The sequence below is a fragment of the Parasteatoda tepidariorum genome, chromosome 10 (genome assembly GCF_982258835.1).
Source record: "Parasteatoda tepidariorum strain Cologne lab strain chromosome 10, Ptep-v5.0, whole genome shotgun sequence".
Lineage (NCBI taxonomy): Eukaryota > Metazoa > Arthropoda > Arachnida > Araneae > Theridiidae > Parasteatoda > Parasteatoda tepidariorum.
This window is the reverse complement of record NC_141764.1, coordinates 9,065,134-9,337,012: the sequence shown is the minus strand read 5'-3', so window position 1 is coordinate 9,337,012 and position 271,879 is coordinate 9,065,134. Positions and strand designations below refer to the sequence as shown.

Genomic DNA, 271,879 nt, shown 5'->3' with positions numbered 1-271,879 from the left:
TGATTTAGTTAGCTCTGACTAGATCTAGAATTATAAGGAGCAAGTACGTTTTGAAATTAACTTTTTGATCTATCAAAGACTTTTTGAATGCCGTAACAGTAGAAATAACAATTAATTTCGATAATATATTATACCACCTTTTCCATAAAACTACTTTTTGTATCATTTTAATATTTAAAGTCGGAACAAAACGGGTTAAACAAACGATTCCTATAACTTACACGGTTTCTTATAGGTAGTCCGATCAGACCACAATGAAGTGAAACCTGTTTACGAAAGACACATTTAATAGAAAATCTAGTAAAAATAAGGTTCTAAACTTTAATCAATTTATTCCCACACACTTATATGGTAAAATTGGTTAGATGGATTTGTGTATACTAAGAAGTCATACCTTTCTGTTGCCTAAGACTTTATCTTAAAAAACATTGGGACTTAAAAGACATTGTACGTATACAGTTGATCCAAATATAAGTAGTTATATTGTTAATATAATTATGTAAGCAAAACTACCTTGCTCCTGCATGTTGACTATAAAGCAAATACAAATTAAGAAGCACATTTATTATCTCTCGTTTCTTTTTTTAAAAGATTCATTCCAGATATGTTAGTTTTAAATTAGTGGAAATAATTGTTCTAAAGTTTTAAAGTGTCTCATAACTTTTAATGTTACGCTTGCCACGAACATATAAGTCACAGATCAGTTACCAGTCACCCTCCGTTAAACTTTATTTCCCATTTTATTAAAATTCTTTCTACCTGAAAAAGTGGTAGACTCAAAATATTTATTTCAAACATTTGTCTTATTTAGAATCAGATAGGTTTAACCCGTTTTGTTCCGACTTTATGTATTGAAATGATACAAAAAGTGGTTTTATGGAAAAGGTGGTATAATATATTATTGAAATTAATTGGTTTTTATACTGTTAGGTTGTTGATAGATCAAAAAGTACTTGCTCCTTACAATTCTGATCTAGTCAGAGATAATTAAATCATCCATAAATTATAGTATCTGAGAATCTTTTATTTCCCCCAGATAAATGATATTGCTGAAAAAATGTCCTATCACTATGAAAGTTTTCGAAAAAAGGAACAGTCCTAAATATATGACGATGGGCGTTAACCGGTTAAAATTTTAAGGATTCGTTGTTGAAAAACAATGGAACTCTAAATTGTATGCCAAGTTTATTTAGATTATAACGCATACTCCCGACATTTCGAACCATAAGGTTCGTGATAGCAATTCTCAAAAAATTCAAGATAGTAATTGCTATCTCGATTTTTTCAGAAAAATCACAATTTAATAAAGCAATTCTTTTCTATTTAATGCATACTTGTTCTTGTATTACTCTTAAAAATTAAATTATCATTGTTGTATTTAGACAATAATAGTCATTATTTAATTTTATTTAATTATTTATCTGATCGTTAAGACACGGTTCCCTGCAGATCACCGATGTCAAGCATCACTGGCTGCGGTCAGTGTGCGGGTGAGTGACCACTTGGATCAGTCTGCGTAGGGACCGAAGGTGTGCGGCATTGGACCTCGTTAAACTGTTCTACCGTAAAGTGCTCGACTTCGCGAGCAGGTCGTCGAGCTACCGAAGCGGGGTGCCATCCCATCTGCAGAGGATCAAAATTGTGATGGCATGTCTTCGGATCATCCTCAGGGATGTTTCCCAGACCGTCGCCAATAGCCCATTGTGCAGCTCTAGTGTGACGTAAATGAACTATAATAGAACTATAATAACTGAAATGATAATAATAAAAAATAGTGTTTTAAAAGCGTTTTTTTTTTCTAAAATTTATTTAGCACTTTGTTTTAAACATACAAATAAATTTTAACGTTTCATTTAGAAATTGAACATTACGATCGAACTTAATAATTATGTAATTATTTATGCATAATAGTACAAGAAAATATCAATTTGCATAAAACGCTTTAAAAAAAGTTTCTAACACTCTGTTTTACGCGTATTATGAATTTCTAAACAAACATTTCAATAAATATTTTAAGTAAGATTTGTACTTTGTAGTCAATTTATTTAATATCTTTCTTAAGCAAAACATCTTCAAATTTATAAATTGATTTAAATCAATCTGAGTATGAAGTTTTGATAGAAATCTGACTTTCTGTGCCTTACAAGTAAATGAAATTCAAAAATACTATATCGCGATACATCGCTATATCGCGATGCAAAACTGACGATGCATCACGATATATAATTTCTAATATCGCCCAGTCCTAGTCATGATAGATTTGATTTGATTTAATACTCTATAGAGTACTTTTTAATGTATATTATTTTACTTTTTAGAACACATTTAGTTCTGAACTTGTTATCTCATATTTATGATTGTATCTATATTATTTTAGGTTTTAGAAAGCTTACATTCAGTACTATATAAAATTGGATGCTTCTTCGGCTGTGCTTCGGATGTTTCAAGGCGTGCTTAGCTGCATTGGCCCTGAAAAAACTGCGACTTTCTGCTACCATCACTGGTTGCGGTCAGTGTGTGGGTGGGTGACCACTTGGATCATTCTGTGCAGGGATCGAGGGTGTGCGTATCATCCTCAGGGATGTTTCTTAGACCGTCGCTAATAGCCCATTTTGCAGCTCTAGTGCGACGTAAATGAATTACAACTTTCTGCTATCTATCTAGCCTCAACTATAAGCTTCATTAATAAGCTATAAGCTCAAGCAAAAGACTCATTAATTATTGCAAATACTGTGTTTCAGCTCACTGCACTGAAATTTTGTCACCCATATATACCGAAGTTTGGGATGTTTAAAAACAAATTGTGATGGCTTTGCATTTAAAATACGAAACTCTTCCTAAAAATCCAGAATTGGCAGAGTCATTTGATGTTTATATGTGTAATGGCTATTCTCTCCCCTCGTTTGCTGTCAAGTTTTTAAAAGAGGAGGCCAGTTTATTTGAAGCAAGAGATGATGATGTTTATATTGTTTCTTATCCTAAAACCGGTAAAAATTTCAAGGGATTTTCTTGTCGAGTTCTATAAATTTAATTTGTACTTTTCGGTTGACCGAGCACCAGCGAAATGTTACCTACATAAATAAATGCGCCAACATAAAATAAATTAAACAACTATATATCATTTATCATATATATAAAGCTATGACGTAAAAAATAGTTCGCCGGATTTTTTCATTCCTGATGAAAAGTACTATTTAATTTATAAATTCCTTTTTTATGAAGTTTTGGAGATATATTTCCATATCAGTACCTGTTTGTACCAACTATGGGGATATTTCCGTATCGAGATCCATCACGTCAATTACAATTGCCAAGGTGCCAAATAGATTTTAAACTTGCTTATTTAAAAAAAAAAAAAAAAAAGCAGCGTAAAATGTTGCCTGGGGGGGGGGGGTGGCTATGAGTTATTTTGGCTACAACTATGTCACATAACAAAACTGAAATTAAATTGTAACATAAGGGGACCAACTTGAATTGTATAACTTGTAACAATAAATATATATATATATATTTATTAGTTCCAATCATATTTGATCCATAGTTTTGACTACGAGATATCTATTTTCTGTATGCCGATTGTATAAGTTAATCAGTGAAAAAACCAAAAAGGAAGACTTCTGAAATTAAAAAAAAAAACAAAAAAAAACAGAAAAGTATGTCTATTAAACAGCTTTATTGTTTTTATTTGACTGAAACCGGTATGCACTTGTTTATGTTCGTGTATCAATGGGTTAACATTGTAATGCAATACGTTAAAAATAAATACAAATAGGAAGGATATGAAAAATCTCCTGAATGTAAACACCCATTACATGTATGCTTAAATATAAAAGTATGGTATATTAACTCTTGCAAAACATGTAATTATTAAAAAACTACAGTGTGTCTAATAATTTGGTAAAATTATTATATGACCTGATATAATAAATGTTCTATATTTATATAATATAACAACTAATTTATCCAATAATCGAATTTATATTGTATATAGTCTAATTTAACCAACTGATACACAAACGTAAACAAGTGTAAACCGGTTTCAGTCGAGTAAGCTGTATAGTATCACCTGATAATTAAGATTTTACATGTAATATTACAGCAAGTAGAATGATTTGGCCAGTGACGGTATTTGTGGGATTAAGCAGATGAAAATGAAGTAGAATCCATTGCAAAGTAGAATCTTTATGACGACACTGCTAGCATTAATGAATCCGAATAGATGTTTTTGAATTTTAAAATTTGTACATTTATGGTCTGTTTTAAAAGTTATCATTGTTTTATATTTTTTGAAATATAATTGAATATGTTATCTTAAATTTTTGTATTCGCAATTTAAATCATTGTTTCTAATAAAAACCTTTACAGGATTCCCACGATCCTTTAAAACTGCTTAATTTTTATTTTGGAAAATAAGGGCTCTTAAGAGTACTTAATTTTGATACAAGGTTTTTAAAGTTACATAATTTTTCTGCATCACTATTACTTGATAGGGAAAATTTTTTCAGTCTTACAAAAATACTTTTAAAAAAAGTCATTATTTTATTACCTAGAATGAGACCATGCATTGAGGGTAGAGCATTTTAGAGAGATAAACTTTTTGGCTTAACTTAATATTTAGCATGATTGGCCCACAACTGAATATGAGATGCATGTCTAACAGTGAAATATAAAAACTTGTTTTAATGATTTTTTCAATGTTTATCTCAAATTTCTTTATTTACTCTTTTTTTTTAAATGTATGAAAAGAATTGCATATCTTAATTTCTGAACTTAATTTTACGATACGATTTCAATGAAATAATTAAAAATGGAATATGGTTTAGTTTCATAGACGTTTTTAACATTTAACAATCTGAAAATATTTTTTTGAAAAAACCCAAACCGGGTTTGCCAAATTTAACTGGTCCTACTTTGGCAAAGCTTATTAATTAATACAATTATAATCAGTTCTTACATTATAATAAAATTATTTTTTATTGATTGATTTTTTTAAGAAAGGTAAATAACCTGTCAGTGGTGGTATATTTGATGATAAACAATCATACTATTTTTAAGATCCTTAATTTTTCGAAAAAGTCCTTAATTTTTTCAAAAAAAGTCCTTAATTTTTGCTTTGTTTAAAGAGTGGGAACCCTGCTTTATATATAAAGAAAATGTGATGAGAGACAATGCAAAACTGGGTAAATTGATACAGTGTTATTTATATTAATCTCATTGCTTATAATGAAACGATGTTTTATAATCATCAAATGTCCGACTTTATTACCGGTCCATCTATAAGTCGATTCTCTGATTGCCAAGATCTACGATATTATTCAAAATAGATATACTTAATATATTCCATCAAGGCCTAATATCTACAATAATAATTGCTTTGCTATGAATGATGATATATTTTTTATTACTGTGCTTTATATTCAGCAAGGAAGTTAAATTTCTGTGTAAATGTTTACAGGTACAACCTGGTTGAAAACAATGGTGTACCTTATTCGCAACAAACATTTTCAAGCATTACCAAAAAATTTAGATGAGAAATTTCCATACATAGAGCATGCAAGAACAAATTACAGTTCAGTTAGAACTATGGAATCTCCACGATCACTTACGACTCATTTGCCTTATTCTTTATTACCAATGGACATCCATAAGAAGAAATGTAAAGTGGGTAATATTTTCAAACATTATTGCATTGTAAATTGGATCACATTAAACTAATATGTCAACTGTAAACCATTAATTTAGTAATTGTAGGAATTGAATAATTGTGTCAGTGCATAAAAAAAAAGTTATCAAAGTTTAAAGAAATTCTAAATTTGATATTCAATTCCTCAGTATTTTGCCAAATACAATTTTTTTAAATTATGTAAAAATTTGCAATTCTAATTTTTTTACTATTATTAAGTAAAATAATAAAAAAATATATTTTGCATGGAATCATTGTTGTATGAATGAATTTTATAAAGTTCTCGTAGTATGGAAAATTAACATTATTTACCCCTAATTTTTGAAGATCTGAAATCCAAATCTGTTGGAAAAAAGGCATGCTTATTCAGAGAAAGTAAATTTTTGTGATTGTCTCTGTAACGTTAAACATCATCTGCACTAATTAACTAGCATATTTAAGGTCACTCTTTAAAGCCTCTAAGATTGAGCCTTAGTGTGTGATTAAGCCTTAGTGTATATCAAAAATTTTTCAGGGTGTTCCTTTTTTTATGCACATTGTACTGCACAGAATCTATAGTGAAAAACGAACTATTTTTGTGCTTGTTCAAGATTAGGAAATGGTATATTTATAGTTAAACTGTATTGTAAACTCTAAAGATGCAAAAATTACATATTTTATCTGATGTTTTGAGATTATGGAACACTAACAGTTTTTTTTCTTCTTTACATTTTACTATGAAGCTATTCAAAGCTTAATAAGAAAGTTTAAAAAATAAAATCACCGACAAAATTATTACATTACACATTATATTAAAAGTATTTCACAAAGATCTTTCACCAACAATGCAAATAATATAATTTTAAGCTATTTTTTTTATTGTAAAATATTATCTAATGGTCACTTTTTTCTTAAAATACGGCAACACGAAAAAGTTAAATTGAGATTTTTAAGAAGTAAGATTTTTATTTTGGTTTCTGTCTAGCTTTTCTTTTTAAAAACAACTTATGTTTTTATTATGATGTGGCAATTAATACGGTTTCTATTACACTTTAATCTCCACTTTTTCTTTAAAATACGGTATTTCTAAAAGTGAAATGTTTAGCTTAAAAATTTTCTTTAAAAAATTGAGATCGATTTTTTTTCTTTCTGTTTTACTTTTATATGTTATCCTTGTTTTTTTATGAGCTTTTTATGACAGCGCAGCAGTTATAAAAGCGTTTCTGATAGACATTATCTCTTTAAATGTTTTATAAAAAATCTTTATCTGGAAAATATTATTTTTGTATTAAAGTTTTGTTAAAAGGATATATTTTTTTTTATTTCTCTTTCTTCAACTTAAGTTTTTTTTAATAGGTGTATGTTTTTTATTTATCTGAAATATTTCTAATTATCTTAAACATTTTTATTTAAGTGTTTTTCTCTTTAGCCCATACCAATTATACAGCTGAGTTTTAGTTATTTTTCAATAATAACTACTTATTACCGAAATTTGCCAGTTTTCTGTTACTTTTACTGTACATGCCATTTAAAACTGTTATTATATTCAATTTTGAACTTAATGCTATTGATTTTCGACGATAAAAAAATAAATAAAACTTCCTTTCTATAAAAGGTTTGTACAAAAATAATTCTGAAGAATATTTGTTGAATGAAATTAAGTCCAGTTTTAATTTGAATTAAATAAAGTGATGAGATTGATCATTTTGCTCAATAAAATAAATAAAAGATAAAATTAAAGTCAAGGATATCTCAAAATGAGAACAAAAATTGTAATTCATCTTTCTCCAAGCAACATCTAAATTTTTAAAAAATGGACATTAAAAAAATTTTAGATTACCACTACAACTTTCCAAAAAATTAAATTGCAAAGCACAATAAAGTAAAAAACAACAACATATAACCTTATTTGTCTATCTTTTTTTTCAGCAGTTGCTACTTATTTCTTTTTAAATCTTGCTAATATTAATAAAATAATATTACGAAACAAAAAAATTTGAATGAAGGATTTTTAAAATCTTTTGTAGCTTAAAAAACCGTTTTAAGATTTAACATTCATGAATCTCTTATAATTCATTAAATATGAATATATTCTAAAGCTGAAAATATATTGATACCGAAATGAATCTCATTTGAATGTTAATCTTTGTTTGAGCTTTATGTCTTTGTTTGTTTTAAAATATTTAATTTGTATTTTTGTTGCTCAATAAAATATTCATCTATATTTACTTTTCATTCAGTTTATTTTAAAATACTTTTGTGTTACATGATGTGATAAAAAACCATCTCTTTTTCTCCATCCTCATTTTTTTTTTTCAATTCATCTATTTTTTGATAAAAAAGGAAATATTTTTATTTTAAAAGGTATCAGTTTGGTACTCTTAAGTATTGAATTAATTCAATACTTAAGAGTTATTCAATAATTAATCCGATTAATTCAATACTTAATTAATATTCAAAAGAATTAAATTTTAAGCAAATATATTACTGAATCTTAATCTTCTTATTATCTTAATTTTTTTTAACTATTTAAAAGAATTTAGTGTAAATATATTGCTAAATTAACTGATTTAGTGTATTGTGTCTAAAACACACTAATGTTTACATTAAAATTATCATAATTGCTGTCAACATGTCTATATACTTGGACATGCACCCTTACAATAAAAACCCTTAATTAGACTTTGAAGAATATATACAGTAGAGAACCGATTATCCGGAACGATCGGGACTATCGCTATTCCGGATAACTGATTTTTCCGGTTTTCTGAATCTCTACAAAAAGCCGTTTTTTTAGTGTTAAACCCAACTAAAAAAAATAAATATTTTGAAATAATCTTAAAAATAAGAAAAAACGATGAGGTAATACACTAATGATTATTTCTGAAATGATGGTAAGGTAAACATCTTTCAAAAAAGAAAGAAAAATCCTATTAGGAAAAAAAAATTTTTTTTTTAAATTGCGGTAAAATTTATCGAATTTCGTTCCGGTTTTTTGGTTTTCCGATTTCCGGATAACGGGTTCTGTACTGTATATTGTAAGATAGTGAGTTATTTTCTCGTGTTAAGATAAATGTTTCGATGTGGTAAGTATATACAATGTTCCAATTTATTATTTTTTCTAAATTTTGCCTTTCCATCACAATTATTTCTCATTAATTGAAATTAAAATAATTTAAATTTCAATAAAATGAATTATCATAAATACCCGAACATTTAGTCATAGTACACTTTCTACACATTACAGTTTAAAGAAATTGTGTTAAGTATAAGATAAGATGCATTTATAAACCTTACACAGGGGTCTGTCCAGGGAAAATTTACTACCGTTTAGCAGCATCTTCACAAATTCAACTTTAGGAAAAATGGTAATTTCACAAATAAAAAAGCAAGTTCTCATGCAAACCCCGTTCTCATTGCAATCTATGGAAAAGAGCTTTTCGGGCAGCTGTCTTTCACGAAAGATAGCGCTTGTTTGATTAGATAGTGCAATGTGAAAAGTCTAGCCGGTCGCTTACGCCATATCAAAGCAAGCTTCTTTTTTTTCGCTGAGTTTTTTAAAATGAAAGATGAGGCTCTCTCTGTCTATAAACTTTACAGGAAGTCTAAATTAGAACATTATCTTAAACACTATTGTAAATTTATTCTAATAGACCTTTATTTTTTTATTAACCTTTTTTTTTTCTTGGAAACTTTTTTCTGTATGACCCAGTTAAAATTGTTCCCATTATTAAAATAACTTTTAGTGCAATAACATTTAGTGTACCGTTAAATGCATGTTTTCATTAAATTCAATTTAAAAACTTAACTATGGACAGTGATTTTTAAATTTGGATACAATTTTTAGCCCAAAATTTTACAATAGCAAAATTGTTTTTGAATGTATGGAAATTTACCAGCCGTAAATGATTTTTATTTGTAGTGTCAATTTTTGTGTAGCAAAATATTTTCTTACTTTACCATACTTTTGTGTTGATTTTATAATATAATTTTTAATTTTCACAAATTATGTCTAAATTTTCACAAAATATCCTCTTGAAAAAATCTAGACAGACCCCTGTTTCAGGATACCGAAGTTTATGTATGTCACAGGCCATAGTAAAAAACAATGATATATCAGAATGACTGCTTATAGTAAGATAATCAAGATAAGATAACCTAAAATACTAAAAATTATATATTTAAATGAACTTTTTTTCTAGATCTCTAAAAGTACTTGATTTTTCTGGTTAGTCTGCTTTTAATTGAATATATTTAGAATTAAATGTGTTCTTAGTCTAGATTTTACAATACTTTGTAATTTACGATAATGAATGTTTTAGATTTTGTATATAACAAGAAATCCAAGAGACGTTGCTGTGTCATATTATCACTTTGCTGTTATGCTCGCAGAAACACAATATAAAGGAACCTTCAATCAATTCTTTGAAAGATTTCTTCAAGATAGAGGTACAAAATTCTACAATATTAGAGTACATTGCATGTGTGTACTTATTTTTATATTGAATTATTTTTTCAGCTACTTACGGTCCATTCTTGCATCACAATCTAGAATTTTGGAACCATAGAAATGATTCAAATGTTCTCTTTTTGTTTTATGAAGATTTAAAACAGGTATGTTTTACAGGGGTAGAAATTGAAAAAAATTTATTCGCTGGTCCGACTAGAAAATAATATTAGTCTTTCTGTGCACTGTTTCATTGGTTAGTTTGCATGCCACAGTTAGACTTTTTTTTAAAAAGTTAATAAATTGAATTTAAATGAAGAAGTGTAATGCCCATGATTATGTGTGAATTTGCAAAATGTATAGTTAAAAGATAAAAACCAAAATCTTAAAACTTGTGGGGAGAGTTGTTATCGACAATGTCAACATTCCTCTATGAAAATGTACTACATCATGGATTTGAGTTAACATGTCTTATATACTAGTGAATTGGAATTGTATTTTTGTAGTGGTAGACACACTACAGTACTCCCCCACCAGAATTATATCTGTGATAGAATCTGATGAACGGATACTACTAGTTGATTCATTGCTGTTTTGTGGGAGTGCTGCAGTGTGTCTACCACTACGAAATTAAAATTCCAATTCACTAGTATATGACAAGTTAACTCAATTCTATGTAGAGGTACCTTTTCATACAAGAACGTTGACATTGTCAATAACTCACTCCCCAAATTGGTGACCCGGAAATGATGTGAACATGCCTACCTTGTCAGAAACTCCTACTTCGATCTGAACACGCCTATCTTGACAGTAACGCCCATTTCGATCTGAACATGCCTACTTCAATGGATGGTCCACATCGAACAGTTGACTTTTATTTTGACATTATCCACCTCCTCTTGCTGTTCCTACTCAGTCTCGATCACACACAACAGCCGGGCCTGTATACACTCGACTGTTAATGGCAACACAGAAGCGATCATGACCGTGATCTTAATACAGTTCTCGCGATCAGCAAAAGTGCGGTGATCTTAATACAGCTCTCGAGATCAGCAAAAGTACGGCAATCTTAATACAGCTCTCCTGGCTTCTGACAAAAAACAGCAATCAATCAACTAGCAGTATCCATTCATCGAATTCTGTCACAGATATAATTCTGGTGGAGTACTGTAGTGTATCTACCATTACAAAACCAATTCACTAGTATATAAGACATGTTAACTCTATGTTAAGGTACCTTTTCATAGATGAAGGTTGGCATTGTCGATTTCTATTCTCCCCCCAAACCAAAACAGCATACCGTCTCTTTACGATTTATTGTCCAGGGGATCACGGATAATTATTATGATGAAATTTTAGAGGTCCCGTAAAACCATTAATTATGTTACATGATAAATGTTACCATGTATATGTCTGTCAACTTTTTATCTTATATTCAGTGTGAAAGTCAAAAGCGTTTTAAATTAAATTTATAAATCACATAATTGACTAGAAAGCATAAGTTTTACTACCAAATTATATATAAAAATAAAATATCTGCATTAAATTATTATTAATTAAAAGTTATGTAATAAAACTATTCTTATAGTAAAACTAAGCATGTAATGATCCTAAATTACTTTCAGATTAATAATTTGTAGATTATTAGTAATTGATTCCTGTAAATAATATCTATGGTGTTCCTCAGTTAATCACAGTCATGAAAAATTATTTTTTGAATTCTTGTTTACAAGGGTTACAAATTAAAAACTGGGAAAACAAAAATGTTTAGTGATAAACTATGGTGGCAAAGTAAGCCAATATATAGTGTGAAATTAAATTTATTTCAAACTTGATGTTCAATGGAATGGGGTGCTCCTTAACATTAGGCATACGAAGAATTCACATGTTTATACAATTCATAACAATATTCGGTACAATATTTAATAATATACCTAGAAAAAACTAAAATTTTAAAAAATATTTTCAATCACCTGGCTTGTTTTGAAAAAAGTTTGAATATTTCTGTGATTTTTAAGAAATTTTGGTGTTTATTTGCATTTGTGGAGACACCCGTGGAAGAATTTTTTCGGACTTTCTGCATAGTATCTCTCTAATACTAATATCTTTCTGCAAGATACTTAAAAAGAGCAAATATACATGTTGCTAATTTAAAGTGACAGAAGCGTAAATTTAAAAAAAAAATTTTTTTTTTGTAAATTGAATATGTATTTTTTTTTTTTAAATTCTAATATTATGGGCGATATTCTCACATTTTGTTGGAAAATCACACACTAATTATTTCCTTTTTTCCAATGAGCATGAGAAAGGCATTTTTTGAATATAACTGGAAAAAAAGATAAAATCTTTTGAAAATTTCTGCAGAAAAGAAAAGTAAAAATCTTTCTGCCAGAACGCTGTAACATTCTGCGACAATGTAGACTTAGATTCTGCTACAGGGTGTAGACATTGTTGTACTAATTTTTCAAGAGGCATATTTATTTATTTTTTGAAAAGAAAAATTGTCCAATTGTCTTTCTGAATGCTTTAAAAAAAATGATTAGAGATTTAACATGAAAAATTTGTATGCATAAACTCTGTACTTTATTTGTGGTATTGTTATTCTTTTGATGTTATTGTTTGATTTTTTGTAGGATTTAGCTGGTTCTATTGACAAAATTGGTAAGTTCTTAGAAGTTTCTCTAACAGCTGAAGAAATAAAGTCTGTCATAGAACACTGTAATTTTAAAAGTATGTCCAAGAGTGAAAATTTAGAAATGTCTTCAGATTTAAAGACACATAAAGATGCCAAGTTTTTCCGTAAAGGTGTGTACAATTATATTTTACTGTTTATCTAGAACTTTTTAAGTGTTTAACTAAATTAACACTTCCAAATATATTATTTAGATGTATATTAGGTATTCTTTACACAGAGCTATTGTAAATGAAAGATTGTGTTCTTTAAGCCAGAAATTTATTCTCCCAAACCATTTAAAGAAAGCCTTTTTATTGTTAAAATTCCGTTACTTAAATGAAAATGTGCTTTATTTTACAGAACAGAATTGTTAATAAATTACAGAAATTTAAAAGTTCAGAAAAACAAAATTCTCTTTTTTGATCCACTTCAAAATGACTAAAAAAAAACTAGTTTTCAAAACCCTTTGCAAATGCAAATTTGTTTATAAGTATTTGCACTTGCAAAACATTGAGACTTGAAGTAATTATAATTTCATAACAAGTTAAATCATTTAATAATATGATTTCACTTAAAATTATTGTCCAATTTCTATTTATAAAATCTCAATTTATATTAAAACAGTTTTTTAAATCATATTTAACTTATGGATTTTTGCAACAAAAAAAAAGTGTTTTTTTTTTCCTGTGCCGTTATTAAATTAAAAAAAAATATATATATATATATATATATATAAAAAACCACATTTATTAGATAAAAAGAAGTTTTATATTTTCTTTAAATCTGTAATAAAATTTTTCAGAAAACGTTTTTTAAAATAGTGTTAAAATATGACAAACTAAGATAATTTTATAAAGATATTAATTTAAGAGTTAATACTATATGACTGTTATTGGTATAAAATTAAAAGACACTTATTTATGTTTGGTTATTTAAAACTGACGTGAAGAATGCATTACTTTGACATAGTAAATTTACTAATACATAGCTGCCAACCTCTAGTTATAAAAATTCAGAAGATGGACAAAAAAAATGCAGAAGAAATGCCTAAAAATGCAGAAGATTCGCAAGCGCATACTAATTACCAATAAATTTATAAAAGAAGCGGATTTTAATTATTTATTTGTAAATCCACTTAATATGAGCATAAAAAAGCAGTACTCATCTTTTTTTAAACAAAAAAGGAAATATCTTTTAAAAAAAACTTTTGACCAGCTACTTGATGGTACAATATTCATTTATTAATTCTTGATTAAAAATGTAGTTACGGCCCTGCCAAAGGCTGTTACAAGAGGAACAGCGACGTCTGACTTAAAGAAAATACTAGCTATCAGGAGGATGGGTAAAATGCAGAAGATCTTCTCTTCTGCGCATAAAAGAGGAAAAAATAGGTAAAATAAGTAAAAATGCAGAAAGCTTCTGCAAAATGCAGAAGGGTTGGCAGCTATGCTAATAAATCAACCGAAGTAACTTAATCTTTCAGAAATTAAGCTTAGTTAAAATAAATGTAACCATTAAAAACTTTTCTATAATTATTATTTTTTTCAGTGAAGCCACTTTAACCTATTTTTTTTTTAAAGAACTCGCAAGAAAATACCAACAAGATGTTATGAAGCAATTTATATTTAGTTAAAAATTTTTCTTGATAAATGTAGTTACAGAGTTAATAAAATAACAAATAATGTTAAAAGAACGAAACTAACTGAACTTTTTTATCAATTTTCTGTGATTACATTCCAAGAAAAAGGTTGGCAAAAATGGTGATTTTTAAAAAAAATTGGTTTATTTGACTCAAATCAGATTTTTTATTTTTTAATGTGCTTAGCATTACTAATAATACTTACTATTATTTAGAAACAATATTATAGCTGAAATACATTGACAAAAAAAAAAAAAAAAATCCCAACATCAAGAAGGAATTGTGCTTGATAAAGTAAATTTGGTATGCTTGTTTACACAGCTAAATGATTCAAATTCCACGATCGGTATGTAAGTTTGGCACAAGTAGCGCCACTGTGAACATGCTAATCAGGGATGCATTAAATACGTGTTCTTCAGTTCGTAAACGTTATTTCTTCTTTTTTCAATTTTATTTATTATGTTAAGTTTATGTTGTAATGTTTTGTAGTCTACTGCAAGTAAGATTGTCTTTATGCAGTAGAGTAAATTTCAAAAAACATTTTAAAAATTCATAATCAAAAGATAGTTTTCACAGGTGTTTAGCACACTCAAAATATGCCTCTTTAAATATATCACTTCTATTAATTATATTATTAAAAAAATATTTTAGAATTAATTTTTTTAAAAAAGTCAGATTTAAATCATGCCAACCCGGCCAACAAAGTATAAAAAATTTTCATCTCACTTTGCAAGGTTAGCATAGAAGCATATACAAAATTCTTTTTCCTCCACGGGGAAAGGAATTGAATATTCAGAGGTGCCTACTGGTACGATTTTCTAATCAAGATTACAGTTTTTGTATGGAATTTTATAGTTTACAGCAAAAATCCAAAAAAAGTAACACATCACTTTTTTTTTTAACTTTAAATTCATGCATAGTATTATTTATATTAAGTATATACCTTATATAGAATTCAGTAGTAAAAATACATTGAAATTACCCTGAAGTGAATTTAGCATTTCTGATAGCTAGTTTGGAATGTTGGCACCTTTGAAAAGTAAATGCAATTCTATTTTAGATCAATATTGTTTTTAATTTGGAATGAACATATATGAGTATCTGCTTAATAGAAAATGGATATATTATTTCTCAGAGTGGAATATTGACAGGAAACCTTTTTTTCCCTCTAGGAGAGATTGGTGACTGGAAGAATTATTTTGATGAGGATATGATTGAACGTTTAAACCGAAAAACCGATAAAGTGTTAAAAGAGTCTGGACTGACATACACTTATGAAGTTTGATAATAATTTTTTTTTTTACTAAAGACACATGTATTTATTAAGGTTTGGGAGTTTATTTTTAATAATAAAGTGTTTTATTTTTTTACTGACATATCATAGATTTAATTGTCTTTGTATTCAAAACACTTGATTTAGTTACTGCACAATCCCAATTATACAACACCCTTTCTGACACATGTTTCAGCATTTTTTCAATTGATGTTACCCAATTACAGCTGTGATGAGGAATCTAAAAGCAGACTAATAGAAAACAAAATGCATCAATAGGACTTTTTTTTTATGCAAGATGGTAGCATTATTTAGTATATATTTTTTTAAACTTGATTATAGCTTCTATTTACTTTTACGGGGAATTAAAATAACGGAAAATGTGAATTTGTTTCTTAGTCTAGTGAGCACTCTAAGTGCTGTTTGAGGAATATATAACTCTTTAATTTACATTGTCATTATTTAAGTATGTTCAGCTGTTTCTTTTTTTTTCTCTTAAGTTTTTCCAGGAATTAAAAATTGTTGAGCTATACTGGTGAATAATTTGCACAGTAAATTTTTTTCCAGATTTGAGTGGCAACCACCTATCTTAGTTTAATGTTCATACATTTAGCTTGAAAATGCCCCTTGATTATACAACATACACTTGGTTCCAAAGGTCTCAGATAATCAGGAATTTACTGTTTTGGTATTCAATATTTCTCTCCAGACTCAGATGAATCTTGAGTTATGCTTGTTTTAATCAATATCCAATTCACCTTTGTCTGCTTACATAAATACAAAGTGTTTTTTGTTTTGTTGATTATATGAGGTAATTTTGTCTTTTATACCACACTTAATCAGCATATTATTTAGAGATTAATGAGGAATGCTGTATAAAGATATAGCTCTAATAATATTGTGTGATCCATTTGAGGGACAGCTAAGTAAGTGAATAAATATAATTTTAGGCCACTATTTTTAAATTCTTTTCTTTAACCTTCCAGAAGACAGAATTCAATATAAATTATTTTGTTTCACTATTTAGAAACCTTAGACCGTGAATTTAAAGGTTTAAGTAGGTTTAAAATGCACTATATTCTCGAAATAAAACTCCAAAGTTTGGTTTGCTAAATTGAATACAGAAAAAAAATCTCTGTTCAATATTTTTATAAACCTTGATACTAAACACAATTTACAATAAACCTTTTTTTTTTTTTTTTTACAACAAAAAAGAATGTTTTAAAAGGTAAAAAGTCAAGTTACGGGTTAGAAGACTAAGCATCTTCTGCAGCTTCAAGAATGGATGTTCCATAAACTAAATCCCAGTAATGTTCCACACCTCTCTTTTTGAAAAACTCTCTTGCAAAAGTCTCTGTCGGACACAACTTGAACATTATGTCTCCAAAACTACGCTGTGTTACTGTGCCCTATAAAATAAAAAAATATCATTTGTAAATCGGAATAGAGAATCAAAATGAACCACCAATAAATAAATCAAATATATATAAACCAACATATCAAATATTATATCACCAAATTGGGATAGATAATGCTCTGCAAACTGTGTAACGCAGCATTTCATTTATGTGCTTGTGAGGGTACTATGGTAACTAATTAATAAAACTGAAGTGGTACGCCTTCTAATTACCATCTTTATTATTTTTTTTTTACATGCACCTGTTATCGGTTGCAGTCGGTTATTAACTAGTTTGATGAGCATTCTTCTGACTTTGTTGTCATGCCACTTTAAAAGTTCTGAAAAAATTTTGATCAGGTTTTGAAGAAAGGTTTGAAAGTATTAGGGATGTAACGCGTATTCGGTTAGCCGAATGTTCAACCAAATATTCTGATTATTTTTTTTTAAATTTGAATAGATTTAATAAAGAATAATCTAAAATTGTATTTTTACTAAACCTTATTTAAAATAGTTTTTACATACATTTGTTAACTTCTAAAATTTACATGCAGCTTGCAAATTTATATCCTGAAAGATGGATGGAAAAGCAAAATTTTAAGAATTAGATTTCTTTAAAATTATATTCAGGCTATTCAATTTTGTAGCTTTTCAACACTTTTTGTTTTAAGAATTCCATGTGGTTTCACTAATCGCATTTTTGAACAGTTGTTATGACAGACCTTGCATGGTTTTTAAAATTTCAATTTCTTAGTTGATATACAACTATATGATCCTCAAATTCTGAATTGCCCAATGGAACAATCCTTTTATGGACCACTCTAGTTGTCACTATTCCATCACAAATCCGTGAAAAAAAGAGTGCATTTTGCAAAATGCTTAAGTTTTGATCTTCTTAAAACAGACTGCATGATTTTTTGGTTGTAGTTATTCTTTTCAGGTGAGACAGGATTGAAAAAAAAAACACCTTATTAAAAACATATTTGTTTCTAATAAAATTTATGATGAAACACAATTTACATTTTAAAATTGTTATGCTACAATAGATCTTTCGAATGCACACCTTAAAACATAAGGATTTGCATTATATAGATCATTTCACACTAAACTTATCAACTAAACATGAAGAAAAAAACCATAAAGAATCAATATAAAAAAGCATTAATGTTTTTATCCTGTTCTTACAAAATTATGGTGATCTTTCAAAAAATGAAAGAAGGAACGTAATTTCTTCTGAGATTTCTAAATTTTTTTTTTTTTTTTTTTATCAATTTAAAATTCTAGCTTAGGCTTCTTATATTACACTTACTTATAAGAAGAAATAAAACAGGTTTAAATAACTACATATGTATTTAGTTATTTGCTTTTGTATTTTTTATTTTACCTATTTTATTGCTTTAACTTTTTCTTTACTCTGTTTTATAAGTTTAAAGTCAATACATATGAAGATGCAGATAATAACAGTTTTGGTTATGCCTATCATTTCAATTAATGTTATTTTATATTTTAATAAAATATGGCTGTGAATGGAGATTTTGTTACAAATTCTGATATTCGGAACACCGTGAAATTGAGAAATGGGTAAATTGAATTTTAAAAATGAGATTTTTCAGCAACCTAAGTTCATGACTTTCCATGACTTTTTTTAAAAAAAAATTAGTTAAAATCATGACAAATTTTGTTCAATACCGAAATTCATGACTTTTATGATTTCTCATGGCTTTCCAGGTGTGCAGATACTCTGTAATTGATTTAAGTTTAGGAATAAAAAAAACTTCAGATGCTGTGGCAATTTTTTAAAAAAAATTGTTAGTTGCACAATAATCTGCTGATGGTCTGATAATCAGCCTTCTTATAGTTAAGAAGATATTAAAAAATATGTATATATACTTACTTCCCATACAAGCATACATTTGTTTTCTACTTTATTTCCATGATCATCTATAAACATTAAAAAACAAAGATCAACTACGATTGTTAGCTCAATTTCTATATGCATCAACCATAACATAGTTATGAATTTCATTAATGTATGAATTGTTTCCATGTAGCACACATTTTATGATAGAAATAACTTTCGTGACAAAATCACAGCGACAGGGCGACATTGTCACAGAGCATTATAGAATTCTTGCAGAATGATTTTTCTTTTGAAAAGTAAAAATAATTGCTTTTCTTCAGAAATTTACACGTAATATTTGAATCATGCATTTAGATAATCACTTTTTGACATCATGCTCAGTTTACGACAATCGTATCATAAATCGATCAAATGTTTCAATTGTATTTCCAGCAGTTATCGATATTGAGCTGTATTTTAAATATCCCAATATATTTTAAACAATATGGAAAATTTGAATAGTGAATTTGAGTATATACTTTATAGGGCAATGATTCTATCAAGTTTTTGGCAGTTATTGCCATCGATTTCTCCATAGTTTTTAAATCAGATATTTTTTATACATTATTTATTACAACAATCTAATCACAGGATGAAACACGCATTCGAGGAGTCTAATTCCAATGATTTTGTCGCCGATCTTTATTTCGGTAATTACTCCAATGGATTTCATGATTTTTTTTATTCAGATGATTATTTACAAAATGCAAAGAAGGAAATACTTCATGCGCCCCCCCCCCCAACAAAATGTGAGAATATCATCCATAATATTAGAAAAAAAAAATTATGAAGTTTTTTTCTTGTAAACACAGTACTTTTGATACTTTAAGTTAGTAACATATATGCTTGTTATTATTAAAAGTATTTTGCAAAACGATAATAGTGCTAGAGAGTTTTGTCGTACGATAGCTGGAAAAAATTCTGCCACAGGGGTAACCACCTCAATTTGAAATTTTTAAACAAAGTAGTAATTTTTATTTGTTCAGTTCAAAATTCTTATCTGCCCTGTTATTAATAGGCTTTAGTGCGTAACTCATTAATTTCTATTTATATTAACTTGTTTAATAAAAGCTTGTCCATTTGTTAAATTTCCTCTTCTACAGTAAGGAAAAAAAATCATTACATTATCGATTTAAGTTTAACTTTTAATGGGTGAGATTTTTCCACACTAAAGTTTTTAAAAAAAATTTTATTAATAACACAATACTTACTTTGATTGACTAAACAATATTTTAAATATAATGGAGAAGATGATCTTATAAGTGTTCGAAATTAAAGATTAAAATATGAGACAGGGTTAGCCAACAGGTATTTCAACAAAAAATAAGCAACTTTTAAGCACTCAAAAAATATTTGTCACTTATAAAAAACAAAACAAAAAAAAAACAATCATAATCAGGATATGTGCAGTAATAAAAATTATTTCTTCTTATTGCTTAAAGTTCTTCATTTATAAACATAAAATCAACAAAATGCAAAAATATTTTTAAAGACTTTACATAATTATGATAAAATAACTAGTTTCCGATACATATTGCAGAAAAAATTGTAAAAATCTTATTTTGAAGGAGGGGAAAGAAATTAAGCCTTTTTACGAACACCCAATGAAAAAAAAAAGCATCTTTAAGGGCTTCTAAAAAATGTAAATCAAAAATAAGCATTTTTTAAAAGCGCTATGCATCCTGTGAGATTTTACACTAATATTGTTGTTTGTGTTGGGCATGAGTTGCATATACAGAAGAGGGGAACTTACTTCCATCTCGAGAATCTTCTTCATTCCATTTAATCCTTTGAAGCATGAGGCGTTTAAACTTTTTTTGCTGATTAGGACCTTCATTTCAAAAATGATAATATTATAAGTATTTATTTTACACATGGTTATAAAGGAAGAAATATATGATAATGACACACTCACCTCCCTCAACAACAACTACATTGATATTTCTGTATAAAATCACACATCCAGTCATGTATAGCTGCTTTGCATTCATTTCAACTTTAAATTTTTTAGCAGGATTGCTGAGATTAAAAACCCTAAAAGATACATCAATACATTACTTAATGCAAACATCACTTACGTAATTTATGTGGTCCACCCAATGAAGTGGTATATGAGGTAGTGTAGTGTGGGTTATGTTGCCTCTGTGACTTAGGTTCACAGACCAGTAATGTTAAATAAGCAAAACTTCCGGCATCATAAGCGGCACAGAACATAATAGTTCAGTGCAGCAATTAAAAGAAATGGAGACGCTATACACATATCACATTTTAATAAAAACTTTTTTTTCACCTGCCAACCCATCTACAAGAAAAGATTACGAATTTTTCAGGATATATTTTTCTATTTTATTATAAATAATAATAAAAAGACCAAAATATAAATTTTTTAATGAATTAAACCTGCCAACATTATTCATGTATTCTAAATGAAATTCAATATAAAAGTGTGTATGTGATTAAAGTAACAAATGATTGATGCTGTATAAAGTAACTTAATTAAACTGTATTATTAACTATGCCTGATGCAATAAAAATAGGAAACAAAGAAAGATTTCCAGGGCACCCTGAGTTTATTCGAAGGTCATGAGCTAATCTTGTTAATGGGGTTTAATAATATTAAATTTTTGGTTATGTATAGTAATAAAAGTTACATTTTATAAAAGAATATTATTTATAATTGTTAAAATAGATAACTTCTATATTATATACAATTATTCTTCAATAATATATAATATAGATGGTTAAATAATAAAGAAATTTAATTAAAATAACTAATTAAGTTTGAATAGAGAAAGGCATTTAAAAATTGTTTTTAAAATAATCCATTGATAGTTGACAACAGTTAAGGCAGAATACCACAGTAAGGTTGTTTTTTTCGCAATTCAACTGTAAGAAACCAGAAATCATAAGCTGAAACTTGTACAAATGATAAGCATTTTATATTAATTTATCGAATATGTTTTCAGAAACTTTAAAGGGTATATAAAAACAATGTTATTAGACTTTATACCTTTCATTTTTATCCAGTAAATTTGACATGAATATAACTAACAGTATACTTGTGCATATAACCAATACATGCATATATTACCTATTGACACATATTATTAAACATACATATCCTTTACTCCTAAACCTTAGATCCTTTATATAATTTATACTTTACTTACAAATTTAACAAAAATATAACTAACCATATTTTCTGTGCATCTAATACACTTATACATGTGTATCTCTTAACCATTGATATGAAAAAATATATCATTTACAAGAAAAATTACATTATTAGACTTTGATTTATCGATTGTTTAACAAACCCTAAATATTTTTTTGTCCAAAATGTCACCATTTTATTAATATTTTTAAAAGTTTAATCCCTACACATAATGAATGATATGCTATCTGAAAAAAATTTAAGTGAATCAAATAAAAATTAACACATATACTGTGTTTGCTCTTTAGACTTCTCTAAAGAGAAAATTTTAAGTTTAAATTCCAAAAATGTTGAGGAACTTCAGGTTCATTTTCTTATATTTTTATCTTCTAAAGTATAAACTGTATTTACCAAGTTGTTTGGGAACCCATTATTTCAGAAACAGTGGAAAAGTCCTAATTAAAAGGTAAAAAAAAGAAAGAATAAAACCTGTAGAGAGCTACATGGACACCCGTAGAAGTATCTTCTTTGAGTTTTCTTATTTTCTTTTCTCGTTTTTGTTCAGCAGTGAGCTTTCGAGCAGCGTTAGCTTCTTCGTGAGCTCTACAAACAGCAATAAATCGATTACAATTTATAAAATACTTTTTTAAAGTTTAGAATCAAAAAGAAATTCTTCAAATTTCATTTAGAATTTGAAGAAATACCTTGTGCATTGCACAGATTCATGTCCACAGCAGTACATATCACACAGAAAGAAACACAAAGTACTACACTTCTCACAGAAAGTTCAGGCATTAATAATTATAGAAATTAGCAAATATAACATTTTACAATAAATAGAATTAAAATATATTCAAAACTTCGAGTTTGATATTTTATTAAAACATATTCAAATGCAAAATCTTGTAAAAGTCATGATAGTTTAATAAGCATAACACATTGATACATTTTTGTACTTTTATAGAATATTATTTAATAGCTTAGTTATTAAATTAATCATTAATTATTTGAATTATTAATATTCATATTGTTAATTACTTAATACATAAAAATATGTAAAGTAGGGGCTAAAATTCATGATTTATATCTAAATACCAATTTTTGTTGAAAGTTTCAGCGACATTTTATTTTTGTAAAAAAGTTTAGAGTATAATAATTTTCTGTGAGAAAATATCTCCAAGAAATCAAGAATTTTTTTTTTTTTTGAAGGAACTATTTTCTTTAATTATAGTAAACTATCAAGATACTTGTTTATAACTCTTTATGACAAATACTTATTCAACATATTTATTTACAATTGATACACACATTTTAACAATGAATTCAAATTTACATCACTTTATAAAAATGACCTTGATTACACTTTTTACAATTAAAAAACTAAATAATATACAAATTATTCACCAGCATATGATCATAAATTATATAAAATAGAATTTGGTAAATAGAAAAGTGTTTAAAAAACTTATAAATGGCGTTTTGCAGAATTTTTAAATATTACTGTATTTTGATCTACTAAACCATCTGATAGCTTTTCAAGGCCATTATCCGACTAGTATCGATAACTTTGTTTTTAAAATATCAAGATAAAATTTTAAAACACTTGATTATTTGTTTTATCATGTGTAAAAACTTATGAAATTAGCAAAAAAGATTTTTTTTCTTTAATTGGACAATTTTTTGGTGATGATAAGGCTTTTTTTTTAGATACATGCTAAACATTTTTAAAAAAATTTATAGCCTAAAACAAAAAATCCTTTGAATATTTTAATTAGAAGGCTATCAACCATGTTTTGAACAATTATCTTAACAGCATGGACATATATTATTATGTTAGGGATCAATGTAGTCCAGAGCCGGATTATACCTTTCGTAGGCCCAAGGCACAGAGCCGGATTATACTGTTTGTCTACGATAGGTACTCTGTCCGCCATTCGTCTGGAGGGGTGGCGGGGACTATGGTAACGAGGTATGATTATTTCAAGTAGGGGTGCGGGGTCCCTCTTTAAGACTGGTTTCGGTGGGAGAAAAGGAGACTTCTTTCTTCGATCTATTGTATTAGCCCTAGAGTTAAGAGAAATGAGCATTCGCGCCTGAAACATCGTTTAGAGTGTGTGATTCCTTTTTTTTAATCTTTTCTCTTTTTCAAAAGCTTCTGTTTTAGAAAAAAAATTTAAAAAATTTAGATGTATGTATGGAAATTGTATAAAATTGTTTAAAGCAGCTCAATGTTTTATTAATAAATAACTCATCTATAAATTTATCATACATAGTAAATTGGTTATTAAGAAAAAAATAAATTTGCTAATAAAAACTGTTTTTAATAAATAGTGAAAAAAACTGTACAGGTTACAATAAAATATGAATAAGAAAACGTAATTTAAGCAAAAAAAACTTCAGATAATTTCAGATGGTTTGATGGGTGCTGATAAAAATCATCGTTGATAGTTTTAGATTTCATCCTAGTTGCGGTCACTTGCTTTCAGTTTCAAAAATAAATAAATAAATAAATAAAATATTTAAAAATTAATAATCAAAACAAAGATATTTAATATTTCTCCGGCACAGATAACGTGAACTATTTTTATTTTCAGCAAAAGTTTTATCTCCTTTTAAAATCAGAGTTATTAAGTTTAAGCTCTTCACTTTTTCCAGAAAATTCAAGTAATAAAAGAAATTAACTGCTTTAAAAAATGTGCAAGTTTAGAAATTAAACCATCTAACAATCAATGAACATTCATAATAAATATCGTAAAATTAAAAAGTAATATTAAAAAAACCTGTACTACCCTTAATGTCAGAATTTGTTCACTTTTTTTCCTTTGTACTTAAAAAATAACAACTGATTGGAGTGAGAGAATTATTTTAAGTAAGAAAGAAATATTCATGCGAATCTTAAAAAAGTTCTTGAAACAGATTAAATAAGTCTCCTACTGGTGGCTGAGTCAGCCAATCTGGTATACTCCCCATACAAGCTATCATCGAAGGCGAAAGAAAAGGAGACCTCTTCATCGAAGCCACCCTCCCTAAAATGCTCTCTTCTTGTTTCCATAGCACCAGACTGCCGCAGACTTTGTGGCGGACAGAGTACCTATCGTAGACAAACAGTACCTTTCGTAGGCCCTAGCATAGCCGTTTTTGGGCCTTCCCCTCCTTCCCCCACTCTTCCCCTCTTTTCAAAATATATGCTAAAATTTTCTTGCATATTTTTTTTTAAACATTTTTATTAATATGGATTTTAATTTACGAATTTGTTTATTGAACTTTATCTGCAATACCGACATACTGCCGATATTGCAGTTGATATCGATACCATTATGATTAGTTCGATCGATAACTATGTAAACACTTCACGTCAACAATACAACAACAAACCAGCAAAGAAAACAGTGAAATTGATAGTGAGATTAATTACAAGAAATATTTATACAGTAGAGAACCAATTATCTGGGATGCTCGGGACCATCGCTATCCCGGATGTCTGAATTTCCCAGTTTTCTGGATCGACCAAAAAGTGTCATTAATCGATGTTTTATCGAACCCGAATTACAAGGAAATTACACAAAAATTTGTCAGAATCTGAGATTAAACTAAAAGCGCAAAATTTGGTGAAAATTTACTCATCCGATTTAGAGAAAAACTTTGTAGATGAATTTTTACTATTTTCAAATTTATATGAACATAAATCTGCACAAGAAATGTTGAAGGCTCAAATTAAAGATAAACTTGTGAATACTTTTCCTAACGTTCACATTGCATTAAGAATATATTTGTCGATTCTTGGATCAAATGCAGAAGGAGAAAGATCTTTCTCCAGATTAAAATTGATAAAAAATTATTTGCGTTCAACAATGAATCAAGATCGTTTGGCATCGCTCGCACTTATGTCTATTGAATACGACATTTTGCGTAGTTTGGAATTCGACAGCATAATACAAGATTTCGTTGAATCCAAAAAAGTAATATATTAGATCATAAGATTCTGCAAAATAATTTATTACCGAAAAATATTATATTTTTATTTGTATCGTTATAATTTTGTGCAAAATACACTTGTTGTTTTTAAAGCTAAATTATTTTTGTCAACAAATTTTTTTCTCCCAAGTTTTTCGTAGGCCCCTGAATTTTGTAGGCCCTAGGCACGTGCCTAGTGTGCCTATAGGTTAATCCGGCCCTGATGTAGTCAAAAAAGCAAATTTTCTGCACTTGTCTTTAAGAAAAAATATGCATAAAAAATGAAATTCTACTTTTTTCTTAACCTGTAGTTCAAAATACACCTGCTATTATTATAAACACTCAGGAAAAATTGTAGACACTTATTTTTAAAAAAAATATGAGGTATCGTGTTTAAGGTGTGAGTAAAATGTGAAAAAAATTTGTGCCGAATCCGCATCCTAATTGCGCAGACCTAGTGTAAAATATCCTAAGAGGTAGACGGATCATGGGTTAGAGTTTCCTTGCCATTCGGCTAACCGTAAGATGTTTTCCTCAACATTTAACGCAAATGCATCAAAAAAGTTATCCACAAAGGCAAATTTGTAATAATAAGTATGTATTAAAAGCAAATAAGTATGTATTGATATATTTTTCTGCAAAAGAGCCGAGTGTTTAATAAAAATTTACAGATCCCATTTCTTTATTCTTTCTTTGAAGGAGTTGATTTTGTGGAATAATTTCAAATTTTGTTAAAGTACCGACTTTATTGCAAAGATATCTGCAAAAGTACAGTTTTTGCCAAGTCAATTTTTTTGAAAGTACGGATAAACAACGGTAAAATCCACCTGTATTAGGCCCTGTAATGCACACATAAAAATGTAAAACTGAAACACAGCAAAAAAGAAATTAAATTTTTTTTTCTCCCTTCTTATTTAAGACTTTGTACTTAAAAACTCTGAATCGATGTAATTAGTAAAATTAAAATTACGCAAAGTTCAATTTTTAGCTTGGAACATTTCAGAGAGAGTGAACAAAATGAATTCTGCTTACTTTTGACGTTTAATCATTTGTTCTCTTACATGAGCTTCTACTTTGGTAGGATCTTGTACAGCTTGATTTCCCAATACTCGCATCAAGTTTGACATTCGCACTAATGGAAGAAAAATACTGCACATCAATTTACAATACCAAATAAATTAGAAAATATTCAAAAACTAAATAAATAAATGTACGCAACTTAATAAATATATGAATTATAGTCGTACATTTGAACGCATGTAAAGTTGTATATCTGGACGCATATAAAATCATATAGCTAGACATCTAATAGTCCTTTGCTGTGTTAAGTTCATCACAAGTGAGATCATTAAAAATACGTAGCTTGGATCAACAGTTATGCAAGTAACAAAATATCTATACTGTAACACCAAAGAGTTTTATGTATAAACTAAACAGGGTGCGTAGTCAAATTTTACAACTAAAAATAAGCTTCTTCAGGATGCATAGCCTAATCTTTCAACAAAGAATAAGCACCTTTTAAGGTTTTAAAAAATATGTATAAGCACTAAATACATTAACAAAATGCAAAATAATTTTCATAGACTTTACATGATCATGATATAATAACCAGTTTCTAACAAAAAGCTCTTTTCTTGATTATATTAGCCATTATAAAATGATCAAGAGATTTTTCGGTTCGACATCAGAGGGTGGAAAACGAAGCCTGAAATTGAAAACATCTTACAAAATGCAGATAGTGAAATAATCTCACCGAACCCAGCTCAGTAGATGCATACGTGGGGACTCACAAGTACTTCATCAAACATGTAAAATGATTGACGCTTTCACACGCTATGGATTGACGTACGCCGAAATGGATTGTGGTTTAATGAATTGTGAAAATATTGAACAGAACAATGTGAAAAGCACACTTTTGCATAAGTGGTGAAAATCAAAATGGTAAAGAAAAAAAATTTAATTTTCGGAAAAGGAAAATTAAGCACTTTTTAAAAACACAAAATGAAAAAAGCACCATAAGGGCTATTAAAAAACGAAAATTAAAAATAAGCACCTTAAGCACTTTTCAAGTGCTAAAAAAATATTTTAAGCACTTTTTTTTTTACAATTGACGGTTTTAATCATCATGTAAAAAAAAACTTTTGACATAGTATATGACAATTGTCAAAACCCCAAAATTTTGGCATAGGGATAATTATTAGCTAATATAAGTATGAAGTATAATCAAACCTTTAGGTTCTGGTGGTGGCTCTAAACCTAATCTGATTTTTTCTTGTTTTTCTTTCCAGGCCTCTCTTCGGTTTTGTCTCCTCAGTTTTTTTCTTTCTTTTTTAGTTAGATATAATGGTATAAATACAGGTTGAGATGTATCACCTATAAAATAAAATTCACAAATTAGAAATTTTGTTCACATTATTAACCACACAAAAGTTTGAATTGTACAGTTAAAAATTGAAAGAATTGTCTACTGTCCTATATTGTTTATAGCTTCTGCATGGCTTATTTATAACCACTTGAAGAAAATGATGACCCTCCCAATATACCATAATTTCATCAAAATATTTTATTAATTATTTCAAATTCATTAAATACATAATTATAAAATCACTTTTTTTAATAAAAGTTATTCTGAAACGGATATGTTGGTAAATATAATTTGTTTAAAAATAAATAATGAAACATGAAATTACTAAGAATTTGCAGTCAGCAAATGATTAGTCACACCATAATACAGATATTTTAAATTTATAGGAATATGTGTTTTGTTATTTTAATAATCGACTAATAATACATATCTGCCAACATAGGTGCAAAATTCAGTAAATTTTACGAAATAATGTAAAATTCAGGATAATTGTTGCAAAATGTATTAAATAGGACAAAGTGAATTTAAAGGATTTTTAAAGTCATTGAAATAGAAAAATTACGATATTTTCCAGTAATGATTAACATTAAATGAACTTCAAATGTTACGTACAATGTTTACTTTTAATTTTGAATAGTAAATGATATTTAATTCCTCAAAGATAGTTAAAATATTTTTCAATTTATTTAAAAAGGGAGTTTTGAATAGAAATAAACTGAATATTTTAAAACCAAAAAAGCATTAAATTGATTTCTGAGGCCTGCTTCATTATGTATTCAAATACTTATAAATATTCAAGCAAGCAATATTCTGTGCAAAAATTCTACTTCAATAAGAATTTATTTGAGAAAACTTACTAAATTTTAGCAAAATATAGTTTTATTCAAATATTTAACGAATGTTGAAATGTATTGTGTTTATAATGAAGATTTGGTAAGAACACGCATTAAATTATAACTATATAATTAAAAAAAATAGTTAAATTTCTTCTAAGTAAATGATCTTACATGGGGACTTCATCTGTATGGGATGTTCAACTAAGGCAGTAACACCTTCCAATTTTGATTCGTCAGCATCATAGCTAAAATTAAAAAAAAAAAAAGCAGCTAGAAATTATGCAAAAAGCATTAGCATAATAATATTGAATTAAAATGCATATATTGTTTAACCACTACCATTAGAGCTTGCTGTTAGTTGCTACTTGTGTCTCATTATCATATTTATAATAATTATAATAAACTTATTTATTGATTTAAACTATTTGAAAATTTTGGTTTGAACCCACTTTTTTCAAATCGGCAAAAAAAAAAAAATTGGAAAATAATTTTTTTATTTTCCGCAAGTTTGAATAAATACAATGTTTTTTGCTTTTCTTTAGCATATTTGCAACATTTGTTGAGCCACACAATTTTAAACTTTTTCCTCTACTGCTCCATAAACGAATGAGCATTCTCCCCAGAGTGTAACAAAGCTTCGGTATCTTTTTTCCCTCAAAGTAAAATTTATTTTAAATGTCGAGGAATTCCAGATCGACTTGTTTTCAGAAAGGGCATTATTAACATGATAAGAATAGCATTTGTGACAGAACCTTTAAAACAAGTACTGATACTGTATACCCTAGGTCCCTTTGCATGCTGATCACAGTGGCCAATGATGATTGGCTTCGGTGTTTTACTGGGAACCATGTCTTTGCGTCATCGGAATAAAAATAACAAATCCAAAGTTATCCAAATTAAACTACAGCAAGAGAGATTGTATTAGTTTTGAAAAAATAAAGTTTGTTAATTCTTTTTTTCCATAAAAAAATATTTTTCAAAACCAGGAAAACATTTGCAAAAATGTATGATAGAAGAAATGCTTCTATCTGTCTAAATATCATAAAGTGTCATAAAGGAATGTGAAGAACATACATCAAGACAATAAATAAAACGTAAGGTGCCGCGTCTTCCAAGGTATGTAATAGCAGGTAGTCTTCAAATGGCAGTAAAGAAAATATGAGAAAAGAAACTTACTTATCACTCTGTAATATATATGAATCCCACCATTCGATGTCAGGTACATCTCCTTCTTTCTAGAAATAAAAACAACTCAACTGAAACAACTCACATCCAATCATTGAAAAACCAGAACTCAGTTAACAGTGTTTGTTGAAGATTTTCATCAAAGAAAGTGAAAAAGTAAAAGCCATAGTTTAAGCCCTTTACTTTAGATGCAAAGCTATAATTTTAAACTCAGTTAGCTATAAAGTAATAACTGGCTAATAATATAACAAATAACTCGAACCATTTGTCTCCAACATTGGTACATCGTCTCACAAACTCGCAAAATTTTAGTTTCTGTCTTCTCCTTGGTAATAATTCTTTCACTACCAAAAATTCCCTTGAGTTTGTTAAAGAAGTTAAAAATCTAAAACCTAATAGTTATTTGATGACCTCATTTGATGTTAAATCACTGTTTACTAATGTTCCGTTGAGGGAACTTTGGAATGCCTAAAAGTTAGACTTTCGGAATATCATTTTTCTAAATATGAGGTTGATGAATATGTTAACCTCACCCGTCTTTGTTTACAACAAAATACTTTCACGTTCCACAACAAATTTTACCGTATGACCAATGGTCTTGCCATGGGTAATCCTTTGAGCCGTATATTTAGTAACATCTATATGCATTATTTTGAAAGTAAACTATTCAAAATCTTAACTTTCCCCTTTTATAAAAGACATGTTGATGACAGTTGTGCTTCGTTAGATGAAAATAATTGTAATTTAGACCAAATTCTTAATGTTATGAACAGCACTGATTCTTGCATTCAGTTCACCTTTACATTAGAGACTGATCAAAAACTTCCTTTCTTAGACGTTCTTGTGACTCGGAATGATAATTGTTTGTTCACTGTTTGAACACTGTTTTTCGTAAACCTTTTGCTGTTTCTCTTCCCCCTCATTACAAATCCTCCCACCCTCTTAACCAAAAACTTGCCTCTTTTCGGTCTTTTGTCTACCGTGCTGTTAATATTTGTTCTAACATTGATTTTCTTGATGCAGAATTACATTACATCAAAGCAATTGCTCATGACAGAGGTTATTCTCCTAACATTATTGATAATGTTTATAAAAACTTAACTAAACAATCGCCTATCGATAAACCTTCCAAAGAATTTTCTAACAATTTAGTAATTTTACCCTATTTTCCTAAAATAAGTCGGCAAGTTGCTAATATCCTAAAGAAGTTTGATTTTAATATTATTTTCAGTCCTATTAATAAAATAAAATTTTCAAATTTCAAACAGCCCATTGACAGTCAAAATAGCTGGGGTATATACCAAATCAATTGCCAATGCGGCCTTTCATATATTGGCCAAACTAAGCGTGCCGTGTTAAGGAACATGAAGCTTATGTCAAAAAACAAGAATTTACACGCACATCTATTGCTCAACATTGTTGGGACTATAATCATAATTTCAATTTTTCTGAAGTCATTCAAAATTGTTGCTCAATTTTTGATTTAGATTTTTACGAGTCTTATCATACTTTCAAAAATTCCTAACTAACCACCTTTTCATTCCTTGCTTCCTATTTGTCGTCATCCATTCACCCTCCCCTGCTATTTGCCGTTGCTCTAAACCCTCTTGTGACGTCACCTTTCTCTATATTTACCCTGTTTTTCTCTCATTTCTTTCTGTTACACTGATGAAGGTTGCCCTTTGAGAATCCGAAACAGCTGTCTGTATTTTATAAATATTTTTGTGCTCTTTAACGTTGTTTGCCTTAAGTTGAAATAACTTGAATGTTTTAAAAGTAAATAACAGCGTGCATAGCCAAATTAGTCAACAAAAAATAAGCACCTTTTAAATCCCTCAAAAACTATTTTTCAGCACTTTGGGGTTGAATTAATTGTGAAAATGTTGAGAACAATGTGAACTGTGACTTTTTGCATTATTCATAGCAAAAATCAACATGGTAAAGGAAAAATCTCATTTGGAAAATGGAAAAATTAAGCACTTTTTAAAAACACCCAATAAAAAAAGCACCTTTAAGGGCTTTTAAAAAACGAAAATAAGCATCTTTAAAGTATTTTTTAAAAACGCTACGCCCCCTGATTAAACTTTATGAAAATAAATGATTAACTGATTTTTATGAGACCAGTTAATGCAGCATTGAAGCCTCAAAGGTTTTCACAAAACTGTGGCTTTTCTTTTTGACATTTTGTGCTATTTTCAGAAATAGTATACTGGCTAAAGTTGACTTAATTCATGAATATCTGTTGAAAAGTGCAAATTAGAATTATTTCATGAGAGCCTTTGAAAAACATCATTAATTTAAGATCCTTCAATAATTTGAAAAGACTAGTTCATGTCTTTCATTCAAGCGATATATCTTTAGCTGCTTATTTTCCACCGTCATCACAACTTGAAATATAGAGCTCATTATGAATGTAGTAATATCTCTAGAGTCTTTTTGAACCTGGGTCTACTCATTGAGGAACTACCACGGCTCTTAAAGGGTACATACTATTAAAGGGTACACAGAAATTTTTGAAATATTTGAAGGTTGTATATATATATTAGCTGTATCCCGTTCTTTGTACAGGGTAGAAAAAAGTAAGTAAGCAATGTCTCAGTACTGAACGACACCACAAAACTGAAAGACATATACAAACACAATTAAACTAAAATAATTCCATTTTTAAATTAATTATTATATTTTGTACTTTTCAGTGGCTTTACATTATTAGATTAAGCAAACACGTTTTTAGTAGTTCAACCCATTGAAATAAATGTATTCAGAATAATTTGGCATGATGCCGTTGCTTAAGGCCAACTTGTGGTAGGCAAAATTTACAACAATCCTACAATTTTTTTTTTTTTTTTTTTTGGTACTAACCCTTTAGAGGGATAATAAAATCCCCATTTTCTCAATATCTATATTAAAGCTTCCCAGTATTGCTGTAGTTTTAATAGGTATCAAGTATATTAATATAATACATTGTACATATATTTATATACAGTAGGGAACCGATTATCCGGAACGATCGGGACCATCGCTATTCCGGATAACTGATTTTTCCGGTTTTCTGAATCGCTACAAAAAGCCGTTTTTTTATTGTTAAACCCAACTAAAAAAATTTTTTTTGTGTGGAAATAATCTTAAAAAGAAGAAAAAACGATGGAGTAATACACTAATGATTATTTCCAAAATGATGGTAAGGTAAACATCTTTCAAAAAAGAAAGAAAAATCCTATGAGGAAAAAAAATTATTTTTTTTTTGAAATGGCGGTAAAATTTATCTAATTTCGTTCCGGTTTTTTGGTTTTCCGGTTTTCTGATTTCCGGATAACGGGTTCTGTACTGTATATGGTACTTATTAGAACTGCATCAATTAGCATAATATTGGTAGCGCTCATAAACAAAATTAAGTAAGCATCATTGGCCTCAATAATAATACAGCAATTTTTTACATTTCTTCTAAATAAATTAGTGCTATTCCTCTATTAATTTTGTTAAATAGTTCTTATAGTATACAGCTTATTTTTTTAAATTTCAGTTAGTACTTATTACCAAAATTTATTAAGCCTCATTAGCACCAATAATTGTTCAGCAATTTTTTACTCTTCTTAAACCGATTAGTACCAATTCTCCATTATTTTTTTTTTAATGCACAACTTATTTGCTATTTCAGTTGGTACATTTTACCAAAATTAGGAAGCCATTAATTTTGATGATGAAGCCATCGATTTTTAGAACATATCATAGATTTTTTATTTTAATTAAAACCTATTACCAAATGCAATTAAGCATCGTTAGCGACATATGACAATTTGTATGCTTCCTCTATACGAATAAGTACTATTTATAAATTAATTTTGCTTTTCAATAAATAACTTATAACTTTTTTACTTCAATTGCAGTTGATTTCAAACTATTTAGTTTTATAAATTAACATTTTAAAAGCATAACTACAAACAAAAGAAATACATGGTTTCATATAACTTTAGAAACACTGATTTGGCGACATAATCTACATATGCTATCATGTTCATGGCATTATTAAGCATATCTGACATAACGAATAAAAAATAATTAAGAACATGCAAAAAGTCTTATTTTTTTAAGAGAGCTATTAGCTAGCATATATCACTAATATTTAATTATTAATGATTTATTTTTGAGCGAATTTTGAGCTCCTTGCATCCGCTGTCTTAATTTCAGTATGATAGAACAAACGGTTCTTAAGTTACAACAGAACAAAACATGTAGGCAAACTCTTAACTTTCTTTTTATTATTATATTACATACATATACAAACCTTCAAATCTTCTTAAAATAATATTTATTTATAATAAGCAGACAAGGGGGATAATATTTTCTATTTGTGTTGATGCTGCTTAAGAAAAAAAGGATTTTCAAATAAATATTGAGATAAAATTAAGTAAAAGATAATCTCAATAGAGGAAGTTTTGTTTTTTTGAAAAACATGTTGTTTGTACCTCACATGTGCTCAGTTGGTCATATAGCATATTTCATAATGCAACATACAAATTTGAGAAATTTATAATTCAAATTAAGGTGTGGATATATTAATTAGGAAAGAAATATTTTAAAAAAGCAAATACATATTTTCCACGCACAATGTCGCAAATATATAGAGGAATAAATCCTTTAAATTTTAAAGCAATCAGCAGCAATGAAGATTTTATTAATATATATCATATTAGCAGATATTATATTAACATCTGTTTAAAGTGTCAAAATTGAAAACCATTTTCTTAAATTTTTTATAAATCAGTTAAATAAAAATTTTAGAATTTGTTTGATTCAATAACTAATATAGTCTATATTAGTAATATACTATATGAAATCTATTAGATTTCAAAAAGTCTACGATACTGATTATGGTTTATAGAAAAAAATATATGTATTAAGTGCTTATAGCCTAAATGTAATATGGTAGCCTTAAAATAAATTTTTTCAAATATTTTAAATAAAAAAAATTATCTTCAATTACTTAACAATATATCTAAAACTAAATTGATAAGCAAATGAAATTTATTTGTTACAAAGTCTATTTAATTTAGAACAAATAAAATGTTTTTTAATTTACAATAGTAGTTTAGTGTTTTATAACAGTATAAAAATTAACAAAAAAAAAGTTTCTTACAACAAAGGTAACAAAATATTTTGTGTGCTATTAAAAATTATATTATTTAAAGCACTCTTATTATTATTAAGAATTCAGTTTAAGCTTGTTTCTGCAATTTGGTATTGGTTTTGCGAAATATAGTTTTTTTTAATACAAAATATTTTTAATTTTATTTTTGCTAAAAAAAAGAAAAGAAGAAACATCCACAGAATTCCAAAGAAGGTTTTTGAATAGCTCTTATTTATGTATCTATTTAAAGGGGAAACAAAAAAAAAAATTTTTTTTTTCTTATATAAATAAAATGTTTTAAGTGAATCTTTTTAAAACTCTCATACCTAATAGAGTATAAAAAGCTTGTCTGTTATATGTTCAGCATAGGAGAAGAATGACCAACTCTGTAAAAAGTCAAAAGTATTAAACAGCACATGAAACGAAGGTTTTATAAAATAAATTTAATTTTTAAAGTCTGCTGCCCAAATATGCTTTCTTACTAATAAAATTTTTAAAAAAATTTTATTTATTAAAAGACATTTATTCTGGAACAAATTTTTAACAACTGGAAATCTTACAATCTCATCTAACGTAATCTGGCAGATAGTAAATTTTTCATTACCGATATGATCAACTTACTTTAAAACAGAAAAAGAAAAAAATTAAAATTGAAGATACAAGTGATCCAATAGTTGATTGTTACTTAAATGAATGGAATTGTACAAAGCCAAAATGGAACTCAAAATTACTGAACACTCACCTGTCTTATAAAAGATGTCATTCAAGTACGGAATAAAAAAAAGTAAGAAGTAACACTAAGAGTACTAAAAAATAATTTAACAAAAAAAAATATATCCTCTTTTCTTTAAAAATTAGAAATACATCAATGAAACAAACAAATTTCAATACTTACATATTCTTTTCGGGGTACAATCAAAGCCAATTTGGTAGCAGAGGAAATTCCTGTCTTACGGGCTGCTTGAGCAATTTCTTCCTGCAATTTCTCTAACTGAGCCTACAAATAAACATATTGAACTTATGAACGAAAGCCATCTTAAAATAAAACAAATAAAAAGTATTAACAATTTCAATAAAATAAAAAAAAATGTAATTCCTGGAAAAAAAAAAAAAGGTTTAACTTGGCGATTTAATGTAGGGTATGATAGGATTTTTTATTTTTAAAGTTTGCCCACTTTTGTTGTTGATTATTTTTAGCAGAAAATGTTAGAGCACAACGTTTTCAAATGCGCAGTGCGAAAAAAAAACCCTAATAACTTTTTATTGCAATTTAAAATATCGTCTACACTAATTAATTAGCATGTTTGAGGTCAAACCCTGGACCCATTAAGATTGAGTCCTAAAAGGTGAAGATCGGATCATTAGATCAAAAGTTATTCAGGGTGGTCTGTCTGGATAAATTTTTTTTCCTTCTTTTTCTCTGTGTACTGTACAACAAAAACATCTTCATATTAACACTTCATTGAATCATGTAGAAATTCACTATTCATGTGCATCAACATCACAGCTGATGATGGCAGGTATATCAAACATGTCATAAACTAAAAACGAAAACCAGTTTAATTTTAAAATACTTAAACTTAGTAATTTGTTAAAATTTGATTTTTTATTACATATAGGTCAATAATTGTCACCCTGTATTATCATATAATATAAATTTAATAAAGTCGTACTTATGTTTTCTTATAATGTTGATAATACCTGTTTGATCGTTTTTGAAACTTGCAGAAGCCCATACCTATCATTTAGAAACTCTACCAATATTTAAAGGAAAAAAATTGAAGCTTTTTTGCTTTGAAAATAAAAACAATAATTCTTGATGGTCACTTAAAGAAATAGTTGCAAAAGCTAAAATTGGGATATCAGTGAAGCCAGCAAAATGAAACCAGTGCAAACATTTGAAAAAGGCCCCCTAAGCCTTTCAAACAATGAGGAAATTTCTGTAAAATAGATGTAAGCATAAAGCATGATGATTTATATGTATACATATGAATAAATAAAACAATATGTGATGTCATATTTAATACATTGCTTTAGTAGAAAATACTATGATTATGTTTTTAAAAAAAGAATCACTAGACTACAAAAATAATACATAAATAATGTGCTTTGATTGGAAAACTCTGAAAAATATCATATTTTACTCACTTTGGTTCTTAATCTCTGTGCCAACTGTTCAAATTTTCCTTTATCATGAAATTTAAAACCTTTTCTGGGTCTTTGAAAATTTTTAGCACTGTTAAAAAAAAGAGAGAGAAAAATATTTATAAGAAAAAAACAGACATGGCAAAAATAAAACAGCATTCAACACTTTTACAAATGTGTTAAAGAATTACGGCATCATTATTTGAAAACAAAGAAAATAAAAATTATAGAAAATCTGTAAAATGTTCATTCATATTAAAACTTATAAAATTGCTTATGAAAAACTAGATTTTAAAAATAACTAGAAATCACACAATAGAATAAGTTTTACAATGATACCACAAAACAATGATAAAAACAAATTATACTATAAAAACGATCAAGTGAAGAAAAGTTATGTTTAAAAATAAATAAAAAAAAAGCTTCTAAGTGAGATAAATAAAGTATTTTAACATAATATATACTTGTAAAAATATAAGATACCTACCTTACTCTGGGATCATAGAACTTCTGCTCAAATAGTTCTTCCATTACTTTCTCATGACTCATTTTGAATTGGGCTCTCTTTTGAGCTCTTATGTTAGCCTAAAAATAAAAAGGTTAATTTCATTATTCATTGGAGTTAATATTAAATATTACTGATAAATTCCAATTCTGAAAATATTACTGATAAATTCCAGGTTAACTGTGAAAAAAAAATTAGTGTTTATGTTTACATAAAAATTTTGTTATTTGCCGTTAACATGCCTAAATATGTGTGCAGCCTATTGTTATTCAACCTGCTATGCAAGTGGCCCTTCACCCCTATAATAACCGAAATAATTGTTACAAGTTACGAATTTTTTGTCCATAATTTATTGTCGGTGCCTCAAACTTATAATCTATCTCACATAAGTTAATGAATTAATAATCTAATTGATTTCTGTTAAGTAGAGGAAAAAAATCACATGCCTATTCTAACATCACAAGAATTTGCTGACTTCTATTCAAGGTTTCACTTTTAAAGTCACCTCTTTCCCCTCAGTTACATGAGAAAAACAAACGTTTGAAAACAATGTCAAAAACGGAAGAGAAAATTTCATAATAGCCAAACTTGGGCTGAAAAATAAACCAAACTTTTTTGTAGTTCAAATGCAAAATCTTTCTGCAAAAATGCTGTCGTGATTGTGCCACAGGGATTTTACGAGGGAAAAGGAACAATTCAAATATAATTTGACTTTATAATAATCTACAATTTGTAATAATTGCAGGAAATAAAAAAGCTAAAACTACTCAAAATCTCTAAAATTAACCCGTAATTTATACACATATGAAAAATATTATTAATAGAATACTGACAGAGGTATAGATCACTAAATAAAAGAGAGAATTTAATAACAAATGTTTTAAATAACACCATCAATTGTAGAGTTTGTTTAGTAGTTTAGACCATTGAATCAGCCTAAAAAATTAAAAGTCATTATAAATGGATCATGAATTGGACACATTGCCCCTCTCTTGTACGTCCAAAGATCCAAGAACACATTCTGACACGCAATATAAACAACCGGGATCACGAATTTCTTACTCTACAGTTTCACATTAGAATGCTGTATTTTATCTTAAAGACATAGGTTTCTATTCAGGTTCTATTTCTATAGTTTTACTTTTTGAAATTACTTTTACCAAGTGTGAAGTAAAATACAGCCACATATGGCTAGAAATTAAACTAACAATAATGAAATACTAAAGACTTAAACATAAACTTTCAAACTTCCACAAACATATACAAAAACAAATTTACTTTTAATGTTGGCATGTGATGAGTCAGGTGAACTTCTTTGCCAGTCATGTCTAAGGTTCGTCCTTCAGAGTCCAAAATCAATGGTGCAGGTCTAAAAAAAAGTTTGAATAAATGTAAAACATCTACTTTATTTTATTTTTACAACAAAACTATTTTATTTTTAGAACAAGACTTTCATTTTTACAATAAGGTATATTCACAAAAAGGTTATTTTACTTTTACAGTAAGGTTTAACTTACTTATGGGTTTTAGAATCATCAGGTTTCCTAAAAAAAAAAAAAAAAAAATATGTGTTACACATTAACTCTAATTAAAAGTAACATTATTCAAATATATGAGATGAGTTACCAGTTGGTGAGCAACGTTGGTTTTGAGCTCAGTTTCGCTTGTATCATCGCAGTTAATTGAGCAATTCTAGCTTTATTCTCAGAAAGAGATGGGGCTTCTGCTGCCGCTGAAGATGAAGCAACAGTAGGTGATTGATTTATAACACCAGTCAGAAGCATTTGCTGCAAAGGAGGGAGAAATATTGAACTTATAAAATAAAAAATGCATCTGTCATCTTCAAATTATAAGAGATGTTACACTAAAATAAACAGCTCTTTTGAAACCAGGTTGAAATCTGAGCTGTTTCATGGCTTTTTCTCAACACTCAAAATTGTAAAAATGATATTTCACACAAAATTGAAATTTGTAAAAATGGCCTATAATACAAGATTTTAAATATGAACAGCAGCAATAATAATGAACATTTTAAATATGAACAGAATTTAAATCAATAGAATTTAAAAGAATAAAAAGTTATAATCCATAGTTTTACATTGTAAAAAAATGCTTAAAATATCAAAAAGAGATTTACGGAACAGAATTAGTGCCTCGTAGACAAAATCAAACCAACTTGAAATTTTTTTTTCTTCCTTTCTCTCTTGCATTAACAACAACTGTGGAAGCTTCAAATTTGTGAGTTGGAATTACATCATTCTTGCTTGATAAGTTTTTTAAAAATTAAAAAATTCTTTTTAGTATTTTATCAAGTTACTGTAGATATTTATTATAAAATATTTTTAATATGAACCTAATTAGTACACATTAAATAATATAAGAAACCAGAAAAAAAACACAACTTAATATTTTGTACAAGTTTCTAATATCAGAAAAATACAAAAGGCTGCTTTTTTCTCTTCTTTATATAATGTTAAATCTATACAAACTATAAGTTTGTATAGACTTAAACACAACCGTTATATTATTTTGCACTGATTTTGATGCTATAATATTAGATTTAATATTTTCTGTTATTTACTCGGACCATTTCTTATTTTAGAATGAGAAAGGGGAACACTTGAATGTTAGTAATTTATAAGCCATTAAATTTACAGAAAATAACATACCAATTTTTCAAACCTTTTGCCATTAAAAATTAAAAATATTTAAATCTCAGAGAAACTCAAGAGTAAAAAAAGCTATAATATTACCTTTTTTCTTTCTTCTATCATTCTTTGTGCATTTGCCATCATTTCTTTAATCTGAAAAATAAATCATTTTATTGATAATGAAAAAGCAAAAATTAAATTGTACATTTCATTGCATAGTTTTACACCTCTGTAGTGTGTAAATAAGTGAAGAAAAAAAAAACTTTTTACTATAATATAAACGACATTTAAAATCTGGCATTTTTTGCGAATGTCAACACAAACACATTTTGGATTTATGACTGTTAATTATGTTGGATTATTTGTTAAATTATGTTTAAAATGTAACATCATTGGTGGTTTTACTCATACAGAAATATGTTGACATTCATTGTGAAGAGTCATAACTGAGGAATATTTAATGTAACAAATTGTTATTACATTAATGTATTGGACTGATAAATTAATGTATTGGACTGATATCAAAGTGACACTCACCAAAGAATGTTCCCTAATTTTTTTACACCAGACCACTCATGCTTCAAAGTAGGCATTTTTTAAAATTTTTTTTTTTTTTAAATATTTAAATCAGATTTGTTCTTTTTACACATTTACCAATCGAAGAGCTAAAAAAACTTATTAGTAATGCTTATTATTTGGAAACAATCTAAGCAAAGTACTTACCTTAAAATACCGAACAAGGCCCCGATTTAATTAAACCCCCACCCATACATTTTGTGCGAATTTTTATCAGCAATCTAGACCGAAAAAGACCACATTTATACAGAGTTAGATTATATAGAGGCACATGTACACACCGTTCTCAGATACACCTGTGGAAATTCTTAAATTTTGTGGATACTTCATTAAAATTAACAGTCCACATGATTTAAAAAATCAAATTGAGATGAATAGCTTAATTTTGTTGTCAATAACTTCAACCTTAGTGTTTCTCAGATAAGAAAGTTTATCAAAAAATGCATCCAATGGGGAAAAATAAGCCAAAAGAAGGTTTTATTGTCAATATCTCAAGAGTTTTAAAAAGATGCATATTTTTCTTTCTTTATCAGATCAGAGAGTAGGAGGCCATAGCTTTGGTGGTTATGAGGGAGATTTGCTAACCTATAATATGTGTCGTATGATCCACAAGTAGTAAATATGTTGTAAATTTCCAAAAAATGTTAAATTATAAGTATTTATCCAAAAAATACTTTATCGACTATTTGGCAAAAATTCCTTACATAGTCAATTTTCTTGCACTTTTTTTAAATTTTAACAATTTCGAATGCTTTAATAATAAATAAAACTCTGCTGAATCTTTATTTATTTTCCTTCTTTTCCAAAATTTACATTTATCATACATGCAACAATATCTTCATGTTGTCACTAAAATATTGTAATTGTTGCAATGAAGTTTTATATTACTATACTCTAGAGCATTGATTCTCAACCTTTTTTTTGTCGCTGCACACTTTTAAGGATTTCGAAATTTGACGGCACAAAATGAAAAAAATTATTTTATAAGTTGTTTACTTACCCATAATACACTGTGTTAAATAATTTGTGATAATAATTTTGAATGTGAAATAAATAATATGTAATACAAAAGCACGTCTATTAAGAGATTAATTATCTCTTTCGACTAATTTTTTATTAGTTTGTAAGTTATTTTTTTGCTAGTTATTGATTGTTAGCTTATTTTCTACAGTTATTAACTGTTAGTTTTTAAACATTGTTATTTATGTTGTGATTTCTTGTTAACTAGTTTTTTGCTAATTATTAATTGTTAGCTTATTTTTTTGTTAGCTATCCTTTGTTAATTTGCTTTTATAACTATTAATTGCATAGCTTACTTTAATGATTAGCTTTTATTTCCGTTTGAAAGTTAATATTTAGCTTTTTTTCTTTTGTAAATTAATAATTTTAATAGTCATTAAATTTTATACTTATTTCAACATTTTTTAAAATTGCCAAAGACAATTTAAACGCTTCCTTCTGTTATCATTGTTGTATTCAGCTTTAATAATTCAGTCGTAAGCCATAATAAGTTCTCCAAAGGTTTATTTAAAGGTAGGCTGGTAGTTATTACAGTTCACATCCCCACTCCACAAGGGAGGGGGTGTGGATAAAACAGAGCTCATTCTAGGCAGAAAAAAGGACAGGGTGCTAAAGTTTAAAAAAAGGGCATTGTTATTCTAAAAAGGCAATAATTTCACGTTCTATTAAAAACACGAAGTCTTTACACGTTCTATTAAAAAACATTGTCAATTAGTAAAAGAATTATTTTTTTTTTACTTAACTAAAAGTAGCAAAGCAATCATTAATTACTTATTTTCATTAATAAATTAACATATATATAGAGTTAATGAGCTAATTAGCTTAGTAATTTATTTAAAATGCATGCATATATTAATAAAATAATAAATGCATGTTTTTAAGTGTCTGTAGTTATGATTAAATAATTAAAATGATTAATAATAATTATGATTTAATGATAGTGGAAGTAACTGCAAAATTTCAAAGACAAGTGCAACAATGGGTTGTGATGGCTATTTTTCCTTTCCCATATAAAACTATGTATTGACAGCAATGACAAACTAAACAAAAAGAGTTAAAAATAACAGTTCATGAAATCCATTGTAGAGTTTGGGGAAAAAGTAAAGAAGGGTTGAGGAAGGAGAGGGCAAAAAGGGTATGGAGTCTATTACATAAGGGCACTAATTTACTTCGGGGGCACTAATTTACACTTCGGGGGCACTAATTACATAAGGGCACTAATTTACTTACTTAATTTACTAATTTACACTAATTTACTTTTGACTAAAAGGGCAGCAGGGTGCTGCGCCCTGTTTACCCTGCCAAGAATGAGCTCTGGATAAAACTCCGGATGGTTGCGGCAGATCTTTTATGGAACATGTTATTCAGCAAGAGACATGCGAAAACCACCAGTCCTGCATTAAACACTAACAGAGCATGATGTAAACAGGTTCCAGTCGTACATACCTTGTAACTCTACATATTATGGAAAATCATTTAATGCTTCCTAATATGGAAGTCAAAGAAGGAGAAGATTCTAAAAATAACTCCTCCTTTGAAATATAAATCTAATTATAATTTAATGGTATGTTTTCAGCCTTGAAGTCCCAAAATAGAATTTCTACACCTATTCTTTACCAAAGACATTTAAAATGAAAACGAAAGAGTTTAAATGTTGTTATTAATACAAAAGTATTTATAATTTTTGTATTACATATACATACTTTTCTTTAATTTAAAATTTACTCATGATAAAAAAAAGCGTCATAAGTTTTTTTGGATCATTTCTAATATTTGGCGGCACACAAAAGTGCCGCAGCACATTGGTTGAGAATCTCTGCTCTAGAGTCTGAGAAAAAAAGGTTAAAAATTATTTTATAAGATGGCCCAAAACTTCAGCTTACTAACAAGTTATATAAGACAGTATCAAGTAATCTAATAAACTGTACCTGTAAGGTGGTTAATTCTCCTGGACTAGGCTGACCTGCGACAGGAAGGTTAGGATGGTCCTCCACTTTAAACTTCTTACTGTTAGAAACATCTTCATCCTAGAAATCATCAAATTCATTCTAATTAAACATTTTACTGTTCAAAAACCTAATAAAATATTGTTATAATGAGCATTACTTAGATTTAAAAATTAATTTTTCAACAACTTCTGGAAAATTTCTATTCTTTTTAGAAGCCAATTTTGCAAGGTTCATCATTTTTCTTTCACAGATTAATTTGATTAAAATCAGATTTTTTAAAGATACTTTGAGATTTTAGTTTATAATTAATGAAATTTCATAAATATAATTGAATTATAATTTAAAATTACTAAAAATAAATAACAGTACATTTCAAACCATATAACTGCATTAAAACAGTGATACATAAGGTAACCAAATGAATGATTCAAATTTATCAAAAAGGTAATGGCAATGTCTCATTATTAACTACAGTGGAAAGTCCTGCATCTGTATTCAGCGAAACTTCCGCAAGTTGGGATAGATTTTTCCATATAATATAGACGTAACATAACCAAAGTCTTATAAAAAGGAAGAAAAATAAAAAAAAACGATAAACATACTATTTCAGTCAGCAACATTTTATTATTATGATATCATATAAAAATGTTTGAAAAAAAAAAAAAAAAGGATCATTCAAAAGATTGAAAAATTCCAGTCATTGAAGTTGAATAGATAGGGGAGAAAAGTGCTCTCCCCATGTGAAGGGAGAAAAAATGAGATCTTTATGTCAAAAAAAGGTAGTGAAATAACAAATTCTAATTTTCTTTTAGCTAGAAAGAATCTATGGTTCTATGATCAACCGTTGTCAAACTATAAGAAACAGCATGTCGCTTTTGCTTTTCACCTCTATAAATTTTCAGATTTTCAGAATATAATCTCATGAGAGTTGTAATTTATTACTTCAAACTAAGCACTAAAGTAATTTTGTGGATTGAAACTTATTGACACAACAATAAATTTCTAAATTTTGAAAAATCAATACAAATTTGATTGCCTTACATTAAAATGCATAGTAAATCTGAATGGGATCTTTTAAATTTTTTTATTTAATTAAATCTATAAATCCTGCTATTTGTAAGTCAATATAGCAAAAAATGATTGAGAGGGTCAGTAAACGAAGCAACACAACATTTCATAAATAAACATTTTAATTCACTTACTCTATAACGTTTTTTGCTTTTTCTTTTTGATTCATTTCCATAGTTTTTAAGCAAAAGTTCAGCAAGCTTAGAAGCTCTTGAATCATCCAAATGTGAAGAAAGCTTATCTGAAAATAGAAATAATAATTAAAAAGTATGAAGGAGTAGGTTAAATGAACAATTAATGTACCAACTGTGATTTAAAGCTACATTGGTATTAACCTTCCTGGCAGAATCACAGAGAAACAGCGACATTGTCGCAGAACATTACAGAGTTACTGCAGAAAGATTTTTTTAAACTTTTCTAGAGAAATCTGAATCATGCATTTGGATAATCACTTTTTGACCCGCTCACTTTACACTGATAGTATCGTAAACCGATGTAATGTTTTGATTGTACTTTCGGCAGTTACCAATATTGATTTTCACATGATTTTTGAATATGTCCTGATATATTTCAAACAAAAAGTAAAATTCAAATTGGGCATTTGAGTATTTACTTTTTAATCAATAATTCTATCGAATTTTTGCAGTTATTGCTATTGATTTTTCCAGTTTTTAAATCTGATATTTTTTACACAATATTATTTATTACAACAACCTAATTTTGAAACGAAACACACATTTCAGGAGTTTGATTAGTGCAATTTCGTCGTCCATCTTTTTCTAGGCAATTACTACTATGGAGTTTGTTACAACCAACTAAGGAAATTTCGACTTTTAAATAATTGAAGATAATTTAACTTGATACACAAATTTATTTAACTTGTTTTAAGAGCATACTAATGGGCCTTTAATTATAATAGATAAGGGAAGTAACTGTTATTTATAGAACAAAAGAGATCCTTAAACCTTATGAATATTTTTCAATTTATATAAAATTATAATTATTCTTACTAACAAAATTTCCATTACAAGTCATGATACTAATATTTCTTTTTTTAAATATCTAGGCTGATTACACTGATTTAAATTAGAAATCAATTTAAACTACTTCATTTATAAAAAATTATCAGCATTTATGAAATGAAATTATTTATGTACCAATTGGAATGAAATTATTTTTCAATTTTTTACATATATTAAAAACAGAAAATAAAGAAATTTGGGAAAAACATTGAAAAAATTACAAGAATAAGTTTTATATTTCATTCTGCCAGACATGCATAACATATTCAGTTATCTCAATATTCAATTACACCAAATTTTTTTTACTTCTTTCTATTAATAAAATGTTTCATTTATAAGGCCATTATTATACACATTTAAATCTTCCAGTTTTTAGAAATTGTGGATGAATTTTTTTTTGTTACTTCTTCTCTTAAGGCTTTACTTTGTTACTATAAGCATGTGCGATACCTGTAGAACTGAATTACCTTAGAAAAGCAGGATTTTTTCCATGTGCAGTATCCTTTTTTTCCACGCTCTATTATTTTCTTTCAGAATGATTCCCTTCCCTCATGCGGTATCATTGTAAGCAAAAGGAAGAATTTATAATAATAGAACCAATATATTAATGAAAGAAGGACATGATTTCTTCCTCTTGCCTTGCACACATCCCTCCTTGTATCTCTAAAATGCTCTATCCATAGTGCATGGTCTCATTCACAACGATATAAGAGTTTTAAATACTTTTGTAAGACTGAAAAATTGTTCCTATCAATTATAAAGATACTAAAAATTAAGGACTTAAAGGCCTTTAAAGCAGATTTGAAATCCGAGAGAATAAACACTTTTTTGTAAGAAGTACAATGGGTCAAAAGCTGTAGTAGAATTATAAAAATAAAGTATAATAGAATTATAAAAATAAAGTATAATACCTGAAGTTTTCCTCAGATCATAGCCTTTGACGAGACATCGAACGGCTACTGAAACTAGGGAGGGTTCATTGAAACCCAGAAATTTCTGCACAGTTTTATCAACATGTGGCTTCAACTCTTCTTTTGTCATGGACATATTTAATCTTCAATGTGCTACATACAACATTAAATACATAATTATAACATGAAAATAAATAGATTTTAAATATTTTTATAATTTGTACTTATAACTGAAATATATCCATCATTTGTAATATTTTACTTACTGTTAATAAATTGTGTTCTTCTTTACAATAAAAGTAATAATTTAAATTACATTTCCAAAATAAATATCCAAAACAATAATTCGATCAATAAAAGGAAAGAATTTTTGTTTTAGAAAATTCTAATAGCATTCAAATTATTCCAAAAGTTCAAGGCAAATACATCTAAGTAGAGTCATAAATTTATAAACTTTAACAATCCTAATGACCAATCAATCATTTGATAATACACAATGGAGACACATGTTTCCCAACTAACTACTTTTTAACTCGCTGATATTTCAGACACAATTTTAAATAAAACCAATGTATCTAAAAACAAGGTTGGAATTTTTTTTCTTTCTTTAACTTTTATTTAAATCATTTTTTAGGCAATATGTCAAATTATATTTTAATCCCTTAATTGAAATTAATTAAAACATTCCTAAGTATTTCATAGCATTTAACAATTCCATTTAACTATCAATTAATGTTTTTAATGAACAGTTCATAAATATTCACTTTTATTTCTTAAATATGCTAACATAAATAAAATAAAAAAACTGAATACTTTAAATTAATGATTACTTTAAAACTTCATTGAACATATAAATTAAAAACTTAACATTTAAATTTTATTTATATATGCTTAATGTCCCTTTGCTTGTCTATATTTTAAAAATGCAATACTTCAGTATTATTAATTAAATTATTTAGCTGTGATAAAATTAAGTTTTATGAAATACAGTTTTTTTTTAAAATTAATTGAATTAATACAAATTTAATATTTAGGGGAATATAGCATATTTTTTTATGAATGATACTAATTAAAAATTGCTTGATAATAATGGAATGATGAAAAGGTACAAAAATGACATGGGGGCAATGTAAAAAAGTAAATTTGAGTACTAGCGGTTTTATAATAAATACAGCATAAACTAATTTTTTTTTCCATTTATTTCAACATAATTGAGCTTTAAGTTTAATAATATCAGAGTTAGTAGTCTATTCTAATAATGTATAGTAAAATATACAATTATATATATATATAGATTATTCTTTATTAAATCTATTAATATTTCTCCCAAAAAAGACATAGTCAAAATAATTTGGGAAATAATACTTTGCCAAATATTAGATCAAATATTCAGCAAAAAAGTCAAATACTGAAGAGTTGTGGAATATTTGATACATCCCTAATCAAGATACCCATTGATTGAAGATTGAACTTTATTTTAATTTTGATTAAAATAATCCTGAATTTCTAGTGGAGTTATCACTAGCTTCATTCGTGCATGCTTTTGAATTAGTAGGTGTAAATTGAATACTTTTAAAGTTGATAATACACAACTTCTGCAAAATTCATCGTTATTTTACATAAGTTATTAAAAATTAAGCTATAGGAGTTAAAATATAATTCACAATATACTTCATAATCATGTTCATTACCTATCATATTTATTAACATAAGCAAGTAACCTTGTGAAGCTTTATTAAACCCATTTGTAAAGCATTACACATTATTTTCCATTTGTAATGCATTCCAACTATATAACTATCCAAAGCTATCAATTAAAGAACTACCGGAACATTTTTTTTTCAACTTTAGAAGCATTTTGCAGGTCACCAAAATCAAGTAAAAGAAATGATTAGGTATCTAACCAGTTGTTACATTCTTTAAATGATTGGATTATTCTGAGATTAAAAAGCCTTTTTCGGAAAAAATTCCACATTTTACAATTTAGAGTCCCAAACTTCCTGTAACTATCTTTCCTATCACTCTGATTTGAACTAAAGGGGGGAAATTCCTGCTTGCAGACATAGAATTAAAGAAAAGCTAGACACAGCTAATAAACAAATCCTTTATTTTAAAAAAAGAAAAAGTTTGTGCGAGTTATGTTAAAAAAAATTATAAAGCGGAATTTTTTTTAAAAAAAGGGCAGCACGATAATTTAGCATTACCAGTATAAGCATATTTCAGGGTCAACCAGAAATTGAAGTAGAAAGCGGGAAAACGTACGTAAAATAGGAGTTCTACTGCAGTTTATAGGCATTTAAATCTAATGAAATTTACATTTAAAAGAACCCAAACTTAGTTAATGTGTTCTTAAAAATACAATGAGTTGTGGGATTCATAGATTGGAGAAATACTAGTGGTAATTAAAATATTTAATGTTTGGGAAGTCCTTTGAAATATACAGACCAGTCTCCTGTCAGACAGAAGCAAACCTAATTTAGTATGACCCAACCCTAAAATATATACTTCATATTAGAAAACCCATTATAGCTTAAATTTAAAATTTACAAGAAGGCTTACTTTTCGTCATTCAATTAGCAGCTCTTATTTCAGATGAATCAAATGCTAATTTTTCTAGTTTACAAAAAAAGCTTTAAAACGCCACGAGTCAGAAAACCTTTTTCTGTTTGTATCTACAATCTGTTTTTTAATTTAACAGTAAAGTTTTTATTATCAAGCTATAATATATATATGTACATATTTTTTGCAACAGTAAACAACAGTTGGTCTAGTTGCGGTCCTCACTAACCCGTTTAAACCTGTTGCCAAATTCATCGTTCGTAATATCACAAAAAAGTTTAATCAGTTTAATAAATTTTCGATAATAAATTTTGATGTTTCAAGGAAATGAGGATCAACTAATTTACAATAATTAATTAAACTGTATACACTGTTAAAGAGATCCATTGTTCTAGTTAAAAAAGTCAAACGGAGCAATTGAAAAAATTTTCTGTAAATTTCATCCTATCTCTCACTCAACGCAATTGATTAGCGAGCTAAAAGCAAAATACTGTAATGAGCTCCAAATATACCTGTCAGTTCAAAGATCATCATCCACTTTTGTTTCTGATGGGTATTTCCGAAATTTTTTATATTAAACATTAAGTGATTAGTTTTTCTTTCCTGTAGATTTTAATTCACTCCTTCTAATAATTGGTATAATTTGTGTTTTCTTTTCTATTTATTAATGTCATGAGAGTATGAACTGTTTCTCCATAAGGAAATAAAATATTCCCTTAAAAAATATGTAAAGATTTGCCCAGGGGTGGCTACGAGTTATAACCCTTCGTGTTGGTCTCCTAAAGTGATGTTTTTTTCTTCTTTTTTTTCAAGCTTCTAGCGGGCCGTTGCCAAGGCTTGGCGAATATTGCAGCAGATAATGATATGAAATCTATCTCCTGTAATGTAATTTTTCTAGTGTCGTTGCCGCCTGGAAAACGAGATTTTCGTATCGTGATCTGGGGCAGAATAATCGCCTAATTTTGGCAACTTCCGGGGAGCGGTCGGATAAATTGTAATGTATTTTTTACTTTCTCGCTGTCCTCTGCCCGGAAGTTGCCAAGACTTGTCAATTATTTTGTCACAGGAAGCGATACGGAAATCTCCGATGTGGGGTTAAAGTTTAAAATCAATTTGGTGCCTTGGCGATTGTAGTTGACCCGTCAAATAAGGATATGGCAATCTCTTAGCCAAATGAATTTTAAACTTGCAATTTTTCTTAAAATAAAATGCAAAAGTTAGTCCAGGAGTGGCTATGAGTTATCCCCTTGAGTTGGTTCCTTTCTGTGATTTATTTTAGTTTTTGCTGGCATCCGCCCTGAAGTTACCTAGATTTGGAGATTATTTTGCTTCAGATTAAGTTATGGAAAAGTTCCACAATAAATAATCGGGGAGATTCCCGTTTTGTGATCTGTGACAGAATAATCGCCAAGTCTGGCCAACTTCCGGGCAGTGGCCCGCAAGAAACTAAAAGTAACATCACAGAAAGGGACCAACTCGAAAGGTATAACTCGTAGCCAGACCCCATGCAAATATCTACAGGTTGTTAATAAAAAATTTGCAAGTTTAAAATCTATTTGGCACCTTGGTGATTGAAGTTGAAGCAACAGATCAGGATACGAAAAATATCCCCTAATATTCTTATCTTGCTGTGTATGTATCTTCTATTTTCTTCCTGACTTATTTCTTTTTCATTGCAGATCAAAATTTATTTAATTTTGATTTGATCGTTAATTTCGTTACTATATCTAGACTATCCCTATTTTCAAAATGTAATGTGAATATTGGGAATATTTTCCTATCAATACGTGTTTGTGCAAACAACTGTCTCCCAGATCATTTGAGTGGGAGTTTCTCACTGACCATGGCCCAGAAGTTGCCTTAACATGGCTATTAGTTTGACATAGGTACTGATATGGAAATCTTATCCTAGTTCAATGTAGTTAAGTTTGAATCTGTTTCAAATTAAATTAAAAAGTTATACTTTGACTTAAATTTTTAGCTGAGAATTTTAGTTCTTTAAGAGTCTGTCGCAGAACAAAATATATTTTAATTTATTTAGTTATTAAAATTGTTTCTTTAATATTCTTGCATTATTTTACGATATTTTCGTATTGTGATCTGACACGTCACTACATTCATAGAGAGGCCAAAGAAATTTCAAATTTACACATTAAAAGGAAAAAATTGAGCTTTGCGCTTGGGTGGCTACAAGTTGGTTCCGTTCTGATGTTTTTTTTTAGTTTCAGACATGCTGCTGCCCAGAAGTTGCCAAGACTTAGTAATCATTCTTCACTTATGTTTTGGTTTTCTGAAATCCTGATTTAAAGTTAAAATCTAAAAACTTGTTTTCTATATTGATAACTTTGGGATATCTAATTTCTAGAGGAGAAAGTTGACAGGTCAAAAAACAATTTTAAGGTTATAAAATAATTTATGAGGATTTGTGAAAGCTTCCAACTCCTTTTTCTAACCTCAATTAAAGCAACTAAATCAGATTTTTTTTTTAAAGCATATGTTTGTTTAGATTGTAAGTAGCTTAATGAAAAGATATAAGTCCAACTTCCAAAAATGGATTTAAAATGTCACAGTACTGTTCTATTTGTGCTAAGCTATTTTCGATTTTTATTTTGTTAAAATGTTCAAAGACCTTTTAATCTTTATTTGTATTTTATTTAGATGTTTTGATGTCTGAAAAATGTGTTAAGTGATGGATAGAAATGACAAAAAGTTTTTGGATGCCAATGATTGGGATCAAACACAGATTGGTTTTAATTTTGATGAAAATGAGGTAACTCTTGACTATGAATTCATTTTGGTCCCATTATTTTTCTTGAAGTCTAATTACGGTTTTTATTTGTCTGCAACTCTTTTATAATTAGATTGTATTTTTGTAAATTTAGCTTTATTTAATATACACGTCATACATTTTCTTATTTTCTTTCTTTTTTTTTTTGATTTCCCTTTAGCTTAAAGATTATAGGATTATAAATTATTTTAGAACACATATTTTCCAACCACTCTCTTTATTTGTATTTCACTTCTTTCTCCCTAACGATGAAATTTTATAAGCATCAATAGAGAAACAAACTTTCCAGTGTATTTTTGCATGGTATAGTAAGTTTTATAATTATTATTATTATATTTTTTAAAGATTTGATCTTTTTATTGATTTTTATAGGTAGTTGGTGGTTTCTCAACAACTGCCAGGAAAAATGAAGATTATCAGCTACTTAGGTGTGATGGGCTGATTGAAGCTTCAGAAAACAGTAAATATTTTATAATTTACATATTACAAAAAATAACTTATACTGTGTAAATAAAAGAAATATTTATTATTATATTCTTTCTATTAATAATGTGTTGTTCCTCAACCAGTAATTCATGAACTCCAAGGAGTTAACAACAGGGTTGGCCATAAAGCATGATTTAAATCGCTTGATTTTTTTTTTCTTCACAAATCATTACTGATTTCAATAAACTTTTTTTTTCAACCACTGATTGATTCAAGCCACTTTTTTTTTATTTTTTTTTAAGGATATAATATTAATATTTTCTTAGGGTTTCGATTTTCTTTAAAAATCTGATCTCATTGGTATTAAATATTTCACCCAGGGAAATAATGAAAGAGTAATGTACAGGGTTGCAAAAAACCTGGGTTTTTCCAGGAAAATCCAACTCAATCTCAACCTTTTCTGGGTTTTTCATGTTTTATTGGGATTAAAGTGACTAGAAACTTATAAGTTATATCTTTCCATTAGCTGTATGTAAAATAATTTGTATAATAAACGTTATTCATTAATACTAATTTAGTTTTGTGTTTATTTAAATAAATTATAAGCATCAATAGAGAAACTTATTGAGCATGTAGTTTGTATGTATATAAATAACAAAAAAAAAATGTTTTGTAAAATAAGTTTAAGTAATTAATATTTTGTTTCCTAATCTAAATTAATTAATGCTTCTTTTGGTAGAAGAGTGACAAGTCTGGTCCGTGTCTTCATAAATTCATGAGAGTATTGTTTTTTTTTTTTTTTAAAAAAAAAAACAGGATTTTTGTCAATCCTGGTTTGTGAGGTGTTTAAGGAGGTATGCGAAAATATGGTAATAGAAAATTTTTTAATGAATAATGTAAGGTTCAGTTTGTTTGTTTAGTCGTAATAAGTTTGAATTTACAGTGCGTAAAAAAAAAAAAAAATGGACCACCCTGAATGGCTTTCCATCTAAGGATCAAATCTTCACAGTCTGGGATTCAGTTTTAATAGTTTGAGGATTTGACCTTAAATATACTAATTAATTTTTGCTGACAGTAATTTAAGTTGCAAAATCAGACACAAAAACATAATTTTGAATGAACAGACCTTTTTTTCTATGGATTACGATTTCATGCCCCCAAAATATAGAGCGCAGCCTCAATCTAGTCCTAATAGTTTGGTCAGGAAAGCAATCCAAAATTTCGACCTTTCAATGTTAATTTTGCTTTTTTTTGCCCTATCTCGAATTTTTTAAGCAGATTGAAATTTTTTCTACACGCAATTTTAAAATTCATTTATCCACAGATATTTATTAAATATTTGTTATTTTTTTTATTTAATAGGTGAAAAATTTTGAATTGTAAGGAATGATGTTTCACATCATTTTAGAGGACGTAATTTTACATGGCAAATAACAAAATTTTAGCATTGATTGACGGGACAAAACTTTAGCATTCGTCCGATTTCCCTCAAATTTTCCGTGTTGGTTAATTAATGTCCTCTTAATGTTAATTTTACTTTTTGTGTATTTCGCTATATGTCGAGAACTTTTTAAACGAATTGAAACAATTTTGCCCTTGATTATAAAATTCATTTATCCAAAGATATATCTACTCAAAAAAATAAGTAAATAATTATTAATAGTAAATAATTATTATTTTTTATTATTGTATCAAAAAGGTTATGAATTGTGAGATATAAATTTTTTGCATCATTTTAAAGAATGTAGTTTTACATACAAGAGTACAATATTTGTGCAACATCAGACAGATAAGAGAAATTTTGAGTCAGATAGTTAAAATTTGATTTCTCAGGAACTCTTCTACGGATTTTCGTCAAATCATGTATTTTTCCATGCAAAATTACATATTTTAAAATGATGTAAAAAAGTGTACACCTTACAATTGAAAAAAAATTTTTTTTTTAATTTTATTCAATAAATTAATAAATATTTACTAACATTTATTTTTTGCATTAAAATATCTTTCTATAAACAAATTTTATATCTGTGTGCAAGAAATTTTTCAATTGGTCTAAAAAGTTCTCGAGATATGGAGAAATGCGCAAAAAATAAAATTAGCATATTCCTTTAAAAAGAAAATTCTATACAATTTTTTTAATTTCTTCGAATAAATAGTTTTGTTTAATGCAGCATATTTGTTTCTTTAAATTAATAACATGTATATTTGTTATTATTAAAAGTATCTTGTAGAGAGATATTAATGCTGGAGAGATTTGGCGCAGAAAGCCCTAAAAAATTCTGCCACAAGGTGCTTTACAGTATATGTGTTGCAAATTTTTAGAACTTCATTGAGTCATTCTTTTTTTCCCTGCATGCTATTCTAGGAAATATTACTTCTCAGCTTACTTGGTTAGAGGAAGATAAAAGTATTATTGAAAAGAAATATAACCCCCTTGAATTTAGTTTAAAGGTTAGTTATCTAATTATTATTTTTTTTATTTACATATATTGTTTTTTATTTTTTTATTATTCTTATATTTTATCTGTTGTATCTACTGTTGATTTTTATTCATATTGTATTAAAAAAAGCTCAATTTAATGCAGCAGACACTCTATATGTCGACCCCTGTTGTTCAAAAGAGAATGGACGTTATAATGTGAGGTTGCTATATCGCGAGTATATAAAAGTATTTATTTATATTTCATAAATACTGGGCTTATTATGGCTAAACTGTGCTTTGCTTTAAATAGAATTAGGAGACTGGCAAATACCCCAATAAAGTACAATTATTTTTAAATACAGTGTTCTTTCTAATCGTGTTTAGAAAGACGGCTCACCCTGTCTGCCCTTTGATTCGCCCTGTTTACCCTTTTAGTAAAAATAAGTTCCTGAGAAACATTGTTTTTTTATTCATATTACATTTAAAGAAAATAATTAATTGTTTAAATTAAATTAACACAATAATGAAATTATTTATTTTTATAGGTTTAATTCTGATCACTATCACAAATATTTATTTTGTTAGGATTATTCTCAACTGGTTATAATTTTATAAGATTCTCTTTTTTCAGAAGGGAGTATTCATATTTTTTTAAGTAATTTTAAATTTAAAATTATTTTTTAAATAAATACCTTTTTTTTTTAAAAAAAATACCTCTTTAAAAGTTTATTTTTTTTATAAATTTCAGTTTATATTATAGAAAAAAGCTTTTAGATGTATCAATTAACCATTTTTTTAGTTTACTTACAATATATATATATATATATATATATATATATATATATATATATATATATATATATATATATATATATATATATATATATTTATATATATATATATTTGGGTACAGTGATTGTCTTTCAGCATGCATTTACTTATTTTTTATAAACTACAAATTCACTTATTTGGATAAGGAGTAAGAATTACTTTTTGAAATAAACACATAAAATAGTATAAGAGGGTAACATAAATTGTTGATTATCAAAATCAGTTATACATAATAATATACATTTTGATAAATTTTCAAAACTAAAAGTGCCCTTTTCTGTGAGGAAACACCCTGCCCTCTTTTATTCCAAGAGAGAACTGTATTTAATATTATACGTTAATGATTAAAAATACATGTAATTTTTTCGAATGACATATTTTAATATTCTGTATTTCAGTGCTTTTTCTAGATTTTGAAATTTTGCCACAGGCGAAGGATGTCATGAGATTGAAATGCTTAGTGCTTTAGCCTTTTACACTACATAATTATTTTCAATTATTGTAAACAAAATGGTTTTCGTGATATTGAATATATTAGCAATTTGTGATTTTTGATTCTTCAATTCCTGTCCTTTAAAATTTTTAATTCCCCTTCTAAGCATATAGCGTTACACTGGTTACATTTTCCTCAAATAATATGCACCCAGAAAACTGAGCAGAACTAAAATCAAGAAGAATGTGCATAATGTCATGTGTTTTAACTCCAAAATATACCAATTTTGGATACCTGGGCAATGGCAGTCTTATCGAAACACTCTAGCTACCTATAATAAAGATATCAGAACTGCTAAATGTCGCTCTTGGCAGACTTTCTGCCATTGTATTAGCACAATTTCTGCCACCCCGAACGTTGCAAAAGTCCTTACAAAAGATTTTAGTTGCAACCTAAGTTTCGATCTGTCTTACAAACGGAAAATATAGTGAGTCAGAGGAATTAGCCTTTAGCTCACTTCTTTGGATCACATTCTGTAGAGAATGAATATCTTTACAATAATTCTACAACTACTTGTAGTAAAATTAATGGGAGGCTGCCGAGATGGTGATCTCTTATGAAAAAGTCCGTATGGACTCTTGTAAAATGAAAAATAAATGGCGTTTAGAAAAAGTCAGTGATTTTACGCAGTGATTAGTGTAAAAAAAGATATTAAGGATTAGCTAAGGATTTTAAGGATTTTTCTTTGTTTGCTGTAAATTAAAATATTGTTTATTATTATTATTTATTTTTTTAGGACTTTGTATTGTTAAGAAGTACTGGAGATCTAGAAGCCTAATGACCCAATAGTCAATGGCTGGCATTTGTTTAATTAAATAAAAAAAAAAATTTTTTTTAGAAAAAATAAACAAATTATTGATTTAATATAGGGTCCATTATCATGGAAAGGTGCAGTTTGGTGTCAGATAGCTATAAATTTCTAAAAATTCTGGTAAACAACACTTAATTAATCAAAAACTAAGTTCAGTCTTAAAATTTTTTTTAGAGTGGCACCCATGGTACTTATAGTATTAATTAGATAGTACTAACAAAATTGGGTACTATCTAATGTATTCTTTGAAACTCTTGTCATTATATGATAGTTTCAAATAATAACATTAGATAGTATGTGTATGTTTTTTTATTATCAATTTTATTAATGAATTTTCAATCCATTTCAAAGTTTAAAGTAAAGCATTCTTATAAGTTATAACACATTACATTATGGGTTAGGTGGTCTAAAGTTCTGAAATTTTGAGGCCAACAGCATGCAACTGGTATTGAACACTGACCTCCATTACTTCTTCAATACACTGTTACCCCCTATCAATCTAAAGATGGTACAGCTTTGATAGTACTCAACTATGAATCATCCTCTTTAAAAGTTTGCCCAATTCAAATCGATTTATTCTTTAACTCAGATTAAATTCATATTTAAATAGGTAAATTGTCAATATTTTTTGTTATGTTTCAATATAAACTTTTTCTCTCTCTATTTTGATATTTTAGCAGGAAAAGAAAGACATTAAAGAGTTGACAGCTTTTCGAACCATTAAACAAATGATTTTAGGACAAGTAAGTATGTTTTATTTAAAATTATGTTTTATTGTTATGCCATCAAAATTTACGTTATATTTTTACACATTATGTCATTCATTCTGATGAGAAACATAGCTCGTAACTCATTAAAAAAAGATACTTTTCCCTTAGGTTTGATAAGTAACTGATAACTGGAACATAAAAAAATTTCTTTCGCTTCATATTTATTTATATTCGTTGATGAACAGCCGACCCAATTTTGAGTTTACAACTACTAATGTTCAACTCCATAGCCTTGTAATTTTAAACCAATCCAGAAAAGTGTGTTTCTTTTTAAAGTCTGATTTCATTAATAACAAGGGTTTTATCTGATGAAATATTGCAAGGGTAAATTATTGTATTTCAAAATAGACTAATAAATAAATGAAATTCGAGACTAAAAGTGGATAAGAGTAACATTAAACTCGTAAATTCTAATTTTCCATTAGCTGTATGTAAAACAATTTGCTGAGAATTGACATATTTTAATTATACTTAGTTAGTTTTATGTCTATTTGAATACTTTAAGAGCTTTAAAGGCATATTAAATACGTAGTTAGTGTTAACCAATATTGATCAAATAGGAATTAGATGACCATATTAAAACATAAAAATTTAAAATTTCAGTTGAGAAATATTTAATATGTTACACTAGTTTGCTTTTAATTCTGACAACAAATTTTTAAATTCTAATATAATTCTATAAATTTTAAATTCTAATAAATTCTGTTATTAAAATAATATTTGTTGTAATTAAATTATATTTTCCAATTTGTTATAGTTAAAAGTAATATTTGTTGTCTATTTTCATTTCTTTCATGTAAATACATTTACAAAATAGACTAATAAATAAATTTTGTAATTTCGAGGTATAACAAATTCAATAGCAATTGAATTTGTTATACCTCGAATTTAAAGAAAAAAAAGTGAAACATATTTGTTCTACATAATTAATAAATAATATGTGAAATTTGAAACAAATGAATAAATAAATTAATTTCAAACATATCTCACGTAACTAATTCTATGCAGCCATATTTCCCGTTGCTGTTTATTGCCATTTTCAACCGGCCAGCAATGTAATTTAAAGCTTAAAGTTGACTTATAAGAACACCCTAATGCGTAACAACTTGTCATTATTTATTTAAAAGTGTGAAGCAAATAAAGTGAAAAATGCATAAATTAAAATAACAGATGGGGTGGAATGATACTTCGTCGCTCAAACTAGTCACCAATATTTTTTCTGTTTACCAATGTGATCAGCGACAGCCAATTTAAATTGAAAGTTGCATAAAGGTCACGGGGAAAAGAATGATGCTGCTTAAGCTAAGTAATCCAGGGCTGCGTCAAAGTTGTGTGTCTTTATTTAATTTCTTTATTTTTTTAGTTAAAATTTATGCAATGATCAATGGTTCTATTACAAATTTATTACCTATGCTATTTCATTTTCAAATCAATGTTGTTGTTTTTTACCGTTTGCTGATATTTATTTATGATGTGAGTCCTTTTCAGAGTTATACCTTGGAACCCTTTAAGTCTAGAGAAAGCAAGTCTGAACTATTGAAAATAGCGGTATCTAGCCATGATGGAAATGCTATTCTTGCTGTGAGTGTCTTGTTTTCTATCTTTTTAAAAAAAAGTAGTCGAAAAGCATTTACAGAAGTGTTCTAGGAGGACTTTCGTTAGCATACATAAATCTTATTAAAAGATTTATTTACTTTTTTGTTTCAATGAAATATGTTTGTAAATTTTCATTTAAATTTCTATTACTCAATTCTTTGAGTACTGGGTTAACTTTATAAACTTGGCTAAATCATTAATTTTTCCAAACATGAAAGAGTAGCTCAAAAATAAATAACTTCATTTTTACAATAAATAAATATACTATACAATAAATAAATATACTCTGGGAATAGAAAAAGACCGATAATTTTTTAGAGAAATTTATTTGAATTCCTTTAACTTTTCTGTTATTATAATCCTATTTAGTAGAAAGTTTTAAACCTTTCAAAAGATGAACTTGAAGTTGCTTATTGCTGTATTCATCTACAATCATCTGTACAAATGAAGTGTTATAAGTATTTCTTTTAAATCATTTCATCCTGAAAAAAAGTGTTGTAAAAAATGAAATGAACTTCTATTAAAAATTTTAACCATAAGATTAACTTGCATGATATAATTAATTGAAGAAAAATTTGAATATGAAATTTTTTTTTACAATTTTTAGAAAATATTCAGTTTATGTGAAAGCAATTGGATTTTTTATATTTAAATGAAGTGAAAAGAAAACTTTCACTATTTTTATTCTTAGCATTCAATATTCTAAAGATTTAGTAATTAACTTTTTTTTAGTTAAATAGTATTATGGCATATTTCATTGCTATTTCTAAATTTGATACTGAAATTATTTTTTGACTTAAATTCAATTATTTAAAATGATGATATTTTTCAGGTAGTATTATTTTTAAAAAGCACACTAAAGAAATCCATATTTCATAGAGAGATCCGAATGCATCCTGATGCTGTGAGAGTTTATTTAAGTTTCCTCGAAGAAGACCATGAAATGGATGAATTGGCAAATATGTTCTTGTATGTATTTCTCTCTTTCAAACAAACTTATCTTTTGTACAATTAATATTTCATTTAAAGATGATTTTATGTGTATTTATGTGTATAAATTCATCATATTTGGCATGACAGCTCAAGGTAGACCAAGGCCTTCTGAAGATTCTTCCAGAAAAAACTAATTTTTGATAGATCTTTACCTTAGTCACTCTAAAATCTGTTTCTACGGAACTGAGCCATTGTTGTTTTTGGTTTTCTCTTTTCAACTTGTGATGAGCTTTGATATAAAAAATCTTCTTTATTGTATTTTTTTCATCCATTCTGGCAATCTGATCAGCCTAGTTTATTGTTTTATTTTTAATGTGTTTGTTGATATCAGGCTTTTTAAAGGTCATTTTCTTCTAAGCACTTTTTTTTTCAAAAACTGCTTCTTCCATTTTTAGTTAGAAACCAGGTTTCTTAATAGATTATGACTGGCCCAATGAGAATACTAAAGACGAAAAATTCTGTTTTTCTGGATGGAAAATGAAATCACAGTGAAGTACCAAAAAAAAAAAAAAAAAAAAAAAAAAAAAAACACAGACCAGAAAAAGCGATCACCCCCTGTGGCCTAGCCCAAGTATTCCTTAAAGAATCCCATGTTCTTTTAAACAAAAACCAAAAAATAATTATTTAAAAAAAATTAAAATGGTTTTAAAATATTCTTTGTTGTAGTTTGTTTTATTATTGGCATAAAATGAATAAAACATTTATTTAAAATTTTATTTAATGAATTAGTCTGAAGCTACGTAAGGTCGCAATTTAAGTAACTATAGGAAATTAATGCATGTACATAAAATTCTGAGTTTGCAATCTTTTGTGTGTACAAACCAGGTCCCCGCCTGCAAAAAATTGAGACCAAGGGTCCCCCCACAGATCAGCTCGCCTCTAAAACTAAATAAAAGGAAGGAAAAATACTTCTATGCAAAATGATTCATCTTCGCAATGATGAATTTTGAACAAAAATAAAAAACATGAATACTATTGCAGCATAATATAAATAAAATTATGAGTTAACAGACTTTTGATTGTACAAACCCAGGCCCCACCAGCAAAATATTTTGAGCCAAGGGATCTTTAAAACCTCCCTCTCTCTAAAAATGGAAGAAGGAAAAAAACGGAAACACACTTCTACGTGAAATGATATTACAATGATTTTCAATATATTAACTCATACATGAATTTGCAATGATTACAACTCCTGTGCAACTTAAAATTGCACTTGAGTTGAAAACAGTTTTCCATTTTGATCTAAAACTTTAGAAATGTGTTTCATAAATTGATGCAGCATCTCAAAAAATGAAACAAGTTGAACTAAATCAACTGATTTTTGCTGATTTCAAATTGGTTATGTAATGAAAAGTAGTTACATAAATGCTAATATCTCATAACAATGCATGCATTTCAATATTTTTTGCTCATTGATTTTATTGTCTTTTTTTTTTAACAAAAAAATTGTTTTCATATATCAGTTCTTAAAAGTTAAAATGCACTTTTCAATGGAAAACTTATGATAAATATTTTTGTTTAATAATATTGATTGAGTGAAAACAAAACTTGTGTAGAAATTTTTTGGGAAACGACGTTTTAAACTGTTTCAGCAGTCTAGGATTGATAAAAATAAATGAACATATTTCTGGAAATTAGTTTCCTGTCCTTTATTTTATTGATGATAATTAAACTAATGTTGAACAAAATTAATTTTTTTACAATTAATTCCAAAATAAACTAGGTAAACTAAAATGTAAGAGCTTTAAAATTAAATATAAATTAAAGTTTAAAAAGTTTAAAATTAAATATAAAGAGTTTAAAAAATTTTCAAATCAAGTTACTAAGCGAAATTAATGATGCTTTATTAATATTTCCAAAAAATTGGAGACTTTTCAGGAGTTCTTAATTCTAGTGCAACCCTGGGCCCCTATTCCCAGTTCGACCCTGATTGAGTGTATCACTAGAAATTTTGTATAAATGAAGTTCTTAAAATTATAAATTAGCCTTCATGTTTTTTCCCCTACTTTTTTTTAAAATTATCTTTTCACACAAAGGTATAAGATGGAGCCACCTTACACCTTAGTATTTACATGTTTATTATGTGCCATTTTGAAATATTTGAAGACTTGCTATTGCTTCATCACACAAAAAATATTTTGGGGATTCCTCATTCTCTGAGAATTTTGGAAAATTAACAGATTTAATCGTAAGCCAGCCTCCCACTTTAACTTTCAAAAATCTTCTGAAAATTCTTTTCCTATGTTCAAAAATTTTAGTTATCTATTTTGCATGCCTCCTGTTCTACTAATAATTGAATAAAATTAATATTAACTCTTAAAAATATATATATATGCTTTGTTCTTTCTTATAATGTGTAATGCAACATTTTTCCCCCTGGTGCATCATGTAATTGAAAGAGTTATAAACAAAACCTCTAGAGTAAAACTATTTTGACAAGTAATGTCAAACTAAAAAGTTTGTTCATTTTACGAAATGTTATTTACATAACTCAGGAAGAAATGGTACATAAAACTTGATATTTTCCGCGTCAATTACCCTACATTTAAATAAATTTGAATTTCTATAATATATTTGCTTAAAAAATATTTTTATTGTTTTTAAATGCCCATTTTTATCTTGATGTTTTAACATTTTAGATTGTTGGACAATTCAGAGGAAGCTGCTGTAAGTAATTCTTTTTTTTTTCTTCTGAAATAATGAATAGAGTATTCTATTTTATGGCTATTTTTTTTGCAATAGATTAATGTTGGAACATGTATGATAGTTATTATTTTTATTTCACACTGTTCTTAAAATTATAATAACATAAAAAGAAAGAAAAGAATTCCACCTCAATTTCTTGATTTTATATTGAATTATTCAGTTTTAAAACTTGAATTTTAATTACCTATTATTTATTAAATTATTGCTTTTTTCATTTTAAGAGAAAATGCGTGCACCATAGTATTTTGTAGGAATAACGATTTTAAATTTTTTTATGTTCATAATCTCTAATAACTAACATTTTCCCTATTCACTCTAATTTGCTTTGGAAACTTGTTTTTATATAACTGATTTTAATCAAAGCTGAACTGTATGTTATGAAAGTAGAAAGATGTTATATTTTATCATAATTTCATGTCATATTTTTATAGTAGCAATCAGTTGTCTGTTTTTTAATTTAATCAACATCTTGAACAGATACATCTCTGCTTTCTTCAAAAAATCTGCATTGAGCCAAAAAAAATTTTTTTTTTCCCAACTTGTTTAATGAAAAATCAAGTTTAATGATACAGCTATGAGGAAATGTTGATTTCATTGCCTGTGCAATAGTATGAACCCAAACAGAATTAGTTTAGTTGAATTTAATTTTAAGAAATGTTAACACGGGTGAGCATTTGAAATTTAAAAAAAAAAGCATTTAATTTTCAAAAGATATATTTCTTAAATTATTAAATGCTGTATTGAAATTATAAAGTAATTTTACTATGTTGTGAAAAATTATATTTCTTTTTGTTAACTTTGCTAATTTTAACTGTTTAAAAATTTAAATGTTATTATAAAAAATAGATAAATGTTACTGATTATTTTTTTTAGTCCTTATTCGTGTAACAAATAAATTGGATGCAGCTTAGTGTGAAAACTGATTAGATTTTTTTCGATCATAATAGAAATGGAAACCATTTTATTTTAAATGCGTTCACAAACTTTTTGTCCAAAATTATTGAATCGTACGTACCGACAAGGAAACAAAAGAAATAAAATTCAATAATATTCTCTTTCGCACTTTTTCAGTCTCAACGACAGAATATGCTCTACTTAAAAAAAAATTTTCTCTCTGGATTGTTAAAATCAAGCAAATTTTTAAACTTTTCATTAGGCATGAGGGCATATAATTTTATATAAACCAAATTTTTTGTGTAAATTGCAGCTAAAATTCAGAAATTTTTATGCTGTGCTATTGTCACTTTCTGGAGAAGGATGTGTTACAACTTAGAAGAAGTGGGTGTTTCTTTTCTTTCTTTTTTTTTTTTAAATTAATTATATTCTGTACTTAGTTGAGGGATGTATAGTTAAGTGCAGATTTTGTCAGTGTCCTTACTTTTTTTTCAATAAACTTAGTGTTTAAAATTAATTTAGCCTTTCTGTGAGTATAATGCTTTATTTCTTATAGTTTTTTAAAAGATGTCTGCAATAAGTTTATTTTTTCTTTTTACAAGAAAACTTGTGTGTAAGATTTTGAAGAAGGGTTATTCGTGCTTTTAAAAAAAAAGGCAAAAATACACATTGTAAATGTTATCACAGGGTAGAGATGTATTTTAGCAAATTTATTTTCATACTTTATGTTAATATTGAGGTAAAGTGTTTCCTTTCTTTTCAGATGACAAAGTACAAATCAGCTCTATCTCTTCATCACCCAGATAGGAAACTGAAGAATATTAATAACTGCCTTAGGTATTCTATTTAATATGTATAAGTTGTTTTCTAATGTTGATTGAGATGGCATGCATTATAAATGAAGTTTTCAGCACTCATTTTCAGGGTGGTGTTGTGGATGATTTTCTGTGTGCCTCTGTCCTTGAACACAAGCAACTTCTGAGGGACCAGATTGCTCTAGATGTGAGTTCCTTTTTTTATCTAATAACTCACTCTGATATTCTTCTAATTTTTTTTGTTGAGCTTGGGGCGAGGAGTAATCGACCATGTCAACCTTCATCTATGAAAAGGTACCCTTCATAGAATCAAGTTAACATGTCTTATGTACTAGTGAGTTGGAATTGTATATTTGTAGTGGTAGATGCCCTACAAGCCTTTTTAATTATCGGAATAGTATACATTTATGAAAACCAATTCTGATTAATTCCCCATAAAACTTTTAATAACGTTAAAATCTTAATGTAAGAAAAACTTCAGATATGAAATATTGAACAATTTTAATTGCATTTAAATGTTCCCTTGTTTGAAAGTGATACATTAAATTGCTTTTAGAAAACTATTTTGTACTACATACCTCATTTTAAATGTATATAAACTCATAATAAATTAATAATAAATAATTATTTTGAAATAATTGTTTTTTAAAGTATACGACCGAGTTATTTTTTGTTATTTTTGAAAAAAATAACAAAAGTTATTTTTTGAAAATGTAATAAATATGTATTATAATTTTCAATACCCCAAATTTTCCATATTTGAAAATCATCAGTGCGTCCATTTAGTTCACATTATTTAGATTCCATGTATTTTTAAGGCATAAGTTAATATTTTTGCTTGTATTCAGTTTCAAATTATTAAAAAATGTCCTATGCATTTCGCAATATCCTATGGGTTGTTGACCGTGTAAAGTTAAGCCCAGATAGCGCTATGGGTTAAAATTCGTCACAAGACTTCCGGGTTTCTACTTGTGATTGATTTTTATACTTAAGCTTGAAAAAGGGTGCTATCAAATATTATTATACTTGTAGTGTTTGCAATATAACACTTTCTTTCAATTTAAATTTCAACAAAACAAACATAAGAATTTGGAAGACTCCGCAAGCCTGCTATGGCCTGCAAGATGCAACCCAAAAAATAAGTAACGGTGATAATTAATGATTTATACAAATATAGCCAAATAGGGGATAACACTTAAAACTTGGCAAATCTTACACTTTATTTGTGCTGTGATATTAATTGTCTTCAATTTGTTTCTGACTCACAACCAAATAGAATTTATAAATTACAGAAAACTCTTATGAATGGTAAAATTACACATAAATTTAAACGTAAATCACAATAATAAAACTTTCAAGAATAATAAGCCTGTTCACACTTCTCCTCGTAATCATAACATAAGCGGAGGGATACACCTGAAGTTTTTCTAAATTTCTTCCGGTTTTAGAAAGCCGGTTATTGTTTACAATCAGTCAACCATCTATACTTTGCCTTATAACTTATAAACCAGGAGTAGTAAATACTGTTTGCAGATGATTGTGTGTTTTCATTTCATTACTACTTTTTATAATATTGAAATCATCCCTGTGGCAGAATCAGGGCGATACTGTCGCCGAATGTTACGGAGTGTTTGCAGAAAGATTTTGTCTTTTCTTCAGAATTATATTCAAAAGATGCCTTTCTCGGGCATCGGATTTTTAAAAAAAATGCTTATGATTTTTCTATTCTCATTTGAGAATAATGGGGGGGGGGGACAATAATGAAGTAAAAAAGTTTATTTTCTTTTCTGTAGAAATTTTTGTTCCATTTTTTTCATGCAGTTATTGCTACTGATTTCCACATAGTTTTTTTAAAATCTGATATTTTTAACGCCATATTATTTATTACAATAACTGAATCTCAAATTGAAAACACGCAATTAGTAACCTCTTTTTGAAGAGTTCGTTTGCATGATTTCGACGTCCATCTTTTTTTTTGGTTCTTACTGCTACAGATTTCACAATTACTTTTGTAAACTTATATTTAAATGTGATGAGAAATTACAAAATGCGAAAAAGGAAATAATTAGTGTGTTATCTTGATACATAAAGCGAGAATATCAACCATAATATTTAAATAAAAAAATTTTAAATATTCACTTAAAAAATAATTTTACTTGACCCTAATTTTTAAATTTGTTTAATTTATTTATTTTTAAGTATCTTGCAGAAAGATATTAGTATTAGATAGGTAAGTCGCAGAAAGCCCAAAAAATTCTGCCACAGGGGAAATAATTTTTGTTGTATATTTTATGTATTAACTTCTACTCATTTTTTTTATTTCAGGAGTATCATGCAGCAGCAAGTTCTTCTGAAGTTGAGGCTTTTAATTACTATCGACAACTTACGAATGAAATTAAACTTGTTGATACCTCTGTGATGTGTAGCCTTATTTTTCAAGCTTTGTTTTATTTCAATGCATCTGAGGTAAATGTTATGACTCTCGAATTTTAATAATATCTGAAATTCAGAACAATATTAAACCAAATGCAAAGGCTATAATATATTTTTTATTATGTACTTAAAATTTGAAGAGTTAAATTGTTTTTGCATCGTTCATCCAAAAAAGATATTGTCTGTTAGAGGTTATTCTATCTTGTAGGGTATATTTAACGTAGTTTTGCAGAGATATACCACCCTGGGATGTACGCCGTTCGTATAAAATTTGACTTAAAAGAAAAGCTGTCCAACAGAAAGGCTGTGCTGTCTGATACGCTGCACAAAATTTTACTGTGTGATCGATCATGGATTTAATGCATTTGTTTCAATTTATGTACAAAATAAATTATAAAACGTTTAAAAACCATTAAAATAATTATTAAATATATGATAAATTAATATATAACGTTTATGATAATTTTTTTTTAAAAATGATTTTTTAATATAATGAATGTATTTTCTTTGAAATTTTAGGACATTTAGTTTGAACAAAAATAACTGTATCTTTATTTATTCAATGATTAATTTGTAATTATTAAACTATATATTTTTTTAGAATTAGTTAGAAACATCAACTATTTCAGCTATATTATTGTTTTCAAAGAATACTGTTAATACATTTTGTAATAATATCATTAATAAATTTTATAATAATTCTGTTAATTTATAATATATTGTTAACTCATTTTATAAGATAATTTAGCTAGTAAATCAAAAAATCTAATTTAGACCAAATCTTTGATTTTTTTTTTGTAAAAAAAATCATGAATTTTGCCAACCTTGCTTTTTTATCATGACCTGTGGTTACCCCTGTATTAATAACGTCGAAGCAAATATATTAATTCCAATAATGAATAGAACACCTATAATATTTAATATTTATTTTGTATAAATAATAATGCGTTATTTGTTAACATAACTTAATCAAGAGTCAAAACTTCATATAATTCCAAAATGAAAATGTAAAAAAATTTTTTGAGAGAGAGAGAGAGAGAATCGTGTATTTATTATCAACCCAGAAAAATAATTTAAAATTATGTTGCATGCTTAAAAAATATGAAATAAAAGCATAATAGTGGAAAAAATCATTTAAAGTATATTAATCTGCGGGTATATGTATATACATAGGGGTGACTTACAAATGTTGCAACAGTTTTATAGACAAATTAGAGCACATCATACAGATCAAGAAATTCATGTCAACCCATGACTGAAAATGTCACGGTACACCACAAGGGGTGCGTTCCTAATATAAATGTATTGTTCATGTTCATTTGATATTTTGTACTTTTATTTATCTAAAATATCTTAATTGTATATTTTCCTATAATTATTGTTTAATTTTAATTATTATTGATTTGGCGACAAACTTGCTAAATGATTAAATTACAATAAAGCAGCTCTTTTTGAGCCTATTTGAATGTAAACTTTGACAATAATTATCAGAAAAGATGAAATTAAGACATTTTAGATAATAAAAAGTACCAAGACAGATGAACAATAAGTTCATAGTATTGAAGCGTCACTATTGCTGTATGGTCATGGGTTACCATGTAATTCTTGATGATGTGCCCTACGTCCCTTAAAAGTTTGTCACAGCATTTGCTCATTACCCTATGTATATATATTTAAATTAGTGCACAGTGATAATAGTAAGCACTAGTGCTTGTAAAGAATCGTTCATAAAAATGTTTAATATTCATTGTGATTTTTATTAAGTGACATTTTTTTATGGCGACAAAATTTACTAAAATTTAAATATTATGCATTTTTACAACTGATGAATATAAATTATATATTGTATACTAATTTTTCATTTTATTTTTTATAGGCAGCTTTTATTAGTCCTGGATATACTAAAGCCACGTATAATGTAAGCCACATTTATATAATGTAAGCCAAATTTTAAAAGTTCTACAGTTCTCAGTATTTTTACAATTGAACACTCTCCCATGACCTTGAAGTGTTCCAGTGTTTTTTTTCCTATCTCCTTTTTATTTATTTATCTATCTATTTATTTTTATCAGAGCTGATTTATGTCTATTGATAAGCAGATCTATGTGTTCAGCTTATCAATATTGCATAATATTTATAAATCACACCTGACAGCCAATTCTTCCTTTTTTGTCATTAAGTCAACTTGAATTTTGTGACAGCAATATCAATATAAAATTAAATTTATTTTAATTGTAGAAATTAATAAATTAAAAAAACAACTTTGAGTGTTTCACAGCTCTACATTTTTTGTCATCCAAGCCGTGACACTGACAAGAAAAGTTGTTTTTTCATATCTGTGGCTTTAATGATGAAATAATTTTTCTTCTTTCCCCACTTTCCAGAAAAAACAACTTTTGTACTCCTAAGCAGCCTCATTATAAAGGCCAAATATTCGGCTGGAAAAATGTTTAACCAAATATTCAGCAAAATGTTTTTTTACAAAAGTGTTTTTTCTTTGAATTTGAATAGATTTAATAAAGAATAATCAAAAATTGTGTTTTTTACTTTACTTTATTAGAAATAGTTTTATATATTTTTAAGTTCTTTAACTTTTACATGACTGCCAAATTTATGCTCTGGAAGACAAATGGAAAAGGGAAATTTGTTCAATTGAAACTAAATTATTTTTTACTGAACCATTAGTTTTGTACTGCTGATTTTTTTTTTTAAAATCATATTCTGGCGAATCAATTTTGTTGTTTTTTCAGCACCTTTTGTTTTAAGAATCATTTTTCTCTTTTTGTTCTCTTTTTGTTTTTTTCTCTTTTTGTTTCGTTTTTCTGTTTTCATCATAATACAGCATTTTAATGCAGTGTTTCTGATAGATTTTTTAATTTATTTATTTTCACTTTTTTCCTTTACGTAATACACATTTTCAGTCACATAGAAATCTTAGATTTTCAGGTTCATAATTCCTTTTAAGAATTAAGGTAGATTTTTATCTTTTTTGTATAAAATCTTCTGTTTTTATGTGCATTTTTATGATAGCACAGCATTTTTGACAGACTATATTTCTTTTAATGTTTTATGAATACTATTTTGTTGGAAAATATTATTTTTAGCATTTTAAGTTTTGTTTTAAGAATTAAGAGGATTTTATTCCTCTTTTTCAAATTTACAACTTAAGCTTTTTTCATAGCAGTTAATCAGTTTTTTTAAAAATTTTTCTTAAATATTTCTTATAAATAACTATTATACTTTTTCTCCCTTTAACCCATACCAATAATATAGTAAGTTTTAATTATTTTTTAATGATTAAACTTATATATATGTGAAATTATTATATATGTTTTTTAATGATTTTTTAGAAAGATGTTGCTATTTGGCCTGCCAAATATTCTATACTCTGCCGAATATTTGGTGTTGGGCTGTAGAGATTTTTTTTATTTTTTAGAATTTTTGATCGTTGTTTGTCTTTAAAAAACTTGATCTGCTTTTAATTTTAGAAAAAAAATCCCATTATTTATTTAGGGGGAATTTATTTAACATAAACAGAGCAAAGGCTTAAAATTATTTTTTGAACATTAATGCGTAGATTTTGTTCTAAAGCTCTACTCGATGAAGGGGATTTTTCTTTTTCCTTTTGAATTGTGGTGTGTGTTCTAATATGTGTTTGTGTTCTGTAGTTATCAAGAAAACAATATACTTGGGGTGCTGTTAGAGCGTTCATAGTATCAAAGAAATGGGCAGAGATGGATGCGCTGTTTATAAGCAAGGTAAATGAACACCTTTTAGAGTTAAATGATTTTAACTTGCTTGAAATGTTGTACACTATGATTGGAAGTAGCAAAAACCATCTTATCTCTATAAACATAGCTGCCATCTCTACTGGATTTTTCCAGTTTCTCTTGATCTACTGGTTTAATTAAAATTCTCCTAGTTTTTGTACATTTTAGGAAATTCCCTAAAATTGAGAAAGTTTCCTTAAAAATCGCTATTAAAATAGAATTTTTGTACAGATTATTGCTTAATTTCTAGAATATTTAAATAAATATTATCATATATACATAATCATAGCTGCCAACATGGATAGGAAAAAATCCAATAGATTTTAAAAAATAATATAAATTTCATGATAATTGTTGCATATTGTGCTAAAAATTTTACAATTAGGGAATTTTAGGGATTTTTATAGTCATTAAAGTAGAGAAACTGCAATATTTTCTTGTCATTATTAACATCAAATGAACTTGAAATGTTATGTTTTATGTTTACTCATAACTTTGAATAGTAATAGGCATTTAATTCATCAAAGATAGTTAAAAGATTTTTTAATTAATTTAAAAAAGAATCTCTGAATAAAAATAAAGTGAACATTTTAGAACAAAAAAAAGGTTTTAAATTGATTTCTATAAATGAGGCTCGCTTCATTATGCATTAGTAATACTTATTTAAATTTTCAAGACAGCAATAATCTCAGCAAAAATTCTATTGCATTATGGACTATTATTATTATTATTATTTTAGGAAATTTTCTGAAATGTACAAAAATCCAAAAGAATTTTTATTAAACCAGTAGACCTTGAGAAACTGACAAAATCCAGTAGAGTAGGCAGATATGCGTAATAAAGCGAACCTCTTTTATACAAATCAATTCAAAACTTTTTTTGTTCTAAAATGTTCAGTTTATTTATATTCAGAACTCTCTTTTTAAATTAAAAAAAAAATCTTTCAACTACCTTTGATGAATTAAATGCCTAATAAAATTCGAAATATGAGTTAACATGATACATTACATTTCAAGTATGTTTAATGTAAATCAAAACTGGAAAAGATAGCAGTTTTTCTGTTTTGACGACTATCAAAATCCCTAAAATTCCATATGTGTAAAATATTTTCTACATTATACACCAATTAACATGAAATTTATATTATTTTGTAAAATTTATAGGATTTTCTCCTATCCATGTTTGCAGCTATGTATGGATAACAAAATCTTTCGTAAATTACATCAAATCAGTTGATTTCTTATTCGGAAACTTAGTTAAATTCAATGGGGAAGTGTGCTTCGTAAAAAAGAAAAATAATCATTGTATAAATTTGCCTCTTGTAGTGAATCAATTTGATATTTGCTACTGAAGAAGTAAATTTACATTATCAGTTCTGAATATATTTCATAAAATTATACAATGCATAGACATTTTGTAACTACACATAAAAGGTACATTTTTAATTTATTATGCAGTGCTGCTCATTTCAAAGTAGTAAATGAGGAGTAATTTTACTTCTTAGCAATGATCATGGGTGCAAGTCTTCCGTCCCCAGGACGGATTTCCGTCTTTCGAAAATGTCCGCGGACGGAAGTAAGACGGAAACAAGACTGACTCAAAAACGGAAATCGAAAATTTTCTTTTCTGAATATTTTTTAGGTCTACTCTCTACTACTTAAAAATATTTTTTAGGTCTACGTTATTGGTCTACTTTCTTATGTCCTGTTGTTATTTTCTCAAAAGAGAGATGAATAAATAATTACTGTATAGGTGTATAGTATTTAAACTTGATGTATTATGGTAAAGCTTGCTTAGATATTTTGGTATTTCAGTCAAAAAATTTTCAGTCTTGGCCTTTTTTCCAACTTGCACCCATGGCAATGATAACGAATGTCATGTAATGGATGTCATCTACGATTATCATGTAACAGTTCAAATAGGAAACAGTTTTTATCTCTCTTTAGTTTTATGTTTTTAAAAATTTTAATATCAGAGGTCTGTCCAGGTTTTTTTAAGAGGTACCTATTTTCTGAAAATTTAGACATAATTTGTGAAAATTAGAAATCATGCTAAAAAATCAACACAAAAATATGGTAAAGTAAGAAAATATTTTCAAAAATTGTCACTGCGAATGAAAATTAATTATGACTGGTAAATTCTTATATATTTTTTCCCATATATTCAAAAAAAATTTTGTTGTTGTAAAATTTTGGGCTAAAAATTGTAGTTGCATTTCTGTGGCTTGTATAGTTTGTCTAAAGTAGTAACTCCCCATATTATTTGTCTGGACCCGTGGCAGTGACTATGCTAACGAGGTATAACGATATCAAGTAGGGGTGTGGGGTCATTGTTTAGGACAGGTTTTGAGTGAACATGTCCTAACAAGGAAAAAAAGAGAATTTTTTTCATATAGAGCTACCCTGGAATAAATTGTAGCTACCCTTTCTGAAATGCGCTATTCTTGTTTCCATAGCAGCAAATGGCCTCAGATTTTGCGGCAGGTGGAGTTCTTACCGTAGACAAACTATAGAGCGGCCTGCATGAAATTGTTTACTACAAGTTAAACTGGTTAATAATTCTCGAAGTAATGATTTAATGATACACTTTTTTTATTCCATTTTACTTCCTGTACATTTATGTGCTGTTTTATTTTTATTACATAGAATTGGCTTGGGAATGAAAAAGTTAAGTCCTGCATAAGTTTTCCCCAAATAATAAGAGTTCTATCAAAAATGCAAGCAACACATGAGGTAAGTTGTATAAAAACTCTGTGTTTAAAATGTTTCTTTAAATTTATGTTTCATGTTCAAAGTTTTAAGGGTGTGGCAGTAATAAAATAGATGATAAAATAGATATGATAAAATCATGATAAAATAGAGCAATATATATAAAAGTGCAAGGAATATATTCAGTTTTTGGTTCTGCCAGGGATGAGATTTTTCCGTTTTTTAGCGGATTTCCGCTTTTTTCACTTTTATCTCTTAAATTTCAGCTTTTTTATCAAAAATTCAGATTTTCTAAAAATTTCATTTTTTTAAATTAGTATTCTGCTTTTTCAGAAAATTCACCGATTTTCAAAAAGGAACAGAAAATTCAAACTACATACAATCCTTTCTCATTTTTACTTATTTTACCTATTTTCTCCCCTTTACACGCAGCAGATAAGATTTTCCGAATTTTTTACCCGCCCTCCAGATGGATCCGATTTTCGTAGTTCAAACGACGCTGCTTCTGACAAGCCTTTCAGAGGTCCCAAGCCTGGAATCTGCTAATATCTCGATTCTTATTCACACGATTTTAATATGAAACATATCTTTTCATATTTGTGTGTTGCGATTTATTTACAAGATTTAAAAATCCGATATTGTGATTCGTATTTACGTCTTTTTAAAAACCTATGTAGCGATTCGTTCGACGATTATTCGTATATGTAAGTGTTACAACATCAGAGAAACTGGAAGGGAATATATTCAAAACTTACATTCTGTGCTTGCAAAGAAGAAAAAAAAAGGATATGTCACAAGATGTTTGAAGATGGACTAACGACTAAATATAAGAAACATAAAAGATACAGCAAACAAAAGCAATCACTTAAAAAGGGATTTAATTAAAAAAAAATTTGGGGGGAAAAAGAGTTAATTAACTCATCATCAAAATTTTATTTATAATTGCTGTTATTTATGCTATAAAATGCAAAATTCTTATCAAATACGAAACAATTATCTAAACAGTTGCTGATTGTCATGTAATTTTTCAAACTAAAATAGCAATTTTTGTATAGAAAGAAAGTATTGAGGAATGTTATGGAAGGCGTAGATTGCAGAGATCAAGTGCAATAATAACTGTTAAAGATGTAGTCAAGTTTTTAGTCATGGACAACTTTATGTTGGCCTGTCAAGAGTTAAGTCATTTGACAGCCTTTCAGTAATTGCTCCAAGATGCCAAATCTATAATTGTGTTTTCAAAGAAATTCTAAATGCTTAGTGTTAATTTCTTAGAGCTTTGCAGAAAAAAATGTTTTTTGGAAAAAAATTTAATTGAAAGTTCTATTGGCAGTAGGCAAGGGGAACTGACAAAATCAAAACACCCCGATTAGAAATGCAGCATGGCGACCTCCATGTGGTATTTCTCGGGTGATGCTAACAGCCATGCATTTTAATTTATTGTATGTAAAACATCCTTATTTTGTTCTAAAATGCTATGTACTTTATCACAAATGTTAATTAATATAGAAATTGATTTCAATAATGCTGATCACCAAAAAATCTTTCATTTGGCGATAAAGCAAATTTTTGTGTTCTTGAAAATGAAAGACTTTTTGAGGGTTATTATCTCAGATAATTTATTTTGCTAATATGTTTCTTATTTAGCTAATGTTTTGATTTTTTCACCATGTACAATCTAAATAGCTAATATACTTTTTTAAAAGCAAATAAGAACATTGATAGAATTCTTCTACATAAGTACAATACTATGTCTTTGATGATAAAATACAGTAGGAAACCGATTATCCGGATCGATCGGGACCATCGCTATTCCGGATAACTGAGTTTTCCGGTTTTCTGAATCGGTACAAAAAGCCGTTTTTTTTTATTGTTAAACCCAACTAAAGAAATTTTTTTGGGAATAATCTTAAAAAGAAGGAAATACGATGAAGTAATACACTATTGATTATTTCCAAAATGATGGTAAGGTAAAAATCTTTCAAAAAAGAAAGAAAAATCCTAAAATCTTATAATGAAAAAAAATTTTTTTTTTTTTTAAATGGCGGGAAAATTCATCGAATTTCGTTCCGGTTTTTTGGTTTTCCGGTTTTCTGATTTCCGGATAACAGGTTCTGCACTGTACTATGTCTTTGATGATAATATACTATGTCTTTGTGCTAGAACATTGTGTTCATTGGCAAGCGAGCGCAGAGAGCCATGGTTCACAGCGTGAACCACATAGGATTGCGTAGCAATTCTCGGGGGTTGGCGAGCGTTAGCGAGCAGGGGGCGGAGCCTCCTAGTAAAATAAATAAAATTTGATGCAAATAGTATAGAGAGTTTTAACACAATTTTCATACTTCTTTAGCTTAACTTCTCTATTTTTATAATTTATCCTTTTTCTTTCATAGGTATTTAAATTAAACAGAATAAATAATTATTATTAAAATTTGCTAATATTTTAAATTTAAAAAAAAAGTAAAATCGTTATTTTTAATTTAAAAAAATTTATTCGAAAATTGAGTAAAAAATAGCATAAAAACATTCTTAGCAATATTTTTAAATAAAAAGGAAATATTTTTTTTTCCAATGCCCACCTGGATAATGACATAGGTCATACAGGCACCTGAAGGGCAGATTTGTTGGCCACTCTTTCAGGGACACCATATTAGATTGGCCATTGTTGCTCCCACAGTAAGGGCAGCTAGTTAATGTATATTCTCAGTAGTTTTAATTTGCTAAACCAGGTAGTTTTTCAAGTAATAATTGTCTCTTATCATTATAGTTATTGTTTAACTGAGGAAAAATATAATTTCCAGCTTTATTTTTTCAATTGGTAATTTTTTTTTTCACTAAATGTTAAGTATCAATGTAATCGTTTTTATAATAATAGATTAGTACACAATATAATTATTGTACACAATAATAATTGTAAAACAGTTATTAAGTCTTTAAATAACTACTTTATCTTTTTGCATAATAAAATTTGAAAAAACAATTCACAAGACATTCCTGATGACAACCCAAAAATAATTTTATGCTGATGACAACCCAAACTTATTAATTTTATGCTAATGACAACCCAAACTTATTAATATTATGCTGATGACAACCCAAACTTTTAATATTATGCTGATGACAACCCCAAAAAAAATTTATGCTGATGACAACCCAGACTTATTAATATTATGCTGATGACAACCCAAACTTATTAATTTTATGCTGATGACAACCCAAAAAAACTTTTTTATGCTGATGACAGCCCAAACTTAATTTTATGCTGATGACAACCCAAACTTTTAGTATTATGCTGATGACAACCCAAAAATAATTTTATGCTGATGACAACCCAAACTTATTAATTTTATGCTGATGACAGCCCAAACTTATTAATATTATGCTGATGACAACCCAAACTTAATTTTATGCTGATGACAACCCAAACTTATTAATTTTATGCTGATGACAACCCAAACTTATTAATATTATGCTGATGACAACCCAAACTTTTAATATTATGCTGATGACAACCCAAAAAAAATTTTATGCTGATGACAACCCAGACTTATTAATATTATGCTGATGACAACCCAAACTTATTAATTTTATGCTGATGACAACCCAAACTTATTAATATTATGCTGATGACAACCCAAAAATAATTTTTATGCTGATGACAGCCCAAACTTAATTTTATGCTGATGACAACCCAAACTTTTAGTATTATGCTGATGACAACCCAAAAATAATTTTATGCTGATGACAACCCAAACTTATTAATTTTATGCTGATGACAGCCCAAACTTATTAATATTATGCTGATGACAACCCAAACTTAATTTTATGCTGATGACAACCCAAACTTTTAGTATTATGCTGATGACAACCCGAAAATAATTTTATGCTGATGACAACCCAAACTTATTAATATTATGCTGATGACAACCCAAACTTATTAATATTATGCTGAGGACAACCCAAACTTACTAATATTATGCTGATGACAACCCAAACTTTTATCATTATGCTGATGACTATTTTTTTGTTCATATACAGCTATAAGTTAGAAATTATCACTGATGTTATCTTTAAAATATGTTATTTTTGATTAAATAATTACAATTTACAATCAACTAACTAAAATTATTAAACCAAACTAAAATTATTAAATTTATTTAATGAATTAATATTTGAAAATTGAATTAATATTTGAATACGATATTGTGATTCGTATTTACACCTTTTTAAAAACCTATGTAGCGATTCTCGCAAGTTTAAAATTCAATGTGTTGATTTGCTCATGCGGTTTATAATATCAAACATTGATTTTCGTATTTATACGTGATTTTAAAATAAGGCATTGAGATTCGCATTCACGCATTTTAAAAGCTATGCATCATAATTCTTATTTATGCAATCTAAAAATTACGCATCATGATTCGTGTTTACGCAATCTAAAAATTATGAATCGTGATTTGTATTTACGCGTTTTAAAAATTCTATATCCCAGTTTGTATTTTCTCATTTTCAAAATCGTATATCTAGTTTCATATTCATGTGATTTCAAAATCCATAATTGTTATTTATATTCACGCAATTTTAAGATCAACTATCACGATTCTTGTAAGAAGTACATTTTTTTAAAATTAGTTATTATAAAGGTGACTGTTTTTCTAAGGACGATTATTAGTATATGTAAGTGTTACAACATCAGAGAAACTGGAAGGGAATATATTCAAAACTTACATTCTGTGCTTGCAAAGAAGAAAAAATAGGATTTGTCACAAGATGTTTGAAGATGGACTAACGACTAAATGTAGAAAACATAAAAGATATAGCGAACAAAAGCAATCACTTAAAAAGAGATTTAATTTAATTTGTTTTTGGGGAAAAAGATTACTGATTATTACTGATATATTTGCTATAAATCACATTACAGTATTTATTAAAAGAAATGAAATATTAATGTATATTCTCAGTAGTTTTAATTTGCTAAACCAGGTAGTTTTTCAAGTAATAATTGTCTCTTATGTGAACTGGGGAAAAATATAATTTCCAGATTTATTTTTTCAGGTGGTAATTTTTATTTTCACTAAAAAATGTTAAGTATCAATGTAATCATTTATATAATGATAGATTAGTACACAATTGTATGTCAACACATTATTTATTACCTTAAACTGTTATTATTAAAAGGTTGCGCTTGCGTAAAATTTACTATCGTGGAAATTCAGCTTTTTTGCTTTTTGGCTAATCTCATCCCTGTGTAACAAATTATATAATTTAAGTATGATATTAATTTGTTTTTATAGAGCAAATTATACTCTTTTGTTTCCTGTTTTTAAAAGTAATCTAGTTTTATGTGCACTTTGTTAAAAAACTTAATTTCTTTAAAAAAAAGTGTTATTCTGTTTTTTATTATTCATTATCTGACTCATATCATAATTGGCTATTTATAAAAGTGTAAAGAATCTATTTAGTTTTTGGTACTTATATTATATAATGCCTGAATTGATGAAATGTTAACACAGGTGGGGATTGGAAATAAAAAAAAAAACTTCATTTTTAATTAACAGTCATACCTATCGCATATACTAAAAATTTTGTGCAAATTTATTTTAATATTGTGTAGACTATTTAGATTGTATCAACTAATGGCAAATTGTCAATTTTTAACTGTTCATGCTAAGCATTCCAAGCAACATTAGTTAAATAACAGTTGGAATGAGACAGATAACAGCTGGATCGCATAGACTAAAAATTTAGTGCAAATTAATTTTAATATTGCGTAGACTATTTAGATTGTATCAACTACAGGCAAATTGTCAATTTTTAACTGTTCATGCTAAGCATTCCAAGCAACATTAGTTAAATAACAGCTGGAACGAGACCACTAAAAATTTTCACAACCACCAGGTATTCACTATATTCATTATAGTTCTGTACTGCAGAGTTTTTTGTTGATACTTAATTTATTAGCCCCTCCATGGTTTTAAAATCTTTGTCATTGATAACATGCTCCATATATGCTTTTAAGAATATAAAATTAAATTTATTAATAAATTTCATGCTGGATCATTGTATGTTTTTTTGTTTTTATTAGATTGATTTTGCAATTTTTTGAGAAAAAAAAAGATATGCTTGACACATGTATTTAGTTTTATGCTTGACACATGTATTTAGTTTTATGCTTGACACATGTATTTAGTTTTATGCTTGACACATGTATTTAGTTTTAGATTTTGTTATAGTAATTTTTTCTATCTTTTCTTCCAAGCTTATCTCTAAATATGTGGGCTTCATAGAAAATCAGGAATTGAAATTGCTTTTGGCAAAAAAGTACAAGTGCCATTCTGTGGTTATTGAGGTGAGCCTTTTTTTCTACTTAATTAAAAAAATTATTATTGCACAAGTTTAATTGTTAATGTTTATAGATATGTACAGTGAGCAAAAAAAAGATATCACGCTGAATAACTTTCCTTCTAATCATAGGATTTTCACATTCTAAGTGTCAGTCTTAATGCAAGGTTGCAACAGGCGACTATTTGCAACTATTTTTGGCCTAAGGCAACTGTGGCAACTTTTTATTTTACCTAGAAAGGACAAAAAAGCAACAATTTTCAGGAAAAGGAGACTTTTCTGTACTTCTAGTAATGATGGTGCATGAATTCGATTGCACAACTTGCGGCCCATGGGCCCATTCTGAATAAAAGAAAAAACATTCTTATACTATCATTTATGTCTGAAATACCAAAATTTTAATTTCTTCTTAATATTCAATTAAGTATATTTTATTTTTTCTCTCTGATTTATAATTGTGTTATTTTTATATTTTTTTCCCTTCTATATTCTATTTCCCATATTTTACTGTTTTCAACTTTTATCAAAGTATGCATTTTCTGTTGTGTAAATTTTTTTTAATTGTATAAAACTTATCTTTGAATAGATTATGGTATATGGCAATTAAGTCATTCAATAAAATTTTAGTCATATTTTTAATAAAATTTTGTTCTTATTTAGGCAACTTATTTTCATGCCTTAGGGTACTAAAAGCAACTTTTGTTCATTTTTTTTTCTGTGGCAACCCTGTAAGGGTTCCTGGGGATGACCTCAAATATGCTAATTATTTGTTAAGTTACGAAATCGGACACAAAAGCCTACTTTCTCTGAATAAAGATATATTTTTTTTTACACATTTGGATTCTTAACCTTCAAAATATAGAGGTTAGCTGCAATTACGAGAACACTTTTAATAAATGTATATCTCAGGGTTGGCAGGTTTTTGACATGTGACAGTTTTTGACAGTTTAAACCATGATTTAAACCGTCACGTCAAAAACCTCACTGTCAAAAATGTCGAAAATGTCAAAAACCTATATTCATATGTGAAATTTAATTAATACATAAAATTTATATATTTTTTATAAAGGATAGTGTTTCTAAATATGTTCTAGAAAAAATAAATTTAAAATTTTGAAGAAACACTTATTTTGAATAGTAACCAAAATCTTGTACTTAAAACTCACATCTTTTGTAATATTATGTATTCATTTTCATGTGTTATTGAAAATCTGCAGTGATATTATTAAGAAATTTATTTATAACCAAATTTAGCGTATAGTATAGATTATACTAAAAATTAGACATTTTTAAAGATAAACATTAGCAGTTTTGTACATTAGACATCTTCTTTTAAAGAAAAATCTTTTTAATATTCTTTTAAATCTTCTTAATAATCTTTTTAACATAAGACAATACAAATTTAAGTGCTTTCTGTTAAATACACAGAGTAGTTAGTGTCGATTTACAGTATATTCAGCCTATTCATTTACTATGCTGAAAGTTTAGTTTATCCAAATACTTGTGAATTTCATTTTGCTGAATAAAATAGTTTTGTTGAATATCTAAATATTCAGCTGTTGAATAATTACTTCTTGCTTTCAAGATATGCATTATTTGTATTCTTAATACAAGTGGAGAAAAAAAAATTAAGAGATAAAAATTGTTTTAAAATGATAAGTGTAATAATTATAAATAAATATAGGAATTAACAATATGAATTATATTTATCATTATTCATAAATATAACTACTTTTAAATTCAAATTAACATACTGGATAATAAAGATATTCGGTATAACATTAAAAATTTTTTTTTATACACTTGTATCAAGTTTGTATTTATACAACATAACTTGTAAGTTCCTTATAAATATTAGTTATATGTTCCTTATATGTCAAAAATGCATAGTAATAAACTTTTAATTTTCTTAAGTATCAAAAAAAAAATTTTTTTTTTTAAATATAAATATTTAAACAATTTTTGTGCGAAATTTTTCTGCACATGCATTTGAATATAAATTTCTGAGATTTTAAATCTGTTATTTTACCTTAATTTTAATTAAAAAATATTTTAAAACCTGCTGATTACCTATAGTATAATTAAATTTCAATCTAATGCATGGCAACTGTTGGTAGTTTTGAAGTTTATATATTTTCTTGGCAAACTTCAGTTTTTAACATTTTTGACGGGTTTTTGACGGTTTAAACCAGTATTATACCCTTGTCATGTCAAAAACCACTTTTTGACGTCAAAAACCCAACCCTGGTATATCTTCTTCATACAATAAAAAAAAATATTTGTGGCCAACATTATTTTAACGTTCTTCATTAATGTGCCGAATTAGATTAATATTCCTGCCCACTTACTGTGAAGTAGACATGTGCAATTTCATTGTTTACTTTCTTTTTCTTTTTTTAATTTTATTCTCACTTTTTATGTCATTCCTTTGTTTTTTAAGATAAATTTCTGTAAATGCAAATTATTACTAGCTGTTAATTATAAAACTATTGTTAATTATTTGTAACTAGCTGCCAAATATACTTGTTATTAAAGATGTTATTAATTTGAATAAATTTTATAAAATATATCATGTGAAATATTTGTTATTAATACATTTCTTTTTTGTACAGTTAAATATTTTTTGATCTTTAACATAATAGCAAAATTTTTCACCTATTTTTCTGTGTTGCAAAAAAAAAATGTAGTTTAATTTTTTAGCTTAATATTTATTCGAAGAACTACTAAGCATTATTCTAAAATAGTGGTTTCCCGTTTTTTTTCTCCTATGAAACCCTAAATTATTGCCTTTCTTTTAGAAACTTCAGTTGTTCATCATTGCTTTTACTTTCTTTTTTTACTTTTAATTACTATTAAAATGTTTAATGTGAATGAAATTTTTTCTTGATGTTAACAGTGAAACTTTCAAAGTTATATTTTGTAATAGACAGTTGAATTTGTAGGACTGAAGTGGCATATTGTCTAGTTCATATTTTCTGCCATATTCAAATGCTAAAAATGAAGTTGAATTATGCTTTGTTTTTTAATTAAAAAGTTCCATATGAAATACTAATGCAATTTTCTATAAATTCATATCCTTTTCTTAATTTATTTAATTGTTAGAATAAGAATACATTTTTTAATTTTGCTTATTTTTTCTACTGGTATTTTACTTAAATAACTTCTTAAGAATAATTGAAATCTTAAATAGATAATGAATAATCGATGAGACATAAATATAATCACAGTTTTAAAAAGAATGTCTTAACTCGTGGTATGGTAGGTTAACTAGGGTAACCAATGTAACCCTAAGGTTCCTCAGAATACCTTTTGGGAACCAATGTTCTAGAAGTAAGAATTAATAAAAAAATTTGAAAAAAATGCCTGCTCAGAAAAACTTAGTTTCCAAAATTAGTTAGCTATTCAATAAATATTGACTTCATATCAGTATAAAAACTATATTTTCTGTCATGAAAAATAAGTCCTAGTTTTTTTTTCCATAAATAAAAAATAAGTCCTAGTTGTTGTTTTTTTAAAAATGGTGTTGTGCACCAATCTTTTAAACAGTAATGCACATTTAGATCAAAATTATACAAATTACACTTTAATGTGTAGTAACTCGTCCATTTTAAAATATGAACCATCCTGTGTTAACGCAAAAATGAAAATGCTCTAAGTAAATAACATTTTTTGTTTCTTTAGCAGTAATTACGCTTTTTTCGTTACTTTATGTTCAGGGAAATCTTCATTGGAGGGCAATTAAGATACAATATCTAACTTAAGGACAGCTGTTACTAATGGAAGATTTCAAATTTGAATTTAAAAATATTCTTTGAGAAAGCAAAAAAGAACTTATACATAGAAATCGGGCATGCACAACCTACTCAATCACTCTTAGGTGAAAATAAGTATGTATATATATATATGAAGTACTCGTGTAAGAGCTAATAATCTATAATTTGTTTGAAGAAAAAAAGAAAAAATCAAATGGTAAAATTAATTTTATTCTTATCCAATTTACCTGTAAACGAAAACATAAAAGTGATTTCTTATTTCTAAACAAAAAATGAATAAGTCTCACAAAGTGAACAAATTACATTAAATTTTAAGAATTAAATTCATACTTTTTTTATTTGCTATCGTTATTATCCGATTGATTCTAAGAACTAAATATTGTATTTTCCAATTGAATGCAAATTTTCTTTTTCATATAGAACAGTATGTGTGGAAAAGATCCAAAGCATTATTATTGTTATTATTTATATTTTTAAATTAATAATTTTTGATTTTTTTTTTAAATGAATTTATGCTCTTTTCCTCTAGTGCTGCATAGATTCACCTAATGAGTTTTTCAAAATAATTTTTCTCCTATAAATTTTGATCTAATCATTTAATGATGTTTGAATGAGTTGAAAAAAATTAATAATTCATTTATGTTCACAGATTCTAAAAACAAACAGAGATAGGTTAGGACTTTTACAATATAAAAGCATTCTACCTCCTCATTCTGTTGATTTCTGTTCAGCTGCTGATATTCTAAATAATAAGGTAACTATTATTTTAAAATTTTTACTTGACTCGCCAACTATTTTAAAAAGAAAAAAAAAAATGTCAGTGTTTATCATAGCCTGCTGAAATGTTTCTAAACATTATGAATTGATCTAAACATTGTTAGATCAATTCAGCTAGTTTTTTTTACTTAACACTGTTGGAACAGCTGCTTAAATTGCTTTAAAATGAAGCTCCAAATGACATTTTGCTCCAGCCTGCTCTAAAAAAATTGCTACTAAACTTATGCATTATTCATTGCGCATTGTGCGACTTTGGCCCAATTTTGCACCAAATTTCTGTATAAAAATCAGTTTTCGTGATCCAATTTTCATTTTCACCAAAATGTCGATTAAGTGTTTATTTAGGTGCATTTTCACACCATCCAATGGAGTGCATAAAGAAGTTATTTATAAAAAGAGCGAAATTCACTAGTTCAGTGATTATCGCATAAGCTTTATAAACACGGCAAATACACCAAGAATAGTTGAGGGAACACAAAAAATAAATTATGTTGTGTCCTTTGGCACATGTAATTCTCCAACATAGAAATGAAAAATAAAAAGCACGCCAGCATATCGATTTCAACAAAATTTTAATCTAACTTTAAATACATCTGAACTAAAATCTTTTTTTTAATTTTCTTTCTAATGTATCAAATTACATCTTTGCTTTTACTTGATGTATGCGTTACATCTTTACTAATTAAAAGCCTTAATTGATCATAACTCTTCTTGTTTTTAAATATTTTTTTTTAACAATTGAGAAAAAAATTTTGAATGTGCATATTGATCGATGGATAAAAGAGGTTAAGAATTCATAGAAATATGGAAATCCTGAGTCCTAAAACTTGTGTATTCCAACTGTTGTTATAATGTAACTTATTAAAGGTATTAGTTTTAGAAATGCAAAGGTTGGCAAAAAATCCACGAATAACACGGATTTACTTTAGAATCTGTGCAAAAAAAGACTAAGTCCAAAAGTAATATCATGATATTGGTCATATGCAGATTGTTAATAATATCGTGCTTAATATAATAAAATTAGATAAAACAAATAGAAGTTTCCAAAAAAAAAAAATTATCGTTAATGTAAAATTACTATGGAATCAAGTGTGACAAAAAGTGATTTTCGAATAAATCTTAAACAAGTAGTCATTACTATACTGTGTAGTTCAAGCATTTCAAATACAAAACTAAGTTGTATGTAATTTTATTTTTATTTTATATCCGTCATTGAAAAGGCGACCCAATTTTTTTGGGTTTACGACTACTGATGTACAACTCCATTGCCTTTTAATTTTGGAAGAATATAAAAGACGAGGAAACTCCTGGATCAGTGCCCCCAGAGGTATTGATTTGTTATGGGAACATGGAGAACTTTGCAGCTCCACAGATTTAACATAAATCAGTCACCATTTACTACACAGGGAATCTTAGGCTGACGAGGATTGATCCCATGTTGTATGTAATTAAAAAAATATCAAAAAAGTAGAAACCACTTAAAAATCTGTAAATTGCGATTGGAAAATATTGTGGGTATACAATAGGGATTAACGACACGAATGGACCCCGTCAGAAAGTGGTAGTATAAATGAGCAATTCGTAATAACACTGGCTAAAAATGACGAAATTTTAAAAATCACATGGAAATCAGTAGCAATAACTATCGAAAAGAGGGTTAAAAGTTATCTGGGAGCCGTGATGGTTCAGGGGGTAGAGCGTTCGCCTTCCAATGAGGTGAACCAGGTTCGAATCCCAGCAATAGCTGATTGATACAAATTTCGCACCAATCACAGTACTCGTGTAAAATATCCACAGTGGTAGACAGATCATGGGCTAGAGTCCCCTTTCTGTCAAGCTAACCTTGGGAGTTTTTCATGGTTTTCCTCTCCTTGTAAGGCAAATGTGGATTAGTTCATCAAAAAAGTTCTCCGTGATGGCAAAATGTCTCCCAATACTTGATCTAGGAGTTCCCTTGTCTTCTGGTTTGGGTTCAAAATTACAAGGCTATGGAGTTGAACATTTGTAGTCGTAATCCCAAAAATTTGGTTAGCTGTTCAATAAGGGTTATGAAAAATATAATTTCAGGAAACTAATAAAGAAAATTGAGGATATATATATATATTTTTTCATTATGTAGTTTGCTTTCAAAACAGGCCAATGTATAAAAAACTTAATTTTGAATTTTTTTGTTGCTTACTTTGATTTTTCTATTGCACAGCATAACTATGTCATAATTTATTTTCTAATGCTGTTTGAAAATATTTACAATCTGCAAAAAATAGTATTAATATCATTTGTTTGTTTCTTTGCAGACTGTGAAATGGCGAAATTGAGCATTTTAGTGTACATTTTGCTTGTTTTTGTTGATTCTTCTATGTTTTAAATGTTATTATCTCAAATAAAGTTTTATTCATTTTCGAATTTCTCTGTTTCTCTGCTGGTTTTTACTTGATAGAAATGACATAATCACTAAATTTAAGTAAAAATCATTTTAACTTGCATAGGAAAATTTCAAGTAATATTTTTATCCATTTCTCTAAAATATATTTTGTGTTAAAATATTTACTACTGAAAAAAGGATGCTAAATATTGTGAAATTTCAGTTATTCCGTGCTATATTGTGTCAAAATATCCAAACATTGTATAGGAATGTAAAAACTAAACTATGTGTCCCCTCAGAGTGCAAAAAAAGAAAAAGTGCACCACCAGATTTATGTAATGCTCTACTGTATATATAAAATATTATAAGGTGCTTAGTAGAACTAACTAAGTGACACTTTAGTTAATTTGAGTAAATGAGCTCTAAAGTTTATACGTTCCTCCTTTTTGTATTTTCTTTTAATCTCTATGTTTTTAGTATGTTTATAAAGGCATAACTTCGAAAATTTTTGGGAGTATATTTATTTGATTATAAAGGAAGATTTTAATGAGTTTTGTGCGTAACATTTATTTGTTTTCACGGACGATTTTTAATGTTTCTTTTATCAAATATAATTTTGTTTGAAAAGATAAAATAAATATTCATGTATCTAGGCTCATATTCATAGAATAAAATTTTCTAAACCTTAATTTGAAACGAACTGGTACCAAATTTTATCTAGCCTTGTTAATCCAAAAACTGATAAAAAAAAAAACGATTCAGAGGCAGGATGAACTCAGCTTCGGCGGAGTAGTTGTTTCACCAGCATGTATCACTTTAATTGGTGGGAATTCGGTAATTTTTATTACAGAAAAGTATTCTTTTAAATAGTGCTGATTCTGGTCAAAATGTTTTGTTATTTCGTTACATCTGAAAAATCTTTCTGAAATTAAATACAAGTATTTTCTATTAAATTTAACACAAAAAATAGCTAGGCATAGTTTAAAAGTAGAGCTGTTTCATGCAAAAATAACACATTCTAATTAATAAAATTGTTTATAAGGCAGCTTTGGATTTTTTTTTCTGTCTTGATAAACTGTTCATGATTTGCATGATGATTCATGATTAGCAAGGGTGATTGTATTCCGAATTCCTCCAGGTCTAGAAACAAGGAGCAAGGCATGTGATTTTTTTGAGGAATTCCCCTTATTTCGAGGCCATTGACTCGCTCACTTCCACGAATCAAAACTTCTAATCCAACAGAATTTTCACCACAGTCTAAGATTTAAAGTAAGAATTAGGTTCTAATATCTAAACTTTGAAACCTTCCCTAAATTGCGTTAACGACATGTGACTCTTCTGCAATTTAGATTTTTTTTCGGTCGTTTTTAATATTTGAAACTACGCCAGAATCCTCAAATATCGCGATCCATATTCACGCGATTTTAATGTAAAACATAAATTTTTGTATTTACTGGATTTCAAAGTTACTCATTGTGAATTGTACATCTCGATTCGTGATTTAAAAATCTTGTGTATGTGTATTCTTATTCACGGGATCTGGAAATCATGCGATATGTATTTTCGTGTACATAAATCCAATAATGTGATTAATATTCACGCAATTTTAGAATCCAATATCGCGATTATGGTTAGAACAAAGTTTTTTCTTAAATTAGTTACCATAAATGTGTGATATTCCTTATTAGTCGGTGATTTAATTATAAATCTTAGCTCAAAAAAATAAATGTTGTAATGTATCTACCACTACAAATATGTAATTTCAATTCACTAGTATATAAGACATGTTAACGCGATTCTATGGTTGGGTACCTTTTCATAGATGAAGGTTGCCTTTGTCAATTACTGCTATATTCCCACATTGGTGACCCGGTCGTGACGTGAACACCCCTACCTTGGAAGAAACGCCCACTATGATTTGAACACGCCTGCTTCGATGAATGGTCCACATTGAAGAGTTAACTGGCTACTTGTGACTGCGTCATTATCTACCTCCTCAGGCTGTTGCTACTCAGTCTCGATCACACGCAACATCTGTCTGCAAACACTCGAATGCTGATGGCAACACAGGAATAACCACAACAGAGAACTTAATACAGCTCTCTCGGCTTCTCGCAACACAGCTATGAATCAACTTGTGGCATTCGTTCATCAAGTTCTATCACAGATATAATTCTTCTTTGGGAGTATTGTAGCGTATCTAACACTAAAAAATGTAATCCCAATTTACTAGCATCTAAGACATGTTAACTCGATTCTATGGTGGGGTACCTTTTCATAGATGAAGGTTGACTTCGTTGATTATTCACTTTCCGCAATATGAATAGTATATAAATTAATATCTTGTAATCGAGTTTTTACTCATAAAATTTTCAGGATTTTACACTTTTTGTCGCAATTACCCCTGGATTAATTTCGCGATTCTCATTTTTCATAATTTAGGTTAACACTTCACAAATTTCCTTCATTGAATACCAATTTACTCAGTGAATATACAGAGCACTTTTTTATATTTTCAACTTTTTCATCTTGAAGACAGAAGAGCATCTGTTCAAAGAACAAAGTCCAGGGCTGATTGTGCTCCGGAAAAAATCCGGATTTCCGGATTTTTCGCTAACAGTGATCCGGAAGTTTCCGGAGATCGAAGGTCCAGACGTTTCAATAAATCATTAATCACGGAAGTTTCCGGAAATCAAATTTTCAAAGGTGGAACTTAAAAACACGGTTTATTTTATTTGTTTGTAAGGGAGAGCCAGAGAGATACTTTATAAGCTCATATTAATGATTAATTTTAATTTTTTATCAGTAAATAGTTGTTATAATCATAAACTCAAGAAAGAAAGACATATTTGTAAATTTTAATTACTTCTCCAGGTGTAAATGGTATAGGTATGTGTAAAATTTTGAATTTTTTTAAGAGAACTAAGAAATATTGAGAAAAAGGAAAAAAAAACCTTGTTCAAATTTTTTTCTAATTTTTTAGTTAAACTGTTCCTTTTTTTAAAAAAAAACTTTTTAACTCAATGACTTTTCCGGAATTTTGACTTGGACTCACAATCACCCCTGCAGAAGAGCATCTGTTCAAAGAACTAAGTCCAGGGCTGATTGTGCTCCGGAAAAAATCCGGATTTTTCACTAACAGTGATCCGGAAGTTTCCGGAGATCGAAGGTCCAGACGTTTCAAAAAATCATTAATCACGGAAGTTTCCGGAAATCAAATTTTCAAAGGTGGAACTTAAAAACACAGTTTTTTTTATTTGTTTGTAAAGGAGAGCCAGAGAGATACTTTATAAGCTTATATTCATGATTAATATTAATTTTTTATCAGTAAATAGTTGTTATAATCATAAACACAAGAAAGAAAGACACATTTGTAAGTTTTAATTACTTCTCCAGGTCATCATAGGTATGTGTAAAATTTTAAATATATTTTAAGTAAACTAAGAAATATTGAGAAAAAGGAAGAAAAAAAAACTTGCTTAAATTTTTTTCCTAGTTATTCAATTTAAACTGTTTTTTTTAAAAAAAAAAAAAAAAAAAAAACTCAAGAAATTTTTCCGGAATTTTGACTTGGGCTCACAATCACCCCTGAAAGTCGCATTCACCTCCATAAAGAATTCTTTCAAGTGAAACTAATCAGCATTTGCACAAAACGGAGGTAAGAACCACGAAAACCTCTCTCGGTTAACCCGATACCAATGGAGTTGTGATATAAGTATAATTTGCATCAGTTGGGCAATCGCTGCTGGCAGGTAGCAAAATAAAGTTTAAACTAATCTATATCTGTTTTTCATTCATATGTAGACTCTGTCTCCTATGAGCCATGCCAATTTTTATGAAAAAGTTGGCATTACTTTTTCCCAATTATAAAAGTATCATTTCGTATTTAACACTTAATATTGTATGCGGGAGCAAACATCTTAAACAGGGTGAGTAGAAAAATCTTTCAATAAAAAATAAGTACTTCTTAAGAACTCAAAAAATATTTTTAAGCACTATATAGGAACAAAATGCAAAATAATCTTCAAAGACTTTACGTGATCATTATAAAATAACCAGTTTCTGACAAAGAAATATTTTCTTGATTATATTAGTCATTATAAAAAGTTGAAGAGGTTTTTCGGTTTGATATCAGACGGTGGAAAATGAATTTGAGAATATCTTTCTTGATTGAAATTGAGATTCTTGCACATTAGAGTGCAAGAATCACTGTGCAGACCTTGAAATTATACTTCATGTTTGCATATTATTTTGAATTAAATATAGATCAAATATCCCGTTAAAAACAGTACAAATTAAAACGCAAATGAACTAGAATTTAAAATTATTCTAGGAAATGTTCGATTTTCATATTCTGATGTGTAATAACAGGGAAATAATCACTTTAATCTAGATTGAAGTGAATACGAAATCACAATACTAGATCAAAAGTAAAAGTGTACATTTTCAATAAATTAAACAGGAATATTAAATAATTCACCTGCAACATAATATTTTTTCCTACACCTGAATACATATATATATATATATATATATATATATATATATATATTATAAGTTCAAAATGAAGAATAAAACAAAGAAAAATTATAGACAAATGAGAGAGAAAAAAAGGGGGGGGGAATAATGAGTAAAAAAATAACAAAGAGTTTATATATATATGAAAAAAAAAGAAATTTTATTTAAGAAACCGGAAAAAAAGATATAATCTTTTCTTCAGCCCACACGATTATATCCGCAAAACAGAGTGCTTTCTGATATCGTATCAATAAAGCCAAAGCAAAATATATTAATACAATAGTGTGAGGAGCACTCAAAATTTTTTTTAATAAAAATAACAATAAATAAAATAGATCACAAAAAGTAAAAATAACATGTAAAAACAGAAAATAAAATGAAATAAAAAGAAAAAACATTAAAAAGGGGCTATAAAGGAGTAGCAAAATCAGATCAACTTACATAGGCGAAAAATTTTTCAAGAATGATTTAAAAAATTTTTCGCAGAAAGATTGCCAGATTACAATACATGAAAACAAAAGCGCAAATTGAGTGTAACAAGAGGGTTTTAAAGTGTCGTTCTTACTGCACTGCTGAAGTGATTTGTTATTCTGAGATTTGATTTGTTAGTTACCATGGATGGGCCCGAAATGGATGTGCGCAAGGTAATATTATACTGGATAATTTTAAAAATTGATCATAAATAGTTTTAGAAGATAGATGTTTATTTAAGAAAAAATATAAAATGGAAAAGAGAAACATAAATTGCCTGTTTTGCAAATAATTTTAGCCGCGGATTTGCACGATATGGATTAGCACATAGAAAAATTATTTAAATTATCAAAGAAAAAAAATTTTTATAAATAATTTTAACACGGATTTGCCCGAAATGGATTTGCACATGGAAAAATTAACAAAGAAAAAATTTTTAGTAGATAATATTAGCCACAGATTTGCCTGAAATGGATTTGCACATGGAAAAATTATACAAATTAACAAAGAAATTATTTAGTAAATAATTTTGGCAATGGATTTACCTGAAATGGATTTGCACATGGGAAAATTATAAAAATTAACCAAAAAATTTTTAGTAAATATATCCACAATAATATACGATTAATTCAATGATTTTATATAAAATTTTATTACTTCAGTTGGGTATCCATTGTTTTTTATCAAATTTTGAAAGAGTTTATCGATTTGTTTTTTGGATAAATAAATATTACTACATATTCTTTTAATTCTGTTCATTTCATTAAAAGTGGTATTTAAATAGATGCTCCTAGAAACATTAGAATTCCAAGTAACTAGTTTATTAATATTAAAATTAAAATCATTTCTTTTATCGTATAAATCAACATAGCAGATATTTTCAACTTTCATAATACCCAAATCCAAAAAATTGAAATTAATGTTATCAACATGATTATGAAGTAAGATTAATTCCTCAGGGTATATATCACTCAATAAAATTGTAAAATCTTGGAGATTAAAGATAATTAAGTCATCAATATATCTAAAAACAAATTTAATACTAAGAGTATAATTTTATTCATAATAATGCAAAAATAAGTTAGCTAAGAGAGATGAATAATTAGATCCTTGTGGTATTCCATTAATTTGAAGAAAAATATCCTTTCCATTGTAAAGATAATTACTAAAAAGACAAAAATTAATCAGAATTTCCCAATAATCAAAATCGCAACAAAGGATATTTTTAAAATCATAGTAATAATTCAAAAGGACATCTTTTAGTTTAGAAAGGGGAATGCTATTGAAAAGATCCTGGAAATCAAAAGTTGCAATAGAATTAATTTTATTATGTTTAATGAAATCTAAAATCGGTTGATTATTAGTGATAATCCAAGAGAAACCTTCTTTAGGAATATAGTTAATAATCTTATTTAAGTAGTTAGAGAAAATGGTGCCAGGTTTAGTTAAATAAGTATTAGACCCACATGTGATAGTTCTAAATTTTACAGGAATTTTATGAAATTTAGGACTGATAATTAAGTAAGGAAATTGTATATAGCTAATTTTAATTTTTAATCTCTTGTAAAAAGCTAAAATTTTTTTAATGACAATATTATTATTGAAATTACTCAGTTCAAAATTTTTACTATTTTTTAATTCCGTATTTAAAAGTTCAGCATAGAATTTTTTACAGAATATAGCATAATTATTGTTGGCTTTGTCTATGGAAGTAATTACAAAATTTTTTTGAAGTTGCTTAATCGATTGAACAATATTAGAAAAATTTGTTGAATTGTTATTCTTATTTAAATTATCCTTATTATTGAAAATAAAGTTTTTAAAATAATAATAAACTCCCCATTTCCATTCTGTTAGCATACCTAATGGTAAAGAGAATCTATTTGATATCTTTAAACAAAAACTATTGAGATCATTAAGAAAGTATTTTAGAATCTTATTGATTGATATATGGTAAATGGGTCTAAATTTTGTGCCTTTTATCATTAAATTCCTAAGTTCCAAGTTTTCTATAATATTTAAATTACCAGTAATAATATGTTTATGATGTTTATCAACAAAATCAAAATATTTATCCTCCTCACAGTGACATTCATAATCGGATATATTAATACTCCCTAAATTTTTGCTTATACCATTATAGTTAAATATGGTTCTACCAAGAGATTTGTTATATTTAAAACTTTTAATTATGTTAAAATCTTTTAATGGAAATAAAGCTTTAAAATTTTCAAAAATGTTGTGAAATTTGATCTTATCGAAAATAGGATTTTGAAAGTTAATAGCGAAATATAAATTATCTAAACTTTTCTTTTTATTAGGCAAAATTTTGCTCATTTTGGCTTTTATAAGATCGAAACAAAGAATTTTGAAATGTAAATTAATGAAAGAAGAGTTAATAATTAGATCGTAGAACTTATATACCTCATAATTCTTAAGGGAGAAGACAAAATCTTTAATTGGTTTAATGCTATATTGTTTATTAAAGTCTTTTTCCATATTAGAAAGAAATTTTATATTTAATTTGTCACAATTAAGAGAGTTTCTATTACTTCTTGAACCCCGTTTACCTCGATTTGTACGCTTATCTTTAATATGAAAAAGTGAATAAGTTAATGAGTTATTGCAGTTAATCTGTGTATGTTGGAAGGTATCGTTTAGCCCATACGGCAAAATTGTTTTGTATAAAAGCATGTAGTAATTTTCTTTCTGTAGTCTTAAATCTAAATCCTCTATAATATCTAAAATATTAATTTTGACACTGTTAAATTTATGTACTCTAAAATGATTCAATTCCAGGTTATTGATAGTCTTATTACTGTTAATATCACAACGGTGTTGATTAATTCGAATGTTAAGTGAGTGACTAGTTTGTCCAACATATTTCATATTACAGAAACCACAGGTTAACATATAAATAAAATTTTTAATTTTACAAAAAGATTTGGAGCTAACGTTATAAAGAACAGTATGTTTTTTGTCTATATTAGGGCAAGCTTTGCATCTTTTATCATCACACGTTTTATAGGAAGGTAAAGTTTCGGGAATAGAATGCAATTCAAAAAATCGTTTGCTTTCGCTTTTGCTTTCAGAGTAGCAGGATGTCGATCCGAAGTTCCCCTCTGATTTAGGCTCTCCGTACCGGATACAATATGAAGAATAATTTAAATATTGAACACATTTTTTACCAGGCGCTAAATTGTTATAATTGTTTAATTCCATAAAAATAGGCTAAAAGAGCAACATCCTAAACACACGTAACGTCCTAAAGACAGGAAATAAGAAAAAGGAAATTAAAACGAAAACAGAAGGAGAATGAAAAAAAGTTAATAGTAGATAATATTAAGCGCTAAAGCTGCATTAAATATGATCACTAAAATAATACATAAATAAATACAAGAAAACACGAAGAAAGTTAAGAAAAACAATAAGTTTCATTTATTGCGCTTAAGCTGCAAGTAAACAGAACTCATTAGATAAGTTAAAAATGAAGAATAAAACAAAGAAAAATTATAGACATATGGAAAAAAAGGGGGGGGGGAACTACAAAAAACAAGTTTCACTTACTTCAATAACGTGAAACAACCGTAAAGGACAACAAATAATATTAAATAAAAAAATTAAATTATTTCAGCTATATTAATTGAAAAATTTAGTGGAAGAAGCAGGCAAGTGACATTTTCAGATGATTAAAAAAGATGTTTCCGAATTATTATTTAGTTTATTATTTAGTTAATTATTTAGTTTCCGAATTTCCGAATTACGGGACTAATAATTCATTGGTTTAATTTCCCTAATTTTAAATTATACCTAAAAATTAAAACTTCATTGCCGAAATTTTAAATAAAAAATCATGCTAGTATACTAACAATTTATGAGATTAGTTAGGCTAAGATTTAAAAGAAGCAAAAGCAGTGATTCATTAATTCCTCTAAAATATCACTTACCTGGTTCTTCCATCAAGTTCTTTAATTGTGTTGGTATATGCCAGGGGTGGCCAAACTGCTGCTCGCGAGCCCCATGCGGCTCTTTGAAGGATTATTTGCGGCTCTCGATAAATGTACCCGAGTCCGATTTTCATTTTTGTGCTATTATATTTAAAAAAAATATCGTTCCGTATGTGTTTCAAAATGTCTTTTAAATTACTGACAACAAATATGAAAGCCTAAGTGTAACGTTGTAACAAATTTCATTTCCGTCCAAGTTAAGAATGATATGACTCTTCGAAAACTGCGCGAACGAACATAAACAGTGGCGTAATCGACCGACTCCAGACCAATTAACCAATAATTTATTCCTTTTTTTCTAAGAAAAAGTAAGCTTGAAGGAATATTGACGGAATTCCAAAATAGATTTTAAGACTTGAAATATTTTAAATCGTCTCTTGATTTATTTCGGAATCCATTTTTTATTTTATTTTATGATCGCCGTTGAACAGCCGACCCAATGTTCAACGACTACTAATGTTCAACGCCGTAGCCTTGTAATTTTGAACCAATCCAGAAGACAAGGAAACTCCTGGATCAGTACCCCCAGAGGTGTTGATTTGTTATGGGAACTTAGAGGACTAACATAATTCAATGTGAGTTATCTCCATTTCCAATTTAGTTATGACCCAAATAGCATCTGGAGAATTAGAATTAATATAGCTCCACAATTAAAATATAAGTCGACGTTGTTTACTGAATTTTGGAAATTTGTACCAGAATCGAAGTATCCTGAATTAAAAAAGGTTGCTTGTCGAATTATTTCAATATTCGGAACAAGGTACTTAAGTGAATCATTTCATTACACTTTAAAATTCGTGAAATCCAAACACCGATCAGTATTAACTAACCAACATCTCAAAGAATTGCTGAGAAGTGTTGTCATCAATTATTCACCAAATTTTGAAGAATAATCAAGAAAAGTAAAATAAATGTGTTTAATTTTTAATATTTAAATTCAATACACATATTTTGTAATTTTTTTTAATATGTTTTCTATAAATATAATTTCTGCAAAAAAAATTAAATACCTTTTTTGCACACCTTTAAAATACGTACGTAATTGCGGCTCGAGAAAAATTTCAAATTTTGAAAAATGGCTCGACTCTCATGGATCTTGGCCACCTATACAGTTATGAGCATGATGTCGTAGTGTTTCTCTACTCTGATATATTGATTCTTTACTAATTTTTTATTCACCCCGTGCAAAGAACGGGCATTCAAAAAAATAAATAATTGGAGTAGTAATAATTTTTGTGTGATTATTTTTCCGCCAAACGTTTTATAAATGGAGGGTGCGAATAAAAGAGCAATCATGCATGTGTAACAGTAAATAAATACATTTGGTTTTGATACATATGCAGGGTCGCATACGTAATGAAAATAATTGCACGAAATGAAATGAAAACAGCAGAAAATATAGCATGAAAACAGTACAAGAATATTGAACACACTATTTCTATGCTTCTGAGAGTTTGGTTGAAGAACAACAACAACCCACGGCAATGGAGACTTCAAAAATGTATCGTTGTTTTACTTGAACCTAATTGTTAAGTATTGCCATTCCGTTAATCTCTCCAAAGCATACATGTAGTGGGTTCGAATCTCGCGATGAACATTCTTGCTGTGTTCGTAAAATTGTGCTATCTGTTTTTCAAACTGAAAAGAGTTTTTATGTTAGGCAAGAGCTCAGAATTGTTTTAAATATAATTTTTATTTCTAATTATTAAAAAAAAATATCAATCACGAAATTAGTGATCTTTCTGAAAATTGCAAAGTCCCGCAGTGCACTGATCGTTAAGACACGGTTCCCAGCAGATCACCGAAGTCAAGCATCACTGGCTGACAACTTGGATCAGCCTGCGTAGGGACCGAGGGTGTGCTGTATGGGTCCTCGTTAGGTCGTCGGGCTACCGAAGTGGGAGTGCCATCCCCTCTGCAGAGGATCAAAATTGTGATGGCATGTCTCCGGATCATCCTCAGGGATGTTTCCCAGACCGTCGCCAATAGCCCATTGTGCAGCTCTAATGCGACGTAAATTAACTACAACAACAACATAAACTGAAAATTGTAAATCACTAAAAGTATTTTTACTCCAGTGAATGCTTCAAGGCTCAAAAGTTTTCCACTCTTAAACAAACAAGTTAAAATCATCAAAAATATAAGCGTGGAGGTAGCGGGTTCGAATCCCGCTGTTACCCTGGATGTATCTCCGTGCTGTTCTTCTTATTATGCTATCTGTCCTTCGATTTGACAAAGGTTTGTAAGCCTAAATCGAGCACACAAGCCTGCAAATGTATGTGATCCCAATAAACCTATAACCAATCATCAAAAATATTAGGGGCCTCCCTGGCCGAGCGGTATCGCCGGTCCAAACGCTCTGTTAAGCGTGGAGGTAGCGGGTTCGAATCCCGCCGTAACCCTGGATGTATTCTTTGTGATGTCTTTCTCTGAATTGTTCTATCTGTATTTTCTACTTGACAATGACTTATAAGCCTATATTGAGCACACAAGTCAGCAAATGTATGTAATTTCAATAAATCAAATCAAAAATACGCTCTGTTAAGCGTGGAGGTAGCGGGTTCGAATCCCGCCGTAACCCTGGATGTATTCTTTGTGATGTCTTTCTCTGAATTGTTCTATCAGTATTTTCTACTTGACAATGACTTATAAGCCTATATTGAGCACACAAGTCAGCAAATGTATGTAATTTCAATAAAATAAAAATAAAATAAAAAAATCAAATCAAAAATATTACTTATAATTTAATTTCAATCTCTACTTCCGGAAGGATTAAAATTTTTTCGTTGGACAGAAACTCTGAGTTATGCGTCTGAAATAATAATACTTAGTTTTGTAGTAAACTTCGCTGTTTTTTGAGAGACATTTCTTTTAAATATAAATATAGTATAAATAAAAGTTTGAAAAACAAAGTTTAAAAATAAGGATTAGTGTTAGATCATACAAGAAAAGAAATTTGAAGGAATTATTTCAGTAAACTTTACCGATTAAGCAACTTGGTAGTATTGGTAAGCATTTTTGAGCCCACTTATTGGAATTTGTATTTTTTCCTACTTTAATTTCGACAACTTTGAGTTATGCGTCTGAAATAATAATACTTAGTTTTGTAATAAACTTCGCTGTTTTTTGAGAGACAATTTATGTGAATGTTTGTTGATAATTTATTTGAATTTATGTTAATTTTGGGAGGAGGGCGTATACACTTTTGGGATTTCTCCAGTTTTTTCATATTTTTACGAAATTTTTAAAAGTATCTGTTAGCCCTTTCTCTCTCTCTGTATATATATTTACGGAAAACATAATTTGAAATTTCAGTTGTAGTCTCAATTTTCCAATCCTCATTTCCTGTGTGATAATAAGGGCTTTAACCAAAAACAAAATGTTCTTGGGCATTGTGCTATTGTCACATTATATTTCTTTTCATTTACGTCAACGATGTAATTTAATATTTATTTTAGTTTTATTTTTCATTGTATTTATTTAGCATTATAGTAAGATAAGGGTGCACAACCTTTTTAAGTAAAGGGCCACATGCACAGCAAATTGACCAATGAAGGGCCGCATGACAAAGTATTTAGACAGACATATTGACAGCAATTGTTATATAAACATTGTTCTTAGGCACTAAATTCTATTTTTTTTTAAAATATAACCTTGTAATATTTTTGCATAAAATTAAATACTTTTAAACGTTTAAAATTAGAAACTGCAATACTGATTACTCAGGGGAAAAAAACAGAATCAGAATCAATTTATTAGAAAAAAATTAGATAAATTTAAGTAATTAAACTATGGGAAAATTCATGTTTTTTTTTAATCATATTACATAATACAAAAGTCCATTTTAACATAAATTTTAACATTAAGAAATTTGTACATAAATTAAATTTAAATAAATATTCTAGTTATTAAAATTAATGAAAGTTAAAAACTTTGATTTAAAGAAAGTTTATGAGGGTAAAAAATTATTAAAATATTATTATTATAAACTATTAAAATTAAAAATGATGAAAAAAAGCAATCGAAAAACCACATTGAGATTGAATGCCTCAGAAACTATTTAATTTCAAATTTCGGAATTTTTTTTAATTTCTCAAATTTTTTTTCCTTCCATTTTGTTTTGATTTCTGCCGCACATTGAGGGTTGGCGGGCAGCATGTGGCTCGCGGGCCACAGGTTGTGCACCCGTATAATATGTTCTTCATTTTGTAAAATTGAAGTTAGTTTTTAAAAGGCTTCTTTCAATCACACAAAATAGTTTTAAAAATACGTCGTTAAAATTGTTAAATAGGAAGAAAACTCATTCCAAATGCTTATTAAGTCGAAGCTCGTTAAAAAGAATTTCTATTTCTCTTAAAATATTTTTAAGAGAACTGCGATGGGTCAGGGGATGGAGCGTTCGCATTCCAATGCGGCGAACCAGGTTCGAATCCTAGTCGATACGAATTCCGCATCCGGCTTGAGCCGACCACCGTGCTGACGTGAAATATCCTCAGTGGTTGTCGGATCATGGGTTAGTCTCCTTGTCTGGCTAACCATAGGAGGTTCTCGTGGTCTTCCTCTCCATGTAGCACAAATGCGGTTAGCTCCATCGAAAAATCCCCCACGAAGACAAATTTCTCTCAGTACTTGATCCGAGAATTCCCTTGTCTTCTGGATTGGGTTTAAAATTACAAGGCTAATGATTTGAGCATTAGTAGTCGTAAACTCATGAAATTGGGTCGGCTGTTCAACGACGGTTATAAAATATAAAATATTTTTAAGAATATGGTACTTTTCAGAATTTGAAACACGAAGCAATTCTCATTGTGTCAATCTGCATTGTGTTTGAATGAATTGTGAAAACATTGATTAAAACAATATGAAAACCACGCTTTTGCACAATACGAGGCGAAAATCGACATGGCTAGGAAAAAAAATCTCATTTTCGAAAAGGGAAAATTGAGCACATTTTAAGAACGCCCATTAAAAAAGCATCTTTAATGGCTTTTAAAACACGAAAATTGAATAAGCACCTTTAAGCACTTTTTAAAAACGCTACGCACCATGCAATATGTATTAATTGAAATTAAAAAAAAAGAAACTTCTGAACTAAAAAGCAAAAAAAAAAAAAAAAAAAAGGAAAAGAAAAGGTTCGCGTTTTGGGTAACCGTAAAAAGTCTGCCTATTATTACTTGCACTAATGTTCAATTAATATTGATAATGTGTATTAATTGAAATAAAATAAAATAAGCTATGTGCTAAAAATCCAATCTCATGGAGGAAAGATTAATGGGTAATTCGCTTAAGAAAACTTTAAAATATTGCCATTCACAGATGACGCTTAATTCATATGTATCCCTGACGGTAACTTGTATTACTGGTTTCATGGTTATTGGCGAATTGGTTCTAATGAGAATTCTATAACGGATTTTTCTTAGTTTCAGAAAATATTTTCTCCAGTGGTAGCTAAGATAGTGAATTAATATTTTAATGAATTAGAATCAAAAGAACTTTTTTTCACTACTACTTATACATATTTTAACAGTAAATTAAAGGCCAGCTGACCATGCTCCGAAATCCTTTTGAAGTTCTAATATACATATATTTTTTTTAAAAAAAATTCGGCTTTAGTAGGCTGCCACTGACAAATATGTATTAATTCAAATATTGATGGGTTATGTAATAAGTACCAAATATTGTTATATAGGTATAAAATACTCTATAGATATATTTGTACCTATGTATATATATTACATAGATTATTAAAATTGCAACAATCAGTTTTAATACCTATTGAATTATTTTATACTAGGAGGCTTCGCCCCCTGCTCGCTGGCACTCACCAACCCCCGGAACTGCTTTCACAGTTCATTTCGGATTGCTTCGCAATCCAATGCTCGCTTTGCTGGCTCATTGGATACGTTCTTAACGTCTAGTTTTTGTATACTTTTGAATACTTTTTGTATACTTTTGAATATACTTCAGTATTCTTTTGAATACTGAAGTTCCGAAAACTTTTCACTGTAGAAAATTCTAAACCTGTACATTTCAATATTAATTTGAAATTGCAAACAGTTCACATATTTTTCTTAATCACACTATTCTAAATTTCAGTTGTTGAGAGAAGTAACTGTTGTAAGTTTTGTTTTAAAGTCTTTCCCACCAGAGGGCTAAAGCCATGTGTTGTAAAACAATATGAAAAAGTAGTCTGCCACTGAACACCGGATGTAAAGCATCGGCTTTGATGAAGATAATTTTGTATTTTTAACTCTCTGAAGGGAGCCACCTTAATAATATGGAATTTGTAAAATAAATGTATATATTTTTGATTGTTGATGAAGCCCATTATTTTGTGTTTTCATCAGTGTTCAGAAGCAGAACAACTATAAGTTTTTTATTTTATCACAAAAAAATAAAATGTATAAAAAACAAAGAAAAGAGTAAGAAAATGAGTATAGTCATAGAAAAAGTTAAAATTATAATATAGTATTTGTCAGTTAAAATAAAACTTTTTGTTTAAGTCATTGCTAACAATTCAAATTTCTCCGAGGCAATTCTAAAGTGTAAATTAAGGTAGTATTGTTAAGTTGAAGCACAATATTTTTAGTTTTGATGTTAACAATAAAATTCAATTTTTCACAAAAACGATTGTTTCCATTGTTAAGTTCAATGTCAACAATTCAAATTTTTCTGAGGCAACTCTTAACCTCTAAATATTATTTTTTTTGTGTACACATTTCTAAATGTCAGTATTCAACCACAAAACAACTTAAGTCCTCAAATTTAGCATGAAGTTGTAAAATGTAATGAAAGAGGGTCATAGCAATAATGAAAGTAGAAGTAAAGTTAGTACTGTAAAATTAAAACAATATTTTTAATCAATGAGCCAAGTTCTTCAAGAAGCAGTTGTAGAAGTAGGTTGTTTATTTAAAACTTTTTATAGAATTTCTTTAAGAACACAATTGTTAATTTGGGCGTTTGGCGATACAACACTTTTAGAATTGAAGGATTTGTTACGTCAAGCGCTCAGGTATCATAATTTTGATCTAGTTGCGCTTCTATGTCATTTTGATTTATGTTACTAAGTTAACTTTCAAAAAATTCTATGGCTGGCAACAGCATTTTTATTTTTAAAGTTGCTTATCTTTATTTCTTTTAGAATTCGTTATTTTTTTAGCGAAATGTTTTTTAACCTAAACAGAATTCTTAGCCGACTGTTTTCTCTATGAATGAAGAAATTAAAGTAAATATTTAACTGTTGTGAAAAGAATCTTATTTAGTTGTACAAAGTACTTCAGCCAAAATTTGGGAGCCAAGTAAGAGAATTATATATATTAGATCAGAAACACATCATTAAAATGCAGAATGCTTTGGTGTTTTCAAAATAAAGCAAACGTTGCCACCGGCGGAAAAGAAATGCAGCCAAAATTTGGGAGCCACGTAAGAGAATTATATATAATAGATTTTATATATCAAAAAAATTCAATGAACAACATGATGTGGTAATACGCGAGGGCTACGTCACCAAATTTATACGTCACCAGAGCCCCTGAATTAGACAGGCCGACTCATCGTCTATTTTTCTCCAAAGAGCTAACATAAGCACAATGCTAACATAACGTTAACTTGTGAACTTTTTTGCTCCAATATTTTAAAGTTGTCTGATACCACGCACATTTTTCTGATTTATATTTCGTTTAAAACATTTTTTTAAAAACTATTTATTTAAAATCAACGGTAATTGAATAGAAAAAATATTTATGTATTTAAAGGCAAAATAAATGGGAATGTTGTACTTCTTTGTTTAGATGAAACGGAAAAAATCGCCACATAATTATTGACGCCAATGATGCTTAATTAATTTAAGTAATCTATGCATATTGAAATAAAAGAAATAAGCTTTGTACTAGAAAGCGAGAGTAATGGAGTTATTATATTTATTTGTCTAGAAGAACCGTTAGAAATCGTCATACTATCATTGACGACAATGATGTTTAATTAATGTTGGTAATATGATAATTGACATAAGAAACTGATAAAAATTATAGCAAAAATATTGTAGAAAAAAAACTTCATTCATTTTTAATCGACATATTATTACTGACACTAATGCTTTATTAATATTGATAATATGTATTAATTGAAATAGAATAAAATAAGATATGTGCTAAAAAGCAAAGTTTAAGGAGAAAAGGTTCATAAAAAATTTGTCTTAGGAAAACCCTAGAAAATCATTATTTACAGATGACGCTTAATTCATATGTATCCCTGACGGTAATATGAACTACCAGTATTATACCAATTGGTGCCGTTTTGATAAGAATTCTACAACGGATTTTCCGTAGTTTCAGAAAATATTTTTCCAGTGGTAGCAAAGATAGTTTACTAATATTTTGATGAATGAGAACTAAAAGAAATATTTTCTTTCTGTACTAAAATTTTTAACAGTAAATTAAAGGTTGCATAGAGAAATGGCCAAAATTTAATTTAAAAAAAAATCTGTTTTAGTTGGCTGTCTCTGATGAGAACTTCAATGTTGAAGAGTTATGTAATAAGTACCAAATATGCTAATATAGGTATAAAATATTATAATGATGTGTTTGGTGATCATTAAGACAGAACAAATACTAAGCAGTTTAAATACCAATACTTTAGAACGGCCCCTCGAAAAGGATATGTACCTGAGAAAATTATTTGATAATGGTAAATTGTGACTATTGGGCCGCAAGTAATGGCATCATGCCGAGTGATGCTAAATACATTTTATCTTTACTCTAATGGGATGAACTACAAAAAACAAGTTTGACTTACTTCAATAACTTAAGGCCAACATTAAAGGCCACAAATAATATTAAATAAAAAAAATGAAATTATTTTTGGGTATATTGATCGAAAAACTTAGTGGAAGAAGCAGGTAAGTGACATTTTCAGAATGAAAAAAAAAAGTTGTATCTTAACTATTTTATTGCCAATTTAGAACAAGACGGGACTAATAATTCCTCGTTTTATTGTTTCTAATTTCAAATAAAACCTAACTACCTAAAAAATAAAACCTTATTGTTTAATTTGAAATAAAATTTCATGCTAGCATACTAAAAATTTATGTGATTAGCTGTGTTAAGATTAAAGGAAAGGCAAAACCAGCGATTCATTAATTTCCCTAAAATGTCACTTACCTGGTTCTTCCATCACGGTCTTGAATTGGGTCGGTATATGCTTTTCAGTTATGAGCTTGATTTCATAGTGTTTCCCTACTCTGATTTATTGATTCTTTACTTATTTTTTATTCACCCCGAGCGAAGAGCGGGCATTCTGCCAGTTATGTTATAAAAATTGCATGAATTACGTAATAAGAATTGCAAGAATTTAGTATTATATATATTTTTAAAAAAAAGCATTACTTTCAGCGGCATTATTGCCACTGGCATGAAGATTTGTTGCAAGTGACGTTTTCTTAAAAACACCCATCTTTGAATCTAGGCTTATACTACGTTAATCGGAGTTTACTTTGGTTCTGATGTAAATAAAGCATAAGCTGAAGTTGGTGTTGAAGCTGTTCTACGTCAAACTCAACGCCAAACGTGATCGGGTACACAATTCATAAATGAAATACATAATGCTGAGTGCCAAACAAGTTTTATTTTATAACCGTCGTTGAACAGCCGGCCCAATTTTGTGTTTACGACTACTTATGTTCATCTCCGTAGCCTTGTAATTTCGAACCCAATGCAGAAGACAAGAAAAATTTCTAGATCAGAGGAGAACTTTGCCTTCGTGGAAGACTTTTTGAAGGAACGAATCCGCATTTGGGTTACGTGGAGAGGAAAACCACGAAAACTTTCCCGCGGTTAGCTAAATGGTGAGGGGGCTCTAACCTATGATCCACCCGCAATGAAAATATCTTTCGTCAGAACTGTAGTCGGTGCGAGCCGGTTGCGGAGTTCGTATCGATCAGCCTTTGCTCATTTGGAGGTGAGTGTCCTATCTCTTGAGCCACAGCGGTTCTGAGTGCCAAATTGTTAAGCTTATCAAGAGAATCCATTCAGCAAGCAATGCTCTTAAAAATTCAGTTACACATGTAGAAGTTGACTGACAGACTGCTTCGACTAACCATGTCCCATACACGATCTATAGAATTCAAATCAACTGAGAATGTTGGCAATTCTCTACATATGATATCCTCAGATTAAAGACATTCTCTTACGATGTTTGCTCGGTGAATGCGGGCCTTGTCATCCTAAACAAAAGCATATACAGCGAAGTTCCTATAAATTTGGTCTTTTACAGTTCTGATTTGAGCATGCAGACCAATATAATTCCACTTCAAACGAGCGATATCCTACACAATGATGGTGGCTTTCTCGTGAATCAGACTAAACCTGACTGTGATGATGTTAAAACAAAATTAGAATCTAGCAGCGGAAAAACGCAACCCAAAACGCTCTCCAATCAAAATATCTTCCACACCTCATAGTGGATTTCAAAGCTTTAAAGTTTTCGCCTTGAACGAGAATTTTCTAGTTTTTTAGTGCTTAATTAAACAGAAGAGTTCCCTAGCAACAATTTTACCTCAAAATTGGTTCTATATGCACATGCACCGAAGGACCAATATTGGGATGTCTGGATTTTTTTAATATTAGTCCTATGCAGTGTCAATATCACCCTATTTACGGGCAATATAAGGCCTATGTTGGCTGAAAAATGATTATAAAATATCGAATGAATACAAAATATCGGGTGAATCTGATAACTCTATATAGGGTCGATATTGGTTATAAAGTGGCTGTAAAATATCGGATGAATCAGACAATTCTATATAAGGCCAGTATCGGATTACTGGCCTTATATTATTTATGTCTGTATTTAATTAACTTATCGTTCATTAACATTCTAACTTATGTAGAGAAACTTAGCTCAACTTTAATACGTCATTTTGCTGATAAAGATTAGCTGGCGCTGACGTCATAGATCACATGTGAGAGTATAGGAAGTCTTCCTCTTCTTGAAGTGCAAGCACCCAATTAGAAGCGAATTTTAAATGCTCGTAACGCAGTTGAGGTGCTAGCGATATCATTTAAAAAATTTAATAATATTAAAAAATGAAAAAAATCAAAACTTATCTTCTATTACTTAATACATATCCAGCATTGGAACTACAAATAAAATATTTAGTTATAAACACATAATTTTACCGTAATGTTCTACCGTAATTCGTATTGTTCTTTGATGTAATTTCGAAATTTTAACGATAAGCTCAATAGAATGTTTGATGATATTTCCGCAATATTTGTCAAACACTTAATGTTTTTGACAAAATAATAATTGTTGTACTCTTTAAGTTGCATTAAAAGACCAATTTTAGCATAACTATTTAATAACTTTTGATGTTTTTTTTCAACAGCATAAAGATAGTATGGAGAAATCAAAATATTATTATCCGGATAGAGTTGTAACGATGCCTACTACATATGTATAATTACTGTATGATACTTGGCTCGTTAATACAGTTTTTTTAAAAATATTAATTCATTAATTAGGGAGCAGCGAAAAACGAAATGGAATTTTCTGATAGGTTAAGCGTTAGTTATTGCTTTAGTTTACAGTTAGTTACGATACAGTTTTTCACATATTTTAAAAATAACATCAGTGATAATTTCTAAGTTATAGTTCTATTTAAACAAAAAAAAAATAGCTTATTGTGCACATTTAAATATTTAATTATTTTATATTCGTTATTACATATTCGTAATACAGTTTTTTTTAATTCGTAATACAGTTTTATATTATTTAATTCGTAATTATTTTATATTCGCAATACAGTTTTTTTTAAATATCATAAATTCATTGAATCATAATCATAAATTTTAATTAATTTTACTTTTATATGGGAGAAAAATTGTAATTATTTAATAAAAAGTAACTAAAATAAAATGTTTCTTTGTCGACCTTGAGAGGGATTTATTTATCGGCAAGGTCAACCTTCATTTATCAAAAGGTATCTCATGATAAAATCAAGTTAACAAGTCTTATATACTGACGAATTGGTATTTAGTATTTATAGTGGTAGTTACACCACAACCTAAGTAGGGATTGATTTAAATTTTTTTTTATATACAATTTGTTTCACAAGCAAATCGCATGACATGATCTTTAATAGTAAAAAAAAATTAATAAAATAAGAAAGAAAACCTTTGTCATAAGCAAGAACTTAATAATAGTTTATTACTTTAGAATTTGTTTTTTGTCTGTATTGATAAATAACATATTACTCTTACAATAAAAAATATAAGAATATAAAACGTATGTATATAGTACATATGATATTTTTATACATTATATTCTTATGTCCTAAGAATATAAAAATATCATGTCCTAAGAATATAATAATTTAATCGAATCTTTTAATTAAATATAATATTAAATAAATATTAAACAGTATTCATTGCAGCTGTGAATAAGTATCAAAAACAAGCGGGGAAGAAAATTACCAGTGTTTTCAAAATGCAGTGCTTTTTATGAGAATCTTAATGATGATTTTATTAATCATGGGTGATGATTTTATTTTATTTTATAGCAGTCGTTGAACCCAATTTTCAGTTTAGGACTACTAATCTTCAACTCCGTAGCCTTGTAATGTTGAACTCAATCCAGAAGTTAAGGAAACTCCAGGATCAACCATAGGGAGAAATGTTGCAGTCGTGAAAGGCTTTTTCGTGGAACTAACTCGCATTTGAGTTACATGAAAAGGAAAATCACGAAAACCTACCACGGTTAGCCTGATCCATGATACGTCTACCACTGAAGATATTTTGCTTCAGCATTGTGGTCGGTGTGAACCGGGTGCGGAATTCGTATCGACCTGCCATCGTTGGGATTCGAACCCGTCTCACCTCATTGGAAAGCGAAAGCCCTATCCTACTTTATGTAGTAAATAAATAGATCTTACGGGGATCATGTGTCTTAGAGGGGACAGAGCGCTCACTTCCTAATGTGATGACCCAGGTTCGAATCCCAGCTATAGCTGTTCGATCCCAATTCTCCTTCCCGCTCACCCTGACCTCAGTGCTGGTATAAAATGTCCTCAGTGGTAGCCTGATTTATGGTTAGAATCCATTTACCGTTAGTCTAACCGTGGAAGGTATCGTGATTTTCCTCACCATGTAACGCAAAGGTGGATTAGTTCCATCGAAATGACCTCCACGAAGGGTAATTTGTCCAAAATGCTTGACCCAGGAGTTCCCTTGTCTTTTGTGTAAGGTTCTAAATTACCAATGATACGGAGTTGAGCATCAATAGTCGAAAATCCAAAAAATCGGTCTGCCTTGCAACGTCGGGTATAAAATAATATAAAGTGTTTTGAAAGATAGTTGGGCTTGTCGGAATTTTCATTTGTTGTTCAATCGATTCTTATAGTTTTATTGTGTAAAATTATGTTTATTCCATCAAAGTAATAAATATGAAATTGTAGAACACTATTACTAAGTAATACCTTTAGTGTAAATTTTGTCCCAATAGAAATAGGAATTTAACTCTCTGTTAGCATTTTGAGTAGTATTTTTTATTTTTATCTTGATATAATAATCTGTTTATCGCCAAGATTTTTTACAAAAAAAAAAAAAAAAAAAAAAAAAAAAAAAAAAAAAAAAAAAACTAGAATTTTTTTTTTTAAAATTAAAGATTGCTTCAATCTTGTTTATATCGACAGTCTTAGTGAACGAATAAAAAGTATTTCCAAAATCTATAAATAAATATTCTTTAGAAACATGCACGTAACTTTTATAAATTTTTTTATAAGTTATTAACTTAAGTCACTCTTCGGCGAATTTATATTTTAAACGAAATATTTAATCGGAACGTTAAATATGGTTAAATATACTCCATTTAACGAGTAACCCATAACAAATTTGTGAGACGATTTTTCTTTTGTTGGAATTTTTTTTTTTAGATGTTCGTCAGGTCTCCAACCGTTTTTTGGATTGAAATGAAATGACTTCATTTTTAATTAAAAGATTATCACATCGAACTTTTTTTTTAACTATAATTTATTTGAGTACCTGTAAAAAAGAATGCCGCGAATAGAGAACTCCTTAACCGCTCGCTATACGCGTTTAAAATAACATAACATAAATAATAGTTAGGATAACCTCGTTATAGTTTATAAACTATTTTTAATTCTACTTCATCTGAGGAAGATGGAGAAATAGTGTCGTTCGGGAGATTGTTTTAAATCCTGCTTTTTCCAGAAAGAAAAATCTCTGTTTGAGATACCGCCCTCTACCTGTACTGAGAAGAGGAATGGGGCGCCCCCTTTCCGGGAAATAGGCACCGACCTAGAAAAGGTGGGGTGGGGGAGGAGGAGGAAGCGAGAGCCGCATTTCGAACCGAGTTTTACCGCAGTCGGATACACGCAAGGGATACACACTTCTTTCGCTGGGATGTTGCTGTGAAACCCCCTCCTTTTTTTCAGGAGGATAAGATGCCTCCTCCTCAGCTTCTAGTCGCCACCTTTTTACTTCTAGTCGCCAACGTCAAAGGTCAGTGTCATTGATATTTTATATTATTTCAACTATCCCAAAATCTATGCGTTTAATGGCAACCCTCGTCTCCCTTTAATGCTACCTCGACTGGAATGGATGCTGTTGGAACTGTTTGCATCCACTAAACCGAGATTTCTCATTTAAAAATAAATAATTAAAATGTGCAATAAATATGATAAAAATGAACGCTCTCTTTTGATTCTGCTAAACAGAATCGATTCGTAAATCTCACATTTAACGACAAAATCGTTTGGGAAAAAGTAAATGTTTGTGTGTTCGATATTAAACGGGATTTTTATTTCTAGGAAAGAATTCTTATTTTTACTTTACGGCAACTTCGTTCTCTTTTAATTCTGATATTATTTTCTTACAGTATTCTTTTTTAATTCTGTTGAACAGAATCGATTCATAAATCGCATATTTAACAACAGAATCGTTTGGAGAAATTTTTTTTTTGTGTATTCACCATTAAACGGCATTTTTATTTCGAAGAAAGAATTCTTATTTTTACGTTATTGCAACTTCGTTGAGAACATGCTTGATGAGTGAGATTGATTTAAATAAAAATGAATGAGATAAATTTGAATAAAACCAATATTCAACAATTACAAAGAAATTTATGAAGAAAATTATATAGAAGTATTGAACTAGATTTATCTGGATCTTAAAAATATTTATATAGAAGTTTACTATTACTATATAAATTTCACTTTTCTGAAAATAATTTTAATGCATAGTTTTGTCTAACATTAAGTAACTTTTTTAAGTTAAGTCACGCTTTTTTTAAGTAAGTTTTTCTTAATTGTTTTACTTTAGTAGGGTCATTCCGTTTCCATAGACCTCGATGCATGTCAGAATTAAAAATTAATTTGCGACGCTATTAAAAATTATTTACCTCCAATTGTACATTTCTGTTAGAAGACTTAAAAAGCAGGATATGTTTCTTTTTCTTAATTATTAAGAAGTCGGAGAATTCCAACGGGCGTACCATCTTTATCGAAATATGTTTTTACTCCACTTCTGGACAAAAATACACTAAACAATAAATTTCATTAACCTTTGAGATTCATAATAAATATTAGTCATTACAGTACTATTCTTTAAAGTATATATTCATTTATTTTTAAAAGATATTTTTTCTATTGATTTGTATAATCTTTCCATTCTGTGCAAATCTATAAAGTTTCTCTTTCTAATAAAAAATCAGGAGGGGGCGCCGCTGGACTCTGTTTTGGCTGTTCAACTTACTGCCCCTGGCCATATTATTAGAACCACTATAAGATTCCATGTAAAATCTTAATTATCAGGTGATACTATACAGCTTTATTGTTTTTACGCAGCTAAAACCAGTTTGTACTTGTTTACATTCGTGTATCAATTAGGGAAATTAGACGATAGTTATTATAAATTCGACAATTGGACAAATTCGACGATATATTATATAAATATAGAATATTTATCATATCATTATTATATTAGTATATTATGATAATTAGACCAAATTATTAGACGCACTATAGTTTTTTTAATAATGACATGTGTTGCACGAGTTTATAGGCAGTACTTTTTTACTAAAACACACATGTAATGGTCTTTTATTCAAGAGATATTTCATATACTTCCTATTTGTATTTATTTCTAATGCATTGCGTTACAATGTTAACCAATTGATACAGTAACGTAAACAAGTGCAAATCGCAACATAAAAACAATAAAGTTGTATGGTATCACCTTATAATTAAGATTTTACATAGAATCTTATAGTGCGTCTGATTATATGTCCAGGGTCTGTATATGTTACATTTTATTTTGCTGCTCGAAAACTCTAAAATTTAAAAAATTGAAATTACGCAGATGCCATAAAAGTGCATAGGAATTACGGTAGAATGAAAATAATTAACATTCAATAGTTTGTTAGATAATTAACTGTTTAACTTGTTTGTAAAAAGATATACAGGCCGAAGGAATACTACTGTGGAGCTAAAATGGGACACGTTGAAAAGGACATTTTTGTTTAAGAACTTAACATTGAGACAGATTTGTTTTTTTAACTTAGCACTCAGTTTTTTTCGAAATTCTAAATTGTTCAAAAGTTGTAATTTTAAGTGCTTTTTTGCGAATTCTTTTTTTTTTTTTTTTTTTGCTTTACGTTACATTTTTTGCTTAGCAGGTAAAAATATATAAGACTTAGAAACCTGAAATTATGAAGGTGTGTAGAAAAGTGTGCAATGTGTTAGATGAGGTTAAAAAAAAATTACGTTTCGATTATTAATTCACGAATTATTGACTGTTAAATGTGCAGTATAAGAAAATCATATTTGTCGATCTACTGTCCGTTGAAATGCATCTACAGAGTTAAAATTTAACGTGCTGATAGAACCATTTTGTATTACAATTTTAACGAGAAATTAAAAAAAAAAAAAAAAAAGAAAACATTCTCCTTTGTTCCAATGTTATTAGACATTTAAGTGCTTATTTTAAAAAAAAAATTCAGTTTTTATGCTTTAAATATTGACTATTTATCCATAGTTGTAGAAAGTTTTCCACACGAGAATTTCCTTTTGTTATTTTTTATACTCGCAGTCATGGCGATGTCAGTCAAAAGTAGGAATAAGAAAGACGAAAAGACAGATATATCGATATAGATATAAATATATATATTTATAGATATATATAGATAGATATATAGATATAAATAGAGAGAAAGAAGAGAGAGAAATTACGTGTTGTCTGTTATAAATCTTAACATTTATAGTAAAATTTTTAAAAAAAAAAAAAAAACTTATAAAAGAGTGATACGAAATTTTCCTTTATTTGAATTATTAAAAGTTTCGCCAACGTATAAAATTATATCTAATTTATTTCTCTTTATGGAGTACACATTCTGTGTTCTTTAGGCTTAACTTTTTTTGTTAACAAATTGAAGTTCCGATGGTTATTTTTCTAATCCAGGTAGTTGTCTCTTATGTTAAGATTAACAATTTTACAAAATGTTCTGACATAAAGCTAAAAAAGTTGTATACTTTGAAACCAAAATGTTCTGTCTTTTAGTGGAAAATATTGACGTTTAAGAAAAAATAAACAATGATGAAAATAGAATTAATGACGGAAGTTCGGAGCCTTCCAGTTTGTTTAAAAATTTCAATGTTTATAGTGTCTTCTTTTCGAGTTTAACACAGATTCCTTTTAATAGGGAAATCTTTTTGTTTTCATTAGTATTTTTCTAATTATCTCATACAGTCTACATACTTTTTTCTATAAATTATTAATGTAGTGGCCCTCCATTTTTCTGTTGAGAGTATCTTTATAAGCTCAGACTTATCAAATATTATTTACAAAATATTTTTTAAAAGATAATTTTTAAAAAAAATGTATATCGAAAACTTACACGTTTGAACTGCAAGATAAGTAGAGTATTTTTTATTTATTTAAATAATGCACTATTGAATAATTTATTTTAGCTGTATAGTTTGCCTTTTTATAAGGAAATGAAATTGAGAAAGGTTTTGCAAATCAAATCAACTACTTTTTTCTGAAGCGTCTTCTTGTTTAGAAAGCAAAACAAGGATTCTAGCCTTTTTAACAGCTGTTATGTTTTAAAACATGCGACCACTTTTTCAAAAATTGAATGTTTTAAACGGTTAAAAAAACTATTATTAATTGAAAAATTTTGCAAGATATAGTAAACATTGCAAGTTTTCTTTTCTAAAATGAAGAGCGTTTTTAAGAACTAAGTGGTGAATAATGAAATTTTCACAATATTATAAAATATTAAAAACAAAACCATATTTATTAATAAGAATAATAAATGCACATAGGGTCTTTTTTCGACGACTGGCAGACTTTTTGTTATAAATAGTTTTGTCCTCTCATTAAATAATGCTAAATTAATTTACGTCTTCTATCAAGGATTATTATTATTTTTTTTTTGAGTGCGAATGACTGGAATCATGACATTCACTCTATTTTATTTTTCAAAAATGCCATTTAATGGAAGTAAAACGTTCTTAAAACTGAAAATTCGATTTTTTTCTTAAAAAAATAAGAATTTTTTTCTTTTTTTAATTAATGAATTTATTTTAATATTGCCTTCATAAAAAGTAAACATAAATGTTAATCTGTAAAAACCAGATTTATTTTCAAATGTTTAGACAATTTTTTTTTATGTTTAATTTAAATGTAATTTTTATCAGTTATCAGCATTTATTTCCATTTTTTTCAATACCCTCATAAAAATAGTAATTGTTCAAAAATTTTAAATTTTCCATGTATTATAAAATTTAAAATGTAGAAAAAAGTGTATCCGGGTATGCTTCAAGGCCGTAGTCAGGATATTTTTTCAGGGGGGGGGGATTTGGTAAGAAGCAAGGACAGTTTCAGACATGCAAAGTAGGGGAAAAACATTGTAACAAATATTGCTTATTCTGTTGTTTGCAAAAGTTAAACTAGTAATTAAAAAATTTACATAATTATTTTTCAATTAATATTACATAATAATTATAATCAATTTGTAAAAAAAGTTTACTAAGACATGCGACGGGGATTTGAAGAAAATTTTTCGATTAATTTTTTAGGACAAACCGGAATATCCCGAAATATGTTTAATAAAGTTAGCCCTGTTAGCCTTTCTTTAGTAGCATTTCTTGTTGCTGTTTTTACGCGTTCAAGAGTTGAAAAAGTTCTTTCTGCAGTTGCTGTGGTGATTGGCAACGTAGCCAATATTGATAACAAGCAATAAATGTTTGTAAAAAAGATACTGTCACATTCTACCATTGCTGAAAGTGCCGTATCTGGTCTACTAAGGGGTTCACGCAGGTTCCACTTTGATGCCCATACTTTCATTTCTCCCATGAGGTTTTCGATATCAATAAAATCTGCGTAGATTCGGAAATTGCATAAATTAATATGCTGAAAAACAATTGATTACGGGGGAGGAGTCTGACCGAAGGAAAGATGAGCCACAAGGTCAAGTGAAGATGGATGCACTAACGAAGGTGGTGTACTGGGAAAAGGTTTGATTCGACAGATTTTGTTTTTCTTTTTACTGAGAGGTTCAAAGAAAGACTAAAAAGTTTGAATCCCAGAATTTCGGGGGGGGGGGGGATTTGTCCCGACGGTCCCCCACCTGGCTACGGGCCTGGTATGCTTAGAGTAAACCATGAAAATACGAATACTGAAGCAATGTTTTCAATGTATTGAAATGCAAACAAACTACGGGAGCAAAATTACCTGATATAATTTGTTTGCATTTAAAAAAAAAGAAAAAGAAAAAAAAAAAACATTTGAAACATTATGGTTTACTTTAAGAAACAAGTTTAAATTAACAGATGATTGAGATGAAAACCACAGTTCTAAATATTCCCTACTAAAGATTTTCTAGAACAAATTCCAAAATAGAACGTAGTTAACGCCCCAACCATAACACGTTAACAGTATGAAACATTCGGTTTTAGGAAAATGTCACTAAAAAATTAAAATGTTAGTAAGTACAGTAGGGGAGAGTGGGGTCAATTGTAACAGGGTACGAATGTAACAGAGCAAAAATTTCGAGTGTCGGGTTCTAGATTTGGTTCCTATATGGCGCACAAGGTGTATTTAATAAATCTACATGTACACCCGTGATAGCAATCATTTTTATGTACTTTTGAAAGAGTTACATCACAAAAGATATTTTCACGCTACGCAAGTACTCTTTTTGGTATTAGAGTATTACATTGTAACAAAGTAATTTTGTTTAAACAAATAAAAATTATTAACCGAATATGTAAGTGGACACCTTAATTAACATTTCAAAAAAAAAGATTAGTTTTGTTTATTAACTAGCATTGTTTTTAATAAATGAAGCTGAAATGGCGTCTTGGGGACGATTGTAACAATAAGTAAAGGGACGATTGTAACAGCTGGAAATAAATAATCTTATGTTTACAAACCATTACTTACCTCTTTAAGAACCACCGATAGTTTCCTATATCATTTATATTATGTTGCATGTGCATTATTTTATTTGTCACCTTTCAAAGCATAAATTAAAATTTTTTACCCCTTGAAGTTAAAAGTTTAACTCTTTAGGTCTCTGCTTATTATTATTTTTACTCCTAAAATATCACTACTATTTTGATCAATAAAAAATATATCACAACTATGATAATATGTATAATTAACTATGTTTTAGTTGAATTTATGAATTGTTACAATTGACCCCGTAAGTGGGGACAATTGTAACAAGTGCACGACTGTCAAAAATTGTTAGTAACTAATATAATAACATTAAAAATAAGGTATTTATTTTTTTTCTAGTAGAGGATAGACTGCTTTACTCGTCTGTCAATTAATACTAATAATATATTGAATTTTTTGTTAGTTAAAAAATGTTACAATTGACCCCACTTTCCCCTACCGTTTTGACACATGGGCGCATTCAAGCAGTATCCGAGGGGCACACAGGGGGCCCTCGAGAATCCTACTTCTTATAAATTGCATAAGAAAAAGAAACTTAGAATAAACACCATTGTCGTCTTTAATATATATTTTTGAAATAAATATATTCTTCTGTATAATAGAGCATTTTGTTTTTCTTTCTTCAAATAGTGATTGATCATTGTGCAAACACCAATAATTTGAATTGTTTATCATCAGAAAAACTTAAAAAGGCAACCGACATCCTTTTTTTTTCTACTTTCCACGTTAGTTTAGGTACTTAATTCTCAGTTACTGCTCAATTTGCGCCTGCAAGATTCATGCGCACTTGTAAAATAAATTAATGTGAGCAAAAATTTTTATTAAGTCATTATGCCACGGAAAAAAAAAATTTGACCACCACCACAAACTCTGTTTAGCATTTAAAATTAGTTAAATAACGCAATAATTGAACGAGTTTAGAATTACAGAGCACTATGGCACAACTGGTTATGGCTGATGTGCATTGAAAGATGTTTTAAAAACTGCAAGGTTTGACTAAATATTTCCTAACAATCGATTTTTTTTCTTGATTTGTTATACTTTTATATTTTTTTAATTTAATGATTTTAATTAGCTTCCATGGTTTTAAAAATTATTTTATTACTTGAGTATTGCAACTGATTAGAATCTCAATTTTTTTAAAAAAAATTATGCATAGTTTAAAAATGCTTTACTTTATGTTCATCGAGTTTTTGGGGGTAATTAAAATTTGTTAAAATTGTTGTATATCTTAAAAATGTTTTATTTCATATATGTGAAGTTTTTTAGTTCGATTTCAATTAATGTGATATATTATAGAGGTCCAAAGCATTTCTGCAACCCGGGGCCCAACATGCTATTAGGACGGCCCTGAGTATGTATATTAAAATAATTGTTTTAACACATTTTATGTGCAACATAATTTTCAACACAGCACTTCAATGTGTACAGTAATATTTTTTTTATAAATAATGGAATAGAATCAGATGTTTGAAAATAAGGTTTAGTCACCTATATTTTTACGCAATGAAATTATGCTAAAAAAAATTATCGGAATTTCTTGTCAAGTTGACTTAACGTGTCTTAAAATGTGAGGCTTCACTCACTGGAAAATCTTAATTTGCTAATACAAATTTTAGTAAAAAGACGCAACGTAAAATCTCTTTTTGTTAAATGAGCTCTGTATACAGCCTAAATAATGATTTAATAATGCATTTATAGATAAAAATTTGTATTTTATTATGATCAATCTTTTTTTTTAAAAAAAATCTATGTTTAGTTAAGAATTCACAAAATGAATTTTCACAAAGCGTTCTATAATTTTTTTTAATAATTAGTATTTTAAATTTTTTTAAAATTATTATTTTTTCTATTATAAATAATATATTATTTCAAGTTAGTATGAAGATTCTGGAAGAAACCCATTTCTTCCGGAAGAAATTCGAAGAAACTAAAATTGTCCAATTTAATTGTTTAATGACTGCTTTTAAATGAATAGTTCAGATTTAAAGTTTATTGTAATACAAAAAAGTAAATATATTTTAAATTTATTTTTTTTCCTAGCTGGTTTCATATTATTTATTTTAATATATTATGGGGAATTTTATTACCTTTACAATTAATGTTAATTTATTGTGAATTTTGATGTATATTTTCCTATATAAATGTGTTGGTAGAGGTGTCGGTTCAGTTTTCCAGTAGACTTTATTAAAATCAAGAAGCTACCCTATTGTTCGATTCTTTAATCTATTCTTTAACTTATTTAAAGGGTCATTAGAGTTATTATTTTTAGTTTAGCTTATTATACGTCTGTTAAAGATTCACAGTATTTACTCCTATCCCTTAATGTGTAACCCTGTTAAAAATTCCGAGCTTTAAGTCATTAAAAATCGGTATTCATTTGCTGGCTAGATAAAGTGGAGCTCAATTTTACCATATTTTGGTATTTTCACCAGCTCCTAATAACAGTTGAAGGTTGCACCAAAAGTAGGTGTTTTAGAAGAAACAAAACACCGATTTTCATTCATTTTTTTTTGTCGTTTAATAAAGCAGAGAAAAGTTTCACCATTATTAGGTATTTTTAAAGCGCTCAAATGTAAGCCAAGATTTCTATTTACCGTAACAAAACTATTTACCGGAAGTAGGATATTTTATGCCATACCTCTAACCCTTTTATACAGCAAACCTAATTTCAAAATTCAGCGTAAAAGAAATGAACTCTAATGAATACAAATAAAACATTAACCTACCTAAATGTTGAGTTGATACTTGTAACAACATGCATTAGTGTTCCCGGCCGAAACACCGAGACCAAGTTAGTTGTAAAAAATAAACATGTCGTCGTCGTAAACAAATATCGTTCAGTTTACAGTCACCGTGAAAGATTTGCGTCTTTTACCAAATTTCGGTGCAGTCAGTTGCCCCATGGAAGTATTTGTCGATCATACTTCACAATTTATGGTGTAACTAAAATAAAATGATCTTCTATTTTTGGGCTAATGAGAAACTGTGCACCAAAAACTGGTTAATGATTTACCGAGTTTTCTTACAGTGAAAGCTCCTCATATTTTGTAGACACTTTATGCAAAATTGTAGTTTTCATAGTTTCTACGATCTTGCATGAACTAGTTCATAAAAACTATTGTAAGATATTTTAGTCAGCCCCACTGCAATCATGGGCATTTCGGCCTTGACTGCATCTCATCAAAATACGTGCATTAATTGTTACATAAAATAGATACTTTTTCACATAAATTCTAGCAATTTTAGTAAGTATTGACATGATTTTCTGTTTAAGTATTAAAAAAAGTTGTAAACTAGTTTACCACTAAGTCAACCTTATTTAAATTATTTAAAATAGATAATTTGTTTGAAAAAGGACATTTATAAATAATAATAAATAAAAAATATAATATACAATAAATAAAATAAATAGTTTTATTTCTTTTTTCATTAATTGACAAACAAATCAATAAATGTAATTAAATTTGTGATAAGTATTTTCCTCAAATATGATGAAGTATTTCCCTCAAAATTTCTATGCAATTTAAATTATTACTTTCTGCATAAAAATTAATAAATCACATTTATTAACAAACAAATCAATAAATGTGATTTGTGATAAGTATTTAAATTATTACTTTCTGCTTAAAATTAAAAAATCACGTTTATTGACAAACAAGTTATGCGTATTTCCCTCAAAATTTCTGTGTCATTTGAATTATTACTTTCTGCATAAAAATAATAAATCACGTTTATTAAAAAACAAATCATGCATATTTCCCGTAAAATTTTTAAGTAATTTGAATTATTACTTTCTTCATAAATATTTTTAAAATAAATCACATTTGTTGACAAACAAATCAATAAATGTGATTTGTGATAAGTATTTTCCTCAAATATGATGAAGTATTTCCCTCAAAATTTCTATACAATTTAAATTATTACTTTCTGCATAAGAATTAAAAAATCACGTTCATTAACAAACAAATTATGCATACTTCCCACAAAATTTCTATATAATTTTAATTATTACTTTCTTCATAAAAATTTTACAAAAAATCACATTTATTGACAAATAAGTCATGCTTATTTCCAACATAATTTCTGTGTAATTTCAATTATTACTTTCTGCATTCAAAAAAGAAAATCACGTTTATTGACATGCAAGTCATGCGTGTTTCCCTCAAAATTTCTATGTTATTTGAATTATTACTTTCTGCATAAAAAAAAGGAGTTGAAAAGGGCTCAAAACGGACCCACTTAGTTGAGATAGTGAGTATGTTTTAATTTCTACTGAGTTTTTATGAACCCATTCCAGCGCATCAATCGTAATGCTCAGTTGTATACCAGCTAATCTAATCCTTCTCAAATCATTGAAGTGTTGTGTCAATTAAAAGTGGGCGCGGCTTTACCCGGCCCTAGATATAACAATATACTACAATAATAAGGCTTCCGGTCTTAGAAATAACAAAGGACGATGAGAGCTGAAAGGAAGGGAACCTCAAATCGTGTTTAAACATTTAAGAAAGAAAGGCACAGATAAATAAGTACTTCAAATACTTAATGAACGCGACATTTCATTTTCAAGATCTCTTTTAATACCATTCCACTTTCTAAACTAAAAGTTGTTCTTATGAATTATTATGCCATGGTTATTAAATTACCATAAATTGCGATTTCATTTACTGGGAAATTCCACCTAATGAAAGTGTTCTCAATAATTATCATTATAATGGATTTTTTATTTTATTCAAATAGATGGAATACCACAAGGATATAATTTTTCGTCACTTTCTAACTTATTTTCTGGCTAACTTTTTTTTTTTTTTTAATATAGGGAAAATAATAATAACAATAATAAAAACAAGAATAATTCTGAAAAAATTATCAAAGAGCAGCGGTCGCCATAGCAACGCATGCAATGAAGACGCATGCGCACTGTTTACTATTACTCTTGAACACAGCTGAAAAGTGTGATGACGTCCAAATAAAGTGCGCACGTCATTATCCAATGGGTAATAAAAACTGCCAAATATGAAATATTAGATTTATTGTTGATTTCATTACTTTTATTTTTCTAAATTATATTTTTTCTAAAATAATATGTAACTTAAGGAATTGTCGTAACATTAATTTGAATTTTTTGAATATATATATATATATATATATATATATATATATATATATATATATATATATATATATATATGGATTAAAAAATAATAGTCATGTCGTAATTATGTCAATAACAATTATTTTAAATTCTTGGACAGTATTAAAAAAAGAAAGAAAATATCTGCATTGCTGACATATACAATAAAAGGAGAGATTTTAAGTTTAATATGAATAAACAACTGGTTACATGGAATTCTAATGTTTCATTGCATTTGATCACAAACATTCATCACAAAGACATTTATTTAAATTTTTAATCAAATAAATAGAATTAAAAGAATTGCTAGCAATATTTATACTATATGCAAAAATAACTAGACAAACTATTCCAAAATTTGCTTAAAAAGAATCAATATCTAACTTTTGTAATTAGATTATGTATAAAATTGTTGATTTAATTATGTGTTGAAATTATTGAGGAAGTTATTCACACATATTTTTTGTACTTTTTTTGTTATCTAAATTGAAACCTCTATCATGCGCGCAAATCCAACTTCTATAACAGACAAATCACATGCGGTTCTCTACTTCAGTAAGAAGACTTCTCTCTATCCATCATTTACACTTTTATTTCTTATTTTGTAATCTGGCAAACTAGCTATGAAAATATTTTAAAATCATTTTTGCATGATGTCAGTAAGTAAATGGACGTCTTGTTATTTTTTATGTTACTTTCTGTATTTTTGCCCATGGGGAAAATGGGTGTCGTTTTGGGTTTGATGGCCTGCGCACCATACTTGGACGTCATCACACTTTTCAACTGCGTTCAAGAGTAATATTAAACAGTGCGCATGCGCCGTCATTGCATGCGTTGCTATGGCGACCACTGCTGTTCGATAATTTTTTTCAGAATTCTTTTTTTCACTTTTAATTTTGTTATGAATTAAGTTGGTGAGATTATTTATAAGATATGAGACCAGAGAGATTTCATAAATACGTCTTGAGTTGTGAATAACAGAGAATTTCATAATTTGAAAGATATTTTTTACCCACAAGGCTCAAAAATTAGAGAATTCCCATTTTGCCAATGCAAGGGTCTGTCCAGACATTTTGCGAAGGGTCCTGTTTTTTTTTTTGTAAAATTGTGAAAAAAACTATTCATAATTTGTGAATATAAAATAAGTCACATTCTTTTAACCAGGGTCCTGCTTTTGTGAATTTTTGCAAATAGGGTCCTGTTATTGCAAAAATTACTAAAAACCTTTTCAAGAAGTTTTTAAATTGTAAATAAATACAAGATTCTGCTCAACAATTGCTGCTACTAAATTAGAGATCCAAGATGCAAATATTTGGTATTTAGCCTATACTGTTCAACGCAGAATATTAATTTCGGACGAATAATGAAAACAAAATCACTCACATTTTTAATAATTTGAATTGACATATTTTAAATAACACAACTTAGTAATATATCACGTTTAATGTGTTACGCATTAAGTAAACTTAAACAATTCTTAAATTCATAATATTCCATATAAAAATTGCCAGAAATTAATTTTTATTTACATAATATTCTATTAATTTCTATTAATTAATTTTATGAATAAATTTAAATTGATCAATTATTTATTTATAAAAAAAAATATGATTTAATGAAAATAAGAATGCGCACACGATGTTTGTAAAAATAGAAATATTTTCTTAGAATACTACATTTGGAATTTAAACTTAGGGAAACTTAGTATGTCTCGAACCGTCTTACTCCCCCCCCCTGCCAAGAAGGGTTTATTCGATTAACAAGACAATAATGAAGATGAACAAATTTGAGAAGGGTCCCATTAACAAATAAATTATTTTGTGAAGGGTCCGTTAACGGACCAAAATTTTTCTAAACAGAACCCTGCAATGGGCAATTCAGAAATGAACAAAAAATTATTCATGATTTTCCAAGATTTTGGAATTTAAACACCAGCACTAGCAATTCATAAGTAATTAAAGAATCTATAATATATTTGATTATATATCAGAACTGGAAAATAGGAATATGTCAGTATTTTTTTAAAATTTTGTTCATTAATTTTTAAATTAGTCAAAAAAAGCAGAATTTATTTCTTCGGTGTTTGAGAAGCTGAGTAAAAGTTAAGAGCACGTAAAATTTTTTAATTTACTAGTTTTTCAAGCATTGCAATTTTCTTTCTATTCTTTTCTTCCTTTCTATCTTTATTTTTTTTTTACTTAAAATTGCCCTAAAATGAAAAAGATCTAACGTTAAGCATGCAATTTTAAATATACTGTTTCTTTTATATTTCATTTTATAACAGTTATTGAACAGCAGACCCAATTTTTGGATTTACGACTACTAATGTTCGACTCCGTAGCCTTGTAATTTTGAACCCAATCCAGAAGACAAGGGAATTCCTGGATCAAATATTGAGAGAAATTTATACCTTCGTTGAGTACTCTACGATGGAACTAACCCGCATTTGCGTTACATGGAGAGGAAAACCACAAAGATCTTCCATGGTTAGTCTGACGACAAAAGGACTCTAACCTATGATCCGTCTATCACTGAGGATATTTTACGTCAGCACTGTGATCGGTGCAAGCCGGATGCGGAACTCGTATCAACCAGCCATTCCTGGGATTCGAATCGGGCTCGCCTCATTGGAAGGCGAACGCCTTATCGAAAAAAATAATTTCGAGAAATACTCTTTCCAAGTTTATCGATGCATACAATGGGACCGAGACCTCCTTGAAGAAAAAAGGTCTCAGCATGGATCAATTTAGTAGTCCAACGTAACGAGCATGGACTATGCAGCGGGTGAAAAATAAGAAATATGTCACTACATTCGGGTTATTAAGCTGCGCAGTGGTGGTTAATACGAAATATGTCATTACGTTTGGATTACTACACTCCCTGGTCAAATTATTCGACGCATAATGAGATTCTATGTAAAATCTTAATTATCAGATGATACTATGCAGCTTTATTGTTATTACGCAATTTGCACTTGTTTACGTCCGTGTATCAATTGGTTAACATTGTAATGCAATACATTAAAAATAAATACAAATAGGAACTACAGTAGGGAACCGATTATCCGGAGCGATCGGGACCATCGCTATTCCGGATAACTGATTTTTCCGGTTTTCTGAATCGCTACAAAAAACCTTTTTTTCATTATGCCCAACTAAAAAAAAAAAAATTGGAAATAATCTTAAAAAGAAGAAAAAACGATGAAGTAATACATTAATGATTATTTCCAAAATGATGGTAAGGTAAACATCTTTCAAAAAAGAAAGAAAATCCTAAAATCTTATGAGGAAAAAAAAAATTCTTTTTTTAAAACGGCGGGAAAATTTATTGAATTTCATTCCGGTTTTTTGGTTTTTCGGTTTTCTGATTTCCGGATAACGGGTTCTGTACTGTATATAAAAAAATCTCTTGAATAAAAACCCATGACATGTATGCTTAAATATAAAAGTATTACCTATAAACTCGGGCAAATCATGCAAATATTAAAACACTACAGTGCGTCGAATAATTTGATCTAATTATTACAATATAAATATTCTATATTTATATAATATATCGTTTCATTTATTTAATCGTCGAAGCTGATTTCATTTATTTAACCGTCGAAAACACTAAAGCTGTACAGTATCAACTGATAATTAAAATTTTACATAACATCTCATTATGCGTCGAATAATTTGACCAGGGACTACTAAAGGATCAAATTTCTTGTTTATGGTAACCGGTGTTGAGGCCTTCTCTTTTCTAGGAAGCATTGACCGCGAGTGCAAAATTTGTAATTAATGTTTTTAGATTATTTTCCTGATCATCATAAACCTTAGTGTGCATCCCCCCCCCCCATCCCGAAATATCCAAACGACTTTTAAGCAAAAAATTAAACTAACAAAAAAGAACAACAATAAATCTGAAACATACTTTAACAAAGCGTGTTGTCATGTGCAACAAAAGGGGGATGTTTGACCGGAAGTTTCTTTCATAGACGGGACGGAAGTGCGTCAAAAGGATGGAAATACATAAGTTTTTGTTGATCTTAATTGTCGGAAACTGAAGCGCATTGTACCATTTGTTTGACTCTCCTTTTAATCTGCTACTCTTTGATTGAAGGTCAATCGTGAAAAAGCCTCATAACGATGCTACATTTTTTTTTTTTTTCTACATGAGTCAATAAGGGTGTTGTCGAGGCAAATTTTTAGCCAGGAAAAGCTAATGATTTTTATGTTTATTATTTCCTTGTTTTGAAAATAAGGTGTGGAAGTGTTATAATGTAGAAAAGTTTCATTTTTAACCGCTTCCCTTAATTTCTTTGAAAAATAAAATGCAAAAAAAATCAACGTATTTTTTATTTTATTTATAAATACAAGGAACAAAAACGAATCCTGATACACAAATTTTAAGTTGAAGTTTTAATTTTTTTCATGTATAAAAAACATTTAATTTACTATTCTGAGTTATCAAGGAGAAAAGGAAAAAAATTTAAATATGAGTCTTAGTATGATAGTTTTTAAAACAAAGAACAACGCAAAGTGATACTTTCCAAACATCAGTGAAGTGGTAGGACATTATTTTACCCTTTTTTCTATATAATTCTGAAACCATCGTATATGTCCAGGGCTGTCCAACTGCAAAGAGCCCACGGGTCAGACTTCCGGTCACTGATCACCTGGCGGGCAGCAGTTTGAATAAGTTGAACAATGACCTCTTACACAATAACAATTAGTAGGTAGTTGAATTATTAATTATAAAGCAATAAAACAGAAGGATTATAAAACAACTTGCTTAGATTTTAATGGGAAGACAGAGGCCGATCAGCCTGAATAAGAAGTTGGCGGGCCGCATGCGGCCCGCGGGCTGCCAGTTGGACAGTCCTGTTATATAAAATAGCACAAAACACGTGTGCAATCCCACACAATCCAACAGCAAAACTCGGCAAACTTCCAATCACAGCAGATTATTATTATTACTACTTTTTTTTACTTCTGGCCGAGTAAAAACGTGATAAAACAATGCGTACTGACAAATTCTGCTACGCCCGAGTTATCTCGGGATAGTAAATATCTGCAATATATACATACCCGTGTTAACTCGGGATAATTAGGGAAGCGGTTAACAGCATTTGGTTGAAATTTCTCTAATGCAAATTGACCCCCTGTGTACTTTGTCATTCTACCTTCATTTGACTTTATAAATAGAAACTCTTAATAAGCTAACAAAAAAAAACATAAATTTGCATATGATTTTTTTATGAATTAAGTTAATTTTAAATTTTTTTTCGAGTTATAATTTTTTAGGTATTATAATTTTGTTTGATAAAACGTACAGGCCTGGAACGACTTCTAGTTCTGTTTGCATAAGTTGAAAATAAATAAAATAAGCTGATAATTATTGTTTTAGAAAGAAAAAACTGTTATAAATTGTGAGAATGGTTCAGATAAATAAAATTCTCGAATTTAGTTTTTTTTTAATTCGAAAAGTTTTATGTATTATTTGTTTATACATATTCTTTTTGTAATTTATTTAATACATAGTTATTAGAAATTATATCTTTTTTTTTTTAAATTTTGCAATGTTTTTTCATTAACATTTTACATAAATAATTTCACTTATATAACTGAAATATTAAATCTGTTGTGCATTAATGGTTTGATATAAAACAGGTTTCTACATTCAATATTGGTTTAAAAATAATTGCTCAACTCACTGAACACCATTACTAAAAGACAAACACTAATTTATAATACAATAAATTATTAAAATGTAGCAAGTATTTAAAATTTTCACTTTATTTTTTTAAAATTTTTTACTATATTTAAACTATATTTCATCATTTTTTACTGGAAGTGTGAAAAATTAAACAGTAAAACTTTCAATGCTTTTAATTCCTTTTGTGAATTTCATTTCTTTGATAATTAATATAAATGAAATAATATGAAATATAGTTTTTTAATGACGCTGCATAGTTATTATTCTGTATTATTAAATTCATTTCATTTATAATTGCGTATTTTTTACTTGTCAGTTTACAATTACGCAAACAGTTGTAAGAATTTTAAAATTTTTTATAATTTTAAAATAGTATTCGGAATAAATCTACTTTTTTGAATTAAAATTATTTTTAAGAAAAAAATTATTCTGTTTATCAAAATTAATGCAAAAACTCTAGAATTTTATTGTGTTGGCGTTATAAGAATAAAATTATCAAATAGTTGAATCAATGAAAAAGTTTTTATTTTTGCAATAAATTAATTCAAAGAATTTTTCTAAGTATATTCCTTCTCAATAACCACCGCATTACCTAAAGTTTTAATTAATAGTTATTTAACATTGTCAGCAAATTTCATTTACATTTACATGTACAGTGCTCAAAATAAAAATATATCACCCTGAATAACTTTCGTTTTAATGATTGGATTTTCACGTACTAAATGCTCATCATAATGGTTCCCGGGGATGATTTCAAATATGCTAATTAAATAGTGCTAATTATTATTTAAGTTACGAAATCAGACACAAAAACATACTCTCTCTGAATTGACATATATATATATATTTTTTTTTACATGTTTGGATTCCTGACCTTTAAAAGAGGGGGGCTGGGTAGTATATAAAGTTTTGAAAATATTGGATCATAAATTAAGTGGGGGGTAAATTAGCTATATGTATATATTTGGCGATAGTCCCAAAAAACAGTCAAAGTCGCCGCCGTAAATTAATTTAAGATAACCCATAGACTAATTTAAGAGAGCAATATCTAATTTCACTTCATTGCTAAGCAACCAAATATTCGACCAATCAGACAATAAAATTCAATACTGGTTAAAAAAAAAAAAAATTCTACTTTTCGAATACCATTAAAAAAAGATAAGCAATAGTAACATAAATTGTTTCATTTCAACGTTGCCTAGGTAAGGAGTGTGGATAAGATAAAATTTGTGTAGTTAATTATTTCAATTAGTCATTACACTGTTCAATATACCATTATTTTGTTGTTAAACATACTAATCCTCTTTATGTAAATGGGTCAGTTCCCCGGTAAGGCGCCTTTGGCGATCGCTCCAAACTGTTTTAACGACGCCGTTCGAATACAGACTTAAAACGTTTAATCGGTTTTCATTTTTAAGAAAGGGCTCGTCTTTCTTTCTAGTTTCGTTTTAAGCAAACGATTTTGTTTAGAATTTAAATGTTTTGAAAAAAAAAACTTTTCATTTTAATACAAAATATTTTCTAATGTTGCAACGATAATATTTTTTTTTGTTATTTTTTCACAAAAATAAAAATGTATATAAAACATACATTTAGAAAGTGAGAATTTTATTTGTGCATTTAAAACAGAACAATCAAATCACACTTAGTAGGAATGTTCCTTTAGTTAGTAAAAGTCGCGAACTGGGCACGTCAAGAAGAAAAAGATCATAATATCCACACATGTGACCTATGACGTCAGCGCCAGCTGATCGCTTACAAGCAAAATGGTGTGTTAAAAGTTGAGCTAAGTTTCTCAACATAAGTTAGAATGTGAATTAACGTGAATTTAATTAAATATAGAGCAGTATCGAATAACAAATTTGTTGAAATATAATTATTTTTCGTCTTCGACTTTCACTTAACTTAGATTTATTATTTGTTTATGTATTTTATTGTTACCGTGATAGACTTTTGCTTTGTGTACCAGGCAACTTCGATACATAATTAGTTTGTTTATGTTCTACATTGCTTCGTCCCTGTTTTAAGTAAAAAATATATAGTGAAAGAATTTAAATCTTTGTGAAAAAATCTGGAATTAATCATTTAAGAGAATTGATACTTGATGGGTTTGGCTTAATCGAAATAGAATGGAAAGAACAATTACTAATGTAAACAAATGCCACGCTTCAAGAACCGATAAGGATCGAGAGGCACTTGCGAGTATCCCATTGTATTTTATTATTCTTTAATTTTTTAACTTGTTCATTGTAGTTAAATTTTCTAAAAAAAATATTTGAAATATTGATTTAAGAATTATTATTAAATAAAAAATAATAGAGAGATTTCCGTACCGTGATCTGTGGCAGAATAATCGCAAAGTCTAGGAAGCTAAAAAAAACATTACAGAAAGGGACCAACTCGAAAGGTATAACTCGTAGCCACCCAAGGGCGAACCTGTACATTCTTTTTTTTTTTTTTTTTAAATTTGCAAGTTTAAAATCTATTTGGCACCTTGGCGATTGTAGTTGGCGCGGCAGATCGCGATTCGGAAACATCCCCAAAATAATGACGCCATAACAAAATTATGGCTTGTATCAATCGAATATTCATCAGTCTTATGATTAACAACTGTAAACGATAAACTTCTCAAAACTTGAAGAAATTTTGCTCCAAAAACTCCAGGCTTTGGAACAAACCTAATTTCTTGGTGAAAATAGTCAAGCGATGCAAGAGAAAATATTATTGTTTGCTTGTAATTATTTCATATTTTCTCAGTTAATAATATTTAACTATGCTACAAATTCCATTAAAATCATTTTCGCATGTTGCTTCACTCCTGATGAATCTCATTCTTTCTACAGGGCATTATTTTTGGACAAAAAAAACTTTAATTAAAATTTTTTTTTATGAGATCTTGAAATGATATTAAGTTTAGATTATTTTAGAGATAAATTCAAGATGAAAATATTCTCCCTCAAAGCAGTGAAACTGGTGCTTTTCAGCAATTAATCCTGACTACTGCACACAAAGAACTTTTTGTAAAATAAATTTCATCGAAATAATAATTTACGTTCTAAAGTGTCATGTTATTTTCATAAATACATTTAAGTTTCAAAAAAAAAAAACTTTTATTAAAAATACTTTCATTCAAAAACAAAAAAGAAAATTAAACTAGATTCTATACAAATGCATCCAAGCATTTAAACTAATAGAAAATATGGAAAAGGAAATATATGAAAGGAAAAAAAAAATGGAATCTTTGAGGTATTGTGTTTTTATTCCTATTTTATCTTCCATTATGGTGACTCTGGGCAAAGTCAGTTTTTGTTTTGACTACAGAGAGGCATGCAAGCAAGACAGTGTGTCCTATGAAGAAGTACTGTTCTTTGCTGACATTCTTATTTTAGAAATTTCGTTTGGTTTTTATTTAAGTTCAGCGATATTAATTTAAATAGTGTAATATGAAAAAGGCTCATAACATATGCCATCAGCCCATTCTTATCATCTACGTTTGAATTGTTTAAAAAAATGATTGCAGTTTTGTTATTTTTTTGTTACATATATAAAGCCTAATTTTTAAAATTATTATGTTATAGTGTCACTTTAGAAAAATTCTCTTCTATTTTCTCCACTTTAAAAGTTGGAAAAATGATCTTAATCAATGTTTTTTTTTTTTTTACTGAAATAATTAAAATCGTTGATTTTTTTTAAAAAATGTCTAGTGATTGAATAGAATGATATTATTTATTAGAAATAAATCATTAACATTTATAAGTAAATGATTCTTGCATGAAACATACTTTTTAGTAATCAGTGAAAAATTTATTTAATTTTAAATTAATTTAATTATCTGAAAATAATTTATATTTGTGGAATGTTGGCGAGCATATAGGATCCAAACTTAACATAAATGTAAATAATTACTTTTTTACAGATTATTTATTGACATTTTAGTTTCATCAACTCATTTTTGAATGTCCGATAGCTGCTAATAAACATATAAGGTCTAACGAAACACAACGCTACTTTTATAGAACGACGATAATTGCTATTTTTATTTTGGCTACCTTTTTAGAATCATTTTTTCCAGGGCTGCGGCTTCCGGCTCGCACTGACCACATTGCTGTCATAAAATAGCCTCCGTGGTTGATGGATCATTGGTTAGAATCCTCTTCTTGCCATCGGGCTAACCGTGGGAGGTTTTCGTGTTTTTTTTATACATGAAATGTAAATGCGGGTAGTTCCATCAAAAAAGTTCTCCACGATGACTAGTTTGTCCCAATGCCTGATACAAACAGTAGTTCTCTTGTCTTTTAAGTAGGGTTCAAAATTACATGTCTACGGAGTTGAACAATGGTAATCGTAAACTCAGAATTGAGTCGGCTGCTCAACGCCAATTGGGTATACTATAGCCTACGTCACAGGTTGTGTTATTCCTACTAAATTTAACCCATGAACGGCATTTTCTGCGAGCCTAACTTCAAGCCACAAATAAACAAACGAAGTGTTTGATCGTTTAAATAGCTGCTCGCCAGATTTTATTGCATTATAAAGAAAAGTAATTGATATTCGATTTTTGATTAACAATTGATTTATGTGGATAGTGACATAGAATTTAGCATTGCGTCATGGTAAATGTTATTCCTACTAAGTGGAAGTAGTTGTGTTTTTTTTATATTATACCCAATTATAAAATAAGAATAAAATCACTGTTGCCAGATACAACTTTTAAAAAAATTACTACTCACAATTGAAGTGCCCTCTAGGGACAAATTACAACAGTAGTTGAAATGTAAGAGTGGTTATTTGTGCGTCGGTTTTTTTTCCTTTCTTTTTTTTCTCTATAAAAAAAAGCTTGTGTTTTGCGGTTTGATTTAAAATTATTTTTCTCCTTTAAACATATTAAAGGAGGGAGGATGAAGATTGGACGGTGTCCATCGAGGTGGAAATAATGACTTAAGTTGCACACTTTATGAGAAAAGTTAAAACTATAAAGTTTGAAATATTATTCATTCCAGTGAAAACTTTTTCGAAACTCATCAAAGCAAAAATGAGATTTTTACTCATGAACTTTTCACATTTTGATAAATTACAAAAAATTTATGTATACGATGATTTTGTCAATTATTCATTGAATGTGTTTAAGCAAATCAGGAACTCGGAATTTTTGATGATGGAGCTCCAGCTCCTCTCCCTAATAATAAGATAAAGCTTCAGGCATTTTTACTATACATTTAAGAATTCCAAATTTTAATTCGAAATTTTATTTTAAAAAATAGCATTATTTATTAGAAAAAATATCATTTTATTTAAAAGAATTTAGTATTTTAATTATAAAAATGAAATGAATTTTTAGATTTTATTATGATTTCATAATTATTAGATATCAGAATGAAAATTGAAACTGCATCACCTGATACAATTGATACCATTTGAAAGAAAACTAAATAAAATATATCAGCAAAACACTTATTGCCTCTATTAAAATCAACTAAAACAGTATTAAAAGACTTAAAAATTTAAAAGACTGAAGAAAAAAAAAAGATTATTACTAAAGAGTTAAAAGAGCCCTGGAGTATTGGAAAATTTTAAGCTCCAGAAAAAACACAACTCTGGAGTGCTCCAGGTCACAGCTTTCTAAATCGGACATCAATAAGAGCTCTAATATTATACAATGCATGCTTTTTCGCCAAGAGCAGACATATCTCGCCAAAACTTGGAGCTGAATAAGGCTGACGACTAGATGGATTTTGTACTTTCCTTTTCAATATTCTGGTTGTAAATTAAATGGATGAACTTTTTTAATTGCCTACTTTAATGTCATAGTTATAAAATTGTATTAAAATAGTGGAAGCAAGCTAGATCATTATTCAAATTTTTTTTTCGGGTGGGGGGGGGGATAATCGACTTCAGTTTTAAATTTGCAGCATTTAATAATTATAACTCTGACTAATAATGATAAAGCTCTGACCTTAATTTATCAAAAACGTACGGGTAAAAATAAGAAAGGGGTTTAACAACGTTTCGTATGCATTTAAAAACAACAAATTAAAATTTGTTAAAACAACGTTTTAACGTGTCTAACAAAATATTATATTTGGTGATAAAAATCTTCCTGCAGCTATAATGATACCAATAAAAAAATCTTCAGCACCACCAGGCGTAGTGTTACAAAAAGAGATTTTAGTGCATTGGCTGGTTGGAAAGTGGTCAAAATTTCGATTACAAAATTTTCTTATCATAGATTCGAATGTGATTTAATGAAAACTCTATTAAAAGTAATAGAAACGCTTTCATTAAATTTGGCATTTTAATTATGAAAATAGTTTTTTTCTCTCTTAAATAATTATATTTTCATCGGCATTTTGATTAGCAAAAATGATTTAATTTAATTTCAAAATTGATTACTTTATTTGATTATTTTTCCGCCGGGTCGCGTATTTGAGAATGATCTTGTGCTGAGCCGTGACGGCAGAGGGGATGGAGCGTTCGCTTTTCAATGAGGTGAACCGGGTTCGAATCACAGCGACGGCTGGCCGACACGAATTCCGCATCTGGCTTCCAGCGACCATAGTGCTGACGTGAAATATCTTCAGTGGTAGACGGATCTTGGGTTAGAGGCCCCTTGGCGTCAGGCTAACCGTGGGAGGCTCTCGTAGTCTTCCTCTCCATGGAATGTAAATATGGCTTAGCTCCATCAAAATATCCTTCACGCAGGCAAATTTCTCTCAATACTTGACACATGAGTTCCCTTATCTTCTGGATTGGGTTCAAAATTAGAAGGCTACGGAGTTGAACATTAGCAGTCGTAAACCCAAAAATTAGGTCGGATGTTCAACAAAGGATATGAAATAAAATTAAGTCACCTTGCGTTGCCATCCCTTGGCGAGTCTCTGAAGCTTGGCGATAAAAACGTTTCTCCGCATGCGCTAAATTAACTTAAAGAAATTGCCTGAACAGTTGCAGATATTTCGGACAACCGTGATTTCTATATCACACGAGGATTTTTCGAGCAATTTTTGGAGAAATTGCCTTTAGAGTTGCGGATAGAGTGGAGGTTACAGTTGCACTCATTTTCTCTAGTGTGATAGAGGCTTCAGCATCTATTCAGGAAGTTAAGAACTATCTACATATGCAGGGTCTGCGCTAAGCATTCGCAACCTCGCCAAATGCAACAAAAATCGTAAATTAGGCGAAATATATTGTGTTTTGACGAAAGTATTCCCGAATAATTTTTTCTACCGAAAAGAAAAATAAATATATTTCCTTCAATCCTGGAAAAAAAAGATCAAAGGTAATTTCTATTGCTCAAATCCTGTATTTTGTATTAGACTACAGTAATTTTCGTTAGATACGTCGCATAACAGATAAGCCCAGATAACGGGGATAAGCAATAAGAGAGATTATGTATGCAGGAGACAAACTACCATAAAAAAAAGATCCGTAAGATAAGTTGTCGAATCACGTGATGAAATTTTTTCCTGCAATAAAACAGATTGATATCAATATGTGTATTATCATCTTAATATTTTTGCAGAAAATATGTTTCTTCTTGACAATAACATAATGTTCTCTGAGGTTTATATATATATATATATTACTGCTTCAGTTTAAGAAGTTATCAAAATTTAACCCCCAACCTGTTACTATTTCTTTTCCTCAAAGATGATAAAACAACATCTCCTCTTCCATTTATTGCTCCTTTACTCCAGTCCAATTGCAAAAGGATTCATGTTTTCAATTTACAGTTAATAAAATATTTCAATTTATAGTAAGCTTTTTTTTTTGGCTTAGTTATTTTTTAATCTAGAAGTATCAATCATAAAAATAAAAAAATTGCTAAGACTTGCCAGTGGCAAAGAAATTGGAAATTTGGCTAATACTTTTGATATTTGGCTAATTTACAAGTTTATAAATTGAAGGGCTTAGCACGGGCCCTCAGTGTAATGCAGTACGTTTAAAATAAATACAGACAGGAAGTATACAAAATATCTAATGAATATAAACCCATTATATCTATGTTTAAATATTGCATATAAACGAGTGCGAAACATGTAATTATTAAAAAACTACAATGCGTCTCATAATTTGATCTAATAATTACAATATAATACTTGATAGAATAAATATTCTATATTTATATAATATATCGTCAAATTTATATTATATATCGCCTAATTTAACCAATTGGTACCGGAACGTAAACAAGTACAAACCGGTTTTAACAGCGTAAAAACAATAAAGCTGTATAGTATGTACTGATAATTAAGATTTTTACATAAAATCTTATAGAGAGTCTAATAATTTGACCCGGGACTGGATGTATAAAACATTCGATTAGGTGGTTTTATAATTGAATTTTCAAATTGAAGAAGCCGAAAATTTCAGAAAATAATAATTCGTTTACAATGTAGGTAATGAATTTTGAACAAATCAATTGTTTACAATCATAATTCTAATACATAAAGATAACTATACTATGTTTTGCTCTTTAATAATTAGTTGCTTTGACAAATAATATATACTACGCATTTTACTTTCTACATATACCATGTTAGAATGTTTGTTCCATTTTCATCAATTCGTAAAAGTATTAATTTACATTATTAGCTAGCACACGAACTTCAAAACAACAAATCGGAAATAGGATTATTTATTTATTTATTCATCTAGTAATTTGTTATTGAATTCCAGCTTGGTTCTATCTTTAACAGAATAAAATTTAGGCTGATAGAGTATCTTTAGTTTTTATTTAAATATTTTTATTTTTAATATCTATGATTATTAAATCTAATTATGTAGAAATTTGCGGTTGTCATGGAAATATTTATCGAATTCAGTTTTGAAATTTAACGCATGGATGCCTTGTATATACACTTTACGTATGCTTGCTTTCGGTTATAATACTTTTTTTTATGATTATTTAATTTATAATAGTGCGATGAATTAAGTAAATGTAGCAAGTACTTAATTTATACTTTATTAAAATTAGGTTTTATCATTTTTATCTGGAAGAGTGAAAAATTAAAGCGTAAGGCTTTCAAATCTCCTAATTCATTTTGTAAATTTCATTCCTTTGATAATTAATATAAGCGAAATAATAAGAAATATTATTTTTAAAATAAGGCTGCATAGTTATTATTCTACAATATTTAATTCATTTCATTTATAATTGTGTGTTTCTTACTTGTCAATTTGTCAGTTGTAAGAATTTTAAGAGTTTTTATACTTTGAAATAGCATTCTGAGTAAAACTACATTTTGAATTACAATTATTTTCAAGAAAAAATTATTCTGTTTATCAAAATTAATGCAAAAACTCTAGAATTTATTGAGTTGGAGCTATATTTGGCGATAGTCCTAAAACATATTCAAGCAAAGTCGCCGCCGCAAATGAATAACTTATGATAACCCATAGACCTAATTCAAAAGAGCAATACCTAATTTTACTCCGTTCTAAGCAAATAAATTACAGCCAATCAGACAGTTAAAAAATACAAAAATGTTCTGTGATTGCTCAGAGAGTATTTATTAATAGTTAATAGAAAATATCTCAAAGTTTCTAAGCAATAGACATTTTTTTGAGCTAATTTCTGCCCAAAAAGCAAAGATTTTTTCTCTTTGATCTCCTTTGAAAGGAATTTTTTTTTAAAATCAATTTATAAATTATTTTTGATTTTCCAAGCTTTAAGAATTTGAACACATGAACTTCTTCTCTGACATTACTTGTGTTTTTTTGTTGTTTTTACTTTATTTATAGGAGGATTTCGTACAAAAATAAAATTTACATAGCTTATTATAATTATATACAGAATTTTAGGGATAATCATTTTTACAGCGTTTTAACCGAAGAAACTTTTGAATGTTAAGCGGTATTTTATAAATGAAATAAGTTATGTTTAAGAATAACATGTTGAAATAATATGTTGTGTATTGTTGGATTCATTCTTTAAGAAATCGCTTCGTTCTGCCAAATATTTAGGCTACATGGTTTTCTTTGGGGTAAAGATGATTTGCAAATCCTGATGTTTAAATACATTCTGAAACTTATTTTCGCAAATTCACCATCAAATCTCACACACGTTCTTCAATTACAATCAGCTACATTAATCACCAAACACCGCTATGATTTCTTCTTCTTATTTTTTTTACAAATTTCTGATTCGATACTCTTCTTTGAAACAGAGTTCGTAAAGTTCTTCCTTAAGATATTGAAATGGTGGCAACAAAGTTTAAACGATAAAATATTTAATTTCATTAACTCAAAATATCTGGTTTCAAAATTTTAAAGTTAAAGATAATTTCATAGTTACAACATTGATGCTACGGTTCTCTTACTTTTTTAAGGATCCCATGAACCCTGTTAAAATATTAAATTACAGATGTTTACTTCTACGAGCATAAAATTATTATCAAAATAATGATTAAGACATAAATGTAAAACTGTATAATTAATGATAAAAACTACACTGGTTTCAAAAAATATAAAGATGGAAATGAAAATCGACATGTTTCGAGCATTCAAAAATAGATGCCCATTCTCAAGACTGGCCAGACCTGAATGACATGTGACGTTAATTTTGGATGTTCGAAACATGTCTACTTTTATTATCATCTATTATTTTTTAAATCAATGAAGTTTTTATCTTTTCAATTCAGTTTCTTGGGATTATTCATTTGATAATGCATTATATTAAATTACTTCACGCGATATTAAAATAAGTTTCACGTAGGGTAAATGCATAGGTTCTTAGATTGAAAAAAATAATGAGTCACTATTTTCGAAAAATAAAATCAATGTAGTACAATTTTTTTTCTGCTAACCTTAATAACATTTTTAAGGACGCAAAAAAAGTCAAATGTGAAAATGGAATGTCCCCTAGCACCAGGAATCAAAATTAAATAGTTACAAGTACAGCTATTTCAAACAAGTTAATGTTTTCGTCCAACTCGAAATTGTTTGAAAATGTACATTTTATATTATATCGACTTCCAAATTTATTCTAGATATATTTTAGTGTATATTTTAGGCGTACTTCGATAGTTTATTTTTACACCCTTATTTACTTCCATTTACACCCTTATATTAAATAAATTATTCCATCTTTATGAAATTTATTTATAGAATAATAGTAACGCATATCCTTAACCTTAATACCGCTGCCAACATATTAATGGAATTTTTTAATAGTTAAATTGTTTCTCGCTTTAGCTTTCAAGGAATAATATGTTTCGTCCAAGCAGATTTCCATTCAGGAAATAGCGAAACTATTGAGTAGTTTCTTCCTTCTCGCTGCGTATTTTTCTTTTTAAATCAAATCTAAGTTGGAAAATTGCGTATTTTTTCTTACATTTTTCAAATAAGATGATTCTAAAATTGGCACTGCTTTGGAATCTTTCTACAAATTTCAGTTTTTAGTATTTGCTGTTTAACAAAATAAAGCATTTTCCTGATAACAAATTATGCTATAATAATACCTTGTAAATTGTGCTAAAGTTGAAAAATAATTTTAATAAAAGTAAATTTTTGCAGCATCTTTTTTTTTAAAGAGCAGATTCCTTAAAGTTAACGGTGTGAAATATAAGTTTAAACATCAAAAGTTCCTCCGAAAAAGTAGTTCCTTTAGAAATTAAATTTCATAAAAGTCAGATATTTAAATGAATATAATGTTTAGAATATAATGTTGATGAATTAGGATATAATGTTACATGATAAAATACAAAATTTGAGCAAAATCAGTGGAGCAGCTCCTCAGAAAATAAATTTCAAAAAACTCAGATATTTAAAAAAAATTCTCAGGAAATATTCAGCCGATTATGATCAAATTTTGTATTTTGCTATGTAAAATTGAGTTCTTTAAAATGATTGAAAAATTTGTATACCTTACAATTTTTTGAACCTTTATTAAATAAAATAATAAATGTTTACTATAAGCTATTTTTTTTTAATGGAATTATACATAAAATAACTTTTCTCCTTCAACGCATATTTTTGCAATGATTCTAGTAAGAATAAAGGATAGTAGTAGCTCACGCGGTCATGAATCGAAACGAAAAAATCGATAACAGTCCTCTTCCACTTTGCCCCCCCCCTCTCCACATCTCTTAGTCTGATGCTCTAAGTTTAACGACAAAGGATGCTAATGATTCGGCCACTCCAAAAAGTTCGAGAGATGCTCACAAAAACATTCCAAAGGAATAATATTCTTTTATTTATTTATTTTTTATCTTAATTTTTTTCTCTTCAGAGGTTTTTTTTCTTTCTTTTCTTAAAGTGCATTCTTACCTGGTGATGGAAGTAACGAAAACTTGCCAATCAGAAATATTTACATCCAATTGAACGACATTTTATTGAGCTAATGTTTCGAATTCAATCTGCCACTGTTCTTAGAATTCTTTTTGTTTCCATAGGGCTGAATACCACGTTTTCTAGATTTTTTTTTTTTATAAAAAAAAGTGCCGATGAATCAACTAGTTAAATCTGGAATTTAGTCTATTCACGTTTCTGGTGTTTTTCTTCATTTTTTTTTACTTTTAACTATTCTTTGATCATAGATTATCATTGGTCATTTTTAGTAAGGGGTCGTTTAAATATTACGTAAGCATATTTTCGGTAATTTTGAACTGGCCCTCCCTACTTGTCAGCGAAAAGAATCACATCACATACCACTTCCCTTGCTTACGAAAGCAAACCTGTACCTCCCCCCCCCCCTATTTTTTTTCCTTTAATTTTGACCGTAAAAATCTCTATTGAAGTAAAAGATGCAACAAAATTTACGATTGAATTCCTTTTAAAAATTGTTGAGCGAAATATTCTTTGTGTTCAAAGTGCTTCGAAAAAAAATTTCTTACACTTCCCCCAATTCAATTTTTATTCCAGATTTGAAATTTGTATGCGTGAAATTTTCTTTGTTACATTTTTATTTTGCTTATTAAGAATATTTTAAAGTTAACGGGATTTTAATACCTTACATAACCATTGTTCATACCCAGAGCCGGATTATACCTTTCGTAGGCCCTAGGCACAGCCGTTTTTGGGCCCTCCCATCCTTCCCCCACTCCTCCCCTCTTTTCAAAATAAAATTTTCTTGCATGTTTTTTTAAAAATTTTATTAATATGGATTTTAATTTACAAATTTGCTTATCGAACTTTATCTGCAATACCGACATACTGCCGATATTGCAGTTGATATCGATTATACCAATATGATTAGTTCAATCGATAACTCGTTGAATCCAAAAATCTCAAAAAAGTAATATATTAGATCATAAGATTCTGCAAAATAATTTATTACCGAAAAATATTATATTTTAATTTGTATCTTCATAATTTTGTGCAAAATACACTTGTTGTTTTTAAAGCTAAATTATTTTTGTCAACAAATTTTTTTCTCCCAAGTTTTTCGTAGGCCCTAGGCACATGCCTAGTGTGCCTACAGGTAAATCCGGCCCTGTTCATACCCCTTCTTCTTTGTCATCAAAAATAAGCAAACCACAAATTACGTAATAATTGAATGACCCCTAGAAGGGTGTTAATAACATTTCTCAATGTTAATAATAATAGTTTCAAGAACTCGACAGATGGCGCTCTGCGCGAGCTTTGCTTCTACGTGAAATAGATCAGAAGTTATGATGATTTAAAAAAAAAAAAAAAACTTCGATTTTGATTTTGAGCAACCGGAAGTATAAAATTAAAACCGGAAGAAAGCCTTTTTTGCTAGTTTCGTTTTTGAATTTAAACCTTAAACATAAAATAAGTTTTCAAAATATAAAAAATACAAATCTGTCAACCACATTTCTTTATTTGTGCAATGTTATGTTCTAAAATTTTGATCCAAATGGTTAAAAAGTAGTAGCAGAGAAATACAGAACTATTTTAGATTGACCATAATAATAGTGCATAGATGCGTTATTATATTTTCACTAACCTAACTTAACTAGTTTGAAAGTAAATTTTCAAGATGCTAATAGAAAAATTGTTATCAATCTTTATTTTTTAAACGCAGTAAGAAATAACGCTCGATTTTTTTTTAGAATTTCTATGGTTTTTTCTTCCTCAAAAACTGGAAGCAACTAAGTGGAGCTGTCTGCATTTTCCAATTTTTAGTACTTAGAATTTTTTTTGGTGCTTAAATTTTTTAAAATTTATTTTGATTTTTACCCACTGACAAAATGATGAGTACGCAATTTATTTCTGTTGCCTAGCAATGGCACAGAGTTTTTCTTTAAATACTAAATTTTTTTCTCTAAACACCATAGAGTGTTTTTTATTAGTGGAATGCGCAGAGAAATATATAAAAAATTCCCACTCCATTGTTAAACCAACATAAAAATAGCGATACGCTTTCTTCGATGCGCAACAAAATACCAACGCTCGCCCGGCTTAGGGCAGTGATACAACAAAAATCTTAAATGATAGTTGAATTGATGAGTTAATAGTTTTCTTTTTCTTAGTTTTGCCAACCCATTGGCAAAATGAGTACTGTTTTGGGTTTGATGGCGTGCGCACCTTATTTGGACGTCATCACACTTTTCAACTGTGTTCAAGAGTAATAGTAAACAATGCGCACTCGTCTTCATTGCATGCGGCTATGGCAACCGCTGCTGTTTGATAATTTTTATTAAAATTCTTTTTTCACTTTTAATTTCGTTATGCATTAAGTTGGTGAGATTAATTTTGAGATACGGGACCATAGAGATCCCATAAACACTTGTTGGGTTGTGAATAAAAGAGAATTTCATCACTTGAAAGATATTTTTGTTTTTATTGTTTTAATTAGGACATCTAACCTACAGTTCAAGCTGGATCGTTTTCAATACTAATTCAGGTGAATATCGTAAATAAAGAGTGTAAAAAAAATTAGACAGCAACCATTTTGCCAATGGGGTTTTGCCTTTCGGCGGTAACATTTTTTTGTTATTATTTTGTTTTATGATCTAAATTTATTTAATACAAATTCCAAAAACGGACTGAAATTTTTCCCCTCTCTTCAGTTGACGAAATACAATCTCGATAAAGCTGGATATTTTTAAAATGCAGGTAACATTAACTTTCCTCTCTAAATTACTGATTGAAGAATTGTATTGTTGAGAAAGTATAAATACTTGCTTATTTTAATTGAGTCTTGTCTTTGAAAAATACCGTTGAATAGTGAAGACTTCCTGGAATCCAATTATTTTCTCCGACAGTTTTGGCAATTAATGTGTGCCACACCCTAAAAATCTTTTAATTTAATTTCAGAGCTTTTAATTTTTTTAGCAATATGATTTAAGAACATTTCAGAGATAGATGCATGCATTAGAATATTCGGATGGCATTTATATATTTCAAGTTAAAAGAAGAAAAATACACACTCTGTTATTTATTTAAAAAAAATAACAATAGCAAATCTCTGACCAAAAAATTACGGAATTTTAAATCCTTGAACATGCTTTTTTTTTTTTTAAAGCAGCCTATACAATACTGAAGTTAAACTTTAAAATTTCAGAATTCTGAACACACTTGATGTGCATTTTTAGGAATTGCGTGCACACAAATATACTTTTGTGTAAAATAAAAATTTTTTTATTAAGTATTTTTTTAAAAAATCTAATTTATTGATAAAAGCATTCGTTCTTTTTTTCTTTAAAAATTAAGTGAATTAGTTAAAATAAAGAATGAAAAATCATGATGTTTTAACTATATGTAGATATTGCAAAATAGAAATTTCAAAATGTTAATATACTTATGTTGTTATCATAACGTATAATTTCAGTAGATAAATATAAAAATTATAATTCATAAAGTATAATATTTTTAATGTTATTGAGAAGGTTTAAAAATTTAATATTTTTAAAGTTATTTTAAAATGAATATAAGCCAGATTAAAGTGAGAAACGTAATTGAAATTTTGAAGAAAGCAGTTCACCCCCAAATAAAGATGAGTTTTTTCAGCCTGTCAACTCTGTAGCGGCATTTTTTTTCGAGTTACAGAGCGGCTCACGTTGTATTTTTTTACTACAAGTTTAATATTATTGAATGTTGAAAAATTTTCTTCTGTTGAACTGCCTGGATAGTTTTGATACACCTTCTTAATTTCACGTTCTTAAATTTTGTAGTGTCTTTGCAGCAAAATGTAACAAAACGCAACAACCTAAAATAGATTACGATTTTTGATTATAGAGAAACAATTTGAAAAAGTATTACAAAATGAAGAAATTTATTATTGCTTGTCATTTTGATGTATATTTCTGCATGAACATTCTGTTTTAGACTATTTTTAATTATAATATTCCTATTTTTTTTAGGTAAGAATGTCTAGAATTAAAACAGGATTTGTTATTAAAAATGGTAAATATGTTTAACATTAATATATTTATTGCTAAAATTCTAATATTGCTTGTCATTTTCAAAATAATGCATTTTTATGTTTCACGAGGCAATTGTATAAACAGTATTTTTTTTAAATGGTATTTATTGGTTTTGAGGGGAAAAAAAATTATTTTAGCTTTAAACACTTGTGTACACACAGGGTGTCGAAAAAGTATGCTAACATACTCTAAGGGAGACGCTTTAAATGTCTCTTAACAAGTCAGGATTGCGACTTTCATCCATAATATATTATGAGGTTTGCAAAAAAAAATTTTGGGCACCATTTGGTTTTGGACTCTCTTATAACGAACCGCAATATTTGTTTTTATAACCGTTGTTGACCAGCCGACCCAATTTTGGGTTTACGGCCACCAATGTTCAACTCCATATCCCTGTAATTTTGAACCCATTCCCGGAAACAAGGGAACTCCTGGATCAAGTATTGGGAGAACTTTGACTTCGTGGAAAACTTTTTTGATGGAACTAACCCGCATTTGCGTTACATAGAGAGGAAGACCACGAGAACCTCCCATGTTTAGCCTGACGGCAAGGGGACTCTAATCCATGATCCGTCTACCACTGTGGATATTTTTTGTCAGCACTATCAGGGGTCTGTCCAGGCCGAATTTACTACAGTTTAGCGGTACCTTCACAAATTTAATTTTAAGAAAAACGGTAGTTTCGCAAATTCAACTTCAGGAAAAACGGTAATTTAACACAATACTTTTTCTTAAAATTTTATTTTTGTATCCTTAAGAAACGATAAATCTATATTTTTACTATGTTTCTGTGTTGATTTTTTCATATAATTTTTTAAGTTTTGACAAATTATGTCTAAATTTTCACAAAATAGGTACCTCTCAGAAAAACCTAGACAGACACCTGATATGGTCGGTGCGAGCCGGATGCGGAATTCGTATCGACTAGCCATCGCTGGGATTCGAACCCGGCTCACCTCATTTGAAGGCGAACTCTCTGTTCCCTGAGCCATTGCGGCTCAGCAATATTTATTTGCAAGAAACGAGTTCATGAAAAAAATGTTTTTTCATACACACGTACTAAATATTGCCGATTTCTCTTGGAAGTCCTGGTTCCGGTTAAATCAGTATCTGTTATAAACAAGTTCGACTGTAATGTTTCCATATTTTAAAACTTTAAAATACATCTGCAGGTTTATTTGTTAATAATGAAACACCGTGAAATGACGATATTCCTATTACCAAAGAGATATTCAGGGCATTCACTGTTACTAACTGCAATCCAAAATTTCTTCTTGTTATAAATGGTTAGCCCCCTCTTGTATATCCGAAGTAATCTCTTCTTGGCTTCTTATTGATCTTAAGAAGAAAAAAAATAAAAACAGAAAGTATAGAAATGAATTTTAAGCGGCGGAGAGATAAATGCCCTAAGCCTGTAATTTATGATATTCTGTCTTCTGCCTTTGTTTACTTCTTGTTGTTTCACTTAAAAACTCCCTCACCCACCCCCCTCCCATTTATTTTCTTCTACGAGTAAGTATCATTTATTTATTCGAAAATTTACATCAGTTTTTTTTCTTTCTTTTTTGTTCAAAAAATGAATTCAATTTTCTGGAGAATCGGCTTTTGGGAATTCGATTTGTGAAGTAGGGAAAAGTTCATTTAAAATCACATGATCAATGTATGTTATCGCATCTCGAAATATTTTTGAACAGTTTTCTAGGTAAGAATTTTCTTTGTTCGCCCTATTTTTGAAGAATAAAACATGACATACTCGTATGAAATTGCAAAATATAAACTTCATTGTGTTGTTTTTACGTTTTTGAAAGTAAAATTATATTGCGCGTTTATTTAGAAATTCAACTTCGAATTTAGGATTATAATTATACTCATACCGCGTGTTCCAGTCTTGGAATGTAACAGCTACATTGTAACTGTTCCAAATAGTTTGCAAAACTAGTTTATCTGATTACTTCGATCCTCAACTTCAAATTTAGGATTATAATTATACTCATACCGTGTGTTCCAGTCTTGGAACGTAACAGCTACATTGTAACTGTTCCAAATAGTTTGCAAAACTAGTTTATCTGATTATTTCAATCCTCAACTTCAAATTTAGGATTATAATTATACTCATACCGTGTGTTCTAGTCCTGGAACGTAACAGCTACATTGTAACTGTTCCAAATAGTTTGCAAAACTAGTTTATCTGATTATTTCAATCCTCAACTTCAAATTTAGGATTATAATTATACTCATACCATGTGTTCCAATCTTGGAATGTAACAGCTACATTGTAACTTCCAAATAGTTTGCAAAACTAGTTTATCTGATTACTTTGATCCTCGTTTCTTAGAATTGGGGTAAAAAATAACGTATGTCTATAGAGTTTCGCATTAACATCCGCATATATTTGTTACTGTGATTGACCAAAAATTGGTGGTTGATGACCTCCACCGGTGAATGTTGACAATCACATAATCGCTTCGGCAAATGTCCGAAATACATACTAGATCTAGTTAAGGGTCACTGCCCGGTATGACCTACATCAATGTTTTTTGTTTAAGGTCAAGTGCCACTGACCAGTATGCATTTAACCGGTACTCCGAACACTAATGTTTCTTCTAATCTATCCTCTGCAGATATTAAAATATCGAATAAATATAATAATATCAGTGAATAAATTAATAATCCAATCCAATCACCAAAGCGACTATGTGATTGTTGACATTCAGCTGTGAAAGTCGACATTCTCTTGATTTCGGACATTCACGTTAGCATATCCACTTTATGGATCGGTTGTCCATTTGCCTATAACCAAATAAAATAACTGTTCCGAATAGCCAGTATCAATTATCAAATGCGGCCGTTCAAGAAATGCAATTTAAATCATTCACAAAACTCTCTTTTAGTGTAGTTGTTTAACCAAAATCTTCGTGTATAATGTTTCACTTTCGAGATGATGTTATAAAATAATTATCAAAACACGAAATTTGAATTGAAAAAGAAAGGCTGTATAGCAACAATATAGATTGTCTTAAGAACTTCCCTAGCCATTCGTCTGGACCTGTGGCGGTGACTATGGTAACGAGGTATAACTATTTCAAGTAGGGGTGTGGGGTCACTGTTTAGGACAGATTTTGGCTCTGGTCGACGAGAGAAAGGGAATCTTTTTCTTCTGTCTATTGTTTTAGTTCTAATGTGAAGAAAAGCTACTCGCCTGAAATGCGCTATTCTTGTTTCCATAGCAGCAGACTGCCTCAGACTTAGTAGCCTGGGGAGTTCTTACTGCAGACAAACTTTATTTTGGAATTATTCCTCAAATGGCAACAGCAAGTAAATTACAACAATTCCCCTCTTTTTTTGTGGATTTGTTTCAAAAATAGCACGCTATATTTCACATGCTTAATAAACATAAGTAAAAAAATAAGACTTTTTTTTTTTTTTTTTTTTTTTTTGAAATAGGAACGATGAATTTTCCCACGTAGTCACATCATTATCGATATTTTTAAGTTAGTTTAAATATTTGGTGTGAGAACCTACAGGGGCATAATTTTACTTTTGTTACAAGTAGTATAAAAAGTTAAAATAAAAGTTAAAAAGTAAAAAGTTGATTAAGTTCTCGTTGATTAAAATGGAGTGTATTTTATATTTTTAAAAAAAAATGAACTGATTTCTTTCAAAAATTTATATTTTAAATTGGGAATTGTGAAATCAAACTAACTGAAATAAATTCAAAAAATAAGTTCACACACAAGGGAAAAAAACTATAAAAACTTTACTTTTTTTTTTAAACAAAAAATTTCTTTTTTCCAAGGAAAATTCCCAATTGGTTGTTGTTGTAATAGGCCTTTAAGGCAAGGGGTGCGATTGTTCTTGTTTTCTAGTGGCGCCCTCTATTGCTAAGAATTCGACTTCTGTCACAACCTTACGTCACATCCGTTTATAGGGCGAACTCATTCATACATCCATTCATTCATCCACAGATCGTAATTTTTACCAGAACCAGAGAACAATCAAGCTCCAATTCAGTGCCTCAAGAGGTATAATTTATTATGGGAGCGGAGGACCCTGTGACCCGACAGATTTAACGCGCACCCGTCACCATTTACTAGACGGAGAGTCTTTTGCCGGAGGCGCTGGACTCCCGTTCTCACGAATGCGAGTCCAGCGCCCTGCCAACCAGGCTATCTCGGCCTCAACATTACATGTAACATTTTTTTAGAATTTATTTATAATTATAAAAGATTTATTATTATATAAAAATTTTATTAAAAAAATTATTGTGCTTGAGATATTTTGAATTAGATGTCATTAAATAATTGTATTAACTAAAATCCCTTTAAATTCTCTTTTGTACGAAATAAAAAGAAATTCCTTTCAGTTTAATTATTTTAAATATGAATAATTCATAAAAAAAATAAATAACATCTATACATATCATAAATTGTGAAAAAATAAAAAAATTGTTTGCTGTACCCTTAAATTGTGGGATTTTTTAAAAATTTTATTTAAAAAAAAAGGTTATTATTCCGCACTGTATTAAAATTGAAGAGAATAAAATGGTTGAAAAGTGATGGGCTACCAGAATCAAGGGTGTGGTTTAAGATGAGGAAAAGAGACAATATGATAAATCCAGTGACAAAAATATTTTAAAAACACGCCCTTTCCGATAACATTCCTCACTCTTGTAATGACACAGGTATTACGCATGATGCAGGGTGTGATTCTCATCTTTTACTGGAAATGTTGCTCATCAAAAAAGTTAAAATAATGCATTTTAAGCACCGCATTTCATATTACAGGATACTTTCGTTATCTCGAACTTCGATATCTCGAAAACCTTAATGTCAAAAAAAATATTTTTCGCTTGGCATTATATATTTAACTAGTGTTAGTTTCAATTCCTATGTCTAAGAGTTTCTTTCCAAAACCTTGCTATGTCGAAATTAGAAAATTACTCACATATTCAATTATCAGAATAATTATAAATTTTCTCCCCAACAGTACTGCTGGAAGATTATTATTTTAAGCATCACTTCTTAGCAATTTGAATTTTATAAATTATGAAATCAAAATAAGTAATCTTTTTTTTTTAACAATTCATTTCCCCAACAAAAAAAAAACCCATTGATTTTGTAATAAATCAGTAATTTTATTCTTTAAAATGAAAGCTGTTGATTGAAACGGCTGAAGAACAACAGAGGATTTCAAAATTATTTGCAAAGTTAATTTGCGTTCAAATAACACTTTCTAATTCTGGTTGTTTTAGTGCCATCATTAGAATGTTTTCTTTTCTATTATTTAAGTTTAAATTGTGTGAAGCAAGATATCATTAATTACAGTAAAATCTCTCGGGAGCGACCACTCTCCGTTCCACAGTAAAATGGACGTTGATGGAAGTTGTTCTTAGAGGTTACCTCCATTGACTTTAAAATTGTTATCGAAGGTACACGTTTTTTTTGCAAATGATTTTAATTTTAGTCACTCATTTTCTGGGTACGGAAATGCCATTTCTGTTAGCGGCATTAAACGTCGGATCTATGAATGAAATTTACCGTCTATAAAAATGCTTTGAACCGATATAATTATGTGTAAAATCAATTTTACCAATCATGAATGATAAAAGCTATTTTAAATCAATAAACGATTATGATTTGCATTTAATTTTACATCATAAAAATGAGTTAGCTTTAAAAGGTGAGAATAGATTTTTGTTTGTTTGAGATGCTTGTTTTTTATTCCAAAATAACTTTGTTTTTTTCTAATTTTAACTTTCAACTCTAAAAATAAATCATGGATAGCATGGTCTTTAGGGCATTCTGACTGTAACATGAGGCTGTATCGCCAAAAAGAGCTCTCTAAATAAGAGCCTTTCTCAATTATTTTGAATATATTTTAATATACTTATTTGCTTTGTTAAATTTTTTGTTTTGATATTTTTTCGCGTTTCCTTATTTGACCTTTTCACCATTTGGTGCAGATGTTTGCCAGGTCGCTGGGAGAGATTTTAGTGGTCTCTTCTAAAGGTGTTCTTTCCGTGCCTCCTAAAATTGGTTGTAAATAGAGGTGGTCGCTACATAGAGATGCCCTTTCCTGGTGGTTTCACTGTATTATAATTATTTTGCTCAATATCGATTGATTTCAATATTTAAAAAAAAATTACATTCCATGAATTAATTTACTTATTTGCACCATGTCGGAAGCTGAAAATGTATTTATGTATTGCTTTAGGAATTTAAATTTACGTCATGATAAGAGTAAATGTATGATAAACGAAAGAAACAATTTTTTTAATCCTTTGCTTTTACATTAACTCATTAATTTTATATATTTACTGGAATGTTTATATATTTATGATAAACGAAAAAATAATTTTTTTTAATTGTTTGTTTTTACATTAACTCATTAATTTTATATATTTACTGGAATGTTTATATATTTATGATAAACGAAAAAAAATTTTTTTAATCGTTTGCTTTTACATTAACTCATTAATTTTATATATTTACTGGAATGTTTATATATTTATGATAAACGAAAAAACAATTTTTTTTAATCGTTTGCTTTTATATTTACTCATTGATTTTATATATTTACTGGAATGTTTATATATTTATGATAAACGAAAAAACAATTTTTTTTAATCGTTTGCTTTTACATTAACTCATTAATTTTATATATTTACTGGAATGTTTATATATTTATGATAAACGAAAAAACAATTTTTTTTAATCGTTTGCTTTTATATTTACTCATTGATTTTATATATTTACTGTAATGTTTATAGAAGGAGAATAGAACGTGCAGACACAGAAAATCTCTAAAATACATGATTCGCGTACAAAGAAAAGAGTAACTTTGTAGAAACAAAATAAGGAAAAGATCGATCGGATGACAATCTGTTCGGAAGAAAAACACTCCGGAATTACTTTCTAAAGGTACTAAATAAACAGCCCCCTTTTTTGTTTTTTTGCACGTGTGTGTGTAATCCATCCCAGAAATGAGAAAGGTGATTGCCCGAACCTCGTAATAGACATAAAGTGGTAGGTATGAGGGGGATGGATTCCGTGATTTTCAATCTGCTATCGGGGATCGTTTCGCCTCCTCAAGATAACACAGGGGATGATGTACTCTTGGATACAGAATGATTTTGAATGTATTTTTCCTCACAATCCAATCCTCTTCTTCTTTCTCTCTCTTTGGTGTTTTCTTGCTTCGAAGAAAAATGTATCTGTTTTAACGTGATTTCTTCAGTTTGTTTTGAGTTCATTAATGATGAAGGAATGTAAATAATGTGGATGATGTAAATAATGTCATTTAAATGTAGTTAACAATTAAATATATTTAATTGTTAACTTTAATTGTTAACTAATTCATTTAAATATAGTTTCATGATGTAAATAATGTCATTTAAATATAGTTTGAATTAAAAGTTAACTACTAGAATTTCAGAATTTAAGCTCGCTTAAAATGAAAAAAAAAAAAAAAAAGAAATTTTTTTTTTTTGCGTGTCGCCAAATTTCGAAATCTTTAAAAGTGTGGCAGTTTTGTCGTGGCAGAAAAAAAAATACGATTCGCTACAAAATAAAGAAAATAGTGATCGCCTCAAAGCAATCACAGGGTACCCATTAGCAAAATAGTTGTCTAAATTTTTTGGAAAAGAAACGCTATTGTGTTTTCATCTTGGACATCTTTGACTGTTAATCCTGAATTGCTCGGTACACAATTTCGCAGACATATATTTAAATGCAGCTCAGACACATTCTGTGTAAATTCTTTTGATGACTGAACAGCCAATCGAGATCAATATTAACATTTACGGATTGTCACAATGGTGTTTGATGGAGATTGTATCATACACCCTTTCGGATTCGCAAGTTCATACATGAAATATGATTTGAAAGCTAGGCTTTTTTTTTTCTTTCAATTTTACGTGAATAGTGAATGAATCATTTATATTATGTGGAAGTCAGTCTACGGTCTTGTGCAAGTTATTGAGTACGTTGCCAATGGATCATTTTATTAACCTGGTGATCAACACCCAGTTCTCGTATTTGCGTGAAAGGGGTTCGGAGAGTCACCATTCGCTCTTCGGTAGGGTTCAATTCGCTCTGCCACTTTGGTACTTTTGTGAGGGACGGGCTTCATGCTTGCGTTTGCGAACGGAATACTTTCGTTTTTCCATTGTCACTAAAAAAAATTTTTTTTTAATTTATTAATTTTATTTTATTTATTAATAATATATTTTATTTATTAATAATATATTTTATTTATTAATAATATATTTTAAATATAATTCAATATGTATATTTTAATAAAGTTTAAATGTATTTATTTATTTTAAATTCATTTATAGCGTAGTAATGTTTAATGTATTGTTTAATTTAATAATTTGGTCGGTGCCTCCCACTCATGATTGGCATAGGGCTAGTAAGCCGGGACAGTCGTTGATTCTTCCATGCGACAGAAAAACAAATACTTGCCTTTCAAGCCTTGCCAGTGAACATCTAAAATCTCTTACTTTTTCTCAGGGTATAAAATCCTACCCTCTTTGCCCAAAATGCCACCTACATCAGGCTTCAGCTAAACATATCTTAAGCTGCTTAGGACTTCTTCGAGAAGAAATTTACACTTCTCCTCCCCTTGTTTTCGACTTTTTACTCGTCAACGGATTTATGGATCTGGTCTGACTGCGACAGACTTTTGGAGATAAGGAACAACAACAACAACAATTTATTGTACTTTTTGTATAAGTTTGGTTTTGATTTAGTGGCCGTTACAATTTCTTTTCATTTATTTATCCTTTACTTTTAATTAATTATATTCTATTAATGATTTGAGCCGTGTGAATTTGCGTTTGGCATATAATCTTCAATATTATCTTTTAGACATTTTTCTGTTTTTAATGTTTCTTTATTTTCTTTTGAGGATGGCCTACCTGGAAAATAGAAAGAGACAGGCTGCGCAAGTCCTTCAACTGTCAACTCCGATTTTTTTTTTATTTTTACAAACCTATGTAGAAATGCAAGAATACTGCGTCCAAGAACTATTTTTTTTCGTCTTTTAGTAGAATTTTTATTGATTTTATACTTGTATTGAATTTTAGACTTGTGTTCTTTAATTTAAATTATTCAACCTGTAATTTAATTAGATAAATATTTTTCAAAATAATTGTTCAAAACTGATGATTATAGTTCTAAATTAATAAATTTTCGAATTAAATCAAATTTTGAGTAAAGATTTTGAAAAAAACTAATTTTTATCGAAAATGAAGTAATTTTTTTCGAATTACTAGAATTTTGTGTATACGATTAATATCAACTAATAATTTCTATAACCGATATCTTATTAGCTAGTCTCTATACCTTAAAATTATTTACGATGTCATTAGCTCATTAAATCACATGGAAAATTAAATTTTCCATATCTACAATCATTCATGAACTCTATAACCAAAATATTTTCTTCTTGAAATTAATAAATATATAAATAACTAGATAGTGTTCTATTACAAGCAAATGCGAATCTCAATTAAGCGAAAAATTTAAAGCCTTATTTTATCGATAATTTTATTTATATGAATTAATAATATTCATATACTGGATTGATAAAAGATTAATATGTCTCATTCAGCGTTTCACTTTTGTTTTACATTTAAATAAAAACTATTCTTACAAAATTACTCTTTTATTGCTTTCAAATCACGTAGTAATTTTTTTTCTTAAAAATAAAGTGACCTTTCCCGTTATTATATTATTAAAAAAATCATAAGGTTACCTTAGCATATTTTTGTAAATTCCGGAATGAAAAATCTGGTGATTAAAAACCATGATTTTTATAATTTTTAATATAATCTCATAAAGCTTATGGTTCAGATGTAAGAATGAGCTGATTTTCTCTTTCCTAATTTGCATTAAAATATTGATAAGTTTTTGACTTTTTTTCAATTTTAAAACAATATGCCTGTATAGAATACCTGATTGCCTGTAACAAACCTTAAGAAGAGCTTAACATTTATTTATATTTATAGCTTAGCTTTTGAAAAAAATTGCCTAACAAGAAGGCGGGTCTTGAAACATTGATGGTTTGGAAACTGCCTGTGCTTCTGAAATTAGTTCAAATAATTATCTCTTCGACGAAGAGATAATTTACCTTAACCGCTTCCTTTAACAATTTAAAAAAAAATGCAAAAAAATCAAATATTTTTTTTTTTATTTCTTTCATAATTACAAGGAACTAAAACAAAACATAATACACAAGTTCTAAGTTGAAATTTTAATTTTTTTATGTGTAAAAAATATTTAATTTACCATCAGTTTACTATCCAAAATGATCTCGGGCAAATGAAAAAAGTTAAGTGTTAGTCTTTGTATATGTTCACATTTTCATCATCTGAAAAATCACCTGCATTAATTGGAAAACTTCCAATCACCAGAGATTATAATTAATTTTTTTCTTGCTTCTGGCCGAGAAAAAACGTGATAAAGCAAAACGTATTGACGAATTCTGCTATAGCCGAGTTTACTCGGGGTAATAAATATTTGCAATATATACATACCCGAGTTAACTCGGGATGATAAGGGAAGCGGTATATCAAAGGTGTCTTCTGAACTCCAAAAAAAATTAGTAAAAAATATGCTTCGTAGTATTAATAAAAAATCATTTATTGAAATGTAGCATTAATGCACTTTTGGCCGAAAATGGGGTCATGTAATAATAATGTAATTTGTAGGTACCTAGTACTTATTTAAGTATGCTAGTTTAAGTTTGTTAACACACCAATATATATTTACAAGATTCTTTGCAATTTTTACAACAATGACTTCTTTAAAACAAAACATTCAATTGAGGTGAATGATTTTTTTTTAAATTTTTTTTTTCATTTCTGCCCTTGTTTTAGCTTTTCTTTGTTCATTCGGAAATATGTAAATTTGTAAGTTTAAGTATCCATGATTATGACTGCTCACACGCTTGATATTTCTTTTTTCTGTTGTTAGTTGTCAACACGAATAAAAAATTTCATTAGTTTTCATAAAAATTTAATTACTTACTCACTCAGTGTTATCTCGTGCAAATAAATAAAAAAAGTTAAGTATTAGCCCTTGTATATGTTCACATCTTCGTCATCTGAAAAATTATCTGCATTATTTTCACTTTCGCTCACGAATGCCGTTTTTTTTAATTCTTTCTTCTGTGTAAATTCATCAACCATCGTCTATACAATTGTACAAAACACGTCTGTAATCCCGCAAAAAACACCCTAACAAATAATGGCCAACTTCCAATCACAGCAGATTATTATTATTTTTTGTTTTGTTAAAACAAAAGGTATTGACGAATTCTGTTATGCTCGAGTTTATTCACGATAATAAATCTTTGCAATATATATACATACCCGAGTTAACTCGGAATTATCAGGGAACCGGTTAAAGCTATCGCTGTAGACCGCGGTTTACCTTATAATATTATTGATTTCATAAATAGAAAATTAATCTCACATTCAACCCAACTCTCCAATTAGAATTTTAGCAATTTGATAGTTTTACCTTATTATCCGAAAATCATTTCCCAAAAAGTTATATTAAATTAGAGTTTAAAGTCGTTTTTTCCCCCTGAAAATAAACTAAATTTCACCAATCTTAAAGACCCTATTGATATAAATAGCAGGCCCGTAGCCAGGGGGGGGGGACCGTCGGGACAAATCCCCCCCCCCGAAATTCTGGGATTCAAACTTTTTAGTCTTTCTTTGAGCCTCTCAGCAAAAAGAAAAACAAAAACTGTCGAATCAAACCTTTTATTAACTAACTTTATTAAGCATATTTCGGGATATTCTGGTTTGTCCTAAAAAAGTAATCGAAAAATTTTCTTCAAATTCCCGTCGCATGTCTCTGTAAACTTTGTTTACAAATTGATTATAATTATTATGTAATATTAATTGAAAAAAAATTATTATGTAATATTTTTTAATTACTAGTTTAACTTTTGCAAACAACAGAATAAACAATATTTGTTACAATGTTTTCCCCCTACTTTGCATGTCTGAAACCGTCCTTGCTTCTTACCATATCCCCCCCCCCGAAAAAAAATCCTGGCTACGGCCTTGATAAATAGCTAGGGTATTGATTGAATTTCGGGTCACTGTGGTCTACTTAACGTACAAACTTTAATGTACCTTTAAACTTCGACATGAAAAAGACGGAAGATGCGTTCAAAATCAAGACTAACCGATCTTCTATCGCATTACACAGTTGGAATTCAAATGACAGTTTTCGTTTACAAAAATTGTTCGAAACAATTCTTCACCTTCCGAACTTGATTTTCGGGAGTCATTCTATATTTTAAAAAATTCTATTGATTTAGTTATTGATCTTTCTAGTATCCCATTGTTTCTCAATGTTTGGAAGTCTATTTTTATTAAATCTGTTACACCCTGGGATTGCCGCCAAATCTTCTCACACCTGTTTCTTAGCTCTCCATTTTTTGTCCATGTTCAAACTTGTTCCTCTGCTCTTATTGGTTTAAATAACTTAACACGTTTTTGTTACTTTACTTCTCAATCATCATTTGATGTTTAGGCATCGAGGAAGGTTGTTGTTTATAGAACTGAAATTATATTATGTCCATTTGTGTACTTTCATTTGTGCATTATTCAAATTTTTTTTTGCCTCAGAAATGTTTAGGTTTCTTTTAAACAAGATAATTTTGTCTTGCATAGAATACTAGCGAAAGGCACTAAATCACCATGCTATAACTATCTGCTGTAACGTTAATCATGTACTTTAAATATGTGTCAAACTTATATGTGTTATTCATCTTATATGTGTTAAACAAATACATCGTATCATATGATGTGTCAAAACTGTTAAGTAATGAAATCAAGTTTAATGAAGATGGTTCAGCACTTAATGTTTGTAATAATTTTTGTTTTAAGAAAACGAAATCATTGCTGCACATACAAATTAATATTTTGATTAAATATATGAGTGTCCTTGGATCCTAAAACTTTTCGAGGATACTTCGCTGTTTCGCTGTCCAAAATAATGGTTTGCAAGTCTGGTCATTTTTAGTTTAGCGAATATTGTTCTTAATTTATTTAATTTATGTTTTTAATGCAGCATTTTACACCAGGCAGGTTTGGAACTAAAATAAATTTGTAGTATTCGAAACAAATTAAGGTAATAAGTAAATAAATAAGTCAACAACTCTTTAAAAGACATAACAAAGTTGTTCTAAAAACAGAAGATGAAGAAAACAAAGGGAAAATATTTGTTTTCAGAGAATAACGGGTCATTACCCCATCATAGTAATAAGAAGTTTTTTTTTTTTTTTTTTTTTGAGAGAGAGAGTTTATAAAAAAAATTCTTTCACACTATTTTAATGAATGCCTCTTTCAGAATTCCGCGGAACTTTTAAGTTAGCATCCATCTTTCGTGGCAGTTTTGTTGAAATGAAAACAGATGATATTTGGAAAGAGAACTTTTTTTTCTGCTTTGAAGCGACAGAATTTTTAATTTTTAACTTCCTTTGAGAATGGGATGAAAAAAGTGGCAACAATGCGACGACACCGAGAAAAGTAAACTGGTGAGTTTTCTGAATGGCGTTTAGGATCTCGCTCCAAGATTTTCAGACAATGTCGTTCGAAAACGGCCAAAAGAGTTTAATTCGTTTTAAACTTGCAAGTAATTAATTCGTCCTTCACTTTTTGTCGTAAACAAACGATTTTTGTGTTAAATTAAAATGTTTTGAAAATAAACTTTTTGCTCTAATACAAAATATTTACCAATGCTGCCACTGACTGTATTTTTTATAACCATTACATAAAAATAAAAATTGATAACAAATGTACATTTGGAAATTGAGAATCTGATTTAAGCAGAACAATCAAACCAGATCCAGTAAAAATGTTCCTTACGTTTCTCAAAATCGTAAAATGTGTTTAATTATTCTTTGTTATTAACTTTTCTAGTTGCAGTTTTTTTTTCTGAAAAAAAAATAATAATTTGAATACTGATAAAAGAATTATTATTAAGTATAGAATAAGGACGTTACGTTTAAACTATGAGCTGGATCGTTCAAAAAGTCAGCTGTCAAACGAATGTAAATTTTTTAAAAGTTGAAGGAATTTGGAGAGTGCTCCAAAATCCACCCTATATTTCTATGTGTCAGGAATAAAAAATTAAAAAAATGATTCACCTAGGGTCCCCTCTAGCCTATGTCACTGAAGATATCATAGAGGACGACCACATCGGATATAAGATTTATATCATTAAAATCCGACTATTAATTAGGCGTTCTCTAGCCATGGTAGTGACTTTCTGACAAAGAAACAACTGCTTTTCCAACTTTCTTTAGTATTTAAATAAGATAGCCCAAAAAGAATCCAATCTCACTTTTTTCAGTAATATACAAAATTATATCTTTAGAAACCATAAAAATTTTGAACTGTAAGGTAAACAATTTCTTACATCATTTTAACGTGTGTAGTTTTACATGGTAAAATATAAAATTTGAACGAAATCGGTTGAATAATTCCTGAGGAAGAGAATTTTAATTATACGACTACTTTAAAATTCTCTTTCTCGGGAAATGTTCAACCGATTTCGCTCAAATTTCCTATTCTGCCATGTAAAACTACACACGTTAAAATGATATTAAAAATTGTATACCTTAGCCGCTATATATGTATGTATATATGTAATGTGTCTTTATATGTACAATATAAGTAAATCCAGTGCATATATGTTCAGTGCGTAAAAAAATAAACGGACCACCCTGAATAACTTTTGATCTAATAATCGGATCTTCATGTTCTAAAACTTAATCTCAATGGTTTGGGAGGGTTACTTCAAACATGCTAATGAATTAGTGCACACGATATTTTTAATTACAAAATCAAACACAAAAACTTACTTTCTCTGAATAAACATGCCTTTTTTTCAGTGGATTTGGATTTCTGACCCCCAACATATGGGGGGGGGATGCCTTCTCCTGGAAAATATGGTCCCAATACTTTTGTCAGGAGAACACTCCCAAATATAGACCCCTTTTTTGTGACTAATATTGAATAAGCGAATTAGTACCACATTTCTATTAATTTTGCATTTGAACGCATGACTAATTTTTTTCATTTCAATTATAGTTCATTTTACGATATTTACTTTTGTAGTAACGCATTTTAAATGAATCAATTACTTTAGCAAAATAAGCACGTGGTATCAGACAATTTTAGGAATATTAATTTAGTGACGTAGTCCACGAATGCTCCTATGTGCTCATTGAATTTATCTGGCATAGCGAATAAAAAATAACTAAATAAAAGACTTACAATAAACCTTTTATTTAATCCAATAGAGTTATAAACTAGCAAATATCACTGATCTTTAAAAATTTTTACCGACCATAGTTAAATTTAAAGCATTCGGCCCAACGTTTAACCAATCAGAAAATGCCATTCCCCCCCCCCCCGATCATCACTGATCGTCATCGTATGTTCTATAGCAGTGGTTACCACCTGGCGGCCCGTGAAGCCTGTTTTTGTGGCCCGCGAACTAAAATATATTAGTTGTCGTTTTTTTTTTCTTTTCCGGACAGTTTTCGTGAAAAATCTATATGGGGTTAAGATACTTTTCTATGCGTTTAAAAAAAAACCTAATTTCTTCGTTTTTGTGAAATTTAACATACCAACGGTGCAAAAAAATTTATTTCTCAGGTTTTGCATCCAAGAAAATTTTATTCAAATACAAAAATAATCGTGTATGTTTTTTTTTTTTTTTTTTTTGTATTTTGTGAATATAATTTAGCATGTGCGTATCAGAAATTTTCTCGAAGAAATTCTCCCATTTAACTTTTTGAAACCACTCATTTTGGGCGAAACTATTTACATTTGTAAATTTAAAAACGCATGAAAGAGGGAATACCCTACCAACCAGGCTATCTCCGCCCTATATCGACAACTGAAAAGAAAAGAAAAAAGACTAGAGGAAATATCATGTTTTATCTAAATTCCTTGAAGTGAATATCGCATGAGCGGAAAAGAAGAAAGATGCTCGAGGATTTTTTTATTTATTTGTTGTTGCTATAATTCCTAATAAATCGAAAAAAATGTTAATTTATCACAGAATTAAATTTAAAAGTAAAAAAATCTTGTCACTAAGTTTCTGATTAAAGAGAAGAATCAAAATGATACGTAACAAATAATATTTGTAATGCGTGTTATTTTGCTTTTTAATACTAAAAAAGCTTGTTGTTGCTATAATTCCTAATAAGTCGAAAAAAATGTTAATTTATCACAGAATTAAATTTAAAAGTAAAAAAATCTTGTCACTAAGTTTCTGATTAAAGAGAAGAATCAAAATGATACGTAACAAATAATATTTGTAATGCGTGTTATTTTGCTTTTTAATACTAAAAAAGCTTTGATAACAATCTGAGAGTAATATTTAATGTTCCTTGAAACATAAAAGAGTCCTATATAAAATTTTAATAAAGTTGCGGCCCGCCATTTGACTGCTGTTTTTAATTGCGGCCCCCGGCCTCATGCAAGTTGGAAACCCCTCCCTGTTCTATAAATCATCAGTGACCTTCTTCGTGATTCGAACTAATGTATCTCTATGCCGAATTTCATCGTTTTCGCGGTTGTATGGTTTAAAATTCTGTAAACAACACACAGGTAGATTCAACTTTATATAGATAAATTGACTACTTTTTATTTTATTTTTTAACCGTCGTTGAACAGCCGATCCAATTTTGGATTTACGACTACTAATGCAATTCATAGAAACGTTAAAATGCCTTCTCCAACATTTTTAATACAAAAAAAAAGAACAATATTGGTACAAAAATAAATACTGAATTGTCTTTTTTTTTTTTGTCTTCCAAATTGTCATTTTATTTTTATTTTTTAACCGTCGTTGAACAGTTGATCCAATTTTGGATTTACGACTACTAATGTTCAACTTAGTAGCCTTGTAATTTTGAAATAATCCAGAAGACAAGGAACCTCCTCGATTAGTACCCCCAGAGATATTGTATTGTTATGGAAACACGGAGCACTTTGTGACTACGACAGATTTAACGTGCATCAGTCTCCATATACTACACGGGAAGTCTTCGGCAGACGCCGATCGAACTCACTCCCTCTTGGACATGGTCCCAGTGCCCTACCAACCAGGCTATCCCCGCCCAATATCGACTACTTAAAAGAAAAAAAAAAAGACTGTAGAGAAATTCTTTTTCTTCTTGTAGACTGCTTCATTGATGAACTTCCATACTTAATTAAGTGAACGAAAATGAATTAAATTACATTAAATTTATTTGAACACTTCGTATTATAAAATAATTTATCAAATTTTTAAAAAAGATAGCCATTAATATATATTTTGTTTATTGCAATCTGTATTAATGCGCCGAATAACTGTTCTTATAAACACAAAGAAAACAATCATTTTATTTCACTATTAAATTTATTAAAAAATATATATTTTCATCTCGTTGAAGTTTTATTAAGGGTTCATTTTAGAATATTTCCTTAGAATATATTTATGGTAGTATTTTCGTTTTTTACTTCCCCAGCCTTATCGAGACTTTTCGTTTCTTAAAACATATTCATAGCGGGAAGAAAAGATCCGTTAAATTTTTATCTTTCTCATCCTAGTTCCAAAATTCAAACGATAAGTAAATTCGATTTTGATGACGTCCATCAAGTTGCAACGATGAAAGGCTTACTAGCTGATAGGTGCGAACGAGTTTTTAGTAGTTCTTGTTTATATTAAACCTTGGGCGGCAGAGAGCTACAAGCATGGCTTTGAAAGAAAGTAATCGTTTGCATTTTATTATTATTGTTGATTTTGAGCTTGGAATTCGTAAAAATAGTGAATGTCCAGTCCGTTCCCACTTCTATGTTATTTTTTTTTTCGGTAGCTTTATTCCATTGGAATATATCTTTTAAAGAAGACAAAAGGGAATGAGGTATAAAATTGCCTGTAAAAAGTTTTTTCATCGATTTTCTCTGTTATCGTAATACCTCCCGAGATTAGGGCTGAATGAAGTACCTGTCATGTCAAATGTTCCTTTCTGAAATGAAAACTCGCCTCTTTCAGAAAGAATTCGATAAATGAGTTTAAAAAAAAAAAAAAGAACTAAGTTGCAAGAAATTTTTTTTTCTCGTTTGCTTTGATTAGTTTTGTGCACCCGAACACTTTTTTGCGTTTTGTTAGAGGCGAAAGAAAAGATTACAATTTCCTTCAAAATCTGTTATTATTTATTTATTTCTTAGAAAAATAAAAATTAACATTTTTGTTGTTCATAATATTACTTTAAAAAAGCGCTTCATCCAAACGTTAAAAAAAATATTAATAAATGTCTCAGTGTTTTAGGGAAAAAATACATCTCTTATATTTTATGGGTTTCTCTTCTAAATCTTTTAGAGGTATAAATAAAAGTTTTATTTAATAAATTTGTTTTTTATTCTTCTTAAAAATTTCGATGCATTTTTGAGAAACAGCGCTTACTCATAGTTTTCTGTAAATTTTGCTTAATTTTTACTTACAGTTAAGGTTTTAAAAGTTGTGTTTTGTTATTATCATTACCTTGTAAATATTGTTTTAAACCTTAAAACCATAAAAGTACATTTGATATTTCTAAAGAAAAATAAAAAACATTTTTAAAAAAAACTGAAAATTTTAAAATAACTTAATAACAAAATAAAAATTTTAAAATAGCTTAATAATAAAATGGAATAAATAACTTTTACTATAAGATGCATATTACTATTAAAGTTTAACAATGAAATGATATAATCTCGTCATCAGCTCAAACGATCATATCCGAAAAATAGTGCTTTCTAATATTGTATTAATATAGTCGAAGCCAAATATATCAATAAAATAGTGTGCAGAGTTTCAAAAATTGATTCGCAAACTTAATTTTATCATGACAAGATAAGACACAGTGAGAAAGGAGCAAAAGACGTCGTGTACATACGAAAAACTAGCAAAAATGATTCAAAAATGCTTTAACAAAGTTACCAGATTACAAAATATGAAATCAAGGCGCAAAAAGTATCATTTTTAAGATGGTGTGTGGTTTATATTTTTTTATAAGTCAAAAATGTTGAAATAAAACATGACAGTTTGTTAGGAAGCTCAAGTATGACATTTAGATGAAAGTAATAACTAGAGCCCGGATTTTGATGACCTAAAAACTCTCAACTAATGCCCTTAAAAAGTGCAAAAAGTGTCCTTAAAATGGGCCAAAAATGCCCTTAAAAATGCAAAATTTGCGCAAAAAATGCCTTAAATAAAGCAAAAATATTGAATTAAAAAAATATTTTGGTCTTTAAAATTATTATGAGTCATTTAAAAAATATAAAGCGATGCAATACTTGTTCTACGTTCATTAAAGTTTGAAAAATATGTTTTATATCCTAAAATAACAAAAAAAGGAAAATATATTGACACCAAAATATTTTTATTTTGTAGAGAAACTTTAATGGATATAACAACCTCCATCTCATAATATTACTAAATATCAGAATTACATTGGATTATTAAATGTTTTTTGATAATTTGAAATGTAAACAAGCGTCTCTTGTCTGAAAGTAAATTTTCATTCCTGCAGAAGCTTCTTTCAACGTCTACTGATGTTATAGGTGTGTACTTGAAAAAGACGGTCTCACTTACTGACAATTCTTCTTCAATTTGAAAAGATTTTGCTTCACCTGTTAATATTCCATAGATTTTCTTCATTGTTTGGAAGCCAGTGTAATAATGAAAATTGATAAAAAATAGTAAAAATTTGAAAAAATTAACAAAAAACTTTAAAAAATGCATTAAAATGCAAAATACGTCCAAAAATTTAAAGAAAAATGCCCTATAAATCTAAAAAAATGCTCTAAAAGACAAAAATTGTTCAAAAATGCAAAAAATGCAAATGTCATCAAAATCCGGGCCTTAGTAATAACATAATTAATCATATCATTATATAAATTGCCTACATTAGCCCTGTGTAGTGTTGACTAGTGTAAATAAAAACTAGTGTAGTTTCTTTAAAATATCATTATAGAAAAACGAGACAAGTTGGTAATTTCAAATGTAAACCAGAATGCAGGTAATTGTTCAAATTATTGTTAAAAAATACTTCATGACTTAGAAATTATATTATATTTTTGTATGACTTGGAGATATTTCTGCCGATTTCGCGATAAACTTATGGACTTATTCCTCGGAGAGGCGAAATTACGACGTCACATGCTTACTAGACACTTTTCATGTTCTTTCAAGTTATGATATCTCTCAATGTTATTCGTAATACTAGCAACTATTTCAAGTCCTCTTCAGTTCATTTCTGTTACAAATTTTATTTTATCGTGTAATTTGTTCAAAATATAGTTTGATTATTATGCTATTTCATCTACAGTTTTTTTTAAAGTTTGTAATTTAAATTTAGGAATTGATTAATATAATCCAAAAAGTTAAGGAAAAGGCAAAATTTACCTTCATATTTTCAGTGTCAAAACTAACATTTTCTCAACTGAACACAGAATATTATATGTGAGGTCGGAATGTTCCCAGAGAAACATTTCTAATTCTCAGGATAACTAAAACAGCTTTATTGTTTTTACGGGACTGAAACCGGTTTGCACTTATTTACGTTCGTGTATCAATGGGTTAAATTAGACGATAATATAAATTCGACGATATATTATATAAATATAGAGTATTTATTATATCAAGCATTATATTAGTATATTACAGTAATTAGATTCAGTTATTATAGACGCACTGTAGTTTTTTTTAATAACGAATGACATGATTTACACGAGTTCATATGCAATAGTATTATATTTAAACATACATGTAATGGGATTTTATTCGGGACATATTTTATATACTTCCTATTTGTATTTATTTTTAACGTATTGCATTACAATGTTAACCCATTGATACAGGAGTGTTAACAAATGCAAACCGGTTTCATCCGAGTAAAAACGATACAGGTGTGTAGTGTCACCTGATAATTCATAATTTTACATAGAATCTTATAGTGAGTGTAATAATATTGCCAGGGACTGTACACTGTCATTAAAATATAACTGTTTACATTTGTTTTAAAAACTAAACCTACATTCGCAGATTTTGCATAAAAGATGCTGTTTAGATTTATTCAATAACCCCGTTCCAAAATTCTTGATCGTCCCATCAGAATATTTTGATGGTTTATGTTGGTTTCAGTGCGATTCATGATGGTCCAGTATCATTTGATGGTCACCATCATCCAACATTTTCCATTATGCGTTCATGGTTTTTGATATGCCAACATTAAAGTAGCATTTTCCTGGAAAATACTACCTTAATACTATGATGGTTAACTATCAAAAGAAGCTTGATTGTCATGAACCAACAATCCATAATGATCCGTGCTGGTCCAACTATACATTTACGTGATGGTTTTTAATGGGAATTCTTTATTGGTTCTCAGGATACCATCAAAACCATCATAACATCAATATACCATCAAAACAATTTTTTTTATATTGGACTATCATAAATCAGTGTGAATTCCTACATCGGGAGGATGGTTGTTCATGATTGTTCTAACGTTTGATTTCTAAGATTTTATGATGGAAATTCGTGATGATCCATAATGGTATAACAATGCATTTCCATGATGGATTAATAATTATTGTTGGCTCAGCAGGAATATACCATCAAAACAATTTTTTTTTATATTGGACTATCATAAATCAGTGTGAATTCCTACATCGGGATGATGGTTGTTCATGATTGTTCCGACATTTGATTTCTAAGATACTGTGATGGAAATTCAGGATGGTTCAACATGGACAAACCATCATAACAAGTTGCTATTCTTAATTTGGACCATCATAAATCAGTCCGAATTTCTACTTTGGGGTGATGGTTACTTATGTTGGTTACCATCAAAAAATATAATGGTTCATGATGGAATTATTGATGGTTACCTTCAAGATTATGTTGTTCCACCAATGGAAAACCACCCAGTTTTTTAACTTTGACAGCAAGTTTCCTGATTGGATTTCATCAGATTTAGGGAATGGATGGAATTAATGTTTAATCAAATTCATGACCAAGGCCAAACTTTTAAGCCGCTATTTAACTTTTTGTCAAAACACAAACATTAATGGAATTTGGGAAGACTGGAAAGTATTCACAAGAAAAAGAAGCAGCTAAACATGAATTCTTCCATATAGTTTTAAATAAAACTAAAATAAGTTTATTAAGGAAATTTTAGTTAGATTTAAATATTTTTGATATTTATATTTTTGTCTAATTCCATGTGAGTAATTAATGTGCTACAGTGAGAGATGAATGAAATTACTTGATTGGATTATTTTTATTTAACAAATATTTAATGTAAGGGGATTTTCAATGTTAATTTATCTATCATAATATCCATTTCATCAAAAGTCATTTAATTGCTGCAATGCACGGCAATTCAATAATGCACGGCTTCTTTGAATGCTGAACCAATTCAATAATGCACGGCTTCTTTGAATGCTGAACCAATTCAATAATGCACGGCTTCTTTGAATGCTGATCCAATTCAATAATGCTATTCAATAATGAAGCAAACAAAAAAAATGCTTATTGTTACATTCCATGCTATAAATGGTTTTATAAGTCAGTATACATATTTATTTAAAGGTAGAAATTTTAAAATTATTACAAAAAAACGAAGAAAATAAATCAGCTGAAAACAAGAAAAGTTCATAATATTCAAATTCTTCTCTTTGACAGTTCACTATATCCACAAAAAATAACATTAAACGTGCGTAAGTGAACATTTCGCTCACTATATCCGAGAGTTCATTATAAACCGTGTTCACTATAGCGGGGTTTTAGTGTATTTCAAACATTTTTATTTATTAATGCTTGAGTCTTGAACAGAAAATTTGTTTTTAAAATACATTTTTATATTTATAAATGAAGATTTTCACTGTTTGTTGTAAGAAATAACATTGATTCGAGTGTGAAATTTTATTTAAATACTTTCTTAGCATTATATTTATGCTACAAATTATATTATGTGAAATTTGAAACACAGTAAATTAATGTTTGTTTCGAAATTCCTCCGAATTTCTATCAATGAGAATTTAAACATATTTTCAATAATATTTAAAATTATATTCATAGTTTTTTTTAACTAAATATTCTACCTAGACACTTTCCAGATTTATCATAAAAAAGTTATGTTACTAAAAACCATAATGTGAAATTTTATTTAAAATTGCTTATTATATCATCCAAGGAGTTACATCGAAACGAAAATACAGCGATTAAGTACGTCACGTCTTAAAACGTACTGCGGAACTGATGGGGCGGAATGCATGGTTGACTGAAAGTAAACAATAACAAGCTTCCTAAAAACCGGAAGAAATGTAGAAAACTTCCGGTGTATCCCTCCGCTTATCTTATGCTTACGAAATGTGTGAACAGGCTTAATATTCTAGTTTTATTAATGTGATTTGTGTTTAAATTTAAGCGTGATTTTACCATTCAGAAAAGTTTTTATAAATTCTAACAGGTCGTGAGCCTAAAACAAATTTAACAATATATATATATATATATATATATATATATATATATATATATATATATATATATGTAATACAAAAATTAAATACTTTTGTATTAATAAAAGCATTAAAACTTCATTCCTTTTTATTAAATATCTTTAGTAAAGGATAAGGGTAGAAATTCTATTTTGGGACTTCAAGGCTAAAAACATGCCAATGAATAATAATTAGATTAATACTTCAAAAGAGAAGTTATTTTAAGATCTTTCACTTCCATATAAGGAAAGATTAAACGATTTGCTTTGAGTAATAAATAAATTGATGAAGCGTAAGAATACAGAAAAAGCATATGACTGGGACCTCTTCACACTGTTTAATCATCCTATAAAATGCAGAGCGCTAATTTTTGCGTGGCTTTTTGTTGTTTATATTGCTAAAATAAAATCCGTCAGCTTAGACGGGATATCTGTTTCCCCTCTCCCGCTTCGGAGAGGGGTTAAACTGCTATTTCACCATCGCAACTTAATAAAAGAAAATTATGCACAATCTGGACTCTTCAATCATGCTTTTTCACGCAAAATACTAAAAAATATCGGTGTGGATACACCGCATATTATATATATATATATATATATATATATATATACATATATATATATATATATATATATATATATATATATATATATATATATATATATATATATATATATATATATATATATATATATATATATATATATATATATATATATTAGTTACAGGAGCTTATGCAAGTATTAGTTTTAGCAGATACATGGATTGTATGTAGTGAGTGTTAAAAGCAATTCAACGGAGATATGCACTGGACTGTTTCCATGGAAACTAGTGAAAGCCTTAATCGTGAGACACGCGAGATCATATCAGATGGAAACGTGAGCTCGTCGAAAAGCTTATGGATGTTAGGTTAGAGTATTCTATGCTTGAATATTGCTATGTATCTGTTCCTCATTTGTGTAGTTTCTTCATTCCGCTGCAATCGCTCGGTGCATAATTATCATATATGTATATATGCTACTGCAAAAGCCCGAAGTCTGGTAAATCATAGGTTTTACCGGCAAGTTCTAAGATTTACAAAAGCGATTTGGTAAAATTCCAAACTAGGATTTAATATTCCACTTTGTACTTTTCCTAAGCCTATGTGGTAAATCCTAGTAATCACCGACTATGGTGAGCTATAGATATAGCCTCAGGTAACTTTATTTAAAGCTTTAAGTTTATTTAACACCGTTAGCAACATTCGGTTGACAACTGTAGTTGTAATTTGGTTTTTCATTTTTTCAGCTTTACTTTTCGTTCTCGGCCGTCAGATCAAATGGTTTTGTGTTCTTGTTATAGTTAATAAATTTAGTTTATGTATGAATGATATTTATTTCTTTATGAATAACGCTCAATAGACCCTTGAAGACATGGGGGCCTAAACCGACGCTTTGCGGTAAAATTCCGAAATATGTTCTTAATTTTAGAAAGAAAAAGAACATCAGTATAGGGCATACCCTCCAACTGCTACGGAATTTCCGTAGTTTCAGAAATCTTCTTTTCAGACGGTAGCAAAATTAATGTCTTAATATTTAAAAAAAATTCAATGTAGCGTAACTTGTCCACTATTACTTATAAAAGTGCAAGCCATATGGCTAGATTCTTAAGTTCTGATAAAAGTTTTATGAGAGATCCATTTGTTTTAAAGATTTCTACTTTGGTTCGCTACCACTAGAAAGAATTATTTTCTAAATCTTCATAAGTTGGAGGGTATGGTATAGGGTATACCGGACAGTGACATTTAGCCTTAAGAAATGGGAGTAGGGTACAGCGAGCAAATGTATACCTGGCAGTGGCATTTGACCAAAAAAAATTTAAGTGTAGGATATACTGGATATTAATTTTCCTTTCTCTTTCTTGGTATTTTTTTTTTAAATAAAAAAAAATCATCCTTGAATTTTTTTTTTTAGTTTAGGTAACAAATTTTAAAAGAAATAAAAGCTTGCATTATCATTGTGATCAACTGCGACTATAAGAAATATCTCCAAAAAAAAAAGAAAAAAAAAAGATAAAAAAAGGAAGTCGTTAGAGGTCACTGGATTGTAAAGTAGCTACCGGGCAGTGGCACTTAATTTTTAAAAAAAAGCATCAGTTTACCGCTCAGTGGCTTTTAATTTTAAAAGAACATCAGTGTAGGTTAGACAGGGCAAAGACGCACACGTCCCTTAGTTAATCAGCGAAATAAAATGTAATAAACAAGAATTATTTTTCATAGATTTACAAGAAATTTTAAAAAAAGAAGAAAAAATAATGCAATATTTATACCATTTCACTAATAAAATCCGAGGTAAAAAGACTGGATAGTTAATTCACAATCCTCTCGTTAACTACTGAAGCGATTCCAGTTTGGCAATAAGTTACAAAAAATATATATATTTTAGACTTTTACCGGAAGAAAGGTGATACCACAATCTTACGCTTTTCCACAAAGACTTGGTAAACGGTCGAAATGAAATCATACTAAAGCAGACTTATCAAACCACTTTGGTAAATCCACCAAGATTTACCAAACTTTGGCCTTTTACGCAGTCACCTACAGTCCCTGGCCAAATTATCAGACTCACTATAAAATTCTATGTAAAATCTTAATTATTAAGTGATACTATACAGCTTTATTGTTTTTATGTGACTTTTTGTACTTGTTTACGTTTAGAGTATTAAATGGTTAAATTTGACGATATATAATATAAATTAGACAAATGGATAAATGAGACTATATATTATAATAAATATAGAATAATTATTATATTATAATAATTAAATCAAACTATTAGAAGCACTGTAGTTTTTTTAATAATTGCATGTTTTGCACGAATTTATATTCAATACTCTTATATTTAAGCATACATGTAAAGGATTTTTATTCAGGAGATTTTTTGTATATACTTCCTATTTGTATTTATTTTTAAGATATTGCATTTCAATGTTAACCCATTGATACACGAACGTAAACAAGTGCAAACCGGTTTCAGCCGCGTGAAAACGTTAATGCTGTACAGTATCCCCTCATAATTAAGATTTTACATAGAATCTTATTGTGCGTCTACTGGACTGTATGTATATATTGGTATGTATGTATATATCAACATATCACTCTGAGCATTTATCAAATCAGTTTTGACTAGTGATGTCAATGAAATGACTTTTCTACAATACGTATGATGGAGAAGCCATTTCGAAGAAGAATCTCCAACGAGAATCCGTGCTGAAAAGAGATTCTTTTTCAGCTAAGAAAATTGGAAGTTTCTTTCTTATTAAGTCCCTTGAATGATCAGCAACAATCCCTTCACTCGAATAGTATTGTTTTTCTTAAATCGACCCTTTTTAACACTGTAAATAACATTCAAAAAGTGGCTGTATCGGAGAGTCCTGTTAGTTTAGCATTATTAATCAAAAACTTATTGAAAACTATAGTTTTTTGTTATTATAGATAATATTAGAAAAAATCATTATTTTTTAAATTAAAAAATTTATTAATTAAGAATTAATAAAAAAATAATAAAAAAATTATAAATTAAAATTTATTATATTATAATTATTATTATAAATGTAATTATAATTAATTGAATTTTAATTAATTAAAAATTAGTAAAAAAATAATAAAAAAATTATAAATTAAAATTTATTATATTATAATTATTATTTTAAATGTAAATATAATTAATTGAATTTTAATTAATTAAAAATTAATAAAAAATTAAAATATTAATATTTTATTTAAATATACATTCCCTGGCCATAGTATCAGACGCACTATAAGATTCTATATAAAATCTTAAATATCAGGTGATACTATACAGCTTTATTGTTATTTCGCTGCTGAAACCGGTTTGCACTTGTTTACGCTCCTGTATCAATGGGTTAATATTGTAATGCAATACGTTAAAAATAAATGCAAATAGAAAGTATATGAAAAATCTCCTGTATAAAAACCCATAGCATGTATGTTTAAATATAAAAGTATTGCCTATAAACTCGTGCAGAACATGCAATTATTGACAATGCGTCTAATAATTTGGTCTAATTATTGCAATATACTAATATAATTCCAGATATTATAAATATTCTATATTTATATAATATATCATTTAATTTATTCAATCATCGAATTTAAATAATCTATAGTCTAATTAAGCCCATGGATACACTAACGTAAACAAGTGCAAACAGTCATATACAAACAATGAAGCTGTATAGTATTATCTGACAATTAAGATTTTACATAGAATCTTAAAGTGCGTCTAATAATTTGGTCTAATTATTGCAATATACTAATATAATTCCAGATATTATAAATATTCTATATTTATATGATATATCGTCTAATTTATTCAATCGTCGAATTTAAATAATCTATAGTCTAATTAAGCCCATTGATACACTAACGTAAACTAGTGCAAACAGTCACATAAAAACAATAAAAGCTGTATAGTATTATCTGACAAATAAGATTTTACATAGAATCTTAAAGTGCGTCTAATAATTTGGTCTAATTATTGCAATATACTAATATAATTCCAGATATTATAAATATTCTATATTTATATAATATATCATCTAATTTATTCAATCGTCGAATTTAAATAATCTATAGTCTAATTAAGCCCATTGATACACTAACGTAAACTAGTGCAAACAGTCACATAAAAACAATAAAAGCTGTATAGTATTATCTGACAAATAAGATTTTACATAGAATCTTAAAGTGCGTCTAATAATTTGGTCTAATTATTGCAATATACTAATATAATTCCAGATATTATAAATATTCTATATTTATATGATATATCGTCTAATTTATTCAATCGTCGAATTTAAATAATCTATAGTCTAATTAAGCCCATTGATACACTAACGTAAACTAGTGCAAACAGTCACATAAAAACAATAAAAGCTGTATAGTATTATCTGACAATTAAGATTTTACATAGAATCTTAAAGTGCGTCTAATAATTTGGTCTAATTATTGCAATATACTAATATAATTCCAGATATTATAAATATTCTATATTTATATGATATATCGTCTAATTTATTCAATCGTCGAATTTAAATAATCTATAGTCTAATTAAGCCCATTGATACACTAACGTAAACTAGTGCAAACAGTCACATAAAAACAATAAAAGCTGTATAGTATTATCTGACAAATAAGATTTTACATAGAATCTTAAAGTGCGTCTAATAATTTGGTCTAATTATTGCAATATACTAATATAATTCCAGATATTATAAATATTCTATATTTATATAATATATCATCTAATTTATTCAATCGTCGAATTTAAATAATCTATAGTCTAATTAAGCCCATTGATACACTAACGTAAACTAGTGCAAACAGTCACATAAAAACAATAAAAGCTGTATAGTATTATCTGACAAATAAGATTTTACATAGAATCTTAAAGTGCGTCTAATAATTTGGTCTAATTATTGCAATATACTAATATAATTCCAGATATTATAAATATTCTATATTTATATGATATATCGTCTAATTTATTCAATCGTCGAATTTAAATAATCTATAGTCTAATTAAGCCCATGGATACACTAACGTAAACTAGTGCAAACAGTCACATAAAAACAATAAAAGCTGTATAGTATTATCTGACAAATAAGATTTTACATAGAATCTTAAAGTGCGTCTAATAATTTGGTCTAATTATTGCAATATACTAATATAATTCCAGATATTATAAATATTCTATATTTATATGATATATCGTCTAATTTATTCAATCGTCGAATTTAAATAATCTATAGTCTAATTAAGCCCATTGATACACTAACGTAAACTAGTGCAAACAGTCACATAAAAACAATAAAAGCTGTATAGTATTATCTGACAAATAAGATTTTACATAGAATCTTAAAGTGCGTCTAATAATTTGGTCTAATTATTGCAATATACTAATATAATTCCAGATATTATAAATATTCTATATTTATATAATATATCATCTAATTTATTCAATCGTCGAATTTAAATAATCTATAGTCTAATTAAGCCCATTGATACACTAACGTAAACTAGTGCAAACAGTCACATAAAAACAATAAAAGCTGTATAGTATTATCTGACAAATAAGATTTTACATAGAATCTTAAAGTGCGTCTAATAATTTGGTCTAATTATTGCAATATACTAATATAATTCCAGATATTATAAATATTCTATATTTATATAATATATCATCTAATTTATTCAATCGTCGAATTTAAATAATCTATAGTCTAATTAAGCCCATTGATACACTAACGTAAACTAGTGCAAACAGTCACATAAAAACAATAAAAGCTGTATAGTATTATCTGACAAATAAGATTTTACATAGAATCTTAAAGTGCGTCTAATAATTTGGTCTAATTATTGCAATATACTAATATAATTCCAGATATTATAAATATTCTATATTTATATAATATATCATCTAATTTATTCAATCGTCGAATTTAAATAATCTATAGTCTAATTAAGCCCATTGATACACTAACGTAAACTAGTGCAAACAGTCACATAAAAACAATAAAAGCTGTATAGTATTATCTGACAAATAAGATTTTACATAGAATCTTAAAGTGCGTCTAATAATTTGGTCTAATTATTGCAATATACTAATATAATTCCAGATATTATAAATATTCTATATTTATATAATATATCATCTAATTTATTCAATCGTCGAATTTAAATAATCTATAGTCTAATTAAGCCCATTGATACACTAACGTAAACTAGTGCAAACAGTCACATAAAAACAATAAAAGCTGTATAGTATTATCTGACAAATAAGATTTTACATAGAATCTTAAAGTGCGTCTAATAATTTGGTCTAATTATTGCAATATACTAATATAATTCCAGATATTATAAATATTCTATATTTATATGATATATCGTCTAATTTATTCAATCGTCGAATTTAAATAATCTATAGTCTAATTAAGCCCATTGATACACTAACGTAAACTAGTGCAAACAGTCACATAAAAACAATAAAAGCTGTATAGTATTATCTGACAAATAAGATTTTACATAGAATCTTAAAGTGCGTCTAATAATTTGGTCTAATTATTGCAATATACTAATATAATTCCAGATATTATAAATATTCTATATTTATATGATATATCGTCTAATTTATTCAATCGTCGAATTTAAATAATCTATAGTCTAATTAAGCCCATTGATACACTAACGTAAACTAGTGCAAACAGTCACATAAAAACAATAAAAGCTGTATAGTATTATCTGACAAATAAGATTTTACATAGAATCTTAAAGTGCGTCTAATAATTTGGTCTAATTATTGCAATATACTAATATAATTCCAGATATTATAAATATTCTATATTTATATGATATATCGTCTAATTTATTCAATCGTCGAATTTAAATAATCTATAGTCTAATTAAGCCCATTGATACACTAACGTAAACTAGTGCAAACAGTCACATAAAAACAATAAAAGCTGTATAGTATTATCTGACAAATAAGATTTTACATAGAATCTTAAAGTGCGTCTAATAATTTGGTCTAATTATTGCAATATACTAATATAATTCCAGATATTATAAATATTCTATATTTATATGATATATCGTCTAATTTATTCAATCGTCGAATTTAAATAATCTATAGTCTAATTAAGCCCATTGATACACTAACGTAAACTAGTGCAAACAGTCACATAAAAACAATAAAAGCTGTATAGTATTATCTGACAAATAAGATTTTACATAGAATCTTAAAGTGCGTCTAATAATTTGGTCTAATTATTGCAATATACTAATATAATTCCAGATATTATAAATATTCTATATTTATATAATATATCATCTAATTTATTCAATCGTCGAATTTAAATAATCTATAGTCTAATTAAGCCCATTGATACACTAACGTAAACTAGTGCAAACAGTCACATAAAAACAATAAAAGCTGTATAGTATTATCTGACAAATAAGATTTTACATAGAATCTTAAAGTGCGTCTAATAATTTGGTCTAATTATTGCAATATACTAATATAATTCCAGATATTATAAATATTCTATATTTATATAATATATCATCTAATTTATTCAATCGTCGAATTTAAATAATCTATAGTCTAATTAAGCCCATTGATACACTAACGTAAACTAGTGCAAACAGTCACATAAAAACAATAAAAGCTGTATAGTATTATCTGACAAATAAGATTTTACATAGAATCTTAAAGTGCGTCTAATAATTTGGAAAGGGACTGCATATAATAATTTTCCTATATCGATAAATATTGTTACAGTGGGTGAGGGATTTACCACTGTCAAATAATTTTATTTTTGAAACAAATGATGAGAAATAATAAATAAAATGATGGTACTTTTCCATTTCGTCGGTGCAGATGATTAAGTTGCCAATACAATGTAACTAATTTAATATAACTTCAACAGTTTTTTTCCTTCTTTATAATTATTTTAAGTGACGTCTTTTTCTTAAAAAATAAATAAATTGTTGAAATAACAATAATTACATGTGCGAGTGAAATGAAAAAGTACCAAAAATAAATTAAATAAATATATCGCAAAATGGAGTGAAAGTTTAAAACTTGTCTACATATTGAATAATTGTAATTCTTAAATTATTAGTTTTGTTAGAAAAATAATAAACTATCTATAACATAATTTTCTTGTACATTTTTTTTCCTTAATTGGATGTATATAATTAGTTCCTTCTCTATAATTAACCTTTTGATTATTATTAAGCGTAAAATTCTGTTTTTATCTTTTTTTATTATAAAAAACTTTACGTTTGATTTTAGTGAATTTTTTTTTTCAATTTGTAGGAAGGGGGTTATTATTTATGTAAGACTGGATGATACTAAATACAGTCAGACTTCTATTCAACGAACCAAGAAAACAAGATCATTTTTTAAAATTTCTCCGTGAAATGACCTCGAAAAAGCGAAGTGAATTTTCTATTTAAGTAACTTCTCTTTGAGATCTACTTTTTCTATTTCCCAAAATATCGCAGAACATTTCAAACTTGTTAACGCATTCTATGGGGAAAATGACCGTGAATTTATTTTCGGAGCCATTTAACTTTTAGAGAAAGCAGTAAAGTCCCTTTTCCTTTTTGTTTGCATTTCAAGCGAAAAACTCTGACAAAATGAACCGATTTCATCAGTAGCAATTAAACTTAAGAACGCACGTGGTAATGTATGTTTAAAATTACTGATATAATAAATGCAACTATAATTTTATACATAAATTTAGCCTTTTTTGGTTGAAAATGTATGTTATAGTGTAACCCTGGATAATGTTTTTCTCTATTTTTGTCTTCCATGCAGATTTCTTTTACAGGGTTAAGATTTATAAAATAAATAGTAGATACTAGTTTACAAGATAAAGGTGTATCAATTGCTATTTTAATCATGTCTTGTGTTAATGAATTTAAAATTTGTTGTACGTTGTTTAAGTATTTCAAAAGATGATTTTCTGTTTAACGAATTTTCCATATAACGAACTTATAATCTGGTTTTAGCGACTTCGTTAAATAGAGGTCCGACTGTAATTAGACGTGGATGACAATAAATAATTGTGGGATACATATTTTTAAAATGCAAAAGGAAATTCGGTCATGCGTAGAATCCAATGAATAGTAATTCAAGAAATAATGAAGTTGTGTGTATTAAGCCGCAAAATGGCTACACTTACTCATTTAAAAATTAGTAATTTTCGAATTTCTAAAACAAAAGAACTAAGCTTCCAAATCTCTCTTCCTTCTAATTCAGATGTTATTGATAAATTTAAGCTAACTTTAAAAAAAAGAAGATAGAGAAAAAGAAACCTTCTGACTATTCTGAAAATAATAAAATAATTTAAAAAGGGTTAACAGTCATAAGTTTTTTTATAAGAATTTAGTTTCGTATAGTTATGCAAAAAAAAAGAAAAAACTAAAATTAAGCATCTTAAAAACTATAATAAGCTGTAAAAATTACGCAACCAGTGTATATTAATAAGCGTAATGGGATACCTGCAAGGGGGGGGGGTGATGTATAGTTTGTCTACGGTAAAAACTCCCTCGCCACAAAGTCTGAGGCCGTCTACTGCGATGGAAACAAGAATAACGCATTTCAGGAAGGGTAGCGTCTCTTCTCTCTAGGGCTAACAGAGTAGACCGAAGAAAAAAATTACCTTCCTCTCGCCGACTCGAGCCTAAACCTGTTCTTAACAGTGACCCCACACTCTAACCCCGTTACCATAGTCACCGCCATGGGTCCAGACGAATGGCTAGGGGAGTTTTTACTTGAGACAAACTATAGTGTGGGTATGTCGATCCTGATTGGCTGTTGAAACGTGATATTTGTTTACGTTAGCAACTATGCTTTCCACTTTATTTCGAGTCAACCAAGTTCATCAGTTCTCGTAAGTGACACATTTTACGTTCTTTCACAAATATTTCAATTCTTTCTCTATATATTTCTTACTTACTTATTTAACACAAAGACAGGCATGAAGCCATGTAGAACATAAACAAATTAATCATGCATTGATGTTGCCAGGTACAAAAGACAAAAATATATCGAGGTTGTAGTAAAATATATAAACACGCAATAAATCAAAGTTAAGTAAAAGACGTCGTCAAGAGAGATTTCATTAAATTCGAAGTGCGATCAGACTGTGTATTATTTAACTTCCCGTTAATTAACATTTTAACCTATGTGGAGAAACTTAGCTTAACTTTAACCCGCTATTTTGTTTATCAACGATCAGTTGGAACAGACGTCATAGATCAGTGTTTCCCAAAGTGTGGTACGCGTACCCCCAGGAGTACGGGAACAGTTTAGCGGGGGTACGCGCTCTTATGCGAAATATCTTCGAACGAACAAAAATTTCCAAATTTTTATTTAAAAACAAAGCTAACCATGAAAATTTACGATTACGTATTTTTCTATTGGCTATTTTTTGCAGAGGTAACAGTTAATAACTAGTGGTGTCAGCAGCCAGTTGTGATTTTTAACTTTTGTGCAATTTTTTTATAGTTAAAAATGCATTAATTTTTTTATTTGTGGTACACAACGTAACGAAAAATTTAGAAAGGGTACACAAAAGTCATAAGTTTGGGAAACACTGTCATAGATCACATGTTTGGGTATCTGTAGTCTTCTTCTTGAAGTGCAAGTACCCAATTAAACAAAACGTGATTTTTTTTATTACTTTTTACCTGCATGCGGGTTTGCGTGATCAATACGAAAAACGGATTACAAATCCATTACAAGACAAAACAAAGCTCTAATTGGGGGACTGCACAAATGATATATCCAGAGATACAGACGTGTGTAAGGCAGAGGCTAAACTATATCACTTGACTATTACCATTCAATAAATTTTCGTAATATTGTGGTTGTTAATGGCAACCAGTTGTTTGCGCTATTCTATTTAGTAATGGAACCTATTCCATCTGGTTGTCTTCTAATAACTGATTGATCAGTATACATCTAATTGAAGTGGGATTTCAAACTTAAGAATGATATGAACAGTTTGTTCTGCCCAACTCAGTTTATATCAGTTTCTGTTTTGTGATATTTGAATAAAACTAGGGGGAAGGGAAACACATTTCTTTTTCAATAGGATACTTGTGTATATTAGTCTAGCTATAATTGCATTCTTTTTAAAAATATGAAACACACAGTTCCTGTTAACACTTACATTATTACATTATTTGAGGTTTGTAGTAACAAGTAATATTTTAGAGACTATATTATTATAGACTATATTATATTTAGAGACTATTATATACTTATTATCGGGATTTAGCGACTTCGTTAAATAGAGATCCAATACTGCAACTACAATACAAAATATTAATACAAAAAAAATGATGTTTTTTTTAAAGCTTTATTAATTGTTAGCTTTTTAGAATGAATTTACACTGGCCAAATTATTGGACGTACTACATGATTCTATGTAAAATCTTAATTGTCAGGTGATACTATACAGCTTTATTGTTCTTACGCAACTGAAACCGGTTTGCATTTGTTTACATTCGTGTATTAAGTGGTTAAATTAGACGATATATTATATAAATTTCACGATAGGATAAACCAGAATGTTATATGAATATAGAATATTTATTATATCAAGCATTATACTAGTATATTGTAATAATTATATCAAATGATTAGACCCACGGTAGTTTTTTAATGATGACGTGATTTGCACGAGTTTATAGGCAATACTTTTATATTTAAACATACATGTAATGGGATTTTATTCAGGAGATTTTTTATATACTTCCTACTTGTATTTATTTTCAACGTATTTCATTATAATGTTAACCAATGGATACACGAACATAAACAATTGCAAACCGGTTTAAGCCGCATAAAAACAATAAAAACAATTTTTACTTATTAAGACTGAATCTTAATGGTTCGACGACTATTTTAATACTTTAATATACAGTCCCTGGCCATATTATTAGACGCACTATAAGATTCTATGTAAAATTACAATGATCACATGATACTATACAGCTGTATTGTTTTTACTCGGATGAAAACCGGTTAACGCTCCTGTATCAATGGGTTAACATTGTCATGCAATACGTTAAAAATAAATATGAATAGAAAGTATATAAAATATCTCCTGAATAAAAACCCATTACATGCGTGTTTAAATATAAAAGTATTACATGTAAACTGGCACAAAACATGTCATTATTAAAAACTTATCTACTAATTTAATCTAATTATTATAATATACTAATATAATACCTTATATAATAAATAATCTATATTTATTTAATATATCGTCTAACGTATCTAATCGTCTAATGTATCAATTTATATTATGTACTAGGAGGCTCCGCCCCCTGCTCGCTAACGCTCGCCAACCCCCGAGGATTGCTACGCAATCCTATGTGGTTCACGCCGTGGACCATGGCTCGCTGCGCTCGCTCGCCAATGAACACAATGTTCTAGCACAAAGACATAATATTTTATCATCAAAGACATAGTATTTTATCATCAAAGACATAGTATTGTACTTATGTAGAAGAATTCTACCAATGTTCTTATTGGCTTTTAAAAAAGTATATTAGCTATTTAGATTGTACATGGTGAAAAAATCAAAACATTAGCTAAATAAGAAACATATTAGCAAAATAAATTATCAAATATTGCTTCACTAATATTCTGCATTTTAAAGCGTGAAAATTCAATGCATAAATAAACGCGAAATATAAAAAAAATTCAATGCAAACACTTAAACGTTTTTTAGACGTTAAGGTAGCTCCCGGTAGAAAAATATCAATTCAACAGCGGCCTTTTAAAGCATTCTCACTTCAATTAATTCCTAATTGAGTTTAAATTAAATATTGTCATGTTTTTAGTGCATGAATCTGAATTGAACAACCTGATAATGCTCACTCTGGTTATTGTTATCTGGTTGCTCACTACGTGCTCTTGCGCGCCGAATCCAATCAATTAAAAATGAAAACTGTTGCCAGCGCGAGAAAAGAAATATCATCGGTTTTATTGATACATACGTACGTATTAGCGTTTTATATAATATAGAAGATTGTCTCATTTAACCTATTGATAGACTAACGTAAACAAGTGCAAACAGTCTGTGTAAAAACAATAAAGCTGTATAGAGTATCACCTGATAATTAAGATTTTACACGGAATCTTAGAGTGAGTCAAAAAGTTTTGCTAGGAACTGTACATGGTGAAATATCACTTTTCCTTTAATTTGTTGCGAATTATTTTTTTCGTGCTCTAAATCAGGCGCCATTTAAATAATTCACATATTGGCTGCTGGCATTCAATTATTGGCTCACATAGTTGGACGGCGGGAGATTCGCATTTTCTTGCATACTTAATAAACCCACACGAACTGCTGAATAATCACATCTTTTCGTGTCCCGCTTAGGACATGCTCACAATAATGAATACACTAATAATTAATCAGACAAATAAGGTATAAAGAAGAGGTCATTTCTAAATGGCACATCGGGTACTTTCGTTACTACTGGGCTTTTGAGGCAGGTGTTTCGTCCTCCTTAATATATATATTTCTACAGTATTTTTTTGTTAAATGATAGGAAAATAAATAACCGGCTACCAACTTATTTGTAGGATGCATTCAAGAGTGAGTGAACTGAAAATATACCATATTAATTTTTATGCTATCTATATCTATCCATCGAATGTAAATCTTCGATTTATCTACATATATTTACAAATATTCATAATTTCTACGAGTCGAGGTCGAGTATTGGGAGCCCTTAAACAATGAGATTAAAAAGTTTTTATTTTAATCTTATATTGAGTGGCGGCACTCAATCCTCTACGAATCCTGGTCGCCAGAATTCGAATAATTTAATACATGTATATCATACAGATTTTATGCTAATTGCTTCTCTCTATCTAATATATATAATTCTCTTACGTGGCTCCCAAATTTTGGCTGTATTTCTTTTCCGCCGGTGGCAACGTTTGTTTTGTTTACGTTACAATTTCTCTTACACGGCGACAAAAAAAAGCCTCATTACAACTCCCCGAATGGCAACGCTAGAAAATCGACCCATGATTGCCGCTAAAAAATGTTACATGCCAAATCTAGCTGAGGTGGCTCAACATATAGCGCTTTCAAAAACGGAAACTGAAATAACCAGAGAGCATCAGCTGCGGCAATCTCATACTATTAAGCTAGGCAGAAGTGAGTATTCTTTGTCGATAGATCTCTATTTTAGTATTTTGTCGAAAGCGCTTCGTTTCACGAATTTATATATATTACGAATTTATTTGACGATTTTTGATTTATATCACGAATTATACTATAGCACATTTCTAATAGGTTTAACGAATTGCATGTCATTTATTTGAATTCAAATTTATTTTAATGATGACTTAGTATTTACTAAAAAGATGTAATTTTTTTAAAAAAAAAAAGTTTTTATATGGATTTGAATGATTGTTTTGAATTCTTAGAATATTGTGCATTTACAATGTACCTAAGTTAGTAGCGAGCGAAACGAGCATGGTTTGCGAAGCAAACGATATAAGATTGCGTAGCAGTTTTCGGGGGTTGGCGAGCGTTAGCGAGCAGGTTTTATATAAGACCTGCTCGCTAACGCTCACTCGCTAACGCCCACTAGTTTTATATAAAACACTAACTCATCTTGACTTTTGCGAGATAATAGTTTTACCCTATAATAGTCAAATATAGACAATCTTGTCTCTCTGAAAAAGCCAAGTATCCTTGCAAACTCAGCCTTTTCATATTTTTTAGGCCATTTCCAACAACTACACCTTACGCAATTTTGAAGGAGGTTTTTCTTTCGCTCAGCTGATGTTCTGAGCTGCGGTCCCGTTTAAGCTCTGCAAACCTCTGGTCCCCTCCCCCCTCCTGAACAAATATCTTTAGAACACTTTTCCTCCCATTTATAAATTGGAACAGCACTTAATAACTAACTGAATTGAATTTTATCTTTTGTACTTTCTCTTATTTCAATTCGAAATTTCTTGTTTAAATTTCGATAAATAACTATCGAAATATAATGAAATTTTGACTGGTAATATTGCGAGTACGAATTAGTTCGGTCCGTTTTTTTTGTGGTCAAAAATGCATTTATTTCAGAACAAAAGGAATGAACAGATTAATCAAAGTACTGTCCATCGCTGGCTACTACTTTTTCCCACCTCTCAGGCTATTTTCGAATTCCATACCCGAAAAATTCTTTCGTTTTTTGAGGCCATCCAAGTTAGGAGTCAATTTTCGATTTCTGCGAAAGAAGTAAACCGACGACCTGCGAAATCGTGCTGCATCCGTCGGAACAACTAGTAATCAGAAGGAGCAATGTCCGCCGGGTGCGGTAAAATATACCACTTGAGCGTTTCCAAATAATTTTGTGGCCTATACTGATTACCGTAATGGAATCGCCAGGTTGTAGCAGCTCATAGTATACAACACCATTCTTGAAACGTTGAAACATGATTTACCAGTTGGAGCATTGTCATCATAAACTTCGACAAGCATTCGATGCGCTTCAGCTGCACTTTTCTTCCTATTAAAACAGAAACATAAAACCTCCCGCTGCTTTGTTACCACAAAATTTGACATATTCAACTAATTAAAAAACAGGGCTTTTGTATGAAACTCAAAGCGATATAAACTGAATATTATTGACACATGTCTGACCTCTCTGAAACCACCGAAACCAACTCATAACATTCATCACAGCCATCTTTTGAAAACGGACCGAACAAATTTGTTCTCCCAATATTTGGATCGTGCCAGATGTCCTGCGCTCATCTCCACTACTGTGTGTGGACGCTACTGGGAGGATAGGGCCCGTATGGGCTAAGCATGTCACTATGCATTCTATTCTATTCATCTCTTTTTGCCTTGTTTTTCTTGTTATTTTATCCTTTTTGTTCTTTTAAATTGGCCTGCCATTGGAAATAAAAAATATTTGGATCGTGCAATACTCGCAGTGATTCCACTGAAGTGATAAAACAAGTCAAATACGCCGAATTCGTAGAGTGAACGTGAAAAACAAGTTGTGATATGTTTTCTGGGAATTCTCTGAAGTAGTAAAAAATACTCGCCAGCAGGTTTACATGAGCAATATTATTTCTAAACTTTAAATAAACTGGTGTTTGAAATTAAGAGAATTTGCAGACTGGGTCGATTATCTCTCAAACTACTGGACTGATTTTAATAAAATTTGATGTGTACACACACTTGATACAATACAAAACAAAAAACCATTCATCAATTGTAATACACACGCGTTATACTCGTTGGAGTCGGAAGGTATGAAACAGCCGTTGCAGAATAAACAAAAAACAATGGGTTAATTGTGGGTATGGTCCTCTCTTACAATACAGGCCTTTCAGCGTGATTTCATACTTGAAATAAGGCAGATTATTATTTCCTGTGGCGATTTCATACCTTCAGACTCCAACGAGTGTTGCGCGAGTGTATTACAATTGTTGAATGGATATTTGTTTTGTATTGTATCAAGTGTGTGTACATATCAAATTTTATTAAAATCAGTCCAGTAGTTACATAAAAGCTAAATCGGTCCACCTGTGTATATATTTTTATTTTCTTCCTTTTTTATTAATATCCAAACGAGAGAGAGAGAGAGAGAAATAAGAATAATTCTGAGCATCAAATTATCGTTGGTTTTCCTTGATGCCGATATTAGTTCAGTTCAAATTAAAACTGTTCCAGTAAATCTCTTTTTACTGTTTTGATATTCTTCGTTTTGTTCATCAATAGAAAGAAAACTCATGAACGCACTCAGTGATAAAGGAATAAAGCGGTTGAGAATCCATATAGTTTTTAGTAGAAAAAGGCACAGAAATTACCCCAGATAGCGAAATAAGGTTTATTTTCATTCAGTAAAAATCTTTTAATGTAAACCTAAAAAGGTCTGTTATGCGGAATTGCGTGTAAACCTTCTAATCTTAAAACGAGATCTGTGACAATCTGCTGTATTCCGCGGACATTACCCTAATCCAAGACCTAGGAAAACAACCTTCTATATAAAAACCTTAAATCGAGGTTGACTTGGGGTTTTCAAGCGTGAAGAAAAATCCTTGAATGAAGCTAGTCTCAAGGTGAAAATAATCTTAAATATAGGTAATCATAAGGTTTCTTATCGCAATGTCTTTGTATGCTCCAGCTAAAATCCACCTTGTCTTGAAATTTTAATGGACAATGCCATTTGATCCTATCGCTAGCGTGACGTCAGCTAATACGTCATGATGGACCTTAAGGTCTGGTTTCTTAGGACAAGCGCCTTATCTGGGCGTCAGCGGAAAGTTGACGTAGAGCTGACGCCAAAAAAATACTTTTTTGTTAGCTCAGCGTGAGCAGTCGGTCCAACGCAGACATTATCTCTCATTGCGCATGCGTTAATAACGTAAACAAATATTTATTCTGAATTTGTATTGATTTTGTTTTCATCGACCAGTGTTTTAGAGAACAAATAATGACTTTGTCCAAGAAGAAACACATTATAGCTGAGCTAAATGAAGAGTGCTATGTTTAATGTCAAAATCAAAATCTTGGCTGATTTCAACGCGCTGTTGGATGTTGTCCGCCATTGCTTCTGTGGTTAACGTCACGTTGTAATCCAACTGCAGTTGAGTTGGACGGCAATTGTAGTTTAAGATGAGCGTTCGATGACGTATACTATCAAACTCACAAATGGACCAATCAGAGGTTAGCGCTGATTTCCAGCTGACGGCGTCCTGTCCTAAGAAACCAGGCCTTAAGTGGCACAATACTTTTAAAAAAAACTGTAAAAAATAATTTTGAATCCTTTTAGGATGAAAGGTTTAAAACTGCAATATTTTTGCTTTATTGAAAAAAGGTTTTTAGTGCAAACATTTTCGTGGCAATAAAAAGAAAATTCCGACGAAAGGTTGTCGTAAGGTTTACATGCTTTCTGGTTAGTGTTCTAAGGACCCGTGGTTACCAAATTCAAGCGGAATCAGTATTTGCTTTTAGTGTGGTACATTTTGTATTAAAGTGTTAATGTTTGCAAATGTTGTTTTTCAGGGGTGGAGATCACTCGGCTATCGATGCCTCGGTGGGTACAAAACGGTACAGAAGACTCTGTAGTGCTGGACTGTGAATACAATTATTCAGACGAAGATCAGAGATTGGTGGTGAAGTGGTTTTTGAACGACGACCCCCAACCCATCTATCAGTGGATTCCGGAACTGAATCAGAGGTATGCCTCTGAGAAAGTGAAAGGTAAACTGAATATGGACTACACTGTATCGCCGTCCAGTCAACACACCCGGTATAGGGCACTCAACCTCATGAAGCCCACCACAGAGTTGAGTGGCAGGTACTCCTGTCACGTGGTCTCACTGCTCAGCCAGGATGCCGAGGACCAGGTCATGGTTGTCTATGGTGAGTAGTCTTTTCTATGCTTTCTCAGTTGAAGTTAAAAACGATTTTTTTTTAGCTCTCACGGTTACAGTTACAGTATCACATTTTCAAATGACAATACCCAATTTTTCTTTATCAAAAAGTAATCGTTACAGTAAATAGCCAAAAATGGATATGGAACGGTATTATTAGAGCAAGAAATTAAGATTTTGCCTGTCATCCTGTCTACCAACCAGAGGAGAGTGTGATTAAACAGAGGGGAGACAATAAACCTGTTGGAAATGTCCAAAAATTGCTTTCCTTGTAACTTTTTCTCTGTTTTTAGACATAACTTCTCGTAAGTGGTCACGAAAAATGGCAAAGTCCATTTTAGTTTTTTTTTTTTGCATATTTGACCACTTTTCTAATCAAGAATGCAACCCATGTGCATTTTATTGTTAACATTTTTTTAATAAATATGGATATATTATGAATATTTTATAATATTTTGAAAAAATAGTTTATTACGATGCCTGTTTCTTAAAATTGGAATGAATTTTGCAATGTTAAACATATTTTGCGAAATGCTTCATATAAATGCCTTTATCGGCAGTTTTCTTAATAATATAAAGCGTAGTTTTCTTAATAAAAAAAATTGGGCACATGTTTTAAAAAGTGGTCACTGTTAAAAATTCTATAAAGGGCCACTGACCAGCAGTAAAATTTCCTATTTTGTTTCTGTAGTAGTGTGTAACCAAATAGGCAAATATATATATGTGTGTGTGTCCATTCAGAAAAAAGTACGCTTTTGCTTATGATTTCAGAACTTAATATTTAGCGCTAATTAATTTGTATGTATGAGTTCTGCCTAAGAAACCATTAAGATTGGCTTTTAGTGTGTGTCATTCAAGCAAAAGTTATTCAAATTTTCGTCCACACAGTTCCTTAGGGCAAATGATTGTTAGCAAAGGAATATGCTCTTATTTGTTGCAATATTTTTGTATTGTAATATTAGTATGATGTTTCCATTATTGTTCTATGGCTCACAATAATCATGCAATTAATGATTTGGTTTTCATAAACAGTAAGCTTTTTTTGCCAATTAAAATTTCATTGTTTTATTGAAGTGTTTTAACTAATTCGTTCTCTTGAAATGATCATAGTTTTCAAATGACAATCAAGATGGAAATGTGTCCACCATTCATGTTTCCTGATATGATCATGCTTTCTTTTCTTCCTTCATTAACTTTGATGTTCCAATGAGTCAGCTCTCTCTTGGCGACCCAATATTTAAGAACGGCGAGTGAGTAAAATATTCAGGGTATCTGCACACCTGGAAAGTCATGAAATTTCGGTAATGAACAAAATTTGTCATGAAGTATCATGATTTTAACTATTTTTTTAAAAACAATCATGGAATTCATGGATTTAAGTCGCAGAAAAATCTAGTTTTTAAAATGAAATTACCCCCCCCCGCCAATTTCATGGTGTTCCGAAATTCTGAATTTGTAAGATAATCCCCAATCATAGTCATTTGCTTTAAATATAAAGCGTTTTTATCATGTTCTTTACAAATTATGCTTTTTTTCTTCTAAAAATGAAAGAAAAAACATAATTTCTTGAGCGAATTATCTTTTCAACTTCTGTGATTTAAAAATTTTGTTTCTATTTTTTTTGTCAATTTAAATAGCCAGTCATTGGTGAATTTTTTTAAAATTCCGAAATGAGAACAGAAAAATCGGGAATACTTCTTTTCTTTCCGATGAACAAGAAAAGTATCTTTAGAATATAATTCTGCAGAAAAAAAGAAGGAAAAAAAAACTGTCTGCTTTTGCATTTTTTTCGGCTATTTTATTGCTTCAACTCTTTCTTTACTCTGTTTTTTAAATTTAAAAGCTATAAATCTGAAGATGCAGAGTATAACAGTTTTGGTTATACCTATCATTTCAATGAATGTTATTATAATGCTTTTTTAAATTTATTGTTGTATTTTTGTCGGGGAAAATAGTAATTTCCATAAGTCATGAAAAATTCTCGGAATTAGTCATGAAAAGTCATGAATTTTAAAATCTAAAATGTAACCGATACCCTGAATATTGCGTTTTACAACTATAATTTTTTTGCCGGAGTTTGCAGTGGACATACACTGTCAAAAATTCTGGATCAAACTACAGTGGAAGGCATCGAATTTTATACGCATCATCCGTAAAATTCATTTTTATCGAAAAATATTATCCAGTATTTTTTACGGTAATTTAATCAGAATGATTCGATGACTTTTTGGTAGTTATAACTGTAAAAATTACGGTATATCAGATTTTTCTTTCCGTAGCATGTTCCCGTAAGAATGGATTCTATGTTAAAAAGTACTTGCAAATACTTTTTTCGATAATTTGATCCGGGATTTTTTTTTCTTCTGTGTTTATAAAAAATTTAATAAAAAGTAGCAGATTAATGACTATGTGCAAGGGTTTACATCGCAGAAAGTCTATGTCATCAAATGATGGGTTAACATTTTTAGCCCTTTACGCCAGAAATTTTTTTTTTGAATAAATGATGTAGAGAAAATGTAGTTTAACGCAAATACTTCTTTAATGATCATATGTTGGCAGAATGTTCGCTTCACTAATCAGTTGCTGGGGAAATTTCCCAAATTCACACCAGATTTTTCACAATTTCTTTTGTGGTTTTGACCATCATCTTTATCGTTTATACTACAACTGGTAATATAAGAAAAATTGATCGTATTTTTCGTGAAAATAGTTTTGACCATTATCATGGTTTTGACCATCATCTTTATTGTTTATATTACAACTGCTACATAAAAAGAATTTGGGAAATTTCCCAAATCCACACCAGATTTTTCCCAATTTCTTTCTTTTGGTTTTGACCATCATCTTTATTGTTTATACTACAACTGGTAACATAAAAATGGTTAGTTTTTTTTTTTTTTGAAGTTATGCGACTTCCAACAAGGTTGCGTTAAACGTAATAAAGGCTGCATTTTTATTGGCCGGGAAATCACGTGGTAGGATCCAGTTTTCCCTCATTCATTTCCATATTGTTTTGGTTCTCACTAGCATAAAAATAATAAAAGTATTGTTTTTGAAGTTATACTTCTTATGCGACTTCCAACAAGGTTGCGTTAAACGTTTAACGCTGCATTTTTATTGGCTGGGAAATCACGTGGTAGGATCCAGTTTTCCCTCATTCATTTCCATATTGTTTTGGTTCTCACTAGCATAAAAGTAATAAAAGTATTGTTTTTCTATAAACATTTTTTTAGTTTGTTTTGATATACACATATAATTTAAAAGGGTAGTATTTTTTATGTTCAAATTTAGTGGATAACAATTGTAAAAAATGAGTGAAAACAATCCCACGGACAATGCGACGGATTTAAGGTTATGTCAAGGTACGTCTCTTGTGAATATCAATTGATTGCTTCGCTTCTGAAATTACATTATGACGCATTCACATACATTATTAATACAAATACATTTTCCATGGCGAGACGATGAGGCAACCACAAGCACTTCGACTGGTTCAAGAGGTCCACGAGGGAAAAATGCACAATATTACCGTTATTACAGAGCACGGAAGCGAGCGGAGCAGGAAAAAGAGTCGTTGAATAGAACTGGTGATCCTTCTACGACTGCTGATTCTTCTACAATTAACGTCGCAGGTTACGAAGTTTAACTTCTTCCGCACGGAGGGACTCCACGCACTATTTTTTTTAAATAGATTTGACCATCATCATGGTTTTGGCCATCATTTTTATTGTTTATACGACAACTGGTAATATAAAATTTTTTTTCGCATTTTGCGTGAAAGTAGTTTTGACCTCCATTATGGTTTTGACCATCATTTTTATTGTTTATACTACATCTGGTAATATAGAAAAAGAATTTCGTGAAAATAATTCTGACCATCTTTATTGTTTATACAACAACTAGTAATATAAAAAAAAACTGTTCGTAGTTTTCGTGAAAATTTTTTAGTCTAGCTAGAACATTTAGAACTGAAATTTCATTCCCTGGTATAAATATAAGAAATTTTAAACTTCTTTTGGAGAAAAGCAGTTGCCTCCACTTGATTGGTGTAAGTAACAACCAAACGTTTGACAACAAAACGTGAAAATGAAATATAATTTACAGTAATGAAATATAGTATATTCAGTAAAGTTACTCTTAGGATACGGTACACAGCAAGAACTTAGAAAGCATAAACTCAGCGATTCTTTAAATAAATAGTTTATAACGCTCATCACATAGAGAACATTAAAACAAATTCGAATTAGGCTTAATAGAACAGAAACTGACAGAAAATAAATAATATAAAATTATTTCATATAATTGAGAGATTTATGTAAATCTTCTAAGGAGGGCATCTTTATGACGCAACTAAAAGCATTTTGTAATTGTTTTTGTGGAAGCAGCACGCGAGAACAGGGTCAAACTGGGAGTTAGGGGACCAGGGGGATTCTCGAATTAGGGGCTTCTTGAAATAATGAAAATTTCTCAATTTTTTGGTTAATGCTAATAAAGCGTTATTGATTTTGCTTCTAAAAAATTTTAAGCGTTCTGTAAATAAACTAATTTTGAAACATTTACTTTTAAAGTCCAATTTTATTTTAGAGTTTAATGTAAAAAAAACTAAACTACTAGTTTTGTCAGTACTTCATTTCATTATTATCGAAAAAATATATGCCAGGAAACTAGTTTGTTCTGTTTTCAAAAATATATTTTATATTTTTTCTCTACCCTAGAGTGTCAAAACAGTTTCAAACGTGTTTTAACTAGTGTAATCCAAAATTATTTTTTGAAGCGTGTCTGATTTCGTAATTTTAAATATCGTCTTATTAATTGGTATATTTGAGGTCACCGCCTCAAACCATTAAGATTGAATCCTAGAATGTGAGGATACGATCACTAGATCAAAAGTTATTTAGGGTAACCTGTTTTTTTTTCTTTGCGCAATGTACATTATGCTGCAATATTATGTATGTTAATGTTTCAGAATGCATCGTTGCGAAGTTGAAATATCATTTTGTATAGAAGTATTTTTTCTGTTTTTTTTCTCCCTTCTTCGATTTTTGGAGGGGAGGAGGTTCTGAGGTTAAAATATTTTGCAGGTGGTGCTCGGGTTTATACAATCAACTGTCTGTTAATCCTTAATTTTATACATATTATGCCGCAATTGTACTTTTTTTTCCTTTCATAATTCATAATTGCAAAGATGAAGTATCATTTTTCGTAGAAGTATTTTTTTCCTCTTATTTTTAGAGGGGGCTGATTTGTAAGCGGCCCCTTGGCCATAAAATTTTGAAGGTGGGGCCCCGGTTTTTACACTCAAAAATTTGTAAACTCAAGATTTTATGAATATGCATTAATCGGAAGATGCAGTTCTCCGTAGTTATTTAAATTGCGACGCACTTCTGGAAGCTTCAGACTCATTCATTAAATAAAATTTCAATTTAATATTTTATTCATAATGGCAGCAGTAAAACAAATTATGACAAAGTATGTTTTGAAACTGCATAGATTTTTTTTTGGAATGATTTCTTTTTTGTTCAAAAGGACACGCGATCAGTGGGGTCCACCTTTAAGAAAGAACCAACTCTTTGGCTGGGGCCCAGGGGACGATCGCCTTTTCAGGTCTATGACCAGTTCTACCTTGTGCAAGGGGGTAACAAATTTCGTTCTCGCTAGTAAGCAATCCATCGTTTTCAAACTTATCATAAATTGAAGACAATTCATGAAATGCATATTCATAGTATAATTCATTATTAGTGTTAACTACACCCATTATATATGATTCAGTGTTTGATCGAAACGCAAACACTGGTGACGCTATGAATTCTCTGAAAACTTTGCTCCAAGATAATTGTTTTAAAAAAAATAATTGATGTAGAATTATTTTACTTTTTTTCTTCAAAAACTTATATTAATAATGAGGGCATTCTTATTATATGTCTTTCATCTCATAATTAATTTAACTTTATTATTCAAAAATTGAAGAATTAAAGAATGCCATTTTAAATGCAGAGATGACTGTGCTCCGGAAAAAATCCAGATTTCCGGATTTTTCGCTAATTGGAATCCGGAAGTTTCCGGAAGATCGAAGGTTCAGAAGTTTCAAGAAATCATCGATCACATTTATATATAAAAATTTTTCTATATTTTATTTAAAAATATTAGAACTAGAATTTATACTTGGTATCTCTTTCATTTGTAAATATTTTTTTCTGATAGAATAATAAAAGCGATTAGAGATAAAAGTAAACTTATAAACAAATTATTCATTTAAATTAGGCTGCATATAATTTATTAAGAATGTGATATTTTGAAAATAACAATTATTTAAATTTATCAATACATTAATTTTTTGAAATGCGTCATTAATGATTTTACTCAAGAAATTTTCAGGATTTTTGAGTTGGGCTCACAATCACCCCAGAGACAGCAAATAAAATATAAACACTTTCATTTAAAAGAAATCAAATCTTGCATACATTAAAGTATAGCATTTTCAATTATATCAAAAATTTAAAACATAAATTTTAAATACTTTTTAAAAAATGTATTAAAAATTGCCCTATTTTTTGTATACTTTTTAAAATTATTATTAAAAGGATTTAGAAAAAATAGCGAATGAATGAATAAAATAAAATGAATTTCACAAATATGTTACTGTTGTAGTTGTCAAAAATATATCTTTCAATTAGAGATAATTTTATCTTTACTTCAAAATGAAAATAAATACTTTTACAAATTTAATTAGAATAATGCGAAAGAATGTTTATTTACAGTTTTCTACATATTTCTCGTTTGAGTAATATTTAAGATTTTTAACATTTTATTTAAAATTTAGAACTAGTAAGCACTCAGAATAAATATGAAATAGTTTAGAAATTGTTCTCGTTTTAAGTTTTTTTTTTAAAAAAAGTGTGATTAGGTTTAAATATAATTTAGTGAAATTGAAGACTTAAACATGATTACCATATTTCTTTGAAATTTGAATAATTAATTTGACTGGCAATCTGTGTACCGTAAAATTTTTTTATAACAGTTTTAAGGATGATGAGATAAATTGTTTAGTCAATTTATTATTAAATAACAGTCATTGGAATTTTGCATTTCATTAAATAATAAATACTGTTAGACTAAAAAGGAATACTGAAAATGTGCAGAATTATGCTTCATTTATTTGAAATTATAATTTGACTTTTAATTAAAATATTTCATACGTGTTTAAAAAGTTTCATTGTAGAAGTTAATAAGAAGCTGAACAATTTCTGATGTTAGTTTAAAGAGAACAACAAAACACTAAAATTTGATGATGGATGATAAAATTATTGTAAAACAAACAGTAACTAAGTTTTACATTTAGAAAGCATATCATAAATAATTTTATAATTTTTAAGAGCATTTTTGTTTTGCTTTTTTTTCTCTTGTCGGCTAAATGTATAACTAAACAGTGACCAAGTGAAATAAAACATTAAATTATGACCATCAAAATATGTTTTTAATTTTTTTTTTCACTTGTCGACTACATGTATAAGAAAACAGTGACCAAATGAAATAAAACATTAATTTACGACCATCAAAATATGATTTTACTTTTTTTTTTCTCTTGTCGACTAAATGTACAAGGAAACAGTGACCAAATGCAATAAAACATTAATTTACGACCATCAAAATATGATTTTACTTTTTTTTTCTCTTGTCGACTAAATGTACAAGGAAACAGTGACCAAATGAAATAAAACATTAATTTACGACCATCAAAATATGATTTTACTTTTTTTTTTCTCTTGTCGACTAAATGTACAAGGAAACAGTGACCAAATGAAATAAAACATTAATTTACGACCATCAAAATATGATTTTACTTTTTTTTTCTCTTGTCGACTAAATGTACAAGGAAACAGTGACCAAATGAAATAAAACATTAATTTACGACCATCAAAATATGATTTTACTTTTTTTTTCTCTTGTCGACTAAATGTACAAGGAAACAGTGACCAAATGAAATAAAACATTAAATTATGACCATCAAAATATGTTTTTACTTTTTTTTTTCTCTTGTCGACTAAATGTATAAGGAAACAGTGACCAAATAAAATAGAGCATTAAATTATGACCATCAAAATATGTTTTACTTTTTTTTTCTTTTATCGGCTAAATATATAACTAATCAGTGACAAAGTGAACATTAAATTATGACCATCAAAGTACGAGGGCCAAAATCCTCAAAAAAAATTTAAAAAAGGTTCCTATAAAAGTTGAAAAGCTTCCTATGATAGTTGATTATTAAGTCTAAATACAACAATTATAATTTTATTTTTGAAAGTTAGACAACAATAATTCTGCATTAAATGGAAGAAGAAGGGGCCAAAATAGCCTGGTTGGCAAGGCACTGGACTCAAGTTCGTGAGAATGGGTGTTCGAAATCATCCGGCCTAAGATAGTAAATGGTGACTAGTGCATGTTAAATTTGTCGCGTCACAAAGTCCTCCCTATTCTATTAACAAATTATATCTCTGGGGGTACTGAATTGGAGAGTGATCGTTCTCTGGTTCAGGTCAAAATTACGATCTGTGGATGAATGAACGGATGTGTGAATCGGTCCGCTCTATAAAAGGGTGTGTCGTATACAAATAGGAAGTATATGAAAAAAAAATCTCCTGAATAAAAATCAATTACATGCATGTTTAAATATAAAAGTATTACCTATCAACTCGTGCAAATCATGTGATTATTAAAACACTTCAATGTGTCTAATGATTTGATGTAATTGTTATATTATACTAATATAATATATATATCGTCTAATTTATATGTAATTATATTATAATATAATCGTATAATTATAATATATTATATCGTCGAATTTATCCAATCGTCAAATTTATATTATATATTGTCTCGTGTAACCAATTGATACAGTAACGTAAACAAGTGCCAACAGTCACGTAAAAACAATAAATTTGGATAGTATCACCTGAATAATTAAGATTTTAAATAGAATCTTATAGTGCGTCGAATAATTTGACCAGTGACTGTAGAAAAAGGATTAGTTTAGAATAAACTTAGAGTGTGATTTTTCCGAAAAAAGTCAGTTTCCATTTCGAAAAAAAGTTCAAGATAATAAGGTTTCGAGAAGAAACCTTTCGAAATAGGAATTCAAAATAATATTAGGTTGATATCATAATGCGAAGGGGAAAAATATTTTTTTGATATAACAAAGTTGTCAACACATTGAAGTTCGACGTATCGAGAGTTGACTGTAATTAAATTGACATGTTTTATTGCACCTCCGGACGTGTTTTATGCCAGTAGTTGAAAAAAATAAATAAATGTCATACAAGCCATGAACTTCCTGTTGTCATACTTGGCTGACCCACCTCTTCCTCCCTCCTCGATATGAATTCTTATAAATTGATTATAACTAGAAAGCTCTACTCACCATGATAAATTTTTATTTATTTTGTTTTTAAAAAAATAAAATCCGGTTTATTTGATTTAAATCTGATTTATTTCCTTTAGATCGGAATCTTTTATTTTTATAAACATACCCTCAAAACATAAGTTTAAAATGAATTAAATTTTAGTAATATTTTAAATATTATTATAAATAAAGCGTAACGGCACATTTCAAACAATGTTATTGCACTAAAAATTGTGCATACAATATTGCATGATGCAAATTAACCGAAAATGAAATGGAAAGATATCATAATTAACTACCGAAAAACATGATAATAAGCAATTCGATTAATTTATCGTGCCTTTGCTGTTGGTTAACAAATATTTCTATATAAAATAACCCACTTATTTAAAATAAATCCCACTTTCAGGAAATGTTATCTTTAAGATACATGGCCGCGCGAAGGCTCAAGGGATAGAGCGTTCGCCTTCCAATGTGGCGAACCGGTTTCGATCCTTGCTTTACCAATTTAGCAAGAATATTGATTGTGATCAATTGTCTACCAAGTAATTCCAATCTTCTTTTTGGATTGATATGGCAAACTATTCCCCCAAACTGTTATAATATGCATATATGTTCATAAGATTTACACGAAACTGTAAATTCCAGAAAATAATTTAATAATATTTAATTTCTAGTCCCTTCGATTTTACTGGAATTCATATTAATCTTCTGTCTGTGCTGTGTATATGCTTGATTAACAAACTAGTTTAAGAAGTATTGTATGTATGCAACCAAAATTTATGATTCTTGCTTTATATTGTATTCTGGAAGTAACTTTACAGATTCTTCACATCTCTCTCACTGTAAATATAAATTTTAGTGTTTCTGAATAACAAACATGGTGGCGACATACTTTGCACTAAGTGAAGAACATACTTCACTACAGTTTGTCTACGAAAAGAACTCTCCCCGCCACAAAGTGTGAGGCCGTCTGCTGCAATGAAAACGAGAATAGCGCATTTCAGAGAGAGTAGCTTCTCTTTCCTCTATGGCTAGCACAATAGACCAAAGAAAAAGATTTTGTTTTTTTCGCCTATCCCACACCCCTACTTGAAATAGTTATTACATCGTTACCATAGTCGCCGCAAGCGAATTGCCAGATTATACCGTAGATTAGAAAGGGTTGGCGTAAATTTCTTTTGGCATTAAAGGAGCGTTTTCGCCAATCGCCAAACAGCTTTGCCCTTATGTTTTTGTTTTGATTTCGGTATCACGTATCTATCATTCACCAAGTTAAATATGGGTGCGACATTTCAGAGTTTCAATTAAGCGGGTCTTCATTAGATTCTTCTGCATTAAATAAAATATAAAGCGTATTTTTTTTGTTATAGTTCCGACATAATCGTTTGTATCTGTTATCTATATTGTGTTTATTAGCGTTTTTTTAAAGGTAGTAATAAAACTAAGATAGAAAAATTACATATTATTGCCTCCATAATCCCTTTTATATTTTCATAACTTTCATTAAATGTATTTCGAGTAGTGAACTTCTTTTCCTACTCATCCACTAATTAAAATAATAATTTCAATAGTTTAATAATTTCACAATAACCTTTAATCCTTAATAATGAAATGATTATTACAATAAAGTTTGTTTAGTTAAAATATTTAAAAAAAAATTATTGTTTAGCAGAGACTTTGTTTCCAATTCTATATTCATTAATTAAACTTAATGGTTCTGCTCGATAACCATTTACAATTTTTTAAAAATTTTATTGAATTTTCAGTTATTATGGAATTCTTTAAATATTTTTCGACAAAGAGATTATTTAGCAATAATGCGAAAAGCTGAAATTTATGAATGTATAATATTTATAAATGTTTAAGCGAATTTTAGCAGCTATTTTGTACTAATTATTTTAATTGAAATATTCATTATACACAGTTTTATTGTAATAATCGTAAAATTCATTGAACAATTGAGTATTATATTTTAAAATGCAAGAAGAATTTTATAATTATTTAAATTTATAATTGTAAAAGAGTAGATAAGTAACTTCGTCATAAAGTTTTACACGATACGAGAATATTATACGATTGCTTTATAATGAAAGAACAACAATTTAAGTTTTAAACTTTTTGTGGAAAAGAAGAAAAAAAAGAAATTTTTTCCTGTCATGGGTGTTAGCGATTAGAGAGTCTTTTATCGTATAAATATTAAGTCAGTATTGTTCTCTTTTAAATAAAAATGCATTTTGTTAGGGAAAGAAATTACTTTTAATGAGTTATTTTTATTCATCATGGCTAGTCGAGGAGGAGAAAAAGAATATCGAATTACACTGTTTAAGTTAATGTAATTTCGTTCTCCCACCACCTTTACGTGTAATCCATCGCTAATTCCAACTTCAATCGACAAGTTTCTAATCTACGGTATGGTTTGGCAATTCGCTCACCGCAATGCGTTCAAACGAATGACTAGGGGAGTTCTTTCTTTAGACAAACTATACACCTGAACTATCCTTGGTTTTGGCGTAGTGGAACACTTAGTGAAACACCATAGTATTGCCACCATTTATGATGTTCAGATACACGAAAAATTTTCAAAGAGTACTTTTGCTTAATTTTATTTCTTTGAAAATAACACATCTAAAATGCAAAAACATAAGGTAATGTTATACCTGTCTTGAAAATCATGTTTAAATAACTAAATAAAAGTTTGATAATATTATAACCTTTTTATTATTAATTTCACTAAAACACTTATTAAGTAATATTTATAAATAAAAGGAAGGAATCGATATGTGCAATGAAACGAATTGATTCATATTATTTATCAAGTTAAAAAGACTAGATGTGATTCAATTTGACCAGGTTCAAAAATGGACGGGAGTTTTTATTTCCCAAAAAATTTTTGTATATTTTTTGGGGTGAGCTAAACCACCTCCTAGAACAGGGGTGGCGAACCTTCATGCACCAACGTACCATTTTTTCTAAAATATATTTAAATGAGGTCAGAGACGTGCCGACAAATAGTTTTGACTTCGTGATTATTGGGCAAATAATAATACTAAATACTATCAACTCAAAACTCTTTATTTACTACGAAAAAATGCAATTCTCAACTTTTGCAATGTCTCGGTTAAGTTGAATTACGCGTATAAACGCGTAATTCAACTTAAAGTAACATCAGTGTGACTTCTGTTGTTGCAGATTAGATGAAAAATAACTTATATTAGGTTGTAAGATGTTAGTTTAAGCAGAACTGTTAAATTTTTTTTTTACCAGTTATTTATTGTTCGCTTGTTTTTTTATGGTTATTAATTGCTTTTTTTGGCATTAATTGTTCTTTTTTTCGTGAATTTCAATTGAATTGTTAATATGCTTCATAGTAAACTTTGTGATCGGTGGCGTGCCCAAAATATCAATTTAGTACTCCGACTTAACGAACATAAACTGCGCAGTGCATGAAAAATAAGAAAGATGTTACTACGTTTGGGCTACTAAAGGATCAAATTTCTTGTCTCACCACGGGTTGCCATAAACCTTCTCTTTTCTAGGAGGCTAAACATGGCTAACAAGAATTGTACGACCAAAAGTTTTTTCGAAAAATATATTTTTAAAAAAAAAATGCATTTTTTTCCATATAACTTTTAAGTTTTCGCCTGTTTTAAAACTCGGCATATTTTAAAACTCGAGGAAATTTCCCACAACTTCTTTATCTATAGTATTGTGTCCTTTGGATAAAAAGCTAAAATTGGATTGGTGAATTTCTCTGTAATGCAACTGAAAAAAATAGCGAAGAATAATTAAAAGAGGTTTGAAATTTATAAAAAGTTCTATTATGGGATCTAGATCCGAAATCAAGAGAATGTCGACTTTTGCCGGTGAATGTCAACAATCACATAGTCGCTTTGGTGAAGGTTCGAAATAATTGTTATATCCGATTTGATATTAATTTATTCGCTGATATTATTATATTTATTCCCTTTTTTAATATCTGCCGAGAATAGATTAGGAGAAACAGTGTCCGAAGCACACCGGTTAAATGTATACTTAGCAGTGGCACTAGATCTTAAAAAAGACATTGATGTAGGGCATACCGGACAAAAGTATACCGGGCAGTGGCACTTCACTTGACCTAGTATATATGTCGGACATTTACCAAAGCGACTGTGATTTTCAACATTCACGGGTGAAAGTCAACAATCACCGGTTTCGGTCATTCACAATAACATAAACATAAAATATACACAACCCTTAGAGGTGTGAGCTCCCTTACTCTCCCCCCCTCCCAATAACCCTGATTTTTCTTAAGCCTTTCCAAAAATCATAAATTTTAAGATCTTACCCATTTTTGATGCTTGTCTATTTTTTTAAATTTTGTTTTAGAGGACGGGAAACTCAAGGGGGTGGCCTTTTGTTATATAGAATAAAAGTTTAAAAAAAAACACATTTTAAATTTTAATAAGAATTTAAAAAAAAGAGACAAAAAATCGTAATTTTAGAAAAATTTTTTAAAACAATTATCATCAGCATTGGCACGACAGCCCTTTGTGAGCCTGGGCCTTCCTCACAAGCTTTTTCCCATTTTGCCCTTCTCCCAGCAATTGATTTCCAGTTCTTTACTTTTAGGATGGCAAAATCATCATCCACACAGTCTTTCCATCTCTTATTGGGCCTTCCTCTTGGCCTTTTATTGGAAGGGGCTGCATTAAAGACCTTTAATGCTGTTCGTTCTGGGCTCATTCTCACTACATGCCCGGCCCATCTCATTCTACTTAGTTTAATAGATTTAATGATATCATCACTATTAAAGATCTTATATATTTCAAATAAGATCTTTATCAATTATATCTTTTTATCCAGTTGTTGTTATAAAAACAATTATAGTTATTCGAAAGGGAATTATAGTTATTTAAGAGTTAAACCCTAATCTTGGGGAATATAATTGATGAGAAACATTTCGAGCTGTGTTGAAAATAAAAAAGATCACCGATTATTTGCTAAATTTCAAATTATGCTCCAAATAAAGTAACACTATTATACCTCTTTCAATTTGGAAAAAAATTACACTCCGTTAATTACACTATCCGTTATATTGGACCCCGTTAATTACACTATCTAATTAACTGTATATTGATCGGAGCTATTTATTATAATTAATTCTCTGTAATGTTTGCGTGGACGTGTTCGCACTAACAATGATATTGTTCGTTTTTATAAGGGAAAAGAAATATCCTTTATCTCATTATTTATCCCCAGCTTATTATCGAATCAAAAATATCTTTTTGGAGACAGTGCCAAAACATAAGCATTGAAATAGTATCCGCCCTCAATTTTTCCTTCGCAAACCACGAAAAGCAGAGAGGAAAAGAAAACTGGTGATTTTTAAACCTAAAACCTTTTTCTAAATGTTTGCGAGTCAATAGATAAGAATAAATATTTCCCCATTCTGCCTCACAGAGAGATTTTTTTTCACCTTTCTTCGGGAAGACATCTTCTACCTTTAACCAGGTACTTCTTATACTGTGCGTTAAGACCTGAATAAAAAAAAAAGCCCGCAGCTTTGTTTTGTGAGCCCCCGAGGCTCTTTTAGGAAAGAAACTCCTTTTTTCTTTTACCAATAATCTAACTTTTTTTTTTTTAATGCAGTTTTTCCCTTTCTTGTCTGAAGTAAGGGAAGGGAAAAAGGAAACTTTCCTTTTTACCAGTAGAATCAAAGAGAATAGGGGGGGGGGAATCCCTTTTCTTTGTGCTGCCTCTACCACATCTGGGAGTCACGCGTTTTAAAATTTTCTTAGAGCTGAAATTCAGTTTCAGGCTTTAATTTTAAATTTTATTTTTGCATCAGTGCATTAGATGATTGTGAACGCCAGGCTTGAATTGTTTATGAAATGAACAAATAAAGTTTTGCTGTGAAATGTCGGTGATTGAATGTGAGCAACAAATGATTGTAGTTACAATATTGTAACTTAATGTTGAAATTTCTAAAGCCCTAGATGAAGGGCTTCAGAAATTTCTACTGCAAAAATAAGGACTTCTTATTAATTCCGATTTTCATAGATTTTGTTCTCTGCAAAATTATTTTGATTAAAAAAGCAAATATGTTAATTGAAAGAATCAAAATTGTCTTGAAATAATCAAGACTATATTGAAGAAAATAGTCATTTGAAGAAATAAGGACCGTCTTGAAATGAAGACCATCTAGAAGGAATCTATTGTTTAATAAAATCAAAATTGTCTTGAAATTATCAAGACTATATTGGATCGAAATAAGCCTTTGAAGGAATAAAGACAGTCTTCAAATAATGAATACCATCTTGAAGGAATCTTGAAGGCCATCTTTAAAGAATCGCAAATTGTCTTGAAGTAATTAAGATTATATTGAATTGCAATAATCCTTTGAAGGAATAAAGACCATCTTCAAATACTGAATACCATCTTGAAGGAATCTATTCTTTAAAGAATCGTAAACTGTTTTGAAATAATCAAGAATATATTAAATCGAAATAATCCTTTGAAAGAATAAAGACTGTCTTGAAATAATGAAGACCATCTGGAAGGAATCTATTCTTTAAAGATTCAAAAACCAGAATGTCTTGAAGGAATCAAAACCGTTTTATAAATAAAATCAATTTTTTAAAACAATCAAAACCGTCTTGTAAAGTTCAAGGCCATCATAAAGGAATCAACGCCTTGAAGGATTGAAGATATCAACCCTATGACGATCTCTTTTGTTTTCTTTTGGCAAATATTGTAAAACTAGGAAACGCTGAAAGATATCAGAAACAGAAAAATAGGTAAAATACATTTTTGATGAATAAATTCTTCTTCTTTTTTTTTTAATGAAAATTCGATTAGGTTTCAAGTTGGGCATGGCCGCTTCGCCACATCCTTTGTGTAATTCTCATAAAAAAGTTTTTTTCGTCAAAATAATTAAAATTTATTGACTCTAAGGCTAAAATAAAGAAGTGTGTCCATTATTCTAGCTTCAATAGAAAAGACACTTTATTACATAGAGTAGGGGGTGGGGGTATTGTATGTCAGCCAAGAATTAATATCCCCTTTTCTTCTTTCTTTTTTACTTCTCTACTTCGGGGGGGAGTTGTTATTTTTCAAAAACAGTCATTAAACTCTTCACTAAAGTCAGAGTAAAAATGTGTGACTTTTTTTTAAAATTGCGTGCTGCGTATAAATAATTATTGTTGTAGAATTCTTTCTTCGACTTTTTTGTGTGCCGTTCGTAAAAGCGTTTCTTTCACTGCGTTGTCTTATGGGCTCATTTTGTGTATTTTCATTGATTGGAAAGATTAGCCTACTCAATTAACACTTTTCGAGACATTGAAAGCAGGGTTTTGTCTAGAGGAAATCCATTTATTTCTTCCACGTCAATGGAAGAAGTTTGAAAGACTGGAAGAAACTAAAAGTGGCAATAAGTAGATTATAAGGAAAATGTGGTAGGTTACAGTCCCTGAGCAAATTATTAGTCTCCTTGTATGATTATGTGTAATATTATAATTATCAGGTGATACTTATTATAATTATCAGGTGATACTTATTATAATTATCAGGTGATACTTATTATAATTATCAGGTGATACTTATTATAATTATCAGGTGATACTTATTATAATTATCAGGTGATACTTATTATAATTATCAGGTGATACTTATTATAATTATCAGGTGATACTTATTATAATTATCAGGTGATACTTATTATAATTATCAGGTGATACTTATTATAATTATCAGGTGATACTTATTATAATTATCAGGTGATACTTATTATAATTATCAGGTGATACTTATTATAATTATCAGGTGATACTTATTATAATTATCAGGTGATACTTATTATAATTATCAGGTGATACTTATTATAATTATCAGGTGATACTTATTATAATTATCAGGTGATACTTATTATAATTATCAGGTGATACTTATTATAATTATCAGGTGATACTTATTATAATTATCAGGTGATACTTATTATAATTATCAGGTGATACTTATTATAATTATCAGGTGATACTTATTATAATTATCAGGTGATACTTATTATAATTATCAGGTGATACTTATTATAATTATCAGGTGATACTTATTATAATTATCAGGTGATACTTATTATAATTATCAGGTGATACTTATTATAATTATCAGGTGATACTTATTATAATTATCAGGTGATACTTATTATAATTATCAGGTGATACTTATTATAATTATCAGGTGATACTTATTATAATTATCAGGTGATACTTATTATAATTATCAGGTGATACTTATAATTATCAGGTGATACTTATTATAATTATCAGGTGATACTTATTATAATTATCAGGTGATACTTATTATAATTATCAGGTGATACTTATTATAATTATCAGGTGATACTTATTATAATTATCAGGTGATACTTATTATAATTATCAGGTGATACTTATTATAATTATCAGGTGATACTTATTATAATTATCAGGTGATACTTATTATAATTATCAGGTGATACTTATTATAATTATCAGGTGATACTCTGCAGATTTATTGTTTTACGAGACTGAAACCGGTTTGAACTTGTTTACGGTCGTCAATGGGTTAAATTAGGCTATATATAATATAAATTCAACGATTGGCTAAATTAGACGATATATTATATGAATATAGAATATTTATTTTATCAGTATTATATTATTATATTGCAATAGTTAGATCAAATGATTAGACTCACTGTGGTTTTTTAATCTTGACATGTTTTGCACGAGTTTATAGGCAATACTTTTATATTTAAATATGCATGTGATGGGTTTTTATTCAGGAGATTTTTTACATACTTCCTATTTGTATTTATTTTTAACGTATTGCATTACAATGTTAACCCACTGATACACGAACGTAAACAAGTACAAACCGGTTTCAGCCGTTTAAAAGCAATGAAGCTGTAGAGTATCACCTGATAATTAAGATTTTACATAGAATCTTATAGTGTCTCTATTAATTTGGCCAGGGAATGTATAAGAATAAAAATGACTATAAGGAAAGCTTACATTTAAGCAAATAAAATTTAGTGCCAGAAGGCAAAGTTTTTCGCACCTAATTTTATGAAAATAAATAAATATCTTCATACTATTTATTTAAATTCTAATTTGAAATTAATACCTTTCCTCGGGAAATTTTTAATACCCTTTAAATATTGATAGCCTTTCTAACAAGCGCCCCCTTAAAAATCTTCACCCCCGACGTCAAGATCGTATGTGTTAAATGGAGTAACTTAAAACTCCAGCACGTTGTGTTTATGTTACGACCGAAATCAAGAGAATGTCGACTTTCAAAGGTGAATGTCAACAATCGCATAGTCGCTTCGGTGAATGTCCAAAATATTTGTTATATCTCATTTGATATTAATTTATTCTTTAATATTATTATATTTATTCGATATTTTAATATCTGATGAGGATAGATTAGGAGAAACATCGGTGTTCGGAATACTGATTAAATGCGTACTGGGCACTGGCACCTGACCTTAAAAAAACATAGATGTAGGGCATACCGGGCAAAAGTATACCGGGCAGTGGCACTTAATTAGTAAAGTATATATTTTGGAAATTTACTGAGGCGACTATGTGATTGTCAATATTCCCAGGTGGTCCGGTATAGCCTGGTTGGTAGGGCATTGGGCCTATGTTAAAGAGGTCTCGGGTTCGATCCCCTCTGGCTGAAGACTCCCCAAGTAGTAAATGGTGACTGATGCACGTGAAATCTGTCAAAGTCCTCCATCTTCCCATAACAAATCATACCTCTCAGGGTACTGATTCCGGAGTTTCATTGTCTTCTGGATTTCTTCAAAATTACAAGGCTCATTAGTAGTCGTAAGTCCAAAATTGGGTCGGCTGTTCAGCTACTGCTGTAAAATAAAACAAAACCACCAATTTTGGTCATTCGCAGTAACATATATATCTGCATAGAGAACTTGAAATATAGCATAATTTTAGAAAAATAATTTCATTCATTCAAACATATTTGAAAAAATTATAACAGATTTTGACATTTGCTTACAAACTATCAGCTTTTTAAAGAAATTTCAAATGTGTTTGCCAAGAAATAAGGGAATAAGTCTACTTTACTGCTCAATCCATATATCTTCAAAAGAACCTCAATGGGCCCTGAGATAGCCTGGTTAGTAGGATGTTGAGTTTCTGTCCGTGTGTACGGGAGTTCGAATCCAGCCATCCGAAGAATCCCTTTGTATTAAATGGTGACTGGTGCACGTTAATCCTTTCGTGGTCACAAAGTCCCAAAACAAATCAATACTTCTTTGGATACTGAATTGGAGATGGGTCGTTTAAGTCAAAATTATGATCTGTAGATGAATGAATGGGTGTATGAATGGGTCCGCTTTGTAAAACGGGCTGTGACGAGTGGCTGAAGTCGTATTCGTGACATAGATGGCGCCACTTAAAAACAAGAAACCCTTTGCCTTAAATTTGATTGTTTACCCAACCAGGTTTGTTGGCATGGCAAGTAGGCAATAGAAAAAACAACAATAGAAGAAACAGAACCTTAATAAACTGAAATTTTTATTATTTTTCTTACAATTTTGCGCTCAGCGTATAAATAACTTTCAATGAGAAAGATCAAATAAAACGTTTCAAGTATGATTAAGTTCTATGCGTTTTTTAAATGTCCCAAAACTAACTTTTTGTTGTGATTCCTTATTTTAGGTTGTACCTGATTAGCAATGCTGATTCCTTTGTGTATTTTTTTTTAAATTTTTAGTTTTTGCTTAATTGAAAGATGAACTGTTGAATTTTGAATTATATCAATTGATGATTACAAAAATAAACATGTCTGCGTTTGTGAAAAAATAAATTGTTCTGATAGAAAAACCTCATTTAAAATGCAAGAGAAGGAAAGGTTATATTTTGTGCAAAGTATAATTAAGCAGAAAAAGATAAAAAAATGGAAGAAAAACAACTAGCGTGAATAAAGCACAAATAAAAGTACGAAAATGGATATACTATAGTTTCGATTCTCTAATCAAGATATTTGTTCGTCTGTCCTTACTGGTAATGAACAAAACTTACAGAAAATGTTACTTCATTACTATGTTATTTTAATAAATTTTTAAAAATGTTTATTCTATGAAATTGTGAAAGAATGAAGAAGTGCTTTTATAATCAAACCTAAACTTTATTTCGCCAAAATGATCGACGTCATAGACATTTTTCGTTAATTTGCTTGAAAATACAGTCCTTGGCTAAATTATTAGACGCACTATAAGATTCTATGTATGTCTATTGTCTTAACGCGACTGAAACCGGTTTGTATTTGTTTACGTTTATGTATAAATTGATGAAATTAGACGATATATAATATAAATTCGACCATTGAATAAATGAGACGATATATCATATAAATATAAAATATTTATTACATCAGGTATTATATTAGTGTATTTTAATAATTAGACCAAATGATTAGATGCACTGTAGTGTTTTAATAATGACATGATTTGTACGATTTTATATGCAATACTCCTATATTTAAACATACATGTAATGGGTTTTTATTCAGGAGATTTTTTACATACTAGGAGGCTTCGCCCCCTGCTGGCTGGCGCTCGCCAACCCCCGGAACTGCTTTCGCAGTTCATTTCGGATTGCTTCGCAATTCGATGCTCGCTTTGTTCACGCATTGGATACGTTCTTAACGTCTAGCTTTTGTATACTTTTTTGAACACTGAAGTTCCGATAACTTTTCACTGTAGAAAATTCTAAACCTGTGCATTTCAATATTAATTTGAAATTGCAAACAGTTCACATATTTTTCTTAATCACACTATTTTAAATTTCAGTTGTTGAGAAAAGTAACTTTTGTAAGTTTTGTTTTAAAGTCTTTCCCACCAGAGGGCTAAAACCATGTGTTGTAAAACAATATGAAATAGTACTGAAAGACGGATGTAAAGCATCAGCTTCCATGAAGATAATTTTGTGAGAATTTTTTTGATAATTCGGTGAGAATTGGGTATAATATGAAAAAAACACAACTACTTCGATTTAGTAGGAACAACATATGACGCAATGCTAAACGAATGGAATTTAGTTGTTGTTTATTTAGTTATTGTTATTAGTAGTTGTTGCTATTTGTTTTAGTTGTTGTTGTTTATTTAGTTGTATTTAGTTTCAATAACTTTTCTTTATAATGCAATAAAATCTGGCGAGCAGCTATTTAAACGATCGAACACCTCGTTTGTTTATTTGTGGCTTGAAGTTAGGCTCGCAGAAAATGCCGTTCATGGGTTAAATTTAGTAGGAACAACACAACCTGTGACGTAGGCTATATTATACCCAATTCACTCGATTAGACATATGATATGCTCACTACGTGCTCTTGCGCGCCGAAGCCTATCAATTAAAACGTATTAGCGTTTTATATAATATAGATCAGCCATATGATGCTCACTACGTGCTCTTGCGTGCCGAAGCCTATCAATTAAAAATGAAAACTGTTGCCAACGCGAGAAAAGAAATATCATCGGTTTTATTGATACACACGTATTAACGCTTTATATAATATAGATATCCCATTTGTATTTATTTTTAACGTATTGCATTACTATGTTAACCAATTAATACACGAACACAAACGAGTGTAAAACGGTTTCAGCCACGTAAAGGCAATAAAGCTGTATTGTATCAACTGATAGTTAAGATTTTACATAGAATCTTATAGTGCGTCTAATAATTTGGCCAGGCACTGTATATTATGTATTATCATAATTTATTCATGTATTATTTTTCTGGGAGAGGAGGTTTTGTGAAAGCATGAATTGATTGGGTGATATTTTTTTTCAGCTCCTCCTCGCAGTTTTGACTTCAACTACACCAAGATGTCTTCCGAGTCGGTGGTGAATTTTACGTGTGAGGCGGACGGCGTCTTTCCCATGCCCAAGATCACACTCCTGCAGCTGGACTTGCCGGAGCGTCAGGCCAGTCTCGTGTCCGGCGTCAAGACGATCACGAGCAGTGGGAAAGGGGGCGCCTACTATGTCCAGGTATCCAGAGAGATTCGGGACTGGGAATTAACCGAAGAACCCACCGTCTTCGAATGTGTACTTTCTATACCGGGTACAGATTATGAGAATCAAAGGAAAATACTATACTTTCCAGGTGAGTACACAATTTATTTCTTTGTTGCCTAGCAACGGCATAGAATTTCCCTTTAAATGTTTTCTCTAAACGCCATAGAGTGTTTTTTTTTTATTAGTGGCATGCACAGAAAAAATATATAAGGAATTCCCACCCCATTGTTAAACCATATAAAAAAAAGGTCAAAAAACGTTTTCTTCGATGCTCTACCTACACTCGCCCAAACGGTTTAGCGTAATGCTACCACATAATTCTTAACTGATAGTTGAATGGATGAGTTTATCGTTTTCTCTTATTATTTTTGTTTGAATTTATGAAGTTTTTTTTTAATCGTTTGGTTTTTGTTATCGTTTGGTTTGTTTGTTATCGCGTTCTATGCAATGCTTAGATATTAATACTGTAATGATGATATGCATGCCGTGTGCAAATGATAACTAAAGTACAGTTTGCTAAGTAAAACTACGATTTACTTTATATATTTAAATTTGTAATCCTTTTTTATTTTTCTCAAATTTGTTTCAATATTGAATAAAATACATATATATACATATATGCATGACATGCCCCATTACTCCTTTTAAACTAAGTAATAAAATCCGAATAGCGTTTTTAAAATAAATTTTTTTCTCTTTTCTATTTATAGTAGAATTTGTCACATAACAATGAAATAAAAAGGAGTAAGTAAATATATGACAGAAAAACATTCCACGCATTACAAAACTAAAATCTGAAATGAAATATTTGGAATGGGTACTTGCACTTAATAAAGAAGATCACAATACCCACACATGAAACCTATGTCGTCAGCTCCAGCTAATCGTTAAGTTACCCCACATAAGGCAGAATGTTAATTAACGTGAAGTTGATTGAATACAGGGTAGTATCGCTCATCAAATTTGTTAAACTATAATTCTTTCCCGTCTGAGTCTTATACTTAGATTTTTATGTATTTTATTTTAACCGTAATATACTTTTATTTTGTGTATCTGGCAACTTCGATGCATAGTTAGTTTGTGTATGTCTACATGGTTTCGTGCCTGTCTTTATGTTAAGTAAGAAATATATAATGAAAGAATTGATCTTTTTATGGAAGAATATAGAATGTGACACTTACGAGAGTGACAGGCTTAGATTACTCGAAATTTAATAAAAAGAACAGTTGCAAACGTAAACAAATGCCACGCTTCAACAACCCATCACGATCGATATATCCACACTACGTAGGTATCCCATTGATTGGGAAATTTTGTGTTTCTACATAAATGCATGATATGGAAGAATTTACCCCGACCCGCCCTTAATTAGGACATACGGGTAAATGTTTATTAAAATAAAAAAAAATCCAGAAAACAGTGCAAACATAAAATACATAAAATACACATCAGACAAGGCAACAGCCCATGAACATGGCGGGCGTAGAGCAGCTAAAATCATGTAAGGTGATAAAAATTTAAAACAGCAAAATTTTAAGTGTCAATTAAAAGAATAATTTAAATGAACAATTTAACAAAATTTGCAAAAGAGCAATATTGTAAAACATTTAAAAACAGTACTTTAAAACCAATCAAATAGTACAAAAGTAAATATCAATAAAATTGGAGCAAGTAAAAGAAGAAGAGTTTATAAAAGACGTAGTAAAAAAAGTGAGACACCCAAGCTAGAAGGAACAAGTTCCGAGACATTAAAGACCGTCCCCCAATACATCTTATAAAGTTTGTTTAATAATCTTTTTTATGATATTTCTATAAGTCAGCTTAGCATAGCATTGATGTTGTTATTAAAGTTATTGCCCCGGATTGTCTGGAATTGAGAACAATTCATTAACAAGTGATCAATAGATTGATATTCACCACAGCAATTGCATTCTATTTTGCTTGCATGATATGAAAAATTTCGAAACACTACCGTACATTTGCGCAATCCTACCTTTATTCAATAATTTTTATTGAAATGAAGCAATAGAACTAACCGCACCCAGCTAAGTTTTTCGTTCCTTCATACTATAAATATAAAAATTATTCATGATATAATCATACCGTAATATGACGTTAAGGCCGGTTTACATGATCCTGATTGAAATTGATGGAAACTTATTTTGCTTGGATCGTGTAAGCGATCTTCCAAGTTCTTGGTCTAAGTCCCTGAAAGATAGTTGAGCATGTTCGACTTTCTATCTAAGTTTTAACGCCCTTTACCAATCAGCTTTTAAAGTTTTGTTACGTCATTTCGTTGTCCGTTTTCATAAATTTTATTCCGAATAAATTAATCTGTTAGGGTCTATTTGTGTTATTATGATTTTATTTGAATTTATTTTAGCAATTTTGAAGTCATGTAAGCATGATTTTTTTTAATGTTGAATATGAGCAATGCGCATGCGCAGGTTTTTCACCCGACCCATCGGTGACATTCAAGAACTTGTATAGTGTCGACGAATCACCCAATTTCTTGGACAGAGAAATTCTTCCAAGTTATCGGATTCAAGAACTTGGACCATGTAAACAGGCCTTTAAACTATAAGCCATATAGTGTGGAAAAACAACTGTAACCGTTTTCTTTTGTGTAATATCTTGGGAACGCATTGGGCCCCTATTTACCAACCTTGGCTCAACAAGGTTTTAAAAGAGCCATTATTTTGCCAATATTGGACCGATATAGAAATGTTCGATATACCCGATATTTTACAGCCACTCAAATTCAGTTGATATTTTATTTCCCTTATTTACTCAATATCGGCCTCATACAGATTTTTTTTATTCACCCGATATTTTAAAGCCGTTATTCAGCCTATATCGGTTTGATATAGAAGTGTCAGACTCAACTGATGTTTTATAGCCGTTATTCAGCCAATTTAAATCCTGCAATATAGACCAACTAATGTAAAATTGTTTTTAAAGTTGTGATGATGTTAAGTAGAAGTTCATGAATGAAACATTAATGTATTATGCATTTTTTTTAACTTACAAATTTTCTGAATGCTACTGAATTAATTCACCGACATAGATACTTTACATGTTTAGCAAATGTTTGTTAATAGACTGACTATTGTTCCTTTGAATTGGAATTGCTTAATGTCCTTTAAGCATGATAGGAAGCAAATTCAATCACTTTACAGATTTCTAATATTGTACATGTTACTTCAGATCTTTGCTAGAAACCAGTGAAAAAACAAGGGTAGGACTTCATCAAGGTTAAATTTGTGATTTAGAGGAAATAGTCGTTTGTTTTAAGGAAAGCACGTTATGGAATTTTAAAAATCTGTCTCCATAAATTCTTAGATGTTTACTGAAGAGAGCTTTTATTTTAATGTGGATATATCAGTCAGAAAATTAAACAAAGATCTGAGGGACGTGACCGAGGGTCATTGTTGGTGTTGGTGTCCATGGTAACTGATAAGAGAGCGATTATTCCCGTTCTGTTCGTGAAGATAAGATAATAGGAGGCAATTGCAGTCAATTGAATTCCCCCTTAATAACTTACTCCTTTGCTACAAAAAGTTCGAAAGGAACAGAAAAAAAAACTCTTGCGCGTCTGGTAGAACTACGTGATACGAAAAATGAACGATTAACGTAGTTCGAGTTGATAAAACCCTTTAAATACGACTTCACTTAACTTTTTGTGTCGTAATGTGGAATGTGTCCGCAGGCTGTTGAAATTTTTTTTTTTTATGAAACACCTACCAAAATGTAATGGTTATAACTCATTAAAATCAAATAATAACAGTTTATTTATTTGTAACTAAAAATTGTTACATCTTTATTATACAGGGTTCCCACAGTCCTTCAAAACTGCTTAACTTTTATTTTGGAAAATAATGACCCTTGAAAGTACTTCATTTTGGTTCAAGTTTTTTAAAAGTGCTTCATTTTTCAGCATCACTGCAGTTGATAGGAATTATTTTTCAGTTCAATGTTTTAAAACAAAAAATTGTTCTGTTATCACCTAGAATCAGACCATGCACTGAGAGTAAAGCATTTTAGAGAGACAAAAAAGGATATATGTGAGAGGGCTACAGGCAAGGGAAAAAAATTTGAACTAGAATCCATAACAAAAACTATTTCCAAAAATATTGGAAGAATTAAATAAATTTGTGTAATATTTCAGTGAGTAATAAGTAACTGTATATTCATAAATAAGCAGATTGTTACGTAAAAATTTAAATCTACCCAATTAGAAGATCTCAAACTTTTTGTTATCAATGTCTATTAGAATAAAATTCAAACTTAGATTTTAATAATCATTTTCAATTAACATTGCAACTTAATATGCTATTTTTAGAAAAATTTCTATTCAACTTTTGGTTGCTTTATAATTAGTATATGTTTTTCGTCAGATTGTGTAGTAAAATTATGCAAAGTTAATTCCTAATATCAGTTTTAGGCTGGAAATAATTGTAAAGCTCATCATAAAAGTAAATATTACACATGATGTTGAGTAATAATTTCAAAATGGTTAAGTTACAAATTATTTTCAATATGTTTTTCATTAAATTTTTCAATGTATTTTTTCAAAACTATAATTCATGATAAAAATAAAATATCAAACCATAATAATAGTAGAGAATAATATTAAGAATGATAGTAGATGGTAAAGAATTATTACAAGTAAATGTCTATGAATGATGAAAAAATAAATAATTTATCAATATTTGTTGATTAAGTAACCTTACCAATTTTCTGGTCATAGGAATGTGTTGATACATTTGAAAAATCATTTTAGACCCTTTTATTTACAATGTTTCACCAAAAACTAATAAAAAATATATTGGTTTGAAAATTATAAATACTAAACATAATTGTATTTTTATTCTATACTTTTCACATAAAATATTTATTGCAGTGAATTTTAAAAAAAAGAAATATATTAAGTTAAGCCTAATGAAAGAAAAGTGGAATGATTTAAGGTTAGATATTAGTTAAGGTTAGATGTTAGTATGACCAGTTTTTACTTGAAATAGGACTTAATTTAACGTGGCGACAAGGGACTTTCAAAGAAACAAAAATTTGTCAAAAAATCGATATTTTACATTTTATATTTTTGAAATCTAGGCATTTAACTGAACATTTTAAAAAAAAATTCTGGAATAAGAGCAAAATTGATGAAGTTATGGCCATTTCAGTTTTGACCACACCCCTTTGTTTACCTTTTTTTGCCTGCTTAAAATTAGTTAAAATTAGTTTAGTTTAAAATTAGTTTTAAATTAGTTGAATATTTTGTTAATTTTTTTAAAAAATTTAAAGTATATAATTATTAAACTAGCTCATTAGACAAGATTTATAGGTATTTATATCAAAAACAAGAAATATTTGTTCAGAAGTAAAATTTGCAATGAAAAAATAGTAAAAGTCATTTTTCTCAAAATGTCTTTTTTGACAAATTTACAAATTTCAAACTGTTCCAGCGTAATGAATTTTCATTCTATTGACCTGAGAATTTAATGCTATATATTTATGAATATTATTAACATTTTGTTGGAAAAGTTTTTTGAATTAAGAGAATAGAATTTTTTTTATACATGATATTTTATAGAGGAATGATGATTTTTTCCTAAAAATGTAGGTTTTTTACTGTTTTTTATATGTTATTCGTTTCTATAATAAAAAATAGAAAAAGTACTCCCAACAATTTTTTCAATATTATCTAATATGTAATATTTTAAAAGAATTTTGTCATTTTGACAAAATTTCAGACGCGAGGAGTAATATAAAAAAAACATAAAAAATTCAAACATTTAAATTTTTTAATTTCTTAAAATTTGAAATATTTTTTTGAAATTTTGTATAACAGTTGTTTTTAACAATATAAATGTATTCTGAAAATTTCAAGCAAATCCCTTGATAATTTCAGAAAAAAAAATTGAAAGTCCCTTGTCGCCTTAAGAAAACTACTCTCAAAACTTCTTAGTATTAATTTTTATAATATATACCCTTATAAATGAAACGTTTTGTTAATTGAGGGGAAAGAAAAAGAATTTTTTTTTACGTAACTGAATATTTACATAGATTGGCCCATAGCTGAATATGTGATGCATGTCTAGTAGCGAAATATATAAGCTTGTAATAATTTTTTAAATATTTTTCCCAAATTTCTTTATTTGCTCCTTTTTTTAATGTATGGAAAAAATTGCAAATTTTAATTTCTGCGCCTAATTTAACTGTTCAATTTCAATGAAATGATTAAAAAGAAAATACAGATAAGTTTCATACATGTCGTTAATCCTTAACAATCTTATAATGTTTGTAAAAAGCCCGACCCGGGTTTGCAAAAATTGTTTGGTCCTACTTTGGCGAGCCCTGTTAATAAAATTTTATCAGTACTTACATTATAATAAAAATTTTTATACATGGACTTTTTTTAAGAGTGTTAAATAATTAGCACTGTGACTGGTTGTATATATTTATTCGATGATAAACAATCAAACTATTTTTAAGGTCCATAATTTTTCAAAAAAAGTTCTTAATTTTTACCGAAAAGGTTCTTAAAAGGGCTTAAGTTTTGCTTTGTTAAAGGAGTGGGTACCCTGTTATAATTGTGTGTTTTTATTTAAATTTATGATCAGCGTTCAGAAATCAAGCCTTTTTTGGGGTTTACGTTTATTAATATTCAATTTCGTTGCTTGTAATTTTGAAACTAACTCAAAAGACCAAGGACCGTGGTGGCTCAGGTAATAGAGCGCCCGCCTTCCAATGAGGTGAGCCGGATTTAAATCCCACCAATGGCTGGTCTTTACGAATTCCGCATCTGGCTTGCACCGACCACAGTGCTGACAAAAAATATCCTCAGTGGTAGACGGATTATGGTTTAGAGTCCCCTTGCCGCCGGCTAACCATGGGAGGTTTTCGCGGTTTTCCTCTCCATGTAACATAAATGCAGGTTAGTTCCATCAAAAAGTCATCCACGAAGGCAAATTTCTCCCACTATTCGATTCAGGAGTGCCCTTTGTCTTCTGGATTGGGTTCAAAATTGCAAGGCTACGGAATTGAACGTCGGTAGTCTTGTCAATGATGGTTATAAAATGAAATAAACGAGTCATTTCGTATTTTAAACGCTGACTTTGGTGTCAGGGTATGATACAGTTGTAGGTAATCGTTTCGGACACTTTAATTGATGCAGTAGTCTAAATTTAATAACAACTGTAAATTTACCCTTGACAGTCTTGTAAAAATAAACAATTAACATGTTCAGTCCTTAACTGAAAAAGCTATTTTGTTATTAAAAAAATGTATTTGAATGATTTAGGAAATTCTTTGGAATATTTGAATGAAAATACATCACATTACGAATTTATTTAGGTATTTATTTATGACTTTTAACTGTCGTAAGCGCAAAAAAGGTTCAAACATTGGGACAAATTGGCCTTCCCAGAGGAATTTTATATGGAACTTATGTTCATTTGCGTGACATGGAAGAGGTGTTTATGCTCCTGTATCAATTGGTTTACATTGTAATGCAATACGTTAAAAATAAATACAAATAGGAAGTATATACAAAAAATCTCCTGAATGAGAATCCATTACATGTATGTTTAAATATTAAAGTATTGCTTACAAACTAGTGCAAATCATGTAGTTATTAAAAAAACACAATGCATCTAATAATTTGGTCTAATTACTATAATATACTAATATAATGCTTGATATAATAAATATTCTAGATCTATATAATATATGGTCTAAGTTTATCCTATCGATCGTGTATCAATGGGTTAAATTAGACGATATTTAATATAAATTTGACGATTGGATAAATTAGACGATATTTAATATAAATTTGACGATTGGATAAATTAGACGATATTTAATATAAATTTGACGATTGGATAAATTAGACGATATTTAATATAAATTTGACGATTGGATAAATTAGACGATATTTAATATAAATTTGACGATTGGATAAATTAGACGATATTTAATATAAATTTGACGATTGGATAAATTAGACGATATTTAATATAAATTTGACGATTGGATAAATTAGACGATATTTAATATAAATTTGACGATTGGATAAATTAGACGATATTTAATATAAATTTGACGATTGGATAAATTAGACAATATTTAATATAAATTTGACGATTGGATAAATTAGACGATATTTAATATAAATTTGACGATTGGATAAATTAGACGATATTTAATATAAATTTGACGATTGGATAAATTAGACGATATTTAATGTAAATTTGACGATTGGATAAATTAGACGATATTTAATATAAATTTGACGATTGGATAAATTAGACGATATTTAATATAAATTTGACGATTGGATAAATTAGACGATATTTAATATAAATTTGACGATTGGATAAATTAGACGATATTTAATATAAATTTGACGATTGGATAAATTAGACGATATTTAATATAAATTTGACGATTGGATAAATTAGACGATATTTAATATAAATTTGACGATTGGATAAATTAGACGATATTTAATATAAATTTGACGATTGGATAAATTAGACGATATATTATATAAATACTGAATATGTATTATATCAGGTATTATATTAGTATATTATAATAATTAGACCAAATTATTAGACGTTTTGTAGTGTTTTAATAATTTTGCACTAGTTTATATGCAATACTTTTATATTTAACTATACATGTAATGGGTTTTTATTCATGAAATCTTTCATATACTTTCTATTTGTATTTATTTTTAACAAATTGCATTATAATGTTAACCAATTGATACACGAACATAAACACTTGTAAACCGGTTTCAGTCGCGTAAAAGCAATAAAGCTGAATAGTATCACCTGATTTTTCATAGAATCTTATAGCGCGTCTAATAATTTCGCCAGGGACTGTAGAGTGCATGAAAATCTGATCATCTAAGCAAAAGTTATTTTGGAAAGTGTATTTTTTTTTTCATTCTTAAATGTTTTCTATAAAATACGTGATTCAGTTATTTGTTTGAGATATTACGAGATGAAATCCTTTCGCAAATCGAAAGAGGGAAATACATCCATTTAAAAAAAAAAAAGAGGGAAGAGATAAGAAACCGCTGACGCTCTCCTCCACTCTAAGGCTTTAATGATGAAGCCCCTTTGCAAATTTAATAACGACTGAGGATTTGGAAAAAGGTTCTTTCCTCCCCGGAACACGTGCCTACAAATACGCGCATGGAGTTTTCAAACTACTTCACGGAGGCTGGCGATCCCGTGTTTTGGAATAAATTACACTGATTCCATTTCTTTTTTTGAATGACCTTTTTTCACAAATTCCGAAATTTGAATCTCTGCAAACATCCAGAACTTACAGTTCAGAATACATAATGGATAATATGAGAATAGATATTTATCGTGACGTATAATTGTAGAGTAATTCTGTTCTTTGCCTTATTAGTAAAATAGGAAAATTCTGATATATGATCAAACAAAGGAAACTACCCTTCTTTAATTGGCAGCATTTTTAAAATTAACATACAGTCACTGGTCAAATTATTAGACGAACTCTAAGATTCTATTTAAAATCTTAATTATCAGTAACATGTAATGGGTTTCTATTAAGGAGACTTTCAATATACTTCCCATTTGTATTTATTTTGAACGTATTTGCGTTACAATGTTAACCAATCGATACACGAACGTAAACAAGTGCAAACTGGTTTCCGCCGAGTAAAAAGAATAAAACTGTATAGTCACATTTATAACTCTAAAAATATTATGTTAACAGATTATCAGACAATATCTTGCACAAGGTCAAAGACAGTTTTTAAGCATTCATTTTTATAGAATTTTTCCAACACTTTTTTCAACAGTTGGACGAAAAGGTCATATCCCATCTGTCCGAACATAAACGAATTCAATTTATAAGTGAATACTTATTTTATTAACAGGAGCATGGGAAGAAGTCCTAGAATTGGCGAGTTATCGAATAATAATACAGCCAAAAATGAAGTCTAACATTATTATACATTTTAAATAATTTGGTGGAAAATTTAACGTTCTATGGAAAATAAAGTAATAGCCCAATTTAAAACAATTAAAAATGGAAATATTTTCAGTCGCTCTTTATTAAATGGAATGCAAATTCAATAACTCATTCAATTTTATTTTAACAGGACCAAGAATGCAGGAAAAAAAAATTAAAAGCTAGGAAATATGTGAATGCGGGTTAGTTTCAACAAAATGTCCTCCACGAAGGCAAACTTTGGTATCATTTTTGAAAGCTATTTCATATTACAGTCGGACTTCTATTTAACAAAATTCCATTTTGCAAATTTTTTTATTTTGCAATTTTTTTCGAGGAACCAAGAACATTTTGGAAATTTCTTTTCTAAAATAACTTCCAAATAGCGAAGTGAATTTTCTATTAACGAACTTTGAGATACACTTTCCCTATTTCCCGAAATATTTCAGAACTATTTCAAACATTTTATGGGGTAAGTGACTTTGAATTGATTTTCGAAACCACTTAACTATTAGAGAAAGCAGTAAAATCCCTTTCCTTTTTGTTTGCATTTCAAACGAAAAACTCAGATAAAATTAACTTATTTAATCAGTAGCAAATTAACTTAAGAAAGGTCGTGGTTATGCATGCTTAAAATAACTGTTATAATAAATGAAACTATAATTTTATACATATAATAAGCTTTTTCTTTTATTGAAAATGTATGTAGCATGATAGTGTAACACTAGATAATGTTTTTCTCTATTCTTGCTTTCCATGCAGATTTCTTTTACAGGGTTAAGATTTATAAAATAAATAGTAGATACTAGTTTACAAGATAAAGGTGTATCAATTTCTATTTTGATTATGTCTAGTGTTTATGAATTTAAAAACTGTTTTGTGTTGTTTAAGTATTTCAAAAGGTGATTTTCTATTTAACGAATTTTCCATATAACGAACTTATTATCGGGATTTAGCGACTTCGTTAAATAGAGGTTCGACTGTATATTCGAACAGAATTCTCGTTGTCGTGTTAAGTGCGCAGTTGTTGTTGGAGAGTTTATCCCCCTATACACTTTTAGAAAAGAAGTAATTGAAAGAGATGCTAGAAAACACTCTCGAGCGTCGAAGAGGGGGATGGGGGGATAACGCTTCCCTTGAGAGTTCTATTCGATCGAAACAGAGGGAGAAAAGTCGATGAAGACAAAACACATGTTGTAAAAAAAGATACAGAGAGAGAATTGTATATCGGAAAAGGGGGGAATGTTTTCTGACTTTTGATACCGCAGGAAGAAATATTACTTGTAAAATCAAATATATTGCCTTTCATTGCATAAAATAGAAAATTTTATTACAGACATGAGAAATTGAATTTAAGAGTTCGATATCTTGAATATTTGCTCTAAAAGACATTTCATTTGAATTTTTACTCGCATTTATTTTAGACGCCAAAACTGCTGTCGATTTAGGAATATTAATGTTTCGTGGTTTATTTTTTATTTAAACTTTCTTAATGTTTATAGTTTAATTAGTTTTATTTACTTATACATTTGCCCGGTATACCCTACATCAATGTTATTTCAAGCCCAGTACGCATTTATACGGTACTCCGAATACTGATGTTTCTCCTAATCTATCCTCGGCAGATATTAAATATAATAATATCAACGAATAAATTAATATCAAATCGGATGTAACAAATATTTCGTACATTCACCGAAGCAACTATGAGATTGTAGACATTCATCGGTGAAAGTCGACATTCCCTTGATTTCGGTCGTTCGCGGTAACATATATATTATCTCGGTAAAGTATTTAATTATTCTCGTATTTAATAATTTGTCTTAAAATGTCAGCTACGGTATGCAATGCACCGCGTAAAGTATTTTAAAATTCTCATATTTAATACATTGCCTAAATAGATAAATTATCGTATGCAATGCTTAGGTAAATTATTTAATAATTCTCATATTACACATGGGCGAAATGGGTCTTAGTTTGGATTTAATGGCGTCCACACATTTTTCAACTGTGTTCAAGAGTAATAGTAAACAGTGCGCATGCGTCATCATTGCATGCGTTGCTATGGCGACCGCTGCTGTTTTACTTTTTATTTTCACTAGCAGACATTTTTAATGTATTTACTTAATATTCATTTAAAGTATTTTTTATATTATTTTTATTATTTACGTGTAATGACTTGCTTGACGGTGATTTCAATATAAATACGAATGCTGAAGAAGGAAAAGTATTTTGTGAAGTCTTGAAACACGTACATAGGCAGACATGGAGACAGTTTTTGCAACCCATGATTTGAAATGTTTAACGGAGTCAATCCAGAAAGAAAAAGCATTTGACCCATGGGTAACCAGTGATCATAAAAAGGCGATCACAACTTTTATTTAATATATTTTTATAAATATTGGCGCCTTAACTTCTTCGTGTATTATTTAATTCTTTGTCTAAAACCGTTTCAATACAATGCTGATCTATTCTACACTGCCGGTACCATTAAAAAATGCTGAGTAGCATTGCGTGGGGTTGAATATCTTATTTCCAAACGAGATAGGACAGGAGACGTTTTTCATAAGAGTATTTTCTGACAAAAATTAAATTTCTTGATAATTATACGAGTTGATTGTAAAAAATGAGGTATATTCGTCATTTCCTACGTGGAATTCTTAAAATACGTTGTTAGAGGGAGAAAAGATGAAAACGTTTCTAGCTGACAGAGAGCGTCTTGGCTGAGATCCAACAACAGTTGTTTTGGAAAAGCAGAAGCAAATCGATCGCTTTCCCCTCACAGCCTGAGAGTGATACGAAAATGATATGCCTCTCTCTCTCTCTTTTTTTTAACGCTTTCAAACGTCTATTTTGAAATCCATCCTATAACACTCTCCCATTCAAGTTTTATTCCAAACACTTTACAATCGATATCCACCAATATTGAAAGAGATTATAATTTTGTATTCGTCAGGCACTCTTTTGAGTGTTCAACTTTACGTTACTTCGCTGCGGAAAAATTATAATGACGTGAAATGACGTAGAAAAATATATATACAGTGCGCGGATCACCCTGAAAAACTTTCGATTGAATGATCGGATCTTCACTCAATCTTAACGGTTTATGGCTAACAAATAAAATAGAACACAATGAGTAAAAATATCACGTAAAAACGGAAAATAAAATGTAAAGGAAAAAAAACAACATAAAATGAAGCAGAATAAAGCATTACTTAATGTGTTCTATTTTATTTGTAGTAAATTTTTTTTGAGTGCTCCTCACACTATTGTATTAATATATTTTGCTTTGGCTATATTGATACAATATTAGAAAGCACTCCTTTTCATGGATATAATCGTGTGAGTTGATAAAAAGATTATATCTTTCATTTTCCGGATTTTTATTCATTTTTTTCTTCCTTTTCTTCAGAATTTTTTTTTTGGATTATTTTATTATTATTTTTCGTTTACCCTTTCCTCCTTGTTCTGTAATTTTTTCCATGTTTTCTATTCATTTTTAATATATATATACATATATATATATATATTCATATATATATATATATATATATATATATATATTCATATATATATATATATATATATATATATATATATATATATATATATTCATATATATATATATATATATATATATATATATATTCATATATATATATATATATATATTCATATATATATATATATATATATATTCATATATATATATATATATATATATATATATATATTCATATATATATATATATATATATATTCATATATATATATATATATATATATATATATATATATATATATATATATATATATATATATATATATATATATATATATATTCATTTTGATTATATATAATCGAGTTTTGAAACAGTCGTATTTTTTTAAATTCGATTTCTCAGAAACTATTTGACCGATTTCGCTCAAATTTTGTAATATTTATAATGATGTACAAAATTCAATACTTTACAATTTGAACTTTTTTCCACGGTTATTAAATAAAATAATAAAAAATAATAAATATTTACTAAAAGCTATATTTTGTATGGAATTATCTTCGGATAAACGAGTTTTATAATTGTGTGCAAAAAATTTTCAATTCTCTTAGAAAGTTCTTCAAATATAGTAATACGCAAAAAGTAAAATTAACATTAAGGGGTCCAAATTTTGGAGCACTCTCCTGACTGTATTTTGGGGGTCAGGAGCTCGAATCCGCCGGGGAAAAAAAGATATGTTTATTCAGAGAAAGTACATTTTGTGTCTAATTTCGTAGCTTAATTTATCGTCTGCATTATTATTTATCCTATTTGAGGTCGCCCGCTTGAACCATTATGATGAAGTCCTAGAACGTGAAGATCTGATCATTAGGTTAAAAGTTATTTAGGGAGTTCCATTTTTTATTGTGCGCACTGTACATTCTCTTCTACATTGAAAGTAAGAAGAAAAAAATGATTTCCGTTAAGTCACCAATGTTTACCTCAACTGTTATTTTTCAACACATTATGGGAAAAAACGAAATTGCTTTGGATACTTTTTATTATACATATCGTCTTATTAAATATAAATGAATCAAAACAAAAGAATCAAAAATAAAAGAAATGATTGAATCCTTCTAAACATCGCTGAAAACCTCATTTTACGTAGAAAATTAACAACGCTTTTACACAAAGACCCTATTGAAACTTTTGAAAATTGATTGCAAAATCAGCAGTATAGTAATAAAAACTATTTATTAATTTCTATTATAAAATATGTGTCGAGTAATTAACCTGTTTTTTTTTTCTTGTACGTAAGAAAAGAAAAAAAATATTCCGCATACTAAATAATTGTATTTCAGTACGCATCGTTTAATGTATATTTATAAAAGAGGTGGAAAACACAGAATTAAATGTGTAAAATGGATGAATTTTGGCATTCATTAAAATTTCTGTTTCATTTTAAGTTTTATTTACGAGAAACAGAGATGTTTGCAAAGCAACCATGCGAGCACCCATTTTTATTTATTTATTACTATTATTTTTTAATTATTACTACTTTTTAATTATTATTATTTTTAATTATTTAATTGTAAAAAGAGTGTTAAGAGATGCACACCAGATGTTTTGAGCATTTTTGCAATAGCAATAAATAGGTTCACTTTTTACGTACTAAGAAAAGTAACATCTTTCAACTTAAAAAAGGAATATTAGAGAACTTAAATTTATGCTTTTAAAATTAATTGTATAGGATATTTTTAAAGCGTTTTTTTAAATTTTCAGATACTTGACATTCAAAAGTTCAACTCAAAAGCAAACGTTTGCAATAAATTCTAAACATTTGCAATAAAACTGTATCATAAAAGATGTTGTCATGAATTTGGAAATGTTTGTCAAAGTTTTTAAAATATTAAAAGACGGAGAAATGATATTTGGGACAGATTCTTCATAAAGTAAAATGCATCTTAATTATATACTGAATGCAGTCCCTACTGTTATTTTGATAGAAATTTCCCAAAGTTCCGAGTTTGTAGCAGCTATCTTATTATGGATGATCCTCAGTCCAGGGAAGATATACATTATCTCAAAGGAAAAGGTAAACTCCGCCAAAGGAACTCTTTTCCATTTCCACACACTAATTGCCTCTCATTAGTGCGAGATTCCACGAGAAACCGATTTCACTACTGCAAACATTTTCCTTCTCAGGAAATGATTGTTGGTTCTCCTTTTATGGCAGTTGGCGAAGAAAAACTGATAGGTGCACAAACCAATAGATTAGATAGCTCATCTTTAAACATTTAGGTTTTTAAATCCTTTTTATCTTTAAAAATATGGCATTTAATTTATTTGGTTTTATTTCATGTTTGAGATCCGAAGGTTTCTGTTTATGAGGTCAAATATTTAATGGAATCTATTCCATCTTTAGAACATGGTATTTAGTTTATTTTTTTATCATTAAAATGCGGTATTTTATTTGTTTTTGTAGTTGAGATTCACAATTCAGTTTATTTTCATGCTTGAGATGCAAAAATCCAATAGTTTATTTCTGTCTTTGAGTTGAGAAATCAAAATAAATGTTTTATGTCTCTAGAACATGGTGTTCATTTTATGGTTGATATCCTGTATTTAGTTGTATACTATGCATTAATTACTATTAGTTGTATACTCTATGAATTAATTTGTTTCATATTTTGGGAAATGGTGTTTAGTTTTTTTTTAAATTCTTTTGAAATCCTGTAAATTATTTTGCCTTTAACATCTGGTTAATTTTAAATTTTTAGTGAAAATTCAGCGTAAAAATATATTCATTGTTTTTATATATTGTTAACATCCTTTACAGGTGCATGTTTTTTTTTAATGAAATTTCATTCATTATAAATATGTATTATAATTAAGAAAATGATATAATTAACTACAATGTAATATATACTGATATTATAAAATATAATAGAACATATTTAACTATGTTATATAGTTAACAATATTTTACTGTATTTAACAAGAATCTATTATTTAATTATATATTATTATAATTTACATAATACCGTCGTTAACTATTTTTGACAAAATGCTGAAATAATAGTGCTATAGTGAGCCAAATAGCATGCTCTTATTTTTTATCAGTAATTTGATAAATAACTATGTCTGGGAAAAAAATGCTAACTAACAGCTAAAAAATTTAATAAAACATAACCTATGAACTTACCATAAAGGATAAACGTACTGGGATGAATGTTTATTTATTTTATTTATTTATTTATTATTATTATTTTTTGCTACGCTGAAACCATGACATAGAGAAACAAGAAATTATGAAGGTATGCAAGCATTACGATGAAATAAAAATTTCAGTACTCGGTAATTAGTCCGAGTGTTTTTTTTATTAGAAAAAGTAGCAAACAATTATACGGACTTCTCTCTGCAGCCCAGAAAAATGCAGCAACAGAGTTGAAACTTGAGTCACTGAAAAGGCCAGTTTTGTTGATGAATTTGTTATAGAGTACTTTTTATTGTAATTTGCTTTAAAATTAAGTTATTGTAATTAGCTTTGCTTGTTTTCGTGATTTTCGTTTTAGGCAATGACCCTTAATCGAAAAGAAAAGGAGAGAAAATTTTGGAGAGAAACTTTGTAATTTCTAAAACAAAATTTTAATCTTTTTTATGCAGAAAATAATTTTAATCCAGTACCTTGCACCCATCCAGTTTCTGGCCAATCTAAGGTGACTGACAAATCAAACGTGGCTCAGTACTTCGGTAAGAAAGCGGCATAAAATGCATCCCACTATCCTGTATTTATTCTTTTATTTTCATACTTTATAATTTTGCAAACTTGTTAAGAAATTGTATATTTTAAATATGCAATATTAATATACATATATAACATACATAAATAATATATATGTATGCATATAATATACTTATACTAAATTTTTCCCACTATTTGATCCGGGAAATCCCTTGTCTTCTGGATTGGGTTCAAAATTGCAAAGCGGGAGCATTATAAGAGGAGTTGAACATTTGTAGTCGTCATTGAACATTAGTAGTATTTACAAGGAGCATTAGTAGTCGTAAACCCATAAATTGGGTCGACTGTTCAACGATGGTTATGAAATAAAACATAAAGTTATAATAATAATAATATAGTTACCAAAACAGAATACATTCAATTAGAAGTATAAAAACAATGTGCGTATACAAAAAAATTTATTATGAAAAAAAAAATCATCATTTTTTTTTCTTTGCATTTTGTGTAAATCTTCAACGGAATCCTAAGGTAGCGTGAAGCACGTTTTAATAACGGCTGTAGTAGAGAATAAAAATGTTCGAAATAAAAGTCTATCTTTCATCAATAAAGAACTATTTCGTATACCCTAAACAAAATAAGTATCTCGATCCGGAAAAAAATTCTTAGTCATCAAAAAAAACTGAACATTTTATTCTTTATACAAGAGATTTTCATTTCAAGATTCGTCCGGGACTCCAAACTATTAAATTAAAATTCTAGATGGAGGCAAGAATAAATAAATAATCATTCGACAGCATCCCTCCTCAAATTTTCATCCCCCGAGTGTCCCTCAAGTATTTTCCATTTTTCCCAAATGGGCCAGAATATCCGGGAAAAGGTAACGCTCGGGACTCGGGCCAATGACGGAGACGGTAAAAAAAAGCGGAACTCACCAAAAATCCGAGATGAAGTGTTGTTATGGCAACCTCCCCTTTCATTTGACTGTGGAAGGGGTGGGGGGATAAAGAGTGAAATGAAAGTGGCCAAGCGGTAGATATTCAACCATTTCGATGGACTTTTATTTTCTTTTAAAGCAGAAACTTTCTGCTTTTAAACTATCTTTTATTGGTGACCGACTGCATCCGTCTCCGTGAATGCGTTTTTGTATTTAGTTAATGATTTACTACTCTAATCTGTTTGAACAGTGGCTCCTAATTTTTTTTCGCGTGTATGGAACCTTAAATACTCGAGCTTCTTTGAGTGGAACACCGGCATCATAAAAAAAAGTTCATTAGCAACTGCTGCTATAGTAACCAAAGAAAAAAAATAAGGTTCTTCCTTTTATTTTGAAAATATTCAATGTGAATTATAAAATATTTAAATTATAAATTTTTTTCTTGGTGTATGCTTGTGACGAAAATGTACAAAATACGTGAAATTATGGTTCTCGAAAAATACCCGTTATAAACATTGATATAGTTATAAGAAAAACATAATTTTACCCATTGGCAAAATAGGTGTTGTTTTGGGTTTGATGGCGTGCGCACCTTATTTGGACGTCCTCACTTTTCAACTGTGTTCAAGAGTGATAGTAAACAGTGCGCATGCGTCATCATTGCATGCGTTGCTATAGCAACCGCTGCTGTTTGATAGTTTGTTTAGAATTCTTTTTTTTTTCATTTTTAATTTTGTTATGCATTAAGTGGGTGAATTTATTTTTAAGATATGGGGACCAGAGAAATTCCATAAATACTTCTTGAGGAGTGAATAAAAGGGAATTTCATCATTCGAACGATATATTTTGTTTTTATTGTTTTAATTAAGAATCAGAAATTCTAACCTACAGTTCAAACTGGATCCTTTTCAATACTAATTCAAGTGAATATCACATATAAAGAGGGTAAAAAAAATTATACAGCTACCATTTGCCAATGGGTAATCTTTTTTTTTTGTTGTCAATTTTGAAAATTTTTGTATATGATTTCGTAACTTTAAATGTACAGGCAAGTAAAATTTGAGTTATGAGGAAGTTATTTTACTCTTGGTTTTGGTTATTTTATTTTGAATTGAATTTTATCTCTAAATACATATTTTTTTCATGATTTATTCAATGCATTGCTATTAAAAAAAAGAATATATTTTTTGCTACTTTTTAATAAAAAAAAAAATTTGTCATAAACAACTTTAAACAAATTATGAATTTGATAAATCTAATTATTAGTAATTAAGAATTCCAAACTCTGGAAACGTTTGTGATCCTTCTATACGAAAAATACTTGTATATTGGGAAACACAGTGTTTAAGAATCCAGAATTAAAGTTCCTTACCAATCCCAATTTAAGGGGACAACGGAATTTTAAATAAGCCAAAATTTTCCAAAAAATTGATTTTTTTTTTACTCTTTATATTTTTGAAATCTAGGCATTTAACCGAACATTTAAAAAAAAATTCTTGAATGAGAGCAAAATTGACGAAGTTATGGCCATTTCAGTTTTGACCACGCCCCTTTGACGTCCTGCCATGAAAAAGTAGTAAAAGTCATTTTTCTCAAAATGTCTTTTTTGAAAAATTTACAAATTTCAAACTGTTCCAGCGAAATCAATTTTTATTCCATTGACCTGAGAATTTGATGAAAAAGTTTTCTGAATTAAGTAAATAGTGTTATTCTTATACATAATATTTTATAGCGGTATGATAATTTTTTTCCAAAAATGCTGGTTTTTTACCACTATTTTACTGTTATTTGTTTCAATAATTAAAATAAAAAAGTACTCCCAACAATTTTTTTATATTACCTAATATGTAATATTTTAAAAGAATTTTGCCATTTTAACAATTTCTAAAGCGAGGGAAAATATGAAAAAAACATTAAAAATTCAAAAGTTTAATTTTTTTATTCGCGATTATCTTTCTGCTCGATTAATCCTTCATTAAAATAAAATTCTAATGGATCTTTTTCTTATTATATTTAAAACTCAATAAAATAAAAAAAGAAGCTAATCGAATTTTGTTTTCACTCTCGTAAGATCGGTATTTATTCCCGCAAGTTTACTGATGCTAGAATTTAATTATCGAATGTTAATTATTCCATCGTAATTCATGAACAGTGCGCAAAACTAAAATCCTGAATAACTTTTGATTTAATGATAGGATCTTCTCGTTCAATGACTCAGTCTTAATGGTTCAAGGGGGGTGACCACAAACATGGTAATTAATTAGTGCAGACGATATTTTAAGCTACGAAATCAGGCACAAAAACGGACACTTTCTCTGAATAAACATACCTATTTTTCGGAGGATTTGAACTCATGACCCCCAAAATATAGGGGGTAGCAGCAATATGTAAAAAAGGGTCCTAACAGTTTGGTCAAGAGATCTCCAAAATTTGAACCCCCTTAATGTTAATTTTACTTTTTGCGTCTTTCACTATATCTGAAGAACTTTCTAAGAGAATTGAAAAATTTTTGTACACAATTATAAAAATCGTTTATCCAAAGATAATTCTACGCAAGATGTAATTTTTAGTAAATATTTATTATTTTTAATTATTTTATTAATTAACCGTCAAAAACAGTTTGAATTGTAAAGTATTGCAATTTTAAATGGCAAAATGCAAAATTTGGACGAAATCGGTCAAATAGTTTCTGAGAAATCGAATTTAAAAAATACGACTGTTTCAAAACTTAAATTTTGAGGAAACTATTCAACCGATATATCAGTAGGACAAAAACGTCTTTAAAGAACCATTGCTTTTGGGAGAGGACGAAAATCAAAAAATGATCTTTTTGCTGGTCAATATATATATATATATAGCTTATGATTGTATGTAGCTCAATGTAAGTAGGTTTTAGATAATTTGACACAGCGTCTGTCATACAAAAAATAATTACCATTTGTGATTTTAAACATGATTTTTAATAAAATTTAACATTAAAAACAATTTTTAAGTTTAAGTTCAGTGCAAGCTAATTTACGGGTATTTTCAGAAAAATCTAGTTTCAAGTAAGAAGTATTAAATGTATGTAAATTTATTTGATAAAATAAAGAGAATGACCACTCAAACAAAGTACTTTCCTGATATTCGCTTTTTCGCTCTTTTTTTTTCCTCCTTCCTCTTGGGGGGGGCACGTGATTTGAAAGCTATCGACTCTTATATCGATTGGAATATTTTTTTTATAAAGTGGAGGCAAGTTCTTTTGTCTCTTTCGTTGCTGCTTTTGCTAAATATTTATTATATAACACTTGTTATAATTCTTTTTCACTATAAATTATTAATTTATTTGTACAGAAATGTTTCATAGAACAGCTTATATTGATAGAAAGCTTTTACTTCTGTGCAGGCTTATTAAAAACACGTGTAAGTTGAAATGAAAAAAATAATGTTAATCAGCCTATTTCGACTTGTTTTGTGTAACATTATTGAAATATGCGATGAAGTTTGTATCGGATCATGTTAAGGTGGAGATTCTGTACAGTCCCTGGGAATATTATTAAATGCACTATAAGATTCTATGTAAAATCTTAATTATCAGATATTACTATACAGTTTTATTGTTTTTACGTGGCTAAAACCGGTTTGCACTTGTTTACGTTCGTGTATCGATTGGTTAACATTGTAACGCAATACGTTCAAAATAAATACAAATGGGAAGTATATTGAAAGTCTCCTTAATAGAAACCCATTTCATGTATGTTTAAATATAAAAGTATCGCGTATAAACTCGTGCAAAACATGCCATTATTAAAAAAAAAACTACAGTGCGTCTTATAATTTTGTCTAATTATTATAATATAATACCTGATATAATAAATATTCTATATTTATATAATCTATCGTCTTATTTATCCTATCTTCGAATGTATATTATACATCGTCTTATTTAACCCATTGATATATGAACGTAAACAAGTGCAAACGGATTTCAGCAGCGTAAAAATAATAAAGCTGTATAGTATCACCTGATAATTAAGATTTTACATATAGAACGTCTAATAATTTGACCAAGGACTGTACTTTTAAAGCAAGTGTAAATAAAATAAATATGTTAATTCTGTGACTACTGAGTTTTATACATTTTTTTAACATCTGTATATTTGTACTTTCAGGTAGTATATCGGGTACGTGGCGATCGCGGGCACAGACGACGTGTCTTCTTCTACTAATTCTCTTTCTCTTATCTTAACACAACTGGTGAGTTTACTTTTTCACTTATTCTTTTTTTTGTTAACACTCATTGAGAAATTCAAACACAAAATTGAATCAGTGATTGCTTAAAAATGAAAACTTAATCGATGACATTTTTTTCCTAAGATGGAATGAAATATGGAATGACTGTAGTGTATCTACCACTACAAAAATATAATTCCAAATCACTAGTATATAAGACGTGTTAACTCGATTCTATGATGGGGACACCTTTTCATAGTTGACAGTGTCGATAACTACTGTCCCCACATTGGTGACCCGGAGATGATGTGAACTCACATACCTTGGCAGAAACGGCTACTACGATTTGAACGAGCCTATTTCGATGGATGATCCGCACATTGAACAGTTGACTTACTACTTGTGACGGCGACGTTGTCCTCCTCACGCTGTTGCTTCTCAATTTCTATCACGCACAACGTTCAACGTATGCACTCTACTACTAAAGGCAACATAGGAGCGACGACGACCGTGAACTTAACAAAGCTCTCCCGGCTTCTCACAAAAAAACAGCAATGAATAAACTAGTGGTATCCGTTCATCGAATTCAATCACAGCTATAATTCTGGTGAAGGAGTACTGTAGGGTATCTTCCACTACAAAAATACAATTCCAATTCACTAGTATATAAGACATGTTTACTCAATTCTATGGTGTGGTACCTTTTCATAGATGAAAGTTGACATTATCGATAATTACTCTCCTCACATATTTTTCTCTCGTTAACTTTTAGAGGGTATTTTGCATCATTTGCTCAACCGTAGCCATCAGCGACGTACTGCAATTTTTACGCATGCGCCGGAAAGCTCAAATGGGGTTCACATCAAATTGGACATGCTTTTCTGGGAAGAATTTTTATGTTATATAAATGTTCTGATAAGCAATCGTGACCTGTTTTAAGCCTAAAATGGGTTACTGCTTCCTTACGGGGTTGGTAACAGAGAAATTTCCAATTGTCTTGAATATTTTCCCATATTTTGCCTTTTGATTTTATAGTTAAATCATAATTATTTATTTTGTTGAGTTTTTTCATAACGTATTTTTTAATAGTATCAGGTGTGACGTTTGTTATTTCTAGAGACATAGTTGTTCCATTTTTTGCCAGATAATCTGCGTTCTCATTGCCTTCGATACCAATATGGAAAGGGATCCACTGTGTAACTATAGTTTTATTCATTTCCTTGAGGAGTTTATATCGAGCTGAATTTCGTTTAACAGCTTAGTTTTAAAACATTGGTTTTCTGTGATTGCTTGAATTGCAGAAATGGAGTCTACCAATAGAATACTACCTTAGGAACTCATCAGATCTTGTTTTTAGGTTCTGTAATGCTAAGTTAAATTGCTTTTTAATCCAAAGATGGGTAAGAACCATATGGAATGACATGGAATCTCAATTCCGGCAAAGTAAAATTGGCTTATCTCAAGGAGCAGTTTGCAGTTGCTCTCTCTTCAACATATGTATCAATGACCTCATAACAATTTTAAAAGAAATTCCCTGGGTAAATGTCTCCATGTTTGCCAATAATCTAGTCATTTGGATCGAGGCAACTAACTCCAGAAAATATCAAGATCAGAAACATTTCCTCGAGAGCACCATGAATAAAACATGAAGGAAATATTGTGGTGTCAACACTAGGACTCGAACTTCCGTTCTGCTGGTCATGAGTGGTATGGATAAGCCCGCTCGGTTATGGTATGTGCGCAGTTTCAAAGAACTAAGTATCTTCATTAGTTGGTTCTAGAAGGTGCGATAAAATTCTGGTTGTTTGACCGTATTTGGTGAAAGTAGTTAATAAACATTTTTTCTCACAGTTAACAGTTTTATAACCATTTTATTTATGGTTATTTGACTGTTTTGATTAAATATGGTAAAATAATCATTCAATAAATTTTTATTTAACCATTTTTTCGGAGAAATTTCTAACAGTGTACCTGTTAAAGGCCCTGTCCAAACAAAGCCAATTTTTTTCCCATCCCCAATCAAAAATATAGCTGAAGAGTTCTGCTTCGATTTTCTAGTTATTTAAAGTGATTTTTTTTTCTGACGCGACAAGGTGGCCTACGATTTTTATTAAGTTTTATTCTGTTATTCACATTTTAAACAAAAAGACTCATTTAAATAAATAAATAATCTTTAATTGAATACATTATACGCAATTAAAACTTAATAAGTTTGTGTTGTATTTTTTAGTAGAATAAATTTACTACATGCTGTAAGAAAAAAAAGGAGAAAAAATGATGCATTCAATTTCAGCATTGTAACTTTCGAATTGTGAGAATTTAATTAGATAAATATTTTGCTGGTATTTAAATTTACATGTTTCTTGCGACATAATTCGCAAGAATGCTAACTATTAAATTACAAATATATAAAATTTATTTGTTTAGGTGCAAACAAATTAGTAAAGTAATTTGTTTTTAATGACGCGCAGAGTGTGTTGCGGCAACAAACTGTTTGTAATGAGACGACACCTCCTAGAAGAGAGAAGGCCTTAGCACGGATCAATTTAGTAGTCCGATGTAACGATCTTAAACTGCTCAGTGGATGAAAAATTAAGAAAGATGTCACTATGGTCGGGCTACTACGGAAGATGTCATTACATTTGGACTACTAAGGGATCAAATTTCTTGTTTATAGTAACCCGTGCCTTCTCTTTTCTAAGAGGTATTGATAAGGGGCAAAGGAACCACAATTATTACATACATTCTCTGGCCGAATTATAAGACGCACTCTAAAATTCTGTGTAAAATCTGGATTATCTGTTAATACTATACAGCTTTATTATTTTTACTCGGATGAAACCGGTTTGTGTATCCAATTGATTAAATGAGACGATATATAATATAAATTTGACGATGGGAAAAATTAAGACTATGCATGATATAAATATAGTATAATCATTATACAAGGTATTATATTAGTATATTATAACAATTAGACCAAATTATTAAAGGCACTGTACTCTTTTAATAATGACATGTCTTGCACGAGTTTATATTCAATACTTTTATATTTAACATGCAATGGGCTGATAACTGTCGTATTCAGGTGATAAGACAGTTATCAGTGATGAACTGTGACAGTTGTCATTGATGAATGTCGTATCACCCAGTCCCTGATAACTGTCGTATTCAGGAGATTTTTTATATACTTCCTATTTGTATTTATTTTTAACGTATTGCATTACACTGTTAACCAATTGATACAGGAGCGTAACCAAATGCAAACCGGTTTCAGTCACTTAAAAACTAGTAAAGCTGTATTGTAAATGAAGAAATTTGAAGTCAATATTTTGTATAAAAACATGGCCCTTTATCTCCCCTTAATATTGACCCATAATATTCAAATTAGACCAGGTATTATATTACGGGGTGTAGGGGAGAGTGGGGTCAATTGTAACAGGGTACGATTGTAACAGACCAAAAATTTCGAGTGTCGGGTGCTAGATTTGGTTCCTAGGTGGCGCACAAGGTGTATTTAATAAATCTACATGTACACCCCTGATGGCAATCATTTTTATGTACTTTTGAAAGAGTTAGATCACAAAAGATATTTTCACGCCACGCAAGTACTTTTTTTGGTATTAGAATATTATATTGTAACAAAGTAATTTTGTTTAAACAAATAAAAATTAGTAACCAGTAATGTAAGTGGGCACCTTAATTAACATTTCAATAAAAAAAAAGATTAGTTTTGTTAATTAACTAGCATTGTTTTTAACAAATGAAGCTGAAATGGTGTCTTGGGGATAATTGTAACAATAAGTAAAGGGACGATTGTAACAGCTGAAAATAAATATTCTTATGTTTACAAACCATTACTTAAGTCTTTAAGAACCACCAATAGTTTCCTATATCATTTATATTATGTTGCATGTGCATTATTTTATTTATCACCTTTCACAGCATGAATTAAAATTTTTAACCCCTTAAAGTTAAAAGCTTAACCCTTTAGGTCTCTGCTCATTATTATTTTTACTCCTAAAATATCACTACTATTTTGATCAATAAAGAAATATATCACAACTATGATAATATGTATAATTAGCTATGTTTTAGTTGAATTTATGAACTGTTACAATTGACCCCGTAAGTGGGGACAATTGTAACAAGTGCTCGACTGTCAAAAATTGTTAATAACTAATATAATAACATTTAAAATTAGGTATTTTTTTTCTAGCAGAGGATAGTCTACTTTACTCGTCTGTCAATTAATACTAATAATATATTGGATTTTTTGTTAGTTAAAAATAGTTAAGTAAAAAATGTTACAATTGACCCCACTCTCCCCTACCCTACCAGAGGATATAATTATAAGGCTAATAGGGGGCCCACAATGTGGCACTACAGGTTACTATGTATGTATCACTTGAAAATTTTACATAGAATCTTATAGTGCGTCTAATAACCTTATATTCTTCCACTAATGTGAAATTTGTGTGTGTGTTTCAGGTTGTGTTGAGGCCGTGAAGTGACTGTCGTATCCGATGTGAGGATCTCTCTCCAAGGATACACAACGGAGAATTGTGATAGAAATCGCAAAATAAGGAAGACCTACTTTTTACCGTTAGCCGACTCTTCTATCTCCTTATATTTGGTGCTGCTACAGAACGATTTTCTTTGGAATAAACAAACAAAAGCAGCGCTACGTTCTTTTTTTTACCATTTTTCATCGAAATTGCTCTTCAAAAATCTCTCACAAACGAGCCGCCTTCTCTTGCCAACAATAATGGACGAGATTTTTTTTTACGATATCCAGAAACTTTTATTTTGAAAATTTATGTTTTTAAAAAAATTGTGAAGACAGAGGTGGTTTTTTACCTCTTATTTCTGCTCTCATATTTTCTAATCTTTCAAATTTAACACAATCTATTTCTTACGAATATTTTTTTTTTAATTTTAAAAATAAGCAAAGAAATAAATGAAAGGAAATACGAAGAAATTCTGGTTCTTTTTTTTTATATGTTTTACTTTGTAGAGAATGGCATTCTATTTTTATGATGGTTGTAGAATTCGTAACAAGCGGCCCATCTAACTTTTTATGCCTGGAACTGAAAATGAAATCAAAAGAGGAAACTATCCACAGTTCTTAAAAAATACTTTACAATTTTTCAAAATTTAAGTCCTTATTATAATTATTTGAACTTATTAAAATGTTTAGAAAGTGGAAAGCTGCTATTTCTTATTGCTGGAAGATTTTTTTTTGGAGAAAGGATTTTCATTCATTTATTTTAAAATTTTGAATCGAAAATTTCTTTCATAAATCAATTTTCGGACGTCAGTTATCAATAACCAACTCTGTAAAATGTAATTAAAAAAATTACATTGTTTTTAGCAATTATTAAAAATGTATTTAAAATTTACTTAATTATTATTTATCACAAATCAAATTTTGATTACTTTTAGTAGCCATCTATTGCTGTTCGAGCGCTTATAAGGAGCGTGCGTGGGGATTTCCGTAAAAATATGCTCAACATGTTAAAAAAATAAAGTGAACATTTTGTTGTTTATAGCAAGAGAATGCGGCGGGTTCTTTGATGTGCGAGAGATGATTTTTAACGAATGGTTGTATGTGCCTGTACAGAGACATCAATTGCATCAATCAGTAACTGGATCTCTTTTGCTCATGCATCTCAACTCTACATGCCTGCTGTCGTCATTCTTTTCTTTATGTTTTTATTATATCTTTCAAAACGGACAAAAATCATATCAGTTATTTATTTAAAACTTTTATACTGCATTGATACTAAAACTCGGTACTTGTGTGTATTGGCGACTGTTTTTCTGAGTTGTCGCCAACACAAACTCTTTAACCAAATAAGTGATGTAATTTAATGACGTACATATAATATCGATGTCTAACAATATATCGCAAAATGTTTCAGTAACGCTTAATTTATATTATCTTTACGTGTTACCCCTCAAATAAACATTCGGATTAATATCTCATTCTCTTTACAGCACTAATACTTTTCACAAGATTTTGCGAAGTTTTTTTTTATAAATTTTTATATACATTTAAGATTTATAAAAACGACAAGTTGGAAACTTAAAAATTTCAATAAACAAATTCCGTATTTCAGAGCATTATCTAAGACTTAAAAATCAAATATATTTGCAATTTTCAATGGCATTTGTCGTTACTTCGCATAGACTCCATATTATTGGATTTAACAATGCTGGTGCGCTCTTCAAAATCGTTTTTATTTTCAAAATCGTTTTCATTTTGTGCTCTTCAAAATCGTTCTTATTTTCAAAAGAAGTCATACAGTTACTTGAGGAAATACTCGTTTGTGTATCCGTTCTATTTGCAGTAAAAGCATTTAATAATGAATGAATGATTTTTGTTTACTTCTAGCTCGTTATGGAACCATTGTTGGGTGTTATAAAGTTTATCTAAAACAAAACTGTTATTAGTTTTGAAAGCTATGGTGAAGTGCAATTTGTTATTTAAAATTTTAAATACTTTTTCTCACAAATGTTATGACTTTGTATGCACACCGTTTCGATTTGTCAAACCAGAGGAACGTTGTTATAACCCAAACAGTAGTGACAACACAATTAATGAAATAATTTTACAAAAATGTTCTCCATTTTATAGATTTACTTTTAAATGTGTCTTTATTTCAAAATTTGATGTTTTAACCAACTCAGTACTTACATTTAATCACATTAATAAGCATTTTCACTCTCAAAAGATATATTCGATATAAAACTTTATGGTAAAAATACATTTGAGGGTGCCCCCTTGGCAAATTGGCAATTTTTGTTTGGCGCCATTCCTCTTTGCGCGGATCACTGTGCAAACAGAAATGGCGGCCAAAGCATTATGAAATTTCAATAAAATATTAGAAAATTTCAATAAAAAATCTTCCAAAACTTAATAAAACTGGAATGAACACAATGTAAGCAAAGTTAATAAACCCAATAAGATGCATTTTGAATCGAAACAAAAATTAATGGAATAAGCGCAGAAAAAAAGGGGAAAAAATCGACTCACTTTATTTAGCTTGAAATCTAAACCAATCAGAATCACGATTGGGTTTCCAAAAAAAAAAAAGACTATCGACTTTCCCATCAATAAAACAATATCGCCCAGCTTGGCGAGAATCAAGGGGCACCCTCATATTTAGTCTAATCAACTTGACCATAGATTTATTTATTTTTGAAAGTTATAGATTAGTCTCTTTCAATAATTTTCGCCAAAAATACTGATAATTTTAGTTTCAAAATACATAATATTTTTCAGCATTGTGTGTGAACATTTTGTAATGTGTTAATCATAGCATAATCGACAATTACCTGGATTAGAAAAATAATCATTTGAACTTGAAAAAAAAAAGTATGATCTAAAGAACACAGAATGTGTACTTGATGAGAAAAAATAAATTAGTTTGCACAGTGACGAAACTTATAATAATTTATATAGGGAATGTTTCTTATCGTCATTTATTATAAGTTTTTATTTATTTATTTTTTCAGTTTTACTATAAATGTTAAAACTTACCTCTCACTCTCTCTTTCTTTCTTTTTTTTCCATCCTACTTTTCAAAGACGCGAGCTCGAGTTTATAAAATAAGTCTGGAAAAAATAAAATTTTTACAGCAATGGATAAATAATCGATATTTAAAGCATAAAAGGTGGAAAAAATATCAAGAAAAAGCTTTTAAATTTGCAATAACATTCGAACGAATGGGAACTTCTGAAAAATTTGCAAATTGCTATTACAAACTGCTATAACTATTTAATGAAAAAGAATTTATCGATAAAATTTACACAGAATTTAGAAAGAATTTCGTATATATGCGTCACAGATTTTCTGTGTGACCTCCCTTGGTCACACGGGCAACATCAAGGCTGTATTCCATTTCACGCTATACATTTTGAAGTACTTGTGCAGTCACGGACGCAAGTGCTACTTTTGCTTTTGCACAAACATCCTATACCATCAGTGTTGCCAGGTGCCGATAACCGTTCACCCCCAGATAGCGTTGTAAAATCCCCTAAAAACGTTTAAAAAAAAAAAAACATTTTTTTTAACTTAATGTATAAGTATTAAAAAATAGCACAAAAGTTAAATAATGTATAGAAAGCGTTGCTTTAATACTTTTTAATATTTTATTATCAACAAATTAATTTTTTTTTACATTTCAATTCTTACATTATCTTTAAGTTCTACTAAAATATTTAAGATATTTTTTTAATGTTTTTTGACTCGCACATTTTTTCATAAATATTTTATTATCAACGATATAGTCTTTTTAATATTCTAATTCTAACATTATGCTTAAATTTCTGATTAAATATCCAACATATTTTCGTCAATACTTTCTGATTTGTATATGTTCTCGCTGTTAAACATTTTTAACATAGAAGAAGTAGGTACAAAATTTTGACAACCATTAGAAAGTTGATATGGAGCTCGCACAATAGCATCAGCTGTAGTTATTAGACAGTTTATTTCTCAATTTGTCTTTAATAATATTTAATATGGAGAAACATCTCTCCACAGCTGCATTTGAAATCGGAATACATAATAAAGCTAAAACAAGAGTCGAGCTAAGAGTAAACTTAAGTCGAGAATCGAGCTACGTAATAACTTACTACATTCAACAAAGGGGTTAAGTTCTAAAATAAATCTTTATCTTTTTGTTTTGGTTTAACATATTGATTTTCATATTACCATCTCACACATTCAGTTATAAAATTTGATATTAGAACGTAACCAAAATGAAACTAGTAAAATTCACAAATAATCCTAAAACAAACCCCTAAAAACAAATTCCTCTAAAATACCCACTGAAGGTAAAAAATCCACCTAAATTTAGGGGGAAAACCCCTAATCTGGCAACACTGTACACCATCTGCGTATGTTGTTCCCATTTGAGGTTTTTGATTGTCTCACCATTTTCACATTCGAAGGATTCTGCTTCACTGCACGTTACGTAAAGAAATTTAGAAGTTTAAACCACATTTTCTGTGAATCTTATCTATAAATTATTTTTCATTAAATAGTTAAGCTGTTTATAAACACTACAGTTATTTTTAATTACCCTGTACTATCTTGAATAAATTAAAACAAAGTCGGGCAAAACAAACATTCACCAAAGCAACTGAGTGATTGTTGACCTGTGGAAGTCAACATTCTCATTTTGTATAAGCTATGATTACTTTTAAATTCAAATGTAAATGGAAAATCGCTTTTACTGAAAAGCAATGATTTCCGAAATTGCTGTATTTCATCAAGTTGAAAAAAATTACTCAACCATTTAATTTGCTTCATAAATTTATTGTAGTGCTGCAAATGCAGTTATTTTAAGCAAAGTATTTGAATATTTTTACTGTTTTCAAGAGTTTTATATTTTTAATCATTTATGAATGTAGTGTATGTGGTTTGCTGCAAACAAATACAAAAATTGTTTGTCAATGATTTGTTAAACTGTTTCTAATATTGTTAAAATTGTTGGATTTATTATAATACATTTTACTCGTTGTTTGTAACATTTTGTTTTATCTAAATTGTTAACTACGAAAATGCTAAATGTAGAGAGATCTTCGAATGCAGAAAATGGCAGACTAACCTGACGTGTGCAAAAAAACTGAAAAAGTTTTGATCTAATTACCAGATTTTTGCGTATTAAGACTGAATCTTAATGGTTCTACGACTATTTTAATATATTAGATGTAATCTTTAAATGCAATTACTATATTAGTTGTTAAATATAAGACTCAAATTTATTTTTCCATTTAAAATGACATTCTTTAAAATAATCCCAGATAGCAAAATAAGGTTACGTGATAATCCGATTATTAGATCAAAATTTATTCCGTTTTGTGCACTGTACATCATCAATTTGCAAATGTGCTAAAATCAACCATTTAAACTGGAAAATCCCGAAACATTTTGATTTCCTTTTTCACTCCTTTTCAAGCATTCTCTTTCTAAAAAATGGCACTTTTTTGGATTATAAAAAAATCTTTATTTTTATCGAAGCTGAAATTAGTTTTAATAACTTTTGCGAACGTTTGATTTCCCAACACTGCGAGCATTTTTTCACAATTTTGAAATAAAAGTGTTTATTAATATGTTTGTATTCGACAAAGTATTTATTGAATACTATGGTAAGAATGTATTTCTCCATGCAATCTAAAAAATGTTAATGTTGTGAGAACTTTTTTTACTGTGTCCCAAACTGTTTACAAATTAAATTTTTATGCTTTTTTTTTTTCAAATGAAAATAAATCTTTTTTTTTCTTCAGAAAAGATCAATTTTTGGAATTTTACAGTTGATTTCTCAAGAGTTAATATTAGTGTATCAAATATTATCGAAAAATTGAAAACCGGGAAAATTACGAATTTAAAAAAAAATCGTAACTCAATATGTGTTTTAAAAAGTTCACAACTTTAACAAAAACAAACACAACTTTACACAATTTTTTCACAATTAGTGCTTTTTTTTTAATAGTGTGAGGGATTTAAAATGGTTTTAATTGTGAAACAATATTTGTTTGCACTTTTTCAAGCAAGCACTTCCAAAAGCTTTAATTCCTTTCAAAATTATTAAGGTTTCGAAAATTTCAACGCTCTATATCATTAAAAAAATAACTAACTTTTTTTTTACATCAATTGACTTCGTTTATTAATTTCGAGAATCTTGAAATTTATTCTCATAAATAAATATAGCTTTCAAATAGAGATCTTTAAAATATAAGAAATGTGACTTTATGTTTTTCCATCTCTCAAAAGAAAAATTGTCTTTATTTATGTACATAAGCTTTGTAAATAGAATGGGTCGTTATCTGGAAAATCCTGTTTTTCCCTTACAACTCCTTACTGAAACCTACTGCCGTGGAAGAAATATCAGATTTTTTTTGTAACCATGGTAAGGAGAATGGGGAAAGTGTAGAGAGTGGAAAAATCGAGTCATCTCTAGACGTCTATTCTATTTACAAAAAGCATTATAGATATACTATTCCATGTCATTTTCAGTAAACTTAACAGTCTACAGAATTTATTGCAGAGATATTTTCTCTCCTCTCTATGGTGGCAACAGTCATGTAATAATGATGATAAAACATTCAAAGTGGTTATATAAAAAAAAAGATGTGTGACGTCAGTCTATAATGTACAAAGGTTTGTAATCAAACAAAATATGAATTTCATTTCAATCTTGTAAAATTGTAAAATAATGAAGAATAAATTTTCAATATGTATATACATCATCATTTATTTGAGTAACAAAACTGATTCATTGCAGCAATTAAATCCTACTTTGGTGAACATACAACATAAACCTCGTGCAACTAAGAGTTATGTGGCAGATTTTACGATGGCAATACATACTGAATTATTTTATTTACTCTCTGAAAAAGAATGAGAAAAAAACCCTCCAATGCTCGCGGTTATCTTAAAGCGGATTCAGAATAAAAAAATTTAAATTTCGGATTTGAAATTGTTTAAACATTGATTGCAGTAATCAACTTTAAAATTTTTAGGATTAAATTCAAGCAACTTTGCATAAAACAAATTTTTTTTAATAAAAACATATTTATTAAAAAAAAATTTGCAACTCCTTGAAGAAATATTTTTTTAACTTTTTTCTTCCAAATTTAATTTTAACTATAAATTTAAAATTTTTCCAAGGACAATTTTTTCCCAAATTTTTACCATGTTTCTTTTTATTTAAAAGAAAATTAAAATAAGGACATTTTAGTTTCTTACGCATGTATTTATTATAACACCGTTTCACCCTTGTCAGCAAATCACAACATTTTTAGGTTATTGAACAACTCCTTATTTTGAAAGTAGAAATGTTGATCGAACACAAATCTCCCCCCCCCCTTTCTTTTGAATTTAATCTCAGATCACATGAGCTAAAGGGAGGGGAAATAAGCGAAGTAATTTGGGAGATAGTTATCTCTATTTTTAAAAAAATTAGAAAGTGAAGCAAGAACTGTAAAAAGAAAAAAAAGAAACCCTTTACAAATAAGCTAAAGTCAAAGCGACGAAAAAGAAGGAAAAAAAGGTTTGGGGTGGGGTAGTGCATATTTTTTTGTAAAAAGGGGGCAGATAAAGCACAGAAGCTTTTTCAATGATCGTTGCAAAAGTGATGGGGCCCAATATTACATCTCCCTCCTCTTTTTTCAATCTCCAAATATTGTTATTCGTTCAGCTACCCCTTCCCCTCCAAGCGAGGTTTGATGGATGGGGTGCTAATGTCCCCGCCTTGTAGTTGTCCAAATGTGACGATCCGTCAGAAAAGTAATCAGGCTGTTATGCGATTCTGCTTGGAAGTATGTATTTAAAATGAGATACTAAACCCTGCCCTTGGTTCTATTATTCTTTTATTCTATTTCACTTTCGAACTCGTTGATTCCTAGATGTAGACCAGAGGTTCTCAACCCATGGGCCGCAGCTGTGGCCACATGGTCCTGAATGGTGTCAAAAATCAAATTACAGATTTTTTCTTTATTTAGGTCACATTATATATATATATATATATATATATATATATATATATATATATATATATATATATATATATATAATGAGAAAATTCAAAAAGTTATAACCTCATACGTGTACGTCGTGACATTAACATGAAGTAACAAGATATATGCTAACTAAAAAATGGGAAAACTGAAAAACCCTCTTGTGAAAGCACTAATGGAGCTTACAGTAAGGAAAAATAATAATAAGAAGTTTAAGTGGAAGTACTGCAAATACATGGCGGCATCGTCAGGGCGATTGTCGGTATTTTACTGCAAACAATCATGCTCCAAGCGAATCAAAGTGAACCAAACAGCAAGTCAGATCTAAACCATAGACCGTCATCCCGAAGTTCAAAGTGGAACTGGATAAAATTACCAGATGGAAAATCGAGTTTAGAAAGTTCGTTTACCTAATAAGAATATGGAAAAAAATGAGATAAAAGTTAAAAATAATTCTTTAAAAATAGTTTTAAAAAAATAAAATAAAAGGTGTCATAAGTGTTGAAGCATATTTAATCGGATTTGTCAATCGCCCTCCGGAAACCAAATTTTATATAGTTCGTTCACCAGAAGCTGGCACTTGGCTCCGCCTTCGTTACGTGGTATCGGGCGATATTATTTCGCTATTTTTGGGAGAAGGATGTGAACAATCCTGAACAAGGTTGTTGACAAAAATATTTATCTTTATGTGCATTTTTTTCACATTGAATATTTCATCAATTTTATGGTATTTCTCTCTTTTGTTTGAATAGTTTGTGCTTTTTCAAAAAAGTTTTGCTGAGAAAACAGCATTTTTAAATTTAAAATATCTATAATTATCTTGAGTAACGAAAGGTATAATAGCAGATGATAGAGCGAAGTAAGTGACTGAAAAAGAATTCACTGTTTGCGGTTGGTGCGCATTAAGGGTTATCTCAATTTCAAGAGCGGTGATGTTTCTCCTCTGTAATGAACTTTTCGTCCGAGGAGGTAGAGCCAAGTGTCAACTCCTGTTGAACGAACTATGCATAATTTCCATGCAACAATGCTTGGCAATTTTTGTATTTAGTTTTTATGTGAAAATGAAACTTTTAATCGGCCATCAACTTAGCTTGATATAATATTTTTAGTAAAAAAAAATATTTAGAAAGAAAAATAATTTTGGGGAAGGGGTGGATTTCTTGTATTATCATTGTTTTCTCTTTGAGTTAAAATTCAAATTCAGTTATCCGGGGGTCAGTGGCGGATCCAGGGGGGGTCATAAGGGTCATGACCCCCTCCCCAAATTGAAAAAAAAAATATATTTTTTTAATAGTTTGCAAACGAAATAAAAATTTTTAAAAATTATTTAAGGGGGCATATACACCTAGGTAGGCAAATCAAGAACGATTAAATGGACTCGCATTATTAAACATTTATCGAGAAACTGATTTGGATTTGAGGCTAGACCCCCCCCCCAGGAAAAATTTCTGGATCCGCCCCTGCCGTGGATCCTATTAAATCTTTACCCACTTAGTATTGCTTTTAATGTTAACATCTGGGATACCTTATTTGTTAGTAAAGTAAACAAAATTAAACTGGAGAGCAGATTAATAAATATTTATAAAAATTTATTACAAGCCTGAAGCTAAGATCTAGTGCAAAATTTCAACTCAAAATTATTAACAAAAATAAGGAAAAAAGAGAACATATATATAAGCACTTAATAGGACTCATGAAGAAAAAAAAACTTGAGAAATATTCTGTAGGTGGAATTCTGAAAACAACGCCAAGGAAAGAATTTCTTCTGTATTTGGCTATCATCCAATTCGTCACAAACGTTTTTTTTTTCCAGCCACAAAATCCTGTTCCATCCTTCGTTTCCGACACTGTTAGCTGAAGATAGGTGACCTCAATTTTCCTGTGGATCATAGTATATATGAGTACTAAAATCGAATATTAAGGTATGGAAAAACTTTATTATCATATTTTTTCAATGATTTTTAGATGAGCTAGGATGACTCAGGAGATAGAGCATTCGCCTTTCAATGAGTGAACCAGGTTCGAATCCCAGCGATAGTTGTCCAATACGGATTCCGCATCTGGCTTGCATCAACCACAGTGCTGACGTGAAATATCCTCAGTGGTAGACAGATCATGGGTTAGAGTCCCCTTGTCGTCAGGCACACCGTTGGAGGTTCTCGTGTTCTTCCTCTCCATGTAACGCAAATGCGGGTTAGTTCCATCAACAGTCCACGAAGGCAAATTTCTCCTAGCACTTAAACCAGGAGTTCCCTTGTCTTCTGGATTGGGTTCAAAAATTAAAAGGCTACGATGTGGAACATTGGTAGCCGAAAATCCTAAATTGGGTCAGCTGTTCCACGACGGTTATAAAATAAAATAAATTTTTTATTATATGAACCTTGGTTACTTATGGGATAGAGAGCTCACCCAATGAGGTGATTCGGGTTCGAATCCCAGCAATGACTGGTCAATATGACTTCCGCACCCATCTCGCACCGACCACAATGCTAACGTAAAATATCATCAGTCGTAGACTAATTGTGGGTTAGAGTCAACTTGCCCTCAGGCTAACCGTGAGAGGTCTTCGTGATTTTTCTCCTCCATGAAACGCAAATGCTGATTAGTTCCATCAATAAGTCCTTCTCGAAGGCAAATTTCTCCCAATACTTGATCCACGAGTTCCCTTGTCTTCTGGATTGGGTTCAAAATTTAAACGGAGATGATTGGGTTGGCTGTTCAACTACGGTTATAAAATGAAAACATTATTTTATTGGAAAATTGATTGCAACGTTGAGAAAATTATTTGTCTTTAAACTTATAGTACATGAAACTCACCGCTAAAAATGTTCAGAAAAGAAAAGTGTAAAAAAAAAGTAATTAATAATGAATGAAAAGTAGAGCGACGGCTGTTAGTGTCGCCAAACAATTTAAGAGACTGGTCTAACGTTTTGAAAATGAGTTTGAGGTCTTCGATCTTATTCGAAACAAGAAGATCCTCCAGAGTTGATTCCTGACAACAATCGAGTTGATTTGATGATTTCTTCTTCAATAGAGGAGGAGGAGACTAGAATTCCCGGGGGAAAAAAATCTTTATTTGATCAAGCTCTATATTTTAACCGTCCGGCAGCTGCCGTTATAAATAACGAAACAAAAAGCATTTCTCAAAACTTAATATTTTTCTTTTATACACCTCTTCCTAATGCTTCCTTCCTCCTGCATTTTTTATTTATTTATTATTTTTCGATCCCCCCTCTATCGAATGTTGCCAATTCCTTTTATTAAAAAAAAAGAGTACATTATTTCGAATTCTTTGGATTTTTATACTTTTGTATGAAGAGTTTTTTTTTTCTTATTATTTTCTGATTTTTTTTTTTATAAGAGCATCAATTTCATTGTTCTGACATGTATATACAGTCTCTGGAAAAATTATAAGCCACACTCTAAGATTCTACGTACAATCTTAATTACAGGTGATACTCTATACAGCTTTATTGTTTCTACGCAACTGCTTGCTCTTGTTTATGTTCGTGTATCAATTGATTAAATTAGAAAATATATAATATAAATTCGGCGATTAAATAAATTAGACGATATATTATATAAATATAGAGTATTTTTTTTTATGTCAACTATTATATTAGTATATTTTAATAATTAGACCAAATCATTAGACGCACTGTAGCTTTTTTAACAATTACATGTTTTGCACGATTTTATATATGCAATACTTTAATATTTAAACATACATGTAATGGATTCTTATACAGGGGATTTTTTTATATACTTCCAATTTGTATTTATTTTTAACCTATTTCATTTATGTTACCTATTTCATTACACAACTAAAAAATTACGATCCGCATATGGGGATAGCCTGGTTGGTAGGGCACTGTGCCCATGTTCAAGAGGCGCGGGTTCGATCCCCTTCGGCTGAAAATGAAGAAGATGACACTGCGTTCGGGAAATTTCCATATTGTGATCTGTGGCAGAATAATCGCCAAGTTTTTGAAACCCACGGGCAGTGACCGACAAGAAACTTTAAAAAAAAATTACAGAAAGGAACTAACTCGAAAATTATAACTTGTAGCCACCCCAGGGCAAACATCCATTTTTTTTTTAAATTTGCATGTTTAAATCCTATTTGGCACTTTGGCGATTGTAGTTGGCGCTCCAAATCACGATAAGGAAATATCTCAGGGCTACTAAACTGCTCCGTGATGGTGAATACGAAAAATTTCATTATGTTTGGACTACTGAAGGAATTTGGAGATAGATAGTTAAACTAGATTATAGTTTAGCATAATCTAGTTTAACATAATATAGTTTATACAAATTTAAATTCCATGCAACCCCTATTTATAGATTAAATTTCAATTTTATTTCATAACCGTCGTTGAACAGCCGACCTCATTTTGAGTTAATGACTATCGATGTTGAACTTTGTATCCTTGTAATTTTATCTCCAAACCAGAAGACAAGGGTACTCCTGAATCAGTATTCTTAGAAATCACCCTTCGTGGAGGACTTTCTGATAAAACTATTCCACAATTGCGTTGCGTTAAATGAAAAACCTCCCATGGTTAGCTCGTCGGCAAGGCGATTCCAACCCATGATCCATCTACGACTTAGGATATATTACTTCAGCACTGTGGCGAATAGAGGCGAGCTCTCTATTCTCTGAAATAAGATAAACTTTAAAAGAATCTAGAAAAGAAGTAACTATAGAACAACTTCATAACGGAAATTAGATTTTGTTAATATTTATGCAGAAAGTTCCAGAAGGGTACACTATAGGAAAACATCTGAAACAGAAGATTAACTTGGAATTTGCATAGAGTTTTGGATAAAAAAAAATAATTCAAAAGTTCAAATCACTAAAATAATAAATATTTTATCATAAATAAATTCTGCTAAATCAGCTTAGTTTTATAATAAATTAAAAAATTATAGTTAATTATTCTGTTATTACTCTTTTTAGTTTTCTGTGCATTTAAACACTGAATTTGATGTATTAAATTCACCTTGCCCGTTTCGGTTCTATTTTTAGCGCTTAAAAATCAATTAGTTTTTATGTTAATCCGTTCAGTTATTTAGCTTGATATTTCAACTCTATAGCTTGAATTGCATTCTCTGAAATGCAAACTTGCGTCCTTTATCAAAATAAAACAAATAAAAAAAAAGACTGTTTAATGATTATTTTGAAATGATTACTTTAACAATTATAGAAAATACGATTCCCTACAAAATTAAGAAAATTGTGATCGATTACCCATTAGCAAAATGGTAGTTGTCTAATTTTTTTACAAAAGAAACTTTACTGTGTTTTCATCTTGAACATCTTTAAGTGTTAATCCTGAGCAGCTGTTAATCCTGAACAATGCACAATTTCGCAGACATATTTAAATGCAGCTCTGACACACTCTGTGTAAATTCTTTTGATGACTGAATAGACATTGAACAGCCAATCGAGATCCATATTAACATTTTCGGATGGGTAAAATGGTGTTTGGTGGAGATTCTATCATACACCCGTTTCGGATTCACAAGTTCATACATGAAATATGATTCGAAAGCTAGACTTTTTTTCAATTTTACATGAATAGTGAATGAATCTTTTATATTGCGTGGAAGACAACGTACTGTCTTGTGCAAGTTATTGGGTACGTTGACAATGGGTCCTTTTATCCCCAACTGGTGATCAACAAGCCAGTTCTCGTATTTGCATGAAAGGGGTTCGGAGAGTCACCATTCGCTCTTCTGTAGGGTTCAATTCTCTCAACCACTTTGGTACTTTTGTGAGGGACGGGATTCATGCTTGCGTTTGAGAACGAAATCCTTCAGTTTTTCCGTTTGTATGCAATGCTTAAGGTATCCTCGTCAATTCAGCATCGGCAAGTTCAGGCCTTGACATCGTTTTTTTTTTTCTTGCATCAACTCTAACTTTTTAGACCGTGTCAATCAGTTTGGAACCTCCTAATTTGAGATATTTACCTGAATTAGTATTGAAAATGATCCAGTTGGATTCCAGTTTTCCAGTTTCTGTAGGTTAGAATTTCTGATTTTTAATTAAAACAATAAGAACAAAAGTATCGTTCAAATGAGGAAATTCTCTTTCATTCGCAACTCAAGAAGTATTTATGGGATCTCTCTGGTCCAATATCTTCAAAATAAACTCACCAGCCTAATGCATAACAAAATTAAAAGTGAAAAAACGAATTCTAAAAAAAATTATCAAACAGCAGCGGTCGCCATAGCAACGCATGCGCACTGTTTACTATTACTCTTGTTTATTGTAGTTGAAAAGTGAGGACGCCATGAAATCCAAACCAATACCCATTTTGTTAATTGGTAATAAAAGTTCTAAAAGGAACAAAATATCTAAAATGAAAGCGGTAGAGAAAGAAAATATGTATGATGAACAACGAATAGTTGGAATGTATTTTTTCTTCTAAACTTAAAAATACAGTTGTTAGAGATACTTGTGGTTTAATGTATAACGAATCCTTTTAAATTGATTCAGTCACAAGATATAATTAAAGGATAGAAGAATGGAGTCCCTCTTTGTGTACATTGAAAGAGACTGACAGGAGCTTTAAATAAAGACAAATTAACATTTGAAAGAACGTCAACGGAAATTTACTTAGGATGTGACAAAAGTTAAAATGATCATTCCACTGTAAATTAATTTAGTCTGCCTTCTAAGAAGGATTCCTTTAAGTCTGTCGTGTGGAAACTGTTGGACATGATACGCTAAATTCGCACTTTATTTAAGTTCAAAACATTCGAGATGAGTTGCAAAAGCAGGTGTATCTTAATTTAAAATTGTAGATAATGTCTATTTTAACTCTCCTTCTGTATTTAATGTACCTTCATATCATCACAATTAGTTAGACTCGCATATTTTATTTTATTCAAAACTGGCTGAAGAAGAAAAAAGTGAAAAAGCAAATAACAAATCGGTATTAATCATTTATAAAAATATAAAACTGAAAAATATAAACTGACGTAACTAAAAATGCTAAATAATTTGTTATTAATACTGAGCAGTAATAACAAGCAGTAAATAGTAGCTGAGCAGTAAATAGTAGCACAGGCGTTGTGACATCTTTCTTATTTTTCACCCACTGCACAGTTTTTGTTCGTTACGTTGGACTACTAAATTGACCAGTGCTGAGGGCTTCTTTATTCTAGGAGGTGTTGCCTCAGCACGGTTCAATTTAGTAGTCCGACGCAACGAACAAAAACTGCGCAGTGGCTGAAAATAAGAAAGGTGTCACTACGTCTGCGCTACTAAGCTGCGCAGTGGTGGTAAATACGAAAGATGTCATTACGTTTGGTTTACTAAACGTTCAAATTTCTTGTTTGTGACTGAGGCTTTTTCTTTTCTATGAGGTATTGGGTAAAACCGAATATTTACTGATTTGCCGCAAGGGAAGAAGCAACCTAGGCTAGGTTTCAGTGGTCCTCGGGCAAAACTTACTAAGGCCCCATCCTCATAGCACAAAAAGCCTTATTGTGATAATTTGTCGAATTTTTGAAGACCATTTGCAGAAAATTGTATTCTCGTTTTTTAGATATAAAGAAATTCTCTGCCATTTTCTTTTGAAAAAAAAAAAGATTAATGAGCACTATATCTTTTGAGAAGAATTTTGGTCAGGACCTCAGACCCCCCTAACAATCCTCCCCCTATTTTCCCTTACCTCTTGCCTTCTTTATATTAAAAAGAAGTACGTATGCTTGCTACTATTTCTCTGTATTTCAAATAAATTTCCTATAGGGTTAACATGCGTTCCCGAGGGTGACTTTTTCCCGAAAAAAATCGTTTTACAAAAAAGTAGTACGTCGATGGCTTTTCGAGAATGATGCAACTGAGCAATGAATGACAGTTTCTTGGTCGAAAGAATCTTAGCTACCCGAATTCTACATATTAGATGTATTACGAAAGAGATAAAAATTTTGATAAGATTTATTATTTCAATGTTGCACTAAATCGAACTGAATTCTACACCAGAGTTATGTGGTGGGTGGGGGAGAATGTTTTATCGAATCGAGGTGAAAATTCGGATGATATCCTTCTAAAAATATTAAAGACAAATCGGGGAGGAAGGAACGGGAAAAAGCCATTCCAAAAAGGAAAGCTTTTATTCATGTCGACATAACTGGAAATGAAACTATCCATCTACATATGTTTTGCATTTCCTTTTTGAGTTACCCTCTACTACCCCTATCGTTTTGAGTTACCCCTATGGTGAAAACTGTTTTCTTCAAGTAAAGCAGAGATTATTTTTTTTCTTTAACAAAGCTATGAATCAACGATTGATGTTTTCCTTTACTGAAATTATACCTTGGATTCTACCTTTTATTATACCTTTGAAATATTATACCTTTACTGAAATTATACCTTGGATTCTACCTTTTATTATACCTTTGAAATATTATAGCTTTACTGAAATTATACCTTTACTGAGATTATACCTTTGATCGAATTTAAAAGATTCATGTCTATTACTGAATGAAATAAAGACCTTTTAGAAACTTTTTTTTTGCATGTCCGGGCAAACGATTTTTACGGAAATTTTTTTTTTTGTAATAGAGTAAATAAATCAAGAGAATTGACAAAATACGCGAAAAGTAAAATAAATAATAATAACGTAATAATAATAATAATAAACTAAATCTACAAAAAAGTTGTGATCAACTGTATATAACTGTATATAACGAAACTGTATATTGAAAAGGAATGTTAAGAATTCACGAGGAACGTAAAAAATATAATTTGGATTTTATCTTTATTTGAGAAAGGGACAATTTTTCTACTGTGAGAGAGTTTCTCCTTGCTATTAGTTTCAGAAAGGAAAAACACTTTTACAGAGCACCAATAACCACCCTATTTCTGAACAGTTGTCATGTAGGTAGTTGTACGTAAATTTTTGGGAAATAGGTAAAATCAATACGCTTCATACGTAAATTTTATGTCATATTGACGAAATGATATTGCCATTGAGATAAATAAAAAAAAACTTCCGTGTATTTTACGTAATATTAACGGAATGGATTTTACCAACTTCCCTTCAGTAAGATTGCTTTCATACACTTTACGAAAGATAGACGAAAAAATATTTACTATTTAAATTTAGTAAAAGTGATTGTTTGTATTTTACGCATTATTGACGAAGAAAATTTATCATTTATCAGTCAACTTACGTAAATTTTGTAGTACTGTTGACTTAAGTAATGTGTAAAAATAACGTACTCTTTCTTACCTAGTAAAAAGTGGTTGGTAAAATGTTATTAAAACAAACGAATTGGTTTACGTAAAATTGTATGTGAATTTTCTGTTTTTTAAATAACCATTTTTTGCTATAATTCGTAAAAGAAACGAATTTATTTACATAAAATTTTGCTTACATTTTACATTTTTAGGATAACTATTTTTTGCTATGATTCACGTTTTAGTTATACGTAATTTTTACGAATGCTTACTAAAATTCAAAGGTGAAATATACGTATTTCTGACAGAAATTTGAAGGTTCTCTGCTACCCGGGTTGTTGATATTGTAGAATGTAGATTAAAAAGTAATTAAATAGTATGTAGAGTACGAGGTAAGCTAACTCATATATTCATGAACTCATTCTTAATAGTTGGGATGGCTTATCAAAAATATGCTAATTAACTAATAATAACGATATTTTAGGTTGTGAAATCAGAGACAAAAAAAAAAACTTTCTAAGAGTGAATATAATTTTCCTGACTCTCAAAATAAGGGAGGGCAGCCGCAATTTGGAAAATAGGGTCCAATAGTTAGGTAAAAAAAAAAATGTGCCAAAGTTCAGCCCTCTTACTTTTTACTTTACTTTTGCTTTTACTTTTTGCTTATTTCGTCATATCTCTAGAAAGTTTTGAGTCATTAGTTAAATTTTTTCACTCAATTATAAAATTCGTTTGTCCAATCATAATCCTAAGCAAAAGATAATTTTCAAGAATTATTTATTATTTTTATTTAATTAATTTAATAATAGTTGAAAATATTTTGAATTGAAAGACACAAAATTTTATATCTTTTAAATAATGTTATATTAAATGAAGGGAGAAAAAAACGAAATCAGACGAATAATTTTTGAGAAATCCAATTCTATCCACACAACTTTTTAAAAATTAGGTAACTCAAAAACTATTCGACGGATTCCGTTCAATTTTTGTATTTTGCATACATCATGATTCAAAATATTTCTGACTGCTATTATATGGAGCAGTGTTTCCGAAAGTGTGGTACGCTTACACCCAGGGGTACGGGAACAGTTTAGCGGGGGTACTTGTTCTTTTGTGAAATATCTTGCAAGAAACGAAAATGTCTAAAAATTTTATTTAAAAACGAAGCTAGTCATGAAACTTTACGATGACGTATTTTTCTGTTGGCTATTTTTTTGTAGAGTTAACAGTTAGTAATGAGGGGTGTCAACAGCTAGTTGTGATTTTTAACTTTTGCCCAATTTTTATAGTAAAAAATACATTCATTTTTTTATTAGTGGTACACTGCGTTATGAAAAATTTAGAAAGGGTACACAAAAGTTTTAAGTTTGGGAAACACTGATATAGAATAACAAATAATAATTGAAAATTATTTTTTGCATAGGATTATGCTTATATCATGTCCAGCTGAACTGGGGTTCAAATCACAGCGTTGTCGTCGCAATATTTCTTGCATTTCTTAAACTCAGGAATAGCTTCTAATCTCGTGTACTTCTTAATGGGTGACCCTGGATTATTGAAATACGAAACTCCCATTTACGCATTAGTGGCAGCATCACATACGTGCTTAACAATAAAAGTTTAGAATTTCCCTGCTTTCGCTATAGATGGCACCACCAGGTGTGATAATCAATCCACATCTTACGGTTAATTTACAAAAAAAAAAAAAAAAAACCCCTCAACCACAGGCTTGACTCCAATGCTTAACTAAATTTTACTTTTGTGGGTTTGAAACCATACTAGTTGTAAATGGTTACCAAACTAAGAACCATGCCATTTGTAACAATAAAAGTCTTGAATTTCCCTGCATTCGCTATAGATGGCACCACCAGGTATGATAATTAATCCATATGATAATATATCTTACTGTTAATTTATAACCATGCTAGTTGTAAATGGTTACCAAACTAAAGAACATACCATTTGTGAACGGTTTCAAAAGTCTAAACGTTGAAGAATTGTTCCTAACCTTAAACTCTAAGGTTAATTGGATGGTTATTTTATTGTTATTTCTAACAGTGTAGGCAACAACATTTGAGATTATCTACATTTTTTAATGTTGATGAGAAGAAAGTTCATTTTTATTCAGTGTTCTGAAATTGATTGGGGTCGCTCCTGGAATACGCGATGAGATATCGATAAGAGAGTGCTAAGAGGCAACGCCCTTTGCTTCAAAGATTCGGAACCCGAATATTGCTCAATAGAATGTTCCAGGAATATTGTGATGATGGACATTCTGGGCACGCATAAGGCAAACTGCACTTAATATGCAAAATGAGCTTTGTTCATGGAATGGCAATTTCGTGAGAAAATCTTTTAATTAAGCTTCTTTCATCGCTTAACGAGTCGCATGTTAATAAAAACAAACTCTTGTTTTGATATAATTTGTATTTTATAATTATCGTTTTAAAAGAAAATGAGAATGATTGAAAAAGTCACACTTATTGATATTTTTCAATATATTATGAAAAATCAACGTAGAAACTATTGAAAATTTTTTAAATACTAATAGCAAATTCTCAATTAGAGATTTTAATTTCTTTTTAATTGTATTTCTAATAAAAATAATCAGAAAATTTTCTTTAAAAAAAATTCTAAAGAAATTCTGAAGATATTTGACCCACTACCAAGCCTACTTTATTCCTTCTTTTTCTTCGAATTATCGACAAATTTTATTTCCTGAATGAAAAATAAGAAAAATGTCACTAAGTTCGGGATACTTCGAAGGATGTCATTACGGTTGTATTACTAAAGGATCAAATTTCTTATTTATGGTAACCCGTGCCTTCTTTTTTCTTAAAGGTAAGAAGATATTTTAAGAAATGCGGGTAATTAAGATGTGGGCGGGCATTCCTGCTCTTAATTTTACTTTTATTGGTATTCATTTAAATTACCTGTAAGTCATTTCATTATTAATGGCACGTAGAAACACGTTTCAAAAGCAAATAAACACGTGGTTAGCTTTCGAAAAGGTAATTCTGTGACTTTTTGATCCTTGTGAGGACATAATGACTAAACAAATGGTCTATCTTTGATTATTAATAATAATTATTATAAATTTGATTGTGAATTTAATTAAATAAATTCATGATAATTTATAATAAATTGGATTAAATAGAAATGTAAACTGTGTTATCTTTTAAATAATATTTAAAAAAAAGGAGAATCATCTAAAATATTAGTAAAGCATATTTTTTATATTTTATAACAGTCGTTGAACAACCGATTTTTGGGTTTATGACTGCTAATGTTCAACTCCGTAGCTTTGTAATTTTGAACCCAATTCAGATGACAAGGGAACTCCTGGATCGAGTATTGTGAGAAAGTTTGCCTTTTCTGGATTACTTTTTCTGAAACTAATCCGCATTTGCGTTACATGGAGAGGAAAACCACGTAAATCCCACGGTTAGCCTGACTGCAAGGAGACTCTTACCCATGATCCGTCTACCACTGAGGATATTTTACGTCAGCACTGTGGTTGGCCTATTTTGAATAAACAGATTCATCATAACGTGTACTTCACATGAAAAAATTCGAGGGGAATTCCGTTACTTTAACCACAAAGAAGTAATTTTAAGGAAAGAAAATGTCGCGGTTCTGTGCTATTTGTTATAGATATGTGCAAAGGTTCTTTTTCACCCCTTGACATTTAGTATGGTGACATTTTACTAGGAGACGCGGTATTTTATCGTTTCTGGGTTGCAATCAAAAAATAAAACAGTCTCTTACTCCCTGAATGCTCCGACAGTGCACCGATCAAAGAAATTTTCTCTTGTCCCTCCTTACTTTCTTCCCCGCTCTTTACTAATAACAAGCCCCCTCGCATATTTTCAGTTTTTTTTTTCAGCTGCTTATATATTTTTAGTTTACTTACACAGAAGATATTCACTTTGTTCCATTTATCTTTCTTTCAGATCGCGCAGAGCATTAATTGGCATTAACTAAACGAGCCTTCAGGGATCTAAAAGTTATCTCTATCGAGAACCAAAAACAAATTTTTAAAAAAAAAAGAAATTCTTTTTTTTCCACACTTCTCAAAGTTCATTTTTCATAAACGCCGTTAGAGAATAAATATTTTTTTCCGCATCAAATTATGCTCAAAAAATAATAAATGAGATATTTTTTCTATAAAAATACGTGTTTTACATTTCTAATTTAAAGATCCCAGAAGTTTGTGTGTGTGTGTGCTTTAAAGCATTTATTTCGTGAGGAATTAGTGTTTATTCTTTCTCGTTCGGTATGTCGGCAGATTTTACATACTTTTGTACGTTAGCGGGATAAACTAAAGCGGTTTCTTTGAGCGAAAAATTATATTATTTTTGCGTAATTAAATATTTTTTCCCAAACCTTTTCTAAAAATACAGCTAGGTAGAAATTTTAATCAAAAATGGCGGACGAACTACATTTTTAACTGAAATTTGTATTCAGTTAAAGTACCGAAATTAATTTATTCTGATAAAGTGTTTTGCTATGAAAAATATAAATGTTCTCCAAAAATATTCATGTTCCTTTTATATTATTCATCGACAGAGAATGAGTTTTTATCAAAAACATACTTTTTAAAAATCTCTTTCAATATTTTATAATAATTTTATGATTTTATTATGACTAATAATTTTATACCAATAATATTCTATAATTTTATAATGACTCATTAAATCGCAATTAGTGCTTTTAAAGAAGGAAAAACTGTTATTTTGTTTCGATGTTTATTTTGGAATATTTTGAATACATATAATCATGGAATATTTTGAATTAAAACATATTTTTTTTTTTTTATATATTCGTCGACAGCGAATGCGTTTTCACGAAAAACAAACTTTTTTAACGTGTCTTTTCATTTTATAATTGAGAAAGAATTACTGAAAGAAGGTAAATAACAGATATTTCGAGTTTACTTATTATAAAATTAAAAAGTTTTAAGGAGAAGAAGAAAACTGAATAATTTGTTGGATTAGGTTTCATGTAGTAAGACATAAATTCTTGATGTTTCAATGCCGCAAATATGTCAATTTTTACTCCTTTATGAAAGCTTACAGATACAGAAGATTCTATGTAACATCTTAATTATCAAGTGATACTATACAGCTTTATTGTTTTTACGCTACTGAAACCGGTTTGCACTTGCTTACGTTCGTGTATCAATTGGTTAAATTAGACTATGCATAACATAAATTCGCCGATAGGGCAAATTAGACGATAAATTATATAGGTATAGAATATTTATTATACCAGGTATTGTATTAGTGTATTATAATAATTCGACCAAATTATTAAACGCGCAGTAGTGTTTTAATAATGACATGTTTTGCACGAATCTGTATGCAATACTTTTATATTTAAACAAACATGTAATGGGTTTTAATTCTGGAGATTTTTTATATACTTTTTATTCATATTTATTTTTAACGTATTGCCTTAAGATGTTAACCAAATGATACACGAACTCAAACAAGTGCAATTAGTCTCGTAAAAACAATAAAGCTGTATAGCAGTATCACTTGATAATTAAGATTTTACATAGAATCTTATAGTGGGTTTAATAATTTGGCCAGAGATTGTAGATGTCATTTTAACAACAACCTCTCTCTTGTATGTATTACAAACATCATGCGAGCTGTCTCCATCGTCGATAGAACATGAACTCAGTTGGGAGGGAGGGGGGCGAAATGAACCGATGGTTTAGAATTAACTCATTAAAATGATGCATCAAATAACGATCTCCCCTACATTTTATATAAACGCGTACATTTTTCATGAGCTACAACCTATATGGACGAGCTGAAAATTCATTTTTAATGATCTCTCCGCAGAGCATTTAAAATCATTGTTGGCTGCTGATTCATGATTATTTAGTGTGAAAGTTAGATTATACTAGAGGCCCGAGCCCCCTGTTCACTCCCGCTCACCAACCCCGATGATTGTTTCGCAATAATTGTTGTTTCTTATTTAATTTATAACTTATTTAACTTGATGTTTCTGGATTGTGACTGCACAACAAATTTAATTTGTTACCAGTTCATTTCGGAAATTGCATTCGAATTTCTGACTAGAATTTACTATTATTAAATCGTTTAATCATTCTTTCATCTCCATTTGTTTCAGACGTGTTTAAATTTGAACTCGGATCTTCACTCGCAACACTCTTAATTGTTACTCTAACATTAATATTATTCCGATTAACAAGTACTACTTCTTGGACTGTAAGAACTGCTACATGTTAGGAACAGTTCCCTGCCTTTTACCGGTTACTTTGAATAACGGATATCTGAAAGAGACCATCCGAATGTTGTTTCAATCGAGAGGAGGATTTAATCTCGTTTGCAGGTCGAGGAATATATCTACTTTCTAGGCGTAGAATGTTCATTTGCATTTAATTTTCACGCAACTTCACTGGGTGGGAGAAAGAGGGTGTTATCTCCTGGGAAACTGACTGAACCTATGATGGTGACCGGTTGGAATGTTAGCATGTATTCCCATTGGAACATTCTAAAATGACCGGCCTCTCTTTTATAACATCGCAAAAACATTTATAAAATGTAATGACTGTCGTTATTTTCTCGCTGCTTATTAAATCTCATATACATTGAATGAATCATTTTAATACCGTTGACTTTGGATTCATTTTTAAGTCATATTTTCATCTAAAATGCAAGCAAAACAGTAAAATACAGTCGGATTTCTATTTAACGAACTTTCATTTTGCGAATTTTTCTATTTTGTGATTTTTTTTCGAGGAACCAAGAGCATTTTGGAAATTTCTTCGTAAAATAACTTCCAAATAGCGAAGTGAGTTTTCTATTTAACGAACTTTTCGTTTTTTCTTATTTCCCAAAATATTTCAGAACATTTCAAACTTGCTCACTCACTTTATGGAGGAAATGACCTTAAATTGATTTTCGAAGCCAACTTAACTTTTAGAGAAAGTAGTAAAATCCCTTACCCTTTTTGTTCGCATTTCAAACGAAAAACTCTGACAAAATGAACAGATTTCATCAGTAGCAATTAAACTTAAGAACGCACGTGGTAATGTATGTTTAGAATTACTGTTGTAATAAATGCAACTATAATTTTATACACAAATTTAGCCTTTTTTGGTTGAAAATGTATTAGCATGATAGTGTAATACTGTATAATGTTTTGCTCTATTCTTGCTTTCCATGCAGATTTCTTTTATAGGGTTAAGATTTATAAAATAAACAGTAGGTACTAGTTTACAAGATAAAGGTGTATCAATTGCTATTTTAATTATGTCTAGTTTTTATGAATTTAAAACCTGTTTTGCGTTGTTTAAGTATTTCAGTAAATCAGATAAGTAATTCAGTTTAAGTATGTTAAGTAAATCAGGTAGCGAAAGAATGATCTTTCTTTTCCGGTTAAATAGACCAAATAAAGAATAACACATAGCTGGCAACATTCTAATTGTAGAAGATTTTAAATCAGACAGTTTTAGCTATCTCTTTACCCTAATGATCATGACCGCAAACATCGATATGAAAACTTTTCCCTCCTCGTTCTTTCCAAGGGGATATTTTCTTTTCAGGCATTTATTCCAAACGATGTTTTAGAAATCTTTTAATTTTCCATCTTAACACCAGATGGCGAAGAAAATGGATTCTTCATGAAAACTCTCGTTATCTAAGGTGATCATTGCAGTGTTCATAATGGCGGAATCTTCTCTTAATAGTGATGAGCTTTTTGATGCATAATTAGAGATGGGTAAGTACCTGTCACAAGTTGCTTTCTGTCGCCCGCAACGTCTTAATAAGTTTATGAAAACAAATTTCCACCTAGAACGATGATTGTTACTGTTGGAGGCCTAACTGAACCATACCCAGTTCAAATTCTGCTGAAGTTGTTTCTAAAGAAATGAAGACTACTTTTAAGGAGATGCACATTTATTTATATATCAGTAAGAGGACCGCGCAGTGATTGGCGTCTGGTGAAATCACATCTTCGAGCCATGCCGTCTTTGGCCAAATTATTAGGCGCACATTAAGATTCCATGTAAAATCTTAACTATCAGGTGATACTATACAGCTTTATTGTTTTTACGCTACTGAAACCAGTTTGCACTTGTTTACGTTCGGGTATCAATTGGTTAACATTGCAATGCAATACGTTTAAAAATTAATGCAAGTAGAAAGTATATGAAAAATATCTTGAATTAAAACCCATGACATGTCTGTTTCAATAAAAAAGTATTGCATATAAATTAGTGCAAAATTTGTAAAAAAAAATCATATTACAGCAAAATTGAATATGTTACTTCATAAAGCAGAACTAAATAAAAGTCATAAATGTTACACTAGGTACGATAAACAAACGATGTTATATATTGAGTTTGACTTAACATGTGAAAAAAAAATACCTCTATTAAACAGGCCCAAAAAATTGATGTAAATATAGTATGAAAAATATTACGATTCCGAAAATTTTTTTAACTGTCACAAATAAAACTATCAAAGTAAACCAGCATGCAACACATAAGACTTGAATGAATCAAAAAGATGTAAATCAATAAAAATAAACCATGTTGTTTGATTAAAAAAATAAAAACTAAGAAAAGAACTTCAAGTTTTAAAAAAACCAACATAAGTAAATGCTCAATGTATGATTTTCCCTCAATTTCAAAAATAAATTGTCAAAATTCGAATAGGAAAGGATTGGAGGTAAAAGACATTGAATTGAAGGAGGTGCATTAATTTGGTCTCTTCTGTGACGAATTTTTGAGAGGAAAGAAAAAATTGTTGATTGATATTGGCGTTAAGTAGGGCACACAGCTTTATTTTGATCCATAAAAAGATCGTTTTATTGTTCTTTTGAAAAAAGACTTTCAATTTTTATTTGTGATCTAATAAAATATTTAAACAATTGTTCTAAAGTCAACTAGAAAAAGAAATCGTCAATAGTAAACTAAAAAACCGAAAACTACCACATACAATGGGGATGTTTGAACTTCTCTCTCTAACCTATAGCCACAATGTCGCTCTGCTTATGGCCTAAAATATTAAAACAGTTCATTTTCAGAACATTGTTTTGCACTGCTGAAAACGAACTCAATTGCTTCCTAAAAGTTTTCTTTGATAAATTGTTAGTGATATTTTAAATTCTCTAAATAATATATCGAATTTGAAGAACCCTTAAATAAAAATAAATAAATAGTTTTAAAGGAATTGTTCCTATTTTTTTAAAAAAAAAATCGACATTTTCATACTTTATTTTTTTAATAGTTTGTCAATTTTGTCAATGTTTGACATCGGATTGTAAATTGGGGGGGAAGGTGAATAATGAAATCCCTAAATAATAGAATAAAATATTTTTAGTGTAGCTTTAAAATCAATTCATTACAAAAGGAAATAGGAGTTTAACAAAGTATCGAATGCATTAACAAATTTTAATTTGTTTGTTATTTGAATTCATTTTGAAATTAATCTCTAAAATCAATCCTGAACTTTATCAATTCAATCTTTAAATCAATCCTGAACTTTATCAATTAAATCTTTAAATCAATCTGAAATCAATCTTTAAAATCCATCCTGAGCTTCCTGATTTTATCACGAGCTTTAAAATCAATCCATAACAAAAGAAAATAGGAGTTTAACAAAGTATCAAATTCATTAACAAATTTTATCCTGAGCATTTTCAAATCAATCTTTAAACTCAATCCTGAACTTAATTCAATCTTTAAAATCGATTTTGTCCTTCCTGATTTTATCACGAGCTTTAAAATCAATCCATAACAAAAGGAAATAGGAGTTTAACAAAGTATCAAATCCATTAACAAATTTTAGCATTAGCATTTTCAAATCAATCTTTAAATTCAATCCTGAACTTTATCAATTCAATCTTTAAAATCGATCCTGTCCTTCATGATTTTATCACGAGCCTTAAAATCAATCCATAACAAAAGAAAATAGGAGTTTAACAAAGTATCAAATTCATTAACAAATTTTATCCTGTCAGTCTCATCATTAAAGCAAAAGCTGTTTATAATCACAGCATAGTGTGTTCTGCACGAAACGTCTCTTTTCATTCATAAATCCTTCATAGAAAACTGCTTTCTTTAAAAGGGACCACTACAGGTTGGTTTGTTAGAGAGAGTTTTAAATTGAAATAGTGGTGTCCATTTTTATCTTCTCAAAATATAAATTTAGGAAGCATGAACACGTAACGCTTTTACGAGCCACATACCGAGTCATAAATCCTCAATCTTCCCTTCCTTGGTAAATAAGAAAAGTGTGCGGATCTTTTTCGCGTGTGCGTGTTTATCTTAATTTTTCCTTCAAAATTATTTTCCATTTTATGCTGAAACTTTAAAAGAAGCAAATTTAAAAAGGATGTTTCTTATACTGAGTTACACAGTTTTAATATTAAGATAATATATAGAGAGAGGTTCTTACTAAAGGTTAATACAGTGTTTGAGTTGTTTAAAATTAAAATAGAGATTTGGAACATTTTAAATTAAAATGAATACAGAAAGAGATTTAAATAGTTTTAAAATAGTTAATAACAAGAAGAGATTTGTATAGATTTAATTTAAAAGTAATTGTATTTGGATTTTGCATTATTAATTGTGTTTCGTGAAAGTAAAGCGAAATTAAATTTTGCAAATTTTTATTAGCTCAGATTTTTAAATATCCTTATATTAGGCATTTATATCTGTACAAACATGCATTTATATCTATTCTTTAATAAATTTTAGAAGTATTCTGTTAATCTTTTGGAGAATAAAAGGATCTTTAAAGACAAAAAAAAGTGATTTTCGTTTGATCGTTAATAATTTTTGGAATACTGATATTTATATTTCAGAATTAGTTCTTAAAAATGTAACAATTTTAACGGATTTCATCATTTTTATTTTAAAAAGAAAAGCCTTTTACCCATTGAAAATGGGTGTTGTTTTGGGTTTGAAGACGTGCGCACCTTATTTGCAAGTCATCGCACTTTTCGACTGTGTTCAAAAGTAATAGTAACCAGTGCGCATGCATCGTAATTACATGTGATGCTATGGCAACCGCTGCCATTTGATAATTTTTTTTTTGAATTTTTTAATTTTTTTTCTTCTCTTTTGTTTACTTTTTGATATTGATTAGATATAGTATAAATAGTGATTGATATTCAGGTGCGCTTTTGCATGGTGCGTGTGTGATGTGTATGATGAAATTTCATCATTAAATACTGTTTAATGATATGATCCTGAAACCAAAGAGCGTATTTATTTGTTTTATTTAATCCAAATAAATCATAAATAGGTTTAAATTTGCTTTATTTTTTCTATTTAAATTATTTTTCGTAGAGTTTACTGATTCTCATATGTTATTACTAGAAAAATACACGTTTCGACAATGTATTCTCCCAGAAATCGAATATCACGCAATTAAATAATGAATTTTTTTTTAAAAGTTTAACCAATACCATTATAATTAGTTTCATAGAGGGATTTTTTAACAACTATATATATTTAAAAATATATGTTGAGTTCCAAAATATGATTTTCTTGCCATAGCAATAGCAATATTTTGAGTAATTTCTTTTTTAAAGCTTAATCATTTTTTTTCTCTGCCTACATTTTTTACTTCTAAGAAAGCATTTCTAAAGTGTGTGCATAAGGAAAATAATAATTTAGCAAAAATAGGTTTTTAGTCAAAAAATTGTTGAGTCACACTGTAATATGTAATTTTCCAGGCAACTTATTTCAATTTCTCTATAACTTGCATAAATGACGATAGCGGTAATTATTTTTATTTAGATGTATAATCTGTAAGAAATTTCGTTTAAATAAGTCTTCCAATCGTAGCAGAAAAGATAGTTTCCAAGTAAGATACATGTAAAGAGATTTTAAAAGACAAGAGGGCTTTTGTCATTTACTAAATCATTAACATAAACTATATTCTAAACTCTTTAAATAAGGCTTGCTGTTAATAACACAAAGTAAATGTGTCTGCCCTAAAAGTAAAAGAATATGGAAGTGAAAAGCTGTAAATTTATAAAATTTAATTTCAGTCCCTGCCCAAATTATTAAACGCACTATAAGATTTTATTTCAAAATCTTAACTATCAGGTGATACTATACAGCTTTATTGCTTTTACTCGACTGTTTGAAATAGTTTAAGTTCGTATATCAATTGGTTAATATTGTTGTACAATACGTTAAAAATAAATACAAACAGGAAGCATTTCCATCATTTAATTGCCATGAAAATGCATTATGTTTGCAAACTACATTGCTGTCCATAAGGCATTAATTAGGGTTACTAGATTAATATTTAGAAAAAAAATTATTCCGAAGATTTTAAGTTCTTTCTCAAAGTGTCGTATTTCCTGAGAATTACCAACACCGTTTTAGATTTATTAATATTGTATTGAACACCTTCTCTATCCACAACGAACTCTAATTATGCTACGGCTAAAGCAACAACATTTTTGAAGGGAAAAAAAAGGTTGCTTATCTCAAACTGCTCCGAGCGCTTTATAACGCATACAAACGATTTCTTGTCGGAGTGCCAGAAAAATGGCAACAGAAAAATAAGCAACCATCCATAATCTTTAGACGTCAATAAAAAATTCTTTTCATCTCACATTATCTGTGCCGTTTTGATGAATGAATTACTGTTTCTTGTTGCCAACGAAAATATATGTAACACAATAAAAGAACTTTTTAACAACAAATAACCGATGGAATTGTTATAACGAGCTTGTCGTTATTAGCAAATACTCGTGCCTAATGTTACTAAATGCTTGGTAGTATTCTTATTAGCGGAACAGAATTTTCCTTTTGTTAAGAAGGGGATAACTCAGCTGGTGGTTGCCCACACATTGCTTTGTAAAAACAAGTGGTTTAAATTGCAAGAAGAAGGTTTCTTTGTATTGATAGCAGAAATAGTAAAAATATTTTCAGTTCTGTTTTCATATAATATTGCTTAGAGTCCCTGACCAAATTATAAGACGCACTTTAAAATTTTATGTAAAATCTTAATTATCAGGTGATACTAAACAGCTATATTGCTTTTGCGTGACTGAAACCGGTTTGCACTAGTTTACGTTCGTGCATCTATTGGTTAACATTGTAATGCAATACGTTAAAAATAAATACAAATAAGAAATATATAAAAAAATCTCCTGATTAAAAACCCATTACATGCGTGTTTAAATCTAAAAGTGTTGTCTATAAACTCGTGCAAATCATGTCATTATTAAAACACCACAGTACGTCTAATAATTTGGTCTAATTATTATTATATACTAATATAATACCTTATATATTAAATATTCTTTATTTATATAATATATCGTCTAATTTATCCAATCGTCGAATTTATATAATATATCGTCTAATTTATCCAATCGTCGAATTTATATAATATATCGTCTAATTTATCCAATCGTCGAATTTATATAATATATCGTCTAATTTATCCAATCGTCGAATTTATATAATATATCGTCTAATTTATCCAATCGTCGAATTTATATAATATATCGTCTAATTTATCCAATCGTCGAATTTATAATATATCGTCTAATTTATCCAATCGTCGAATTTATATAATATATCGTCTAATTTATCCAATCGTCGAATTTATATAATATATCGTCTAATTTATCCAATCGTCGAATTTATATAATATATCGTCTAATTTATCCAATCGTCGAATTTATATAATATATCGTCTAATTTATCCAATCGTCGAATTTATATAATATATCGTCTAATTTATCCAATCGTCGAATTTATATAATATATCGTCTAATTTATCCAATCGTCGAATTTATATAATATATCGTCTAATTTATCCAATCGTCGAATATATAATATATATCGTCTAATTTATCCAATCGTCGAATTTATATAATATATCGTCTAATTTATCCAATCGTCGAATTTATATAATATATCGTCTAATTTATCCAATCGTCGAATTTATATAATATATCGTCTAATTTATCCAATCGTCGAATTTATATAATATATCGTCTAATTTATCCAATCGTCGAATTTATATAATATATCGTCTAATTTATCCAATCGTCGAATTTATATAATATATCGTCTAATTTATCCAATCGTCGAATTTATATAATATATCGTCTAATTTATCCAATCGTCGAATATATAATATATATCGTCTAATTTATCCAATCGTCGAATTTATATAATATATCGTCTAATTTATCCAATCGTCGAATTTATATAATATATCGTCTAATTTATCCAATCGTCGAATTTATATAATATATCGTCTAATTTATCCAATCGTCGAATTTATATAATATATCGTCTAATTTATCCAATCATCGAATTTATATAATATATCGTCTAATTTATCCAATCGTCGAATTTATATAATATATCGTCTAATTTATCCAATCGTCGAATTTATATAATATATCGTCTAATTTATCCAATCGTCGAATTTATATAATATATCGTCTAATTTATCCAATCGTCGAATATATAATATATATCGTCTAATTTATCGTCGAATTTATATAATATATCGTCTAATTTATCCAATCGTCGAATATATAATATATATCGTCTAATTTATCCAATCGTCGAATTTATATAATATATCGTCAAATTTATCCAATCGTCGAATATATAATATATATCGTCTAATTTATCCAATCGTCGAATTTATATAATATATCGTCTAATTTATCCAATCGTCGAATTTATATAATATATCGTCTAATTTATCCAATCGTCGAATTTATATAATATATCGTCTAATTTATCCAATCGTCGAATTTATATAATATATCGTCTAATTTATCCAATCGTCGAATTTATATAATATATCGTCTAATTTATCCAATCGTCGAATTTATATAATATATCGTCTAATTTATCCAATCGTCGAATTTATATAATATATCGTCTAATTTATCCAATCGTCGAATTTATATAATATATCGTCTAATTTATCCAATCGTCGAATATATAATATATATCGTCTAATTTATCCAATCGTCGAATTTATATAATATATCGTCTAATTTATCCAATCGTCGAATATATAATATATATCGTCTAATTTATCCAATCGTCGAATTTATATAATATATCGTCTAATTTATCCAATCGTCGAATATATAATATATATCGTCTAATTTATCCAATCGTCGAATTTATATAATATATCGTCTAATTTATCCAATCGTCGAATTTATATAATATATCGTCTAATTTATCCAATCGTCGAATTTATATAATATATCGTCTAATTTATCCAATCGTCGAATTTATATAATATATCGTCTAATTTATCCAATCGTCGAATTTATATAATATATCGTCTAATTTATCCAATCGTCGAATTTATATAATATATCGTCTAATTTAACCAATCGATACACTAACGTAAACAAGTGCCCAGTCACGTAAAAACAATAAAGCTGTATAGTATCACTTGATAATTAAGATTTTACATAGAATCTTATAGTGCGTGTAATAATATGGGCAGGTACGGTATGTTTTGTGGGTACTTCTGCCATGTCATTTTATAGACAGGAATAAGATGAATTATTCTTTCCAGAAATACTCGAAGAATTTCGTAGCAATATGCTTTTTACACGCAATTTTGACAGAGAAGATAAATCTACCAATCCTTGTAGTTTATGACTTCTAGCATGTTCTGGAGTTTTTTTTTTTTATGGATTCCGATGGTCTGATTGAAAATTGTTCATTTGTCTTATATGAAGCGCATCAGTATTGTAATGAGTAAAATCCGGAGGCTCATTAAAATGTTCTTTGGAATGGAAAAGCATGAAAAAAAAGGAGCCATTAAGTTCCAGAAAAGAGAAGGAATTCTGCCATTAGGAGTTCCCCAACTTGTAGCTGCATAATTACAACCGTAATCGCTTCAAAACTTCTGCCCGAAAATCGGCACATTTTCATTCCCCGATAATCGAACGGATGCTTAACCCCAAAAAAGGAAAAGAAAAAAAGAAAGAAAAAACATGGAAGGCTTAATTAGCCTTCAAAGTATATTACTCGATGATTTGGGTATTTTTAACATGAAGAAATGCGAGGAGGTTTCTGATCTTAATATACATTTTCTTTTTTTTTCTTCTTCTTTTTTTTCGGAAATTTTTCGATTACCGGAAGGTATTTTTTTTTTTTCGTTTCCTTCCGTTTGCATCAAAAACTGAATGAAAAAAGATACCGGACTTGCACATGAATTATTCTCTCGAGGTGTCTACGTGGTGATAATTTCTTGAATTGTAAGAAAAGGAACACTTCTGAATAACTTTTGTGTTCGGATTTTAACTCATTTGGTTGCAACCGAGATAATTTGCACACCACATCTAAAATAGGCTAGTCCCGCAGTGGGCTGATCGCGTAAAGACACAGTTCCCAGTAGAACACCGAAGTCAAGCATCACTGGCTGTGGTCAGTAAGCGGGTGGGTGACCACTTTGATCATTCTGCGTTAGAGACCAAGGGTGAGCAGTATGGGTCCTCGTTAAACTGTTCTACTGTAAAGTGTTCCACTTCGTACGCAAGTCATCGGTTTACCAAAGCAGTAGAGCCATTCCCTCTGCAGACGATCAAAATTGCGATGGCATGTCTTCGAATCATTCTCATGGGTGTTTCCCAGACAGTCGCCAATAGCCCATTTGTGCAGCTCTAGAGCGACGTAAATAAAGTACCTACCTAAAATAGGCTGATAAATCAGTGTTCTGTGGTTATCAATTAAGTTGTGAAATCCAGTCATGAAAACGCGCTTTCTCAGATTCTTGTTCCTAAATACTGGAACAGTTGAACTACCCGTGCATTTCCAAGTAAGAACGGAAATTTTAAACTCATTCAGTGAAAGAAAGTAATTTCGTTCAGTGGAAATATGTCTATGTCAATATTCTGCGGGGGAAAAAAAACTGACGCAATATCTCGTTTAGAAGCTGAGAAAGGTGTGTCGAAAAAGGCCATTCTTAGCATTATCGGTATATGTCCTACCGACTCCCCTAAACTAAATTAGTCTCGCTATTTTGAACCTAACACAAAAGACAAGGGAATTCCTGGGTCAAGTTGTGGGACAAACTAGCTTTCGTGGAAGACTTTTCTGATGGATTTTGATGCGTGGTGAAAATAATAACTTCCACGGCAGAGGATATTTTCAGTCAGCAATGTGGTCAGTACGATCAGGGAGCAGAATTCGTATCAAATGAAAAAAATGAATTCTAAATTCGATTTTTAGTGATTTCATTGGAAATAAAACAAAAACATTCGAGTAATACGTTACATAATTTCTGCGACGAAAAATAACTTTCCATCCAATGACAAAATCCCTCTTTTTTTTAATTACATCAACCTCGAAATAGAAATTATTCTTCTTTATGCCCACCTTAATTGTTCAATCTCTCCCTTCACTCGATAAAACACTCCAAAAGGTGAGAATTTTCCTTTTTTGAAAAGTCTCAGAGGAATCATTTTCAACTCTCGAATTTTGTGTTTATGCATCGAGAAGAATGAATCCAATGAATCGAAGCGTTTGGTGTCTTTTCCGACGAACCATTTATTCGTCCATCAAACATCTTTTTTAATTGTCGAAAACATTATTATTTTATTCATTTGGATTTGAACGAGAGCAGAATTTCAGAATTTGCATAACCAGTCAAAAAAAAATAATATATATATATATATATATATATATATATATATATATATATATATATATACAGGGTGATTCTAAAAAGATGGGCAAAATTTTAGGAAGTGATAGTACACACCCAAGCAAACAATTTTTATCAAAGAATGCATGGTCGAAAACAAAATGCAAAGGTGTTGGCGCATTTGGAAAGTTGTTTGATGCAAACGAGAAAGCTCCATTCCTGTTGCGAGTTACTGCGCTGCGTTACTTGTCGCCAAGCTTTCGGCCGCTGCAGGGAAAGTTCGTGATATGCCTGGTGTGTTTCAGAATGTTCGCCTATCTTTCCTTCGCCGTTGTACTGCGTGCATAGCCGCTGCCGGCCACTGTTTTGAACACTTAATATAATCACATGCCATTAAATTTGCTTTTATAACTTAACTTCATCGTTCTTTGTGTGTTTTTGCCTCATATAAGAACATAAACTTTGACACCCTCTAGCGGTTTTGCATTTTGTTTTCGACCATGCATTCTTTGATAAAAATTGTTTGCTTGGGTGTGTACTATCACTTCCTAAAAATTTGCCCATCTTTTTAGAATCACCCTATATATATATATATATATATATATATATATATATATATATATATATATATATATATATATATATATATATATATATATATATATATATATATATATATATATATATATATATATATATATATATATACAGTGAAACCTCCTATTATGGACACTCCTG

The 271,879-nt window shown here is 29.1% G+C and overlaps 4 protein-coding genes across 10 annotated transcripts; 3 read left to right on the top strand and 1 right to left on the bottom strand.

The window, feature by feature from the left end:
- The first annotated feature begins 2,563 nt into the window (after positions 1–2,563).
- On the top strand, positions 2,564–15,796 carry LOC107447589 (sulfotransferase 4A1). Its single transcript, XM_016062530.4, has 6 exons — positions 2,564–2,987; positions 5,456–5,661; positions 9,985–10,111; positions 10,182–10,276; positions 12,743–12,914; positions 15,595–15,796. Exons 1-6 carry the CDS (start codon positions 2,807–2,809, stop codon positions 15,705–15,707), a joined length of 894 nt encoding a protein of 297 aa, XP_015918016.3. The 5' UTR covers positions 2,564–2,806; the 3' UTR covers positions 15,708–15,796.
- A 1,031-nt stretch (positions 15,797–16,827) lies between these two features.
- On the bottom strand, positions 16,828–50,284 carry Prp3 (pre-mRNA processing factor 3). Of its 2 annotated transcripts, none has more exons than XM_087153329.1 (20): positions 50,020–50,284; positions 47,461–47,613; positions 45,662–45,768; positions 44,439–44,537; positions 41,017–41,067; positions 39,890–40,050; positions 39,781–39,807; positions 39,542–39,632; positions 38,246–38,343; positions 37,762–37,849; positions 36,509–36,610; positions 30,477–30,535; positions 29,472–29,545; positions 28,329–28,472; positions 27,132–27,231; positions 22,635–22,748; positions 20,907–21,025; positions 20,745–20,822; positions 18,986–19,032; positions 16,828–17,104 (listed from the first exon to the last, which is right to left on the bottom strand). In XM_087153329.1, the coding sequence occupies exons 2-20, from the start codon at positions 47,594–47,596 to the stop codon at positions 16,952–16,954; spliced, it is 1,848 nt and encodes a 615-aa protein (XP_087009455.1). In that variant the 5' UTR covers positions 47,597–47,613; positions 50,020–50,284; the 3' UTR covers positions 16,828–16,951. The 2 variants fall into 2 exon arrangements, with proteins under 2 accessions (XP_087009455.1, XP_087009456.1); XM_087153330.1 differs by having other exon boundaries at positions 50,008–50,254.
- A 154-nt stretch (positions 50,285–50,438) lies between these two features.
- Vps16B (Vacuolar protein sorting 16B) lies at positions 50,439–87,767 on the top strand. 4 transcript variants are annotated; one of them, XM_043049758.3, is made up of 17 exons: positions 50,439–50,572; positions 52,678–52,789; positions 53,180–53,267; positions 55,599–55,684; positions 58,468–58,533; positions 60,049–60,141; positions 60,989–61,125; positions 63,789–63,816; positions 65,513–65,586; positions 65,661–65,751; positions 67,890–68,030; positions 69,874–69,915; positions 71,666–71,755; positions 74,413–74,499; positions 80,732–80,821; positions 85,237–85,341; positions 87,659–87,767. In XM_043049758.3, exons 2-17 carry the CDS (start codon positions 52,709–52,711, stop codon positions 87,677–87,679), a joined length of 1,320 nt encoding a protein of 439 aa, XP_042905692.2. In that variant the 5' UTR covers positions 50,439–50,572; positions 52,678–52,708; the 3' UTR covers positions 87,680–87,767. The 4 variants fall into 4 exon arrangements, with proteins under 4 accessions (XP_042905692.2, XP_042905691.2, XP_042905693.2 ...); XM_043049757.3 differs by having other exon boundaries at positions 50,523–50,655; XM_043049759.3 differs by having other exon boundaries at positions 50,528–51,651.
- Positions 87,768–99,523: 11,756 nt separating this feature from the next.
- Positions 99,524–239,008, top strand: LOC107447594 (uncharacterized). Of its 3 annotated transcripts, none has more exons than XM_087154003.1 (6): positions 99,524–99,730; positions 144,302–144,344; positions 186,555–186,914; positions 209,168–209,482; positions 231,700–231,784; positions 236,252–238,755. In XM_087154003.1, exons 2-5 carry the CDS (start codon positions 144,308–144,310, stop codon positions 231,774–231,776), a joined length of 789 nt encoding a protein of 262 aa, XP_087010129.1. In that variant the 5' UTR covers positions 99,524–99,730; positions 144,302–144,307; the 3' UTR covers positions 231,777–231,784; positions 236,252–238,755. The 3 variants fall into 3 exon arrangements, with proteins under 3 accessions (XP_087010129.1, XP_015918021.1, XP_087010130.1); XM_087154004.1 differs by lacking the exon at positions 99,524–99,730 and adding an exon at positions 111,078–111,238; XM_016062535.4 differs by lacking the exons at positions 99,524–99,730; positions 144,302–144,344 and adding an exon at positions 111,024–111,238 and having other exon boundaries at positions 236,252–239,008.
- The last annotated feature ends 32,871 nt before the right edge of the window (positions 239,009–271,879 follow it).

What these genes read in the sequence shown, in the direction of transcription:
- LOC107447589 (XM_016062530.4), top strand. Translation starts at nt 2,807, where the DNA reads ATGGCTTTGCATTTAAAATACGAAACTCTTCCTAAAAATCCAGAATTG. An exon ending in TGTTTCTTATCCTAAAACCG is followed by an intron (nt 2,988 to 5,455) that starts GTAAAAATTTCA and finishes AAATGTTTACAG; the next exon opens with GTACAACCTGGTTGAAAACA. An exon ending in TCCATAAGAAGAAATGTAAA is followed by an intron (nt 5,662 to 9,984) that starts GTGGGTAATATT and finishes TGAATGTTTTAG; the next exon opens with ATTTTGTATATAACAAGAAA.
- Prp3 (XM_087153329.1), bottom strand. Translation starts at nt 47,596, where the DNA reads ATGTCCATGACAAAAGAAGAGTTGAAGCCACATGTTGATAAAACTGTG. An exon ending in TGATCTGAGGAAAACTTCAG is followed by an intron (nt 45,769 to 47,460) that starts GTATTATACTTT and finishes TTCTATTTTCAG; the next exon opens with ATAAGCTTTCTTCACATTTG. An exon ending in AATGTATGCTTGTATGGGAA is followed by an intron (nt 17,105 to 18,985) that starts GTAAGTATATAT and finishes TTTATTTTATAG; the next exon opens with GGCACAGTAACACAGCGTAG.
- Vps16B (XM_043049758.3), top strand. Translation starts at nt 52,709, where the DNA reads ATGGATAGAAATGACAAAAAGTTTTTGGATGCCAATGATTGGGATCAA. An exon ending in TTAATTTTGATGAAAATGAG is followed by an intron (nt 52,790 to 53,179) that starts GTAACTCTTGAC and finishes TGATTTTTATAG; the next exon opens with GTAGTTGGTGGTTTCTCAAC. An exon ending in ACAATTCAGAGGAAGCTGCT is followed by an intron (nt 63,817 to 65,512) that starts GTAAGTAATTCT and finishes CTTTCTTTTCAG; the next exon opens with ATGACAAAGTACAAATCAGC.
- LOC107447594 (XM_016062535.4), top strand. Translation starts at nt 111,181, where the DNA reads ATGCCTCCTCCTCAGCTTCTAGTCGCCACCTTTTTACTTCTAGTCGCC. An exon ending in TCTAGTCGCCAACGTCAAAG is followed by an intron (nt 111,239 to 186,554) that starts GTCAGTGTCATT and finishes GTTGTTTTTCAG; the next exon opens with GGGTGGAGATCACTCGGCTA. An exon ending in GAAAATACTATACTTTCCAG is followed by an intron (nt 209,483 to 231,699) that starts GTGAGTACACAA and finishes TTGTACTTTCAG; the next exon opens with GTAGTATATCGGGTACGTGG.